This window comes from Pristiophorus japonicus, chromosome 2 (assembly GCF_044704955.1).
Source record: "Pristiophorus japonicus isolate sPriJap1 chromosome 2, sPriJap1.hap1, whole genome shotgun sequence".
Classification (NCBI taxonomy): Eukaryota; Metazoa; Chordata; class Chondrichthyes; family Pristiophoridae; genus Pristiophorus; species Pristiophorus japonicus.
Window position 1 is genome coordinate 200,190,157 of NC_091978.1, and position 288,358 is coordinate 200,478,514.

Sequence of the window (288,358 nt, forward strand, 5' to 3'; positions counted from 1 at the left end):
CCACCATGGACAACACTCTGGGAGTGTGCTGATATGTGTGAAAAAAGCATAAGTACAACTTCTGAAAAGTAATAAATGTTCATTTCTCTGTGTTTTTGGAGAACAACATACTTAAACATTAAGGACCAGTGTGATGTCCTTGACGTGCACTCCTGCATGACACCAGCAGGACTTTGGGAAAGGGATCATTAATTTGTCCTGGTCTGTTTTCCCTGGCAATTTCTGTGTTTTTTTTCAGCAAAGTGGGTGTCCAAGATGCACTCCTAGTAGTTTGGATGCTGTCCCGGAATATTTAAATTTGGTGACCACCCTTGACAGGGTCACTGCTGAGACCACAGGTGGATGGATCCTGGCATTTACTCCAAAGGTCTGTAGATTTTTGGGCCCGGGCATATTCTGAAAGTCTTGTCCCCTTCTGCAATTATAACTGGCTGTGATTAAGTCCAATTTCACCTCTATTCCTCAGTACAATCACAACTATCATATAAAATAAGCTACAATACAGTCCAATTTCCAAGTCATTTGTTCCAAGTCTCACTATACTGAAGTGGGATGCAGCATTATCCATTGGCACATTCAGGAGCTGAAAGCAGCTGCTTCCATTTCCTATGTTAAATTGTTTTCTCCTTTCAGAGCCCAGTTGCAAGAACTTCTTGTCACCACATTTCTACCAGTAAATATTTACTCAGGAGTAAATTAAAAGAGAGGTGATGTGCAGTAGAAGGTACCACCTCTGTTCTTGATCATAAGTTCAGGGAATTGACTCACTTGGATTGAAGTAATATCAATAACTACCAGAAAATATTGTCACTACAATGCCCTCTCTCTCTCCATTGAGGGTTCTCAGAGCCATTACCACTTCTTCCTGGGATTTTCTGTCAGGCTGCCCTGGGAAGCGACAGTAATGCAGGTGAACACCAGGAAAATTGGTGAGGAACCTGATCCTGCCCCATCATTGGTATTTGCATTGACAAACATGGAAAAGGTTCCCAGTGGTGGTCCTGGTCAGGTCAGGGGGAGAGAAGTCCAAGACAGGGCACTGCGGTGACGATAGGCCTCGTTGTCAGATTTTGCCTCATTCTCTGCCACTGAAGAGTAAGAAGTGGGATCAAAAAGGAGAATCCAGCTCAATATGTTAACCTCACAACAGTTGGAAAGAGCTTCCAACCATATCAGTGCATTCTGAACATAGGTAGTTTGCAGAATTTCCCAGCATGCAATCTGTGGATGAGCGTGACAGTAGGTAGAGGGTATGTCCTCCTCATTCTCTGAGCATTTCAGACTTCATTGGTTTGTTCCAAAAGTGTTTGAAAAAAATAAAGATTGAATTCTCAAAGCTTTATTTCAGGCAGGTCAGACATTTATTTAAATTAATTAATAACTGCTGATTTCATATTATGAACTTATGACAGGCAGACAATACCTGTGATTAGAGTAACTGTATGGTCTTTGTTGAGAGTTAGTAAGGAAGTAAAATAGAAAATAGACTCCTACATTGCAAACGAGCCAAAGCTGGGCAGCGGAAACGTTACAAGGACACCCTCAAAGCCTCCCTGATAAACATAGAAACATAGAAAATAGGTGCAGGAGTAGGCCATTCGGCCCTTCGAGCCTGCACCACCATTCAATAAGATCATGGCTGATCATTCCCTCAGTACCCCTTTCCTGCTTTCTCTCCATACACCTTGATCCCCTTAGCTGTAAGGGCCATATCTAACTCCCTCTTGAATATATCCAATGAGCTGGCATCAACAACTCTTTGCGGCAGGGAATTCCACAGATTAACAATTCTCTGAGTGAAGAAGTTTCTCCTCATCTCAGTCCTAAATGGCCTACCCCTTATCCTAAGACTGTGTCCCCTGGTTCTGGACTTCCCCAACATCAGGAACATTCTACCCGCATCTAACCTGTCCCGTCCCGTCAGAATCTTATATGTTTCTATGAGATCTTTCTAAACTCCAATGTATAAAGGCCCAGTTGATCCAGTCTCTCCTCATATGTCAGTCCTGTCATCCCGGGAATCAGCCTGGTGAACCCTCGTTGCACTCCTTCAAAAGCAAGAATGTCCTTCCTCAGATTAGGAGACCAAAACTGAACACAATATTCCAGGTGAGGCCTCAACTGTAGCAACACCTCCGTGCCCCTGTACTCAAATCCCCTCGCTATGAAGGCCAACATGCCATTTGCTTTCTTAACCGCCTGCTGTACCTGCATGCCAACCTTCATTGACTGATGTACCATGACACCCAGGTCTCGTTGCACCTCCCCTTTTCCTAATCTGTCACCATTCAGATAATAGTCTGTCTCTGTTTTTACCACCAAAGTGGATAACCTCACATTTATCCGCATTATACTTCATTTGCCATGCATTTGCCCACTCACCTAACTTATCCAAGTCACTCTGCAGCCTCATAGCATACTCCTCGCAGCTCACACTGCCACCCAACTTAGTGTCATCCGCAAATTTGGAGATACTACATTTAATCCCCTCGTCTAAATCATTAATGTACAATGTAAACAGCTGGGGCCCCAGCACAGAACCTTGCGGTACCCCACTAGTCACTGCCTGCCATTCTGAAAAGTACCCATTTACTCCGACTCTTTGCTTCCTGTCTGCCAACCAGTTCTCAATCCACGTCAGCACACTACCCCCAATCCCATGTGCTTTAACTTTGCACATTTATCTCTTGTGTGAGACCTTGTCGAAAGCCTTCTGAAAATCCAAATAAACCACATCAACTGGTTCTCCCTTGTCCACTCTACTGGAAACATCCTCAAAAAATTCCAGAAGATTTGTCAAGCATGATTTCCCTTTCACAGATCCATGCTGACTTGGATCTATCATATCACCTCTTTCCATCCTTAATAATTGATTCCATCATTTTACCCACTACCGATGTCAGGCTGACCGGTCTATAATTCCGTTTTCTCCCTCCCTCCTTTTTTAAAAAGTGGGGTTACATTGGCTACCCTCCACTCCATAGGAACTGATCCAGAGTCTATGGAATGTTGGAAAATGACTGTCTATGCATCCGCTATTTCCAAGGCCACATCCTTAAATACTCTGGGATGCAGTCCATCAGGCCCTGGGGATTTATCGGCCTTCAATCCCATCAATTTCCCCAACACAATTTCCCGACTAATAAGGATTTCCCTCAGTTCCTCCTTCTTACTAGACCCTCTGACCCCTTTTATATCCGGAAGGTTGTTTGTGTCCTCCTTAGTGAATACCGAACCAAAGTACTTGTTCAATTGGTCTGCCATTTCTTTGTTCCCCGTTATGACTTCCCCTGATTCTGACTGCAGGGGACCTACATTTGTCTTTACTAACCTTTTTCTCTTTACATATCTATAGAAGCTTTTGCAGTCCATCTTAATGTTCCCTGCAAGCTTCCTCTCGTACTCTATTTTCCCTGCCCTAATCAAATCCTTTGTCCTCCTCTGCTGAGTTCTAAATTTCTCCCAGTCCCCGGCCAATTTGTATGCCACTTCCTTGGCTTTAATACTATCCCTGATAGCCACAGTTGAGCCACCTTCCCTTTTTTATTTTTACGCCAGACAGGGATGTACACAATTGTTGTAGTTCATCCATGTGGTCTAGAAATGTCTGCCATTGCCCATCCACTGTCAACCCCTTCAGTATCATTCACCAATCTATCCTAGCCAATTCATGCCTCATACCTTCAAAGTTACCCTTCTTTAAGTTCTGGACCATGGTCTCTGAATTAACTGTTTCATTCTCCATACTAATGTAGAATTCCACCATATTATGGTCACTCTTCCCCAAGGGGCCTCACACAATGAGATTGCTAATTAATCCTCTCTCATTACACAACACCCAATCTAAGATGGCCTCCCCCCTAGTTGGTTCCTTGACATATTGGTCGAGAAAACCATCCCTTATGCACTCCAGGAAACCCTCCTCCACATTCCAGTTTGGTTAGCCCAATCTATATGCATATTAAAGTCACCCATGATAACTGCTTCACCTTTATTGCATGCACCCCTAATTTCCTGTTTGATGTCCTCCCCAACATCACTACTACTGTTTGGAGGTCTGTACACAACTCCCACTAACGTTTTTTGCCCTTTGGTGTTCTGCAGCTCTACCCATATAGATTCCACATCATCCAAGCTAATGTCCTTCCTAACTATTGCATTAATCTCCTCTTTAACCAGCAATGCTACCCCATCTCATTTTCCTTTTATTCTATCCTTCCTGAATGTTGAATACTCTTGGATGTTGAGTTCCCGAATGAAGCTTTAGCCTGCATATATGGGGTTAAAAAGATGCACCAGTATCTGTTTGGGCTTCTTTTCGAGCTTGAAACCGATCACAACCCGCTCATATCTTTGTTTTCAGAGCATAGAGGTATCAATACCAACGCGTCGTCCCGCATCCAGAGGTGGGCGCTGACATTATCTGCCTATGATTACGTCATTCGCCATAGACCTGGCACCGAAAATTGTGCCGATGCATTGAGCCGTTTACTGTTGCCCACGCCGGAGGTGGAAACGCCACAGCCCGCAGACCTACTGTTGGTCATGGATGCCTTTGAGAGTGAAGGGTTACCTGTCACTGCTCAATAAGTTAGGTCCTGGACCAGCCAGGATTGTGATGATGAAGGCCATTGACAAGTCTCACGTTTGGTCTGGCATTGACTCTGATTTGGAGTCATGTGTTAAGCAATGCACCAGTGGAATCTCCACTAAGTCTTTGGTCGTGGCCATCCAAACCATGGTCGAGGATCCACATCAACTCTGCGGGTCCTTTCCTGGGCAAAATGCTTTTGGTGGTGGTGGATGCGTATTCCAAATGGATAGAATGTGTAATCATGTCATCCAACACATCCACAGCCACCATTGAGAGCCTTCGCGCCATGTTCGCCACTCATGGTCTGCCCGACATCGTTGTGAGTGACAACGGATTGTGCGTCACGAGTTTGGAGTTTCAAGAGTTTATGAGACTCAATGGTATCAAGCACGTAAGGTCAGCACCATTCAAACCCGTGTTCAATGGTCAAGCGGAGCGGGCCGTCCAAACCATAAAGCAGAGCCTCAAACACGTAACTCACGGCTCTTTGCTGACTCGCTTGTCACGCATACTGCTTAGTTACAGGACGAGACCCCACACGCTTACCGGGGTATCCCCTGCTGAACTATTGATGAAGAGAGGTCTCAAGACCAGGCTCTTGCTTGTCCACCCTGATCTTAACAGTCACGTCGAAAACAGACATCAACATCAGCAGTGGTATCATGATCGCCGCATTGCCGTGTCACGTGACATCTTTATTAATGATCCTGTATATGTGCTAAATTATGGTCAAGGCCCCAAGTGGGTCACTGGCACTGTTACGGCCAAGGAGGGTAACAGGGTGCTTATTTTCAGGCTCACTAATAGGCAAACATGCAGGAGGCACATTGATCAGACAAAATTGCGGCACACAGACGAACTGGAATAGCTTGAAGAAGACACTATCAATGACCAACCGATTCATATTCAGCCATCAGAAAACCCTACTGTTGTCAATGAATCTGGACCTTCAATCCCCGACATGGACAATCTCACTCCCATTCGATCAGCTACCCAGTCTCAAGTCATGAATGACTCGGAGAGCTCACCCAGATCTGGAATTGAACTGAGATGATCAACTAGGGTGCGGAAAGCCCCGGACTGTCTCAATTTGTAAATAGGATTGATACCAAGATCTTGGGGGGAATAATGTAATGTATGCATGCCTGGGTTTACCTGCCACCAGGGGGAGCAACCGTCGGAGGTCATTGGGCCACAGACACACACGTGCAGCCCTTGTATATAAAGAAAGCCTCCATGTTTAATCCTCACTTTGAGAGCTAATAAAGTAGAGTCAGTTCGCACCTGATTGAGTTCACAGCACTAAGCCTATTGAGTTATTGCATACGCAACATGATGCATAAGAATTTTAATTATGTGGGTGGTTATGACTGGACAAAAGCAATATTAGCAATACACTTTTTAATTTAGAAAGCTAAAAATATGCTGTAAGCACGTTTGCAAAAACACTATTTTGATTACTGAAACTGAGCAGGAATCTTTTTTCAATTTTTCTTGCGTCATTTGAAATCAACAAACCATTTTCTTTTAATTGCATACAGCTTTCTGATTTATGTGAAATGTATTTTTAGTATCAGTTGAGGTGCTCTTGTTTTAAAGTCCTCTGGAATAGTACGCTGTGAACGGTCAATCTTGGGATTTAAAAAGAAAATTTCCTTTCTGATTTGCGTGGAAAAATGAGTTGTAGCACAACCATTGGCTCACAAAAAAGCTGACTCAGTTCCAGAGGTTTGCTCGTAGTATGTGTAACAGATGATTTATTTTAACATGAAAGACGCAGTAGTGACGTTGTCTGTCATTGCCTCTTTATTCAGAAGTGCTGGTCAGATGCACTATTGCTTCATGCAGTATTTCTCAGTTGGAGAATACTATAGCAGAAATAAACAGCATGCAGTTAATTTTTAAAATTCCTGCAGTTTTTGTGATGCCACCTATTCACTTCAACAGCAGCATAATTTCTTCACCTTCCATAAAGAACTCTGTTAACTCCATTTGTTGAACTGTAATGTGTTTTGGAAAAAGCAGAAGAATAACCGGGATTGCATTTTTGCTGTGACTATGTATGGAGATGTATCCATTTATTTGATACAGCTTAATGGGTGGTTAGGGGTTGCTTACAAAGGTGCATGTTGTCTGGATCTAGTTGTGCTAAATTATACACTTGAGATTGTTGCAGAAAATCCTTTCTCTCTCTTTCCCACCACAATCACTTCTCGCAACCGTCCCAGCTGTTGTACGGCACTCCCCACCCCCAACCCTAACCCAGTTGTATTTGTTTTTGACAGAATACATGACAAGTACATAGAAAGCTGCTTAACACAAAGGAACATTTTCATTTTTAAAAAACTAAACAAGAGCTGAGAGCCTTAATCCTATAGCATCAGTAAAATAAAACTCAGTGATCTAGACACTTTGGTTAAGCAGCAAGGGCTTACTGCCAAAAGTACACAATTAAATTTTCCACTGCTGATGGCAAGACTCTGTTTTACATACCTGAATATTCTGCTGGCATCTGGAAGCCAGAAAAGAAAGTGAGGGTGCCAGCAGGAAGGCAATGATGGCTTGAGGGTGGAAGGGAAAGCTAAATATTTTGGACTTTCCTTTCAATTCCCCACCCCCAATCACCACCCATAGTGCCGTGTAATCCATGCTTCGAGCCTGTCCTACTGAATTACTGCCAGCTGACAGAAGAGGGATGGTACAAGAACATATTTGGTGGTCTGATGACAAAATCAACTTAGGCTTTTTTTCACTTTGTGGGTATGTGAAGTGATTATCTCCAACTTATCCCCATTTACCCTGTTCTAGACAAATTGACAGTGAACTACAACCACTAATATAGGTTACATTGAGGAAAGGCTTTTATCTGGCAGACTCTATTAAAGCACAGACATGTAAAAGAACTGCAAATTTAGCAGTGAATGTAATCCCCAGCAGAATATCCAGACGCAGATCACTGCAATATAAGTCATGTGGTGTAAAATTTGGAAGAGTGACAATGGACAGACAGCTGCGGGAACTGGCAAAGGGGAGAGTGCAATTATGAGGTCTTGTGGCGTCTGTAGTCAACCTTGTTATGACGACTGACTGACTGATATAATATTACTCCTGTCATGTCATACAGTCATGGGAACCTGCCACGCTTTGAATTACCACTTCTGATTACCCTAGAATAGTAAGAAGTTGAATAGGGTCTGTGTCCATTTATAGCATGTATTTGACAAAACCTTTTTGTTTGGGGAGAGAAGAGCCTTGTATCAGTTTAAACACAATGACGTAATACACAATTGGTGCAATAATGCATTTCAACGTGATTTACGTCATTGTGTTAGTTTGTTTAGGAAATAAATAACGTAAGGTTTGCAAAGTATTTTTATTAAAAATTACACCCCTTTAAGTATTCTAACTTCTGAAGAAACTGATCTATGCATCAGAGTTTGTGGCATGTTATATAGATCAGTGATGGCCAAGACATGGCCCATCTATCAGATGCTTCTTTAATTGGTCGCAAAGCTCCTGCCAGTTCTGTTCTTCCTTGCACTTGTGTACAAAGACCACTTCAATATCTTCAAGCTATTTAAAGTTCCCAGATCTGGAGGATTGCAAAAGACTGCTCCTTAATTAGTCCAAATGTACCAATCAAGGAGCAAAGTTCAGCAATCCACCAAGTCTGGGGATTTTAAACAGCTGGAGCATTCTCCACCATTCTTGTGTTGCTTTAGTAGCCCCAACCACATCGCTCTCACTGCTGTGTTCATGGCAGAAACTTACTTTGAAGTGGGGATTATTGGTGTGTTCCTAACACAGATGAGACTGCACACAGGGAGGTTAAAGTAACAGTGACCTCAGTCTTTATTAAGATACTCCAGAGTGAGGGACAGGCCTTAGGGGCCGGTTTATATACAGTGCTTCCACGGGATGCTGGGATCCCTTGGGACTTCAGGTGATGCGCTCCCTGGTGGTGGAACATGGGAGTGCATGCTTTACAGATACACAACATCACTCCCCGCCCCCCCAAAGTCAAAGTGAAAACTATTTACAAGGTGAGGCGGTCGGGAGCCTTTCTTTCCCTGGTGGACCGCTTCGGTACAAATGTCTGTTCTGGTGTGTTGGCTGTACCCTCGCTTGGCTGGCGTGTTGTTGGCCCTGCAGAGCTGCTGGGTGAGCCTGGCCTTGCTGGGCTGTTGGGCATGATGGGTTCAAATTCCTGGTCCGGGGTGGTGTCTTTGTGGGCTCGAAAAAGGTGGTGTCTGCTGTGGGTTGTTCAGGGCAGTCTGTGAACCGCAGCGTCGTTTGGTCCAGGTGCTTTCTGCAAATTTGTCCGTTGTTTAATTTGACTACAAACACCCCACTCCCTTCTTTAGCTATCACCGTGCCCGCGATCTACTTGGGACCCTGTCCATAGTTTAGCACATACACAGAGTTATTCAGATCAAGTTCCCGTGACACAGTGGCGCGACCATCGTTTACATTTTGTTGCTGCCGCCTACTCTCTACCTGATCATGCAGGTTGGGGTGAACCAGCGAGAGTCTGGTTTTAAGTGTCCTTTTCATGAGTAGCTCAGCCAGGGGCACCCCTGTGAGCGAGTGGGGTCTAGTGCGGTAGCTGAGCAGTACTCGGGACAGGAGGGTTTGGAGTGAGCCTTCTGTGACTCGGTTAAGGCTCTGTTTGATGGTTTGTACTGCTCGCTCTGCCTGTCCATTGGAGGCTGGTTTAAATGGGGCTGAGGTGACATGTTTGATCCCATTGCGGGTCATGAATTCTTTAAATTCGGCACTGGTGAAACATGGCCCGTTGTCACTGACCAGTATGTCAGGCAGGCCGCGGGTGGCAAACATGGCCCTCAGGCTTTCAATGGTGGCAGTGGCGGTGCGTCCCGACATTATTTCACATTCAATCCATTTTGAAAAAGCATCCACCACCACCAGGAACATTTTACCGAGAAACGGGCCCGCATAGTCGACATGGATCCTTGACCATGGTCTGGAGGGCCAGGACCACAAACTTAGTGGTGCCACTCTGGGCGCGTTGCTCAACTGAGCACACACACTGCATTGCCGTACACAGGACTCTAAGTCAGAGTCGATACCGGGCCACCACACGTGGGATCTGGCTATCGCTTTCATCATTACTATACCCGGGTGTGTGCTGTGGAGATCTGAGATGAACGTGTCACTGCCCTTTTTGGGTAGCACTACGCGGTTACCCCACAACAGGCAATCTGCCTGAATGGACAGCTCGTCCCAGCATCCCTTGGGACTATAGGGGATGCGCTCCCTAGTGGCGGAACATGGGAGTGCATGCTTTACAGATACACAACAATTATATTCTAGAATCTTTCTGAGAAGAGGGGGCAAAAAGTAGCAGAGAAGATGGAAAGAGATAGCACCAGAGCGAAGGAGAGCGAGAGGACCAGAAAAAGGGAGGACAGAGAGAGGCATCCTGAGGAGTGAAAGAAAAGCGTGGTATAATAATAATAATAATAATAACTTTTATTTGTATAGGAACATAAAGAATAAGAGGAGGACAGTAAAAGAAGCAGGCTTTGGGTAAGAGGGAGGATGAGTGGAGGAAAGAACAGAGAGGCTAAAGGGCTTCACTTGGTTTCACCTTTCTGTGTATGGGGCAGTTTCATTTTTTTATATGTGGGTCTTACATTTTTGTGCATTGTTACAGCTCATCACTGATTTTACATGTTTATCCCACCTCCAAGTCCAAAAGGTTGGAATTCTTTAATATCAACAAAAGCATGCGAGTGTGTATTTCAAGGCAGTACTACATTCTGAGTGCTCCATCTAGCTTCATGTGCTTTATCAGCATTGAAACTGTGATCATGAAAATAATGCTTGCTGCTGGCTTGGAACAGTGTATAAAAGGTCTCTTTGATACTTTCTATGCTGAATAGTTCTCACAGGACCAAGCCTATGCAAAATGGACACAGAATCACTGTGAGTAAATTTGAAAACCATCCCAGAGAGCAAGCAACTTATATATATATATATGTGTGAGTGGTTGAGGCAAAAAGGGAAATGGGGTGAGATGCTGTTGTCAGAAAGGAATCCAATATTAATTTATTTCCAGAAATGGGATAGAGTGGGAATTGGGTACCCTGTATTTATTATAGCATTGAATGCTTTGCTTATCTTTATTAATAATTGACTGAGTTAACAACTGTTGCCTGACTAGCATTCCTTCAAGGTTCATTATTTTCAGGCCTGTAGATGCTGACCTTTATCCTGGGTATAAGTTTTAATCAGTTAAACAGCCTTATCATGCAATCTGCAAATTGGCAGAAGGGAAACAATCTCTGGTACTTTTACACATTTGCATTCAGTTTGCTTCTTTATTTTTTGAAAGGAAGTTTTACAACAGAACAAGAACAAAAGCAATATGACAGCATGAGAATAGTACATAGAACAGTGCGCCACAAAAAGGATATGAAAATAAACCACTGAATGACAATCATTACATCAGGTTCAACCAATCAAACTTGAAAGGCGGTTTTCTCTCAAACCACAAAGCAAACCCCCAAATACTCAAAAAGGTCCAGCAAAAAACAACCAGCTAACCCTGTCCCGCAGAACCCAGGTAAAAGGGCAGATTGCCTCCAATCACCCACCATCCCTCCAGATCAAGACCACCATCATCACACCCCTCCCTGAGAAACTCTCCAGCTACCAGCCTACCTTCTCTTTCATTCCATATTCTTGGAATGTGCAGTTCCAGCTCTTTGACCACTACATCCCCAGCTCTCCCATTACGCCTTATTCAAAACCCTTCTTTATGATATCTGCCCCTCCCCTTTCTCAGCATTGGAACTACACTGGTCAAAATCACAAACAACATCTGTGCAAACATGACTATGGCTCTCTGATTCTCCACATCCTCATTGCCCTCTCAGCTATTGACTAAACTATCCTGCTCAACAACTCTCCTCTGCAGTCCAGTTCTGTGCTTCTGTGACATTTTACTCTTGAACTTTCTTTGCATTTTTGCATATTGGTTTTCAGTTAATGTTGCGGAGGTTGATGGTATGTTTAATGTTAAATTGGGGATCTTTCACAGGGCAAGGCACGTGAGGGCCTTTCGAAACCTGGGACTAACTATTATATATGCATATAGATATACTCTCTGTGTAGTCACTATTTAGTTGCAAAAGATGGAGACTTGATACCTGATGTACTATCAATAAGGTTTACACTGTGTATATACTATGCTGGCACCACTACAGGGTGCAACTGGTGGAGACTGGGGTTTCCTGGCCCAGAGGCTTTCCATCAGAGGGCACTGCAGTGGGAGACCTGAGGGCCACCTGCATTGATGTGCAGGGCCAAGTATAAAAGGCTACCCACCATGCTTGTGCCTCACCCTGGAGTTATGAATAAAGGACCAAGGTCACTACAATTTGAGTACAACACATTGCCTCATGGAGTCATTCTTAAGTGCATTACAGCATAACAACTGGCGACGAGAATATGGACTTTCACGCGATTATGGCTACCTTTGGCACACTAAAAGACTTCACAGAGGGTGATGATTGGGATGCCTTCACGGAAAGGCTCGAGCAATATTTCGTGGCAAACGACCTGGCAAGGGAGACGGACACATTGGCGGAGAAGCGCAGGCTATACTGCTGACCAGTTGCGGGCTCGAGGTCTACTGCCTCGTCAGGGACTTGCTGGCATCCAGGAAGACCAAGGATAAGACATACGATGAACTGACTGAACTAAGTCGCGAACAAATAAACCAAAAGAGAATATCCTCACGGCCAGGCACAGATTCTACACTCACAGACCTGGGGGCCAGGAGAATGCAAAATATGCTGCCGACCTCAGGAGACTTGCGGCACTATGTGATTTCAGCACACACCTCATCGAAGCATTGCGAGACATCTTCTTTATGGGAATTGGCCACGAGGGCCTCCTTCACAAGCTATTATCTGCCGGAACCACAGTCAACCTGCAGAAAGCCATCAGCATCAGTCAGTCATTCATGACCTCGATCTGCAGCACCAAGCAAATTATTCATCCTGTGGACTCAAACCTGGCAAGTACTGTACAAAGAATGGTGCCTTTCACAGGCAAGACTGTAGAACGTGACTCTGCCCAGGGCAGAGAGAACAGACCTCAGGGTTCCAGAACTCAGAGTCCGCCGAGGGGTGCTAATCGAGTAGCATCATACTGGCGTTGCGGAGGAAACCATAGGGCTCACCAGTGTCAGTTTGCTGAGTACGTATGCAAAGCCTGTAACACGAAGGGCCACTCTAGCGTATGTGTAAAAGAAATACGACTCACCATCTAGCAGAGGAGTTGGTAGATGACTTTGAATCCAGCGGGGTGTATGATGATTTGGCCAGAGAGGCAACTCAGCCCAAGAAGCAGTGTATGGAGTGTATACCTGCACCACCGATTGTCCTCCAGTGAAGATGGAAGTCGAGATAAACGCCGTTCCAGTCTTCATGGAAGTGGACATGGGAGCGAGCCAGTCAGTGATGAGTCCGGATGCCTTTGAGAGGCTATGGAACGAAAAACGACCCGAGCTGGTTCCAGTACAGGAAAAGTTGCGCACCTACAATAAGGAGCTGATCCCAGTCCTTGGTAGTCCAGATGTAAGTGTAATCCATAATGGTGTGGCACACAAGTTACCTCTGTGGGTTGTTGTCGGTGATGGTACAACGCTACTCAGAAGAAGGTGGATGGGGAAGATCCAGTGGAAATGGGAAGACCTCTTCATTCCAGCAATCGATGTCCCCTGTGCTCAGAGGCAGAGCAAAACCTCACCTTCGCTTGGGCCAGGCACCAGAGAACAGACCAGCGCAGCACCTGAATCATGGACCATCCATCATGACTGCGTGGCAATGATCTGACCGGAACGACCTAAAAGTATCTTCCCGGTTCCAGTGGCAGGACTCCTGGGGAGGAAGATCGAATTCACAGACACTCTTCCAGCTTTTGTGACAGAATCGCGGGAGAGCAGGATCAAGGCAGTTGACCGTGAGGACAGAGGCAAGATGGCGTCCCTGCTGCAGTGAGGCTGAAAATAAATCTGGCCATGGCCGTATCACGAGGTGCAACGCTGAGGGACCAACATGTGGTGTCTAAGTAAAGATTTGTTTTGGGTAAAGTCAGCAGGGTTCTCTTAAAGGAGATCTGCAACCAACTGAACTTAGAGACATTGTATGCACGGCAATCAATGTAACGAACCGATTAAGATTGTGAACAAAATATTGTTGCGAGATGTTGGTACCAGTCCTAATGTAAAGAACAAAATGTTGTTGTGAGATGTCGGGAATAGAGTGTCCCCAAAAGTAGCAAGCGAGCAAATTCGGGAGGGTAAAGGCGCTGATCCTGATGCCCTGCCCAGGTGCCCCCACAAGTTATAGGCCAGCGACCTCAGGAGGGTGAAGGCACTGATCCTGATACTCTGCCCCAGGTCTATCCCACGCTGCAGGCACCCAATGGCACTATTCGCCACGGACCTGGAAACGAAAACTGTGCCAATTCGCGCAGTCGGCCACCGTTGCCCACCACCCGGGTGGAGACGGAGCAGCCCCCAGACCCAGTCGCTACCTCGGCCATGTCCGGGAGCAAAAGGTCAGAACCAACGAGTTCCCCAAACAAGATATGGAGCAGCCAGCTTCCCAACACCGTTAGAGAGCAGGCAGAAGATTCTGCAGCCCTCAAAGGAGGACAGGGAGGTCACATACATCTGTGGCTCTGCCCACCACTAGGCAACGGCAAAGGCCCTGAGTCCTGGCTAGGTGAGTGAACCAAACCCACCCCGCTAGCAGGGGGCGCAGCGCCGCTATCAGACGACTAGGACCCCGTCCGGTTGCTCTGGAACCTGTGTCCTCGCATACCTGTACTGCTACCTCAGTACTTACCATGATTGAACCATGAATGTAATCTACCCAATCCTGGCGCACAACCGCAAAACATAATGAATGTAAGTCACTGAACCAAGGTGTCACGATACAAACTGTAACTTCCTTTCTTTGTACTTGTACTGTGTCTGATCCTGTATGTTAATGTAACGGGTCTGCTGCATGATCTCGCTGCGTGGGGTGCGGGGAGAAATAACTGTATGTAGCCCTGGATACACACATGGATCACAGTCAAAACCCACTGGAACCTCCACTGCATCATCGAACCATCCAAACTGGTAACCACGACCTAACGTTGTGGCAAAAGGATTTGGTGGTTAACAGGGAGAGAGCCAAGCCAAAGCACAGCCAAGGTGCAATGGCTATTGGCACTTAAGTCAGGGGAGAGCTAAGCCAGAGCACTTGGTGCAAAGGTAATCGGCACAAAGGACTTGGGAGCGAGTGATGTTATATATGCAGATTATAGATATACTCTGTGTAGGCACCGTATAGTTGCATAAGATGGAGACTTGTTACCTGATGTACAATCAATAAGGTTTACATTGTGCATATACTATGCTGGCACCACTAGAGGGTGCAACTGGTGGAGACCGGGGTTTCCTGTCCCTGTGGCAGAGGCTGTCCACCAGAGTGCACTGCGGTGGGAGACCTGAGGGTCACCAGCATAGGTGTGCAGGGCCCAGTATAAAAGGCTGCCCACCATGCTTGTGCCTCACTCTGGAGTTACGCATAAAGGACCAAGGTCACTACAGTTTGCGTGAAACACATTGCCTCATGGAGTCATTCATAAGTGCATTACAGACATAACACTAACAATTGTGCCGCCAAGCTGGAGGGCAGGGCACTGCCTCCATTTTGACCCACTGCATGTTTCGTTATCAGCAGGCATAGGGGGTTAAAACCTGCCGTTTTTTCCCCCAACAGTTGATCCATGATGTAATCCAGTTACCATGAAAATCAGCAATGTCAAAAACTCATACAATGTTGTAAGAACATAAGAATATAAGAACATAATAATTAGGAGCAGGAGTAGGCCATATGGCCCCTCGAGCCTGCTCCGCCATTCAATAAGATCATGGCTGATCATCGACCTCAACTCCACTTTCCTGCCCAATCTCCATATACTTTGACTCCCCTAGACTCCATCTACCCTGTCAATCCCCTTCAGAATCTTGAATGTTTCAATGAGATCACCTCTCACTGCCCCCAAGGCAAGTATATCCTTCCTTAAATAAGGAGACCAAAACTGTGCACAGTATGCCAGGTGTGGTCTCACCAAGGCCCTTTAAAAGTGTAGCAAGACTTCCTTACTCATTCCTCCAACCCCCTTGCAATAAATGACAACATCCCATTTGCTTTCCTTATTGCTTGCTTTACCTGAATGCTAGCTTTCAATGTTTCTTGCACAAGGACACCCACATTTCTCTGAACACCAACATTTAAAAGTTTCTCACCATTTAAAAACGATTCTGTTTTTCTATTCTTCCTACCAATGTCATAAAACAAACAGAGATATATATGAGGGTACAACTTGTGATTGGCGAAGCTCATGATCAAATGCTTTATGTGCTTGTACTTGTACTGCATTCCTGTGTGCTATTTTTACATAGGTATTAAACTGTTTATTTTAAATGTAAAAGTTGTGCACACAACAATGTAATACCAGTGGGCGAGCATATAATAAATGTGTAAGCTCTTTTTTGTTCCCCTCTCTTTAAGCAACAGCTAATACTATGCTCCATTCGCATTTGAGAGGATGGTCAGCAACTTGCTCTGAGGCTTTAGAAACAAACATTGAAACAAACTCTAGAATGTCTGCCTCTAGGGGGTGAAATTGGACAGCGGCAGAAGGGGTAGGCCTGAGACAAACTTCGTTTTGGATCTTGGGCTTCATTTAAATTAGACAAGCTGGGCGTCCTCAGACAGCTTGCCGGTAGAGTAGATTTCAGTTTTGTGCCACTGCTTCGCCGGTAGTAACTCACAGGTACGTCCTGGGAGTAGGGCAATCCAGAAGGGGGCAGACAATTGGAAGGGAAAGAGGTGATGATCCTGGGGGGGTGGTAATCCAGAGAGGGAAGGCGACTGGAGGCGATCGGAAGGGGTAGGGTTAGGATGATGGGGAGGGAGAAAACTGATTGGGAGGGGAGGAGGCACTCGGGGCAGGGCGAGGCTATCGGGAGGTGGGAGAGGTGGTCAGGAGGGGAGGAGGCAATTGGGAAGGGGGAAGCGATCATGATGGAGGGGAGGTGGTTATTGAGGTTGAGGTGATTGGGAGGGGAGAGGCGATTGTTCATGGGGAGGTGATTGGGAGGCAAGGGAGGCGATTGCGACAGGGGAAGGCAATCAGGAGATGGGGAGGGGATTGGGCAGGCAACCATAAAGTCAATGCTGTGGAGCTGGGACTGCTGTAGAGCTGGGAATTTTTTTTTTAAAGCTTATCTTTTTGATAGAGGCCTCCAGTGGTCCCTTTAAGGACTGCTGGTTTGGCAGCATGTATAGACTTGGGCCTTGAAACAGGCATTAGGCCCCCTATTTACATTTGCAAGCTGCCTTACGCCTGTCTTAGGCACATGCCCTCATCGCCTATACTTTACCATTATGACAGGTGGCGCACTTCCTGCTTCCACTTAGACGCCTAGTTACGCCGATTAAACAGGCGCAGCATCAACACATATCTAGGCACTAATATTTTCTCACTTTGGGAATCAGGTGGCTTCCACTTGTGATTTTGCCATGACGACTTGGCTGACATCAACAATTCAATAAGTGTAAGACTGCAGAGTAGAATCTATATTCTGCCACTCTGTGAGGCAGACACTATACTCCACTCCTGACTATATTCCTATGTTTAAAGTAATACCACTTACACCCTTTATGTATATTGTGTATGTTTGAAATCCATTCCAATTTCACAAAATTATAATGTAATACTGCACCTTAGTGTTTTGACTATCAACACAGATGAACTGTGAGTTTTTGTTGTGCTCGTTCTAGGTGTGTACATTTTGGCAAAGTACACGCTTAGGTGATTTTCAATTAATAAAGCCTTTCTGGGAATCCATGTTTGTCTCCTCATTCCACAGAGAGAACATTGAAGATAGTTTTTATTTATTCAGTTTGATGAAAGTATGCACTTCAGCATTACAGTTTCTGGGAAATTCAACACATGTACGACTTGTAATTCAGAAGATGAAGTGCAAGAAAGCAATTCAGAATTGAAGAGTCATGCATTGTCTAATCTTTGTAAATGCTATAAAGATGTTTAATTTCTGCAGAAACAATTAAAAAATCCAATTTATGGCTGCAGGAACAGTATTTCTCTCATCTTCTGTAAGACACTTCATGATAAAAAAGCAAAGATTGCCTTTATGATTTAATTTCTTTAGTTGGCAGAATTCTTGTGAAGGTGTGGCTCATAAAGTGGGATTTAATCACAGCATGGGACTGAAGATTCAAAGGTTGAGAAGTTTAAAGATTTACTGTACTTAGCTGTAGCTCCACCCTCTTGATACGTCATTGGTTTTATCATGGAATAGTAGCTCTGACTGACAGCCCTAGCTACTTTTAATAACCTTGTCATGTGACGCTGAACAGTAGCGTTAGTGTAGTAGTAAGACAGGTGCCTTCAGTTCAATTTCTGTAAGGGGCCAGCACCCCACACATGTGTCTGCTGTGTGGAAGTGTGGATTTATTGAGATTTTAAGCCACAAGCTGAATGGAGTGGGACAGGTGCAACCAAGACTTTGAGTGGAGTGAAACAGAGGTGAGCTGTAGCATGATTCAGTGATCTTTACATCAGGAATGAGTAGGAATGGAACTTATCTCTAAATGAATAGAGAATACTACTGAAAAGTGTACTCACCTAAACCTCAACTGTCTTGAACTTGTTCTACCAGTAAATGGTTCAAGCAATGTCACAGGCAAGTGGAATGCTGCTTTCATTATCTTCCGAGAGAAGAACTAGCTTTACTGAACCTATTTTAAAAACTCGCCTTAGAACTTCTGTGTAGTACAAACCCTGCAGTATTTTAAGCAGGACAGAAATGTTAACATGGATTTTATCTGTCTCCTTCATTTGGAATGCAATCACACATGCTGTGGTTTTCAATGCTGTGAAAGGTGACACTGTCTTGTTTTATTGTAATTCCCATTTATGAAGCAGCTTGTGTTATAAGGTTCAGATATAACTTAATATCTCACTTTCATTTGGTAATCTGTTTGGCACTGTGCCATAAACTGTCAAAGTATTAGAGTAAATTAAATATCGTAGCAAAATGTATGAACCAAGGCTTTGAGTTTAGTTTTTCATTGTTTCCTAAGATTCTGATAATGTCCCAAACTCAAATAACTTAAAAAGACATTAGACCTGAGCCATCCACAGTAGGAGTGCAACAGCTACAGAATGTTTGTATGGAATGGTTGCTGCTGGTAATGTAAAAATAGGCACCAATATATCAAGTCTGTATCACCTGCATGGGAACAATACATGAAGAAAAAGCAGGCAGATTCACAGTTGCTCTCCAGGGTATGCCTGTAGTAAGTTTATAGCTCTATAAGGGGGTTTTATGTGTTCATGTTCAGATCCAGAAATGATCACATGCCAAGAATATTGCAACAAACCTTGTGATAATCTTGATACACAATTGCTGGACAGAATACAATCTTTCCTGTGGTAGAATATGTACGATCATTCATATCTTTGTTTGCTTTTTGTATTCCAGTATTTTTCAGAATGCTGCAGTAGGTCCTTTAAACTCTTGCAAGTACATGAAGTGCATTTGTATTGTTGCATACTTTTTATAGTTCACCAACCACACACAGTACATAAATCTTGCATCTCAGTTTATATAGGAGCTGGGAATATCCACTGACCTGATGCCGCTGAGGTTCTGTTCGTTTAGAAGCAGCTGAGTAGTTCTGTCAAAGAATGGACTTCAGCATTTACAAACTTGTTTTTCTTCAGTCATGCATTAGTTTTATGAGCGAACCAAGAGATGAATAAGAATTAACTTTGAGATACCTGTACCAGAAATATATTTTGTAATCTCACCAAAAATCTATTAAAACCTCGTTTCTTTAAGGACAGCAAATAATGGGAAAAATACTATTAAGTGCAAGAGTACAGCATTGTGGATTTTGTGTATCATACAGTACAATATTCACTGACATTAAAGATCATTGTGGAAAATTATTGTTCTATTACCCACTGAAATTCATTAGAGGGCAAAGGTGAAATTGTTATGTTACAGAAAATCTAGTTCAGTGCTATTATATTCAATCTGGAAAAAAAGGATCAGATAAAAGTCAATGGAATTGTCCAATAATCATAAATGTTATAGCAGGACAAATCTGTGTACCTGAGTCATTCAATTGTTCTTGCTTTTCCTGTTATATGTTGGATAGAAATATCTTGTGCTTTGTGTAGAACTCTCCCTTGTTGTGTGACATCTTAAAGTTTTGTTCCAATTATATTATTTATGAATGGAGAGCAGTGGATTATGGGCAGCACGCTCTGTTCATGATGTCACTGGAGTAGAAGTATATGATTTCACATCAGGAGAAGTTCTGCATAAAATATGCCTTTTCTCAGGCTGCAGCTATCCAATGGTTTCAAGCTATTAAATAATATATAAAATGGAGAATTATCAGGAAATGTACAGGAATACACCTTTATAACATGTTTGATTACGAGACAATCATCTAAGAACAGATACTAAGAAACACAAGGTTATCTGTTTTTATGACATTAGGATTATGTGGTGATTGAGTAAGTTAAATTTACTTTAAAAAGTTGTGCTGATGGATGATTAAACTTTATGTAAAACTTCCAATTTTTTACTAGCAGCACAATAAGGTTTGCTCATTGTGCCATATAAGGGAAGTTTAGTAAAAATATTTCAGAATCAGCAGCTCAGTTGAACTGTAAATGTAGCAATGAGCTGGTAGGCTGCAGATTTCCTCACAATTTCCCCACATGTTAACTTCCTAATCTCGGGTAGCCATTTAAAAGCCCATTAACAGTATCAATCTGACATTGACTCAGCTGCCAAAATCAAGCACATGCTGGAGATATTTTGCCATTTAGTTATCAGAGACTCACCTCTGGGATGGGTTTCTGGATATTGGCAATGCAATCCTAACTTTGCTGACCTTCCACTGCACCATGTACAGGTAGCAAAGCATTTTCAGCATCACTTACTTGTATGAAGCTGCACCAGATATTTTGGATAATTGTCGCAGCCAAAAAGATTTTTTAAACTTTTTTTCCCAAACTTTTGTTTTAACTCCAATTACTTTAGTAATCATAGTACAATCAGTAGAGACGCTCTGTACAGGTGAGTGATGTCAAGCTTTCTTTGCTCCCTGCTAGAAAAATGAGGTAAACTATTCCTTCTGCTAGCAGCCATGGCGTTTTGCTTCTTCTTTTATCCTCCTTGTTATCAAAGCTACCCTGCACTGAAAACAGAACAGCTTTAAAGTACAAGATAGCAAAAATTTGAAAACAGAGCCATATTTTGAAGCAGTTCTATATTATAAAAGATTGAAAGGAAGTTGCCAGTTGGAAATGAAGTGATTACCTAGAGAATGCAGCAGGGAAAGTTAAAAGGGGAGTTAACTTGCATCACTCTTGCACTCTTGTTAACAGTAATCTACTGATCATTAGGCAAGGTACTGAAAATCTTTAGTGAAGTTACTATTATAACGTACCAACTGTGAAATATTTGTTAGTAAAGTCAAATATCTTAAAGCATGCTCTGTCTTGTTCTCTGTAGTGTGCTGCTTTAGTTGGTGAAGACCAGCCTCTGTGTTCAGATCTCCCTGAACTTGACCTTTCTGAGCTCGATGTGAATGACTTGGACACAGAAAATTTTCTGGGTGGACTCAAGTGGTACAGTGACCAATCAGAAATAATTTCCAATCAGTATGGCAATGAATCATCTGATCTCTTTGAGGTAAGCAACTAAAATACAATACACCAAGAATCAAAACTTTTGTTCCAGAAACCTGCTGTCCTTAAGCAAGACATTGTTCAAAGGATATTCACTTGCAAAAGGAGCTGTTTAGAATTTAAAAAAACTTTCAAACTGACTTTTTTCCCTAACTGCTAGAAATGGAAATATTGTGGACAAAGGTAAGATACATTTTCAATCAATCTTATTAAATTGGCATGGGTTGTTTGAAAAAGGATAGAGAATGTGTGAGTATAAGAGCAATATAATTTATAACCCACAAGTGAGCTGACCTGATAAGTCATGAAGGATGAATCAGGTATGGTCACTGACACAAGTGGGACATGAATCGTCTTTCATGGCTACTTATGGTATATTCAGATTTTAAAACATATTAACTAATTAAAATTAAATGGATGAAAGTTGCAAATGTTGATTCTAAATGAGAAATAAATTAATATACAGAATGTGGAATGATTACAATGATGACACCTTGAAGCTATTTTTCAACCTGGTCTCACTTGTAACATTATTACAATGAAATATAGAAGAAATATATTTCCTAGTAACAACATGGGGACTGATTTTTATTCACACATTTTCTCACCTCCCTCCCCCTCACCGCCCCAGAGTGAGAATAGGGTGGTAACACAATGAAAATGGCAGTATAGTATTTACAGCTCTGTTCCCGCCAATATCCGGGAATATGCCATTTTGGTGGCGGCTTTGAAATAAGTGGCCTAGATGCCTTCAGAAATAAGTGGGAACCTCATTACTCCATGCAAATCAGACTCCTATGGCGTAGTGCGGTGTAATCAAAATTCTTAAAGGGACAGCTGCAGGCTTCTCAAACAAAATGTAAAAAGCTTTTGAAACAATTTTTGTAGTGTCAGGTTGAGCATTAATGCTTTTCCTGACATAAAATTTGACCCCTCTGATATCTGATTCTCTGCAGCCCCCACCCCCACATTAGCCCCCTGGGTTCTGCAGTTGAGCTGCTGGATTTCCGTCCCCCTCTAATTATCAAGCTGCTTCAAAAAGAGGCAATTTCAAATGAGGCTCAACCAAGAAAATGGTTCCGACCTCTGACCGCCTCTTTTGAGCAGACAGCAGGCTCACACCACCCACTTCTCAGCCAATGGATGCGGTCACATCAAAATGCACTCCATTGCATGAATTTTAGATCCGTCAGGCTCCAAAATGATCAGCTGGGTAATGGTACAATGCAATTTGATAAACCACCTAAATAGTAGTGTGTGTGTGTGTGTGTGTGTGTGTGTGTGTGTGTGAGGAAAGGATTCATGTTTGGCTGTGATGCATGCCATGATAGTGTCGCCTACTGATACTCAATGCCTATGCTCACACATGTGGATTGGTCCCTTTGGTAAAGCACTGACTATGCCCCAGCAAGACTCAGTGCCTTAAGGAGAAAATTGGCTAAATATAATGTTCTAAGGCTCTGATAAATTAACATATAATGTACAGCTAGCTGGAAATTATAAGGCATTATACACAGTTAAAGGGAGAGGTTCAGTTGGATGCATGAATTACAACAGTAAAGCTTAAATGGTTTCTATAGCTGACCTGAATAATACATCGTGTTGCCTCCTTTAAATCCCATCAAGCTTTCTATTAAAAAATAATGCGTGTAAAATTGTTTAGTTGTGTTACTGAACTTGGAGCTGTCTCAGTTATATCATTGTGTAAACTGCAACTTCCATGAGAAAATGGAAGATACATTACATGATTAATAGAAGATTGTTGCAAGATATTCGTTGCTCACTAACTTTTATGTTAGACTTAATAATAAATTGGCTAAAATCTTTTAGTGGTACAGGTTTTTACAACTCAGCTGCATAATCTGCAAGACGGCCTGAACTAAACTATACAGTGTCACAGTGAGGTCATATGTTATGCTGCATTGTGAAATGGTGCGCCTCGAATCTGGGATTCCACATCTGGTAAATCCTTGATCTTAGCCAAAGCAGATTTCTTCCCTGCAAAAAGGAACTGGGAAATTCTGAATACTCAGTTTAAGTTAGTTGCACAAAGCTCTATCTAGATGGACACAGAGTGAGATGGTCTGGCCTGAAAGTGATGGAAAATAGGAACTAAAAGCAAGAAGGTCAGGCTATCCCAATTGCATGGTTACTGCCCCAAATTGGTCACAGGATGACATGGAAACCTTAAAATGTTTCTATACTTTGAGATAAATCCACAGGGTTAAATATCTTCTATTTGAAGGCAATTTGTTACATAGACCAAAATTATGCTTATAGTATATTTAATGTGTGCTATTTTCCTGTTAGAGGCTGTGAAATAAAGAATATCACTGCAGTATGAATCATATGGTACAGTATCACTGCTGCATGACTCATGTGGTCCAGTAACACAATAGCAGGAGCCAGCTCTGCTTGAAATAGAATGACAAATTCTGCTACAAATTTTGTTTTAAAATTATAAAAAATAGCAAATTTGTAAGTGCTTTAAAAGATAGATGTACAATTCAAGTTGTAACATATTTGATATTTTATTTCTTGTTGCACGTAGCTCCATACTCTAGTATTATTATGTAATGTACAAGATCAGCAAATGATGATAAGTACTCACATGAAATCAATGTCTTTTAACCCTGTGAGAACTAAATTTCTTTCTCAATTTTTGCTGTTTTAAAGAAATGCTCCAGGAATTAATTTAGAAAAACAAGATTTTGGTCCTATGTATATAGCCTCATCTGTTATCTGGACCATTTTTATCGTCTTCCAACCTGATTTATGGAAAGGTCAAAAGTTGAGATGTATCGTAGAAACAATCTTGCATTTATATCACATTTCCAAGAAGCTTCCTAAACTACTTCACACCAAATGAATTACTTTGAAGTGTAGTAGCTATCTTTGACATGGCTCTGTTTTTGCCTGGATCAGTAGAGTGATATTGGGCATGAGATCAATGCCCCCAGAAAATATCCTCACAACAGCTTCCCCTCCCCAGAAGGAGGGCACTGCCGAAATGGAACAAATGACCCAGTAACTAAAACTGTAAGTGTGTTAAACTAAATGATAGTTTGTTCTCATTGTTTATGAAACAGATTGTGTTCCTGTAATGCCCATTGGTCGTGGAAAGCTTTGAACAAGCTAGTGGACATCGTGTGATCTCATTCCAAAGTCATTCGGGCAGGCAATAGGGCTCAGAAAAGAGGCAAGCAGTCAAAGCAGGCATCCCCAGGCTTAACCTAGGCCTGTGGATGGCAGTTTCAGGCACAGGAGCATTCCCACCAAGAAGTCCTCCTGTCTGCTTTCTCCTGCCCCACCCCCAATGCAATAGATGACTGAAGATAAGAGTGTTGAAACATAGAAACAAAGAAAATAGGTGCAGGAGTAGGCCATTCGACCCTTCGAGCCTGCACAACCATTCAATAGATCATGGCTGATCATTCACCACAGTACCCTTTTCCCGCTTTCTCTCCATACCCCTTGATCCCTTTAGCCGTAAGGGCCACATCTAACTCCCTCTTGAATATATCCAATGAACTGGCATCAACAACTCTCTGCGGCAAAGAATTCCACAGGTTAACAACTCTCTGAGTGAAGAAGTTTCTCTTCATCTTAGTCCTAAGTGGCTTACCCCTTATCCTTAGACTGTGTCTTCTGGTTCTGGACTTCCCCAACATCGGGAACATTCTTCCTGCATCTAACCTGTCCAGTCCCATCAGAATTTTATATGTTTCCATGAGATCCCCTCTCATCTTTCTAAACTCCAGTGAATACAGGCCCAGTCGATCCAGTCTCTCCTCATATGTTAGTCCTGCCATCCCGGGAATCAGTCTGGTGAACCTTCACTGCACTCACTCAATAGCAAGAACGTCCTTCCTCAGATTAGGAGACCAAAACTGAACACAATATTCCAGGTGAGGCCTCACTAAGGCCCTGTACAACTGCAGTAAGACCTCCCTGCTCCTATACTCAAATCCCCTAGCCATGAAGGCCAACATACCATTTGCCTTCCTTACCACCTGCTGTACCTGCATGCCAGCTTTCAATGACTGAATTACCATGACACCCAGGTCTCGTTGCACCTCCCCTTTTCCTAATCTGCCACCATTCAGGTAATATTCTGTCTTCGTGTTTTTGCTACCAAAGTGGATAACCTCACATTTATCCACATTATACTTCATCTGCCACACGTTTGCCCACTCACCTAACCTGTCCAAGTCACCCTGAAGCCTTTTAGTGTCCTCCTCACAGCTCAAACCGTCACCCAGCTTAGTGTCATCTGCAAACATGGAGATATTACACTCAATTCCCTCATCTAAATCATTAATGTATATTGTAAATAGCTGCGATCCCAGCACTGAGCCCTGCGGCACCTCATTAGTCACTGCCTACCATTCGGAAAAGGACCCGTTTATCCTGACTCTCTGCTTCCTGTCTGCCAACCAGTTCTCTATCCACATCAGTACACTACCCCCAATACCATGTGCTTTAATTTTAAACACCAATCTCTTGTGTGGGACCTTGTCAAAAGCTTTTTGAAAGTCCAAATACACCACATCCACTGGTTCTCCCTTGTCCACTCTACCAGTTACATCTTCAAAAAATTCCAGAAGATTTGTCAAGCAGGATTTCCCTTTCATAAATCCATGCTGACTTTCCCTTTCATAAATCCATCCTGTCACTGCTTTCCAAATGTGCTGCTATTTCATCTTTAATAATTGATTCCAACATTTGCCCCACTACCAATATTAGGCTAACCAGTCTAATATTACCCATTTTCTCTCTCCCTCCTTTCTTAAAAAGTGATGTTACATTCGCTACCCTCCAATCTATAGGAACTGATCCAGAGTTGATAGACTGTTGGAAAATGATCACCAATGCATCCACTATTTCTAGGGCTACTTCCTTAAGTACTCTGGGATGCAGACCATCAGGCCCCGGGGCCTTCAATCCCATTAATTTCCCTAACACAATTTCCTGCCTATTAAGGATTTCCTTCAATTCCTCCTTCTCACTAGACCTTTGGTCCCCTAGTATTTCCGGAAGGTTATTTGTGTCTTCCTTCGTGAAGACAGAACCAAAGTATTTGTTCAACTGGTCCACCATTTCTTTGTTCCCCATTATAAATTCACCTGAATCTGACTGCAAGGGACCTACATTTGTTTTCACTAATCTTTTTCTCTTCACATATCTATAGAAGCTTTTGCAGTCAGTTTTTATGTTCCCAACAAGCTTCCTCTCATACTCTATTTTCCCCCTCCTAACTAAACCCTTTGTCCTCCTCTGCTGAAATCTAAAATTCTCCCAGTCCTCAGTTTTGCAGCTTTTTCTGGCCAATTTATATGCATCTTCCTTGGATTTAAAACTATCCTTAATTTCCTTTGTTAGCCACGGTTGAGCCACCTTCCCCATTTTATTTTTACTCCAGACAGGGATGTACAATTGTTGAAGTTCATCCATGTGATCTTTAAATGTTTGCCATTGCCTCGCCACTGTCAACCCTTTAAGTATCACTCGCCAGTCTATTCTAGCCAATTCACCATCGAAGTTACCTTTCCTTAAGCTCAGGACCCTAGTCTCTGAATTAACTGTGTCGCTCTCCATCTTAATAAAGGAGTCTACCATATTATGGTGACTCTTCCCCAAGGGGCCTTGCACAACAAGAATGCTAATTAGCCCTTTGTCATTACACATCACCCAGTCTAGGATGGCCAGCCCTCTAGTTGGTTCCTCGACATATTGGTCTAGAAAACCATCCCTAATACACTTCAGGAAATCCTCCTCCACTGCATTGCTACCAGTTTGGTTAGCCCAATCAATATGTAGATTAAAGTCGCCCATGATAACTACTGTACCTTTATTGCACACATCCCTAATTTCTTGTTTGATACTGTCCCCAACCTCACTACTACTGTTTAGTGGTCTGTGCACAACTCCCACTAGCATTTTCTGCCTTTTGGTATTCCGTAGCTCCACCCATTCTGATTCCACATCATCCAAGCTAATGTCATTCCTTACTATTGCATTAATTTCCTCTTTAACCAATAATGCCACCTCCTTTTCCTTTCTGTCTATCCTTCCTAAATGTTGGTGTAAAATGCAAACAAAAGTTGAGGAGCAGCACTTTCAACTACTACCACTTCGTATGGCTGATGTCTCTCTTCCCTTCGGCAATTCCTCGGAGTCGAGGGTGACTTGCTTCCACACTAAAAATTTGTTCTCATGTGGCTGATGAGTCCTATGCAGGATCTACAGTCTCTGTCACAGGTGGGGCAGACAGTGGTTGAAGGAACGGGTGGGTGGGGTGCTTGGGTTGCCATGCGCTCCTTCCGCTGGCTTCAGTTTTCTCTTGGCGTAGAGACTCGAGATATTCGGCGCCAACCCGGATGTTTTTCCTCCACTTGGTGCAGTCTTGGGCCAGGGATTCACAGGTGTCGGTGGGGATGTTGCACTTTTTCAAGGAGGCTTTGAGGGTGTCCTTGAAGCATTTCCTCTGCCCCCCTGGGGCTCGCTTGCCATGTCAGAGCTCTGAGTAGAGTGCTTGTTTTGAGCGTCTCGTATCAGGCATGCAGACGACATGGCCTGCCCAACGAAGTTGATCGAGCATCAATGCTTCGATGCTGGGGATGTTGGCCTCAGCGAGAACGCTGATGTTGGTGTGCCTATCCTGCCAATGGATTTGCAGGATCTTGCAGAGATAATATTGGTGGTACTTCTCCTGTACTTTGAGGTGCCTGCTGTACATAGTCCATGTCTCTGAGCCATATAGGAGGGTGGGTTTCACTACTGCTCAGTAGACCATGAGCTTGGTGCTGTGTTTGAGATCCTGTTCTTCAAATACTCTCTTCCTCAGGTGACCGAAGGCTGCACTGGCACACTGAAGGCAGTGTTAGACTTCATCATCGACATCTGCCCTTGTTGACAGTAGGTTCCCAAGATATGGAAAATGGTTCACATTGTCCAAGGCCTCGTCATGGATTTTGAGAATCGGGGAGCAGTGATGCGTAGAGGGGGCAGGTTGGTAGAGGACCTTTGTCTTTCGGATGTTTAGTGTAAAACCCATGCTCTCATACGCTTTGGTGAATGTGTTGACGATGGCTTGGAGTTTGTCCTACGAGTGTGCACAGATGCAGGTGTCGCCTGCACACTGTAATTCAATGACAGAGGATGGGATGACCTTGGATCTGGCCTGGAGGTGGCGGAGGTTAAACAGTTTCCCGTTTGTTCTGTAGATTAGTTCCACTCCACCGGGGAGATTATTGAGGGTGAGATGGAGCATTGCAGCAAGGAAGATCGAGAAAAGCATTGGTGCGATGACGCAGCCCTGCTTGACCCCGGTCCAGACGTGGATTGGGTCTGTGGTGGATCCGTTGGTTAGGATCATGGCTTGCATGTCATCGTGAAGCAGGCGAAGGATGGTGACAAACTTTTGGGGGCAGCCGAATTTGAGGAGGACGCTCCATAATCCCTCACAGTTGACAGTGTCGAAGGCTTTGTGAGGTTAAAGAAGGCCTTGTACAGGGGTTGGTGTTGTTCCCTGTATTTCTCTTGGATTTGCCACGCAATGAAGATCGTGTCCATTGTGCCCCTTAGTAGGTGGAATCCGTATTGCGGCTCCGGGAGGAGTTCTTCAGCTATAGGGAGAAGGCGATTGAGGAGTATTCTTGCAATAACTTTGCTTGTGGTAGACAGCAGGGACATTCCTCTGTAATTACCACAATCGGACTTGTCGCCTTTCTTGAAGATGGTCATGATTACCACATCTGAGATCCCCTGGCATGCTCTCTTCCTTCCAGATGAGAGAAATGAGATTGTGTATTCGCGCCAAAGGTGCTACCCCGCCATGTTTTAATGCTTCGGCGGGGATTCCATCTGCTCCTGAGGCCTTGTTTTTCAGTTGACGGATGACCTTTTCTACTTCATGCCGGGCTGGGGTTGTGCTGAGGTGGTGGCGGGTTGCATGCTGCGGAATGGAGTCAAAGACACTCACGTCAAAGACAGAGTCTCGGTTGAGGAGATTTTCAAAGTGCTCCTTCCAGCAAGCACTGATTGCCTCTCTGTCCTTGATGAGTACCTCTCCATTCTTGGCCAGCAGTAGGGTAGGGTCTTGGGTGCTTGGGCCATAGGTGGTCATCACTGCACTGAAGAATCCATGCATGTCGTGGTTGTTGGCTAGTTGCTGGATCTCCTGCGCTTTCTCCACCCACCATCTGTTCTTTAGGTCGCGAGTTTTTTGTTGGACCTTAGCCTTCAGACATCTGTAGAGTTGCTTTCTTGCTCTCGAGTTGTGTTGCTGTTTCCAGTCTAAGAATGCCTTGCGCTTGTGGCTTATTAGCTCCTGGATCTCCTGATTGTTCTCGTCAAACCAGTCTTGGTGTTTCCTGGTCGAGTGACCGAGCGTCTCTTCGCAGTTGCTAATTATGGAGGCCCTGAGGGCAGACCAGGCACTGTGGACACTCTGCATCTCTGGATCACTGGAAGTTGCCAGGTTGGCCGTGAGGTGCTGGCTGAATAGGCCTTTCTTAGCCAGGTCGTAGAGTGCTCCAATGTTGATTTTCCTGCAGCATTGTTTCTGCGGCCGTCGCTGTTTTGGGGCTATGTTGATGATGATGACAGAACGGATTAGGCGGTGTTCCATCCAGCAATCATTAGCTCCTGTCATGCCACGGCTGATGTGCATGTCCTTGTGGGCCTTCGCTCGGATGATGATGATGTCTAGCAGGTGCCGGTGCTTGGAGCGAGGGTGCTGCCATGAAGCCTTATACTTGTCTTTCTGATGGAACAGGGTGTTAGTTATGACAAGGCCATGTTCTAAGCATTTTGTCAGGAGGAGGGTACTGTTGAAGTTGGTTTCCATACCCCCTCTCTGACAATCACACCTCCCCAGAGGTCTGTGTCCTTTCCAACTCTGGCGTTAAGGTCACCCAGGAGGATCAGCTTGTCATCCGTTGGGATTCGGGATAGGTATTATTCGAGGCTGGAGAAGAACTTCTCCTTGGTCTCTTCTGTAGCTTCCAGTGTTGGGGCATACGCACTGAAGACCGTAGTGCTCTGGTTCCGGGCTAGGATGATCTGAAGAGTAGATGTAGAGCGACAGCTATAATTTTACAGGAGTAACAAAACTATCTGGCTTAACCTTCAACTCATGGAAGGGAGGATGCAACCTTTGGTGATGTGACCAGTTAATCTCCTCTTAGTGGTGTTCATTGAAGAAGGAATCATGGCCAGGACAATTCCTTGCTCTTCTTCAAATAGTGCCATAGGATCCTTAACAGCAACTTGACTGGACAGACATGACCTTGGTTTAAAATTTCATCCAATGGACAACACATGTGACAGTGCAGGACTCCCTTGGTACAGCACGTGGCATGAGACTTGAATCGACAACCTTCTCACCTAGAGGCTAGCCAGCTACCAACTGAGCCAAGCTAAGACCCTGTAAGATAGAAGAGCAGTGCATACATAAAATTACTGCTTGTTGCAGTAAAGAACCAGGCACACGTTGGCAATGCTTAAGCAATGACCCATCAGGCTGATTTTCCCTTTGTGGCTTCCCATTGTAGTGGAATAAATTGGGCAACCATTAGCATAAAGTAGATGGAATTTCTGATCCACTGGAACACCAGCCACCTGAGCACCTGCCACATTTCCTAACATAATTTCTGTAAGGCTCGGAAGTCCCCACTTGTTTTTGAGCCGCTCAAATAAGGCAGTAATGATGTAATGTCATCACATGTCCCATTTTCTTTCATTTCTGTCTAACATTCAATCATGTCTGCCTCATTTACACCAGGTCATGTTCTTGCTGTGCCTAAAACAGACTACGCACTAGAGAAGAGGCAGAAGTGAATGTAAATAGCCCAATAGCTATCTTCATAGGATTTGCATGTACCTTATTTCTAATTTAGTTTTGATCATTTTTGGGGGTTTATTTTATGTTAGTGCCTTTCATTCACTTTTGTGCATTTACTGCAGATCTACTATTTACCCCTCACCTCCCAATTTCAAGCTGGAGCACATTGGGCTTTTAATTGGTAATTGCGCTGTATCTTTGCTTTTTGGATGAATAAAATGAGGAACAATGGAGGGATGCCAGGCTTAGCAAGAAGCACCGACAATGCTTGGCACCCGCCTACCAATGCACTCACACCAGAATATCCAGGCAGAGATGCACATACCTCCAGTTATCCAGGGGAAGTTTTTACAGTGCTTCACTTTTACAACATAATCTGTCACTGAATTTCACCACATGCTGCAACCCAACATACAATCCACCTCCGCATCATACATCATGCTACATTGGCAGTAGCTCTTAAGATCACAACTGCCTTGAATTTTTATGTTATGGCGTCACAACAAGTTGCCATGGGGGACATTATTAACATTACCAATTAGCTGTGCACAGAAAAATTAGTAAGTCACGGATGCATTGTCTGGTAGAGCAAACAATTTTATCTCCTTCCCCATGGACATCCGGCAGCAGCATGACAGGCCACTGCAATTTTACACAATGACAACATTTCTGAATGTGCTAGAAATCTCAGATTGCAGTCATGTAGCTCGTATGCTGCTTTGATCAATACCAGCACTTACGTCGACAGCAAAGGATTTCACTTTCTTCATATGCAGCTCATTTGTGACCAGCAGCATCACTTTATGTACATGAATGCTTGTTTACCTGGCAGCTATCATTTAAGACAATTTAGTGAGCTAGCACTCTTTGACCCTGAAGGAAAAGTCACTCTAGACGATCCTTGGCCATTATGGCTGATGACATCCCAGCATGAGCTGAGCATCAGTATATTGAGGTCCAAACATCTACCGGTCATAATTGAGAACACCATGTTGAAGGCACATTTCAGGTGTCTGATTTTATCCAGGGTTCTCTGCGGTTCTCAAGGATTGTGCTGCCTGCTATAAAGAAGGCTGAAGCAATCCAAGAACTGCAAGCTGAAAAGGATATGGAGAACCATTGCCAGCTACTTTCACACAGGAGGTTTTCCCCTAATTTCCACATCTAGCTATTGTATTAACAGTCCTGTCCACATCTTCCCCTTCTTTCCACAAAGATGCCATCAATTGCAGCCCCTTCTCTATGGTTAACCGCTCACTAGGCTAACTCAGGAAAGCAACTCCACATCTTTCTAAAAAAGTGTGTATGCACAACCATAACTTTGTTGTAAATCCTTAATGTGTGTAGATGCCTAGTACTTCTTACCATCGTGCTTCCTCTTGGTGCCAGTTCATGAAGTATGAACTCATGAAACTAATCTAGTGCTTCTCCTAAGTGTGACCTGAGAGGAAGGCGTGCATGAAGTGGCTGACTGCTGTGTGTCAGTGTGAAGCTCTTGTGACTGAGGGACCCATCATCAGTTCGTGCCTCTTGTGCTGCTGCATAGGCAACCTGGCCTTGTCTGCATTTTGCCATATGTGTAGACATCAGAAGGGCCAGACACGAGACCACATGTGTTGATATCCCAAAAGATTGCACTATCATCTGAGTGCAGACTCTGCCATGTCATGAGGTGCTACCGGTCACCAATCTCTCCTGGATGATAGTACCTGGCACTTTAAGCTGCTGCATTCAATCCTGCAACAACATATGGGCCCAAGTTTTAGGTGGAGTTGCTCCTATTTTTTTGAAGCAACTAGTTTAGTTTGCAATATTTTAGAAATTGCAATTCTCGGCATTTAGTTTGCTCCGGTTCTAGTGAGTTAGTTTAGTTTCGTTTCAGTTCAGTTTTTTTTTCAAAAGGGGGCGTTACCAGCCACTTACGCCTGTTTTGCAAGTTTAGGCACTGAAAAGTTACTGCAAACTAACTTAGAATGGAGTAAGTGTCGACTTTTGTACGCTCAGAAAAACCTTGCGTACATTTTAGAATTAGGCGCAGGTAAGCCAGAGATGGTGGGGGGGCGGGGGGGGGGCGGTGGGCGGGTGGGCGCGGGGAAGGGAAGTTAGAGGGAAGTTAGGAGATTTTCCAAAGCATTAAACACTTCACTTTTAACAATGAAGAATCATCAATAATAAATGATAAATAAATCAATAAATCAATAAATAAAAAATAAAAAAATCATTCAATAAATCAATAAATAAAAAACAAAATGTTCCTACCTCACTTACCCATTCAGGAGCACCGGGAGCCCGGCCAGGGCTAGGGGCTGCGTGCTGCAGGCTGGAAATCGGCACTCTGCCCGCTCCAGGAGCCCATTCGGCCAGGGCTAGGGGCTGCATGCTTCGGGCCCCTCCCACACAGCCAGCAGCACACGCACACAGAATCTGGGGACCAGGAGCTACTGTGCACGCGCACAGACTCCACTGCGCGTGCGCGCAGCTGCTGGCACTCTTTTTGGCCCAGGGCTGTAGCTCCGCCCCCCCCGCTGTTATGCTGTGTCGTGCTGACTGCTGAACAGGCCTGCTGCACTCGGAGAATCATGAGGTAAGTTTTTGGCGCGCTTTTCATTCCACAAATTAGGTGGGCCTCTCGGAGGTGTGCCGTTCTAGCGGATATTGGAAACTTGGACCCATTTATTCCACTGTCCCTCCTCCCACCCAATAGGTGAGTTCTTAATCAGAGGCAATTCCAATACCAGGAACTTGCTGTAATTATTCAAATAAGCCTGACTCTAGAAATTACGATAAGGTTAGCTGTCATGACATCAGTCATTCCCACTCCACCAAACTTCTGGCAAGGGTCACACACAATTGCAAAATTTAGTTTACCATCTTCCATCATGATAGAGCACTAGAGTACAACATTATATACAACCAACATCACTAAAAATGCAGGTTATCTGGTTATTATCATGCTGCTGTTTGTGGGCGCTTGCTGTGAGCAAATTAGCTACTGCATTACAAACATTACAACATTAACTACACTTCAATAAGTACTTCACTGGTTGTAAGGTGTTTTCAACATCCTGAGTTCATGAAAGGTGCGATATAAATGCAAGTCTTTCTTTCTATCGTAAAATCTGTGAATCTCCACTTGACTAAGAAATGTTGATTGACTGCGCTCAAGTCTCCATTTCTATTTTTCTACAATGTTCCCTGAAATATATTGCTAGAGGTTGAGTCCTTACTGGGTGGCTAACCCAACTAAAAGAAGAGAAAATTAAAGAAGTATTTCTTTAATACAAGTAGCCTTTTATTAAATGTGTTGACTTTAGCAAGCCCCAAGATACTTGTTGGGTGCAGTAATTCTAGAAGGATTAGCACTTAAGTGGAACAACGATAGCATTTCTATACTTGTTCAAAAACAACTGGATTGAATTTAGCTTCTCAATAAATATTAATATGTCCATTGTTTATTTTATTTTCATTTAAAGGGACACTGTCTTCATGATCATTGGAACATGAAACAGGATATATGTACACAATGAAGGAATGTCTATTAGCAAAGGTAGAAAAGGAAAATGATTTGAGGGTGATTATTCATTGAAAGTATCAAATAAATGTTGTTATATCAACAAGATTAATCATGTACTGAGATGTATCTCCAGATTGTTAATACATTATTCTATAGCTATGTGACAAGGCCACATTTGGAATATTGTTTGCAATTTTAGGCATTCTCCCTTCATCCAGTTCATTGGATGTATTCAAGAGGGAGTTAGATATGGCCCTTACGGCTAAAGGGATCAAGGGGTATGGAGAGAAAGCGGGAAAGGGGTACTGAGGTGAGGGATCAGCCATGATCTTATTGAATGGCGGTGCAGGCTCGAAGGGCCTAATGGCCTACTCCTGCACCTATTTTCTATGTTTCTATATTTCTATGTAAATGGATGTTATTTTATTAGAGATGGTTCAGAGAAGAGCAACAAGCATAATTTCAGAAATAAAAACAGAAAATGCTAGAATGCTAAAAATGCTGATAATTCCAGCACATGGGGCTCTAAGTTATGGAAAAAGATACACAGAGTTTTCATTAGAGAAAAGAAATTGGGAAGAAACATAATCCAAGTTTTTAAAATGCTGAGAGGAATTGATAATGTAAGATCCAGGCAGTATTTAATTACTGTGACAGCAGAACTAAAAGATTGAATATAATATTAATAAGACTTTAGGAAGACTTCAGATTAGAAGGATTTTTTTCCCATGAAGTGGAATAAACTCCCAGAAAAATAGTTAATAATATGGATGTCATGTATTCAACTATCATTGTAACCCATGTATAAGCTGACCTAAGTTGTATACCTTGAGAACATTGACCACAAGGGGGTGAACTTGTGGGAGACACTCCTAACCTGGACTTTCAGGTATAAAAGGGGAAGCTCCACTCACCTTCATCACTCGAGGTCTTGGTAATAAAGGTAACTGGTCACAGAGTGACCTTCTCTCAAGTATGGGCCTCGTGTGCATTTATACTGTATAATAAGGACATATCAATGACAATTAACACCTTTGAAAAAGAGTTGAACGAATTTCTATTTAGGAACAAGGCTGAGGGCTGAAAAGATAAGTATAGATAGAGATAATCGACTGCTGTGTGAACATGATGATTCCTAAGCTAATGGGACCACTGAAGTATCATGACAAGGAAGACAACTGGCCTAGTAGTTGTAAGGTTTTGATTGATTTACGTTTAGTTAACAGGAAGAAAATGTGTGCTACTATTCCTCAGTTGATTAAATGGGTTGAGTAGAATCCATGATACGACAAATTGTCCATGATAGGTTGAAAAACAGTTTCTTGTTCCTTGCTTTCTTAGATTTGCATGAAAAATTGTTTGGCAAACATTTTTTGTTTGTTTACAAGCACACAATGCAATGATGGAAATCATGTCAAAGCACATTATCATGTCACTTGTACATGACACCATTGTAATGAAAATAATATAAGCCTCTTCTTTCCCAAACAAAAAATAAATTATTTTCAAACACTTTACAGGAAGACAGTGTTTCTTAAAATTGATCATATACATTTTAGAGAATATCTTTCAGGTGGATATTTGGGGAAGCGCATTTCTGTATTGCAGAATTAAAAGAAAAAGCTGAGTGGCTGCCTGCTGAATAACAAATACTTTAACAATCCTGTCATAATGGCTGCAATTTCGTCACCCGTGATGAGTCGGGTGCAACCGGCGTCCGTGGTGTGTGGGAAACATGCTCCTAACTCCAGCCGGCACTCTCGCAGAAATCTTCCAATGCTGGGGTTTGTTAAGCCTGCCCTGCAGGGTTCCCAACCAATTAACAGGAAGCCGGTCTGATGATGTCATCTGATGATGTGTCATCAGCCGGTTTTCTTAAGGGACCATGCGAACATTGCTTTTGACAGTTCTTCTGTCAGTGGTTTGCTGCATTGAGGTGCTGCAAACACTGACAAGCACTGCACAGAGGTGCACAGCTGCACCCAAGCTCTCCCATGACTCCCTCCAGATGCTTATGGGGGGAGTCATAGCACGCAGGGAGGTCCTCTTCCCTTCCAATGGGCGGAAGAGACCTCCCCAGGAAACCAACAGAGCCTGGTTGCACATTGCACAAGAGGGCACAAGCAGGGATGTCATCAAGAGGACCTGGCTGCAGTGGTGCAAACCTTTCAATGATCTCAGTAGATCACGAAATGTTATTGCAAAGCCACACTCAACCTCATCCTGCTGTGCCACTCATCACATCTACATCACCCTGCCTTCCCTACTCTACCCCTACACATCCTTACTCACATCAACTTACCTTGCACTTCCACACATCCCGCTCTCTCTATCTACATTATCACTTCCCCATCTTACTAGCCACCCCTCACCCTCATCCTTGTCCAATCATACCAACTAACAACTCACAAGTGTAGGCACTTGGGCCCTTTAGCCAATATTCATGTAAAGTTTATGTTGATGTGTTGTCAAACATTGTAATCTTTATTTTCAGCACTTTGCGTTCTTGGACAGATTTGTCTGCACCTTTGGAAGTGGCTTAATGAGTTGTAGTGAATGGTGAGACATAAGAGTACCCCTCACAATGGTGATGAGTATGAATGGAATGGCTTAAGCATTGCAGGAGTGCTTTATGGGGCTGGTGTGGGGCTTGCCAGCCTGACTCATCATATGGCAGCCAGGGTGTACAGTGTCAAGTGAAGTAAATGTGGCCATGGTGAGCTCATCCCTGGTCTCCTGGGCATAATGTGGTGAGGTGCTGATGCCCTGTGTCCTGTGCAGCATCAATAGATTGTGGAGAAGGTTGGTGGTGGTGTTGATGATGCTGGTGTGTTTAGTGATGTTGGTGTTGGGACTGATCATAGTGGGATTCTGAGGACCAAGGTGAGATTTTTTCAAAGGCACCGATGTTGCTGGAATAGATGGCAGCTGAAGTTGAGAAGTGATCTGTCAGTAGTGAGAGAGGTTGCTCCAAGGAGGTGACATGTAAATGGAGAGTTCATTGCAAACACTTTCAAACTGCATACAGCTCAGAAGGTTTATTCCAATTCATGAAGGCTTCAGCTTCTGACATTGGAAAGTGAACAGCTGTGAAATGGTAGCTTTTATACCACTTCTGCAGCAGTCAACTAGCCAAAATAATGGAGAGTCACTCAGAGTCCGACTCCATTTACCTGGCGTGTTACCCGAGGGACGTAATCCCGTCAAAAGGTTGGTAAAATTGTATGTGCCTGCTTTTAATCCTCTTAAGTAGCATTCAACTATCTTAATTAACTGGCCTGCCGCTTGCTGTCGGGTCTGCGATCCGCATGCAGACCTAACAGGTCAGGAACTCACACAGAGATGGGTTTAGAACGGGATTCCGACCCGCTGTCAATTAGGGCTGGGAAAATTCCGGCCACTATTTCAACTCTTTGAAAAAGTAAATAGGATTGTTAAAATGTTTGTTATACTTTTACCCCATTGTTTTGATAATGATTATTTTGTAATTGTTCTAAAGGTTATTTGATTTAAGCTGCCATTATATTATAGATAGCAGTCTCAGACCAGTATCTCTATGGTACGATAAGCAGCCAGTAGATTCAAATTATATTCAGTGACAAAGGATTACTGCACATAACTGCTTGGATGCAAGCTCAGAGTTATGCTCCCTAGCTGGCTAATCTTTAGTTTTATGAGAGTGCAGGCAGCAGTGATAGTACTCACATATTAAAAAGAGTCAAACGTGAGTTTGTGCTGCTTTTAGACCACAATAGACTGTGTATGTAAGTTTAAAATGTGGCTGTGCACATGAGGCTAGAATGGGAATATATTCAGTACAAAGCCCAATCAGTGTGAAACTACCTGCTAGGGATGCTCTCACACTTCTTGGCATTACTGTGCTTGCTGTCCTGACTCCAAAGTTATACTGTCATTTTTATATTGATGCATACATGCATACTTGAAACTACTTTACATTGGTAAGAAATTGATAGTATAACTGTGGCCTTAGCACTTCATACATACTCCAAGATTTATTTTGCCAATTTTTATGCATTTCAAGTATATGTTTTTTTCATTCTCAGTGCCTATGGGTTTGATCAATTACTAGACCTTGTGTAAAATGGCTTTGCCTGATTTTTAATAGCCTCTGATGTTTTCTTAGTTAGTCTTGTGACTCATGTTAATAGGTTTCCTGGGAGCCGTTTCTCTATCAATTTTTCTAGTTTCCAGTTCCAAAGTTGTTTCATAAGAACATAAGAAGTAGGAGCAGAAGTAGGCCATAGAGCCCCTTGAGACTACTCTGCCATTCAATATCAGGGCTGAACTTCTACATCAACTCCACTTTCCTGCCCTATCACCATATCCCTTGATTCCCTTTGTGCCCAAAATGTTCATTTGCTCTGTCCAAAAATATACAGAACCTGAGATGATGACGTTAGTATATGTTGAAAAGAATCAAGCACTAGGACTTGGTATTAGATAGCAGCTACACAATTGCACTAAATCTGCATAATTTATCAATCTTTTCCCATCACTAAAATGGAGTTTAGAAGTATTATACAGATGCAGCATACTACATGTGTTGAACTAAGTTTTACCTTTGCATGAAACATGGATCTTGGATGAGACCTTGGACAACATGGACCATTTCCCATACCTTGGGAGCCTTCTGTCAGCGAGGGCAGACATCAATGATGAACTCCAACACCGCCTTTAGTGTGCAAGTGCAGCCTTCAGCTACTTGAGGAAAAGAGTGTTTGAAGACCAAGACCGCAAACCCAGCACCAAGCTCATGGTCTACAGAGCAGTAATGATACACTCCCTCCTATATGCTTCAGAGACATGGACAACATACAGTGGGCAACTAAAAGCATTGGAGAAGTACCACCAGTGCTTCCTCTGCAAAATCCTGCAAGTCCATTGGCATGATAGGCGTACCAACGTCAGTGTTCTCTCTCGGGCCAACATCCCCAGCATTGAAGCATTTATCATGCTCAGTCAGCTTTGATGCACGGGCCACATTGTCCGCATGCCTGATACTAGACTTCTGAAACAAGCACACTATTCCAAGCTCCGTCACGGTAAACGAGTTCCAGGAGGGCAGAGAAAATGCTTCAATGATGTCCTCAAAGCCTCCTTGAAAAAATGTAACATCCTTATTGACTCTTGGGAATTCCTGGCCCAAAATCGCTCAAAATGAAGGAGAAATATTCGAGAAGGTTCCGAACCCTTCGAGTTTCTTCGTCAGGAGCACACGTAGTCAAGCACATACAGTGGAAGGAGCGTACGACAAACCAAGCACTCCACCCATCCATCCCTTCAACCACCACCTGCCCCACCTGTGGCAGAGTCTGTAGATCCCGCATCGGATTCTTTAATCACCTCAGAACTAATAACATTATGTGGAAGCAAGTCATCCTCAACTCCAGGGGACTGCCTGAGAAGAAGAAGAAGCGAGGTTTTAGATGATTTGTAGCATCAGGATATTTGGTGTTAGTAATAATAGTACATATATACTTTTGGAATGTTATATGTAGGGTGGTAAGTGCTATAGCTAATGCACAAGCTCGAACAAAGTCTTAAGTCCTTTAGTGCTGAACCACTTCAATCATGTACATTTTGTATAAAAAGATGGTGAGGCCAAAAATTCATGTCAGGAAGGTATTGTTTTTATTTTATATTCATTCACGGGATGTGGGCATCGCTGGCAAGGCCAGCATTTATTGCCCATCCCTAATTGCCCTTGAGAAGGCGGTGCTGATACTTCTTTGTAGCGGTTTGGTACAACTGAGTGGCTTGCTAAGCCATTTCAGAGGGAAGTTAAGAGTCAACCACATTGCTGTGGGTCTGGAGTCACATATAGGTCAGACCAGGTAAGATCCTTCCCTAAAGGACATTAGTGAACCAGATGGGATTTTAAAATAATCCAGTAGTTTCATGGTCACCATTACTGATACTACCTCTTTATTCTAGATTTATAGAATAAACTGAATTTAAATTGATGGTGGGATTTGAACTCATGTCTCTGGATCATTAGTCCAGGCCTCTGGATTGCTATTCGAATAACAAAACCACGATACTACTGTACTCATTTGTACCCATGATGTACATCATGGTATAAGTAGTGGGATATGTCCGTTCAGGGCCATTGCTGCTGACCCTGCCATGTTCATGGAGTATGGGGAAGTCCTTTTATTTCAAAGCTGAGGTAGGCACTGACACCACAATGGGTGCATATAGTGCCTGCCTTCAGCCATCAGCCGCAAATTTCAGTGCAACTTATCGGCTTAGGTGGCGATTGTTGAATCCCCCTTAGAAAGAACTTTGGTATACTCCAAGGTGGGGCCCACTTCCCCTGTTTGACAGGCTAGCATGTCTGGTCTCACCAAGCATGTCACCCATGAAATCCCAGGTCCCACTGAGAATCGGGGACGTGGAAACTCCAAGTGTTGGGAGTCCCAGTCCTCTCATATTCCTCTGGCCTTATAAGAGGTGGTTCTAGGCCCGGAACTTTAGTAGCGACTTTAACCTATTTCAATAAATAGGTTAACTGCAGAGAGCAAGATTTCAGGTGAATGCGCTCAGATTACAGAGAGGATGGGAAAACCATACCCCTTGGCACATTATGTTAGATCAAAGCACCTCAACATAATAAACATTTTTATTTGGATATATCGCAATCAATTCCAACTAGATTGCTGCAGTAAATACAAACTAGTCTTTTTATTGACCAAATGGTTCAAAATCAGCTGTTTCAAGAGTTTGGCTTAAAGCATCTTTTCTTTTAGAATTTATTTTCACATTTGTTCAGATTGTCCATGCTTTTCTGCACAGAACCGATTATATCCTGTTTTAACTGTGCCTTTGCTTATGTGTTTGAATCAGGATGAAACAGCTGTTGTGTCAACTTAAATGTTTAACTGCTCTCCCAGCCGTAGTCTTCCACTCCCAGGCACATGATGTGGAAAGTACAAATGTGCAGGTCACAGACCTGTTACGCAATCATTCCACCACATTCATTACCACTTCACTTGGCAGTTCCGAGGTTTCAAATTTCAGTTCACGCCCACCTTAGCCAAAGCATGTGCTACCTAATCCACTGCAACTTGGCAACACTTTTATCTGCTAAAGGGCAATTGCCATCATCCTGCTGCAGACTCGAGGAATATCTGATCCTTACTGGAGACAAATGGTCAATCTAATTATAAAAGGCCTTCAGTTCTGTCATAGAGGACACACTGTACTATGTCACAATCCAAATACATGGTGGTATCAGGTCAGCTGTCTTGCTACAAGCCGGCATAGTCTCTATAGAATGTGAAAAAGTGATTAAAAATGCCTTGGCATTGTCAGTCAAATCACTGCAAGTTCACAGCACTAGAATTCAAGTCACACTAGCTTTCTATTTTAGACAATATAAGCCCAGTTTATGCAATTTAGATAAAATACACCAAAATTTACATTGTAAAAATAATGCAATTAGAAAGTTACTAAAATGTTCAAATTTGTTCACTACTATATTCTTCTATGTTGTGATAGCTATACATAAGATAAGTCTTTTGTGCATGCTATATTTAGTCAAAGATTAAGCTTGTCTAAGAGTCTTGAGTTTTGTATCTCTCCAACCTGGTCGAATAAGCTAAGCCATTTCGCCATCTAATAATTTTTGTCTCGTACTGGACATCAGTGGTAAAAAGAAACCTAATTTTTAAGGAAGTGTTCAGAAATATTGCTTTTCCTGCATGTTGTAAGCTGGACAGATCGAATCGACTTTTTTTTCTAAAGGAGAATCTTGACTGCTTCAGAAGGGAAAAAATAAGTTGTTCCGCTTTTGTAAGTTGCTGATATAACTAAACATAGTTTCTATGGGCTCAAAATTGGCCAGAAGTTGCTCCGTTTTTTTTGGAGCAACTTAATTTTTCTGGAGTATCTTAAAAATTCCCATTTTGCACATTCAATTTGATCCAGTGTAAGTGAGTTAGTTATGATTTTTTTTAGTTTAGTTTAGTTTAGTTTTTCTCAAAAGGGGGTAGTACCAGCTACCTACACCAGTTTTGGCCTTTTCGGTCACTTTGGCCAGCTAATAGTTACTCCAAATCTACTTAGGCCAGCGTATGTGGCCATTTCAGAAAACCCTTGTGGAGAGTTAAGAAATCAGCACAGGTAGGTACATTGGAGGTCAGCAGAACTTAATGACTTGACTAAAGAATGTGAATAGGATCAAACAGCAATACAGGACATCATATGACAAACTTCGCAAAGTTAATTTACTATACAACAGAAGCATTCATGGAAGCTTAAACTACAAAAATAAAAGTAAAAGATAGTTGAATTAAATTGCCCTAATCTCACAACTAATTTAAACAATTATTTGTTTGCAATGATTATACTGGACCAAAATTGAGCCCATATTATCTAAATAAAGTCTACTTCAATAAATAAGATATTCTCTCAGTGTTCCTCTGTCACTTATGTCCTAGGCGGAGTGTTTGCTAGTGCTGTTGGGGAGGGTTTAAACTAAAATGGCAGGGGGATTGGAATCTATGCAGGGAGACAGAGTGAAGTAAAAAGTGGGCAGAAGCAAAAGATAGGAAGGAGAAAAGCAGGAGTGGAGGGCAGAGAAATCAAGGGCAAAAATCAAAAAGGGCCAAAATCAAAAAGGGCCACATTACAACATAATTCAAAAAGGACAAAGAGTGTTAAAAAAAAACAAGCCTGAAGGCTTTGAGTATCAATGCGATGAGCATTCGTAATAAGGTGGATGAATTGACTGCGCAGATAGCTGTTAACGGTTATGATGTAAGTGGGATTACGGAGACATGGCTCCAGAGTAACCAAGGTTGGGAACTCAACATCCAGGGGTATTCAATATTCAGGAAGGGCAGACAGGAAGGAAAAGGAGATGGGGTAGCGTTACTGGTTAAAGAGGAGATTAACGCAATAGTAAGGAAGGACATTAGCGTGGATGAAGTGGAATCTATATGGGTAGAGCTGCGAAACACCAAAGGGCAGAAAACGTTAGTGGGAGTTGTGTACAGACCACCAAACAGTAGTAGTGAGGTTGGGGATGGCATCAAAGAGGTAATTAGGGACGCATGCAATAAGGGTACAGCAGTTATCATGGGTGACTTTAATCTACATATTGATTGGGCTAACCAAACTGGTAGCAATACTGTGGAGGAGGATTTCCTGGAGTGTATAAGGGATGGTTTTCTAGACCAATATGTCGAGGAACCAACTAGAGAGCAGGCCATCATAGACTGGGTCTTATGTAAGGAGAGAGGATTAATTAGCAATCTGGTCGTGCGGGGCCCCTTGGGGAAGAGTGACCATAATATAGTAGAATTCTTCATTAAGATGGAGAGTGACACAAGTAATTCAGAGACTAGGGTCCTGAACTTAAAGAAAGGAAACTTCGATGGTATGAGACATGAATTGGCTAGGATAGACTGGAGAATGATACTTAAAGGGTTGACGGTGGATAGGCAATGGCAGATATTTAAATATCACATGGATGAACTACAAAAATTGTACAGCCCTGTGTGGCATAAGAATAAAAAAGGGAAGGTGGCTCAACCGTGGCTAACAAGGGAAATTAGGGAAGGTGTTAAATCCAAGAAAGAGGCTTATAAGTTGGCCAGAAAAAGCAGCAAACCTGAGGACTGGGAAAAATTTAGAATTCAGCAGAGAAGGACAAAGGGTTTAATAAGAAGAAGGAAAATAGAGTATGAGAGTAAGCTTGCAGGAAACATAAAAACTGACTGCAAAAGCTTCTATAGATATGTGAAGAGAAAAAGATTAGTGAAGACTAATGTAGGTCCCTTGCAGTCTGACTCAGGTGAATTCATAATGGGGAACAAGGAAATGGCAGACAAATTGAACAAATACTTTGGATCTGTCTTCACTAAGGAAGACACGAATAACCTCCTGAAAATACTAGGGGATCGAAGGTCCAGTGAGAAGGGGGAATTGAGGGAAGTCCTTATCAGTCAGTAAATGGTGTTAGGGAAATTGAAGGGACCGAAGGCCAATAAATCCCCAGGGCCTGATAGTCTGCATCCCAGAGTACTTAAGGAAGTGGCCCGAGAAAAAGTAGATGCATTGAAGGACATTTTCCAACATTCCATGGACACTGGATCAGTTCCTATGAATTGGAGGGTAGCTAATGTAACCCCACTTTTTAAAAAAGGAGGGAGAGAGAAAACAGGGAATTATAGCCTGACATCGGTGGTGGGGAAAATGCTGGAATCAATTATTAAAGATGTAATAGCAGCGCATCTGGAAAGCAGTGACAGGATCGGTCCAAGTCAGCATGGATTTATGAAATGGAAATCATGCTTGACAAATCTTGTAGAGTTTGTTGAGGATGTAACTAGTAGAGTGGATAAGGGAGAACCAGTGGATGTGGTGTACTTGGACTTTCAAAAGGCTTTTGACAAGGTCCCACACAAGAGATTAGTGTGCAAAATTAAGGTACATGGTATTGGGGGTAATGTATTTACGTGGATAGAGAACTGGTTGGCAGACAGGAAGCAAAGAGTAGGAATAAATGGGTCCCTTTCAGAATGGCAGGCAGTGACTAGTGGGGTGCCACAGGGTTCAGTGCTGGGACCCCAGCTATTTACAATACACATTAATGATTGAGATGAAGGAATTGCGTGTAATATCTCCAAGTTTGCAGATGACACTAAGCTGGGTGGCAGTGCGAGCTGCGAGGATGATGCTAAGAGGCTGCAGCGGGACTTGGACAGGTTAGGTGAATGGGCAAATGCATGGCAGATGCAGTATAATGTGGATAAATGTAAGGTTATCCACTTTGGGGGCAAAAACAGGAAGGCAGATTATTATCTGAATGGTGACAGATTAGTAAAAAGGGAAGTGCAACAAGACCTGGGTGTCATGGTACATCAGTCATTGAAGGTAGCATGCAGGTACAGCAGGCAATAAAGAAAGCGAGGGGATTTGAGTATAGGAGCAGGGAGGTCTTGCTGCAGTTGTACAAGGCCTTGGTGAGACCACACCTTGAATATTGTGTGCAGTTTTGCTCTCCTAATCTGAGGAAGGACGTTCTTGCTAGTGAGGGAGTGCAAAGAAGGTTCACCAGACTGATTCCCGGGATGGCAGGACTGACATATGAGGAAAGACTAGATCGGCTAGGCTTGTACTCACTGGAATTTAGAAGAATGAGAGGGGATCTCATAGAAACTTATAAAATTCTGACGGGACTGGACAGGTTAGATACAGGTAGAATGTTCCCAATGTTGGGGAGTCCAGAACCAGGGGTCACAGTCTAAAGATAAGGGGTAAGCCATGTAGGACCGAGATGAGGAGAAACTTTTTCACCCAGAGAGTTGTGAACCTATGGAATTCTCTGCCACAAAAAGTTGTTGAGTCCAGTTCGTTTGACATATTCAAAAGGGAGTTAGATGTAGCACTTATGGCTGAAGGGATCAGGGGTATGGAGAGAAGGCAGGGGTGGGTTACTGAGGTTGCATGATCAGCCATGATCATATTGAATGGCGGTGAAGCTCAAAGGGCCGAATGGCCTGCTCCCACACCTATTTTCTATGTTTCTATGTTTCTTTCACAATAGCACCAGGTGAATAGGCTTGATAAATGGTCACCACTATTCCCAAGAGACAAAACATATTTACATAATTTTTTCAAAATATCCAAAAGTCCAGGAAAATGACGAGCCATTAAGAAAGTTCAAAATTAGCTACAGTGCATAAAATTTCAAACCTGAGGTCGATTGCACCGGGAGGCCACTCGGCCAGGGATAGGGGCGGGCATTGGGTCCCACACACACAGCGGCTGCAGCACGCACACAGAGAGATTGGGGGCAAGGAGTTACGGCACATGCGCGGACACTCCACTGTGCATGTGCAGTCGTCCCGGCACTGTTTTCAGCACAGGAAGCTGGCTCCGCCCCCCGACTCGACTGGCCACGCTGCGCGAAGACCGAGGAGAGGTCAGACAGCGGCCAAAGTGGGGAGCTATTTTTTCGGCGCACTTATCAACGGAGAAAAGCGCCGCATCTCTGATAAGTGCGCCGAAGAAAGGGGTGGGCCAAATTTGAACCCTATGTTAGCAGCATCATTGCAATATTACACATACGCCTTCGAGGGGAAGTGGTCATCTAATTTGAGCCAGTTCACTTTGATGTTGAATCTGCTCTGTTTTATACTATGGGAAGTGGTGAGTAGAGCTAATTTTGTTAGAATTAAAATTCTGAAACTCATTTTATTTTTAGATTTTTATTTAAGCCCACCCTTGTGCATAGATCGCTAATGTGATATATCCCTTTGAAAATAGTACTGCAATTTATTCTTATTTATAATGTCTTAACATCTGAACAATTTGTATTAATAATTCAGAGTTTATTGCACAGTGTGAAAACTAATGCCACAGCAGCATTCCCAGTTTGCAGACCGGATTCACAGTTCACTCGGGGTAGAATCCAGTATTTTAATTGCTTCTCCACAAACTCTCTTTTGTGAGTCTACTGAGGCGTGTGTTTGGGGTGCTAACAACTTCATTCCTGGTCAGATACCAGGCCCTACACCCAAACAGAGACATGTTGCAACTTATCTTAAGGCCTTATCTATAAACAGCTGCTTAATATTGTGGCTGAAATTGCAAATGGATTTCACCAGTCTCCTGATTTAACTCCAATAGAACCCCCAGGAAAACAGCACTGTTTCTGATACTCCCGCTGTTTCTGTGAGTTTCCTCTTTGCCTTCTAAGGGTTGAACTTTCATCTTCCCCTTAACAAGATAAATGATGGTTGAGCGATGGAGCCAGAAATGGAGACATGCCAAACTGTGAGTTGCTGCTCCTGCGCTTGGAATGGGCTCCAGCATAGTAGTGGTGGCTGGTATGTCTAATGAGTGGGGTACAGGCCAGGCAAGTGACTTGGACTCCTGAAGACTTCCACTTTATTAAACGGAATGCTGGGCTGCACGATGGCGGCCCAGACCATGCAACGGAAGAAGAAGGCAGGCCGACCGATCGGCAAAACTAGCAAGATGGCGGTGCGGGGTGCTCCCCACCTCCCCTTTAACTTCTGCCGCGCGAGTGGATGTTCGTCCGGTCTGCGACCTGCGAGGCTGGCACTGACACTGCTCACGGCAGCCTCGTGGGGCGCTGGGAAATTTCCGCTGCGGGATGGAAAGTGTTGACGCGCGGCGCTAATTGGTCATTACCAGTTGCGCGGCGTCCTGGACGCTACCAGTGGGGCATGGTACTACCGAGGCAGCTCCTCTGCTAACTCCCGCTCAATTTTAGTGGGAACTGATAACGCCCCCCACCCCCCACCGGCCAAAAACTGTATCGTGCCCAGTTAGCGACCTCCAGAGGTGCTAACAGGTGTCGCAAAAAAAGGTAATTTCGACCCCCCCTGAGTTTTGTCAGACTGCGTGTGTGGCATCCAGTTTTGGATTGACCATTAACTATTGGGAACACCAAGACCAATGCCTTCGGCCCTTGCTACAAACTCCGTACACTTGCTACCAATTCCATCCCAGTCCATGGCCATAGCAGACTGTTTGCAACCATGACAACTTATTTGACTCTAAACTGATCTTCCGAGTCTATATCCTCCCTATCACAAAAGACCGCCTACTTCCACCTCTGTAACTTCACCCGCTTCCACCCCTACCTCAGCTCATCTCCTGCTGAAATATTCATCCATGCCCTTGACACATCCTGACTCACCTCTTCCAGTGCTCTCCTGGCTGGGCTCCCAGCCTCCACTCTCCATAATCTTCAGCTCATCCAAAATGTTCTGCCTGAATCCTATCCTATATCAAGTTCTGATCACCCATTACTCCTGTACTCACTGGCCTACAATGGCTCCGGCCCCCAACGCTTCAAATTTGAAGGGTCATATCTAACTCCCTCTTGAATATATTCAATGAACTGGCATCAACAATTCTCTGCGGCAGGGAATTCCACAGGTTAACAATTCTCTGAGTGAAGAAGTTTCTCCTCATCTCAGTCCTAAATGGCCTGCCCCTTATCCTAAGACTGTGTCCCCTGGTTCTGGACTTCCCCAACATCGGGAACATTCTTCCCGCATCTAACCTGTCCAGTCCCGTCAGAATCTTATATGTTTCTATGAGATCCTCTCTCATCCTTCTAAACTCCAGTTTATATTCTCACCTTTGTGTTTAAATCTCATGGCCTTGCCACTCCACAGCGACAACGCTCCCCCCACCAGAGCTCTGTATTCCTCTGACTCTGGCTTCTTGCACATCTCCCCTTCCCTTCACCTTATTATTGGTACATGTGCCTTCAGCCTTCTAGGCCTGATGCTTTGGAAATACCCTCCAAAAGCTCTCTACCTCCCTCTCCACTTCCCTTTTCTCCTTAAAACCCATCTCTTTGGTCACCCTTTCTAATATCTCTTTTCCATGTTTGTCTGATTGGGCCTTTGTGAAATAACTTGAATTGCTTTTCAACATTAAAGGTGCTATATAAATGTTGTTGTTAAGATCAGAGACTTCTAAGATGTTCAGGGGAAGGTCTATACAGGCTAGCACTGTTTCCACCCACTCATGGCCAGAGACAAAATGCTGCTGGCTACCATTTAATATGCTTCTAACAGCATTACACCTCTTGAGGCACAGAGTAAACTACCTCAAGATGACAGATTTGATGCCTCCAACAGCACTGATATAAGTCTCTCGTATTGAGGATGACCCACTTCCACACCACTATTATTACATTGCTTACTTTACAGTGGGACACTGCCCTGCAGAGCAAATAGGTTAAAATGGGTCAATAGAGGGCTCCTCTGCAATTAAAACTATTTAAACAAATGATTAATTGGATGGTAGTTGCTATCAATGCACAATCTCTAGAATTACCTCTGTAAATAAAAGCAACCAGTTACTATTTTGCTTCAATCTTCACCTAACAAGAATTAATCAGAGCAGCTCCCCATTATAGTTACATTTAAATCTGGTTCAGAACAAAGCTTTAAGGTAAACAGGTAATTTATTTCATTGCTGATCAGCAAATTGCTTTTTGCATTCAGAACTCAAGTGGCTGAGACAGATAAGATCATTTTTACTTTCAGGTTTTTCCTATATTCTATTCAGAACCAAGTGTAAATAGAAACATAAAAACATAGAAAATAGGTGCAGGAGTAGGCCATCCGGCCCTTCGAGCCTGCACCACCATTTAATAAAGATCATGGCTGATCATTTCTTCTGTACCCCTTTCCTGCTTTGTCTCCGTACCCCTTGATCTCTTTAGCCGTAAGGGTCATATCTAACTCCCTCTTGAATATATTCAATGAACTGGCATCAACAATTCTCTGCGGCAGGGAATTCCACAGGTTAACAACTCTCTGAGTGAAGAAGTTTCTCCTCATCTCAGTTCTAAATGGCTTACCCCTTATCCTTTGACTGTGTCCCCTGGTTCTGGACTTCCCCACCATCGGGAACATTCTTCCTGCATCTAACCTATCCAGTCCCGTCAGAATTTTATATGTTTCTATACGATCCCCTCTCATCCTTCTAAACTCCAGTGAACAAAGGCCCAGTCTGGTGAACCTTCACTGCACTCCCTCAATAGTAAGAACGTCCTTCCTCAGGTTAGGAGACCAAAACTAAACACAATATTCCAGGTGAGGCCTCACCAAGGCCCTGTACAACGGCAATACGACCTCCCTGCTCCTATACTCAAAACCTCTAGCTATGAAGGCCAACATACCATTTGCCTTCTTCACCACCTGCTGTACCTGCATGCCAACTTTCAATGACTGATGTACCATGATACCCAGGTCTCGTTGCACCTCCCCTTTTCCGAATTTGCCGCCATTCAGATAATATTCTGCCTTTGTGTTTTTGCCCCCAAAGTGGATAACCTCACATTTATCCACATTGTACTGCATCTGCCATGCATTTGCCCACTCATCTAACCTGTCCAGGTCACCCTGCAGCCTCTTAGCATCCTCCTCACAGCTCACACCTTAATTTCCCTTGTTAGCCACGGTTGAGCCACCTTCCCTGTTTTATTTTTACTCCAGACAGGGATGTACAATTGCTGAAGTTCATCCATGTGATCTTTAAATGTTTGCCATTGCCTATCTACCGTCAACCCTTTAATTATCATTTGCTAGTCTATTCTAGCCAATTCACGTCTCATACCATCGAAGTTACCTTTCCTTAATTTCAGGACCCTAATCTCTGAATTAACCGTGTCACTCTCCATCTTAATAAAGAATTCTACCACATTATGGTCACTGTTCCCCAAGGGGCCTCGCACAACAAGATTGAACAGGGTGACCTTTTGTTACTGAACCAAATTGACTGCATTATCAAGGATTCTTTGGTTCCAGTTACCATAAGTATTGCTATTGGATCCACAACCCAAATCAATCTCTACGTAAAAATATATTTTAGCAGTTTATCTTGTTCATAGTCTGCAGAATTATAAGTTTACATGGAATGAAAAGGTTGTGTCTAGGAAAGATGAAGTAGTAAACTGGATCATGAATGCAAAGGTTGATAAATTAATAATAGGTTACTAACCGAGCCTCAAAATTGCATTGTTACTGCACTAATAATTAAAACTGTTTCATGGAGTATGTGTTGCAGTTTTGTTTTACAAGTAAACGTGCATGAAACCCACTTTCAGCTGTTCTGTGGCCCAGTGTGCTAATTCATCATTGTACCACTGAGCTCCATGTTATGTAAAGAAGAAAGAAAGCCTTACATTTATACTGTGCCTCTCATGACCTCAGGGCATCTGAAAGCGCTTTATAGCCAATGGAATACTTTTTTGCAATGAAATAATGACCTGATAATCTGTTTTAGTAAGGTTAGTCAAGGGATAAATATTGGCCAAGGCACCAGGGAGAATTGTCCTGTTCTTCTTCAAAATACAGGGTCGTGCCATGCGATCTTTTGCGTTCACCTGAGGGCTGACACAGGTTTAACATCTCATCTGAAAGATGTCACCTCCGACAGTGCGGCACTCCTTCAATTCTGCACTGAAGTGTCAGCCTAGATTTTGTGCTCAAGTCTCTGGAGTAGGACTTGAACCGACAACCTTCTAACTCATAGATGACAGATGACAGTCCTAGTCTGAGGAAGGACGTTCTTGCTATTGAGGGAGTACAGCGAAGGTTCACCAGACTGATTCCAGGGATGGCTGGACTGACATATGAGGAGAGACTGGATCAACTGGTGGTGCAGGCTCGAAGGGCCAAATGGTCTACTCCTGCACCTATTTTCTATGTTTCTATGTTTCTATGTTATCACTGAGCGAACACCTAATACTTTTGCAATACTTAGAACACCAAATTTGTGGTGGACCAGTGTAAAAATGTCTAGGATTACAATATAACTCATTTACAGCACTGATGCCAATTGTTTCAGTGGTCAGTCCACTATAGACTATTCTCCTTATTGTATGGTCACCCATCATATAAACTGGAGTTTAGAAGGATGAGAGGGGATCTCATAGAAACATATAAGATTCTGACGGGACTGGACAGGTTAGATGCAGGAAGAATGTTCCCGATGTTGGGGAAGTCCAGAACCAGGGGACACAGTCTTAGGATAAGGGGCAGGCCATTTAGGACTGAAATGAGGAGAAACTTCTTCACTCAGAGAATTGTTAACCTGTGGAATTCCCTGCCACAGAGAATTGTTGATGCCAGTTCATTGAATATATTCAAGAGGGAGTTAGATATGACTCTTACGGCTAAAGAGATCAAGGGGTACGGAGACAAAGCAGGAAAGGGGTACAGAAGGAATGATCAGCCATGATCTCATTGAATGGTGGTGCAGGCTCGAAGGGCCAAATGGTCTACTCCTGCACCTATTTTCTATGTTTCTATGTTTCTATGTTACCACTGAGCGAACACCTAATACTTTTGCAATACTTAGAACACCAAATTTGTGGTGGACCAGTGTAAAAATGTCTAGGATTACAATATAACTCATTTACAGCACTGATGCCAATTGTTTCAGTGGTCAGTCCACTATAGACTATTTTCCTTATTGTATGGCCACCCATCATATAAACTCAATTTATTATGTACATGTGCAGTTCCTTTCTGATTACTTCTCCTAAGGCAGTAGTCACTGTGCATGACAGTTGGCCATTCCATGGTTTACAAGTTATAAATGTTAGGAAATTACACTTTAAGTTACATTTAGCTCAGTTGTGCATTTGGCTTATATTCCTGGCTCTTACAATGTTTGTGTTGTACTTGCACAAGATAAAAAAATAATGAATCAGAATGGAATGGGTGACGAACAAATAGTATGCTGGAACAAAATCTATAGAATCAAAATGTACAGAGGGGAGAGCCTGTTGCAAATATGTATTTATTTGTGATTTTATAAATTTTAAATGTGATTTGTGATGTTGAAATCCAATGGTTAAAGTGTTGAGAGGGTCAGTAATCAGCATTGCTGATCTTCTTCATCATCAGTAAGAGGGACAGTACTGGAGGTCATTAAGTACCACAGTGCAAAGCACATATTAAATGCTCTGTTTCTGAAACATGCTACTTTACATGTGGGAATGACATCCTATGCTTGCAGGGTAAGTTTTAATACTTCTGGGTTTTTCTGGTATAAATTCTGATCATTGACTCTGGCTATGGACATTAATTCAGGACCTGAGTCTGGATCCAGGATGGAGGAAGTATCAGTTCTTTTTATTTTAGGAATATGGGAGGAAAGAGTGGGTTCAGTAGTATGTATGATTTATTATGTTGGGGGAAAGAAAAATGGCAGAAAAAATGTAAATATAGTTGCCTTCATGGATTTAATTTAGCTAAGTTTTAGTTTAATGTTAAGTAACACATATGTGTGTCTGGGCTTCTCCTATACCCAAGATCTCCTTTCCTTCAAATTGATTCCTTTGTTTTACTTTTTATTTCTAATTGGATGGTAGTATTTAAAATGTATATTGTAATCAACCTCTGAGATTGCTGCTGTGGCATTATTTTTTGACAATAAATTTTGGATTAATACAAGTTGTTCAGATGGTATTATAAACATTATAAACAAGCCTAAATTGTAGTGCTCTTTTCAAGGATAGATATATTGGGCCCAAGTTTCCACATGATTTGCGCCTGATTTTTAGAAGCAACTGGTGGAGAACGGACTATCTTAGAAATCGCAATTCTCCACATTTTTTTTTCTGTTGTTCTAGTCTGTCAGAACAGTTTCACTTTGGAACAGAATTTTTTTCTTCAAAAGGGGGCGTGTCCGGCCACTGACGCCTGATTTGAAAGTTTCCACAGTGAAAACGTACTCCAAACTAACTTAGAATGGAGCAAGTGAAGATTTTTGTAGAACTGAAAAAACCTGTTCTACACATTAAAAAATCAGGCGCAGGTTACAAATTAGGCGTCCAGAACGAGGTGGGGGGGGGGAGGGGGGGGGAGGGAAGTCATTAAATTCTATAATAAATCCTTATTTATACTTCTACAAATATTATACAAATAAATCCAACCTGAATAAAAATTTATAAGCAAAGAAAAGATTAAATAAACCATCTTCCTACCTGTGTGAAAGTGCTTCAGCCAGGGAGCATGCTGCAGGAAGCCTCACAAGTTGAGGCAGCCGTTCGTTCCCGCGGGGGGGGGGGGGGAAGGAGGCAGCCGTTCTTTCCCACGGGGGGGGGGAGGAGGCAGCCGTTCTTTCCCACGGGGGGGGGGGGAGGGGGGAGGAGGCAGCCGTTCGTTCCCGCGGGGGGGGGGGGGGAAGGAGGCAGCCGTTCTTTCCCACGGGGGGGGGGAGGAGGCAGCCGTTCTTTCCCACGGGGGGGGGGAGGAGGCAGCCGTTCGTTCCCGCGGGGGGGGGGGGGGAAGGAGGCAGCCGTTCTTTCCCACGGGGGGGGGGGAGGGAGGCAGCCGTTCGTTCCCGCGGGGGGGGGGGGGAAGGAGGCAGCCGTTCTTTCCCACGGGGGGGGGGGAGGGAGGCAGCCGTTCGTTCCCGCGGGGGGGGGGGGGAAGGAGGCAGCCGTTCTTTCCCACGGGGGGGGGGGAGGGAGGCAGCCGTTCGTTCCCGCGGGGGGGGGGGGGAAGGAGGCAGCCGTTCTTTCCCACGGGGGGGGGGGGGAAGGAGGCAGCCGTTCTTTCCCACGGGGGGGGGGAGGAGGCAGCCGTTCGTTCCCGGGGGGGGGGGGGAAGGAGGCAGCCGTTCGTTCCCGCGGGGGGGGGGGGGGGAGGAGGCAGCCGTTCGTTCCCGCGGGGGGGGGGGGAGGAGGCAGCCGTTCGTTCCCGCGGGGGGGGGGGGAGGAGGCAGCCGTTCGTTCCCGCGGGGGGGGGGGGGAGGAGGCAGCCGTTCGTTCCCGCAGGGGTGGGGGGGGGCCCAGCTCAGAGGGGCGCCCGTTTTTTATCGGGTGGAAACTTGGGGCCATTACGTTAGCGATCTGTGCACCTTAAAAAAAAAATCTAAAAATATATTAATTAATTAACTCCAGAGTTTCAGAATGTTGCTCCTAACAAAATTAGGTGTCTCTCACTCCTGTTGACAGTATAAAACAGGGCAAAATCAACATCAAAGTGAACCAGCTCATATCAGATAACCACTTCCATAGGAAGGCATGTGTGTAATATCGTAATGATGCTGCTAACATGGAAACTATGGCCAGAATCTTACCAGCCTTGCGAGTGCGGATTTGGAGGCGGGACCTCTGTCCAAATGGCCGAGATTGACAGCGGGGCAGAAGTCCGCTCTGAACCCACCTCCTTGTCAGTTTCCAAAGTGCCGGCTCTGGTTGCAGTTCACAGACCCGACACCAAGCGGCGGACCAGCCAATTAACATCATTAAGAGGTACTTTAAAGGTATTTAAAAATAATTTTACCAGCTACTTACCATTTTTACAACTTTTTCAGGAGCTTCCCATCGCTCAGGCTTCATGTCAGATAAGTGTGTCGGGTTCTCAATGATTCTCCATTGCTTTGACTAGTTGACTACTGCAGAAGTGGTATAAAAAGCTACCATTTCACAGCTGATCACATTCTAATCTCAGAAGCTGAAGCCTCCAGGATTTGGAATACATTTTTGAGCTGAACGCAGTGTTTGCAGTGAGCTCTCTATCCACTGTCACCTCCTTGGAACAACCTCTCTCACCATTTACAGATCACTTCTGTCATTTCAACTTCAGCTGCCATCTATTCCACCAGCATCGGTGAACTTGAGAAAATCTGAACTTGGTCCTCAGAATCCCACCACGATCAGCAGCATTACTAAACACACCAACAACACCAAACTTCTCCACAATCAACTGATGCTGCACAGACACAGGGCATCAGCACCCGACATTGCTGCCTGGGACGCCACATTTACTTAACTTGATGGTGTATACCCTGGCTGTCACATGATGCGCCAGGTTGGTACCACCCCACACCAGCACCATAAAGCATCCCTGCAATGCCCAAGCCATTCCTTTCACACTCATCTCCATTGTGGGAGCGGGGGGGGGGGGGGCGGTACACTTATATATCTCCATTCACTACAACTCATGAAGCCACTTCCAAAGGTTCACACAAATTTGTCCAAGAACACAAAGGGACCGAAATTGCTCCTTTCCAAAAGGCCCATTAGTGCCTCCAGGAGGCACTAGCAGGATGATAAGGACAATTTGCCCAGAGGCAGGTGGCAGAAGCGACCCACCCGGAATTGCTCCCAGGCTGCTGCGGGCGAAAACGGCATTGCGCCCCGCCCTGTAATTTTCGTCCTGCGCCGATCCCTTTGAGGGAGCAAGGTTGAAGTGGGGCAATGCCACTAACAGTTTTGATTGGCTGGGGCGCCCTAACTGCCCTTAAAGGGGAGGGCCTTGCACCGCGGCTGTCATCTTTTTTTTTGTCAGCCAACATTTAGGTGCTGGGCCAAAACATTCGCTGGTGGCCTGGTGGGCGCCAAGAAAGCAGCTGCAGAGTTCGCAGTGGCCCTCCCCTTTAAAAGAAGGGGAGGATATTGTGATGTGTCAGCATGACCTGACATGTCCACATCGCACTGATGTGCTCAACGTGGCGCGATGTCGTACCACACTTCCACCCTCTATCGCCCCGCGGGGGTGAATTATGCCTCCGATACCCCGGCCATCCCAGATTCGCCACGGTTGGCGAGATCGCGGCCTTTGTTTGGTTATATCAGCAAGATACAAAAGCAGAACAATTGATTTTTTCCCCTTTGAAGCATTGAAGATTCTCCTTTAGAAAAAAAGTGTTTTTGATCTGTCCATCTTACAAAATGCAGGAAAAGCAATATATCCGAACACGTCCGTAAAAATTATGCCACAGAAATTGTTGCTAACAAAAATACATCAGTTTAGTTTGCATTCTCTATGTTACATCATTGTGTTGGTTCACCTCTTTCTGCCTTGGGGATAAAATCCAGGTTCATTCACAGAAAATGAGTTTAGCTAATTTTTATACACTAGCTCCAGCATATAGATATTATGAATGATCAAGGGGTAAATTTTAACCCCAAGAAATGGATTGGTTGGGGTCAGGTGTGAGGTTAAAAAGTTAAAAATCTGAATCCTGACCCCAACCCTCCTCCAACTCGCGCACTTCCAGTTTTAACAGAGACAGAATGGAGTGCAGGTAGCCAACCCGCTCACAGGACGTGGGCTGGCACTTTCATTATTATAATGAGGCTGCGTGCAAATATTATAATGAGGTGCATGCCTCATGGTAATCCACCATTTTAAATTTAACTGTGGGCGGCCAGGTTTACCTGGCCTCAAGGAATCCGCCAGCTAAAGAGAGTTGAGCACTACTAGATCCAACAGATAAGTGTCTTTCCACTTACCTGCTGGATCCAGTGTTCCTGCCTCGACAACCCCCCCCCACCCCGACCTCGCCCTTCATCATCGGACACCACTCCCGACCAATTCGATTCCCCCCAACCTTCCCCAAGGTCACCAACATCTCCCTATGAGACCTCTGATCTCCAATCCCCCCTCCGGCCTCCAATTCCCCCCTCCAGCCTTTCTACCGCCCCCCTCCAGAACCTGATCATCCCTCTGCCCTTCTAACCTCTCCAGATCAGTCCCCGATCACCCCTCCGGCCTCTGATTCCCCCTCCCACCCTGGACCTTCCCTCCCTCCTGTCTGGTGTCGCAAGCCTACCCGCCCAATAGCCAATCAGCCTCTCCACCTGGCTGGCTGCGGGCAGGAAACAATGATTCTAACAATGATCCTAAGTCGTTAAATTCAGCAGGACCTGCGGGAAACCCGTTTTCCCAGGTTTCCCGATTGCATTGTAGTCTCCCTTCCCACCTCCAAATTAAAATTGCAGCCCAAGTGTCTGCTGAAGGGGTCAAGTCATTTAATTCAAGTACAATCACCTTGTGAGTATTATTTGTATATATGTTTGAATGGCAGCTCTTTTATAGTTTAAAAGACATATTTATATTTCCTTTGCCCTAGTCATTTTTTGTTCAGCTTTTCTTGCTCAAATTAGAAATCTATCAAAGAGAGATAGATAGATCAGAGGGAGATTAAGTGGTGGGCCAGGAACAAGCTATCATATAAAGCTCAGTCCCTCAAAACTGTCACCAAGCTCATGGTCTACAAGGCCGTAATAATACCCGTCCTCCTGTATGGCTCAGAGATGTGGACCATGTACAGTAGACATCTCAAGTCGCTGGAGAAATACCACCAGTGATGTCTCCGCAAGATCCTGCAAATCCCCTGGGAGGACAGATGCACAAACATTAGCGTCCTTGTCCAGGCCAACATCCCCAGCAATGAAGCACTGACCACACTTGATCAGCTCCACTGGGCAGGCCACATAATCCGCATGCCAGACACGAGACTCCCAAAGCAAGCGCTCTACTCGGAATTTGTCCACAGCAAATGAGCCAAAGGCGGGCAGAGAAAACATTACAAGGACACCCTCAAAGCCTCCCTGATAAAATGCGACATCCCCACTGACACCTGGGAGCCCTTGGCGATAGACCGCCCTAAGTGGAGGAAGTGCATTCGGGAGGGCACTGAGCTCCTCGAGTATCATCGCCGAGAGCTTGCAGAAATCAAACGCAGGCAGCGGAAGGAGCGTGCGGAAAACCAGGCTCCCTGCCCACCCTTTCCCTCAACGACTATCTGTCTGACCTGTGACAGAGACTGTGGTTCTTGTATTAGACTGTACAGCCACCTAAGAACTCATGCTAAGAGTGGAAGCAAGTCTTCCTTGATTCCAAGGGACTGCCTATGATGATGATGAATATTCAGCGACATACAAAAGCCCATACAAAAAACATTCAGCTGAACAGCTGAATGGAGCTTTTAACAAGCTCTCTTTTCCACATGCATTGCATTCTATATGCTCTAGCAAGGCATGGTGAAGAAAGAAGGGCTGTAGACCATGTTGGCGGCCGAAGAAGGAGAGCCCCTAGTTGTCGGGCAGGAGGCTTTAGCCCCCACGGCTTTACCAGCGGCAACGCTTATACCTGGAGATTACTGTTACAGAGATATGCCATCTTCTTCAGGAAGACCTGCAGCCTCACATCGGCACCAGGACTGCGCTGTCCGTCGCAGTGAAGGTCACGGTGGCACTCACCTTCTATGCCTCCAGCTCCTTCCAGGGGACTTATGCAGTGTCTCACAATTGGCAGCACATCACTGCATTCACGACATCACACATGCTGTCTACACCCATCGAATGGACTTCATTACCTTCCCAATGACCAGGGAGAAACGGGATAAGTGCACATGTGGGTTTGCCAGGATAGCGGGTTTCCCGAGGTTGCAAGGAGCAATTAACTGCGAGCACCATTCCAGAATGCAGAGGTCTTCAGAAACAGAAAGGGATACCACTCCCTAAATATGCAGCTGGTGTGCGACCACACGCAGCGCATCCACGCAATTAGTGTTCGTTTTGCTGGAAGCACACATGATGCATTTATCCTGTGGGAGAGCACTGTGCCTTGACTGTTTTAGTCACCATGACAAGGCCGGGGCTGGCTGCTCAGGGACAAGGGATATGACCTGGCCACCTGGCTAATGACCCCTCCTCGGCAATCCCACCACAGAGCTAGCTACAATGAGAGCCATGCCGCCATCCGCAACATCATAGAGCAGACAATAGGGTTGCTGATGCAGCGATTCCAATGCCTGGACTGTTCTGGAGGCAGCCTTCAATATTCCCAACAGATCTCACTGTTCATTGTAGTGTGCTGCATGCTGCACAAATAGACCATCATGAGGGCTCAGGACTTGCCAGTGGGGATGGCAGGGCCAACTCAGGAGGAGGAGGAGGAAGGGGAGGAGGAGGAGCTTGCCGATGCCCCGAGTGAACAGCAACATGACGAGGACCAACAGCATCCACGGAGGAGGCAGCGTGCCAATGTTGGCGGCGGCGGGGCTATTTGGCGGCAGCACATAAGGGAACGCTTCCTTTAAATGGAGTGAGCTGAGGGATGCAGCTAATAATGAGCGCGTATTGTGGCACGATAATGACCACATCTCCGTTACAAGTCAACAGTGATACACCAGAGGCTGATTGAAATGTTCAATGTTACATTTTATTGGAAACACATCCCTCAAACAACCCCAAAAATCCAACCCACTCAAAGAAAACACAATGGGGCACCCAACCCTTCAAATAATACAACAGATGAATAACATTTACACCTTTTCTGCATAGGACCCATGGCCACCTTTCATCAGTCGGTTTTACGTAGGCATTTTCCAGCCCTCTGCCTCACCCCCCCTCCCTTGTCTACAGCTCCTTCTCAATGAGTCCTCAGTGCCTCCAGCAAGGTCACTAGAGGGCTGCTGTATGTGTGAGGGAGACAGGACACATGGCCTAGCACAAAGCTCTGGACCAGCTCTGAGCCTGGAAGGCCCGGCTGCTGACAGCCCAGCCTGAGAATGGGCGGCAGCCATGCGGAATGGCTGGGGTGCAGACGTAAAGGCGGAATGGCAGTGTAGGGAGACCAAATGATGTGAGAGGACATCACGTTCCATCTCGACTGACGGCTTGTCACTTCCCCGGGGCAGAGCCTCAGCATCCGGAGCAATTTGGTGGAGCACAGATTGCTGGCCTACTTCAGCACTGTTACCTCCCCATTGGACTGATGGGGCCCCAGACACGATAGCAGCAGTCAGTGCTTGCGTGACATCAGTTTGACCCTGCATCAGAGCAGACAGCGCATTGATAACACCACACACTGACAACATGGCAGAATGCAGGTATTACGTGGTCTCAGCCTGCCGCTCAATGGCTACTGCCACGACAGCCATGGCCCGTGCCATTATGTCTGAGACCCCAAGGTCACTTGTGGCCTCCATCATCCATTGGAATCTGTTGTGTCTGTAATGTACTTATGAATGACTCCACGGGGCAATGTGTTGTACTCAAACTGTAGTGACCTTGGTCCTTTATTTGTAACTCCAGAGTGAGGCAACTGTATGGTGGCTACCCCTTTATACAGCCCCTGCCATCAGGGCAGGAAACCCCGGTCTCCACCAGCTGTACCCTCTAGTGGTGCCAGCATAGTATATACACAGTGTAAATCTTATTGATAGTACATCAGGTAAACAAGTCTCCATCTTATGCAACTATGCAATGGCTACACAGAGAGCATATCTATAATCTGCAAATATAACATCACTCTCCCCTAAGTCCTTTGTGCCAATTACCTTTGCACTATGTGTTCTGGCTTAGCTCTCCCCAGACTTAAGTGCCAATAGTCCTTGCACCTTGGCTGTGCTTTGGCTTGGCTCTCTCCCTGTTGACCCCCAAGTCCTTTTTGCCACAAAGTTGGGTAGTGGTTACCAGTTTGGATGGTTCGATGATGCAGTGGAGGTTCCAGTGGGTTCTGGGTATGATCGATGTGTGTGTCCATGGCTACATACATCCATTTACCCCCTCCGCCCCCCACCCCACACAGCGAGATCATGCAAGCTGGCCCATTACATTAACATACAGGATCAGACACAGTGCAAGTACAAAAAAAGGAAGAAAGAAAAAACAGTTTGTATCATGACACCTTGGTTCAGTGACTTACATTCATTGCGTTTTACGGTCGTGCACCAGGATTGGGTAGATTGCATTCATGGTTCAGTCATGGTCAGTACTGAGGTAGCAGTACAGGTATGTGAGGACGCTAGTTCCAGAGTAACCGGATGGGGTTCTCGTCGTCCGATGGCGGCGCTGTGCCCCCTGCTAGCGGGGTGGTCTTGATTCGCTCACCTTGCCAGGACTCAGGGCCTTTGCCGTTGCCTAGTGGTGGGCAGAGCCACAGATGTGTGTGGCCACCCTGTCCTCCTTTGAGGGCTGCAGAATCTTCTGCCTGCTCTCTAACGGTGTTGGGAACCTGGCAGTTCCAGGTCCCATTCGGGGAACTTGTTGGTTCTAACCTTTCGCTCCTGGACATGGCCGAGGTAGCGACTGGGTCTGGGGGCTGCACCCTCTCCACCCGGGTGGTGGGCAATGACGGCCGACTGCGCGTATTGGCGCCGCCTTCGTTTCCAGGTCCGTGGCGAATAGTGCCATCGGGTGCCTGCTGTATGGAATAGACCTGGGGCAGGGTATCAGGATCAGTGCCTTCACCCTCCTGAGGTCGCTGGCCTATAACTTGTGGGGACACCTGAGGCAGGGCTCAGGATCAGCGCCTTTACCCTCCCGAATTTGTCGCTTGCTACTTTTGGGGACACTCTTACTGACATCTCGCTACAACATTTTGTTCACAATCTTAATCGATTCGTTAAATTGATTGCCGTGCATACAATGTCTCTTTAAGTTCAGTTGGTTGCAGGTCTCCTTTAAGAGAACCCTGCCACGCCATGCTGCACCTCGCTGCAGCAGGGATGCCAATTTGCCTCTGTCCTCGAGGTCGACTGCCTTGATCCTTCTCTCCCGCGATTCTGCCACAAAAGCTGGAAGAGTGCCTGTGAATTCGATCTTCCTCCCCAGGAGTCCTGCCACTGGAGTCGGGAAGGTAATTTAGGTCGTTCCAGTTGGATCATTGCCACGCAGTCATGATGGATAGTCGGTGCCTCAGGTGCTGCGCTGGTCTGTTCTCTGGTGCCTGGCCCAAGTGAAGGTGAGGTTTTGCTCTGCATCTGAGCACGGGGGACATCGATTGCTGGAGTGAAGAGGTCTTCCCATTTCCACTGGATCTTCCCTATCCACCTTCTTCGGAGTAGCGTTGGACCATCACCTGCAACAATCCACAGAGGTAGCTTGCGCGCCACGCCATTATGGATTACACTTACATCCGCACTACCAAGGACTGGGATCAACTCCTTGGTGTAGGTGTGCAACTTTTCCTGTACTAGAACCAGCTCGGGTCGTTTTTCATTCCATAGTCTCTCAAAGGCATCCTGGCTCATCACTGACAGGCTCACTCCTGTGTCCACTTCCATGAAGACTGGAACGCCATTTATCTCGACTTCCATCTTCACTGGAGGACACTTCTTCTTGGGGCTGAGCTGCCTCTGGCCAAATCATCATACTCCCCGTTGGATTCAAAGTCATCTACCACCTCCTCTGCTAGACGGTGACTCGTATTTCTTTTACACATACGCTGGAGGTGGCCCTTCATGTTACAGGCTTTACATACGTACTCAGCAAACCGACACTGGTGAGCCCTATGTTTTCCTCCGCAACGCCAGCATGGTTCTACTTGATTAGCGGACTCTGAGTTCTGGAACCCTGAGGTCTGTACTCTGCCTTGGGCAGAGCCACATTCTACAGTCTTGTCTGTGAAAGGCACCATTCTGTGTACAGTACTTGCCGGGTTTGAGTCCACAGGATGAATAATTTGCTTGGTGCTGCAGGTCGAGGTCATGAACACCTGACTGATGCTGATGGCTTTCTGCAGGTTGACTGTGGTGTCGGCAGATAATAGCTTGTGAAGGCATCCCTCGTGGCCAATTTCCATAACGAAGATGTCTTGCAATGCTTCGTTGAGGTGCGTGCTGAAATCACACAGTGCCACAAGTCTCCTGAGGTCAGCAGCATATTTTCAATCTCCTGGCCCTCAGGTCTATGGTGAGTGTAGAATCTGTGCCTGGCCATGAGGATGCTCTCTTATGGTTTTAGTTAGTCGTGAATTAGTTCAGTCAGCTTGTAAATTCCTGGATTCTTTTACCTCAATCTGGTTCAGTAAAATTACTGAGTCGAATACCTCTTGTGCTTTGAACAAAGCAGTCTTTATTACCGGCCAGTAAGACCTATCAGACAGAAGATATACTGTCTGGATAGAGCGTACACACTCCCTACGGATAGGTGAAGTTACATCGTAAAGCGTCAACAGTTATACAGTTTTGAAATCAGATAACAAAATACAATTGGATTGACAGTCTAACTCAGCCACTCATTAGTCAATCTATATGAGATGTTTTTTCTTGAAAGCTCAAGTATTGCCTCTAAATGTTTCAATCTAGTGGTGTGACTACTAACTGAGACCTTGCAATTCTGCAGATTTATTTTATGTTACAATTAGATGGTATTGGCAGGATTAGTGACTTGAAACCTTGAGACAGACTGTTAGCTATGCTGATGTTGCACTATTTGCAATCTGACATTCTCCCAGCTATTCTTCCATGGCTTATACATTTTCATATATCCCGTTTACTTTACTGTCCTTAATTCCATATATTCCGTTCAGATATCCACAAGCTCATCGTATGTCTTATCCTTGGCCTTCGTGGGTGCCAGCAAGTACCTGGCGAGGCGGTGGACCTCGGGCCCACAACTGGTCAGCAGTATAGCCTTGCGCTTCTCCGCCGATGCGTCCATCTCCCCTGCCAGGTCATTTGCCACGAAATATAGCTCGAGTCTTTCTGTGAAGGCATCCCAATCATCACTCTCTGCAGTCTTTTTGTGTGCCAAAGGTAGCCATAATTGCATGAAAGTCCATATTCTCGTCACCAGTTGTTGTATCTGTAATGTACTTATGAATGACTCCATGAGGCAATGTGTTGTATTCAAACTGTAGTGACCTTTGTCCTTTATTCGTAACTCCAGAGCGAGGCAGTCACATGGTGGCTACCCTTTTATACAGCCCTTGCCACCAGGGTAGGAAACCCCGGTCTCCATCAGTTGCACCCACTAGTGGTGCCAGCATAGTATATACACAGTGTAAACCTTATTGATAATACATCAGATAAACAAGTCCCCATCTTATGCAACTATACAGTGACTACAGAGAGAGTATATCTATAGTCTGCATATATAACAGAATCTACCAAGGATGTGCTCTATGGGCCCACGAGATTCAAATGCCAAGGTTGAGACGGCCTCCACCATATTCAACACAAGTGCATCGACACTCTGCAGGATTCTCGCTAATGCATCCATGAGCTCGCGGTACATCTGCATTGACTCCCTGGACATAACCTCCAAATCCAGGTTCTCATCTACCTGTCTGTGAGCAGGACTCATGGGCAGACTTACCTTCCCGAGAGCTGGCCCCCAAGCTGCCCCTCGTGCTGGGCGTTGCTGCAGGCCACTGGGACCAGGAGCCTCAAGTTCAGCCAACCCCGGGAAGACGGCCTCTTCGACTGAAGTGCTTTCCCCACTCGATGCAAATGTGGACGTCTCGGTCTGATCCAGCACATAGCTCTCCACCTCCTCCCCGTCATCTTCCCTGTCATCTGAAGACATAGGCTAATGGGCGGGCTGGCGCTCTTCCGGCTCATCATTTGTAAGCACAAAGCAACAGAAGTGCGGTTATCAGCTGAGGAGGGGGAAAGAAGGCAAGAAGGAGAGGGGCATCGTTATTTTGGTTGCAAAATTTTGTAAGGCATGTGGTCTCAAGGCTAAGAGGAGTCACGCAAAATGGCCATCTCATTCACATACCGTCACTGTTGAGCGGGGGCTCTGCCTCTCCGACCCCTACCGCCATGACTGCAGCGCCCATGAGGGTGGACACTCACTCCTCCACCTCGATGAGGTCCTGGAGGTAGGGCTGGCCCTCTCCCCAATGATGCAGCTTGTGCATATTGTGCGCGAGTTTGACCCGCAATGACAAAAGCAAAAAGTTGTTAGTGGCTGTGTAGGTGTTGGTGTTGGTGTGTCGCATGTATCTGCAGTAGGGTACTCGTGAGTAATATGGTGAAGTGTGCATATCATCATTTCATCCTGCGTGGCATCGCAAACTGGATGTGTGAATGGTGGATCTAGGGCACAAGCAACTACCAGTAAGTATGAGGCTTAGGTCTGGGACCGCATAAGAAAAGTTGAAAGGTGCAGGTAGGTGAGCTCAGGCTGAGGAAGGAGCAAGAAGGTGAGAGGCGCTTGGATAGGCAGGGCATGTCTGGTGATGGAGAGGCCTCAGGCTAGCTTCAGCAGGGAGGAACATGGCCTTGTAGACATAGAGCACAGGTAGGCACCACAAAGTCTTTATATTGTGTGAGAGAGTGAGGTTCACATGAAGGCATTTGAAGGTGAATGGAAAGGTTACTCACCCTGATGACCCTAGTAAGGCTGTTAAATCTATTGCAAAATTGGGTTACTTTTGTGGACGCCGCATGGGCTGTAACGTGCTCAGCTACCTCCCTCCAGGGCCTTGTCAAATCCAGAGGCGCTGGTATTTGTCCCCCTCCAGGCTGGAGGGCACTCCAGTGACTCCACTGCCTCCAGCAAGGTATCAAGGGCGCTGGGTGAGAAGCAGGTAGATAGCTGGCGTCCTCCTTGCTCCTCCATTTTCGCGTTCTGAAGACCCTGTGAAGCTGGAACTGTGCATGCGTGAACTTGAGCTGCCAAGCCTTTAAGTCTCGGCTGTTCCTGGGGTCTGACTCGGAGTTCCACGCATGAGCAATGGGTCCGCCAAATTTATGGACCTAACTTACGTTATTGCCTCCCCCCTCCCAGCTCTAGTGTGCATTGGCTCACTTAGCACCCCTATCAGCTCTTTGACCAATTTTGACAAATTTCTGTGCAGGAGGTGCAAACTTTTTCAAGGCACTTAAAGTACCGCACCGCCTGGATTAATGCCGCAACAGAGGCGCGACCCAATTTCTCCCGCATTGTATCCAAGTTTAGATTCTCTGCCGCTGGTCACTCTGTTGTAGAGATTTGCAGGAAGACCAAAGGCTGACGAATCTGTGATTCTACAGCTCACCAATCCCACAATTAAAACAACAATAATAGCAGAGAATCAAGCATTGGTGCAGGCACGAGGGAATGTTTTGAACAGTGTGCTTCAGATAGCAGCTCATATGGAGGATTCCGTTAGAAGGCAGTGCAGGACATTGGAAGACACTTTAACACAACTGCAGTTTACCAGTGTGGTGGCCCCGACCTGTGAGAAACCACCAGCCGCAAGTCGGGGCCATAAAAGGAGCGGAAGTGCGACGGCCCGGGAGCAGTGTGGAGGCATGCCACTTCAGGGAGCAGCGTGAGCTGGTGCAGGAGGCCGAAGACTTGGAGAACGTGACTGGATTGGACGTCACCAAAATCAAGGTCGCTGATTAGAGCGTGGGCAGGTACATCAGGAGACAGCAAGCAGCAGATGAGCGGCGAGATCGGGGCGAAAGAGCGACAAGAGATTGGAGAGCAACGTGATCGGGGCCCAGGAGAGGCGTGAGTTCGGGTCTAGAAGAGGCAAGGGCCCAAAGGCAGCATGGGCCAGCCCACACTGCGATGTGTGTGCGCACAAGGTCTGTGCAGCAGAGCTGGTCTCCAGTCGTCTTGGGTAATCCTTGCCACTGGAACAAGACCTACTTCTGTCAAGCCCGTGTGGTGGCTGGTGTGCAACGGACACCACATGTTAAAAATATCTACGCACAGGCATCTTCCACCCTTCATTGAAACTGTGAACTCATCCCTTTTTGGTGTGGAAGCAAGTCATTCTCGATACAAGGGACCACCTAAGCCTTCTAGACCAGAACTCACGCCTCTCCTGGGCCCCGATCACGTTGCTCTCCAATCTCTTGTCGCTCTTTCGCCCCGATCTCGCCGCTCCTCTGCTGCTTGCTGTCTCCTGATGTACCTGCCCACGCTCTAATCAGCGACCTTGATTTTGGTGACGTCCAATCCAGTCACGTTCTCCAAGTCTTCGGCCTCCTGCACCAGCTCACGCTGCTCCCTGAAGTGGCATGCCTCCACACTGCTCCCGGGCCGTCGCACTTCCGCTTAAGGAGGTGGCCTTGGAAATAGTGGATGCGTTGACAGTCATTTTCCAACATTCCATTGACTCTGGATCAGTTCCTATGGAGTGGAGGGTAGCCAATGTAACCCCACTTTTTAAAAAAGGAGGGAGAGAGAAAACAGGGAATTATAGACCGGTCAGCCTGACATCGGTAGTGGGTAAAATGATGGAATCAATTATTAAGGATGTCATAGCAGTGCATTTGGAAAGAGGTGACATGATAGGTCCAAGTCAGCATGGATTTGTGAAAGGGAAATCATGCTTGACAAATCTTCTGGAATTTTTTGAGGATGTTTCCAGTAGAGTGGATAAGGGAGAACCAGTTGATGTGGTATATTTGGACTTTCAGAAGGCGTTCGACAAAGTCCCACACAAGAGATTAATGTGCAAAGTTAGAGCACATGGGATTGGGGGTAGTGTACTGACATGGATTGAGAACTGGTTGTCAGACAGGAAGCAAAGAGTAGGAGTAAATGGGTACTTTTCAGAATGGCAGGCAGTGACTAGTGGGGTACCGCAAGGTTCTGTGCTGGGGCCCCAGCTGTTTACACTGTACATTAATGATTTAGATGAGGGGATTAAATGTAGTATCTCCAAATTTGCGGATGACACTAAGTTGGGTGGCAGTGTGAGCTGCGAGGAGGATGCTGTGAGGCTGCAGAGCGACTTGGATAGGTTAGGTGAGTGGGCAAATGCATGGCAGATGAAGTATAATGTGGATAAATGTGAGGTTATCCACTTTGGTGGTAAAAACAGAGAGACAGACTATTATCTGAATGGTGACAGATTAGGAAAAGGGGAGGTGCAAAGAGACCTGGGTGTCATGGTACATCAGTCATTGAAGGTTGGCATGCAGGTGCAGCAGGCGGTTAAGAAAGCAAATGGCATGTTGGCCTTCATAGCAAGGGGATTTGAGTACAGGGGCAGGGAGGTGTTGCTACAGTTGTACAGGGCATTGGTGAGGCCACACCTGGAGTATTGTGTACAGTTTTGGTCTCCTAACCTGAGGAAGGACATTCTTGCTATTGAGGGAGTGCAGCGAAGGTTCACCAGACTGATTCCCGGGATGGCGGGACTGACCTATCAAGAAAGACTGGATCAACTGGGCTTGTATTCACTGGAGTTCAGAAGAATGAGAGGGGACCTCATAGAAACATATAAAATTCTGACGGGGTTAGACAGATTAGATGCAGGAAGAATGTTTCCAATGTTGGGGAAGTCCAGAACCAGGGGTCACAGTCTAAGGATAAGGGGTAAGCCATTTAGGACCGAGATGCGGAGGAACTTCTTCACCCAGAGAGTGGTGAACCTGTGGAATTCTCTACCACAGAAAGTTGTTGAGGCCAATTCACTAAATATATTCAAAAAGGAGTTAGATGAGGTCCTTACTGCTAGGGGGATCAAGGGGTATGGCGAGAAAGCAGGAATGGGGTACTGAAGTTGAATGTTCAGCCATGAACTCATTGAATGGCGGTGCAGGCTAGAAGGGCCGAATGGCCTACTCCTGCACCTATTTTCTATGTTTCTATGTTTCTAAGAAGAAGAAGAAGAGTTCACCATGAAGCAGGGAGCAACTTCTAGACATCTTCAGTGGCAATCCCCCCCGCCGCCCGCGTCATGACTTCATAAGCATGGTCTGCACATCTTCTACCAATGTTCAGATTGCTATAGTATGGTGAAACAATCACAGAACTGTAATATTGTCTACATGGGGTAACAGTTAATGTGTATCAGGTTGAGTGGAAATACGTTGCACAACTAAACATGCGGGCGTATCGTATACCAGCCCATCTCTATCAGGAGTTTTCATGTAGGCAGCAAATTTCACTTTGGTGCTGAAGTGTTGATGCTGCTGGAGATGCATCAAAGCAGTAAAAACACAGGTGGTAGCTGCATCCCATCAGCACTAACTTCCACAAAAGTTGGGTCTGCATGACTAAAGAACTCCACCTCCCCTCCTCCAAATATATAATCTAGTCCTCTTAATTCAAAGTCAATTAATTCAAATTATCTGATAATTCATTTGAAGCATAAAATTCCCATGTTGGTGTGTTTTTGATGTTGTTTAAATTGAATCAGTGGATAACTCAAGTATTTTTTAAGCACAAAAATCACATTGAATGATCAGAGAGCTCTATTGGGATCTCTCATCCCACTACCTTCCATTCTAAAACCTCTTTGGGCTAGAAATTCATCTGTTGAACGCCACTCCATAGCGCCATGAAATGTTAATAAAATGGTGGTTGCTGCTCTTTCAACAGCTGATGGCGGGTCCTGCAGCAGCCGCCATATTTCTCACCCCCTTTTGCGCTGCTGGTAACTGGCAGTACCCTGGAAGAAAAAATGGCGCCGTGGTGATGTCAACCAACGTGAACTTCAAACCTAATGCCGAAATCAGTGTTGGGTCCTAAGTACGCCAGATTAACTTGATGTGCAAGCAGGCTGACAGCGGCGATGTCTGCAGCTCTTAAAGGGACACACCCATCGTTCAGATAAGTTTGAAGTTAAGGGTTTGGACTGTTTTTTAAAATGTTTGAAGCGGTGGCTTGCTGCCATAGATGAGAAAAGCTTTTTATGTGTGTAGGGAGTGCTGCTGGATGCTAGCAAGAGCTCGTATGGTAAATGAAAGCCTTTGAGAAGACAGAACATGCTGCAAGTACTCAGCAGGTCAGGCAACATCTGTGGAGAGAAAAACAGAGTTCACATCTCAGGTTGACATGCTGCCTGACCAGCTGAGTATTTCCAGCATTTTATGCTGTCATTTCACATTTATAGCATCCGCTTACAGAAAGAAGAGGACGATGCCGAAGAGGAAGACGCAGAAGAGGAGGAAGCCGAAGAGGAGGAATCAGACAGCAGGATGCATCCGGGATGGAATCATCTGCCTGTGGTCCCACTGGCTGGGCAGGCTGCCTCTTTTTGTTGACCCACTGACTGGGCAGACTGCATTTCTTGGGTGTGTGAAATGAGGAAGGCACTAGGGTGGAATTGTGCTGATGGGAGGTCTGGAAAGGAAGAGGTGCATATCAGAAGAAGGATAATGTACTAGGATACACACATATTGCATTCTTTCAGCCCCACCGCAGGTCAGGGGCTCAATGATGCCCTGCCAAGAATGATCTGCATGTCTCCTCCAAGGGGATGAGGTGAGGCTAGGAATGAGAGATGTGCCTAGTCATTGTTGCAGACTTAATAGGTGAGTGTTTGGGAGTTGTGCAATGAGCAGCGTGTGAGGCTAGTGGTGCAGTTGGTAGGAGACGGCTTTTGAAGATGCATTCACTGACCTTGATCAGTGGTCCGAGGTCTGAGGTCATGAAGCTTCTTTGGCCACTGGAGCCAGGTGGTGGGGGCAACACTGGCAGTGGCAGCCTTAGTGTATACTCCCACATCGTTCCTTGTAGAGGGCCTCCTAGCCTCTGTGGGTAGAGGGCCACTTTTGTAGTATTGACCCCCTGCACAAAGCTGGAGTGCTGCATGTGAGACCAGCAACTTTTCTGGCAAACATGAATTTTTTCCCCTACATAATCCCAGCCTCAACTGGATATATGAAGCCCCTCACGAGGAATGAAACTGCAGAGGAACAAGTTGAAGGGAAAACTGCTGATTCGCACTTAGACTAAGTGAGACACTATGCTTTGTGGTGTTGTTTAGTGTCATGTCAAGCAAGGTGGGCTTGTAGTTAGACCTCGCCAGCCCGCGACTCACTAGTCTGCTTTTAAATCGTTGCATTCAAGTTTCCCATGCTCCATGGAGTTGTGGTGACTGATTGTCAATCTAAGGAACTGCACTAATATTTGAATCAAATGGTTTATGGGCGACAAACATTGTCAAGCAATAGCTGGCTGTCAAGGTCTGGTAATGACCAACCCCTCCTTAGTTGAGGGATTCAACTCACTGGGAATGCTGAGCACCTCCAGTATTAATAATGGGGAGTAGCTACTCCTCCTCCTGTCCCTATGTCAATGCCTCATCTCCATAATGTGGAGTATAATTTAATAATAAGAGATAATACCACATTCTCTTTTTGAACTATCATTCTAAATTGTATATAACTTTGGAGTCCTAACTGGACACTTTCAAAGCATGAGGCAATAAGTGGATCATAGGTTGTATTTTTCTGCACTGCTTCATGTCTTACATTACAAAGGTCAAATAGATAAAGCTACGATTAATTAACTACCTATTTTGACCCTGTTTGTGCCAGATCTATAGGGATACGTCACTGGAGAAGAGGAATGACATTTTGCGAGTATGCTGTATTTGCACAACTTTATTTACAGGGGAAAGGTACAAAGTAATCAATCAGTTTCAGTTTTAACATCACAAACAACAAAACAATTTTCAATTGTGCACTTTTATCAGTCTTATATACACTGTAGGATATTAACGAGACTTGATTTGTTGTTTTATGTATTTTAGAATGGTTTTAAAGCCTTTCATGAAAGCATATTAAAAAGAGAACAATTCAAAAAGAAGGACATTTAAAGATAATATGTTACTGATTATTTTATTCCCCATTCATCAACTTGCTTCAGATTGATGCCCTCCATGCTCACAACCACCAGTCCTCTCACACTACAATGTATATTCTTCTTCAAGTCAGTGAAAATTTTGTTCCTTCCAAATCTTCAAAGAAACAGTTTCTTTGTGTCTCTCACAAAGTTAAACAACAGCAGTCACCTCTTAGCTTTAATGGCTCCACTCTTAGTCTTTTTCATCTATCAACATTTTTGGTCTTATTACCTTCTCTGACCTCAAATGGAACTTAGGCTTTCTTAAAGCTGTCTAAGAATATTGACTTCATCTTTCATTTCAAATACTTCTACCCTGAACAATTCTTAATTTAAAACATGAAAATAGCCCCCATATCAGAGAAGGGTCTTTGAGCACCTTTATTATACAGAATATAGGAAAACATAGTAGGCAATCCTTTCCTTACTCCTCTCCTCCAAACTTCTCCCTTTAGATCACTGCCTTTCTTGCCTTCCTATTTTAATTGATACAACTGTGCTGAGGGCTCTTCTGAACACTCCTATCTGGTTCTTTTGAATTGCTAATATACCATCTTATATTGTTGTCTTCACTAATGTATTGAAATCAAGGGGGAAAAATTCGGAAGTGCCTCGTTTGGGGTGCAAACTTTTAAAAGTTGGAAGAATTAGTGCCAGGTGCCTGTGTTTCCTAACTTTTAAAACATTCGGTGTTTGCGTTCCAGGAAGCTCCACTTCCTTCATGGAGCGCAAGAGGCAGGGTGGTAGTTGTGCAGCACTGCACACTGGGCCGTGCAGCGCTGCCGCATTGGAAAGCTCCTTCCCTCCCTTAAAGGGAAGAGCCATCGCTGCAGGCTCTGCAAAAGAAGAACTTACCTGCTCCCCGGCGGCAGTGCCAATCCGGCCCGATCAGCCCGATCCACTGCAGCAGAGTGCCTGGCTGATCGAGCACAGGTAAGAAACAGGGATAAAAATTAAAAGAGAGGATTGAAATTTTTTTTAATTTTTTACTTACCTCGTCCACCTCACCCTGAAGGAGATTGGAGCGCACTGCCATACCGCTACTGCAAACCTCCCACCGAAAATGGCAGGACTCTGCAGACCCTTTGGTGGCCACCAATGAGGAGTGCCAGGCTGCATGATGGCGGCCCAGTCGAGATGAGGGCTGCCATTGTCAGGCAGATGGAAGAGTCGGCCGACAAGAAAAAGATGGCGGCCCGGGGCAGACACTGCCTCCCCTTTAAGGGGTGCCCCGGTCGGATGTCTGTGCCCCACGAAGCGGGCACGGACATTGGCCTGTGACAGCCTTGCGTCCCGCGGGGCAATTTCCCCTGTAGGTGGAACGGAGATGGCATGGGGCGGTAAGGGGACAGTGCACATACCGATGACATCATCACCGGGTGCGTAAATCGCGGGGCATGACACTAACATCAAATTGCCACCAAAATCTCAGGAGCAATTTCACCCCAGGCACAATCGCTATAAAAGGCACTTGCCTTCTGGAACTAGCAGCTTCAGCTTCCTTTTTACTGCAGGGTTTCCTGAACTCTGGGAAAACTGTGCAGCAACTATTGGGCTAGAAATTCTGTTGTGTCCCATTTTGAGTGCTAACTTTTGAAATCTCGGATAAGTATCGGCAGGCAATAATGATTTTCTGCTCCCGGGAAATTCAGCTTTAGCGCTCCAAGAGGAAAATGGAGTGCTAAATCAAGCGTGAACCACTTCTCTTAGGACATTAAAGTGCAAGAGCGCTGAACAATGTGGAGTGCAATGCTTCTGGCATCAGTGGCTGCTTCCCTCGCTTAAAGAGAAGGGCCAATGATTGTGCACAACATACTAGCCAGCATTAAACCGGCTGTGAAGTTTGCGGGTGTCACTGAATTCGCCGCACCCAGTCGCTAACCCCTTAGCGCCCCTTTACCGCCCTCCCAGGCACTAACGGGAGGCACAAAGCAGCCAAATTTCTCCCCCATTAAATTTAAATCAGGCTTCCAATTGCACTGTGAGAGTCTGATTTAAATATGTTAATGAAGTATCCCACCTCTCCACAGCATGTCACTCACATGACACGAAACTCACTGCAGTAAAAATGGCAACTGACGGGTAGGCGGTGGATTGGGGACATGTTCCATTTTTTATTAATTTTTAAATGCCCCTCCGACCCTCTCCCACCTGTCTTGGGGGGGGGGGGTGTGTAGTGGGGGATGGGGGGCGGTCGGGAAGGGCGGTTAATATCGAGGTCACTGTTTTTATTACTCTTTTGAATCTCAGTGATGTCCTGCAGTATTGTCCAGAGATCTACCTCTTGGTTTCTCTGAAAACAGCTCTATTTAAAAAAACTGATCATGAAATAAATAATTGATAACATTAGCAATATCTATTACGGTTCCATTAAAAATAACTTTTGTAGTTATAGGCTTAATTTATGATTGTTAATTTGTACAGTGAAACATATTTATCATAATCCGCACATTTATCATCAAATGGTGAAACATTAAGATAAATCCTCGTGATTGCCATGAGGTGGGAATTACAGGTCTACATGAATCTATTTTGAGACTTAATTATTATTAAGATTTTAAAGCCCATTCTCTCTCCTTGGCTTGTGATATTGGCTATCCAGTGTCAATATGTGAGGTGTGGAGAAGTCAATTCTGTAGTGTTATACAATTATACTTTTATTATTGTAATTTTCAGACAGAACTTGCACTTCCAAAAATATGACTTGCACAGGAAAATCTCTGTCAGACATGATGCTCACGGTGACCTCACCCAGGATATTCACTGAGACTTAAGAGGGGCTGAAGTGCAAATCCAAGTCCTTCAGGAGGGAAGAGAGCAAATTCACTTCAGTAGCAAGTCTGAGCAATGCTATTAATGAGAGTTTATCCTGTTAAAGTTATAGGGGTTGAAATTGCCTCTTTCTATAAGGCCCAAGGCCGCCTGAAAGCGGTGGCCACAGGTTGGTGTGGTCTGGCCGCTATTTTCAACATTGCCCTCCTTTACTTTTGGAGTAGTATAGGGAACTGCTCCACCCGTTTTCCCACTGCTTCTTGTATGCACCGACCCTTTACTGATCGGCGGCGACCCCTTTCCGGAATTGCCCCGCAGAAGCAAAACCGCCGCCGGTTGGTGCTCCCAACAGCTTTTTCTGTTGGTGCTCTATCTGTGGCTTGGTGGCGTGGCTGCCCTTAAAAGGAAGGTGGTGCTGCCGGCGACGCCATGTTATACTTTTTTTCAGCCGATTGCCAGGTCGGGCCAACAATTATGGCTGCGGGTTCGGCTGGGCCGGCAACAGGCAGCCTAGCACCGCCTCTTGGGTGCCAGGCAGCAGGCCTGGCCAAAACCCTCCCTGGTGGCCCAGTGTTTCCACTGAAGTGGCTGCAGAGTTCGCAGTGGCCTTCACCTTTAACTGATGGGAAGGGACATTGTGACGCGCCAGCGTGATGACGTCATCAGCACGGCGCTGATGACTTGCAGCATCGTTCACTCCGACCCACCTCCACTTCTGCCCCGCTGGTGACGGCTACACCGACCCGACCGCATTTCTGCCCCAATGATGTGGCCACTTCCACCCCACTCCAAAAAAGCCCACAAAGTGCTGAATTTCTCCAGATTGTCCACCCCATGGCGGACGGAACACTTCAAGAGCGGTAGGTGCAACTTGTTTCGGGTGGTGCGCAAATTCTACCCAATAATGTAAGAGGGGCAGATGAGGAGAAAAATTCAGTCAGGCAAAGATGATAAAATAATCTAGCTTTTATCTGCCCTGAAGGAAGTGTTTGCGCATTCAAGTTTTGGGGAGAGGAGGGAGAATTAGTTTTTTTTTCTTTAACCAAATGTTTCTAATAATTGTGGTTCCCCAATATCCTAATGGGTGAATGCAGTGCCTGGAGAAGTGCGATATAGGTAAAAAAAGGGATGAGGTCCTACAAGACGAATTAAAAAGTAGGACCTGAAAAGTAGTAATCTCAGGATTGCTACCAGTGCCACGTGCTAGTCAGAGTAGGAATCACAGGATAGCTCAGATGAATACGTGGCTTGAGTGGTGGTGCAGCAGGAAGGGATTCAAATTCTTAGGACATTGGAACCGGTTCTGGGGGAGGTGGGACCAGTACAAAGCGGACGGTCTGCACCTGGGCAGGACCGGAACCAATGTCCTAGGGGGAGTGTTTGCTAGTGCTGTTGGGGAGGAGTTAAACTAATATGGCAGGGGGATGGGAACCTATGCAGGGAGACAGAGGGAAGTAGAATGGGGGCAGAAGCAAAAGATAGAAAGAAGAAAAGTAAAAGTAGAGGAGAGAGAAACCTCGTCAAAAAGCAAAAAGGGCAACATTACAGCAAAATTCTAAAGGGCAAAGTGTGTTAGAAAGACAAGGCTGAAGGCTCTCTGCTCAATGCGAGGAGTATTCGGAATAAGGTGGACGAATTAACTGCACAGATAGCAGTTAACGGGTATGATGTAATTGGCATCACCGAGACATGGCTCCAGGGCGACCAAGGCTGGGAACTCAACATCCAGGAGTATTCAACATTTAGGAAGGATAGGCAGAGAGGAAAAGGAGGTGGGGTGGCATTGCTAGTTAAAGAGGAAATTAATGCAATAGTAAGGAGGGACATTAGCCTGGACAATGTAGAATCGGTATGGGTGGAGCTGTGGAATACCAAAGGGCAGAAAATGCAAGTGGGAGTTGTGTACAGACGACCAAACAGTAGTAGTGAGGTTGGGGACAGCATCAAACAAGAAATAAAGGATGTGTGCAATAAAGGTACAGCAGTTATCATGGGTGACTTTAATCTACATATTGATTGGGCTAACCAAACTGGTAGCAATGCAGTGGAGGAGGATTTCCTGGAGTGAATTAGGGATGGTTTTCTAGACCAATATGTCGAGGAACTAACTAGAGGGCTGGCCATTCTAGACTGGGTGATGTGTAATGAGAAAGGACTAATTAGCAATCTTGTTGTGCGAGACCTCTTGGGGAGTGACACAGTTAATTCAGAAACTAGGGTCCTGAAATTAAGGAAAGGTAACTTCGATGGTTTGTGGCGTGAATTGGCTAGAATAGACCAGCAAATGATACTTAAAGATTTGACGGTGGATAGGCAATGGCAAACATTTAAAGATCACATGGATGAACTTCAGCAATTGTACATCCCTGTCTGGAGTAAAAATAAAACGGGGAAGGTTGCTTAACCGTGGCTAACAAGGGAAAAAGGATAGTGTTAAATCTAAGGAAGAGGCATATAAACTGGCCAGAAAAAGCAGCAAACCTGAGGACTGGGAGAAATTTAGAATTCAGCAGAGGAGGACAAAGATTTTAATTAGGAGGGGGAAAATAGAGTATGAGAAGAAGCTTGCCGGGAACATAAAAACTGACTGCAAAAGCTTCTATAGATATGTGAAGAGAAAATGATTAGTGAAGACAAATGTAGGTCCCTTGGAGTCAGATTCAGGTGAATTTATAATGGGGAACAAAGAATTGGCACACCAATTGAACAAATACTTTGGTTCTGTCTTCAGGAAGGAAGACACAAATAAACGTCTGGAAGTACTTAGGGACTGAGGGTCTAGTGAGAATGAGGAACTGAAGGATATCCTTATTAGGTGGGAAATTGTGTTAGGGAAATTGATGGGATTGAAGGCCGATAAATCCCCGGGGCCACCTAGCTTAGTGTCATCTGCAAACTTGAGATATTACACTCAATTCCTTCATCTAAATCGTTAATGTATATTGTAAAGAGCTGGGGTCCCAACACTGAGCCCTGCGGCACTCCACTAGTCACTGCCTGCCATTCTGAAAAGGAACAGTTTATCCCGACTCTCTGCTTCCTGTCTGCCAACCAGTTCTCTATCCACGTCAGTAAATTACCCCCAATACCATGTGCTTTGATTTTGCACACCAAATCTCTTATGTGGGACCTTGTCAAAAGCCTTTTGAAAGTCCAAATACACCACATCCACTGGTTCTCCCTTGTCCACTCTGCTAGTTACATCCTCAAAAAATTCCAGAAGATTCGTCAAGCATGATTTCCCTTTCAGAACTCCATGCTGACTTGGACCAATCCTGTCACTGCTTTCCAAATGCACTGCTATTTCATCCTTAATAATTGGTTCCAACATTTTCTCCATGACTGATGTCAGGCTAACCGGTCTATAATTACCCATTTTCTCTCTCCCTCCTTTTTTAAAAAGTGGTGTTACATTAGCTACCTTCCAGTCCATAGGAACTGATCCAGATTCGATAGACTGTTGGAAAATGATCACCAATGCATCCACTATTTCTAGGGCCACTTCTTTAAGTACTCTGGGATGCAGACTATCAGGCCCCGGGGATTTATCGACCTTCAATCCCATCAATTTCCCAAACACAATTTCCCACATAATAAGGATATCCTTCAGTTCCTCCTTCTCACTAGACCCACTGTCACCTAGTACATTCGGAAGGTTATTTGTGTCTTCCTTCGTGAAGAGAGTTTGTCTTCACTAATCTTTTTCTCTTCACATATTTATAGAAGCTTTTGCATTCAGTTTTTATGATCCCTGCAAGCTTCCTCTCGTACTCTATTTTCCCTTTCTTTATTTAACCCTTAGTCCTCCTCCGTTGAATTCCAAATTTCTCCCAGTCCTCAGGTTTGTTGCTTTTTTTAGCCAATTTATATGCCTCTTTCTTGGTTTTAACACTATCCTTAATTTCCCTTGTTAGCCAAGGTTGAGCCACCTTCCCCATTTTATTTTTACTCCAGACAGGGATGTACAATTGCTGAAATTCATCCATGTGATCTTTAAATGTTTGCCATTGCTTATCCACCGTCAACCCTTTAAGTATACTTTGCCAGTCTATTCCAGCCAATTCATGCCTCATACCGTCGAAGTTACCTTTCCTTAAGTTCAGGACCCTAGTTTCCGAATTAATTGTGTCACTCTCCATCTTAATAAAGAATTCTACCACATCATGGTCACTCTTCCCCAAGGGGTCTCGCACAACAAGATTGCTAATTAGTCCCTCCTCATTACACATCACCTAGTCTCGTGCCACAGGACTCAGTGCTGGGACCCCAGCTCTTTACAATATACATCAATGATTTGGATGAAGGAATTGAGTGTAATATCTCCAAGTTTGCAGATGACACTAAGCTGGGTGGCAGTGTGAGCTGTGAGGGGGACGCTAAGGGGCTGCATGGTGACTTAGATAGGTGAGGTGAGTGGGCAAATGCAGGGCAGATGCAGTATAATGTGGATAAATGTGAGATTATCCACTTTGGGGGCAAAAACGCGAAGACAGAATATTATCTGAATGGTGGCAAATTTGGAAAAGGGGAGGTGCAACGAGACCTGTGTGTTATGGTTCATCAGTCATTGAAAGTTGGCATGCAAGTACAGCAGGCGGTGAAGAAGGCAAATGGTATGTTGGCCTTCATAGCTCGGGATTTGAGTATAGGAGCAGGGAGGTTTTACTGCAGTTGTACAGGGCCTTGGTGAGGCCTCACCTGGAATATTGTGTTCAGTTTTGGTCTCCTAATCTGAGGAAGGACATTCTTGCTATTGAGGGAGTGCAGCGAAGATTCACCAGATTGATTCCTGGGATGGTTGGACTGACATATGAGGAGAGACTGGATCAACTGGGCCTTTATACATTGGAGTTTAGAAGGATGAGAGAGGATCTCATAAAAACATACAAGATTCTGACGGGACGGGACAGGTTAGATGCGGGTAGGTTGCTCCTGATGTTGGGGAAGTCAAGAACCAGGGGACATAGTCTTAGGATAAGGGGTAGGCCATTTAGGACTGAGATGAGGAGAAACTTCTTCACTCAGAGAGTTGTTAATCTGTGGAATTCCTTGTCGCAGAGAGTTGTTGATGCCAGTTCATTGGATATATTCAAGAGGGAGTTAGATATAGCCCTTACGGCTAAGGGGAACAAGGGGTATGGAGAGAAAGCAGGAAAGAAGTACTGAGGGAATGATCAGCCATGATCTTATCGAATGGTGGAACAGGCTCGAAGGGCCGAATGGCCTACTCCTGCACCTATATTCTATGTTTCTATGGTAAACTATTAGTCCTGTTCCTGGCCTGTGCTGAGTGAGAAAACCTGAACCTAGGCAGCAATAGTGACACTATAATTGGCTTCAACATCCCTGGGCTAAGTAGCGAAAAATCAACTAGAGTTGCTGGTACTGTGCTATCCAGTGACTCATGCCAGAAAATACATGTGTCTTGAAAATTGGTGAGGACAGGTTCAGGCTCTGATACCTTCAGCAGTTGACTACCCTGCAACCCTCATTGTTTGTGCTCACATATGAAAAATGGTCACTTGGGCAAGTTTCCAGAGAGTACCTGGTGCTTCTGGGACCACCTGTGAGCAAGAGTCATCACTTTAAATTCAGAGGAGGGATCATGGGATATAATGTATACATTTTCAGATAGCGAAGCACCATGCTTTTTTCTCAGAGGAAATGGAGGATTGGATGTCACAAATATGTGGAATGATTACCTTTCTGCACTGGACTACACTGGATTATTCTGTAAGATTATCTTCTCCATTTCTGCTGCTAAAGTTTATTTTTCCTTTTAACTGCGGCTGTGTCTCTGCTGAGCTGGTCCTACTGGTTTTTCAGCTCTGCTGGCTACTTGCTAGCAGCTGCTGGTTCATTTGTTCTACCGGTTTTCAACCTTGCTGGATGCTGGTTGTGATTTTACCATGATCTACCATGATCCAAAAACCTGGGTCAATGTCGCCATCAGCTTTCTGCACTGCTACTGACTCTCCTTTCTACAGCACACCCTCAAACTCTCCACACTTCAAATAGCTTCTGGACTTCACTCACCTGCTTTAGACAGCGGTTCGTCGATGCTCCGTGCCAGCCCCATCCTGGTCATATCGGCTTTGTCCTTCCATTGGACCTCTGACTTTGACTCTGGTTTCTCTACTATTGTATCCCAGTAACTAATACATTTAAACAGGCCTATGTAACTTGAGTTTTGCCCGTGTCTATTCATGTGCGCACTTTGGCTGCCACTCCAGATCTGAGCCATTCAATACTTTTCCGCCCGCTTTCCATTTATCTTTATCCTTCCCTGATCGTTCTCTCCTGTCATCATGTATCCTTTCATCTCTCCCTTTCGGATACTCTGCCCTCCCAAATCCCTACCCCAATCTATTACTCGTCGACCTTCCTACTTTCCTGCTGCCATCCTAGGCTTGACTCCCTCCTAGATAAGCCTACAGCTTCACTCTGTGCCTCTCTTGGCATCCTACAAAGGGCCCATCACGGCACTCTTCACTGCCTCCTTATGAGCAGCAACCACAACTGTCCCATCCTACTCTCTTGCCAACCTCCCACCCAGCGTACCCACTGGGGGCTAATCTTGCCAATCTCCTCCCGTTCAACTCACCCCCCCCCCCTAGCGCTGACCCTGTGGATGCTGGCAGTGGGGCAGCCATCACCAATCCTCTCCACATCTCCTGCCAGAATGTCCGTTCGCTTGTGAACAAGGTCCTTCCCAGCCATGAGTTTATTGTTGATGATTCCATTGACATCATGGCTCTGATGGAAACTTGGCTGAGAGGCGATGACACCTTACCCTTAAATGAAGCCTCCCCGCTTGGCTATATCTTCCACCACTAGACCCGCTCAGACCGCCATGATGGTGGTGTGGCTCTCATCAGCAAATTGCACATTGGTCTGTCTGCCTACTCCTCTGGCACGTTCTCCTCCTTTGAGCATCTCACCCTATTCCACCCCTCTCACCTCTCATTTAAAATTCTGGTACTCTACCGCCCACCCAAGTACCATCAACATTTTATTACCGATATTTCTTCACTACTTTCCTCCCTCTGCCTCTGCCTCTCATCCTCAGTGATTTCAACCTCCATCTCAAGTCATCATGCTCTCTTTCCTCTGAGTTCACTAACCTCCTATCCTCCCTTAATCTCTCCCTACATGTAAACTCCCCACTCATACTCACGGCCAATCCTTCGACCTTGCCATCTCTCGGGGCCTAGCTACTCCCATTATGTCAATCGCAGATAAAGCCATCTCTGACCACTTCCTCGTATCACTCTCCACTCACATCCCCCTTCCACTCCACCTCTCCAAATCTACCTCCTTCTGAGTTTGCCTCTGGAAAAAACTCTCTCCTGACTCTCTTACAACTGCACTTATCAACTCCCAACTGTCCAACCTTTGGCCCTCTGTTCACCATGATATTTCTGCAGCTACCGATCTGCTCAATCGCACCTTCATCATCACCTTTGATGCCCTCGTCCCTGGTAAAACAATTACTCTCGCTCACCCTGGTCATTCTCCCTGATGCAGCCCTGATCTTCGCTCCCTTACATCCAAGAGACACAGACTTGAACGGCTATGGCAGACAACTGGTTCAGCCATTCACCGCCAGATCTGGCTGGACCACATAAAGCACTATCGGATCCTGCTCTCGTCTGCCAAAATTGCTCACTATTCCAGAATCATTCCGGAATGTAAAGATAAACCCTGGCTTCTATTCTCCACTGCTTAACATCTTTTTAAACCCCTCTCCCCAGTCTCCGCCCTCACCTCTGATAATAAATGTGAGGAGCTCATGGACTTCTTTGTCTCTAAGATTGAGACCATCCATTCAGCTGCCTCTGCCTCTTCCCTTCCTTCCCCTAGCCCACTGAGCCAAACTTTCTCTAAGGAAGCCTCCTGCCCGAGCCCTGACTCATATCTTTCTCCAGTTTCTCTCTCATCTCCCCTTATGACCTTTCCAAGCTCATACTGTCCATGAGATCCACTTCCTGCTCCCTGACCCTATTCCCACTAAACTGCTGACCACCCAATCTCCTTTTCTGGCTCCCATGTTAGCTGACATTGTTAACGCTTCTCTCCCCTCAGGTACTGTCCCCCTCTCCCTGAAATCTGCCGTTATCACCTCTCTCCTCAAAAAACAATCCTTGAACCCTCCATCCTTGCAAATTACCGCTTCATCTCCAACCTCCCTTTCCTTTCCAAAGTCCTTGAACGTGTTGTCGCCTCCCAAATCAGTGCCCATCTTTCCTGCAATTCCATGTTTGAGTCCCTCCAATCCAATGTCTGCACTTGTCACAGTACCGAAATGGCTCTCATCAAAGTCACAAATTACATCCTTTTTAACTGTGACAAAGGCAAACTATCTTCCTCATCCTTCTTGACTTGTCTGCAGCCATTGACACTGTTGACCACGCTATTCTTCGCCAACGCCTCGCCACCGTCATCCAGCTGGGTGCGGCTGCACTCACCTGGTTCCATTCCTATCTATCTAATGACAGCCAGAGAATCATCTGCAGTGCCTTCTCATCCTGCCCCCACATCGTTACCTCTGGTGTCCCCCAAGGATCTATCTTTGGACCCTTCCTATTTCTCATCTACATGTTGTCCCTTAGCCACATCATCTAAAAACAAAGTGTCAGTTTCCACATGTATGCTGATGACACCCAGCTGTATCTTACTACCACTTCTCTTGATCCCTCCACAGTCTGTAAATTGAAAAGTAAGAGGCGAACTTCCCGGCTCTTCCCTTCACCTCCCGCCAGGTGGGAATAATTCAGATTATCCGCCCGAAATGGAGCGGAGGGAAATTTCCCCCCCTTGGTGTCCGTCTTAGAAACATAGAAAATAGCTGCAGGAGTAGGCCATTTGGCCCTTCACGCCAGCACCACCATTCAATAAGATCATGGCTGATCATTCCCTCAGTACCCCTTTCCTGCTTTCTCTCCATACCCCTTGATCCCCTTAGCCATAAGGGCCATATCGAACTCCCTCTTGAATATATTCAATGAACTGGCATCAACAACTCTCTGCGGTAGGGAATTCCACAGGTTAACAACTCTCTGAGTGAAGAAGTTTCTCCTCATCTAATCTTAAATGGCCTACCCCTTATCCTTAGACTGTGTCCCCTGGTTCTGGACTTCCCCAACATCGGAAACATTCTACCCGCATCTAACCTGTCCCATCCCGTCAGAATCGTATATGTTTCTATGAGATCCCCTTCCACCCTTCTAAACTCCAATATATAAAGTCCCAGTTGATCCAGTCTCTCCTCATATGTCAGTCCAGCCATCCCAGGAATCAGTCTGGTGAATCTTCGCTGCACTCCCTCAATAGCAAGAATGTCCTTCCTCAGATTAGGAGACCAAAACTGAACACAATATTCCAGGTGAGGCCTCACTAAGGCCCTGTACAACTGTAGTAAGACCTCCCTGCTCCTATACTCAAATCCCCTAGCTATGAAGGCCAACATACCATTTGCCTTCTTCACCGCCTGCTTCCGTCTTCAATTTTAAGGACTGTGGAGGGATCAAGAGAAGTGGTAGTGAGATAGAGCTGGGGGTCATCAGTATGCATGTGGAAACTGATGCTTTGTTTTCAGATGATGTCGCCAAGGGACAACATATAGATGAGAAATAGGAGGTGTTATATATGTAAACTTGTATTTACTCTGTACAGCCAGCAGAAGGCTCATTCCCTGGAGTCCCAAGGGATGCCATAATCCCTTGGGAGCACAGGTATTTAAGGAGGCCTCACAGGTTGGAGAGGCACTCTGGAGACCTGCAATAAAAGAGTAAGGTCACACTTTACTTTGAGCTCACAGTGTTCAGTCTGACTCTTTCTCCATACATAACAACTGGCGACGAGATACAGATAGTGAACACAAAGATGCAGAGAACAGTGGGCATCCTGGGGAAATTCTCGGAGGGAGATAATTGGGAAACTTTTGTGGAGCGACTCGACCAATACTTTGTAGCCAACAAGCTAAATGGGGAAGAGAACGCTGCCAAACAAATGGCGATCCTCCTCACCATCTGTGGGGCACCAACGTATGGCCTCATGAAAAATCTGTTCACTCCAGCGAAACCCACAGAGAAATCGTACGACGATTTGTGTACACTGGTGTGAGAGCATTTGAACCCGAAGGAAAGCGTTCTGATGGCGAGGTACCGGTTCTACACCTACAAAAGGCCTGAAGGCCAGGAAGTGGCGAGTTATGTCGCTGAGTTAAGACACCTTGCAGGACATTGCGAATTTGAAGGACATTTGGAGCACATGGTCAGAAACTTTTTCGTACTTGGCATTGGCCACAAAACGATACTTCGCAAACTTTTGACTGTAGAGAACCCAACCTTGAGTAAGGCCATAACGATAGCTTAGGCATTCATTGCCACCAGTGACAATATGAAGTAAATCTCTCAGCACACGAGTGCTGCTACAAGTACTGTGAACAAAGTGAAGTTATTTTCGAATCGTAACGTACAGGGCAGGTCAAACATACCTGCAGCTGCATGTCCACAGATGTCTCAGAGTCCACCATCAAGGATGATGAATGCAAGGCCATTAACACCTTGTTGGAACTGCGGGGGTTATCATCATTTCCATTCATGCCGATTCAAACGGTACATTTGCAAAGGCTGTGGAACAATGGGACACCACCAACGAGTTTGCAGGCGAGCTGCAAATCCTGTTAAATCTGCAAACCACCATGTTGCAGAGGAGGACAGATCCACGGAGGATCACGACGAACCAGAGCTTCAGACCAAGGAGGCAGAGGTACATGGGGTGCACACATTCCCTGAGAAATTGTCCCCCGATAATGCTGAATGTTGAACTAATTGGACTCCCTGTGTCAATGGAGCTGGACATGGGTGCGAACCAGTCCATCATTTGAAAGATTGTGGTGCAACAAGGCCTCAAGGCCAGTCTTAACTCCAGTTCGCACGAAACTAAGAACTTACACAAAAGAACTGATTCCTGTAATCGGTAGTGCTACTGTAAAGGTCTCGTACGATGGAGCGGTGCACAAGCTACCACTCTGGGTGCTACCGGGTGATGGTCCCACGCTGGTCGGCAGGAACTGGCTGGGAAAGATACACTGGAACTGGGACGACGTCCGAGCGCTATCGCCCACTGATGACATTTCATGTGCCCAGGTCTTAAACAAATTTCCTTCGCTGTTCGAACCAGGCATCGGGAAATTCCAAGGAGCAAAAGTGCAGATGCACCTAATTCTGGGGGCGCGACCCATCTATCACAAGGCAAGAGCAGTACCGTACATGATGAGAGAAAGGGTAGAGATCGAGCTAGACTGGCTGCAACGAGAGGGCATCATTTCAGCGATTGAGTTCAACGAGTGGGCCAGTCCAATCGTTCCTGTCCTCAAGGGAGATGGCACCATCAGAATCTGTGACGATTACAAAGTAACTATCAATCGTTTCTCTCTGCAGGACCAATACCCACTACCAAAGGCTGATGACCTCTTTGCAATGCTGGCGGGAGGAAAGACGTTCACGAAGCTGGATCTGACTTCAGCCGACATGATGAAGGAACTGGAGGAATCATCGAAGGCCCTCACCTGCATCAACACGCACAAAAGGTCCTTTTATTTATAATAGATGCCTGTTTGGAATCCGATCAGCGGTGGTGATATTCCAGAGAAACATGGAAAGCTTACTGAAGTCAGTCCCGCACACAGTGGTCTTCCAGGACGAAATCTTGGTCACAGGTCGGAACACAGTCAAGCATCTGCAGCACCTGGAGGAAGTTCTTAGTCGACTCAACCGCGTGGGGCTCAGGTTAAAATGCTCGAAGTGTGTTTTCCTAGCGCCTGAAGTGGAGTTCTTGGGAAGGAGGATCACGACGGACGGCAACAGGCCCACCAACGCGAAGACGGAGGCAATCGAGAACGCACCGAGGCCAAGAACGTGACGGAGCTGCGGTCGTTTCTGGGACTCTTGAATTACTTTGGTAACTTCTTACTGGGTCTTAGCACACTGTTAGAACAACTGCATGTTTTACTATGAAAAGGGGACGATTGGGTTTGGGACAAAAGCCAAGAAAATGCCTTTGTAAAAGTGAGGAAATTGTTATGCTCAAACAAATTGCTTGTGTTGTATGATCCATGTAAGCATTTGGTACTAGCATGTGATGCATCGTAATATGGCGTCGGGTGTGTATTGCAACAAGCTAATGATTCTGGGAAATGGCAACCGGTTGCTAATGCATCCAGGAATCTGTCTAAGGCTGAGAGAGCCTACAGCATGATTGAAAAAGAAGCTTTAACATGTGTCTATGGGGTATAGAAAATGCATCAATACCTGTTTGGGCTAAAATTCGAATTGGAAATTGACCATAAGCCACTTATATCCCTGTTTTTGAGAGTAAAGGGATAAATACCAATGCATCGGCCCGCACCCAGAGATGGGCGCTCACGTTGTCCACATACAACTACACCATCTGCCACAGGCCAGGCACAGAAAACTGCGCTGATGCTCTCAGTAGGCTGCCATTGCCACCCACGGGGGTGGAAATGGCGCAGCCCACAGATCTAGCCATGATTATGGAAATATTTGAGAGTGAGCAATCACCCGTCACTGCCCGGCAGATCAAAACCTGGACAAGCCAGAACCCCTGATTATCTCTAGTCAAATGCTATGTGCTTCACGGGAGCTGGTCCAGTGTCCCAGTGGAAATGCAGGAAGAGATTAAGCCGTTCCAGCGCCGCAAAGATGAAATGTCTATACAAGTAGACTGCCTTCTGTGGGGCAATCGCGTCGTGGTCCTCAAGAAGGGCAGAGACACTTTCATCCTCAACAGTACCCACCCAGGCATAATGATGAAAGTGATAACCAGATCCCACGTGTGGTGGTCTAGTATCGATGCGGACTTAGAGTTCTGCGTTCACAGATATAAACACATGCTCGCAGTTAAGCAATATACCCAGGGAGGCGCTGCTAAGTTTATGATCTTGGCCCTCCAAACCGTGGTCTTGGGTACACGTCGACTATGCAGGCCCGTTCTTGGGAAAAATTTTCCTTGTGGTTGTAGACGCGTATTCCGAATGGATTGAATGTGAGATAATGTCGGCTAGCACGTCCGCTGCCACTACTGAAAGCCTGCGGGCCATGTTTGCCACTCACGGCTTACCCGATGTCCTGGTGAGCGACAACGGGCCATTTTTTACCAGTGCTGAGTTCAAAGAATTCATGACCCGTAACATGTCACATCTGCCCCGTTTAAACCAGCGTCTAATGGTCAGACAGGGAGAGCAGCGCAAACCATCAATCAAGGCTTGAAGAGGTAACCGAAGGCTCGCTGCAGACTCGCCTATCCCGAGTCCTGCTTAGCTATTGCACAAGACCCCACTCACTCACTGGGATCCGACCTGCTGAACTGCTCATGAAAGAGTTGGTTCACCCTGATCTACATGAACAGGTAGAGAGCAGACGGCTTCAACAAAGTACATACCATGATAGCGCAAATGTGTCACGCGAGATTGAAATCAATGATCCTGTATTTGTATTGAATTATGGACAAGGTTCCAAGTGGCTTCCCAGCACTGTCGTGGCCAATGAGGGGAGCAGGGTGTTTCGGGTCAAACTTTCAAATGGACTCATTCACCGGAAACACTTGGACCAAATCAAACTCAGATTTACAGACTATCCTGAGCAACCCATCTTGGACCCTACCTTTATTGATCCCCCAACATACGCACCAGTGGCACCACGGTTGACCACGAAGCAGAACCCATCATCCACAGCAACCCAGCAGGACCCAACATCCACCAGGCAGCCCAGCAAGGCCAGCTGCACAGCAGCCCATCGAGGGCCCAACAAATGATTCAAAAACACTAGCTTTCACACCGAGATGATCAACCAGGGCAAGAAGGATCCCACATCAACTCACATTGTAAATAGTTACACTATTGACTTTGGGGGGGCGAGTGTTGTTATATATGTGAACTTGTATTTACTCTGTACAGCCAGCAGAAGGCTCATTCCCTGGAGTCTCAAGGGATCCCATAATCCCTTGGAAACACAGGTATTTAAGGAGGCCTCACGGGTTGGAGAGGCACTCTGGAGACCTGCAATAAAAGACTAAGGTCACACTTTACTTTGAGCTCACAGTGTTCAGTCTGACTCTTTCTCCATACATAACAGGAGGGGTCTAAAGGTAGATCCTTGGGGGACACCAGAGGTAACAATGTGGGGGCAGGATGAGAAGCCGTTGCAGAAAACTTCCCAGAAATAGTAGAGAACCAAGGGTCTAGGGGGAATGAGGAACTGAAAGAAATTAGGATTAGTAAAAAAAAACTGGAGTAATTAATGGGACTGAAAGCCGATAATTCTCTGGACCTGATGGCCTACATCCTAGGGTTTTCAAAGAGGTGGCTATAGAAGTAGTGGATGCATTGGTTGACATTTTTCAAAATTCCATCGATTCTAGAATGGTTCCCATGGATTGGAAGGTAGCAAATGTAACCCTGCTATATAACAAAAGGAGGGAGATAGAAAACGGGGAACTACAGACCAGTTAGCCTGACATCAGTAGGGAAAATGCTAGAATCTATTATTAAGGACGTGGTAACAGGGCACTTAGAAAAGAATAATAAGATTGGACAGAGTCAACACAGATTTATGAAAGGGATATCATGTGTGACAAATCTGTTAGAGTTTTTTGAGTTGTAACTAGCAGAATAGATAAAGGGGAACCAATGGATGTGGTGTATTTGGATTTTGAAAAGGCATTCTATAAAGATGCCACACAAGAGACTATTAAACAAAATTAGGGCTCAAGGGATTGGGGGTAACATACTAGGATGGATTGAGGATTAATGGATTGAAAACGGAGTAGGAATAAACGGGTAATTTTCTGGTTGGCAGATTGTAACTAGTAGAGTACCGCAAGGATTGGTGCTTGGGCCTCAGCTATTCACAATCTATATCAATGATTTGGATGAGGCATCCAAATGGAATATATCCAAGTTTGCTGATGATACAAAGCTAGATTGGAATGTAAGTTGTGAGGAGGATACATAGAGGCTTCAAGATATAGGGCCCAAGTTTGCTCCCACCACGCCTGCTTAAAACGGCATACCTCCGTGAGGTGCGCCGACTTTGTAGAAGAAAAACCGCACCGAAAACTTACCTTGGTATTCTCTCAGCTCCTGGAACATCACAGGCCCTTGGCGTGGTGCAGCAGAAGCAGTGGGGTGGGGGAGGGGGGGGGGGACGGTGCGGGTGCCGAGCCAGGTCCCGGCACTAAAAACAGTGCCGGAACCTCTGCACATGGGCCTATCCCAGGTCGAATGCAGGAAACAGGTTGGTGCGGGGAGACTGAGTTTTGATCGCGGTGGGAGGAGTATTGTGAATGGTAACTTTTATGTGTAGGAAGAGAAGGAGAAATCACATTCATTTCAAGTGATGAATCAGGAAATTTGAAGTTGCAAGCCTGTGTTTTCTTTTAATGACTAAAATTTCAGATGCAATCATGTCAAATATGCTTTTATTTTAAAATAAATATTTTAATATTAAGGTAGTTAAAGCAGCTCTATATTAACACTTAAATAATTTGAACAACCTGTCGATTTTTTCCCCCCGCTTTTCTCCGTCACCCTCCCCCCATCCGAAAGTGGGAAATCTTCAACTGCAGGTCCGGTAAGATGGCCGAATCCGACCTCATCGGACTTCCAGAAACGGGGATTTTGACTCTCCCGGCTATGGCTGGCCTCAACCCGGCCTCAACCTTCTGCCCTAGTTGCCTCTGTCTCTCCAGTGACTTCTGGTTAATGATTTATCTAGCCTGGCACTTAGTTTCTCCAGCGACCAAGTCTCGACTTTTGGTTAATGATTTGACCCGCCCCCAACCTCCCCCAGGGCTGAACTCCAAACTCCTTTCGGGGCTCAATGGAGTCGTCTGCGGTCCCTCAAGCGAGGGAGCCGAAGCCCCATGCCTCTGCCAGGTTTCAGATTGCTGTTTTTAAAGCCCGATCAAAAACCCGAAAAGTGGGCAAAAAGGGAAAAAGTTCCCACCTGAAAAGGGTTGAAAGTCGGTGGGGCGTCAGCCCTGGTTGGTCTCTGCAGATCTCAGTTTCTGCTGCTCTTTTGTAAGGAAAGAAGAGGGAACAATGTTTAAACTTATCGCTAACAAATCTCTCAGTTGGTGCTTTAGGTGCAGGGTTCCTTCTATTTTTTATTTGTTAATTAATTGCTTATTACTTTTTGTGCTTTGTTTAGTGCTTTGTAAGTCTTGGTGCTTTCCTTGTATATTTTTATTTGTTATTGAATGCTTATTTTTGTGCTTTTACTGCTTGGTGCTTTAAATGTACTTACCTGCGCTGATTTCTGAGCTCACCGCAAGGTTTCTCTGTGCGGCAACAAGTGGCCACATACGCTGGCCTAAGTTAGTTTGGAGTAACCTTTAGCCGTCTAAACTTGCTTAAATGGCCAAAATAGGCGTAAGTGGCTGGTAATGCCACCTTTTGAAAAAAAAAACTAAACTAAAAAAAAACTAACTAACTCACTTACACTGGAGCAAATTAAATGGGCAGAATTGTGATTTTTAAGATACTCCAAAAAAATCTAGTTGCTCCAAAATAAAACGGAGCAACACCTGGGCAAACGGGTCCATTGACAAGCTAAGTGAATGGGCAAGAACATGGCAAATGGAATATAATGTGGAGAAATGTGAAGTTATCCACTTTGGTAGGAAAAATAGAAAAGCTGAGTATTTTTTAATGGTGAAAATTTGGGAAATGTTGGTGTTCAGAAGGACCTGGGTGTCCTTGTACACAAATCACTGAAAGTTAACATGCAGGTACAGCAAGCAATTAAGAAAGCAAATGGTATATTGGCCTTTATTACAAGAGGATTTGAGTATAAGAGTAAAGATGTCTTACTGCAATTATATAGGGCCCTGGTGAGACCACACCTGGAATATTGTGTGCAGCTTTGGTTTCCTTACCTAAGGAAGGATATATTTGCCAGAGAGAGTGCAACAAAGGTTAATCAGACTGATTCCTGTGATAGGGGGATTGTCTTTTGAGGAGAGATTTAGTACACTAAGCCAATATTCTCTAGAGTTTATAGAATGAGAATTGATCTCATTGAAACATACAAAATTCTTATAGGGTTTGACAGGGTAGATGCTGGGAGGATGTTTCCTCTGGCTGGGGAGTCTAGAACTAGGGGTCACAGTCTCAGAATAAGGGGTTGGCCATTTAGGACTGAGATGAGGAGAAATTTCTTCACTCAGAGGGTTGCGAATCTTTGGAATTCTCTACCCCAGAGGGCTGTGGAAGCTCAGTCGTTGAGTATATTCAATCAGAGATCAAGACATTTTTAGATATGAAGGTAATCAAGCGAGATGGAGATAATGCAGGCAAATGGAGTTGAAGTTGAAGTTGAAGATCAGCCATGATCTCATTGACTGATGGAGCAAGCTTGAGCGGTAAAATGGTATACTCCTGCTCCTATTTCTTATGTTCTTATGTACCTATCTCACCACTGACAGATCGCTTCTGTCATTTCAACTTCACCTGCCATCTATTCCATCAGCATCGGTGCCCTTGAAAAAATCTCACCTTAGTCATCAAAAACCCACCAGGATCAGCCCCAACACCAATATCACCAGGCACACCAGCAACAACACCAACCATCTCCACAATCACCTGATGCTGGACAGGACACAGGGCATCAGCACCTGTCCATATTGCTGCCCGGGAGGCTAGGGATGGCCTCACCATGGCCAGATTTACTTCATTTGATGGTGTACACCCTGGCTGCCACATGATGTGCTAGGTTGACACCACCCCACACCAACACCATAAAGTACCCTCACAATGCCCAAGCCATTCCTTTCACACTCATCACCATTGCAGGGCATATCATTATGTCTCACCATTCACTACAACTCACTAAGTTACTTCCAAAGGAGCACACAAATCTGTCCAAGAAGGCAACGTGTTGAAAATAAAGATTTCAATGTTTGACAACACATTAACAGAAACTTGACACGAACATTGGCTAAAAGACCCAAGTGCCTACCCTTTTGTGTTGTTAGTTGCTATGATTGGACAAGGATGAGGGTGAGTGTGAGGGGTGGCTAGTGAGATCGGAATTGTAATGTATGCACCTCTGAGTATGCTCACAGGTTTGTACAGCTGTTGCGCACCTCAAAACTTGAGCCTCTTCCGGGAAATCCCCTCCGTGCCTTTCAGTTCTGCGTGGGGAGGTTTCCTGTACGGGCTGCTCCTGCACACCCTCCACCTTGCTATTCTCGTCTGCTGTCCGGACACGCCATAGCGCACCATCTTGCCGTCCGGAGGAGGCGGGAGTCCCCGATGGAGTGCACTCTACGCGGGAGTCCTCCCACTATTTATTGGGGACTTGGCCTGGAGGGTAGTGCACGGAGCAGTCCCGTGCAACAAATTTTTAAGTCGGTTCACGGGCTCCCAGGCTGCCTGCAATTTTTGCGGTCTGGAAGAGTCCGTGTTCCATGTTTTTATAGAATGTGCGAGGTTGCAGCCCCTGTTCCATTATTTAAAGGGGCTACTCCTCAAATTCTGGTTGCATTTCAGTCCCACACTACTGATCTTTGGTCACCCTGTGCAAAGGGGAGAAGGTAGGTCCGAGGGCCTCCTCATAGGACTGCTCCTGGGTACGGCCAAGGGTGCCATCAGCCAGTCCAGGCGGTCGAGGGGTCGTTCAGCCCGAGTGCCTGCCTCTCTTCCGTGCTTACATTCGAGACAGGGTGTCCCTGGAGATGGAGCACGCAGTGTCCACCGGTACGCTCGCGGCCTTCCACGAGAGGTGGGCGCCGGAGGGACTGGAGTGCATCACCACCCCCAGCAACCAAATTTTAATTTGATTTTATATGTTTTAAAGTTTAATTTGTTTTTAATTGTCGGTATTAGTTCCCCCTCCCCTTTTATAGGGGGCACTTGTATAATTTGTGGTTTTAGTGCCAAAAAAACCCACAAAAGAAATCGAAAAAAAAACAAAAAAGGGCACTTGTTTGAAAGTTTTGGCGTGTTCCCCCCTTTAATCAGGGGACACTTGATTTAATTGTTTATTTGTTCTCAACAAAAGAATTGTACAGCTGTTGCACGCCTCACAACTTGAGCATCCTCCGGGAAATCCCCTCTGTGCCTTTCAGTTCTGCGCGGAGGGGATTCCTGTACGGGCTGCTCTTGCATACGCTCCATGTTGCCATCCTCGTCTGCCGTCCGGACACGCCATGAGGCACCATCCTGCTGTCCGGAGGAGGCAGGGGTCCCCAGTGGAGTGCTCTCTATGCGGAAGTCCTCCCACTATTTAATGGGGACTTGGCCTGGAGGGTGGTGTACGGAGCAGTCCCGTGCAATAAGTGTTTAAGTCAGTTCATGGGCTCTCAGGCCGCCTGCAATTTCCGCGCTCTGAAAGAATCTGTGTTCCACGTTTTTATGGAACGTGCGAGGTTTCAGCCTCTGTTTCATTATTTGAAGGAGCTGCTCCTCAGTTTCTGGTTGCACTTCAGTCCCACACTCCTGATCTTTGGGAACCCTGTGCGGAGGGGAGCGGGAAGGTCCGAGGGCCTCCTTGTAGGACTGCTCCTGGGCATGGCCAAGGGGGCCATCAGCCAGTCCAGGCAGCGGGCAGTCGAGGGGGTCGTTCAGCCCGACTGCCTGCCTCTCTTCTGTGGTTACATCGGAGCCAGTGTGTCCCTGGAGATGGAGCACGCGGCGTCCACCAGTACGCTCGCAGCCTTCCGCAAAAGGTGGGCGCCGGAGGGACTGGAGTGCATCATTACCCCCGGCACAACCAAATTTTAATTTGATTTAAGTTACTGCCAAAGTTTAATTTGTTTACTGTGTCGGGTTTAGTACCTCCCCCGCTTTTAGTCAGGGGGCACTTGTATAATTTGTGTTTTTAGTGCCCTCAAAAAAAAACATAAAACAAAAAAAACAAGGGGGCACTTGAAAAGTTTTTGGAGTATGCACACTCTTTAATCAGGGGGCATTTGATTGGGTGCAACAAAATAATTGTGAGTGGCGTAGCCAGTCACATGATGTTCACAAGACTCAATAATACCCCAATCAGTTGGGTCTAGGCCATCCATGATGAGGTATGTAGTTGTGAGCCTAGTGGCTGAATTGGTAATGTGTAGTGTGATTGTTAAACCTTTGATAATAAACCAACTAGTTCTTAATAGCAATATGATGCTATGAATTCTTAAGCCAGAACCCATGAAGCAAATATATTACAGGAATATATTAATGTAGATAGAGAATGATGGTTGGAGGTGCAAGGTAAGTTGGTGTGAGTAAGGATGTACAGGACTAGGGCAGGGAAAGCAGAGTGATAGGGATGTAATGAGTGACACAGCAGGATGAGGTTGAGTGTGGCTTTGCAGTAACGTTTCATGATCTGCTGAGATCATTGAAAGATTTACACCATTACATACAGGTCCTCCTGATGACATCCCTGCTTGTGTCCTCCTGTACAATGTGCAACCAGGCTACATTGTTATTCTGGGGAGGTCTTTTCTGCCCATTGGAAGGGAAGAAAACCTCCCTGCATGCTATGACTCCTTCTATAAACATATAGAGGGAGCAATGGGAGAGCCTGGGTGCAGCCTTGCAGCTTTGTGCAGTGCTTGTCAGTGTCTGCAGCACCTCAATGCTGCACTGACAGAACAACTGTCAAAATGATTGTTGGTATGGACCCTTTAAGGAAACTGGCTGATGATGTGTCATCAAATTACATCATCAGACCCGCTTCCTTTTAATTGGTCAGGAATCTCGCAGGGTGGACTTAATAAGCCCACTCGGGACAAAATCACTTCAATAGAGCACGATGGAACCGGGAGTGGGGTCTCAGTCTGCCACTTACCTCGGCCATACTTAGCCCGCCTCGATAGGTGAAATCACGGTCTTAGTGTTTGAGGTGAGAGTGGAGGGGATTGTGGTGAAGGGGGTTAAGGAGGCAGTTATCATGGAATAAAAGACCCTGGGCTAGATTTTCCACTTTTTTTGCATACTTAAAGCCCACTTAACGTCCATTTTACCGCTGAAATGATATATAACGCCCAGATATCACCCATTTAGTCACAAAATGGAAACTGACGGACATTTTTTGGAAACTTATTGCCAAGCGTTACTTTCCCCATGCACATAACGCTGGGAAAAATAATACCGCCTGCCCACTTTTTTGGGGCGGAATCATCAGAATGGGCGAAATCAATGCCCATAATATCAGCCAGCGTTAGTTTCTCCACGGAATTAACACTGGGATTCAATAATACCGACCGCCCATTTTTTTTTGTCGTAAAGATCACATTTGCTAAAACTAATGCCCAGGAGATCGCTCAGCGTCACTTTCACCACCTCGCACACATATCGTCCACAATATCGCTCGCCCAAAAAAACCACCTGGAAAAAGTGGAACTAACCGGAACGAATCACAGCGTTATGGATGCCATGTTGTACATCACATGTCGCATCATTTAAAAGGCTGCTCTGCTTCAACCTCGGGGGAGTTCGGATGTACTCTAGAGATCTTTGGAGGTGATGTGAACATCTGTACAAACATCTTTATTATACTGTGAATGATTGGAATTTAGCAGGTGTCTTCGTCGGGACATTCATTCTTTGTGACCAATTGGTGGAAAACAGAGAGCTATTGCAAGGGGCCTGTCCTTTCTCACCCTCTTTTGATGACCAATTACATGCTGCAGACTTGAGATCGCCGAAGGTATGCACCACAGCATTATGTGCCCAATGCAAGACGTGCCAGACTGATGAGGAGGACCAGACATTACACTCACCCGCAAGTACAGGGAGAAGCATTCTTACCTCGACTTGCCCGACATCACCTGCCTTCAGAGACTGTGCTTCCACAAAGAGGTTATCACTGAGGTATGCCAGCTCATAAGGGGAGATCTGCAGCTTGCCAGCACCATCAGTACTGCACTGTCCGTTGAGGTCAGTCACCCGGCACTGTCGTTCTATGAGTTGGGTTCCTTTCAGGCCTCAGCTGGCGACATTTGCGGTCTGTCTCAGCATGCCACACATTGCTGTATTAGTCAGGTCACTGAAGCCCTGTACGCACGCAGGATGGACTTGATCAGCTTCCCTTGACCAGGGAGGCTCAGACTGAGAGGGCTTTAGGATTCTCCCGAATTGCTAACTTCACCAAGGTGCAGGGAGCAATAGACTGTACGCACATCACGATGCAGGCACCTTTTCAGGATGCAGAGGTTTTCAGGAACAGCAAGGGATTCCACTCCCTGAAGGTCGACAACACGTTGCACAACCAGAAAATTATAATGGCAGTGAATGCTAAATTTACGGGCAGCATCTATGATGCTCACATCCTGCGTGAGAGCACTGTATCTGACTTGTTTAACAATCAGCCACAAGGTCAATGCTGGATGCTTGGTGACAAAAGATATGGCCTCACCACCTGGCTGATGACCCCCTGCGTGACACCCACACTGAAGCCAAGAGGCGATACAACGAGAGCCACAGAGCCACTCACAATATTGTGGAGAAAACCATTGGAGTGCTTAAGATGCCTGGACCACTCAGGAGTTGAGTTCCAATACAACCCTGAGCAGGTAGCTCAATTCGTGGTGGTGTGCTCCATGCTGCACAACTTGGCTATCAGGAGGGGACAAGAATTGTCTGAAGAGTCTGATGGCCAACCTCACCAGAGAGAGGAAGAGGAGGACGAGGAGGCGGATGCTGACATTGGCCCAGACAATCAGGCTGACGCTGAAGCCGTGCCCCCGCCCCACTGTAGACCGCATGAAAGGGCCCGTGGTGGCATGGTAGCTGCAAGAGCCTTACATCAGGAGCTCATCAATGAGCACTTTGCCTGAAAGAATGTTAGTGGTATTTACAAAGCTGACACACTGCTGGGTGTGCAGATCATACATCAATGGTGGGCATCACCTTGGTGACAGTTAAAGTTTAAGTTGATTGAAGTTGTGTAATTATATCCTTTGATGTTAAGGAATCACCAGCGTGTAACAGTGCAGCTATCTGAGTCAATGCGCAACAAGATTTTGTTAATTAAAAAACATTTGAACTGAACATTTGTCTGAAATTAGAAGTATTTCTGTAAAAAACACCCCTTCCACCCGCCCCCACTCCCCCCCCCCCCGCTTCTCCTCCCCACCTCTACCCCTTCCCCTCCTAACTCCAAGCCGCCTGGCCGAGGAGCACTTCAGGCGATGCTTCATTGGGTGGGGGGGGATGACGGCCGAACCGCTGCTTGGATGGATACGGTAGAGGACGGTCCCGAGGTGGGAACGTGCTCTGAGCCAGAAGCAAGATGTTGCTCCTGGCTCTGATGTGTCGTTGGCAATTCGGGTGCAGCACCTTGGGGTTCAGTGCCGCGCTCCGGAACCACTGGGAGCTCTCTGTCACCAGTGTTCCTGGCTACCAGCTCCAGGGCCTCCTCCATCCCTTCCATGTTATATATTATTTGTTGGACAAAAACTAGGTGCCAACTATGTTCTTGGTGCTTAGTAGGCTTTTTGCTGCTGGTGAATCTCCCTTGTGCCTCCCACAACGGCCAAACAAGCACACACCACACCCACACAAGCTTTCAGTCCCTCTCAGCTCCTCTTCTGCGCATGTCATGATGACCCTTGACCTCCTGAATCACGGGAATTGAGCGTTGCCATGCCATTGCTAAGGACAGCGACATTTTACGGCAGAAGGTCAGAGAGATTTAACGCTACCGCCCATTTCATATCGCTCGAGGTAACGGCCAATTTTAAAAATGGAGACTAGGTGCTTTGAGAAGGGACAAGAAGCCGGCGATCTGAAAACCCATTTTTACCGCCCACGCCGGAAATAACGCCCATTTTTAGGCGATCTACACAAAAGAGTAAAATCTGGCCCCCTGTCTTTGACCTCTATGATGATCCTAGAGCAATAGATAGTTTTGGCTCAGGAACAGAAACTTGGTAGTGCTTTAGATGGTCACATCACAGCTAGCAGCTGATGACTAGGCCATATTTTAACAAGAATATCAGGCACAGGAGTCAGTGCAGAAAAGGGCAACCAAATTGATATCTAGCTTAAAGCATATGACCTCTGAAGAGAGGTTGAAGAGCCTGTGATTGTTTACTCTGGAGAAGAGAAGACTCAGGGAAGATATTTTTCAAGTATTTAAGATTCTTAAGCGAATAGATAAATGGACTCATTAATAAGTTGGAGATTTCTGGAACCAGGGGACATAGGTTTGAACTTAGAAGAGGGAAGGTGGAGAGACAGTTTAAATTCATTTACTTCATAGATCGGGTGGTGACTGCCCAGGGAGGTAGATACTGTGGGGAAAATTTAATTGAGAATGAAATGGGTATTACAGGGAGTGGGCGATTGAGAGGGATTCGTTTATAGGCTGTAGAGTTTTTGCCAGTCCTGTACTCCTAAGCATTTAATCAAGCTACCTACATGAATGGTATGCATTATGGTAAAAATTAAAATCATGTTATAATTCCTAGTCTAGATGACGACCAGATATTTGTTTTTTAAGATTAGATAACACTTGGAATTTGTTTTAAAGCATGAATGTACCAGATAATAGAAGATAGAATATCTTTTTTAGAAAGCCACACAATATTTATACAATCAAGGACAACTTGAAAGACAGCAGATTTGATAAAAGCAATCCCTTTGAAGAAAAATCCACTCGCTGTATGCTTGTAAAGATTTCAGTTGTTGGGGGTACAGATACTCTGGGGTATAATTTTATGATCATCACCTGGGTGATAATCTGGCAGATTAGATTGCCCACTTGTTATAGAAACCATTTGACTTTCATTCCATTGAAGTTAAACAGCAAAGAGATAAATGACCAAATAATCTGATTCTTTTTCGATTGTCACCTGTAAATTGGTCAAACTGAATCAGAAAGTCTACGTTATGGAGGCTAGAAATGTCAGGGTGGGTAGGAATTTTAACTGACAGTGGGTTTCAGTTATTATATTTTTTCCCACATGGCAGAATGAGGCCATGGCAAGTTTAGCTAGTGGCTGACTTCCCCAAACCATTCCATTCCAGGGGGGAAGTTGGCGGGAAGTAGCTGCCGCTGACAGCCTCAGATAAGTATGGAGACCGGGGTTTCAAGATAGAGAAGGTGGGAATTCTGTGGCAGGGGAGGCTTAAGCTTTCCTTGTCTGGCATGGGGGAGCACTCTGCTCCCTCTGGCTCCACAAAGGATAGTAAAAAACTTACCTCAAATAGCTTCTTCTGTTTCTGATCCTCTTCTAATTTCAATTTACCAGGCAGGAAAGTCACAAAAGCTTCCCTGCTCAGGTCAGAGTTAAAATTGTGGTTGGGGCCCAATGATGTCATTGGACCTGGATCTATATATTTAAAGGAGGAGCTCACTGACTTCAGGTGGGTGGCTTTTGCTGCTCAGAAGAACAGGTTAAAATGGAAGATAGTGGGATCCAGGCAGGTCATCTGGTCGATTTTAACTGCCTAGCTTCATACTAAATTAATAATACATATTACATTTGTCTAATTACTGCACTTGATAAAAAAGTTCAGATAAAAATGTTAAATACGTGGTTACTTTGAAAGATGGTTAATCAATTGAAAGGTTTGTGTTAAGTATTAGCATGTTAACACTTGTTGCAATGGAGCAACAATCCTGCCAGATTTAAGTCTCTTCTACATAGTTCCTGATTGGGAAGCACCAAAGGAGGTTACAGTATTTCCCAATGGGGAGAATCAGAGGTGGCGACTGATGCAGTGTGCAAGTACATTAACATAGTGGGACAGCTACAATTTATTTGCTAAACTAGTTGTAGGGTCAATGTTTAAAATATATATTCCAGTAGCATACTTTCAAGAAAAGAAAATCTGAGCGTTCGAAACATCTTAATGCACAGTAGAGCTCTCATTTACTATGTACTTTTTGAAATGCAAAACTTTTCTTTTGGAAAATACATTTGTCCTCAAAGTTTATGTTCCTGTAGTAAGTCATGTGATTAACAATTAAAGGATCCTTTCTTTTTTGGCAGAAGATGGATGAAGAAAATGAGGCTAACTTGTTGGCTGCTCTAACGGAGACACTGGACAGCATCCCAATAGACGAGGATGGACTGCCTTCATTCGATGCACTGACAGATGGGGATGTGACCAATGTCAATGATCCTAGACGTCCCTCAACGCCTGATGGCACTCCTCCGACTCCGGAGGCTGAAGAGCCGTCTCTAGTAAGAATCCTTCCTGCTGTTTATCAAGAATTTGATGAGCCTCTGGCTACCCGCTGCATGGGTATGATGTAGTCAAAATATGGTTTGGATTTTTAAATTAAGGCCACAAGGAAAATGAAAGTAATAAATGCCTACAAAAATATAACATTAAGGGAAGATGCACTGCATTTTAAGAACAGATTATATTCTATGGTAATTTGGGTATAATACACTAACAGCTTCTAAATATGTGCATGTGTAGTATGCTTTTCTTAACCACAGTTTGTTATCAACGATATTTGAAATGATTGAAAACAACAACATATCATGGAAACTAGAAATTGGGCTAATTTGAATGACATATGATTTAATAAGAAGTTGTTTACAAGTAGATTCTGTTTATTTCAGGCTTTGTTTACATTTCCTCCCACTTTGGTTCTATCTTTCCAGTTGAAGAAGCTCTTGCTGGCTCCAGCTAATTCACAGTTTATCTACAATGAATGCCATGGAGGCAGCACACACACCCACGTGACCAATAATAACAGGATTAGACCAAGCCCTGCTGTTGTCAAGGTACACTTTGGTGCTGCAATCAGAAATTCATGTGCAGGAAAGAAAGGAATATTTCATTCCTTAAAGAATGAGAGTAGTTGCAGTACAAACTAATGAAGTTGGTATTCCAGAATGACTGAAAATCCTGCTGGATTATTGAACATAAGAAATAGGAGCAGGAGTAGGCCATACAGCCTTTCGAGCTGGCTCTGCCATTCAATAAGATCATGGCTGACCTTTGATCTCAACTCCACATTCTTGCTCGATCCCTATATCCTTTGATTCCTTTAGAGTCCGAAAACCTATCGATCTCAGCCTTAAATATATTCAACGACTGAGCATCCACAGCCCTCTGGGTAGAGAATTCCAAAAATTCACAACCCTTTGACTGAAGAAATTTCTCATCTCATTCTTAAATGGCCTACCCCATATCCTGAGACTATGCTCTCTAGTTGTAGAACCCCCAGCCAAAGGAAACAGCCTCTCACCATCTACCCTGCCAAGCCCTATCAGATTCTTATATGTTTCAATGAAATCACCTCTCATTCTTCTAAACTCCAGAGAGTATAGGCCCATTCTACTCAATCACTCCTTATAGGTCTACCCTCTCATCCCAGGAATCAATCTAGTGAAGCTTCGGTTCAAAAAGGAGTTAGATGTAGTCCTTACTACTAGGGGGATCAAGGGGTATGGTGAGAAAGCAGGAATGGGGTACTGAAGTTGCATGTTCAGCCATGAACTCGTTGAATGGCGGTGCAGGATTGAAGGGCCGAATGGCCTACTCCTGCACCTAATTTCCAAGTTTCTATGTTTCATCCCCTCTAAGGCAAGTATATCCTTCCTTAGCTATGGAGAAAGAAATAACGAAAGACTTGCATTTATATAGTGCCATTCACGACTTCAGGATGTTCCCAAGTGCTTTAAAGCCAACTAAGTACTTTTGAAGTGTAGTCACTACTGTAATGTAGGAAATGCAACGGCCAATCTGTGCTCAACAAGGTCCCACAAACAGCAATGTGATAATGACCAAATAATCTGATTCTGTGATGTTGATTGAGGGATAAATATTGTCCAGTACTCCGGGGATAACTCTTTTGCTCTTCTTCGAAATAGTGTCATGGGATCTTTTATGTCTACCTGAGAGGGTGGACGGGTCCTCGTTTAATGTGTCATCTGAAATACTGCTTCTCCAACAGTGCAGCACTCGCTCAGTACTCCACTGGAGTATCAGCTAGAATTTTGTGTTCCAGTCTCTAGAGTGGGACTTGAACCCACAACCTCTGATTCAGAAGCGAGACTGCTACCCACTGAACCACGATTGACCAAAACTGTACACAGTACTCCAGGTCAGAGTTCCCTATCATTTTTTTTTGGCCCATGCGGCCCCTTTAACGGGCTATGCGAGCCATTCAAAATTCCGTGCATGCGCGATTCTTCTATTCAGCAGCCAGCTCACTGGCTGTGCAGGAACTTCAGAGCGCTGCGCATCCCCATGACTTAAAGGGAACGTTGCTCCACATGTGGCCTCAACAAAGCCCTATACAGTGGCAGCAAGACTAATGTACTCTTGTCCTCCAACCCCCTTGCAATATCGGCCAACATTGCCTTCCTAATTGCTTGTTGTGTGTGTTTCATGTACAAGGACACCATATCCCTCTGAACATGAACATTTAATAGTTTCACACCATTTAAAAAATATTCTGTTTGTCTATTCTTCCTCCCAAAGTCAATAACCTCACATTTCCCTACATTATACTTCATCTGCCACATTCTTGCCCATTCACTTAACCTCTCTATATATCTTTACAGACTCTTTGGGGGGAATTTTGCAGCGGGTCAGCAAACGCGATCGGTGAAGGGTCAGGTGGGAAAATTTTATTTTTGATAGCGGGTCAGGACCCCACTGTTAACCCGCTGACACGCGCCTTTCCCAAATGTCGGGTTTGTCAATGCTGAGCAGACCTGACATGCAGCGGTGGGGGAGGTAATTTAGATCATTATGACCTTGTTAACAGAAGATTAACAAATATTTTTAGCTCACCTTCAGAATTTACCAGGTCGCCCATGGAGTCCATGCTGCTTGGGATCATGCCAGGTTAGCAGGGTGGGAGTTGAATGGCCGTGGACTCATCTCATTACTTGACAGCTATTAATGTGCTATAAAAGCTCCCATTTCACAGCTTTCACTTTCCAAGCTCAGAAGCTGTTGCTTACTGCATTTGGAAGACAGATTGAGCTTCATGCAGGTTGCAAGTGTTTGGAGCAAACTCCTTATTCAGTGTCACCTCATTGGAACAACTTCTCTCACCGTTGACAGATAGCTTCTGTCATCTCAAGTTCACCTGCCATCTATTATATCAGCATTGATGCCCTTGAAACTATCTCATCTTGCTCCTCAGAATCCCACCATGATCAGCCCCAACACGAGCAGCACCAGGCGCACCAGCAGCACCAACAACAACACCAACCTTCCCCGCAATCAACTGATGCTGTACAGGACACAGGCATCAGCACCCAACCACAATGGTGCCAGGGATGCTAGGGATGACCTCACCATGGCCAGATTTACTTCACTTGGTGCTATACACCCTAGCTCCACATGATGCGCCAGGTTGGCACCACCCCACACCAAGACCATAAGGCATCCCTACAATGACTAAGCCATTCCTTTCACGTTCACCACCATTTACTGCAACTCACTAAGCCACTTCCGAAGGTGTACATAGATCTGTCCAAGAACTCAAAGTGTTGAAAATAAAGGTTTCAATGTTTGACACCACATTAACAGAAACTTTACATGAACATTGCATATACCACCTAAGTGCCTACCCTTCAGTGTTGTTAGTTGGCAAGATTGTATGAGGATGAGGGTGAGTGTGAGCGGTGACTAGTGATACAGAGAAGTGATAATGTAAATAGAGAGGGATGGGTGGAGGTGCAAGGTAAGTTGATGTAAGTAAGGAAATGCAGCAGTAGGGTAGGGAAGGCAGAATGATGGGGATGTGATGAGTGGCACAACAGGATGAGGTTGAGTGTGACTTTGCAATAACCTTTCGTGATCTACTGAGACAATTGAAAGGTTTGCGCCACTGCAGCCTGGTCCTCCTGATGAAATCCCTGCTTGTGTCCTACTGTGCAATGTGTAACCAGACTGCGTTGCTCTCCTGGAGAGGTCTCTTCCACCCATTGGAAAGGAAGCGAACCTCTCTGCCTGCTGTGACTCCTTCCATAATCATATGGAGGGAGTCATGGGAGAGCCATGGTGCAGCTGCGCACGTCTGTGCAGTGCTTGTCAGTGTTTGCAGCACCTCAATGCTGTAGAACACTGACAGGACAAATCAATTTGCGCATGGTTCCTTTAAGGAAACTGGCTGGTGATGCATCATCAAGTGACGTCATTAGACACGCTTCCTTCAATTGGCTGGCAAATGCACTGGGCAGTCTTAACAAGCCCAATCAAGGGAAAATCATTTTGGACAGTGGGCTGGAGCCGGCAATGAGGCCGGGACCTGCCACCAACGTCGCCCGCCATGGACCCGCTGCGGTTGGTAAAATCCAGCCTTTTGTGTCCTCCTCACAGCTTACTTTCTCACCTAGCATCTTCAGCAAACTTGTATACATTACACTTTGACTTGGATACATGACAGAAAACTACTCTTAACAGTTTCAAAACCATTAGAAACTGGAAGAAGAGAGTTTTAAAGATACAGGGCTGGATTTTCTATCCCAGTAGTAGCAGATACTACTGGAAAACTCAGCTCTCATCAACGTCTTATCATTGTTCTGTAAACATGTCAGTGTTCGTGCATCAAATGTTATAACATGCAAAAACCATTTTCCCAAAGTTTCACTGCCTTCATCAAAAACATATTTGGCTAACCCTTTTGATTTGGTTAGAAACACAAAACAGAATTATGTCCAAGCACTCCATCATGTCACTTACACATGATTTTATTGTGGGAAAAATGATACATAGGAGGAGGCTCGAGAGAAGCATAAATGCTAGCATGGACTGGTTGGGCTGAATGGCCTGTTTCTGTGCTGTATATCCTATGTAATCCTGTGTAAAAGTCTTGTGTTTTTTTCCCTCCTTAAACAAACAGAAATACTTTAATATTATGACAGTGTCCTCTAACTGCTTTCAGAACATAGGAACAAGAATAGGCCATTTACCCCCTCAAGCTGGTTCTGCCATTCAATGAGATCATGGCTGATATGCAACCTAACTCCCCCGTCTTGGCCCATATACCTTAATATCATTGGTTAACAAAAATCTATCAATCTCAGATTTAAAATTAATAATTGATCGAGCATCAACTGCCATTTGCAGAAGAGAGTTACAAACTTCTACCACCCTTTGTGTAGAAGTGTTTCCTAATTTCATTCCTGATAGGTCTGGCTCTACTTTTTAGACTATGCCCCCTCATCCTAGAATCCCCAACCAATAGAAATAGTTTCCCTCTCTCTACTCTATCTGTTCCCCTCAATATCTTGAAAACTTTGATCAAATGACCCCTTAATCTTCTAAATTCCAGGAATACAAACATAGTTTGCATAATCGCTCCTCATAATTTAACCCCTGGAGTTCCGGTATCATTCTGGTAAACTTACACTGCACTCCGATCCAAGGCCAATATATAAGAGCATAAGAACATAAGAAATAGGAGCAGGAGTAGGCCGTTTGGCCCCTCGAGCCTGCTCCGCTATTTAATACGATCATGGCTGATCTGATCAAGGACTCAGGTCCACTTCCCTGCCTGCTCTCCATAACCCCTTATTCCCTTATCATTTAAGAAACTGGCTATTTCTGTCTTAAATTTATTCAATGTCCCAGCTTCCACAGCTCTCTGAGGCAGTGAATTCCACAGATCCACAACCCTCTGAGAGAAGAAATTTCTCCTCATCTCTGTTTTAAATGGGTGGCCCCTTGTTCTAAGATTATGCTCTCAAGTTCTAGTCTCCCCTATCAGTGGAAACATCCTCTCTGCAACCACCCCATTAAGCCTCCTCATAATCTTAAACGTTTCGATAAGATCACCTCTCATTCTTCTGAATTCCAATGAATAGAGGCCCAACCTACTCAACCTTTCCTCATAAGTCAAGCCCCTCATCTCTGGAATTAACCTTGTGAACCTTCTCTGGAATGCCTCCAAAGCAATTATATCCTTTCGTAAATATGGAAACCAAAACTGCAGGCAGTATTCCAGGTGTGACCTCACCAATACCCTGTACAACTGTAGCAAGACTTCCCTGCTTTTATACTCCATCCCCTTTGTGATAAAGGCCAAGATTCCATTGGCTTTCCTGATCACTTGCTCTACCTGAATACTAACCTTTTGTGTTTAATTCACAAGTACCCCCAGGTCCCACTGTACTGCAACACTTTGCAATCTTTCTCCATTTAAATAATAACTTGCTCTTTGAGTTTTTTTCTACCAAAGTGCATAAACTCACACTTTCCAACATTATACTCCATCTGCCAAATTTTTGCCCACTCACTTAGCCTGTCTATGTCCTTTTGCAGATTTTTTTGTGTCCTCCTCACACATTGCTTTTCCTCCGATCTTTGTATCATCAGCAAACTTGGCTACGTTATGCTTGGTCCTTTCTTCTAAGTCGTTAATATAGATTGTAAATAGTTGGGGTCCCAGCACTGATCCCTGCGGCACCCCACTAGTTACTGATTGCCAACCCGAGAATTACCCATTTATCTCTGTTTTCTGTTAGTTAGCCAATCTTCTATCCATGATAATATATTACCCCCAACCCCATGACCTTTTATCTTGTGCAGTAACCTTTTATGTGGCACCTTGTCAAATGCATTCTGCAAGTCTAAATATACCACATCCACTGGTTCCCCTTTATCCACTCTGTTCATTACATCTTCAAAGAATTCTAGCAAATTTGTCAAACAAGACTTCCCCTTCATAAATCCATGCTGACTCTGCCTGACCGAATTTTGCTTTTCAAATGTCCTGCTACTGCTTCTTTAATAATGGAATCCAACATTTTCCCAACCACAGATGTTAGGCTAACTGGTCTATAATTTCCTGCTTTTTGTCTGCCTCCTTTTTTAAATAAGGGCATACCATTTGCAGTTTTCCAATCTGCTGGGACCCCCTCCCCAGAATCCAGGGAATTTTGGTAAATTACAACCAATGCATCCACAATCCCTGCCACTACTTCTCTTAAGACCCTAGGATGCAAGCCATCAGGTCGAGGGGCTTTATCGGCCTTTAGTCCCATTATTTTACTGAGTACCACCTCCTTAGTGATTGTGATTGTGTTAAGTTCCTCCCCCCCCTATAGCCCCTAGACGATCCACTTCTGGAATATTATTAGTGTCCTCTACCGTAAAGACTGATACAAAATATTTGTTCAGAGTTTCTGCCATCTCCATGTTCCCCATTACTAATTCCCCGGTCTTGTCCTCCAAAGGACCAACATTTACTTTAGCCACTCTTTTCCTTTTTAAATACCTATAGAAACTCTTGCTGTCTGTTTTTATATTTCATGCTAGTTTACTTTCATAGTCTATCTTCCCTTTCTTAATCACTTTTTTAATCATTCTTTGTTGGCTTTTCAATGCTTCCCAATAATCTGTCCTCCCCCTAGTTTTGGCCACATTGTATGACCTTGTTTTTAATTGGATACCGTACTTTATTTCTTTAGTTAGCCAAGGATGGCTATCTTTTCTTTTGCACCCTTTTCTCCTCACTGGAATATATTTTTCTTGAGAATTGTGAAATATCTCCTTAAATGTATACCACTGTTCATCAACCGTCCTATACTTTAATCTATTTTCCCAGTCCACTTTAGCCAACTCTGCCCTCATACCTTCATAGTCTCCTTTATTTAAGTTTAGTACGTTGGTTTACGATCCAACTTTCTCACCCTCCATCTGAATTTGAAATTCAACCATGCTATGATCACTCATTCCAAGGTGATCCTTCACTTGGAGATTGTTTATTAATCCTGTCTCATTACACAGGACCAGATCTAAGATAGCCTGCCCTCTGGTTGGTTCCGTTATGTACTGCTCAAGGAACCCATCCCTTATGCACTCTATGAACTCTTCCTCAAGGCTACCCTGACCAATTTGATTTGTCCAGTCAATATGGAGGTTAAAAATCACCCATGATTATTGCTGTTCCCTTTTTACAAGCCCCCACTATTTCCTGGTTTATACTCCGACCAACAAAGTTGCTATGGATAGGGGGCATATAAACTACGCCCATCAGTGACTTTTTCCCCTTATTATTCCTTATCTCCATCCAAACTGTTTCAACATCCTGATAATTTGAGTCAATATCATTTCTCACTATTGCAGTGATTCCATCCTTTATCAATAGAGCTATCCCACCTCCTTTTCCTTTCTGTCTGTCCTTCCAGATTGTCAAATACGCCTGAATATTTAATTCCCAGTCCTGGTCACCTTGCAACCACATCTCTGTAATGTCTATCAGATTATATCTATTTGTACTATCAACTCATCTATTTTGTTGTGAATGCTACATGCATTGAGACAAAGTGCCTTTAAATTTGTTTTTTTTACCCTTTTTTCCTGCTTGTTTCCTCTCTCCAAACTCACTTTCTTTATTATTGCTTTTTAATTTCTGAGGTGTAGTGCCCAGAACTTCTCACGCTACTCAGGTGTGGTCGAACCAAGGCTTTGTATAGCTGTAGCATAACTTCTACCCTCTTGTAGTCTAGTCCTCTAGATATAAAGGCCCACATTCTATTGGTCTTTTTGATTATTTACTGTGTCTGTTCATCACATTTACATGATCTATGTACCTGGACCCCCAAATCTCTTTGGGCCTCCACTATTTTTTAGCTTTTCACCATTTAGAATGTATCCTATTCTTTCCTTTTTATGTCCAAAGTGAAAGACTTCACATTTGCCTACATTGGAAACCATTTGCCACAGTTTTTCCCATTCACTTAATCTGTCAATATCTCTTTGTAATTTTATGCTTTCATCTACACTGTCTACAGTGCTGCCTACCTCTGCATCATCAGCACATTTGGATATGTGACTTTCTTAAAGTCTTTCTGTGATCTCAACAGGCACCAGGGTTAATTTCATATGATATCTGCCCTTCTTCTAATTATTATTAGCTGCTACTTGTTATTATGCAATGTCACATACAAAAGAATAACCCTACGAGCAACCGTCTAATCTTGACAGTAATGTGGTTACACATACTTTATTTTTCAAGTGGAGATAGTTATGTTGAAAGCTTATATTTACAATTTTAATAATGCTATTGTTTCCTTACATCCTTATAAGGGGGAGGCAATTTCAAGTTCCAAGTCAAGGAATGTTTGCCAACAGCAGAAGTCACAGACCCAGCGCCACCCATGCACAGAATTGCTCAAATATCTGACTGCTAGTGATGACCCTCCTCAGTTCAAAATAAAGGACCACAAAATTAGTAATAGGGACAAATGCATCTCCAAAAGGAAGATACAGCTGCAATCTCAACAATCACATAACCTACAAGGTAAGAACAAGGGTTGTGATATGTCACCGTTACAAATTCAAGCCACAGTTAGCTCCTCAGGTTCAGTGGTGTCAGTCTGAACATCTTATGGGAGGTGATCTACACTGCCCTATATCACAATGTAACTTGAGGTGTAACAACAGTACCCTTTATGACCTGAACTAGATATTCATGACTTTCACACATGTACTTCTTCAATTTCTCCAAAGATGGGCCAAAGTAATGCATGGTGAGACGTGACTTGATATTCATCATTAAGCTCTATTCCATGTTTAAACGTTCTTATCCAATCCTTATTACCTCACTTTGCTTCCCTGCAATTCACAAAAATCAAGGTTTACAATTGCTAAAAGGTAGCACTCAAGTTACAAGGGGCTCAATTTTCCCCATTTATCTTTTTTTTGGTGCATTGTTTTTTTTGGGAGTAAATTAAAATCTCCAAGTTTTCCCAAAATTTCTGCGCCAGCGTAATTCACTCAGGTAAGATTTTTTTTAGGCTACGATTTTTTTTACCTCATTGGGGGCGTAACCTGCCACCTGCGCCAATTCTGGCCATTTAAGCAAGTTTGGCCAACTATGATTTTTTTTAAGACGGCGTATGTCACTGCTCTGAAAAACCTTCTGGGCATTTACCAAAATCAGCACAGGTAAGAGAATCAGTGCAGAAGATCCAGTTCCACGGCCGGGACAGCAGTGACAGAGAGGGAGAGAAAGGGGGGTGGGCATTCGGTCAGGGCTAGGAGTGGCACCGGCTCCAGGGGGGGAGGGAGGCCTTTTGGCCTGGGCTAGAAGTGGCACTGGCTCTGGGGGGAGGGAGGCCTTTCGGCCTGGACTCGGAGCAGCATCGGCTCCTGGGTGGGGAGGCCTTTTGGCCTGGGCTAGGAACAGCACCGGGCACCAGCAGGGGGTGGGGGGTTGAGGGGGGCCTTTCCAATTCATACAGTTTACAGGATAGACTTTTGGCACAAAGACCCTTTAATATTTTCACGTTGGTAAGTTGCTGCCTTAAATAGCTGCAATGTGCAAGTTGCTTGTGCAGGTTACTGTGAGCTGGCCAGATCTTTCCAGCCGCAGCACGCAGTGTGCCCCTCGCTACCCTGGCAACCTGATCTTTTTGCCGCACATCTTAGGCTCCACCCAAAGAGCTTAAGGAAAGTTTCAACTTTTTTTTTCGCCTAGTCGGGCCCCAAATAAACAGGCGTAACTTTTCAAATATGCCAAAAAATGGCATTGGGGAAAATTGAGCCCAAGGAAAGCAGAAAGACAAATCTAAGAAAAAGTTTTTTACTTATGCAATTAGATGATGGAAGTTAAAAGCAATCAGCACTGTTCCTACAGAAGGGAAGTTTTTCCACTTCTGCAAGCCAAGCTTATATGGGGAAAGTGTGCATTGTTCCCTCCAACCTATGATTTTCCATCCATTAAAATGAATGGACAAAAGTGTGTAGGTTGGGGTACATAGTTTCCTGATATGGTGCTCCTGCCGAGTACCGAGGGTACAGAAGCAGAAATTCTCCCCTAGATTGTAGAATCAGCAACAACAACTTGCATTTATATAACATCTTTAACATAGTAAAAATACCCAAAGCACTTCACAGGTGCATTTTCAAACTAAATTTGACATTTCATATTTAATTTTTAAAGGCAAATCCAACTCTTGATGCTACCATAAAAAAAGAGAATTCCCTACAAAAATGGAACGGTGAACACAACAACAACAACTTGTATTTATACAGTGCCTTTAATATAGTGAAACATTGGTGATTTAACTATTCTCGAATAAAACATTGCCAAAAAGAAGTCAAAATAAGTTGGATATCTTCAGATGAAATTCATGTGCTTTGTTTTTGTTATGAATCAATGTATCCTGTACTGAGGTATTTATTTTACTATACTTCAGTAAAAAGGAGGGAGAGAGAAAACAGGGAATTACAGACCGGTCAGCCTGACCTCAGTAGTGGGTAAAATGATGGAATCAATTATTAAGGATGTTATAGCAGCGCATTTGGAAAATGGTGACATGATAGGTCCAAGTCAGCATGGATTTGTGAAAGGGAAATCATGCTTGACAAATCTTCTGGAATTTTTTGAGGATGTTTCCAGTAAAGTGGACAAAGGAGAACCAGTTGATGTGGTATATTTGGACTTTCAGAAGGCTTTCGACAAGGTCCCACACAAGAGATTAATGTGCAAAGTTAAAGCACATGGGATTGGGGGTAGTGTGCTGACGTGGATTGAGAACTGGTTGTCAGACAGGAAGCAAAGAGTAGGAGTAAATGGGTACTTTTCAGAATGGCAGGCAGTGACTAGTGGGGTACCGCAAGGTTCTGTGCTGGGGCCCCAGCTGTTTACATTGTACATTAATGATTTAGATGAGGGGATTAAATGTAGTATCTCCAAATTTGCGGATGACACTAAGTTGGGTGGCAGTGTGAGCTGCAAGGACGATGCTATGAGGCTGCAGAGTGACTTGGATAGGTTAGGTGAGTGGGCAAATGCATGGCAGATGAAGTATAATGTGGATAAATGTGAGGTTATCCACTTCGGTGGTAAAAACAGAGAGACAGACTATTATCTGAATGGTGACAGATTAGGAAAAGGGAAGGTGCAACGAGACCTGGGTGTCATGGTACATCAGTCATTGAAGGTTGGCATGCAGGTACAGCAGGTGGTTAAGAAAGCAAATGGCATGTTGGCCTTCATAGCGAGGGGATTTGAGTACAGGGGCAGAGAGGTGTTGCTACAGTTGTACAGGGCCTTGGTGAGGCCACACCTGGAGTATTGTGTACAGTTTTGGTCTCCTAACTTGAGGAAGGACATTCTTGCTATTGAGGGAGTGCAGCGAAGATTCACCAGACTGATTCCCGGGATGGTGGGACTGACCTATCAAGAAAGACTGGATCAACTGGGCTTGTATTCACTGGAGTTCAGAAGAATGAGAGGGGACCTCATAGAAACGTTTAAAATTCTGACGGGTTTAGACAGGTTAGATGCAGGAAGAATGTTCCCAATGTTGGGGAAGTCCAGAACCAGGGGTCATAGTCTGAGGATAAGGGGTAAGCCATTTGGGACCGAGATGAGGAGAAACTTCTTCACCCAGAGAGTGGTGAACCTGTGGAATTCTCTACCACAGAAAGTAGTTGAGGCCAATTCACTAAATATATTCAAAAGGGAGTTAGATGAAGTCCTTGCTACTCGGGGGATCAAGGGGTATGGCGAGAAAGCAGGAAGGGGGTACTGAAGTTTCATGTTCAGCCATGAACTCATTGAATGGCGGTGCAGGTTAGAAGGGCTGAATGGCTTGCTCCTGGACCTATTTTCTATGTTTCTATGTTTCTATCCCTAGGCGCTTCACAGGAGTAGCATGAGAAAGAAATTTGACACCGAGCTGCATAAGTAGAAATTAGCGCAGGTCAAAGAGATATGTTTTAAGTTGCACCTTGAAGGAGGAAAGAGAGGTAGAGAGGCGGAGAAGTTTAGGAAGGGAGTTCCAGAGCTTGGGGTTTAGGTAACAAAAGGCATGACCACCAATGGTTGAGCGATTATAATCAGGGATGCGCAAGAGGGTAGAATTAGAGGAGCGTAGACATCTTGGGGGGGGGGGCGGGGTTTAGGGGCTGGAGGAGATTACAGAGATGGGGAGGGGCAAGGCCATGGAGGGATTTGAAAATAAGGATGAGAATTTTGAAATCGAGGCTTTGCTTAACCGGAAGCCAATGTAGGTCAGCGAGCACAGGGGTGATGGGTGAACGGGACTTGGTGCGAGTTAGGTCATGGGCAGCCGAGTTTTGGACCATAAAGAGGAGCGACGAGAGTGAGCCGAGGAAAGAAAGATCGGGGCCAGAAAAGAGAATTGGCAAACATCTCCTCTGGGATCTTGGTTACTTCTGACCCACAATTCTTGGCTCTGGATCCTCTTTCATGGCCCACTCTTACCGCTTCTCTTTCCTGCTCTCCTGCGATGTTGGCTAATTCTATTTCTACCTCCACTAATTTTAATGGTTTGAAATTAGGAGTTTGGAAGAGTCTCATCTCAATGCTGCTATTGGCTGATTCAGAATTTATCCTAAAATAGCACCATTCTAGGGTGCCCATTCCAAGCCCATAAAATGTAAACAACTAAAATCGGCTGAGGAAGAGATAACATTTTACAGCTCATAAGTTCACATTTAACTTTTGAAAATTTGCAAAGAAACCACAATTTTCAACGAGATGTCCACCCTTGGATTAGCAATCATATAACACACAGCACAAGAGAAAAAAGCAGCCTGGAAAAAGGAAAACAAGGACCGATGCATCTGGGGCAAAACATAATGGGAACAACAGAGGAATCCAGAAAAAGAAAAAAAAGGAAAGGGTGAAGCCTGGAAAAAATAAAATGGAGCAGCTCGGAAAAGGGTGTTAACATTTTAAATAGAGCACATGCCAAGTACAATCAATTATTGAATGATTGGCTGATGTGCCAAATCAAACATTTTGCCCACTTCTTCAGTTGTTACAGATGTAGCTCCCTTCTGCCCCTCCAACAGGTAATCCCTTGTGAAGTCTGCCCAACACTAGTTGACACAGGAAAATCCACTGTGGTCAGCGTGAGGAGCAAAAGGTGGGCATAGTTCATGTGAGATTAGTGTTGAAGAAGAAAATAACAGTGTCACTACTGCTAGGCTTAATAAAGCATGGACAAAAGTAAAGATCCTTCTATTCTGCCCAGAAATTTGCTGTAGCACCAACTTCAGAAGAGTATCCCTACTGCAGCAGTGTGACATTTTCCATTTCGCTCCACCAGATATCCCTATCGCCTTTCTGGGTTGTGCTAATTTAAGAGCATTATTGTATTGTGAACCACACCCACTAGGAACATAAGAACATAAGAATTAAGGGCAGGAGTAGGCCATATGGTCCCTCAAAGCTGCTCTGCCATTCAATAAGGTCATCACTGATCTTTGACCTCAACTCCACTTTCCTGTTCGATCTCCAGATCTCTTGATTCCCCGAGAATCCAAATATCTGTCTATCTCAGCCTTGAATATACTCAAAGATTCAGCATCCATAGCCCTCTGAGGATACAGAATTGCAAAGATTCACAACCCATTAAGTGAAAAAATTCCTCCTCATCTCAGTCTTAAATGGCCAACCCCTTATTCTGAGACTGTGCCCCCTAGTTCTCGACTCTCCATCCAGTGGAAACAACCACTCAGCATCTACCCTGTCAATCTCCCTCAGAATCTTGTATGTTTCAACGAGATCACCTCTCACTCTTCTAAACTCCACAGCGTATAGGTTCAATCTACTCAATCTCTCCTCATAGGAAACCCTCTCATCACAGGAATCAATCCAGTGAACCTTTGTTGCACCACCTCTAAGGCAAGTACATCATTCTTCAGATAAGCAGATTAAACTGTGCACAATACTCCAGGTGTAGTCTCACCAAGGCCCTGTACAATTGTAGCAAGACTTCCTTACTCTTGTACTCCAATCCCTTGCAATAAAGGTCAACATGTCATTTGCCTTCCTAATTGCTTGATGTACCTGAATGCTAGCTTTCTGTGTTTCCCCTACGAGGACACCTAACCTTGATTATTCTTTGTGTTCTCCTCACAGCTGACTTTCCCACCGAACTTTGTATCATCAGCAAACTTAAATACATTGCACATGGTCTCTTCATCTAAGTTATTAATATAGATTGTAAACATCTGTGTTGAGACTGCCCAAACCCATTTCCTTTGGTATTCTTACTACCAACCGTTCTTTCCATTAGATTGAGTTATATTTAAACCCAGATAAGAGCCAAATAGACAGTACAGTAACTTCCTGTCTGACCCAGTTTTTCTGCCTTTTTAAAAATCAATATCTTGCATAAATATAATACATGTTGGAGTGATTAATGTAAAATTAACTGGTTGTGCTACTTGATTGGTACCACTGGGCATCTTATTTTGCGTAAACTTCCACTCTCAAATTTACATCCTTTATGTGTAATGTCACTTGAATATCTTTATATTGTAATATTAAAAATAAATCTAGCAGCTGCAGCTCATAGGCAATTTTGTTTTAAAAAAGTTACATTTAATTTCAAATTTATATGGACATGAATATCTTAGTCTTATAATGAAAAACAAAGTGCTGACTTTTTGATTAATTAGTTATTGTTTTTTGTGAATTCATTGCTATCAATAATTTGTGCCATTCTTTTTAGTATCACAAATATTTACATAAAATATAACTTATATAGTCACCTAATTTAAAATGGGATATAATAAAATGTTACAAAATACATTTTCCACACTGATTTGCCTATTTGTACTCTTGTTGCTATTTGTTTGTATAAATTATGACTTACAAGCTGAAACTCCTGGGGCCAGAGAGGGCAGAGACATCTCCTTTCATGGTTCTGGAATTTGAGGCAGAATTCAGCTGGGTTCTTCCCATTTAACTTCAGTCTTACAATCTGATCACTCTGTGGGCCTCTGAAAGATAGAAAAAGAAAGACTTGCATAGATATAGCACCTTTCATGACATCCCAAAATGCCTTACAGCCAATGAAATATCTTTGAAGTGAAGTCACTGTTGTAATGCAGGAAATGCAGCTGCTGCTTTGCACACAGCAAGGTCCCACAAACAGCAATGTGATAATGAACAGATCATCTGTTTTATTGATGTTGGTTGAGGGATAATTATTGGTCAGAACACCGGGGAGAACTGCCTTGCTCTTCCTTGTATAGTGCCATGGGATCTTTTACATTCACCTGAGGGCAGACATAGGATGCACTGCACCATTCTGAAATAGCAACAACCTGTTGCCTTTAGAGTAAGAAAAAACATTTTATGGAGACTGCCTGGCCCACGAAGATCCTCATGATCCCCTGATGGAGCAGCTGGTTGTGCCTTTTTTCACTCTTATTGAAGGGCTCCAATCAAAGCGCAAACCATTCTCTTCCAGATGCTGACTGAGCTGCTGCAAATTTCTAGCATTTTCTAAACCCAGATTTTAGTTTTGCTTTTTATCTCATTGGTTATAGCTTCTTTTTCTGTTCCTAAATGAATTTAACACATAAAGTAATGCTCAATGGCACATGCTTTAGGTTATCAATAACTCATGTGTTTCTGTTTTCATTTTTACAGCTAGACCAACAACTCTGTCCCTGCCCTTGACACCGGAATCATCAAAGTAAGTGTTTCTAAAAAAAATTATAGGTCTGCTCATATTGTGAAGAAACAATGCGTTTGATTTTTTTTAATGCAAAACTATTAAGCAACTGAAAAGAATAAAACACCTTTTTCAGTGATCCTAAAGGTTCCCCATTTGAGACCAAGACCATTGAACGTACGTTGAGTGTGCAACTCTCTGGCACTGCTGGTAAGACCTGCTTTTGCTTTATCTTTGCATTGTCAATTAATTGTTCTTTATAAATTGAATCAACAATTTAAAAGCAGGATTATATTTTCCAGACACTGATGTTATTTCCCTGATATATTCTCCATGCTGTTTTATGATACCTGTTACAGATTTTCATAGTCTAAACTACACTGATGGGTTCTCATTGCTGCATTGTTTTTCCACACAAATTAGTACATAAAGGCCAATGGCTATTCAGGATATTCAGTAGCCACCCTATTTGATAGGGTAGCCAATCAAACACAAATACAGAATAGAATGAGCGAGCTGGAGAAATGAAGGGCAACAATCTTTTCAACAAACAGAATGTTGTTTTTATAATGAACACCATCATTATATTTTATTTTAAAACAACCATGGCCCAGAAATTGCGGTTGGAGGCTTCCTGCGGGCAGATGTCTCCGACCTGAAAAACTTCTATGAATTTACCTGGTGGTCCGGGAGGTTTGGAGACGTGGTCCTGGGTCTCTATGCGAAGATCCTGCGTCGAGGCCCATGTATCCTAGGGACGTAGGAGCTTCGCACACGTTCCCGAGATCATGTGGGCTGGCGCAACCAATCAAAGTAAGGTATTCCCATTCATACTTGTGGTGCGTTTTGTATGTACGGAATCACCATAAGTATGAATGGGAATACCCCTAAAACACACAAACACTGAAAATATATATTTTTTAAATATCACCTATTTAAAATTAATCAAAATGGATTTTAATTAATTATTTAAAACAGAAATGTAATTTTTGAGAAATAAATTTACATATCTTAAAGGGTCTAAAAATAAACTTACATTATTGAAAAAATGTATTTTTCTGTCTTTTAAAAGTTTACGCTGATAAAAGCAGGCCTGCTTTTATCAGTCATAAGAATTTCAAGGACATTCGCTGGGCAGAAGTTGGGCAAATTGGTCCAACTCTTTACCCGCGGAGGCCCTTTACTTCTGGATGCATGCGATCTGTCAAGAGGATTCTTGACAGATCGCAAGTTCTGGGTTTAGGCGCAAGCGCTTCGCATACCTAAACATGGAACTTGCGCGGCCCCTGTGGGCGTGTGTGCACTTCGTATGCACTCGTAGGAGCCTCAAATTCAGGGCCCTTGTTTGCCATAAAAATCTATTTTTATGTAGGTATTGATTGTAAAGCAAAACTAATGTAAAAATAAAACAAGCACATGCCATCTTTAAATTGGTGATTAAATAGAATTTTCACTGCTCAAAGCAAAAATATTGTAGCTCCATGACTGTTAGGATTGAGACATGGTGGCTACACGTTGCTTCTAAGTGAAGAGATAATCTTCGTCCTGTTCCCTCATGTCAAATCAATCATAAATGCACAAACTGGACTTCAAATTTTACACAATGCATGGTCATTTTAAACTTTGTGATTTTTTTTGTACATTTCAACATTACCATAATTTATTCAACGTTTACGTTTCAATGATCTAATACACAAAACACATGTTGTATAAACTGTATATTCAATAGGAAGCTGTGGAATATAGAATATAGTCCTGTCATGAGACAGACCTTTATAACTTACTCATGACGTTGTCATTCATGAGTTATGTCTTTTTCACTCAAATATTCCACACAACTCCACAAAGTATTTTCCATTGATTTAGTATCAATGGGCCCAAGTTTCCGCCCTCTGGAAAAACAACGCATCCCCATAAGGTGCACCGATTTTCTGGAATAAAAAGAGCGCCGAAAACTTACCTTGTGATTCTCCGGTCTCCTCAGGACGTCTTCATGCTCAGCATGATGCAGCACAAGGGGTCGGGGGCGGAGCCAGGTCCCGCTGCTGAAAACAGTGCCGGGACCTCTGCACATGCATGCTAGAGTGTGCGCACATGTGCAGTAGCTCCTCACCCCCGAGGCTGCATGGGAGGGGCCCGACCCTAGCCCTGGCCGACTGGGCTCCCCGGGCAAAGATCGGGACTCAGATATCCCTCCCGTTCAGCTCCCACCCCCGCCTCCCTCCCTCCCATTCCATTCCTCCCCTCCCTCCCTCTCGTTCAGCCTTCCCCCCACTCTTCTCCCCCCCTCATCTTCCCCCCCTCACACCTCCCTCGTGTCGTTGGCGGGGCCCGCCCGCCTGCCTGGCATCTCGCTGCTGGCAGCCCCCGCCCGAAGTGTCGGTGGTGGCCCGGCCGGGCCCATTCAGCCTCTCACCCCCTCCCTCCCATTCAGCCTCCCCCCTCCTCCCTCCCCGTCGTCAGCGGGGCCCGCCTGCCTGGCATCTCGTTGGGGGCGTGCCCCGTCCGAAGTGTCATCGTCAGCGGCCCGGCCCGTTCAGCCTCTCCCCATATCCCCCCGCCTCGCCTCCCTTGCCCCTCCTCTCCCCCCCCACCCCCTCCTCTCCTCTCCCTCCCTCACTCCCTCCCTCATCCGTCCTCTCCCTCACTCCCACCCTCTCTCCTTCTCTCTCCCTCTCTCCCTCCCTCCCTCCCTTGCTCCCCCCTCCTCTCCCTCCCTCGCTCCCCCATCCTCTCCCTCCCTCCCCCATCCCCCTCCCCACCTTCTCTTCCCCCTCCCCCTCCCCACCTCCTCTCCCCCCTCCCCCTCCCCACCTCCTCTCCCCCCTCCCCACCTCCTCTCCCCCCTCCCTCTCACCTCTCCCTCTCCCCCTCCTCTTCCCCCTCCCTCCCCCTCCCCCCTCACCCATCTCCTCCCCCTCCTCTCTCCCCTCCTTCACCCTCCTCCCCTCCTCCCCCCTCCTTTTCCCCCCTCCTCTCCTCTCCCCCCTCTTCTCCCCTTTCTCTCCCCTCCGCCCTCTCTCCCCCCCCACCCCTCGCTGTCAGAAACACAGAGACACTGACAGAGACAGAGAGACAGACATTGACAGAGATAGAGAGAGAGACACTGGGGAGGCGGGGGTCATCCCAGCACACTGTTGAAGGGCCCCGATGCTGCAGTAGGTGAGTAGAAACTTAATTTTTGATTGATTGATTGATTTTTTAATTATTTTTTAATTTTTAATTTTTTAATTTTTTTGATTGATTCATTGGTTGATTTATTGATTTATTTATCAGTTATTATTGATAATGGCTCTATATTTGTAAAAGTGAAGTGTTAAATATTTGTAAACCCCCCTTCCCCCCAAACCCCCGCCTATCTCTCGTTCCCTATGCCTGATTTATAAGTGTCGGCAAGGTTTTTCTGAGCGTACAAAAATCTACACTTACTCCATTCTAAGTTAGTTTAGAGTAAGTTTTCGCTGCCCAAACTTGCAAAACAGGCATAAGTGGCTGGACACGCCCCCTTTTGAACAAAAAATCTGTTCTAAAATGAAACTATTCTAACTCACTCGAACTGGAGCCAACCAAATGCCGAGAATTGCAATTTCTAAGATGCTCCATTTTAAACTAGTTGCTCCAACAAAGTAGGAGCAAATCAGGCCGAAACTTGAGCCCTACGTAAGTTGAAACATTTCCCATAATCACTTTAAGGGCAATGTTGCTGTAAAACTGCATGGCCATGCCATGGTCTGGAGGTCCCAGGTATGCTGCTCACTGGCTTTTAAACGAAAGAAGCCACACATCCGGTCCTAGTGACTTATCTACTTTAAGCATCAAACAAGAAATTAGGGATGCGTGCAAAAAAGGTACAGCAGTTAACATGGGCGGCTTTAATCTACATATAGTTTGGGCTAATCAAACTGGTAGCAGTACAGTGGAGGAGGATTTCCTAGTGTGGATAAGGGATGGTTTTCTAGAACAATATGTCGAGAAACCAAATAGAGGGCTGGCCATCCTAGACTGGGTGATGTGTAACGATAAAGGACTAATTAGCACTCGTGTTGTGCGAGGCACCTTGGGGAAGAGTGACCATAATATGGTAGAATTCTTTATTAAGATGGAGAGTGACATAGTTAATTCAGAGACTAGGGTCCTGAACTTAAGAAAAGGTAACTTTGATGATATGAGACGCGAACTGGCTAGAATAGACTGGCAAATGATACTTAAAGGGTTGATGGTGGATAGGCAATTGCAAACATTTAAAGAGTACATGGATGAACTTCAACAATTGTACAGCCCTGTCTGGAGTAAAAATAAAACAGGGAAGGTGGCTCAACCGTGGCTAACAAGGGAAATTAGGGATAGTGTTAAATCCAAGGAAGAGGCATATAAATTGGCCAGAAAAAGCAGAAAACCTGAGGACTGGGAGAAATTTAGAATTCAGCAGAGGAGGACAAATGGTTTAATTAGGAGGGAGAAAATAGAGTATGAGAGGAAGCTTGCTGGGAACATAAAAACTGACTGCAAAAGCTTATATAGATATATGAAGAGAAAAAGATTAGTGAAGAGAAACATAGGTCCCTTGCAGTTAGAATCAGGTGAATTTATAATGGGGAACAAAGAAATGGCAGACCAATTGAACAAATACTTCGGTTCTGTCTTCACGAAGGAAAACACAAATAACCTTCCGGAAATACTAGAGGTCTAAGAGTCGAGTGAGAAGGAGGAACTGAAGGAAATCCTTATTAGTCAGGAAATTGTGTTAGGGAAATTGATGGGATTGAAGGCTGATAAATCCCCAAGGCCTGATAGTCTGCATCACAGAGTACTTAAGGAAATGGCTCTAGAAATAGTGGATGCATTGGTGATCATTTTCCAACAGTCTATCAACTCTGGATCAGTTCCTATGGACTGGAGGGTAGCTAATGTAACACCACTTTTTAAAAAAGGAGGGAGAGAGAAAACGGGTAATTATAGACTGGTTAGCCTGACATCAGTAGTGGGGAAAATGTTGGAATCAATTATTAAAGATGAAATAGCAGCGCATTTGGAAAGCAGTGACAGGATTGGTCCAAGTCATCCTGGATTTATGAAAGGGAAATCAATCTTGACAAATCTTGTAGAATTTTCTGAGGATGTAACTAGTAGAGTGGACAAGAGAGAACCAGTGGATGTGGTGTATTTGGACTTTCAAAAGGCTTTTGACAATGTACACACAAGAGATTGGTGTGCAAAATTAAAGCACATGGTACTGGGGGTAATGTATTGATGTGGATAGAGAACTGGTTGGCAGACAGGAAGCAGAGATTCGGGATATACGGGTCCTTTTCAGAATGGCAGGCAGTGACTAGTGGGGTGCTGCAGGGCTCAGTGCTGGAACCCCAGCTATTTACAAAATACATTAATGATTTAGATGAAGGAATTGAAGGTAATATCTCCAAGTTTCCAGATGACACTAAGCTGGGTGGCGGTGTGAGCTGTGAGGAGGAGTCTAAGAGGCTGCAGGGTGAGTTGGACAGGTTAGGTGAGTGGGCAAATGCATGGCAGATGCAGTATAATGTGGATAAATGTGAGTTTATCCACTTTGGTGGCAAAAACACAAAGGCAGAATATTATCTGAATGGCGGCAGATTAGAAAAAGGGGATGTGCAACGAGACCTGGGTGTCATGGTACATAGAAAATAGCAGCAGGAGTAGGCCATTCAGCCATTCGAGCCTGCACCACCATTTAATAAGATCATGGCTAATCATTCACCTCAGTACCCCTTTCCTGCTTTCTCTCCATACCCCTTGATCCCTTTAGCCGTAAGGGCAATATCAAACTCCCTCTTGAACATATCCAATGAACTGGCATCAACAGCTATCTGAGTGAAGAAGTTTCTCCTATTCTCAGTCCTAAATGGCTTACCTCTAATCCTTAAACTATGTCCCCTGGTGGTGGACTTCCCCAACATCGGGAACATTCTTCCTGCATCTAACCAGTCCAGTCCCGTCAGAATGTTACATGTTTCTATGACATCCCCTAAACTCCAGTGAATACAGGCCCAGTCGATCCAGTCTCTCCTCATATGTTAGTCCTGCCATCCCGGGAATCAGTCTGGTGAACTTTCGCTGCACTTCCTCAATAGCAAGAACGTCCTTCCTCAGATTAAGAGACCAAAGCTGAACACAATATTCCAGGTGAGGCCTCACTAAGGTCCTGTACAACTGCAGTAAGACCTCCCTGCTCCCATACTCAAATCCCCTAGCTGTGAAGGCCAACATACCATTTGCCTTCCTCTCCACCTGCTGTACCTGCATGCCAACTTTCAATGACTGATGTACCATGACACCCAGGTCTCGTTGCACCTCCCCTTTTCCTAATCTGCCGTCATTCAGATAATATTCTGCCTTTGTGCTTTTGCCACCAAAGTGGATAACCTCACATTTATCCACATTATACTGCATCTGCCATGCGTTTGCCCACTCAGCTAACCTGTCCAAGTCACCCTGCAGCCTCTTTGAATCCTCTTCACAGCTCACACCACCACCCAGCTTAGTGTCATCTGCAAACTTGGAGATATTGCACTCAATTCCTTTATCTAAATCATTGATGTATATTGTAAATAGCTGGGGTGTCAGCACTGAGCCCTGCGGCACTCCACTAGTCACTGCCTGCCATTCTGAAAGGACCCGTTTACCCGACTCTCTGCTTCCTGTCTGCCAACCAGTTCTCTATCCACATCAATACATTACCCCGAATATCATGTACTTTAATTTTGCATACCAATTTCTTGTGCGGGACCTTGTCAATAGCCTTTTGAAAGTCCAAATACACCACATCCACTGGTTCTCCCTTGTCCAGTCTACCAGTTACATCCTCAAAAAATTCTAGAAGATTTGTCAAGCATGATTTCCCTTTCATAAATCCATGCTGACTTGGACCGATCCTGTCACTGCTTTCCAAATGCTGCTATTTCATCTTTAATTATTGATTCCAACATTTTCCCACTACTGATGTCGCGCTAACTGGTCTATAATGCCCTGTTTTCTCTCTCCCTCCTTTCTAACAGTGGTGTTACATTAGCTACCCTCCAGTCCGTAGGAACTGATCCAGAGGCGGTAGACCGTTGGAAAATGATGACCAATGCATCCATTATTTCTAGGGCCACTTCCTTAATACTCTGGGATGCAGACCATCAGGCCCCAGGGATTTATCGACTTCAATCCCATCAATTTCCCTAACACAATTTCCCACCTAATAAGGATTTCCTTCAGTTCCTCCTTTTTACTAGACCCTCAGTCCCCCAGTATTTCCGGAAGGTTATTTGTGTCTTCCTTCGTAAAGACAGAACCAAAGTATTTGTTTAACTGATCCGCCATTTCTTTGTTCTCCTTTATAAATTCACCTGAATCTGACTGCAAGTGACCTACTTTTGGCTTCACTAATCTTTTTCTCTTCACATATCTATCGAAGCTTTTGCAGTCAGTTTTTATGTTCCCAGTAGGCTTCCTCTAATACTCTATATTCCCCCTCCTAATTAAACCCTTTGTCCTCCTCTGCTGAATTCTAAATTTCTCCCAGTCCTCAGGTTTGCTGCTTTTTCTGGCCAATTTATATGCCTCTTTCTTGGATTTAACACTATTCTTAATTTCCCTTGTGAGCCACGGTTGAGCTACCTTTCCCGTTTTATTTTTACTCCAGACAGGGATGTACAATTGTTGAAGTTCATCCATGTGATCTTTAAATGATTGCCATTGCCTATCCACCGTCAACCCTTTAAGTATCACTCGCCAGTCTATTCTAGGTAATTCACGTCTCATACCATCGAAGTTACCTTTCCTTAAGTTCAGGACCCTCGTCTCTGAATTAACTTTGTCACTCTCCATCTTAATAAAGAATTCTACCATATTATGGTCACTCTTCCCCAAGGGGTCTTGCACTACAAGAATGCTAATTAGTCCTTTCTCATTACACATCACCCAGTCTAGAATGGCCAGCCCTCTAGTTGGTTCCTCGACATATTAGTCCAGAAAACCATCCCTAATACACTCCAGGAAATCCTTCTCCATCGCATTGCTACCAGTTTGGTTAGCCCAATCAATATGTAGATTAAAGTCGCCCATGATAACTGCTGTACCTTTATTGCACACATCCTTTATTTCTTGTTTGATGCTGTCCCCAACCTCACTACTACTGTTTGGTGGTCTGTACACAACTCCCACTTGCATTTTCTGCCCTTTGGTATTCCACAGCTCCACCCATACCGATTCTACATCGTCCAGGCTAATGTCCCTCCTTACTATTACATTAATTTCCTCTTTAACTAGCAACGCCACCCCACCTCCTTTTCCTCTCTGCCTATCCTTCCTAAATGTTGAATACTCCTGGATGTTGAGTTCCCAGCCTTGGTCACCCTGGAGCCATATCTCCGTGATGCCAATTACGTCATACCCATTAACTGCTGTCTGTGAAGTTAATTCATCCACCTTATTCCAAATACTCCTCGCAATGAGGCACATAGCCTTCAGGCTTGTCTTTTTAGAATTTTGCTGTAATGTGGCTCTTTTTGTTTTTTGCCTTGGGTTTCTCTGCCCTCCACATTTACTAGTCTCCTTTCTATCTTTTGTTTCTGCCTCCATTTTATTTCCCTCTCTCCCTGCATAGGTTCCCATCCCACTCCCATGTTATTTTAACTCCTCCCCAACAGCACTAGCAAATACTTCCCCTAGGACATTGGTTCCGGTCCTGCCCAGATGCAGACTGTCCGGTTTGTACTGGTCCCACCTCCCCCAGAACCAGTTTCAATGTCCCAGGAATTTGAATCCCTCCCTTTTGCACTACTCCTCAAGCCACGTATTCATCTGAGCTATCCTGCGATTCCTACTCTGACTAGCACGTGGTACTGGTAGCAATCCTGAGATTACTACTTTTGAGGTCCCACTTTTTAATTTAGCTCCCAGCTTCCTAAATTTGTCTCGTAGGACCTCATCCCGTTTTTTACCTATATCGTTGGTACCTATATGCACCACGACAACTGACTGTTCACCCTCCCTTTTCAGATTGTCCTGCACCCGCTCCGAGACATCCTTGACCCTTGCACCAGGAAGGCAACATTCCATCCTGAAGTCTCGGTTGCGGCTGCAGAAATGCCTATCTATTCCCCTTACAATCGAATCCCCTATCATTTTCACTCTCCCACTCTTTTTCCTGCCCTCCTATGCAGCAGAGTCACCCACGGTGCCATGAACTTGGCTGCTGATGAGTTATCCCCCTCAACAGTACCCAAAGCGGTGCATCTGTTTTGCAGGGGGATGACCGCAGGGGACCCCTGCATTACCTTCCTTGCACTGCTCTTCCTGTTGGTCACCCGTTTACTATCTGGTTGTGTATCCTTTACCTGCGGTAGGACCAACTCGCTTAATGTGCTATTCACGTCATTATCAGCATCGTGGATGCCCCAGAGTTCAACCACCCGCAGCTCCAGTGTCGCAATGCTGTCCGTCAGGAGCTGCAGGCGGATACACTTCCTGCACACATAGTCGTCAGGGACACCGGAAGTGTCCCTGACTTCCCATATAGTCGAGGAAGAGCATAACAGGAGGAACATATGTTCCCATGTTCTTTCGGACGAATGCCTCAAACCTGAGAATTTTTACCAACTTACCTGGTGGTCCCAGAGGCGCCTGCTATTCCGTTGGGGAGGCCTTCTCTTCCCATGCTTCGAAGCGCGTTCCCGTCCTCGAGGTTCGAACACAAAAGGTGCAGTCATGTGTAACTGCACAACCAATCAGGTACAGTGTTCTCATTAATAGCAATGAGAACTCCGTATCTATGCGTTTTCATTGCTATTAATGAGAAAAAAAACCTAAGCACACTAAACACAGCATAAAAAATAAAAAACACATCTCACATAATTAAAATTAATTGAAATTAAAGTTAATAAATGTATTAGAAAAAAATATTTTTCCTATTTTGTTAAGTTTTGTAATTAGGGTTTAAAATAAACATACCTTAGTGGATAGGGTTTTTAACATAAAAATGTGTTTCAAAATTTTACTTTTATATTTTTTGATATGTTTTAAAACTCTTACGCTGGTAAAAGTAAGCTATGTGCCTGCTTTTACCAGGTGCATGAGTTTTAAGGACATTTGCTGGGCAAGAGATAGGCAAATAGTGCAATCTTGCCCATGCGAATTTCCTTGCTGCCGAGATGCGTGCGATCTGTCAAGCTAGAACTTGACAGATTGGAAAAAACGTTTTTCGGGACATGCACATCGCGCGCTGAAAATCGGCTTTTGCGATGCCTTCTCGGGTCCGTACACACTCCGCATGGACCCAGGGATTTCAAGCCCATTATGATTATGGCATTTGTATCTTCATATGAATATTTATTGTGTTTGTAATGACTGTCAATTATCTTTTTACTCCTTGGTTAAATATTTATGTCGATTTTCTCATTTTTAATTGATTATTGTTTACTTTTATTATTCACCAATCATTTTATGTAAAACCCTTCTCCCCAATTCCCATCTTTAACAAAATTGGACCCAATCACATTCTGGCAAAGAAATCTCTGAAATACAAGAGGCATGATATCCACACCACTATAGACCTCTTCTCTAGGATATTATGCAATAGCCACTCTCTACTGTTGTTATTCAATGGCTCACTTACTGGGGACAAAATGTGAGAAGAATCAAGAGGAAAGAGAGAAGGGAATAAAGAAGCACAGAGCGAAAAAGTGAAGTGAAAGTGAGATAGAGAGAAAAACACAAGTGAAGGAGTAGTGAAAGATAGAAACAAATGTGAAGTTGAAGAGGAGAGAGATAAATTGCAGAAACTGCAAGAGGGACCAAGACAGACACCTAGAGAAACTATTATGGAAGCGGCAGAAAGCCTTGCCTGAAAACCCTGCTTTGGAACGTCATATTAGTCATTCGGAAAGTTTGAGCTGCAGTTTATCTGATATCTACTGCAACAGTGAATGCTTGCATGATGTTTGACAGTGGAGCTATTCTTAGCCCCCTCCTATTTCTCACCGACATGCTGCCCCTCAGCAACATCATCCGAAAACAGAGTGTAAGTTTCCACATGTACACCGATGACACCCAGCTCCACCTCACCAGCACCTCTCTCAACCCCTCAGTCCTCGCAACAAATTCTGTTCCCTAGCCACTGACTCCATTCCTCTCCCTGGCAACTGTCTGAGGCTGAACCAGACTGTTCGCAACCTTGGTGTTATATTTGACCCTGAGATCAGCTTCTGACCACATATCCACGCCATCACTAAGACCACCTGTTTCCACCTCACATGACCCCGCCCCTGCCTCAGTTCACCTGCTGCTGAAATCCTCATCCATGCCTTTGTTACCTCTGGACTTGAGTATTCCAATGCACTTGTGGACGGCCTCCCAAGTTCTGCCCTCCGTAAACTTAAAGTCATCCAAAACTCTGTTCCCTGTGTCCTAACTTTCACCTATCACTGCTAACCTACATTGGCTCCCAGTTAAGCAGTGCCTCCAATTTAAAATTCTCATCCTTGTTTTCAAATCCCTCCATGGGCCTCACCTCTCCCTATCTCTATATTCCCCCCCCCCAGTTCCACAACCCCCCGAGGTATCTGCACTCCTATAATTCTGGCCTCTTGAGTATCCCTGATTTTAATCTCTGTACCTTTGGTGACCGTGACATCAGCTGCCAAGACCCTAAGCTCTGGAACTCCCTCCCTAAACCTCTCTGCCTCACTACCACTCTTTCCTCCTTTAAGGCACTCCTTAAAACCTATCTCTTTGTCGAAGCTTTTAGTCATCTGACCTAATATCTCCTATGTGGCTTGGTGTCAAATTTTGTTTTATTATGCTCCAGTGAAGCACCTTGGGATTAAAGGTGCTATATAAATACAAGTTGTTGTTGCTGAGCTGTCATAGTCCAATGCTATCCTTATTCAGTGGTCATACATTTGTGAACCAGCAAGCCTTATTCAATAGTACTGAGAGTGGAACCATAGATGCTTTTTCTGTCCATTCACACAATCTTATACACACTCACACAGTTGGTGATGTGATTGATGTCCTTGTATCGCATGAATGCAAAACCACTGTAAAACTTGCTTGACAACTTTCAGTTTCAATAATAGCTCTTTAAGAACACTGCCTCTGGTTCTAATACCTTCAAAAAGTTTGTGAGACCTCAAATAGAAATGTTATTAGGTTTGATAATTGCAGAAGCATTGGGATCTGACTAATGTAATAGGACCCCGATTCGCATACCTGCATGAGGCTCCCGCCTGATTTTGGCAAGCACTTCATCCACCACGAAAAACAGAATGGTATTGACCTGCTCCTTTTTAACCCTCCCAACCCCCCGCCCCCAACACAAGTGACAGAGTCTGCTTTTCTGTACAATTTAATTAATTGTGTTGCACCAGCAAACAATCAAAAAGAGGCTTGTCAAATATTTATTCTATGATTTTGATGCTTCTTTAATATAACAGTTTTATAAAGCTTTGAAAAACAAGTTTCTTGTAAAATGGGAATCTTCTGAAAACCTGGCAATCAGTTCAAATTAACAAGACTTGGATGGCCCCTAAAGCCAACAAAATCAGAATGTCCCTTTTCACCAATTGGGAGAGATGATGATGCATGTACGGGTAAAACAGATGAAGATGTATATAATGCAGAAACTAGTCTTATATGTCCAGTAATTCAGGTAATAATTGTCAACTGGAACATTTCACTTGTAGAAATATATTTTTAAGAAGCAACAATTTAAACACTTTAATAGCTGGTTTAGCTATGTGACCTGTTGAATCCAGAAAAGTTCCCTGTCCTTTTGAGCAATGATTCATAATGTTACAATGTTAGAGGTATCTACTCCCTTGCATATGATGTGATTTCTTGACTGCCTCCTATGTAGCATGGAACTGCTCAGCCAACATCTCACAATTCTATGGGAAAAGAGCCTGAGAAAGTAGTATTTTGTGGATTCAAGGGATTTGGGTAGATAGTCTAGGCTGATACTTCAGTGTAGTACTGAAGGAGTGTTGTATTGTGGGAAGTGCTGTCTTTCAGATGAGGTGCAAGAGTAGTAAGTGCAGCACTGATAAAAGATGGAGACAAACTTGTACAAGAGAATGAAGGAACAACAGGAATAATAAATAAGTATCTTATCTCAGTTTTCACATAGAGAGTGAACATTGGGTTAGCACCACCAGAGGTTAGTTAGTGGAGAGGTGACTGTTCAAAAATAAAAAGTACTAAAAAAATTACTCTTACTGTAGAAAATTTTAATCAGAGCCTCCAGTATTTCTTTCCTAGTTTTCCTTGGATATGTAAGTGTAAACCTACAGGTTCCAAAATTTTGTGAACAGATAAATTGGCTTGGAAATCTCTGCCTCCCTGGGTCCGTACGGAGTGTGTATGGACCCGGGAAGGCATCCAAAAGCCGTTTTCTGGCGCACAATGCGCATGCACTGAAAACTGGCTTTTCCAATCCGTCAAGTTGGAGCTTGACAGATCCAACGCATATCAGGAGTGAGGACATTTGCAAGGGCAAGACTGCGGTATTTACCCATATTTTTCCCAGCAAATGTCCTCAAAACTCTTGCGCCTGCTAAAAGCAGGCGTATAGCCTACCTTTACAGGCGTAAGAGTTTTAAAGCACACTTAAAACATAAAAAATAAAAGTAAAGAAACACATTTTATTTTTAAAAACCCTGCCCACTGCGTTAAATTTATTTTAAAGCATATCAAATAAAGCTTTTTAAAAAAAAAATCAGAATTTTTTTTTCAATAATACATAACTAGCTTTAATTTAAATTAATATTAAATAGGTAGTGTATTTTTTTTATTTTTTTATTAATGTTTTGTGTGTTTGGGAGGGTTTCTCAGAGTTTCCATTATTATGAATGAGAACATACTTTACCTTGATTGACTGCCCAGAGCCATGTGACTGCAGCTCCAGCCCTGTGCATGTCCTGACCTACACGCGCTGCGACACGCAATCGGTGGAGGGCTCAGGACCAGAAACTCGCGTGGGTGCAGCAGCTTCAGGTAAGTGCGCTTCTTTTTTGTAGAATCCAGTTGAACGCCCGAGGGGAGGAGAAACTGCGATTTCTGGGCTATTGTGCCACAGAACTTGTGACCAATATATGTGACTTATTCGAAAGGAGTCAGAGATAAGCCAATATATTATGTCAATTATAATTTGACTTCAGTTGGTGATAAACTACTAGAGGTAGAAATTGCCCCCCACCCAAAATGGGGCGCTCCCACCTCGTTTCGATGGTGTTTACCGCAACAGTGGTTCAGGTCGCCTCTTGAGCGACATGCTGTTCTTTGATTTTTTTTCTCTCTGATTCGGAACTCGATCATAATGGGGGTGGTGACTACACCTAAGGTGCAGATGCGCGGTGGTGACAGCAACTGAGGGACGGAAGATGGGGGTTGGTGCGGGGTGACCACCACAATGATGTAATCATGGCATCGCGTCACCACGGCTCTCCCCTTCACTTAAAGCAGAGAGCCTCCGTGATTATAAAACTTTGGCCCACTGAGCCACCAGGGAGGGTTTCGGCCGGGCCAGCAGCCTGGCACCCAAGAGGGGATGCCAGGCTGCTGTTGGTGGCCCGGCCGAACCCAGGGTCATATTAGTCGGGCCGACATAGCAGTCGGCCAACAAAAAAAAGACATGGTGGCAGCGGCAGTGCACCCTCCCCTTTAACGGAAGCCGCACTGCCGTTGCAGAAGACCACAGCCTCACTGGATCACCGAGAAAAGCTTGTTTTAAGACCACTGGGTGGGCCGAAGATTTTCAGAGGGGAATGTCGCCACTGGGGGGTTAGATCAGCGGTGCGCACAGTGATGACACGCTTAAGACGGATCAGCAGCAGCGGAGTGGTAGGGTGTGAATGGGAGCACCACCGGGACACCTTGGGAGGGCAATTGGGCTATCAGCAGCCATTCTACCAAAAGTCGGTGGCCACTCCACTCTGCAGTGTGGCCACCGATTTGCGGTGGTAACAGGCCTTAATGAGAGCGGCAATTTCAGCCCCCTAGAATCTATAATACTGGATGAAATTATTAAGCGCTCGAAGAAACGGGAGTTAATCAGGGCCAGTCAACAAGTATTTTTATAAGAAACTTGTGCTTGACAAACTAGAAGGAAAAGGAATTAAAAGGAATAAGATTGCCGAACAGATAGAAGTTGCTTTGAGTTATATGAATGTAAATGCACAAGGTATTCTGAATAAAACTGGTGAACAGAAGGTGCAAATTACATTCATGGGTGTAATATCATGACATTATTAGAGATGTGACTTAGACTAGGAGAGGTCTGGAAGCTAAATCATAGAATCATAGAATCGTAGAATGGTTACACCACGGAAGAAGACCAATCGGCCCGTCAAGCCCGTGCCGACGACTCTCAGCTAGTCCCACTCCCCTGCCCTTTCCCCGAAGCCCTGAAATTTTTTTTCTTTCAGATGCTTATCCAACTCCCTTTTAAAAGATAAAATTTAGTCTGCTTCCACCACGCTTTCAGGCAGTGCATTCCAGATCCAAATCCACTCGCTGTGTAAAAAATGTTTTTCTTACGTCGCCTTTGGTTGTTTTGCCAATCATCTTAAATCTGTGTTCTCTGGTTCTCGACCCTTCTGTCAATGGGAACAGTTTCTCTCTATTTACTCTGTCCAGACCGTTCATGATTTTAAACACCCCTATCAAATCTCTCAATCTTCGCTGCTCCAAGGAGAACAACACCAGCTTCTCTAGTCTATCAACATAACTGAAGTCCCTCATTCCTGATATCGTTTTCGTAAATATTTTCTGCACCTTTTCTAAGGCCTTCACATCCTTCCTAAAGTATGATCCCCTGAGTTGGACACAGTACTCCAGTTGGGGCTGAGCCAGTGTTTTTACAAGTTCATCATAATTTTCACATTTTGTACTCTATACCTAAATTTATGAAGCCCAGGATCCAGTAAGCCTTTTTAACCACTTTCTCAACCTGCCCTGCCACCGTCAATGATTTATGCACACATACCATTAGTTCTCTCTGTTTGTGCACCCCCTTTAGGATTGTACCATTTAGTTTAAGTGTCCTCTCCTCATTCTTTCCACCAAAATGCATCACTTCACATTTTTCTATGTCAAATTTTATCTGTCATGTATCCGCCTATTTCACCAGCTTGTCTATGTCTTCCTGAAGTCTATCATTATCCTCACTGTTCACTATTCTCAGAATAAGGGGTCGGCCATTTAGGACAGAGATGAGGAGAAACTTCTTCACTCAGAGGGTGGTGAATCTTTGGAATTCTCTACCCCAGAGAGTTCTGGAGGCTCAGTCTTTGAGTATATTCAACATAGAAACATAGAAACATAGAAAATAGATGCAGGAGTAGGCCATTCGGCCCTTCGAGCCTGCACCACCATTCAATAAGATCATGGCCGATCCTTCACCTCAGTACCCCTTTCCCGCTTTCTCTCCATACCCCTTGATATTTTTAGCTGTAAGGGCCATATCTAACTCCCTCTTGAATATATCTAATGAACTGGCATCAGCAACTCTCTGCGGTAGGGAATTCCAGAGGTTAACAACTCTCTGAGTGAAGAAGTTTCTCCTCAGCTCGGTCCTAAATCGCTTACCCTTTATCCTTAGACTGTGACCCCTGGTTCTGGACTCCCCAAACATAGGGAACATTCTTCCTGCATCTAACCTGTCCAGTCCCATCAGTATTTTATATGTTTCAATGAGATCCCCTCTCATTCTTCTAAACTCCAGTGAATACAGGCCCAGAGGATCCAGTCTCTCCTCATATGTCAGTCCTGCCATCCCGGGAATCAGTCTGGTGATCCTTTGTTGCACTCCCTCAATAGCAAGAACGTCCTTCCTCAGATTAGGAGATCAAAACTGAACACAATATTCCAGGTGAAGCCTCACCAAGGCCCTGTACAGCTGCAGCAAGACCTCCCTGCTCCTATACTCAAATCCCCTAGCTATGAAGGCCAACATGCCATTTGCCTTCTTCACCGCCTGCGCACCTGCATGCCAACCTTCAATGACTGATGTACCATGACACCCAGGTCTCATTGCACCTCCCCTTTTCCTAATCTGCTGCCATTCAGATAATATTCTGCCTTCATTTTTTTGCCACCAAAGTGGATAACCTCACATTATCTACATTATACTGCATTTGCCTACTCACCTAACCTGTCCAAGTCACCCTGCAGCCACTTAGAATCCTCCTTACAGCTCACACTACCACCCAGCTTAGTGTCATCTGCAAACCTGGAGATATTACTCTCAATTCCTTCATCTAAATCATTAATATGTATTGTAAATAGCTGAGGTCCCAGCACTGAGTCCTGCGGCACCCCACTAGTCACTGCCTGCCATTCTGGAGAAGATCCATTTATCCCGACTCTCTGCTTCCTGTCTGCCAACCAGTTCTCTATCCACGTCAATACATTACCTCCAATACCATGTGCTTTAATTTTGCACACCAATCTCTTGTGTGGGACCTTGTCAAAAACCTTTTGAAAGTCCAAATACACCACATCCACTGGTTCTCCCTTGTCCACTCTACTAGTTACATCCTCAAAAAATTCTAGAAGATTTATCAAGCATGATTTCCCTTTCATAAATCCATGCTGACTTGGACCGATCCTGTCACTGCTTTCCAAATGCATTGCTATTTCATCTTTAATAACATTTTCCCCACTACTGATGTCAGGCTAACCAGTATATAATTCCCCATTTTCTCTCCCCCTCCTTTTTAAAAAAGTGATGCTACATTCCAGTCCATAGGAACTGATCCAGAGTTGATAAACTGTTGGAAAATGATCACCAATGCATCCACTATTTCTAGGGCCACTTCCTAAGTACTCTGGGATGCAGACTATCAGGCCCCAGAAATTTACCGGCCTTCAATCCCATCAATTTCCCTAACACAATTTCCTGACTAATAAGGATCTCCTTCAATTCCTCCTTCTCACTAGACCTAGTATTTCTGGAAAGTTATTTGTGTCTTCCTTCGTGAAGACAGAACCGAAGTATTTGTTCCCCATTCTAAATTCACATGATTCTGAATGCAAGGGACCTATGTTTGTCTTCACTAATCTTTTTCTCTTCACATATCTATAGAAGCTTTTGCAGTCAATTTTTATGATCCCAGCAAGCTTCCTCTCATACTCTATTTTCCCTCTCCTAATTAAACCCTTTGTCCTCCTCTGCTGAATTCTAAATTTCTCCCAGTCCTCAGGTTTGCTGCTTTTTCTGGTCAATTTATGTGCCTCTACCTTGGATTTAATACTATCCCTAATTTCCCTTGTTAGCCACGATTGAGCCACCTTCCCCATTTTATTTTTACTCCAGACAATTGTACAATTGTTAAAGTTCATGTGATCTTTAAGTGCCTATCCCCCATCTGCCCTTTAAGTATCATTCACCAGTCTACTTTAGCCAATTCACGTCTTATACCATCGAAGTTATCTTTCCTTAAGTTCAGGATCCTAGTCTATGAATTAATTGTGTCACTCTCCATCTTAATAAAGAATTCTACCATATTATGGTCACTCTTCCCCAAGGGGCCTCGCACAACAAGATTGCTAATTAGTCCTTTATCGTTACACATCACCCAGTCTAGGATGGCCAGCCCTCTAGTTGGTTCCTCGACATATTGGTCTGGAAAACCATCCCTAATACACTCCAGAAAACCCTCCTCCAACGTACTGCTACCAGTTTGGTTAGCTCAATCTATATGTAGATTAAAGTCGCCCATGATAACTGCTGTACCTTCATTGCATGCATCCATAATTTCTTGTTTGATGCTGTCCACAACCTCAATACTACTCTTTGGTGGTCTGTACACAACTCCCACTAGCGTTTTCTGCCCTTTGGTATTCCGCAGCTCTACCCATACAAATTCCACATCATCCAAGCTAATGTCCTTCCTTACTTTTGCGTTAACTTCCTCTTTAACCAGCAACGCTACCCCACCTCCTTTTCCTTTCTGACTATCCTTCCTGCATGTTGAATACCCCTGGATGTTGAGTTCCCAGCCTTGGTCACACAGGGGCCATGTCTCCGTAATGCCAATTATATCATATTCGTTAATAGCTGCCTGCGCAGTTAATTCATCCACCTTATGAATGCTCCTCGCATTGAAGAACAGAGCCTTCAGGCTTGTCTTTTTAATACATTTTGTCCCTTTAGACTTTTGCTGTAATGTGGCCCTTTTTGATTTTTGCCTTGGGTTGTTCTGGCTTCCACTTTTACTTTTGGTCTTGCTATCCTTTGCTTCTGCCCCCATTCTACTTTCTTCTGTCTCCCTGCATAGGTTCCCATCCCCCTGCCATATTAGTTTAACCCCTCCCCAACAGCACTAGCAAACACTCCCCCTAGGACATTGGTTCTGGTCCTGCCGAGGTGCAGACCTTCCGGTTTGTACTGGCCCCACCTCCCCCAGAACTGGTTCCAATGTCCCAGGAATTTGAATCCCTCCCTCCTGCACCACTCCTCAAGCCATGTATTCACCTTAGCTATCCTGCAAATTCCTACTCTGACTAGCACGTGGCACTGGTAGCAATCCTGAGACTACTTCCTTTGAAGTCCTGCTTTTAAATTAACTCCTAGCTCCCTAAATTCAGCTTGTAGGACCTCATCCCATTTTTTACCTATATTGTTGGCACCTATATGCACCACGACAACTGGCTGTTCACCCTCCCCCTCCAAAATGTCCTTCAGCCGCTCCGAGACATGCTTGACCCTTGCACCAGGGAGGCAACACACCATCCTGGAGTCTCGATTGCAGCCGCAGAAATGTCTATCTATTCCCATTACAATTGAATCCCCTGTCACTATAGCTCTCCCACTCTCTTTCCCTGCCCTCCTGTGCAGCAGAGCCACCCATGGTGCCATGAACTTGGCTGCTGTTGCCTTCCCCTGATGAGTCATCCCCCCCAACAGTACCCAAAACGGTGTATCTGTTTTGGAGGGGGATGACCGCAGGGGATCCCTGCACTACCTTTCTTCAACTGCTCTGCCTGATGGTCACCCATTCCTTATCTGCCTGAGTAACCTTTACTCGCGATGTGACCAACTCACTAAACGTGCTATTTACGACATCCTCAGCATCACGGATGCTCCAGAGTGAATCCATGCGCAGCTCCAGTGCCGCAATGCAGTCTGTCAGGTGCTGCAGCAGGATACACTTCCTGCATATGTTGTCGTCAGGGACACTGGAAGTGTCCCTGGCTTCCCACATAGCACAGGAGGAGCATAACATGTGTCTGGGCTCTCCTGCCATGACTTAGCCTTAGATTAACTTAATTTGGCAACAATGTCAAAGGTTACCTACTGATAAGGAAATAAAAAGAAGAGAAAAAGATTAAATACTTACCAATCCACTAGCCAATCACTTACCCGCTTGGCTGTGACGTCACCCTTCGATTTCTTTCTACTTCTTTGTTTACCTTCTGCCCTTGCCCCTGCACTAGCTGGCCTCCTCGATGTCTCTCCGAACTCCCGCTGCTCCCGGGTCTTTTATAGGCCTCCTCGACGTCTCTCCGAACTCCTACTGCTCCCGGGCCTTTTATTGGCCTCCTCGAAGCCTCTCCGAACTCCCGCTGCTCCCGGACCTTTTATAGGCCTCCTCGACACCTCTCCAAACTCCCGCTGCTCCCGGGCCTTTCATAGGCCTCATAGACACCTCTCTGAACTCCTGCTGCTCCTGGACCTTTTATAGGCCTCCTCGACGCCTCTCCAAACTCCTGCTGCTCCTGGGCCTTTTATAGGCCTCCTTGATGCCTCTCCGAACTGCCGCTGCTCGTGAGCCTTTTATAGGCCTCCTCGATGCCTCTCCGAACTCCCGCTGCTCCTGGGCCTTTTATAGGCCTCATCGATGCCTCTCCGAACTCCCGCTGCTCCTGGGCCTTTGATAGGCCTCCTCGACGCCTCTCTGAACTCCCGCTGCTCCCGGGCCTTTTATCGGCAGAGGTCGATAGATATTTGGATAGTAAGGGAATCAAGGGATTTGGGGATACTGTAGGAAAGTGGAGTTGAGGTAGTAGATCAGCCATGAGCTCATTGAATGGTGTAGGAAGCTCATGGGGCTGATTGGCCTACTCCTGCTCCTAAGTCTTATATTCTTATGTAATTCCAAGTTTTGTGTCATTTGCAAATTTTGAAATTGTGCCCTTTACACCCAAGTTCAAATCATTAATATATATCAAGAAAAGTGGTCCTTGAACTGACCTCTAGGGAATATCACATTCTTTCAGGCCGAAAAACAATCGTTCACTACTACTCTCTATTTCTTGCCACTTAGCCAATTTCGTATCTAGGCTGCCACTATTCCTTTTATTCCATGGGCTTCAACTTTGCTGGCAAAGTGACACTTTGTCGAACACCTTTTGGAAATCCATGTACACTACGTCAACTGCATTACCCTCAACAACTCTCTCTGTTACGTCACCAAAAAAGTTAATTAAACACGATTTGCCTTTAACAAATCCATGCTGGCTTTCCTTGATTAATCCACCCCTATCCAATGACTGTTAATTTTGTCGTTGATTATTGTTTCTAAAAGCTTCCCCACTACTGAGGTTAAACTGACTAGCCTGTAGTTGCTGGGTTTATTTTTACACCCATTTATGTGGCTTTTGCAATTTTCTAGTCCTCTGACACTACCCCCGTATGTATGGAGGATTGGAAAATTATGACCAGTACCTCCGCAATTTCTGTCCTCTATTCCCTCAGCATCCTTGGATGCATCCCATCCACTCCAGGTGATTTATCTACTTTAAGTATAGCCAGTCTTTTTAATAAATATTCCTAATTATAAAATATTCAGGAGAGATAGATTCAGAAAGAAAGGAGGAGAGATAAAATTAAGCAAAGATTCCATCACAACACTAGAATTAGATATAATATAAGCAGTAGTGCAAAAGTTGAATCTAATTGGAAAGAGTTGAGGAATAAAGAGGTGTCTCTTACTTATTTAGGAATTTATTACTAAATGATAAACAGTGGATATGAGATAGAGGAAAAGATATGAAGGCAAATTAGAGGAAAGTGTTTTAGTTAGAGTGCCATAATGATGGGTAACTTTAATTATCCAAAGATAGACAGGTGCAAAAGTACTGTAATGGCAAATAAGGGGAAGGTTTCTATAATTCTGCACAAGTTCTGGAATTCCCTCCCCAAGCCTTTCTGTCTTGGTTACCTCACTCTCATCCTTTAAGACGGTTCTTAAAAACTTCCTCTTTGACTAAGGTTTTGGTCACATAAGAACATAAAACAAGAAATAGGAGCAGGGGTAGTCCACCTGACCCTTTGAGCCTGCTCTGCCACTCAATAAGATCATGGCTGACCTGATCATGGACTCAGCTCCACTTCCCTGCCCTCATAATCTTATACGTTTCGATAGGATCACCTCTCATTCTTCTGAACTACAATGAGTATAGGCCCAACTTACTCAACCTATCTTCATAAGTCAACCCCCTCATCTCAGGAATCAACCTAGTGAACCTTCTCTGAACAGCCTCCAATGCAAGTATATCCTTCCTTAAATACGGAGACCAAAACTGTACGCAGTACTCTAGGTGTGGCCTCACCAATAACCTGTACAGTTGCAGCAGGACTTATTTGCTTTTGTACTCTATCCCCCTTGCAATAAAGGCCAACATTGCATTTGCCTTCCTGATCACTTGCTGTACCTGCATACTAACTTTTTGTGTTTCATGCACAAGGACCCCCAGGTCCCTCTGTACTGCAGCACTTGGCAATTTTTCTCCATCTAAATTATAATTTGCTTTTCTATTTTTTGTGCCAAAGTGGTAAACTTACATTTTCCCACATTATACTCCATCTGCCAAATTTTTATCCGCTCACTTAGCCTATCGAGCTCCCTTTGCTGATTTTTTGTGTCCTCCTCACAATTTGCTTTCCCACCCATCTTTGTATCATCAGCAAACTTGGCTACATTACTCTCAGTCCCTTCATCCAAGTTATTACTATAGATTGTAAATAGTTGAGGCCCCAGCACCGATCCCTGTGGGATCCCACTAGTTACTGTTTGGCAACCAAAAAATGACCCATTTATCCTGACTCACTGTTTTCTGTTAATTAACCAATCCTCTATCCATGCTAATATATTACCCCCAACACCATGAACTTTTATCTTGTGCAGTAACCTTTTATGTGGCACCTTATTGAATGCCTTCTGGAAATCCAAATAAACCACATCCACTGGTTCCCCCTTTATCCACCCTGCTCGTTACAGCCTCAAAGAACTCCAGCAAATTTGTCAAACATGATTTCCCTTTCATAAAACCATGCTTGATTGAATTATGCTTTTCCCAATGTTCCCGCTACTGCTTCCTTAATAATGGACTCCAGCATATTTCCAGCGATAGATGTTAGGCTAACTGGCCTACAGCTTCTTGCTTTTTGTCTGCCTCCTTTTTTAAATAGGAGCATTACATTTGCGGTTTTCCAATCCACTGGGACCGCCCCAGAATCCAGCGAATTTTGGTAGATTACAACCAATGCATCCACTATCTCTGCAGCCACTTCTTTTAAGACCCTAGGATGTAAGCCATCAGGACCTGGGGACATGTCCGCGTTTAGTCCCATTATTTTACCGAGCGCTGCTTCTTTAGTGATACTGATTGTATTAAGTTCTTCCCTCCCTATAGCCCCTTGATTATCCACTATTGGGATGTTTTTAGTGTCTTCTACCATGAAGATTGTTACAAAATATTTGTTCAACGTCGCTTCCATTTCCCTGTTCTCCCTTATTAATTCCCCAGTCTCATCCTCTAGGGGACCAACATTTACTTTAGCCACTCTTTTCCTTTTTATGTACCTGTAGAAACTCTTATCTGTTTTTATATTTCTTGCTAGTTTACTTTCATAATCTTTCTTCCCTCTCTACTATTTTTTTAGTCGTTCTTTGCTGGCTTTTCAAAGTTTCCCAAGCCTCTGGCCTCCCACTAGTCTTGGCCACATTGTATGCCCTCGTTTTCAATTTGATAGCATCCCTTATTTCCTTAGTTAGCCACGGATGGTTATCCTTTCTCTTACAGTCGTTCCTTCTCATTGGGATATATTTTTGATGCGAGTAATGAAATATCTCCTTAAATGTCTGCCACTGCTCATCAACCGTCCCACACTTTAATCTATTTTCCCAATCCACTTCAGCCAACTTTGCCTTATTACCTTTGTAGTCTCCTTTATTTAAACTTAAGACACTGGTTTGAGATCCAACATTTTCACCCTCCAACTGAATTTGAAATTCAACCATGTTATGCTTACTCATTCCTAGAGGATCCTTGACTAGGAGATCATTTATTAATCCTGTCTCATTGCACAGTACCAGATCTAAGATAGCCTGCTCCCTGGTTGGTTCCGTAATGTACTGTTCAAGGAAACAATTCCAGATACACTCTATCAACTCTTCCTCAAGGCTACTGGTCAATTTGTTTTGTCCAATCAATATGAAGTTTAAAATCGCCTAAGATCATTGCCGTTCCTTTTTTACAAGCCTCCATTATTTCTTGATGTATACTCTGTCCAACAGTGTAACTACTGTTAAGGGGCCTATAGACTACACCCACCAGCGACTTTTCCCCCTTATTATTCCTTATCTCTACCCAAACTGATTCAGCATATTGATCTTCTGAGCCGATATCGTTTCTCACTAACGTACTCATCTCATCCTTTATTAACAGAGCTACCCCACCTCCTTTTCCTTTCTGTCTGTCAGTTCCCCTGGTACGCTCCTCATCTCCGCCCCCTTAAGTCCAAATTTTCAAAGAAGCATGGCAAGTTGTTGCAGTGCATCTTCTAGATGGTACACACTGCAGCCACGGTGTATCGGTGGTGGAGGTAGTGGATGTTTAAGGTGGTGGAGGGGCTGCCAATCATGCGAGCTGCTATGTCCTGGATGGTGTTGAGCTTCTTGAGTGCTGTTGAAGCTGCACTCATACAGGCAAATGGAGATTATTCCATCATACTCCTGACTTGTGCCTTGTATATAGTTGAAAGAATTTGGGGAGTCAGGAGGTGAGACACTTGCTGCAGAATACCCAGCCTCTGACCAGCTCTTGTGGCCACAGTAGTTATGTGGCTGGTTCATTTAAGTTTCTGGTCAATGGCGACCCCAAGGATGTTGATCGTGGGGGATACTGCAATGGTAACTCCTTTGAATGTCAAGTGGCGGTGATTCGACTCTCACTTGTTGTAGATAATCACTTGTGTGACACGAAAGTTACTTGCCTCTTATCTGCTCAAGCCTGAATGTCATCCACGTCTTGCTGCATGGGGGCATGGACTGCGGGACTTGTTCTGAAGCAGAAGTCTTCAGCACTACAGCCGGGATGCTGTCGGGGCCCATCGCTTTTGCTGTAAATGTGGCTCTATTGGTCTGATAGAAGTTATTAAAATTTGATGAGATGAATAGGGAGAAACTAATTTCAGTGGTTGGTGGTTAGTAACTCATTGGTCATAAATTTAAGATTATGACCAAAAGAATGAAAGAAGATGTTAAGAAAAATTTATGCAGAGGGTTGTTAGGACATGGAATGCCTTAGCATAAACAGTGGTGGAAGCAAGCTTCAGAATAGTTTTTAAAAGAGAAGTGCATAAATATTTGCAAAAGAGAAATGCAGAACAAAATGCGGGAAGGGGAGGGACTACATGGTCAACTCTTTCAGGGTGGTGACATGGCTTAATGGGCTGACTGGCCTCCTTCTGTGATGTAACATTTTATAGGCCTGATTTTGTTCTTAGTTGTATCTAGATCTGGGGTAATAAGGTCAAGAAATGCAGCAGAAATCAGTTTCACTGGATTCCCACTGGTTTTAGACCTCAGTGAATCTTCTGATGAGGCCTAGATTAGGAATATGAAGCTCCCATTTGTAAAAAGAGTGGGAAGGACGCAGCATTGTTTTACTGAATCAACTACTTCCCCAGACTCTGGCAAACTGTCTTCTCAGGGTCTGAGTCAATAAAGAGGCAGATGTCGCTTCTGCCAGCTGCTGTAAGGACACCTACAACTACCATACAGTCAAGGGCGTGCTCAGGTGCAGAGACCATAAAGTCAGTTTTGGCCTGAAACTTGACTGCAAATTCTTGCAGGCATTCTGCAGTGCTGACCGATTGGTTGCTGCTGTGGAGTGCAACAGAGGGCAACTCTTCTCCAAACCACCTCCACTTCAGCAGTCATCAACCAAGGGATTGCTCTGCCCACTGGCTGCACCTTAGGATTTCCTTTATTTTCTACTGTTACTTCTTAGTTCCCTTCCCCTTCACAGTTGGCATCACTTCTAATAGGCCATTAAGGTGTTCTAAAGGCTTTCTGAAAATTCCCCCCACCCCACCCCCTGCCACTGGATGTGAGCATAGCCAGGCAATCAGCTCTGGAGCACCTGACAGTTCCAGAACAATCTTTAACAGAGCCCGCACAGCAGAGGATCTGCTTTTAACATCTGGCATGGAAGCTGTGATTTCTGCTCATAGCACTTTGTAATTGGAGTGGAGAGGGCTATCTCTTCCATCCGCCAAACGATTAGGACTGGAATACAAGGACATATTTCTCAAGGCTTCCAAGATCTACTTAATACTATCTGGTCAGCCGTCTGGCTGATCAGTGGCCCAAACAGAACTGCAACCCAGCACTAATGGCATGGAAGGCATGTACATGCATGAAGGAGCTATCTCTCAAGACAGTGCCATGTGGGTGCCCGCCTGCCAGGCCTCTCGGATATCTGTGGAAGGAAGCAGCCATGGTCAGGCTGGTACAGCAACAGCACAGGGGATATAGCTCCCTCTGAGTCCTCAAGTGATCTGAAACCAAGAGGCCATCTCAATTTCCTCAAGGCTCCTGCTGGACATTAAAGTGTAAGCACAGCAATAGGAACAATTAGGAAATATCTCAATAGCAAATTCAGTAGAGAATTATTTTCATAGAAAACAGATGATTTGATTGATTTGTGAAACAAAGAGGGTCGAACGCATAGGGTAAAGAGTATAAGACATTTTCAAAATTATCTTGGAGGCTGAGGGCTCCATGTGAGCCTGTGAATGAGGTGATATAGTTGCCAAAGGGGAAAATGTGGCAGTAGGCTCATTTTTGTTAGAGGTGACTCTTATGAATTGTGTTTGCATCTTAGTAGCACCTGGTAAAGATTCTCTTTCTGTCCCCTTCTTCAAGTCTTTGGTAATTTGCTGACCCTGCTTGCTTATTCAACCTCTGGGCCATTAATTAGTAGTCCTTTGTGGATGGCGAAATTGCACAATCCCAACACTCTTCACAGGTCAAACCACAATGATGCAAAGGACCTTAGTTGAACTATACTAGAGATCTGTCCAGGTAATTACGGCATGCCTTTGGAATCTCTCTAGTCTGCCCAATGATAAGGCTGGTGGCATCTTGAGGCTCATTGTTCTGAGTGTCTCAGATTCCAAACTGATGTTAGCAGCCACAGCTGCAGAGACTCGCTTTGATTATCAATCAGTCATTTGGACATTTACCTTTGACCTGTGAAGAGTGTTGGGATTGTGGACAGTCATAAGGTCAAGCAATCATGGCATCTCTCTAGATATCATCTCTCAGATGTTAGCAATGGCTCAATAGTAGCGCTCTCATCTCTGAGTCAGAAGATTGTGGGTTCAAGTCACACTCCTGACACATTGGAACACAAAATCTAGGCTGACGCTCATTGCAGTACTCAGAGAGATCTGCACTGTCGGAGGTGCCATCCTTCGGATGAGACGTTAAACCGGGGCCTGGTCTGCCCTCTTAGGTGTATGTAAAAGATCCCATGGCACTATTTCTATGTCCTGTCCAAAAGTGATCTCACAACCAACATCATTAAACAAATTGATGATCTGGTCATAATCGCACTGCTTTTATGGAACCTTGCTGTGTGCAAAATGACTGTCGCGTTTCCTACGTTACAACAGTGACTGCACTTCAAAAGTACTTCATTTGCTGTAAAGCCCTTTGGAATGTCCTGAGGTTATGAATGGTGCTATGTAAATGCAAGTCTTTCTTTATAATATATATTCACATGAGAGAATGGTACCCTATTCCTGTTGACAGAGTTGATTGCTTTCTCCCAAGGGACATAGACTGCATCAATGAACCTGGGAAATCCAGTCTTTCTGATAAAAGTATGTTTATGTGCAAAGCCCATGGGGAATGAGATGAACATTCCTACTCATAAAAAATATATCAGTAAATCACTTGATGCAGTGGTCTACAGATGATTAGCTGATATTGCAAATATCTCTTGATGCTGCCTGAATGGATCATGTGACATGGAAGTTATGCACCTCTTTGAGTTACTTGAGGAACAGGTAAGCTCCAGGTCTGCGACAAGCAGCTGACACAAAACTATATTGCCTCTCGACCTATATTGAAGCTCAACTTGCTGAAGCATTGATGAATTGAAAGTTTTAAAACAGATCACCTATGTCTGCAGACATGTGGCATGGGTGCCAGTGAGTGGGTGCCAGATGATGCCTATGATCAGCCAAGCTTCCCTGCATTGTTCTATACACGGGTTGGTAATGAATCACCTCTCAGTTGGTTTGGAGGGGCTGACATTTTGTATATTGCCCTCCTTTAGTTTTGGACTACCCTGCCCGTTTTCCTGCCGCGTTGTGCACACACAGTCTCTTTACTGACCGGCGGTGACCCACTTTCAAAAATTGCCCCACAAGCAGTTGCCCCATGCGGAATTGCCCAACGGGAGTGGTGCCGCCACCAGTCGGTGCCGCCAACAGTTTTTTCTGTTGGTGCCCTTTTATTGCCAGGTCGGGCCGACAATTATGCCCGCAGGTTCGGCTGGGCCGCCAATTGGCAGCCTGGCACCCTATCTTGGGTGCCAGGCTGCTGGCCCGTCCGAAACCATCCCTAGTGACCGAGTGTTTGCCACTAAAGTGGCTGCAGAGTTCGTAGTGGCCCTTCCCTTTAACTGAAGGGGAGGGATGTTGTAACACATCAGCGCTGACGTCATCAGCGCACACTGATGACTGAGAGCGTCAGCTGCTCTGACCCACTCCCATTTCTGCTCCACTGGTAGCAGCCACCCTGACCCAACCGCACTTCCGCCCCTCTCCCGACATCAACATTGCTCCGACTGGAAGACACAAAAAATCTCCAAAAGGACATAGACATGCTAAGTGAGTGAGCAAAAATTTGGCAGATGGAGTATAATGTTGGAAAGTGTGAGGTCATGCATTTTGGCAGAAAAAAATCAAAGAGCAAGTTATTATTTAAATGGAGAAAGATTGCAAAGTGCTGCAGTACAGCAGGACCTGGGGGTACTTGTGCATGAAACACAAAAGGTTAGTATGCAGGTACAGCAAGTGATCAGGAAGGCCAATGAAATCTTGGCCTTTATTGCAAAGGGGATGGAGTATAAAAGCAGGGAAGTCTTACTACAGCTATACAAGGTATTGGTGAGGCCACACCTGGAATACTGCGTGCAGTTTTGGTTTCCATATTTACGAAAGGATATACTTGCTTTGGAAGCAGTTTAGGGAAGGTTCACTAGGTTGATTCCAGAGATGAGGGGGTTGACTTATGAGGGAAGGTTGAGTCGGTTGGGCCTCTACTCATTGGAATTCAGAAGAATGAGAGGTGATCTTATCGAAACGTATAAGATTATGAGGGGGCTTGACAGGGTGGATGCAGAGAGGATGTTTCCACTGATGGGGGAGACTAGATCTAGAAGGCATGATCTTAGAATAAGGGGCCACCCATTTAAAACAGAGATGAGGAGAAATTTCTTCTCTCAGAGGGTTGTAAATCTGTGGAATTTACTCATAGAGCTGTGGAAGCTGGGACATTGAATAAATTTAAGACAGAAATAGACAGTTTCTTAAACGATAAGGGGATAAGGGGTTATGGAGAGCGGACAGGGAAGTGGAGCTGATTCCATGATCAGAGCAGCCATGATCTTATTGATTGGCAGAGCAGGCTCAAGGGGCCGCATGGCCTACTCCTGCTCCTATTTCTTATGTTCTTATGTTCTTATGAAACAGAAAGCAAATAGCTGAAAATCGCTGGAATGTCCACCCCATGCATTGGGGTAGACAGAGCACCTAAAAAACAGAAGGTGCGCCCCGTTTCGGGCAGAGGGCAATTTCAGCCCCCTCATCATCTTCTTCCTCATAACAGAGATTCTTGTTGTATTCTCAAGATGTGCCTTAACACTTCACAGCCAATTAATTACTTTTTGAAGTGTCATCATTGTTGTTTTCTGCAGTCAAAATCAGGAACTAAGTGTTCACAACAAAAAGCATGCATTGAATCTGTTTTGGTGGTGTTGGTTGAGGGATCAATGTTGACCAGATCACTGGAAGAACACCTTTCCCTTTCTTCAAAAAATCATCATGGGATCTTTTACATGCATCTGGATAGGTAGATAGATTGGTTTAATCTGCCATCCAAAAAATAACAGGTCAGAAATGTAGTCGCGCCTCTGTTGTGGCGTTAATCAAGGCGGAGCGGTACCTTTAGCACCTTGATTCAGATCCTGGGAAAAGCTGAGTCTTAAAGCATAGTAATGCACCCATTAAAGTTTTCAAAATCACCTTTTCTCAAGTTGAACTCTTATTTCTGTCTGCTGCTGCAAAGTCAAAGGCTCACGTGCTGTGTGTAAATGTTGCACTGACTGTGACCTCCGAGGGAAGAGCTTCTTCATCCCTTTAAGTAGCCACCAGTTAATGACTCTGCAAGCCTGTACCGACTGTTTTTTCAGACATTGTTCTTGGCGACCGCTAAATGAGGCGGCTGCACCTAATTTACTGACCGGGGCGCAAGTGTGGGCATTGCACCAGGACTGACGTCAGGATCGCACTGATTATCAGCAGCCAGGCACTACTGCTTTGCATCCCCTGTGGGCCTCCACTGAATTTTTGGTCAGGGCACTAAAAGCTGTGCTCAGGCCGCTAACTGAGGCATTAGTCAACCAAGAATCCAGCTCAACATTTCCTACAGTGCACTATTCCCTCAGCGCTGCTCTGAATATCAGCCTAGATTATGTGCTCAAGTCTTCGATAGAAGCTTGAACCCATAGCTTTCTGGTTCTGAGATAAAACACGTAACCCATAAACTTCTTCACTTGGAGAGTTGTGAATCTTTGGAATTCTCTACCCCAGAGGGCTGTGGATGTTCAATTGATAAATATATTAAAGGCTGAGATCGATATATTTTTGTACTCTAAGGCAATCAAGGAATATGATGATAGGGCAGGAAAGTGGAGTTGCTGTAGAAGTTCAGCCATGATCTAATTGAATGGCAGAGCAGGCTCGAGGGGCTGTACAACCTACAAGTGCTCTTCATACTTATGTTCTTAAAAATGCTACAACTGAGCTAAGACACAATGCAAACCAATAACATCATAGATTTTTCTGCCCCTTGTCTCTTGGGAATGCTCAAGGGACGGGCATCTTCTTTGGTGGGACACCACTCTTTTTACATCGTCCAGGATTCAGAACTTCTGGGGTGAGGGGGTGGTGCGGGGGCGGTGCAGGGAACGGGTGGGAATAGAGCACAGACTGTGCCCACAGTGAGTCCAGGCCCATCACATCAATGCAAGTGAGGTGGGAGGGTCATTTCCAGACCTCCCCCTCATTTTCCTTGAGTATCACTGGCTGGGTGCCCCAGCGCAGCGGCACCCAGTGAATCGTGATGCTATCGACTGCCCACCAAATCTTCTCCAACTAGAGGGTCCATAGGTTTCCTGGTGCAAGGCCAAAGACTGGAAGGCAAGGTAGTAGCAACATCCCAATGTTTAGGGATAATCAGAAACCTTTAGCCACTGATCTCTTTCTACAGCCAATCTCACAGGCCCCAATCTCGGAGGCTTGACAGGCTTGCAACAGGTCTCAGAGGCCTGCAGCTGCACTTAAAATTCCTGCCACTTCTACTAATGCCAGGGCCTGCTAGGGACTGGGACTGCAGTTGGAGTGTCCCCATGTCATATTATTACACCAAGAATCCCAGCTTTTCTGTCCAGCGCTGGAACAGTGGGAAGCAGGAAAATCTGCCCTAGACTCAGTGACTCATCATTTGTTGAATATTTATCCATTTTACTATTTGATGGCTCAGTACAGGTTTTAGATTCACACTATTACAGCGAGTAACTGGTGAATGCTTCTTTCCTTGTGTTCCACTAGTATTTTAATCACCTGCTCTTTAAAATTTCAGCTAACGTTAGGTAGTAGCGTGTGCATGTAACATCCATTCAAACTGTGTCTTATTTATGGTATAGTCAGATAGGATTCTGAAAGTATGTCATTGCATAATTTATGGAGTATGTTCCAAGAAATTGTTCAGTGCTTTGACTGAGTGTTTGACACTGTCCTGATAATGAGGCAGAAATGGTGAAATTGCTTTAAGGGCTGACAGGAACTGGTTAGAACATCTTTTCAGACTGTTACCCAGCAGTGTTCATCTGGGAGATCATACTGTATATGAATTATTGTAAAAGCAAACGGATTTGGATGGATGGTTCCACAGAAATTGTTAACTGAAATGTAATGTAAATCACATTGAACAGTTACAACTAGTCAACCAAACCAAATCTAAGACTTAATAGATAATATTTTACGGTCTTTGGAGAGGCAAACAAAATAAATCACATTCTTGCTCACTTTGCTTTAAAGCTAATGAACACAAATGTGATTAACAGTTGACACCAATGAATTTGAACAGAAATACGATTTGTTAGATACCATGTAATCATGGACTAACTTTCAGTCAGTAACTTGGAGGATTATAGTCACAATTTATTGCATGTTATATTTCCTAAAATGTATATGCATTTATATAAAGTCATACAATAAAGACTTTCCTAATATTCTGACCCGTGGCAAGTACTTTGAATGGCAAAAATCACAATCGTATGAAAAACAGTCCTATTTGAGAATTTGATTGCTCACTGTTCAGGAATTATAGCCAAGGGGTTCCATGTGACATTTGACAAGTAGTCTACTAAATCCATCTGAAGAAAAGCAGAATAATGAGAAAAACTTTGCAAAAACATTCAGTAGAAAGTGTTATTCACAGACTATTGAAAATATGAATACAAATGTGAAAATACACATGTAACTTCTTGATTGTAATAAAAACACATTTTTAAAATGGATTATTTTAGAAAATGTTAAGCATCACTGACATTGTTTATCCAAAATGATTTTCCCAACATAATTACTGTTTGTTTAATATATATCAACTATTTGTTATGGAGTGTAGTATGCAGCATGCATATTAGTGGCAAAAAGGTGATGGAGGAACAATAACCCAAATTACATATTAGTACAGTGTTGCAATGCAAGTGTTTATGCGTGTATAATGACAGCAATAACTGCTACTTGTTGGCCTTCTGCATTGGATAGCCATCTGACTTTACATAAATCTGTCAGCAGTGGTTAGAACACTAAAGTGTGGGGATAGCAAGTTATGCTCGATTAATATTGATAAGAAATTAATGTATTAGCAATAGTCATTTTGACAGATTCAGAACAAATTTGACAAGAATTCTATATGGCTACACAAATATGAATATTTCAAGCAAATTTACCTATAAACTGTATTATAGCTGAGGATCTTTGAATATTTGTTTCATATGGATACCTATATATTATAAATCTGAAAGAAATACTTTATCATTTATAAAATTCAAACTGCATTAGTAGGACTTCATTGAAATAATGAGACAGGAACATTGTAACCAAATCATTTAGAATCTGTTGCACACTGTATTAATGCAAATTGTGCTGTCAGCTGCACAAGGCAGGACTGTACTGAATATATCACAACGTGATTTAGCTTTCGGCGCCTGGTTATCTGAGAATGTACGGTGTTGCAAAATGCTCTTAATTCTAACTGTTCGCCTTCTATCACTGGTAAAAAAAAATATATTGCCATTTTTATTTCAGGTCTGACACCACCAACCACTCCTCCACATAAAACTAATCAAGATAATCCGTTTAAGACTGCAGTCAAACACAGGGCATCTTGCAATTCCTCAATGCGCAGTCCACCACCAAAGAAATCACGCTTGAGTGATTTTGTCTCTAACTCTCAACTGAGCAGTCCTATAAAGAAGGGTCCTGAACAAACTGAACTATATGCTCAGCTCAGTAAGACTTCAGATTTACCCAGTGCACTTAGCATTACCCAAAGTGAAGAGAGGAAGGTGAAACGGATGAGCACAAGGCTCTTTGGTGACCATGACTACTGTCAGTTCATAAATGCAAAGGCAGAATCATTAAATACCAGGGTGTTCTGCAAGGCGCAAGGACCCAAAGACATTAAACTCCAAGATCACTCTTGCAGCGAACCCTTGTCTGGGGAGCACAAGCAAAACTTTCTTTCTGCTAATGAGGATCAAGGATATAAGAAGGAAAGTCAGCAGCTGGATACGCAGCCAATCATTTACTCTAATACCAGGATACAACTGAAAGACCAAGAGATCCGGGCTGAACTAAACAAGCACTTTGGACATCCAAGTCAAGCTTTCTATGATGAAGGAGAAGATAAGGCACGTCATCAAAGAGAAAAAGACTTTTGCCATGAATATTATTCAAAACTACCTACTTATCTCAGTGCAGGGATGTCTCTGGATGGTGTGTTTGATGACAGTGATGATGAGACTGAAAAATTGCTCTATCCGTGGGATGGAACACCCGATGGGTTATTGTTAGAAAGACCTTGCTCTCGTTCTCTGTCCAGTTCACCTTGCAGCGATTCTGTCTACTCACCAAAGACTTATGCAACTTCTCAAAGATTAGTCAGAGCAAGGTCTAGATCAATTTCCTACCCCAAACGTAGAGCTTATTCTCGCTCCCCATATTCTCATTCCAGATCAAGATCTCCATACAGTAGATCCTCTTCTAGGTAAGTAAACAAATCCTTCTGTTAATTTGGAATGATGGGAATATATTGTGTTCATAGAAGTATTTTAGATGCATCACACCAAGGCCTGTATGAGTAACATTTTGTACTGTTGTATTTTACCATCACCATTTTAATTCTATTTTTACAGTTAGAATGATAAAAATTGCAAAAATTGAATTTTCCTGCTTGTGATAATAATATGCAGGTGTTAGTAGTAATGTAACCTTAATCTTTTGTATGGTAAAGTAGCAATACCCACAGGTAGTCTATTTTCCTGTTTCCAAGCTGTAAGAGCTTCTGCTGGACAAACTCATTGTCCCTATTTCAGCTTGCTGTTGTTGGTGACAAATATGTCCAGTAAAATCTAGCCCTATCCATGCGGTGGTCATCAAATGAGTGGATATCAGGAGTGATGATTACAGCTTATAACCTTACTCTGGAAGGAACAGGAATCTAACTATGCACCAGAAAAAATTGTCAACATTCCACACCTTGGGAATGAGGGGAAGCAGATTTCCTCTGTGCATTGCATGTCCTAAATTACAAACCCCTTTATGATCTGGTTACATGAAGCGCTCAGGGGAAATCTTCCTTTTAAGTTAGAGATATAAAGAAAATTATATATAGAACTAACCACACTATATTGTAAATTTAGTTTGCTCGACATTTTATTATTTTTTTTTAAATTTCTACAGCTAAAGGAAAATATTAATTTTAGGTGGTAATGATATTAACAGTGACCAGTAAATCTACTGCCATCTTTCTTGGGGAAATAAATATCTGTTTTCATTTAAGATCAATGTTATTAAAACCCCATTTACATTGTCATGAATTATTCACCTGACCTTAAGACCTGTTCTGGGAATTCAGGTATTATTAAGAACTAGCCTCACTATGCCATCAGAGAGATTGCTTTCTTTTGTTGAGAAAGTTAAGCTTATATACATGATCATTAAGCCTGATATTGTGAGTTTTGCATCATGAAGCGATATGACATTTTGTAATAATGTATGTCATTAAAGCAGAGTCGCTTGTCATGCTGGTGATATCAGCACAGCATAGTCTTAACTATCATTATGGGGAAAGTAAAATAGTGTTAGACCCAGGAGGCTTCACTGTACAAGTGACATGTTCTGCAGCTATGGCATAACCCAAAATAATTTGTACTGATAAAATGAACATGAAATATCAACATTATATGTTAATATAAATATAACATAAATGGGCACTTAAGATACTTTGCAACATACTTAAGGATAATTGAAGGAGCAAGACACTATATTTGGCTCAATTATTTGTAGGAATGATATATCACTGTCAAAATGAACTGCAGATCGTTTCCTGATGTAGATTGCAGATTATATAAAAAGTAATGATTAAAACATGTGAATATTAACTATATGGCTGTACCCTTGCTATTTAAAATTAAAGGGATTAATAATTCCTGTCTGATAAGCCTGGAGACCTAATATGAAATGTAAGAAATTTGTGTTCACTACTGCAATGAGTATTTGGCACTGTCGGAGTTGGTTGCTGAAACTCTGCACCATTCGTACTCTGTAAGAATGATGTAGGTGGTTGCGTTCAACCCCATATATTCATGAGAGCTGTACTCAACAACAGTAGAGGTGACAGGAGTGAGAGGGAGCGAGACAAGGAAGAAGGGCATTGAGTGCATGTCATTCAACCCCGCAGGATTTTATAACGAGCCTGCACAGATTACAGCTAAATTAATGACCTCTGCCGGAAAACAGATTTTATTCATTTATACAGAAAGCTTATTTCACAATTAGAATGTTTGATTCTGAGACAGGGTGTGAATTGCCTTTTTTCTGTTGTATTTAAATGAGATATTTTTCTTATTGATTTTATGATTACTTGTTTTGCTTGTCCTTGGTTAGCAATGAATAGCATCCACAAGCAACATATGGAGATTTCAAAATATAATTTTTTTTCCCTATAGTTTCCTCCCATCCCCTCCCAAGAATGTTGATTCCTTGTTGGGACAAGGTCCAATGGGCACTGGCTGCCCTCTAATATCATGCCCTAGTCGGCACTCTTCATATGTGAGACTGGCCAGTGACTAGCAGCAGGCTATTCTGTCATGAAAGGCATCACAGTTTGAGTCAATCATTTGTATACATCCCCAGCTGTACTTCCACCAGGAGTCACTGAATAGTCATCAGGTGGGAATCCTGTTCAGTTTTCTCTTTGTTAAAATAGAGGGCCCTTATCCCTTAGCTGATTGAACTTATCTCTCCTGGTGTGTATTGCGCATCTACTTATGGCTCTAACCAACTGAGCCATTTAGAGAAATATAATTTATGTACAATTTTTTAATGTACTTTTTTTGTTATTTTCCCCCACTGTTAGGTGCCCCTCCCAGCAAGCCATGATGTTCCCTAGTCTAGAGGCAATCTTCTCCGCATGCCTTTGCCAGTTCTACTGAGTAACAAGGTAGCTAAAAGGTGTACCAACATTTCTCAGCCTCCTGGTGTGGAAGTACCTAGGCTCTGCTCAGCATCTCCCTTGATGGTTTAGCTGTGCATGTGAAGAATTAAACCCATGCCCTGCTTTCCAGTGGGTTAGTAAATGCTGAAAAGATATCAATCCACATATCTTAAAAAATTATACTATCAGTATTATTTTCAGTGATCATATATTTATATTGATTTTGCTTTATAGATCACATCACTACTATGATTCAGGGCGCAGTAGGGTACAACACAGGTCTCGTGGAAGCCCTTGCACATATTCAAGGTCACGCTCCAGTTCACCCTACAGCCGTTATAGTAGACCCAGGTGAGGGAATATAATAGTGTAGAATCTTTTAATGTATTCTATTAAACCAAAACTTTATTAAGTACGCTTTCCTCCTGATGTTATAGCAATAAGATACATTAATATTTCATTGAGATTTTCAGGTAGATGCTTATCCGAATAAATGTACTCATTTAAAAAAAAAATCAACTTCCTTGTTAAAACTAGAGTTAATTAGTGTTAATTTTGGGCAGGTGTTCCATAGTTGCCTGAGTGTCTAACTTATTTGCCTGAATTTATTAATTATCCACGTTCAAACACAGCCTATTGTTATCAGCTGTATCTAGTGCATAGTGTAGGTGTAGTACCAAGTGACAAAGTTACAGGAAGCAGCATTTGATCCTTGGTACTTAATTGTTTGAGAAGAATAATGGACAATGATATATTTACCGAACATACTGCTGTTGATTTTCCCACTTGCCTTTGATCCCCACTTACTGCACCTATTTCTGATTTTATTTCAGTCTTCCAGTATTTTGTTTTTTTTAAAGGGAACTTTGCTAGGCATTTAACCGAACTTATACACAATGCTGATACTGGGGCCCAAAAGTGAAAAATGCTGCATTCCTTAGCACTGATATCCCACACCTTGACAAGCATGAAGACTCATTTAAACATAAATGGGGTGAAATTTGTGTGTTTAGTGCCACACGTTAGCACCATGAGATGGCGCTAAAATGGTGTTCAGAGCTCTATTGCCAGCTAATGGAGGTTCCAGCACCGCACGCCATATCCGTCTTGCCAGTAGTGCTGCCAGTCAACTAGATCGCCAGGGACATCACAATCACGGAGATCATGATGTCCGTGAGTGTGCAACGCTCACTTGGCGCCCGATCTCCCAACTTCGTTTTGGCCATTGAAATTCATCATCATCATAGGCAGTCCCTTGGAATCGAGGAAGACTTGCTTCCACTCCTGAAATGAGTTCTTTGGTGGCTGAACATTCCAAACGAGAGCCACAGGTAGGACAGACATTCGTCGAGGGAAGCACTGGCACACTGGAGGCGATGTTGAATCTCCGCATGGGAACATGTGTGCAGAGGAAGGAGGAAGGCCATCGGGGCTCTCAATATAGTCGATATATTCACCGAGGCATATGAAAGCATGGGCCTTACGCTTAACATCCATAAGATAAAGGTCCTCCACCAGCCTGTCCTCACCGCACAGCACTGCCCCCCAGCCATTAAGATTCACAGCGCGGCCCTCGACAACGTGGACCATTTCCCATACCTCGGGAGCCTCTTATCAACATTGAAATTACCGGCTGGAGAAAGCAACGACAGGTAGAGTGGCGGCAGCGGCAGGAAGCTGTCTTCAATGATGCTATTTAAAGGACTCATCACCAATCACTCGTACCTGACAGGGTTTTGAAGTTTGAGTGGCTGTGTGCTAATTCCTGCTATTGCAAGAGTTTTCTTTAGATATTTCAAGGTTATTTGGTATTAGGGAGTGGTCTGGCAAGTACAAAACTCCCTGATTATTTTTGAAACGCTTCAAACTACAACACTTCCTAAAAGTCATGGGGGCTGTACTGGCAGTCGACCTCGCCCTCCAGGTTCTATGGTGGAGGGAGCAAAAACAGCGAGAAAGATGGCAACATGTGTGCATAGGAAGGAGGAAGGCTATCAGGGCTCTCAACAGGAGGCCTTACCTTCTGAGGCTCTTCTGACAGCACTTCTCCTACCTTCAATTAAGCAAGGAGCAGTGTATTAGGAGGCTTTGGTTCACCACGGAGGTGGTCACAGAACTTTGCCATCTGATGGCGGTTCCGACCTCCAGCCTCAGACCAGGGTGACAACACCTCTCTCAGTGGCAGTCAAGGTCACCATGGAACTCAATTTCTTCGCTAATGATTCTTCCAGTCTGCAACAGGAGACATAGCTAACATCTCACTGTTTGCCGTCCATCGCTGCATCCGAGAGGCCACTGAGGCTCTCTACACCAGGAAAAGGGACCAGATTGGCTTCCCGGTCACCAGAGAGAAGTTGGACGAGCATGCATGTGGCTTTGCCAAGATAGCGGGCTTCCTTATGATGCAGGGAGCCATTGACTGCACCCATGTGGCTTTGCAGGCACTGCATAACAATCCTGAGATCTTCTGTAACTGCAAAAGCTACCACTTAATGTGCAGTTGGTGTGCGACCACATACAGCGAATCCTTAATATCACTGCCCACTATCCTGACAGCAGCCATGATCCCTTCATCTTGCGCCAGACTTGTGTGCCAGCACTCATCCAGCCACCACGTCAAGCTTGAGGGTGGCTGCTCGAGACGAGGACGATCCAATCTCTACGTGGCTCATGACTCCCCTCCGCAACCCCAACACTCGTGCCCAGCACTCATCTAATGAGAGCCATGCTGCCACCAGGAACATCATCGAGCAGACCATCAGGGTGCTGAAGCAATGGTTCCACTGCCTTGATTGCTCGGGAGGAGCCCTCAAGTACTCGCCAGAACGGGTGTCCCATTTCGTGGTGGTCTGCTGCATGCTCCACAACTTGGCATCATGAGGGCACAGCCCTTGCCACCAGGGATTGCGGGACCAACTCAGGAGGAGGATGAGGGCGAGGAGGATGAGTTGGGAGAGGAACAGGAGGGAGGGAGGAGGCTGCCAGACAATCAGCCTTCTGCATGGGTGGCCCATGACTGGCTCATTAGACTCTGATTCGACTGAATGGAACCCCAGATCCCCGTTGCTCACCACATCTCAATCCTGGCATCCGTGTCGCAGGCCATATCACAGTGTCCTCCTGGGTGCAAAGCTGAAATGAGAGACACTACAAAAGATTTAAAACACAATTAATAAATGTAGCTATACACATATTACATCATCACTATTCACTAATCAACCTTGTGCAATCCCTTAGTGCCTGTCGTTCGTGTGCCTTTTCCTACTCCAGTGCAGCATGGCTAGTGGAAGACTGCTGAGTTACCATGCGGGAGACTTCAGATGGCCTCAACCAGCTCTGGACCTAGAATGCCTGGCTGTAGACTGCACCACCTCAGCAAGCATGGCAGCAGTCTGGACTGGCTGGATGACAGGCAACAAAAAATGCAATGGCAGAGTGGCAGTGGTGGGAGCAGGAATGCTTTCATCCTGAGAGAGGACAGCAGGTTCCTGTTCCACAGACCCACTGCCACTCCCTTGGCACCACAGCATTCCGAGCAATCTGTTGGAGCACAGATTTGATGGCCTGCTGCTACACCGTGAAAGCCCCAATTGACGGTAGTAGACTCAGCCAGGATGGCAGTAGACAGAGCTTGGGTGGCATCATGCTGAAACTGCATAAGAGCAGCCGGAGCTTGGATGCCACCAAGCAGAGACTGCATGAGAGCAGACTGAGCTTCCGCTGCAACATTAGGAAGTTGGGTTGATTCTGTATGTGCTGCAATGGAAGCTGTGACATCGCTCTTCATGCATGCCATCAGGTCTGGGAGTCTCTCTGAGAGTGTACCATCATTTGGACACTGGAAATGATGGGCGCCATGCTCTGCGCAGAGCCTAATGCAATCTTGGAGGTGGACTCCTCCACGCTCACTGCTGATGCCGAGAGGCTCTCTGCAGCCTTACTATTGCAACCTATCATTTCCGTGTGCATGTCCATCACTCTTCATCTAAAGACCTCACCATCAAGGTCCTCATCTGAGTCCTGTGGAGCAGAACTTGCGTGTGAACCTGCCCTCAGGGGAGCTGGCCCCCAAGCTACCCTTTCCCCCTGGCCTTGCTGCAGCCCACTCGTGCCCGGTGCCTCACCCTGTGCTGATCCTACCAATACATTAGCCTCTAATAAATGAGTAGTGCCAATATTTGACCTGGTGTCTGTGAGCGACAGATGCAGTGACGCGGTGTCTACGTGGTGTCTGGGGGAGGTGGGACCAGTACAAACGTACTGAGGGTGGATTCACTCTGGAACATCCACGATGCTGAGAATGACATAAGTGGTACGTGTAGTGAGTTGGTCTTACCGCATGAGAAGGATCCACAGCCAGCTAGGGAATGGAAGACCAGCAGCAAGAGTAGTACAAAGAAGGTAGTGCAGGGTTCCCATCTGGTCATCCCCCTGCAAAACAGATACACTGCTTTGAGAGCTGTTGAGGGAGATGACTCATCAGGGGAGAGCAGCAGCAGCCAAGTTCATGGCACCGTGGCTGGCTCTGTTGTACAGGAGGGCATGAAAAAGAGTGGGAGAGCGATAGTGATAGGGGATTCAATCATAAAGGGAATAGATAGGCGTTTCTGCGGCCGCAACCGAGACTCCAGGATGGTATGTTGCCTCCCTGGTGCAAGGGTCAAGGATGTCTCCGAGCGAGTGCAGGACATTCTAAAAATGGAGGGAGAACAGCCAGTTGTCATGGTGCACATTGGTACCAACGACATAGGTAAAAAAAGGGATGAGGTCCTACGAGACGAATTTAAGGAGCTATGAGCTAAATTAAAAAGTAGGGCCTCAAAAGTAGTAATCTCAGGATTGCTACCAGTGCCACGTGCTAGTCAGAGTAGGAATCACAGGATAGCACAGATGAATACGTGGCTTGAGCAGTGGTGCATCAGGGAGGGATTCAAATTCGTGGGGCATTGGAACAGGTTCTGGGGGAGGTGGGACCAGTACAAACTGGGCGGTCTGCACTTGGGCAGGACCGGAACCAATGTCCTAGGGGGAGTGTTTGCTAGTGCTGTTGGGGAGGAGTTAAACTAATATGGCAGGGGGATGGGAACCAATACAGGGAGACAGAGGGAAACAAAAAGGAGACAAAAACAAAAGACAGAAAAGAGATGAGTAAAAGTGGAGAGCAGAGAAACCAAAGGCAAGAAACAAAAAGGGCCACTGAATATAAAAGGGCTGCAGGAGGGGTCAAAACTAAAAATCATGGTTTAAAAACTAGGATGAAAACACTCTACCTAAATGCACGCAGCATTCGAAATAAAGTAAATGAGTTGATGGCACAAATCATTACAAATGGGTATGATTTGATGGCCATTACAGAAACATGGTTGCAAGGTGGCCAAGACTGGGAATTAAACATACAGGGGTATCTGACGATTCAGAAAGATAGGCAAGAAGGGAAAGGAGGTGGGGTAGCTCTGTTAATAAAAGATGATATCAGGGCAGTTGTGAGGGATGATATCGGCAATGAACAAAATGTTGAATCATTGTGGGTGGAGATTAGAGATAGCAAGGGGAAAAAGTCATTGGTCGGCGTAGTTTATAGGCCCCCAAATAATAACTTCATGGTGGGGCGGGCAATAATCAAGGGAATAATGGAGGCATGTGAAAAAGGAACGGCAGTAGTCATGGGGGATTTGAACCTACATATCGATTGGTCAAATCAAATCGCACGGGGTAGCCTGGAGGAGGAATTCATAGAATGCATACGGGATTGTTTCTTAGAACAGTATGTAACAGAACCTACAAGGGAGCAAGCCATCTTAGATCTGGTCCTCTGTAATGAGACAGGAAAAATAAACGATCTCCCAGTAAAAGATCCTCTCGGAATGAGTGATCACAATATGGTTGAATTTGTAATACAGATTGAGGATGATGAAGTTGTGTCAGAAACAAGCGTACTATGCTTAAACAAAGGGGACTACAGTGGGATGAGGGCAGAGTTGGCTAAAGTAGACTGGAAACAAGGACTAAATGGTGGCACAATTGAGGAACAGTGGAGGACTTTTAAGGAGCTCTTTCATAGTGCGCAACAAAAATATATTCCAGTGAAAAAGAAGGGCGGCAAGAGAAGGGATAACCAGCCGTGTATAACCAAGGAAATAAATGAAAGTATCAAATCAAAGACCAATGCGTATAAGATGGCCAAGGTTAGTGGGAAACTAGAGGATTGGGAAAATTTTAAGCAACAGCAAAGAATGACTAAAAAAGCAATAAAGAAAGGGAAGATAGATTACGAAGGTAAACTTGCGCAAAACATAAAAACAGATAGTAAAAGCTTTTACAGATATATAAAACGGAAAAGAGTGACTAAAGTAAATGTTGGTCCCTTAGAAGATGAAAAGGGGGATTTAATAATGGGAAATGTGGAAATGGCTGAGACCTTAAACAATTATTTTGCTTCCGTCTTCACAGTGGAAGACACAAAAACCATGCCAAAAATTTCTGGTCACATGAATGTGGGAAGGAAGGATCCTTGAATCAATCACTATCACTAGGGGGGTAGTGCTGGACAGGCTAATGGGACTGAAGGTAGACAAGTGCCCTGGTCCTGATGAAATGCATCCCAGGGTATTAAAAGAGATGGTGGAAGTTATAGCAGATGCATTTGTTATAATCTACCAAAATTCTCTGGACTCTGGGGAGGTACCAGTGGATTGGAAAGCAGCTAATGTAACGCCTCTGTTTAAAAAAGGGGGCAGGCAAAAGGCAGGTAACTATAGGCCGGTTAGTTTAACATCTGTAGTGGGGAAAATGCATGAAACTATCATTAAGGAAGAAATAGCGGGACATCTAGATAGGAATAGTGCAATCAAGCAGACGCAGCATGGATTCATGAAAGGAAAATCATGTTTAACTAACTTACTGGAATTCTTTGAGGATATAACGAGCATGGTGGATAGAGGTGTACCGATGGATGTGGTGTATTTAGATTTCCAAAAGGCATTCGATAAGGTGCCACACAAAAGGTTACTGCAGAAGATAAAGGTACGCGGAGTCAGAGGAAATGTATTAGCATGGATAGAGAATTGGCTGGCAAACAGAAAGCAGAGAATCGGGATAAATGGGTCCTTTTCCGGTTGGAAATCAGTGGTTAGTGGTGTGCCACAGGGATCAGTGCTGGGACCACAACTGTTTACAATATACATAGATGACCTAGAAGAGGGGTCAGAGTGTAGTGCAACAAAATTTGCAGATGACACTAAGATTAGTGGGAAAGCGGGTTGTGTAGAGGACTCAGAGAGGCTGCAAGGAGATTTGGATAGGTTAAGCGAATGGGCTAAGGTTTGGCAGATGGAATACAATGTCGGAAAGTGTGAGGTCATCCAACTTGGGAAAAAACCCAGTAAAAGGGAATATTATTTGAATGGGGAGAAATTACAACATGCTGTGGTGCAGAGGGACCTGGGGGTCCTTGTGCATGAATCCCAAAAGGTTAGTTTGCAGGTGCAGCAGGTAATCAGGAAGGCGAATGGAATGTTGGCCTTCATTGCGAGAGGGATGGAGTACAAAAGCAGGGAGGTCTTGCTGCAACTGTATAAGGTATTGGTAAGGCCGCACCTGGAGTACTGCGTGCAGTTTTGGTCACCTTACTTAAGGAATGATATACTAGCTTTGGAAGGGGTACAGAGACGATTCACTAGGCTGATTCCAGAAATGAGGGGGTTACCTTATGATGATAGATTGAGTAGACTGGGTCTTTACTCTTTGAAGTTCAGAAAGATGAGGGGTGATCTTATAGAAACATTTAAAATCATGAAAGGGATAGACAAGAGAGGTTGTTTCCACTGGTGGGGGAGACTAGAACTAGGGGGCACAGCCTCAAAATACGGAGGAGCCAATTTAAAACCGAGTTGAGAAAGAATTTCTTCTCCCAGAGGGTTGTGAATCTGTGGAATTCTCTGCCCAAGGAAGCAGTTGAGGCTAGATCATTGAATGTTTTCAAGTCAAAGATAGATAGATTTTTAACCAATAAGGGAATTAAGGGTTACAGGGAGAGGGCGGGTAAGTGGAGCTGAGTCCACGACCAGATCAGCCATGATCTTATTGAATGGCGGAGCAGGCTCGAGGGGCTAGATGGCTTACTCCTGTTCCTAATTCTTATGTTCTTATTAAACCGGACGGTCTGCACCTGGGCAGGACCGGAACCAATGTCCTTGGGGGAGTATTTGCTGGTGCTGTTGGGAAGGGGTTAAACTAATATGGCAGGGGAATGGGAACCTATGCAGGGAGACAGAGTGAAGTAGAATAGGACAGAAGCAAAAGATAGAAAGAAGAAAAGTAAAAGTGGAGGGCAGAAAAACCCAAGGCAAAAATCAAAAAGTGCCACATTACAGCAAAATTCTAAAGGGGCAAAGTGTGTTAAAAAGACAAGCCTGAAGGCTCTATGCCTCAATGTGAGGAGTATTCATAATAAGGTGGATGAATTAACTACACAGGCAGCTATTAACGAATATGATACAATTGGCATCACGGAGACATGGCTGCAGGGTGACCAAGGCTGAGAACTCAACATCCAAGGGTATTCAACATTCAGGAAGGATAGACAGAAAGGAAAACGAGGTGGGGTAGCATTGCTGGTTAAAGAGGAAATTAACACAATAGTAAGGAAGGACATTAGCTTGGATGATGTGGAATCTGTATGGGTGGAGCTGCGGAAAACCAAAGGCCAGAAAACACTAATGGGAGTTGTGTACAGACCACCAAACAGTAGTAGTGAGGTTGGGGACAGCATCAAACAAGAAATTAGGGATACATGCAATAATGGTACAGCAGTTATCATGGACGACTTTAATCTACATATAGATTGGGCTAACCAAACTGGTAGCAATACGGTGGAGGAGGATTTCCTGGAGTATATTAGGGATGGTTTTCTGGACCAATATGTCGAGGAACCAACTGGAGGGCTGGCCATCCTAGACTGGGTGATGTGTAATGAGAAAGGACTAATTAGCAATCTTGTTGTGCGAGGCCCCTTGGGGAAGAGTGACCATAATATGGTAGAATTCTTTATTTAGATGGAGAGTGACACAGTTAATTCAGAGACTAGGGTCCTGAACTTAGGGAAAGATAACTTCGATGGTATGAGACGTGAATTGGCTAGAATAGACTGGCGATCGATACTTAAAGGGTTACGATAGATACGCAATGGCAAACATTTAAAGAGCACATGGATGAACTTCAACAAATGCACATCCCAGTGTGTCGTAAAAATAAAATGGGGAAGGTGGCTCAACCGTGACTAACAAGGGAAATTAAGGATAGTGTTAAATCCAAGGAAGATGCATATAAATTGGCCAGAAAAAGCAGCAAACCTGAGGACTAGGAGAAATTTAGAATTCAGCAGAGGAGGACAAAGGGTTTAATTAGGAGGGGGAAAATAGAATATGAGAGGAAGCTTGCTGGGAACATAAAAACTGACTACAAAAGCTTCTATAGATATGTGAAGGGAAAAAGATTAGTGAAGACAAACATTGGTCCCTTGCAGTTAGAATCAGGTGAATTTATAATAGGGAACAAAGAAATGGCAGACCAATTTAACAAATTCTTTGGTTCTGTCTTCATGGAGGAAGATACAAATAACCTTCCGGAAATACTAGGGGACCGAGGGTCTCAAGAGAAGGAGGAACTGAAGGAAATCCTTATTAGCCAGGAAAAATTGTGTTGGGGAAATTGATGGCATTGAAGGCTGATAAATCACCAGTGCTGATAAATCCCTGATAGTCTGCATCCCAGAGTACTTAAGGAAGTGGCCCTAGAAATAATGGAGACATTCGTGGTCATTTTCTAGCAGTCTATCGATTCTAGATCAGTTCCTATGGACTGGAGGGTAGCTAATGTAACACCACTTTTTAAGAAAGGAGTGAGAGAGAAAACGGAGAATTATAGACCGGTTAGCCTGACATCAATAGAATCAATTATTAAAGATGAAATGTTGGAATCAATTATTAAAGATGAAATAGCAGCGCATTTGGAAAGCTGTGACAGGATCGATCCAAGTCAGCATGGATTTATGAAAGGGAAATCCTGCTTGACAAATCTTCTGGAATTTTTTGAGGATGTAACTAGTAGAGTGGACAAGGGAGAACCAGTGGATGTGGTGTATTTGGACTTTCAAAAGGCTTTTGACAAGGTCCCACACAAGAGATTGGGGTGCAAAATTAAAGCACATGGTATTGGGGGTAATGTCTTGATGTGGATAGAGAACTGGTTGGCAGACAGGAAGCAGAGAGTCGGGATAAACGGGTCCTTTTCAGAATGACAGGCAGTGACTAGTGGAGTGCCGCAGGGCTTTGTGCTGGGACCCCAGCTATTTACAATATACATCAATGATTTAGATGAAGGAATTGAGTGTAATATCTCCAAGTTTGCAAATGACACTAAGCTGGGTGGTGGTGTGAGCTGTGAAGAGGATGGTAAGAGGCTGCAGGGTGACATGGACAGATTAGGTGAGTGGGCAAATGCATGGCAGATGCAGTATAATGTGGATAAATGTGAGATTATCCACTTTGGTGGCAAAAACACAAAGGCAGAATATTATTTGAATGGTGGCAGATTAGGAAAATGGGAGGTGCAACGAGCCCTGGGTGTCATGGTACATCAGTCATTGAAAGTTGGCATGCAGGTAGAGCAGGCGGTGAAAAAGGCAAATGGCATGTTGGCCTTCATAGTTAGGGGATTTGAGTATAGGAGCAGGGAGGTCTTACTGCAGTTGTACAGAGCCTTGGTGAGGCCTCACCTGGAATATTGTGTTCAGTTTTGGTCTCCTAATCTGAGGATGGACGTTCTTACAATTGAGGGAGTGCAGCGAAGGTTCACCAGACTGATTCCCGGGATTGCAGGACTGACATATCAGGATCGACTGGGCCTGCATTCACTGGAATTTAGAAGAATGAGAGGGGATCTCATAGAAACCTATAAAATTCTGACAGGACTGGACTGGTTAGATGTAGGAAGAATGTTCCGATGTTGGGGAAGTCCAGAACCAGGGGACACAGTCTAAGGATAAGGGCTAAGCCATTTAGGACCGAGATGAGGAGAAACATCTTCACTCAGAGAGTTGTTAACCTGTGAAATTCTCTACCGCAGAGAGTTGTTCATGCCAGTTCATTGGATATATTCAAGAGGGAATTAGATATGGCCCTTACAGCTAAAGGAATCAAGGAGTATGGCGAGAAAGCAGAAAAGGGGTGCCCGTCTTATTGAATGGTGGTGCAGGCCCAAAGGGCCGAATGGCCTACTCCTGCACCTATTTTCTATGTTTCTATGTTTTCCTTCTCCTCTTCTCTACCTCACTCTCTGCGGTGCCCTCAGGGACAGGCCGCTCAGGTGCTTACTGATTACCTGAAAGCAGAAAGACACAAGAGTTGGGTTATGATGAGGGGAGGCGAGCAGGAAGGCAGAAATGTATGCATACAACGTGAGTAGCTTGAAAGTCAGCAAAGATTGTGGGCTTAGGGGGAAGTTGGATGTGAGAAGAAAGAATAGGAATCAATATACCGTTGTTGGTCTCAAATGCGTGAACGTTACTAGTGGCCATGTTGCCCACGACCTGGCGGCCATAGATCTCCAGCACTCTACTCTCCAGCTGGTTCAGCTGCTCAATATGGGCTTGGCCCTGCCTGTCTACTCCTGCTAATGCCAGGTGTGAACTACCTTGGCCTGCAAGAGAAAGGAAAGTTTTAGAGTGAGTATGGTGCAATGTGTTTGGGTGTTGTGTGTGCCATAGTTGAATCGCTGTCATTGTGTGCAAGATGTGAGATGCAGGTGTGAGTGTTGCTCGGTAAAGATTGTTGGTGGGTGAGTGCTCAGGATGTGGTGCATTGAGCAGTGCGTGAAGCTTGTGGTACAGATGGTGGTATGCAGCATTAGTTGAAGCATTCACTCTCCCTGACCACCTACGTGAGTTTGTTAAACTTCTTCCTGTACTGGGAGTGGGTCTTGGGGACCACAGTGCTGCCCGTCACGTGTTGTGCCAACTCTCTGCACATAGTGTGGGACAAATGGTGGGTACAGGACCACCCGCCTTCTCTCGACTGCGAAAACAAAAGCCCCCAAAGCTTCTTCGGAGTGCCTCTGGGTCTCTCCCTGGGGCGACGATCGACCATCACGATTTGTTAGTAGCTGGTCCTTCTCCTTGTGCTTGTTCTTCTTAGAACATAAGAAATAGGAGCAGGAGTAGGCCATTTGGCCCCTCGACCCTGCTCCACCATTTAATAAGATCATGGTTGATCTGATTATGGACTCAGCTCCTCTTCCCTGCCTGCTCCCCATAACCCTTTATTCCCTTATCACTCAAAAATCTGTCTATCTTCGCCTTAAATATATTCAATGACCCAGCCTCCACAGCTCTCTGGGGCAGAGAATTCCATAGATATACAACACTCTGAGAGAAGAAATTCCTCATCATCTCAGTTTCAAATGGGCAGCCCCTTATTCTGAGACTATGTCCCCTAGTCTTAGTTTAGCCTACGAGTGGAAATATCCTCTGTGCATCCACTTTATCGAAACCCCTCATTTTCTTATATTTCGTTAAGATCACCTCTCATTCTTCTGAACTTCAATGAATATAGGCCCAACCTAATCAACCTATCTTCAGAGGTCAACCCCCTCATCTCCAGAATCAGCCTAATGAACCTTCTCAACAGCCTCCAATGTAAGTTTATCCTTCCTCAAATACGGAGACCAAAACTGTATGCAGTACTCTAGGTGTGGCTTCACCATCATCATCATAGGCAGTCCCTCGAAATTGAGGGATTTGCTTCCACTCGAAAAGTGGGTTCTCAGGTGACTGTACAGTCCAATACGGAAATGACAGTCTCTGTCACAGGTGGGGCAGACAGTCGTTGAAGGAAAGGGCAGGTGGGGTCTCTGGTTTGCCGCACGCTCCTTCCGCTGCCTGCGCTTGTTTTCTGCATGCTCTTGGCGACGAAACCCACCCCCGAGGCTCTTCCTCCACTTAGGGTGTTCTTTGGCCAGGGACTCCCAGGTGTCGTTGGGAATGTTGCACTTTATCAAGGAGGTTTTGAGGTTGTCCTCAAAACATTTCCTCTGCCCACCTGGGGCTCGCTTGCCATGTAGGCGTTCCGAGTAGAGTGCTTGCTTTGGGAGTCTTATGTCGGCATGCGGACAATGTGGCCTGCCTAATGGAGCTGGTCAAGTGTGGTCAGTCCTTCGATGCTGGGGTTGTTGGCCTGATCGAGAACACTGACGTTGGTGCGTCTATCCTCCCAGGGGATTTGCAGGATCTTGCGGAGACATCGTTGGTAGTATTTCTCCAGCAATTTGAAGTGTCTACTGTATATGGTCCATGTCTCTGAGCCATACAGGAGGGCAGATATCACTACAGCCCTGTAAACCATAAGCTTGGTGCCAGATTTGAGGGCCTGATCTTTGAACACTCTCTTCTTCAAGCGACCGAAGGCTGCGCTGTACAGTTGTAGCAGGACTTCTCTGCTTTTATACTCCATCTCCCTTGCAATAAAGGCCAGTATTCCAATTGGCTTCCTGATTACTTGCTGTACCCACATACTAATTTTTGTGTTTCATGCACAAGGATCCCCAGGTCCCTCTGTACTGCAGCACTTGGCAAATTTTCTCGATTTAAATTATAATTTGCTTTTCTATTTTTTCTGCTAAAGTGGATAACCTTACGTTTTCCCACATAATACTCCATCTGCCAAATTTTTGCCCACTCACTTAGCCTGTCTATATCCCTTTGCAGATTTCTTGTGACCTCCTCACAATTTGCTCTCTCACCCATCTTTGTTACATTACACTCGGTCCCTTCATCAAAGTCATTAATATAGATTGTAACTCGTTGAGGACCCAGCAACGATCCCTGCGACACCCCACTAGTTACTTTTTGCCAACTGGAAAATTACACATTTATCCTGACTCTTTGTTTTCTGTTAGTTAGCCAATCTTCTATCCATGCTAATATATTACCCCCAACCCTGTGAACTTTTATCTTGTGCAGTAACCTTTTATGTGACACCTTATCGAATGCCTTCTGGAAATCCAAATACACCATATGCATTGGTTCCCTCTTATCCACCCTGCTCGTTACATCCTCAAAGAACTCCAGCAAATTTGTCAAATGTGATTTCCCTTTCATAAAACCATATTGATTCTGCTTGATGGAATCATGCTTTTTCAAATGTCCTGCTACTTTTTCCTTAATAATAGACTCCAGCATTTTCCCAACAACAGATGTTGGGCTAACTGGTCTATAGTTTCCTGCTTTCTCCTTTTTTAAATAAGGGTATTACAGTTGCGTTTTCCAATCCACTGGGATCTTCCCAGAATCCAGGAAATTTTGGTAGATTACAACCAATGCATCCACTATCTCTGCAGTCACTTCTTTTAAGACCATAGGATGCAAGCCATCAGGTCCAGGGGACTTGTCCGCCTTTAGTCCCATTATTTTACCAATTATTTCTTCTTAGGATTATTGAGGCAGCTGTACACCCAACAATGTTGAGAATGAGGTGCTACAGCATCAATGAACCTCTCCTTTAAATAGTGAAAAAAGCCTGTGGTAATCAGGACTTACAATTAGACTGCCAATGAGCTTGGGTTTTTAGACTAGATTCATGACTGCAATCATTTTAATGAGTTTTCAGTTGGGGCTACTAAACCATTTTTAGTCTAAACACTGCCCATTTCTTGGGTAACGAATTTCTAGCCCAAAATATTTACATATATGTTGGTTCATACACTGATGTCATGGAGCAAAGTTGCTTTGGCAATTCAAGACATCAGTAAAACCGCTGCTGTGTAAGTTGGTGATGGGTATCTGCTGGTTCAGCACCTTAACTTAAATTATGAGAAGGTGTTGTGAAGATTAATTGAAGTTTTTTTGCAGGTTATTTTCTGTCCTGTGTACCTGACCTACTTTTGTAGTGTTTGATCAATACTGTAAATTTCACCGTGACAATATGATTAAATATGCTTTGCTGCGATGTGAAAATTACAGTTTTAGTGCATTGCATGTAAACCATAGATAGAAGGTGCTAAAACAACTCCTAGTATTTGATTTACAGTAGCGAGTATCTGACATGTGCAGCGATGCTGCTCGTTGGTGTTCCAACAAATTGTCCTGTGGAAGGGTAGAATGCAGCTTCATACCGACAGTTTCTTGCTCTGTAAATGACTAATAGCTAGGTGATCAGTTGGGGGCAGCCAGGAATAAAGGAAAAATCAAAAGGATTAGTTAACTTGAGCTCCCATTATGGAAATCTTTGTGTATAGCACAAAGCAGCAGAAACCAACTGTCTGCCACTCTTTCAACTGGAGTAAAGGGAATTCTCTACACCAGAGGGAACCAGCATCTTGGACTCCACTTTCCTCGAGGTGAAATTCTGCCAATGCACATTTGCCTACGTCACCCTCCAAGGCCCAATTATTTTGGAACTTGAATCTCTGAGCCATGCACGTGAGTGCAAGTAGGACCCACTAAGGAGGGTGGGAGGGGCTAGAGAGGGGGTGAGGGGAGGGGAAGAGGTGGAAGGGGAAGGGGAGGGGGTGGGGTGCACCAGGTCAAGGAAACAGCCTGGACTCACAAAGCTGGTCAATTTTTTTTAGACAGAAAGTTTCAGCATTTGCCCCCTTTTCGAAGGGACCAAAGGGAGCTGAGCTGTAAATGAGGCCTGGGAGAGGGTGAGCTTGGGCCCTCCCACCCCTCCGGCTAGCTGGTAGGCACTGGAGTTTCTGGCAACATGGGATAGACAGACCCCCAAGATGCACCTCTAGTTGCATGAGTGCCCACTAACCCCATGTAAATGAAGTCACTTCGTACTGTCCCCGCAAACTCTGGCAGGATCAATACTGGAGGGCACCGGCAGGACGCAATTGTAGGGTAACTGCCGGGATCGTGGCTTGCGAACCTTCGCCTCAGTCTTTTGAGAAATACACACGCCTTAGTGTGAATTTCAAGCAAACATTACATTCCAAAAGCTGCTAAATACTTTAATGTCACTCTGAAGATTTATCTAGTGGAATTTCCTCAGGGCTTCTTCCGCTCTGCTTCTGCATCTTTGGCAGAAACTCCGCTTATGTATGTGAACGAGGCTATCAGCGAAGTTATGTTGGTTGAGTAGGAGAAGTCCCGAGGAAGTTCACCACTGCTATGAGTATCTACATCCAGCTTTGAAGCACACTTAATTATTTGAGATTCAGTAAGAACTGAAGAATATTTTGGAACAAGAAAAGGTCATCAATATCAAACGAAGCCTGTTTCTATATAAAACGCCGCATGCACAAGTTTGACTGTTAACATTTTGAATTTTCTTATTACATACTAAATTTCTTCAGGTATGACAGCTATGAGGAATATGAAAATGAGAGGCTGAAGAGGGAGGAATATCGAAGAGACTATGAGAAACGTGAATTTGAAAGAGCAAAGCAAAGGGAACGACAAAGGCAAAAGGCAATTGTAAGCATTGTAGTAGCTCTCTTTTATTTCCTAATTTAGCTATGCTGTAAATATAAGAAACATGACCTTTTAGCTTATAAAGATATTTTTTAAATCTCTCCAGGAGGAACGCCGTGTTATTTATGTGGGAAAAGTCAGGGGAGACATAACACGTACAGAACTGAAGAGACGCTTTGAAGTTTTTGGTGAAATTGAAGAGTGCACTGTCCATTTGCGTGAAGATGGGTAAGGTTACGTTTTTTTACACTTCACACAGTAAATGTGCTCCTGAATATACAAAATCTGGTTTTGTTTTGAGATAGTAGATCTAGGGGCCGAAATTCACCCTGGCTGGAAACGGATCGCCCCTACCGTTTTTGGTGTGTTTTGGCCGCCGCAATGGATGTGGCGGCCCATCTTGCGAAATTCAGCTCTTTGCCCTTTTTTTTGGAGCAGGGCAGAAGTCGATCATAATGGGGGCGGAAGTGGGGGCGGGAAGAGTGATACCATCATAATGGAGGCTGGACGGAGACTCCACCACTGTCGGTCATCAGCGCCGGACTGGTGAGGTCATCCTGCTGGTGCGTCAACACGTCTCTCCCCTTCAGTTAAGGTCCATTGGGCCACCAGGAAGGGCTTCAGCCGGGCCAGCAGCCTGGCATCCAAGAGGGAGTGCCAGGCTGCCTGTTGGTGGCCCGGCTGAACCCAGGGGCATAATTGTCAGGCCGACCTGGCAGTCGGCCGACAAAACAAAATAAGGTGACAGCCACGGCAGTAGGTCCTCCCCTTTAATGGAGGCTGCACCACCATTTTACACATAGTGCAAACACAGTGCATTGACAGAAAAATCTGTCGGGGGCACCGAGCGGCGGCCGGAATATTTTCTCAGGATATAGTGACCGCCAGAAAAACCGCCGGAGAGAATTTCACGAGCGGCGGCTATTCAACTACAAATCGGCGGCCATTCGACACTGCCGCGTGGCTGCCGCTTTCCGGCGGCAACAGGCCTTATCGGGAAGCTGAATTTCAGCCCCCTAGTATAGAACCTTAGACGTAGTATGAACAGAGTGGAACTGGAAGGATGCCCATAACTTTAGAGTCAGTGGGATCAATATTGACTTGTGGGTGACTAATCGGCAGAGCATGCCCACAGATCATTTGTGCATGTGGCCTCATTTACATCGAGCTGGCGAGATGTGGGGCACCAAACCAGCCTCGCGATGCAGCTCACCGGATTAAGGCTGGTCAATATTGAATCACCTTGGCCACCATCGAGGTAAGTGCATGGCTACAATCGTGGAGATTAAGGCCCAGATTCTTTTTGTGCAGCCTGGAGATGCATTCCTGCTCCTTCAGCTGGCACCAAAATACAGGCAACTCTCGATTATCGAGGTCCCTCGGGGGTATTCCGGGTAAACAATTTTTCCATTAGGGTGAGTCTACATTTTAAAGTTAAAACTTTAATGAATAAATACAATCGTTAGGGCGAGTTTACATTTATAAGTTAAAACTTTAATGAATCAATACAATCAGCTACAAACAGTAACAAAAGATGGACATTACCAGCATGCATGTTACAGGTTCTGTGCCTGGAACCCAGTGCAGCAGCGCGTACACACACACACACACCAGCAAAGCAAGAGCAGAGGAGGATGATTTTTACGGTGAGAGAGAGAGTGTTGAGAGAGAGAATGTGTGAGTGTGAGAGAGAGAGAGAGAGAGAGAGAGTGTGAGAGAGAGAATGAGCAAATACAAATGAGCACAGTGTTTGGAAGGCGATTTTTCCAAATTATTTGGAGCTGTCTTTTTAAATCCCGTTATAACGGCTTCCCGTTGTATCCGTGTACGGATAATCGAGAGTTGCCTGTAATGTCACTCATAACTTGACTGGGCCTCTTCAGCTCCATCGCCCGAGAAACTGGTTGGAGTTTGCACACCTCACGTTCCAACCATTTGCAATCTAAAATAAGACTCTGATTTACATTTTGAAGTTGGTCTACCACCTAAAACAGGCAGGCATTTTGGGAATCCAGCTGTAGGACCCTTTCAAACTGTCAGGGTTACTGTCTCCATTTTAAGGCCATTACTGCTCCATTAATATTATGTCTGTAATGTACCTATGAATGACTCCACGAGGCTATGTGTTGTACTCAAACTGTAGTGACCTTGGTCCTTTATTCCAAACTCCAGAGTGAGGCAACCTCATGGTGGCTCCCCTTTTATAGAGTCCCTGCCACCAGGACAGGAAACCACGGTCTCCACCAGTTGCACCCTCTTGTGGTGCCAGCATGTATATACACAGTGTAAACCTTATTGATAGTACATCAGGTAAACAAGTCTCCATCTTATGCAACTATACAGTGACTACACAGAGAGCATATCTATAGTCTGCATATATAACAGTTAATGCCAGACGAAACAAGTTAAAATCGACCCCAATGTGCACAGGTCAAAAAATCTTGTTTATTCAGTCTATCCCATGTTCTATGTCACTATTTTAAAAAGAGGAGAGCGTTCTCCCAATGTCCTGTGCAAAATGCCTCCCTCAGCCAACACGATCTAACTGGTCATTCATTTCATTGCTGTTTGTGGGATCTTTCTGTTTGAAAAGTAGTTTCCATGTTTGCCTAAATAACAATCTTAAAAGCACTTCAAAGTGACTCAATGTATGTGAAGCACTTTAAGATATTTCTATATAGATGAAAGAATTTCTTTCTTTAATAGCTGACAAATGGAAGCCCACCTTATTATATTCTATGTCTAATTTATAATTTGTGAGATTTGCTGCAGTGAGTGACATGCATTATTTTTGCTCCAATTCTTTCCAGTGACAACTATGGTTTCATCACGTATCGTTACACCTGTGATGCATTTGCTGCCCTTGAGAATGGACACACTTTGCGAAGATCTAATGAGCCCCCTTTTGAATTGTGCTTTGGTGGTCGTAGACAGTTCTACAAGTCTAACTATGCAGATCTAGGTGAGATTACACTGCAATACAATATATCTAGTGTTTTCTCAGACAATGTAGACATCTGAAATAAATGTGATTTTGAATCACTATTGTTTTTATGCAGTTAGCTTTAATTATTCATAAATGTTGGTTTGGCTAATATCATCAAATTCTCACATTTGCAATAGAAAAGCATAATGAGGCACTAGAGATTTATGTGACATTGCTTCCTGGACAAAATTGTCTCATACCGAGGCTTTGCATATGTCAAAACTTGACTCACATATTGAGTGGACTTACAGACGTTAGCAGGCAGATTCTTTGATTGCAACAAAAATCCAACAATAATTTAGCTAGTTTTAGTAGGGCTAAATTTTCACTTAAGAGGTAAGATTTAGGAAAGCCACATTATGCTATGCTGTTGGGCAAGAATAACTGATAATAGTAGGAATGTTAGTTTTTTATATCAGTGATAAAGGCTTGTATAGCCCTAGGAATAAAAGGAGGGTTCAAGGTAGTGAAACCTAAATGGCTAATTAAGGATATTCATGGAGAAATTAACCCCTCAAAAGTATTCCATTATGTATAAAAGGTTCATTTGTCAAGGAAAAAAGGATAATTATAAAAAGCAGCTGAGACTAAGGAAAGGCAGTATTAGGAATGTGGATAATCGGCGTATTGATCGCAAGGCTTTGGTTGTGAGTCAGTGAACAACCAAGGGTCATTGGGCCTTTGAAGGATTGTCAGGGTAGGTTATGCTTGAACATAAAGATATGGTTAATAAGTGAAATATATTGCAGCTGAAAATTTGTGTCCCGAGCAGCACAATCCCAGCACAAATCTACCAGGAGTACAGCAAACGGGCAAGAAATTGTGCCAGGACCTGGATATACAGGGTCCTGGCCTGTGCAGGGGCTGCAGGTTTGGAATCTCTAAGCCACTGCTTGAAGTTTCTGGGATGATCTGTTGGCATGAAACCTCAGGCCACGGTCCATCCAGAACATGGCCGCTGTTGCCAGAGGCAGTGGGTCCAGAGGACTTACCCCGGCCTGGGTCACACTAAGCAGTCTGTACACCGGACTTAACATGCCAAACATGGGGTCCAGTCCTGTGTTTTGGCCTGTACCCCCAAAGTAAATTCTGGCATTGTGAGGGAATTAACCCTCTTGTAAAGGGGACAAAATGTTTAATTTTGAAATTGCCTGCCCTGACAGGACCGCTGGCTGAAGAACTCGTGGCTGTCCAGCACTGCAGTATCCATGCTCCCTCTCCTGGCTGTTGCCCAGTTAATTCAGATTAAATAGATAGGTTTCAGGCCAATTTAAATAAGGTAGGTGAATGCATTCATGTGTGTCAGACATGATTTAATAAGGACCGTGCGGTGTTATTCACTTGGGAATAGGAAATTCCAGGCATGTCTGCATCATTCAGGGTTTCCATTAAGGGATAAAGAAAAAGACTGCGGGGTAGTAGATGATCACTCATTGAAAGTACACAAATAGTGTGAGATGGCTTTAGGAAAAGCAAATAGTGTTTTAGGTTGTCCTGCTAGGTCCATTTACAAATCCAAGAGTATTCAACTTAGGTTATATAAAGTATATTAGGTACGTCTGTATTGTGTTCAGATTTCATTCCCACAAATCGTAAGGATATCAAGGCACTGGGAAGGCTGCAAAGGAGGGTGACCAGAATGATACCAAATCTTAGCGCTCTTAGTTATGAGGCAGGCTCCAAGATTTAGGGTGATTTACTTTGGAGAAATGCAGGCATGGAGGGAATAGGTTTTGTTTCTAAAACAATGAGGGCACTAGATTTGAACTGAATAAGGTTGGTGGGGCCAGAGGTCATGGTTTAAAATCTGTAGGCAAAGAGTCAGGTGAAAAGCCAGTTGTATTACCCTCGGTAACAAATTGCTGAGACATGCGGTGAGATTCCTCACTAATTCCTTAAAAAAGAACTTGACTAGTTCATGAGAGAAGAGGATATTTCCAGTTATAGAGGGTCAGTCACTAGTCAGTTGTAATTGTGATGAGTCGTGGGCAACCATGGTCTCCTAGAGTCTTGCCTAATTGCCTTAGGAAAACAAAGAGGAATTTCCAAGACTTTCCTGAATAGGTTGCAGATTTTCTTCTTTTTGCCTCTTCCAGGAGATAGCATAATTAGGGAGTGGGTGAACAGTGTGCAAGGTTGCACCATGGACTGGATGTGAAAGGTCTGATGAACCTTATCAACTTTCTTTTTGTATATTTGTATGTCTAAGTTGTATTTCATGTTAATGATTTAGTATATATGTAATTTATGATCATGAGGCATAAATACAACTTATTTATGCCCCATGACTATACCGCTTTGCACCCATAAAATGGACTTCAGCCCTCCGGACTCACCTCGCGCCCGATCTGGATCTGACATGCGCCAGATGCCATATTGCCTTGTGCGATTTTTAATCATTCTGGGCACCCATTTGAAACAAGCGTTAGCCTCATTACATATGCAAATCAGGGCCCTACGCAGGTTTTAGAACCCCAAATGCAAAATTCAGGTACAACTAAGCAGAGCTTGCACCACGTATGTCCCACCTAGTTGTACCAGGACTTGGACGGCCTAACCAATGGTCTTTAAAGGGACTGCTGGAGGCTACACAATCAAAAGGCATAATAAATTTTAATTTTTTATTTTTGTGGATCCAGGAGAAGCAGAAATGCTCCTCCTGGACTCACAAATAAAAATTCGGCCCATCTGCCAGCCCAATGCCCGGCCCGGGATATCAGCCCACTGCCCGGCCCGGGATATCACCCCCCCCCCCACCCCCCAGACCTGACCTACATATTTGGCACCTGCAGCTCGCTGGTGGCATTTAAATGAGGTCCGAAGCTGAATTTGGCTTGGGCTTCAGGCTCTGCTGACTTTGCGTCCACTTTGGGTGCTAGTCAAATTTCTCTTCCCATGTTTCAAAAATAGTATGTTATTGTACTAAATGGTCTGCACTATGCTTTCCTAAATGCACTACTTAATAAAACAGACAGACACAAATTCAACCCATTAATTTTAAGTTTACACAAGTGACATTAAATAAATCATAAATTTGGAGTTAGTTGAGGTGTATGAAAACAGCTTCCAAATCTGTGCAGTCTACAGTTTTCAGAGAATGTCAGCAGCACAACAGTAACTTTATAAATGGCACCAAACAATGTCAAGAAAATAAGTATTAAACTGACTCATATTGAACTGTAAGAATAATAACAAATGCTTCTAATGTTGTCAGGCCGTTATTGAAAACTTAGCTAAAATGCTTCTTCTCATTTTCCTTTGAAACTCAACAAGAAAAATCCATCTTAAGCCTTCCTTTTACTGTCATTTTAAAACAATTAAGTTTCTGTAAGTACTGTAACTGAATAATTAAAAATGCCTTATTTTCAATTTCATAATTTGGATACGAACACAATGCCCACGCCTACTGTAGTAAAATTAATTGCAAATGGTATTCAAGCCAATTACTTAATACTTTTTGTTGTATACACTCACACCAATTAGAACATAATTTAAAGAACAATTGCAATAGCTAATTTAAAATATTTCCTCAATGGTTAGAAGCACACAAATGGAATCATGTTTATTCTTACTTACAAACAGAGCTGTGGAATATATTTCTGGGGTTGATGACCTGAATTTTGGAGAAGTTGGCCAACTAAGGTGAGGGTGAAAAGAATGTGGATTTTAGACCTTTGCCTGACAGGTGACATCACGTTGGAGAATGAATGATGAAGGAGGCATGAAGTTCATGTTAGGAGGTCAGGTTTGAGGTGAAAACACTCCAGTAGGAGCGCCATAGAAGTAAAAGAATAACACAAATGAGCTAAAGATGTTTGACTCTTTTCATGAGTAGTGTATACCTTTCCCCACCATGGGCTCGAGCCATCTATTTCATTTAATTGAAGGAAAGTTTTGCATAAATACTCCATGTTTCTCAAAAGTGATCAAGCAAATTATTCATGTGATCACTTCTCCACCATTACTGGACCCTAGCTAGCTGCCCTCAAACCCAGGAAAAAAGAGAACTGTTAGTGGCACAAGGAGAGTTCAGCGGAATTGAAGGAAAGTTAGTTTGCAGGTGCAGCAGGTAATTAGGAAGGCGAATGGAATGTTGGCCTTCATTGCGAGAGGGATGGAGTACAAAAGCAGGGAGGTCCTGCTGCAACTGTACAGGGTATTGGTGAGGCCACACCTGGAGTACTGCGTGCAGTTTTGGTCACCTTACTTAAGGAAGGATATACTAGCCTTGGAGGGGGTACAGAGATGATTCACTAGGCTGATTCCGGAGATGAGGGGGTTACCTTATGATGATAGATTGAGTAGACTGGGTCTTTACTCGTTGGAGTTCAGAAGGATGAGGGGTTGTCTTATAGAAACATTTAAAATAATGAAAGGGATAGACAAGATAGAGGCAGAAAGGTTGTTTCCACTGTTTGGGGAGACTAGAACTAGGGGGCACAGCCTCAAAATACGGGGGAGCCAATTTAAAACTGAGTTGAGAAGGAATTTCTTCTCCCAGAGGGTTGTGAATCTGTGGAATTCTCTGCCCAAGGAAGCAGTTGAGGCTAGCTCATTGAATGTATTCAAATCACAGATAGATAAATGTTTAACCAATACGGGAATTAAGGGTTACAGGGAGCGGGCGGGTAAGTGGAGCTGAGTCCACGGCCAGATCAGCCATGATCTTTTTGAATGGCGGAGCAGGCTCGAGGGGCTAGATAGCCTACTCCTGTTCCTAATTCTTATGTTCTTATGTTCTTATGAATCTTGAGGATGAGTGTCAGCAGTGGCTCAGTTGGTAGCACCCTCGCCTCTGAGTCAGAAGGTCCTGGGTTCAAGTTCCACTCCAGAGATTTGAGGACAAAAATCTAGGCTGATACTTCATTGCACCACTGAGGAAGTGCTACACTGTCAGAGCTGCCACCTTTCAGATGAAATGTTAAACCAAGACCCCATCTGCCTCAGGTGGATGCAAAAGATCCTATGGTACTGTTTCAAAGAAGAGCGGGGGAGTTATCCACGGTGTCCTGACCAATATTTATCCCTCAATCAACAGAACAAAAACAGATTATCTCGTTAGGGTGACCTAATAGAGATCTTTAAAATTATGAAAGATTTTGATAAAGTGGACACAGAGAAAATGTTTCCACTTGTGGGGAAGAGCATAACTAGAGATCATCCATGTAAGATAGTCACCAAGAAATTCAATAGGAAATACAGAAAAAACTCATTTACCCAAAGAGTGGTGAAACTGTGGAACTCATTCTCAGGAGTGATTAAAGCGAATAGTATAGATGCATTTAAGGGGAGGCTAGACAAGCATATGAGGGAAAAGGGAATAGAGGGTCACGCTGATAGATTTAGATGAGGAAAGACGGGGAGAAGGCTCGAGTGGAACATAAATGCCAGCATGGACTGGTTGGGACGAATGGCCTGTTTCTGTACCATATGCCCTATGTAATCCTATGTAGTGGACAGGAAATCTCACAGCTACTGTGTAGATGGCTTGTACAGGGGGAGGACATCTTGGAGACTAAGAGTTGGTAGTAGTGACATCTCATGCCATTATTAAATACAAAAAAATTGGCAGACAGAAATCCTAGGTTGCTTGCACTGGAATGATGCTGAGCCAGCTCCACTAAGACAGTTGAAGCCAGCACAGTGCCTCAGAAACCAATGTAGCATCAGAGTATCTACTTAATGGCATAACTTAATCCCTATCAACTGAGTAAATTCTCACTCACAAATGTTTGTGACTGGGAAAATGAAATTCCTTCAAAAGTCGTGACAATTTTAGAAACAGTAAAACATGCTGCACTAGCACTTTAATTTTTGAGAAAGAGAGTGAAAGAGGATTTTCCTTCCTCTTTAAATTACAAGATATAACTTTATAAATTCCAAATATGATCTCTGTTATTTTAGGGGTTTTAAAGTTTCATTTCTATCAGATATTTTTCAGCGCAAGTTTAAACGAAAATCATGGGAGTTTACATTGAGCTCTGAGAGCTTAAGTGAGATATTACAGTTAGAAGGAACTATAAAAGAACAGGAGCACTTTTCCATGATCAATGTATAATTACCCAATGGAAGAGAATAGTTAAAAGAGAAATAAAACCTTACTTTGGTTTAATTAGCTAGTTGCTGGATTTAAGCAAAGCATGTGGCACACACCATATTGAGTCTGAAAGACAGATTGATATCTAGATTGATATCTAACATATTTCATTGGAATACCTACCTCACTGGGATTTTTCGACTAGGTTATTTTGGGAAAAAAAATTCCAAATCATTTTTTTGTTATATTAGCTGAAACATTTGTGGAGATGATTTCATTCAATTTTATGGGTTAGACTTTTTTTTCATGAATACCGCCCACTTAATGTCCATTTTAATGCTGAGATGAGGAATAATGCTCAGACATCGCCCATTTAGCAACAAAATGGAAACTAACGGCCACTTATCGGCCAGCGTTACTTTTGGCATGTAGTTAACGCCGAGAATTAATAATATCACTCGCCCGCTTTTTTTGCCGTAAAGATCAGAATGGGCGAAACTAACGCCCATAATATCGCTGAGCGTTACTTTCGGCACCTCGGCTACATATCGCCGAAAATATCGGTCGCCGAAAAAAAACGGAGAAAAAGTTGTTCTCACCTGAACTAAACCCAGCGGTATGGACGCCATTTTGTAAGTCGGAGGTCAGTTCATATAAAAGACTGCTTCAACTTCTGGGGAGCTTTTATGTACTCTGGAGTTCTTTTAAGGTGATTTGAACACCTGAACAAACATCTTATCATACTGTGGACAATTTGAATTTATTTTAGGTGTTTTATTAGGTAAATGTATTGTTTGTGAACAATAGATATAATATTGATTGTTATGGTAATGGGGCCCGTAATTTCTCAGCCACGCTTGATGACTACGCACATGCTGCAGACTAGAGATGGCAGAAGGTATATTCAAGATCATTATGTGCCCAATCAAAGAGGTGCCAGACTGCTGAGGAGGACGAGTACTTACACTCCATGCACTTACAGGGAGAAGCGGTCTTACCTGAATTTGTCCGATAACACCTGCCTTAGGAGATTGCGTTTCTGGAAAGAGGTTATCAGTGAGATATGCCAGCTCATCAGGGGAGATGTGCAGCCTGCCAGCACCATCAGGACCACTCTGTCCGTCGAGGTCAAGGGCACTGCAGCACTTTCCTTCTACGCATTGGGTTCCTTTCAGGTCTCAGCTGGTGATATTTGCCCTATATCTCAGCATGCCACACATTGCTGCATCCAACAGGTCACTGAAGCCCTTTACACACGCAGGATGGACTTTATCAGCTTCCCTATGACCAGGGAGGCACAGACTGAGAGGACTCGAGGATTCTCCAGAATTGCAAACTTCCCCAAGGTGCAGGGAGCAATAGATTGTACGCATATCTGCATGCTGGCATCTTTTCAGGATGCAAAGTTTTTCGGAACAAAAAGGGATTCCACTCCCTGAATGTGTAACTCATTGTCGACCACCAGCAAATTCTAATGGCAGTAAATGCGAAATTTCTGGGCAGCATCCATGATGCTCACATCCTGATTGAGAGCGCTGTATCTGACATGTTTATCAGTCTGCCACAAAGTCAATGGTGGATACTTGGTGACAAAGGAAATGACCTTGCCACCTAACTGATGACACCCTTGTGTAACACCCAGACAGAAGCCGAGTAATGATACAACGAGAGCCACAGAGCCACACGCAATATCATCGAGAATACCATTGGAGTGCTTAAGTAGCGCTTTAGATGCCTGGACCACTCAGGAGACAAGTTACAATACCACCCTGAGCAGGTAGCTCAATTCATGGTGGTGAGCTGCATGCTGCACAACTTGGCTATTAAGAGTGGACAAGAATTGCCAGAGGGGACTGCTGGTCCACCTCAGGAGAGAGAGGAAGAGGAGGACGAGGAGGTAGATGCTGACCTCAAGCCAGACGATCAGGCTGACGATGAACCCATGCCCCCGCCCCCCTCTAGACCGCAGGAAAGGGCCCGTGGTGGCTACATAGCTGCAAGACTCTTATGTCAGCAGCTCATAAATTAGCACTTTGCTTGAAATAACGTTGGTGGTATTTACAAAGCTGCAAGACAGCTGTGTCTGCAGCTCATATATGAATGCCGTGCATTACCTTGGTGACAGTTAAAGTTTAAGTTGATTCAAGTGACGTTGAATTATCCCCCTTCATGTTAAGGAATCACCAGTGTTTAACGATGCAGCTATCTGAGACAATGCGCAACAAGGTTATGTGAAATAAAAAACATTTAACGTGAACATTTGTATAAAATCATAATTATAACTGGAGAAAACATCCCACCCCCCACCCACAACAAATTTATAACATTTATATAATTCATTAAATTTATAAAATTTCCAACACTTCATAAACATAGAACACAAAAGCAAAACAACAAGGTACACCCCTCCCTCATTCCCCAAACTTCCCAACAAAATAGCAACAACAACATAAAAATAATGTGACCAATACAACACCTGCAGCCATGCACCTCACTTTCCTTCCCACCCCCACTCACCCCCGCTTCTCCTCCCCACCTCTACCCCTTCCCCTCCCAATTCCAAGCCACCTTGCCAAAGTGCTCCTCAGGCGCTGCTTCATTGGGGGGGATGACGGCAGAACCGCTGGTTGGACTGATACGGGAGAGGACTGTCCCGAGGTGGAAATGTGCTCCGAGCCAGAAGCAAGATCTTCCTCCTGGCTCTCATTGGCAATGGGGGAGTGGCACTTTGTGGTGCAGTACCGCGCTCCGGGGCTACTGGGAGCCCTCTGCCACCAGTGTTCCTGGCTATCACCTCCAGGGTCTCCACCATCCGCACGCGACACGTACTCACTCATGGTGGCGGACATGCTGGCCAGCTGGTGGGATATGCCCCCCATTATCTGTAGGATCTGCTGACTTATGTCAACACTCCTCCTGGACAAGTGTGCCATGTCCTCGCTCAGATCTGCCACTCGTGGAGCATACCTTCTGCATCGAACCAACCTCCGCGTGGTCAGCGCCGTCCTGGAGACACCTCAGGTGCCCTGCGGCAAGGTGCTTGGGCCCGGTACCTCCACGGTGGAGGAGGGAATGGCCACAGGAGCACTATATGTTATGGGTGTCAACTGAATTAAGGAGCTTGGCGATGCAGGCTCCTCGAAGTCCGCACTGTCATCTGTGGAGAAGGCACCCTGCAGCACCACGGGTGAGAATCGGGGCTCCTCAGCACCAGATGCACGATCGTCCGGTGACTCCAGCCCCGGACCCCCAGCTTCTGGGCTCAGTGGTGTAGCATGGGGCCATACTGCTGGCTGAGCTACAAACACAAATTAGGTTATTAAAGGAGACGAGGGTGCTAGGGTCACAAGGTGATTCCAACGCTACACATAGCATATGCACAACAAAAGCACCACAGCAATCAAAATCATCACAGACATCACATTTCATGACCATCACCAACTTCTGCATTGCAATGATTCTCATGAGGCCATCATTATTTAGAGAACACTTTTATCAATCATCTATCATATATTATTGGTCAGATATGAGTGGGTGTGGCATCTATTGACTTTACATCATGCAATGGTGTATACTTTACTCATGTGGCATCACATCAGGTTCTGTAGCTGCATGCGTGGCCAGCCGGGGGTGGCTCCCCATTAGTGCCAGTACCCGCTACTCAATGTTGGTGAGCTCAATGATGACTGGTGGCCCGCCACTCGTTCGTCTCTGCTCGGTCCTATTCTTCGAAAGCTTCTTATGTAAAAGAAGCATTGCATGAGATCATTGCTAGGTACAGTCACAGACACTGATACAACACATAACCAACAGATGTAATCATGATTATTCTGATAATTATCATTCTTTACCTAAAGACGTACATCATAAACGCAGGCTTTGAGTAAAACATTCCTGGTATAAGTGCATGACATCACATCTGATTTTAATCAATCATTACACTTATAATTCAAATTATATAAATATATAAGTACATGTAAGTAAATGTAATACTCTGGCAGATCCGACAAGGTCGTTCCAGCGCTTGCGGCACTGGTTGCCCTCACGCACCTCGTTGGTCGCCGAAAAGACCAGCTCGGCTATGCCAGCCCATATCTTCTGGTAGACCTTTGGAGTGGGCTTCCCATGCACACCTGGGTCAATTGACCCCAGCGTGACTCCACCTCCTGCAGGAGGAAGGCATTTGCCTCGTCGGAGAATGTCCTCGCTCGTTTGCATCCTCCCAATTGTTCCTCTCCCACCTCACTGCTTTCGCCAGTGTCCTTGGTCTCCACAGCGTGCTGTGTTGCCTCCTCCATCCCTTCCATTTTAAATATTTATTTTTTAGCCAAAAACTCCCTGTGAACAACGTTCTTTGTGCTCACAAGTCTTTTTGCTGCTGGTAAATCTTCTTCCTACCTCCCACAACAGCCAAACAAGCACACAACATACCCACACACGCTTTCAGTTCCTCTCTGCTCCCTCTCTCTCTTTCTCCTCTTCTGTGCATGTATTGATGACCCCTGACCTCCTGAAACGCGGGAAACGACCGTTGCCATGGAGTTGCTATGGACGCCCACTTTACGGCAGAAGGTCAAAAAATGTAATGCTAATGCCCATTTCAGATCGCTCGCAGTAAAGCCCATTTTATAAAATGGAAAGTTGGGGTTTTGAAAATGGGTGATAATCCGGCGATCTCAAAACCCATATTTACCACCAACGCTGGAAATAACACCCATTTTTGGGCGATCTGCACAAAAGTGAAAAGTCTAGCCCATAGTGTATAACATTGTTTAAAAATCCAGAAAGAAATACTCTGGTCAATATTTGTAGTGAATTCAAAATAGCGACTGGGGAAAATCATTCCCACTGGTAAGGAAATCGAACTGGGATATACCTATAACAACATTTTTACACTGGCTATAATTGAGTAAGCATACAAATGATCAAATAGGCAACTAAAAATTTTACATGTATTACAAACTATAGTCGAGGAATGAGTCTGCAGAATATAAGGGTATGATGACATGAAAATAATGAAAAGTAGAGCATTCGCGGTTCAATAAAATACAAACTAATTTTTTTGAATTAATTCATGGGATGTGGGCTTCACTGGCAAGGCCAGCATTTATTGCTCATCCCTAACTGCCCTTGAGAAAGTGGTGGTGAGCCTCCTTTTTAATCCGCTGCAGTCGTGTGATGAAGGTATTCCCACAGTGCTGTTAGGAAGGGAGCTGCAGGATTTTGACCCAGCGACGAGTCAGGATGGAGTGTGACTTGGAGTGGAATTTGGAGGTGATGGTGTTCACATGTGCCTGCTGCGTTGACCTTCTTGGTGGTAGAGTTTAAGGGTTTGTGAGGTGCTGCCGAAGAAACCTTGGTGAGTTGTTGCAGTGCTTGCAATTCTTGTAGACGGTACACACTGCAGCCATAGTGTGCCTGTGCCGGTGGTGGAGGGAATGAATGCTTAAGGTGATGGGTTGGATACCAGTCAAGCGGCTGTTTTTTCCTGGATGGTGTTGAGCTTCTTGAGTATTGTTGGAGTATTGTTGGAGCTGTACTCATCTAAGCAAGTGGAGAGTATTCCATCATACTCCTGACGTGTATCTTGTAGATGGTGGAAAGGCTTTGGGAAATCAGGGGGTGAGTCACTCGCCACACAAATACGTAGCTTCTGACCTGTTCTTGTTGCTACAGTATTTATGTAACTGGTCCAGTTACATTTCTGGTCAACCCCAGGATGTTGATGGTAGGGGATTCGACAATAGTAATGCTATTGAATGTCAAGAGGAGGTGGTTAGACATTCTCTTGTTGGAGATAGTCTTTTCTTGACACTTTTATGTTGCAAAAGTTACAAGCCTATATATTCAAAAGGGAGTTAGATGTGGCCCTTATGGCTAAAGGGATCAAGGGGTATGGAGAGAAAGCAGGAATGTAGTACTGAAGTTGCATGATCAGCCATGATCATATTGAATGGTGGTGCAAGCTCGACGGGCCAAATGGCCTACTCCTGCACCTATTTTTTATGTTTCTATGGGCTAGACTTTCCACTTCACAAGGCCCATCTCAAGTTTCAGCACTTAGCAGGCACTTCGCTGGGCCGATGCAAGGCCAAAAGAGTGCTCAAAAATAGTTGCTTTTTCAGGGCCTTAGAGAGGGAAATGGGCACTACGGACGCCATTTTTAGCTTCTGAGGAAGGGTGCAGAATTGCTCTGAGTTATTTAGAGAGTAAAATTGAAGCCAATTGTACTCAGAAATTTGGGACAGGGAATATAAATCGGTATTATCACCTTATCTATGCTAAATAGATCTCATGAAACATTGGAATTATTTAATAAACAGTTTTTACACACAGAAGTTATGTAATGATATTCCGTGGTGAAACAGAATAAACAAACAAATCTGCATGAAGAACTGTATATTGTAAAACTTATGTAAATAATAGAGAAGGTACAAAAGTTGTAGAACGTTTTTTTTTATTAACAAAAATAATTTTTTTTAAGAACTAATGAACAACACCCTCCCTCCAACCCCCCACCCGCCTCACCAACCCACTCTTCCCCCACAATCTCCAAAACATTAGAAGAATACATTGAACATTTTAAAGAACAAGTGACCATTTCAGTCAAGATAACAAGTGACCATTTCAGTCATGACAACAAGTGACCATTAAAGTCATGACAACAAGTGACCATTTCAGTGATGATAACAAGTTACCATTTCAGTAACGCTAAAAAGTGACCATTTCAGAAAGAATGGAAAGTGAACAGTTAAGTAATGATAAAAAGTGAACAAGTGAACATTTAACTATTGAATACAATTGGCCAATTTAGTAACAATAACAATAACAAGAGTATAATAAATTGATAACAGCAAATGAACATTTCAAAACAAGTGAACTACATAGAAAAGGACTCCTCCCTCCCTACCTGCGGCCACGTTCCCTCCAGATCCTGTCCCACCTCATGTTCGTACCCCACCCGCCCGTTTTGGTCTACGCAGACTGACACCAAGATGTCGTGGTGGAGGTGATGGAGAGGAAGCGGAAGCCGAGTCTCTACTTCCGAGTCCAGAGGAACTGTGCCCTCCGTACTCGCTTGCGTGCTCGAAGTTTCGCTGCGAGCAGACACGACACCTTGGGGTGCAGCGCCGTGTCCAGCCAGCAACGCATGCCATAGGGCATTGGTTGTGGCTGTCTGCTGCCGAATAGCCTCCAAGGTCTCCCTTGCAGTCAGTGACTGCTCAGAAGACCAGTTAGAGAAGTTCTGGCAAAACTCGCTCCAGGATGCTGGAAACTGGCTCCAGTTCGCAGAGAACTGGTTCCAGTTCACAGAGAATCCCTCGAACCCGTGGATAAGGTTGCGACCAATCGCGACAGTCTCCCTGCACAGGGAAATCAAGCTCTCTGTCTGGTCCTCCAAGGCAAAACATTGCAATGCTTTCATTTACCCCATATGCACAGGTGATCACAAGCTTTAACTTGAGCTAACATGACCTCATTTGAACATCTATAGTACATCACCATTATATATCAGATTATATTATAATTCATAACATTACATTGTAATTGCATAACATTGCATAACATCAAATTACATTTTAATTGCATAACATTACATGCGTAACTACGATATTTTCAGTATTTACTAATGATTCACACATTGAACAATGCACATTTCTCATTACTCACAGGTCTCAAGGGTGGGTTCGGTCACACCACGGGATGTGACCAAATGGCTTTCTGGCCCCACCAAGGCCACCGCGAGCTCCTCGTAGGCAGTCAGACTGTGCAACATGGCAGAGCCCCCACCCGTCCTGCGCTGCTCCCGATTATTGATCGAGATCTTCTTCTGTAAATGATACGATAACATTGCACGGCATAAGCAAATGGGTCAGGCGATTTAAGACATTGAAGACACTTAAGACTGACAGATTAAAATGTTCTATTACAAATTAGCATTACGTTGCATATTTCACATTAAAATATTTAACTTTATGCTGGGTTGCATAAATTTATTCATAATTTAGTTATGTTTAAATGGAACCAAATAACATTGCAGATTCTTGTTACTATTTAGATCAAATTTCAACTTACTCTGGCAGCTGCCAGTAGGCTGTTCCAACGTTTGCGGCGTTGGTCCGGTGTCCGGGCTTCATTAGATACCGACGTGACCACGTTGGCAATCTCTGCCCAAATCCTCCGATATGCATGGGGTGGAGATTTCCCATGCCCACCCCGTGTCAGATCCTCCCACCTGGTGCTGACAACATTCACGAGGGCCTCATTGGCCTCCTCATTGAAAGGCTTGGTCCTACGCCTTTCAAGTGTTGCCTCCATGTCGATTTATTATGAGTTGATTCCTCTCCTCTCTCTCTCTGTCTCTCCCCAACCCTCACAGAGCTTCTGAGCATGTGTGATGACCCCTGACCTCCCAAAACGCAGGAAGGAGCATCAACCTGAAAAAGAAATCAACCTGCACATGCGCAGTGATGCGTTGCTAGGAAAGCTTTTTTTCTCATTTACTTCCATTTTCTTTGGACAATCGTGAGATCGCCGAGAAATCACGTTGCCCATTTGACATTGCTAGGGTAAGGCCGAGTGGAAAATCGCAAAAAAAAAATGGGCCTTGAGCCGGCGATCAGCACGGGCGATAGGTCCCGCATCGCTGGAACAAGGCCCATTTTTTTCGGCCTTAGCCTGAAAGTGGAAAGTCTAGCCCTATGTTTCTATGAATGTCCAGGTCTTGCTGCATACGGGCATGGACTACTTCATTATCTGAGGAATTGTGGATGGAACTGAACACTGTGCAATCATCAGCGAACATCCCCACTTCTGAACTTATGATGGAGGGAAGATAATTGATTAAGCAGCTGAAGATGGTGGTGCTATAACTCTGAGGAACTCCTGTAATGATGTCCTGGGGCTGTGATGATTGACCTCCAACAACCACAACCATCTTCCTTGGTGCTAGGTATGATTCCAGCCAGTGGCGACTTTTCCCCCTGATTGACATTGATTTCAATTTTACTAGGGCTCGTTGGTGCCACACTTGGTCAAATGCTGCCTTGATATGAAGGACAGTTACTCTCACCTCACCTCTTGAATTCAACTGTTTGTCCATGTTTGAATGAAGGCTGTAATTAAGTCTGGAGCTGAGTGGTCCTGGTGGAACTTGAACTAAGCAACGGTGAGCAGGTTATTGATAAATGGTACCATTTTAAAGGGAGTGCAAGAACAAAGAGACCTGGGGGTTCCTGTGCACAAATCTTTGAAGGTGGAAGGACAGATTAACAAAGGGGTCAATAATGCATATGGGATCCTGGGCTTTATAAAGAGAGGCATAGAGTACAAAAGCCAGGAAGTTATGCTAAACCTATATAAAATATTAGATCGGCCCCAGCTGGAGTATTGTGTCCATTTCTAGGTACCATATGTTCGGAAGGACATGAAGGTTCCAGGGGTGAGGGATTACAGTTAGGTGGACAGACTGGATAAGCTGAGATTATTCTCCTTAGAGCAGGCTAAGAGGAGATTTGATAGAGGTGTTCAAAATCATGAAGGGTTTAGATAGAATAAATAAAGACAAACTGTGTTTTATGGTTAAAGGGTTGATAACAAAAGTGCACAGATTTAAGGTGATTGGCAAAAGAACCAGAGGCGATATGAGAAAAAACATTTTGATATAGCAAGTGATTATGATTTGGAATGCACTGCCTGATAGGGTGTAAACAGATTGAATAGTACATTTGAAAAGGAAATTGGACAAACACTTGAAGGAGAAAAAATTTGCAGAGATATGGGGAAAGAGCCGAGGACTGTGATGAACTGGATTGCACTTTGACAGAACCGGCCTATACTCAATGGGCCAAATGGCCTCCTTCTGTGCTGTACTATTCTATGATTCTATGAATACGACTTCATTGTAAAATGGAGGGAAAGGAAAATGGAAGTGAAAACATTCTTTAAAGGACTGAAAAAATGCAAAGATTTTCTGGGAAAAAATTGAAGGGCAGTACGTTCACTGAAATGAAAGGAATGGAAAAACTAGTTCACTAGTTAAGTTATCTCCTTCACTAAAATTGAAGATAAAGAATGTGTTAATATGTGGAATACATAAATGTCATAAATGATACTTAGTAGATAAAGAAGGAAGGAGGCAGAATTTCTTATTCTGTTTCAATACTAAATGGAAAAGGGTAGCGGCTAGATTCTCTTCCCTTATCCCACCCGAAATGGGTCAGGATAGTAGCAGAGAATGAGGGACAAATTGGGTCTTGAGGCCTGCCACTGCCTTGACCTCAGTTTCCCTTGCCTTCCACCCCTGCTGCTGGCTACCGCTTCCTCAGCTGCTGCATGCAAAAGGTTTTGGGGTGGGGGGGTGGGGAATAAAATGTGATAAAGTGCTAAAAACAGAAAATGCTGGAAATACTCAGCAGGTGAGGCAGCATCTGTGGAGAGAGAAACAGAGTTAACGATTCAGGTTTATGACCTTTCGTCAGAACTGTAAAGTGGGACCCTCTTAAGAAGGATCCTGATCATACTTTCAGTAATACTGCATGAAATAAAACATGGCAGTACACCCTGATTGGCTACACCTGCTAAAATGCCATCAACCATTTCTGCCTTTACACACCTAACTGGCAGTGACTGTCCCCTGAGTCTATGTCATCAGAGTTTCAAATGCGGAACTGTCCCATCTTCTGCAAGGACACCTGTAGCTTCCATTCAGCAATAGGGCTGGCACATCGTGATAGGAACAACCCAGCTGTGGCCTTAAATTTTGCTCTACCTCCTTGTAGACATGCTGCAATGCTGACCTATGGAGGTGGTGCTCGAGAGTTTCACAGAGTGCAGCACCATCTCCACATCAGCAGTTATCAACCAGGCTGTTTCATCACTGTCCTGCAGACTCATGTCTTCATCCTTGGGTTTCTTTTACCATTATTTTTGCCTCTTACGTTAATGTCCTCCTGCAGCAGCTTTGACACAGCTTACTAATAGATTGAGATGCCTTCTTAGCATTTTCAAAGGCATTACAAATTTTTGTTTCCCCTGTTCTGAAAATCCTGTAATTAACCTCTTCCCTTTAAATTTCATCACAAGTGTGCTTCCTACAACTAACAAAAACTGCACCTGAAATTATGCAAATGCACTAAAGTTTACATTCAAACAGTGCACTGGAGCTGCACATGGATTCACTCTGGAGCATCCGCGATGCTGAGGATGTTGTGAATAGCACGTTTAGCGAGTTGGTCACACCGCAGGTAAAGGTTACAAAGGCAGATCAGGGATGGGTGACCATCAGGCAGAGCAGGAGTAGGAAGGTAGTGCAGGAGTCCCCTGCGGTCATCTCCCTCCAAAACAGATATACCATCTTGGGTACTGTTGGGGGAGATGGCTCATCAGGAGAGGGCAGCAGCAGCCAAGTTCATGGCACCGTGGGTGGCTCTGTTGCATAGGAGGGCAGGAAAAAGTGTGGGAGTGCTATAGTGGTAGGTGATTCTATTGTAAGGGGAATAGATAGGCATTTCTGCGGCCGCAATCGAGACTCCAGGATGGTATGTTGCCTCCCTGATGCAAGGGTCAAGGATGTCTCGGAGTGACTGCTGGGCTTTCTGGAGGGGGAGGGTGAACAGTCAGTTGTCATGGTGCATATAGGTACCAACGATATAGGTAAAAAACGGGATGAGGTCCTACAAGCTGAATTTAGGGAGCTAGGAGTTAAATTAAAAAGTAGGACCTCAAAGGTAGTAATTTCAGGATTGCTACCAGTGCCACGTGCTAGTCAGAGTAAAAATAGCAGGATAGTTAAGATGATAATTATGAGGAATGGTGCAAAAGGGAGGGATTCAAATTCCTGGGGCATTGAAACCAGTTCTGGGAGAGGTGGGACTAGTACAAAACGGACAGTGTACACCTGGGTAGGACCGGAACCGATCCTGTAATTAACCCAGGGGGAGTGTTTGCTAGTGCTGTTGGGGAGGGTTTAAACTAATATGGCAGGGGGATGGGAATCTATGCAGGGAAGTAAAATGTGGGCAGAAGCAAAAGGTAGAGAGGAGATAAGGAAAAGTGGAGGGCAGAGAAATCAAAGGCAAAAATCAAAAAGGGCCAGATTAGAACATAATTCTAAAAGGATAAAGAGTGTTAAAAAAACAAGCCTGAAGGCTCTGTGTCTCAATGTGAGGAGCATTCATAATAAGGTTGATGAATTAACTGCGCAGATAGCTGTTAACGGATATGATGTAATTGGGATTATGGAGACATGGCTCCAGGGTGACCAAGGCTGTGAACTCAACATCTAGGGGTATTCAAAAGGAAAAGGAGGTGGGGTAGAGTTGCTGGTTAAAGAGGAGATTAATGCAATAGTAAGGAAGGACATTAGCTTGGATGATGTGAAATCTGTATGGTTAGAGCTGCGGGACACCAAAGGGCAGAAAACGCTAGTGGGAGTTGTGTACAGACCAGCAAACAGTAGCAGTGAGGTTGGGGATGGCATCAAACAGGAAATTAGGGATGCGTGCAATAAAGCAGTTATCATGGGTGACTTTAATCTACATATAGAATGGGCTAACGAAACTGATAGCAATACGGTGGATGAGGATTTTCTGAAGAGTATGAGGGATGGTTTTCTAGACCAATATGTCGAGGAACCAACTAGAGAGCTGGCCATCCTAGACTGGGTGTTGTGTAATGAGAGAGGATTAATTAGCAATCTTGTTGTGCGAGGCCCCTTGGGGAATCGTGACCATAATATGGTAGTATTCTTCATTAAGATGGAGAGTGCCACAGTTAATTCAGAGACTAGGATTCTGAACTTAAAGAAAGGTAACTTCGACATTATGAGACGTGAATTGGCTAGGATAGACTGGCGAATGATACTTAAAGGGTTGACGGTGGATAGGCAATGGCAAAAATTTAAAGATCACATGGATGAACTTCAACAATTGTGCATCCCTGTCTGGCATAAAAATAAAACTGGGAAAGTGGCTCAACCATAGCTAAAAAGGGAAATTAGGGATAGTGTTAAATCCAAGGAAGAGGAATATAAATTGGCCTGAAAAAGCAGCAAAGATGAGGACTGGGAGAAATTTAGAATTCAGCCGAGGAGGACAAAGGGTTTAATTAGGAGAGGGAAAATAGAGTATGAGAGTAAGCTTGCAGGGAACATAAAAACTGATTGCAAAAGCTTCTACAGATATGTGAAGAGAAAAAGATTTAATGTGAATTTATAATGGGTAACAAAGAAATGGAAGACCAATTGAACAAATACTTTGGTCTGTCTTCACTAAGGAAGGCACAAATAACATTCCAGAAATACTAGGGGACCAAGGGTCTAGCGAGGAAGAGGAACTGAAGGAAATCCTTATTGGTCAGGAAATTGTGTTAGGGAAATTGATGGGATTGAAGGCCGATAAATCCCCAGGGCCTGATAGTCTGCATCCCAGAGTACTTAAGGAAGTGGTCCTGGAAATAGTAGATGCATTGGTAGTCATTTTCCAACATTCCATAGAATCTGGATCAGTTCCTATGGATTGGAGGGTAGCTAATGTAACTCCACTTTTTAAAAAAGGAGGTAGAGAGAAAACGGGGAATTATAGACCGGTTAGCCTGACATCGTTGGTGGGGAAAATGTTGGAATCAATTATTAAAGATGTAATAGCAGCGCATTTGGAAAGCAGTGACAGGATCGGTCCAAGTCAGCATGGATTTATGAAAGGGAAATCATGCTTGACAAGTCTTCTAGAATTTTTTGAGGATGTAACTAGTCGAGTGGACAAGGGAGAACCAGTGGATGTGGTGTACTTGGACTTTGAAAAGGCTTTTGACAAGGTCCCACAAAAGAGATTAGTGTGCAAAATTAAAGCACATGGTGTTATGTATTGTCCATGTACATTAAATGTACAGTTACAATGGTGCGCCACAAGGGGCACTGTGGTGGGAGACCCAAAAGTACCTGCGAGACAGAGTATAAAAGGGTGTCCACCACACCTGAGGGGCACTCTGGTGTTACACAATAAAGGACCAAGGTCAGAGCAGTTACTACAACACCAGACTGTGTGCAGTCAGTGATTTGAGTGCTACATACGTCACACATGATATTGGGGGTAATGTATTGACGTGGATAGAGAACTGGTTGGCAGACAGGAAGCAGAGAGTCGGGATAAACGGGTCCTTTTCAGAGTGGCACGCAATGATGAGTGGGGCACCGCAAGGTTCAGTACTGGGACCCCAGCTATTTACAATATACAGTAATGATTTAGACGAAGGAATTGAGTGTAATATCTCCAAGTTTGCCGATGACACTAAGCAGTGTGAGCTGTAAGGAGGATGCTAAGAAGCTGCAGGGTGACTTGGGAAGATTAGATGAGTGGGCAAATGCATGGCAGATGCAGTATAATGTGGATAAATGTGAGGTTAGCCACTATGGGGGCAAAAACACGAAGGCAGAATATTATCTGAATGGTGACAGATTAGGGGAGGTGCAACGAGACCTGGGTGTCATGCTACATCTGTCAATGAAAGTTGGCATGCAGGTACAGCATGGTGGTGAAGAAGGCAAATAGCATGTTGGCCTTCATAGTGAGAGGATTTGAGTACAGGGGCAGGGAGGTGTTGCTACAGTTGTACAGGGCCTTGGTGAGGCCACAGCTTGAATATTGTGTACAGTTTTGCTCTCCTAATCTGAGAAAGGACATTCTTGCTATTGAGGGAGTGCAGCGAAGGTTCACCAGACTGATTCCCGGGATGGCAGGACTGACATATGAAGAAAGACTGGATCGAATAGGCTTATATTCACTGGAATTTAGAAGAATGAGAGGGGATCTCATAGAAACATATAAAATTCTGACAGGATTGGACAGGTTAGATGCAGGAAGAATGTTCCTGATGTTGGGGAAGTCCAGAACCAGGGGTCACAGTCTAAGGATAAGGGGTAAGCCATTTAGGTCTGAGATGAGGAGAAACTTCTTCACTCAGAGAATTGTGAACCTGTGGAATTCTCTACCACAGAAAGTTGTTGATGCCAGTTCGTTAGATATATTCAAAAAGGAGTTAGATGTGGCCCTTATGGCTAAAGGGGTATGGAGAGAAAGCAGGAATGGGGTACTGAAGTTGCATGATCAGCCATGATCATATTGAATGGTGGTGCAGGTTCGAATGGCCTACTCCTGCACCTATTTTCTATGTTTCTATGTCAAGGCTCGGGCTTACACATGAATGAACGATGGTCACTTATGCAAGGTACCTGAGGGTGTCCGTGCAGTTACTCCCCAATAAGGCACCCGTGAGTGCTGATGGAATGTTCTCAACAGGGTATCTACGTGCATTCATGCAGTTGTTCACTAAGAATTGGTGGGATTTAAAAAAAATTGTCCTAAGTCATGATTACTACCAAAACAAAAGCCACGACCAGATATTTGCTGGTACTGAGAGGCCAAACCTAAGAAAAGTTTTCTCTGGTCATTCTCACCTCTTAACAGCCAGTTGCATTGTGCCATTGACAGAGACTTTTTCTAAATCATTTAAAGAAACTCTCCTCCTTCACCACCCCCCCCCCCCCCCGCCGCCCCCCCCGTCCCCGATCAAAACTCTTTCCCCTCGATCAAAAGTCTCCCCGCACCAACCTGTTTCTTATAGCCCTCAGTGCGGGAAGGCAGCGGACGGCCTGTGCGGCAGGCCACTCGGCCCGGGATAGAGGCGGGATGTGTTGGGTCCCATGCTGTAGGCATGCATCATCACAATCATGGGAGGAGCTACTGCACATGCGCGAACGCTCTACAGACTTGTCACACCACGTCAAGCCCTGGGAGAGTCGGCAGAGGAGCCAAAATATGGGGATACCTTTTCAGTAGCGTTTTGAGCGCAGGAAGTCGTGCACCTCAGATAAGTGCGCTGAAAAAACCGGAGAGCCAAATTTGAGCCCATGGTTACCATTACTAACACTAGCATTTTAATTTCAGATTTATTTAATTTATTGAATTTAAATTCTCCAGCAGCCATGGTGGGATTTGAACTTATGTCTCTGGATCATTAGTCCAGGCCTCTGAATTACTAGTCCAGTAACATAACCGCTCTGCTACCATTCCCTGTATAATGCAATTGAGACCATATGGAATGCCCACTACACACCCCTGTCCACTTCAAAAGATGGTCACTATCACACTGACAGACTGTTAACAGGTAAACTCAATTCAATCAGACTTATTTACAAGCAAAATAATTACACAGCAGCATAAAACTATATAGCAAGAAAGATTGGAGATGTTGGGTCTGTTTTCTTTGGAACAGAGGAGGCTGAGGGGAAATCTGATTGAGTGTATAAAATTATGAGGGGCCTGGATAGAGTGGATAGGCCAGACCTGTTTCCCTTGGCAGAGGAGTCAACAACCAGGGGGGCATAGATTTACAGTAATTGGAAGGTTTAGAGGGGATATGAGGGGAAATTTCTTCACCCAAAGAGTGGTGGGGATCTGGAACTCACTGCCTGAAAGGGTGGTAGAGGCAATTACGCTCACCACATTTAAAAGATGCTTGGATGTGCACTTAAAGTGCCATAACCTACAAGACCTATGGACCAAGAATTGGAAAGTAATATTAGGCTGGATAGCTCTTGGTCGGCCGGTGTGGACACGATGGGCCGAAATGGCCTCCTTCCGTGCTGTAAATCTCGATGATTCTCCTTATCTCCTTCTCAATGACCAGGGAGAAGCAAGTGGAGCGGCAGGCCAGATTTGTCCGGATTGCAGAATTCCTCAGGATGCAGGGTGCCATCGACTGCACACACGTTGGCCTGAGGGTGCCACAGAGCCATCACAAACTCTTTATGAACGGAAAGGAATTCCACTTCCTGAATATGTAGCTGGTGTGCGACCACCAGCGTAGGATCCTGGCAGTTGATGCCAATATTCAGGCATCAGCCACGATTCGTTCATCCTGCGCCAGAGCAGTGTGCCTGCCATCTTCACTGGGCCAAACCATGATTGTGGATGGCTGTTTGGGGACAAGGGATATCCCTTGTCCACTTGGCTGCTGACTCCACTTCAGAACCCCAGGACTGTGACCGAGCATGCATACAACAACTCTCATTCTGCCACCATCATCGAGCATTGCATCAGGATCCTCAAACAGAGGTTCCGTTGCCTGGACTGGTCTGGTGGCACTTTGCAGTACTTTCCCGAATGGGTCTCCATATTCGTGGTGGTCTGCTGCATGCTACACAACCTGGCTCTCATGAAGGGCCAGCCGCTGGAGATAGAACCAGCAGTACCACCTGAGGAAGAGGCGCAGGAGGAGGAGGAGGCACAGGAGGAGAAGGAGGCGCAGGAGGAGGAGGAGGCACAGGAGGAGGAGGAGGCGCAGGAGGAGGAGGAGGACCACCAGGATCCCCGTCGCCACCTACCCAGGAGGCGCATCGCCATCCCAACCCTGCAAGCGAGGTGCACAGACGTCTGATTGTTGCTCGATTCAGATAATTTCATCCCCACATGACCCTTCAGCTTCTATTTTCCATGGCCATCCCAATGAGTGCCTACATACATAATTGCCCACTCTGAAATGATACACCTGCTCAGATATAGGTGCAAAAAATAAACATTTATGACATTATTCAAATCAGTGCAAAAAACTAACACAACAAAAAACAGTGCTAAAAACATACACAATAACTTCATTTCTCACCCTTGGTCATTTCCTTGTACCCCTCTTATGCGTGCCTAATCTAGTACTATGCCTCAGTGACCCCCCTGTGGCTGCCTCCTGGGTCTGGGAAGGCTGCTGTGTTTCCTGTGTGGAAGCTGCAGATGTTATTCTCGGACACCCTCGAACAGCCTTGGGCCTGGAAGGCCCAGCTGCAGACTGGTCAGCACTCTCCTAGGAGGGTTCAGTGTGGCTTGGCTTGGGCAAGGCCATGCGTGGAGGCACTGGCGGAGTGACAAGTCTGGGGCCAGGAATGCTGCACTCCTGAGAGAGCGCATCATCTGTATCCTGGTCCAAGGAGCCTGAGTCACTCACTGGGGGCGGCACATTACCATCACCAATAATCTGAGGGAGCTCAGGTCGGGGCTGTGGGGCCACATTGGAAGGTCCCCCATGGCCCGTGGTGGACCCAGCTGCGAAGGCAACCATGAGGTGTCGGGTGGCATCGAGCTGAGACTGCAGGAGAGCAGCCAGTAAACATGGCAGCAGTGTGATGCTCCGTGGCCTATTGCCCAGAGTGCATAAGAGCAGTCTGCGCTTGTTCCCTCATACCTGTGCTGAAATGGCAGCTGCCACATCACCTCCAGGTTGCGGCATCACAGCTGGATCTGCACGGACAAACTGGGAGTCCACCATCGACTGCACACTGGCAATGATGGTCTCCATGGAGTCCACAGAGCAGTAGGCTATGTGGGAGGCGGACTCCTCCATACTCCTCACCATTTCTGACAGCCTTTCTTGCACCTTTGCCAGTGTCCCCAACATCTGGGAATGCATGGCCTCTACCCTTCTCATATAAGCTGCTACATCGATGACCTCGCCTGAGTCCTCCTCAGCAGAACTGCGGTGCGGACTCACCCCCAGGAGAAATGGCACCTGAGGTTGCCTAGCCCCGTCATCATGCTGCAGCCCTCTACGCCCTGGTGCAACACTCAGTGCAGACCCCTGTACTATCTGCACGAATTGGACCTCACAGTATCTGAGCTGGCGCATGTTGGTGGAAGCTGTGACATAGTGCTGCCATCAGTGTTCTCCTCTTCCTCATCACAGAGGTCCCCAAAAGATGGAGTGCGCTCCAGGGTGTCAGCAAGACTGGAGCCCTCAATGTCCTTGATGCTGTCATTAGACATTTTGGTACTGCTGTTCTCAATGGTGTCATTGAGGCCTGGCACTGGTCTGACAGGTTGGGCCTCTCTGTCTCCTGTGTTGCCACTCAGCCTCTTATCTGCAAGCATAAATGGTAGAAAGGCTGCCGTGAGGGGGATGTAGGGGATTGACGCATGGAGGCTGAAAGGAGCAGACTTTCAGAGGGAAAGGCACAGTAGCAGTTGGAGCATTCAGGGAGAGATAACATTAAAGGAGGGCCCTCACTTACCCACATTGGCATCAGCAGTACCGGTGGCCACAGGGAAGGCACCATGTCTGCCAACGAGTGCCTTGACCCTCTCCTCCAAGGGTGTGAGGATTTGGAACTTGGCCTCGCCACCACCAGTCCTCCCTTGCTCCATCCTGTTGTGTGCAATTTTGGCCTGCAAAACATAGAATAGTTGGTCAGTACCACTCTGATGACACATCAGGAATAAGTGCACAAGTTTGTCACTGACATGCAGCTGTAACTGTGAGATGAGAGGGAGCCTCCATTGCAAGAACACCTAAACACATGTGTATATATATATAGAGATATATATATATATAGTGGCCTCAACAATGAAAGGCTGCTTCAGTGACTATACAGTGAGGTGGGAAATCAGAGAAGGATGAAGGAGAGGCTTGCAGATGGAAGGTAAGCAGTTGGTGGAACAGGTACTCACTTTCATCAGACGGATGATGTCATTCAGCTGTTTTCTGCACTGTATGATGGTGCAGTTATGAATAGAGGTCCCGGAAGCCTCGACAGCAATCTCCCTCCAGGCATTTGTAAACACCTCGTGAATGGGTCTCCCCGCATCTGGGTACAGGACTCGCTTCCTTCCCTCGACTCCCTGCATCAGGGTGTGCAGCTCAGATTCGGAAAATTGCGATGCCCTTCTTGGTCCAGCTGCATCAGCCATCCTTCAACACAATTCTTTCCCTCCTCAGGGCCTAACTGCAAACCCCGGCCTTTGCAGCTGACTCGTTAGCTTCAAATGACCAGACGGGTGAATTTCCCTGTGGTAATGTCGCTCCAATCAACCCACCCACACCGCTGCAAACTCCCGATTCCCGCCGGTCATTACCGCCGGATGCCATTTTGTGAAAAAAAATCCCTGAAAATCGATTGAGTGGCCACCGCAAAAATAGCGGCGGTAATGGCGCAAAAAAGACGGTGGGTGCACCAGGTTTGTGGCAGGCCTGAATTTCTGTCCCTTTATCTGAAGCCCAGTTGAAAGCTTGCCAGAATTCTGCAGATTAGAAAAAAAAGTGGTTAGTGGGACTTAAATCCACGACATTGTGGTCACCGAACACGCAAAGATTTGCGCTACCCAGCCATTATTATTTGTGTACTACTGAAAAATGAAAAATACTGTCAGACTAAGATTGCACACAAATTACCTAAGTTTCTGAAAACCATTGTTTATTACACTCAGACCGTAAATGTTTTGAGTGATATAAACAGTTCCTCGTGATTTTAATTACCATTGCATTTCCTTTTAAGGCACAAGGTCAGTCTTTATTAACCAGGAGTTCTTAAGACTATATTGCTATTGTAAATCTAAAATGGTAAAGTTGCTTTGAGTTCTTATACACTTTTCATCATAATGGTAAAGCAATCGTAAAAAGCAAAACACTAATCAAGAGTTAATTTTACAAATCTTTATGAGAAACAATATTAATTAAATGGTGTTCCTTTGTTGTAGATTCCAATTCAGATGACTTTGACCCTGCTTCAACTAAAAGCAAGTATGACTCAATGGATTTTGACACCTTGCTGAAAGAAGCCCAGCGAAGCCTGCGTAGGTAACAGACACCAAATGTGCTACTCATGGAGGAAGCCGCAGTACCTTGCAGGCATCCTGTCATTTACCATTAAAGGACTTGCATTAGTCATCCTGGGATCTCATCCCTCTTTACACTCTGTACAAATGAAGTTTACATGAACACAGCTGCTGCAGTGTGTGAGGAAAGTTGAAGGATATCCAATTTTTAAAAAATGGAATACAAAAGCAAAAGTACAGCCGATAGGTTAGCAATGCTTTACACGTAATATATAAACAATAATCTGATTGGTGGAATATGCAGCTTGTTCAGCATTTTTCTGACATTTGGACGTGGTGTTACATTACTGACCAGAGTTGGGATTTAATACCTGGGGTGTTTCAAATATTTTATTTACTAAACGCTGAAATGTAGTTACAAATTTACTAATATTAAATTGAGGTATTTTTATTTTATGTAAATATGACAATGTTCTTTTGTTTGTTACAGCTATGCACTGTAAATGCAGCCTTCTTTTCAATAATTAAATCAAGAATGTAACCACAAGTTAGACACTAGTGTACACTAATATATTTAAAAAGTTGGAGAGGTATGAAGCTGAGATGGGTAAAGATGTCTGTGTGCCTGCTGAACACATGGACCAATGCTCATTTCTCATAATGTAGCTTTGCAATGAGCTTGCAACAGAATGATTTAGAAAATGAATCATGTCACCACTCCCATCACCATGTTTAATCATTAAAGGTGCTTTCATTTTTGTCCTTTTGTCAAATTAGATACGTTAATAAATCAGGAGAAACAAGTGAAAAGGTTACTCATGATCTGCTTGTGCTTTCAAATAAAAAAGTCAGATGTATTCCAAAATTACAGATCATTATTTGTCTGTTAACCTATAATAATATTATCCCACAAATTACATTTATTTTAAAGGAAAGTTAAAGTCAACTGAAGCATAGATAACTAAAGTTAGTCAATTTCAAATCAGTTAAATGTCACGATTTGTTGAGAAAAGGATAGGGTTCCTGTGAATAGTGTTAACCCCATCCTGCTCCCCACTCCATCATCTCCCAGTTACACTACTCACCTAAACTAATTCAGCTTCGGTCTGTAGCAGGTGACATTTTGATTATTCACCCAGCACTAATTTATGTTGAGAGATCCTAATGTCTGTCATTGGAAAACTATCCTCATATGTTTGCTAAATGGAATTGCCATCTTTGTAAGTGTATACGAATAGCAATATAAAGGTTTTTGGCCTAGTCATTCATTACCTGTAGTACCACTTGTCTTTTATCTCTGCTCGTATTATTATTGGATAAAGTTTCAGGTCTTTTAACTCATTTTATCACATGATGCCAAACTGAGGTTTACATTTTCTTCCCTGGATTTTGAATATTCTCTTCTTTATTGTAATAGCAAGATTGTAAAAATAAATTTAAAAAAAGCAATAAATATTTATTTTTAAAAATCTAATTTTAGCATATCATGTTGTGAGGTGGAGGACCAGGCACATTACCCAGCTTCTTTAGGTGCTTACTGTGTGTTTTAAGAAATGTTAAACTTCTAACCTATTGCTACTACAGTATTTCATAGTTTGTGTGTAGCAATGGCTAACTTGCACAACATAAGTGAAACTGTGCATTCGTAGCTCATGTTAGTTCTCGGCTATCCTTTATAACTTGGGTAATGATGTTTTGTCCTGTCTGGCAAACGTGATGACGATTTTAATGATTGTAATATAAAATTTGCTCTGTACAATAACTAGAATAATCATGTATTATATCACTTGATTATTCTTAATTTTAATTAAAGTAATTTCTGAGGACACTGTGCTGTTAGGTTTGTGGGTGAAAATATGTTAGTTGATGGAACTGTACTGACCAGGAAATGTGAGGAGGAACATCCATGTGAGCTTCCTTTTGGCTGACATTTCTACCTGTAATGTGTGGTTGAACCATTGTATAGAATTACTGTGATTTTTTTTAAATGTGCAGTTCTCATCAACCTCACTTAACTAATAAAGGGAAACAATGTTTCAAACTCTGTCCCGTGTGTGTAATCATCATACAAATCAAAACTGCTCAGCTTGCTTTATGAATTTTAAAATTGTAAAATGTGGATCCAAATGAATGAGGGGATTGATAATTGATTTCTTGAATTAATTAAAACTATTAATGTTTTTTTTAACTTTTGTTTTAGGAGGTGTAAGGAATGGATTGATTTCCAATTTGGGTATCCAGTGTAACTCATGTAAATGCTCCCAGGTCAGATAAAGCACAGTTGCTCCCTTTACTCTGCCCCAATCTCAGAACAGAAACCCTATGCACCTTTGTGACTATTTTTATTTCCCATACTAGCCTTTCTGAGCATGATTGCCAATTTAGTGCTGGCTCAAACTCATTTCATGTAGAACCCTTGCAGCCAGAAAACCTGGAAGACATTCATCTACTCAGTGTGGGCTACATTGGAATGTCCCAGCAGCGAAAGGCTGCTATTTAACCCACTGCACCACCTAGCTCCTCCACACCATGTCATGCTTCAAATTTCTATAAAGTTCAAGTCTAACATTCGGGTTAATGGATGCTAGTGACAGGCATTTTGTTATTCTTCTGCACCTAAATTTTCCCTTCAATTTGTATCCATTTTAATTAATTTAATTAATCACCATGTCCCACAACAAATCTGATCAGTTGCTGTTCTCTCAAACTTGCATGATCAGTGATTTGATTGGTCATTAACCTTCAATTGGATTGGTATTTCTTTATACTATAGCATATATTTATCAATGATTTAGTAGATTTCGCTCTTATACCACAATCTAAATTTCCATTATTGTGTTTTATAAATCATATTGATAAAGAATTCAGAGTTTTCTTTTCACATTGAAATAATGACAATCACATCTGAATGCTGATTGCTCTACTTCTGCTGTATATGCATAACTATTCAGCAACATGAACGCAGATGATGGCAGATTGCCTACAGCATCTATAAGAGTATCATTAAAATGTGCTTTATTAATAGAATCAGTAAACACATTCTAGATACATTTATACAGTTATCAAGTGCTGTGCATGATTCTGCATTGATGAGGTAATTCAAGTCCAGGTCCATTAAAATGACTTACTGTGGTTTTATGTGTTTTTTTCCCTCCCAAGTCCCTATTATAGTACATTTCATTAATACACAGACTTTGAGCCAAACACAAAAAACTATTCCAGCCTCAGTACAGAGATAAATCCATTTACAGAAACAAATTATTATAGCTCTGAGACCAAGACTTATATTTTGTATATTTAAGGTGAAAAAATAGAGATAATAGAGTAAACAAGTATATGAATGTATGTAGGGATCACCCATCATTTGAACATTGTGTATGATATCTGTGATTATGTAAAGGCAACTAAATCATAGAATCATAGAATGGTTACAGCACAGAAGGAGACCATTCAGCCTGTGCCGGTCTCTGCAAGAGCACTTCAGCTAGTCCCACTCTCCTGCCCTTTCCCCGTAGCCCTGCAATTATTTTTCCTTCAGTTACTTATCCAATTCCCTTTTGAAAGCCTTGATTGAGTCTGCCTCCACCACCTTTTCAGGTAGTGCATTCAAGATCCTAACCTCATCATCATTATCATAGGCAGTCCCTCAGAATCGAGGAAGACTTGCTTCCACTCCCAAAGTGAATTCTCTGGTAGCTGAACAGTCCAATACGAGAGCCTCAGACCCTGTCACAGACATTCGTCGGGGGTAGGGGTGGGTGGAGCTGGTTTGCCGCGCACTCCTTCCGCTGCCTATGCTTGACCGCTTCACGCTCTTTGCGTTGAGACTCGAAGAGCTCAACGCCCTCCTGGATGCACATTCTCCACCTCGAGCGGTCTTCCGCCAGGGTCTCCCAGGTGTCAATGGTGATATCGCACTTTACCAGGGAGGCTTTGAGGGTGTCCTTGTAACGTTTCCGCTGCCCAGCTTTGGCTCATTTACCATGAAGGAGCTCCACATAAAGCATTTGCTTAGGGAGTCTCGTATCTGGCATGCGAACTATGTGGCCTGCGCAGCGAAGTTGATTGAGTGTGGTCAGTGCTTCAATACTGGGGATGTTAGCCTGGACGAGGACACTGATGTTGGTGCGCCTGTCCTCCCAGGGGATTTGCAGGATCTTGCGGAGACATCATTGGTGATATATCTCCAGCGACTTGAGGTGCCTTCTATACATCATCCATGCCTCAGATCCATACAGGAGGGCGAGTATTACTGCAGCCCTTTGGACCATAAGCTTGGTGGTAGATTTAAGTACAGGTCTTCAAACACTCTTTTCCTCAGACCGCCTAACCACTCACTGTATGAAAAAGTTTTTCTTTATGTCGTCTTTGGTTCTTTTGCTAATCACATTAAATCTGTGTCCTCTGTTCTCGATCCTTCCACCAATGGGAACAGTTTCTCTCTATCGACTCTGTCTAGGCCCCTCATGATTTTGAACACCTCTATCAAATCTCCTCCAACCTTCTCTGCTCTAAGGAGAACCACAGCTTCTCTAGTTCTATCCATGTATCTGAAGTCCCTCATCCCTGGAATCATTCTCGTAAATCTTTTCTGCACCCTCTCTAAGGCCTTCACATCCTTCCTGAAGTGCAGTGCCAAGAATTGGACACAATACTCCAGTTGAGGCTGAACCAGTGCCTTATAAAGGTTCATCATAAATTCCTTACTTTTGTACACCATGCCTCTATTTATGAAGCCCAGGATCCCGTATGCATTTTTAATCGCTTTCTTAACTTGCCTTGCCACCTTCAATGATTTGTGCACATATACCCCCAGGTCTCTCTGTTCATGTACCCCCTTTATGATTGTACCCTTTAATTTATATTGTCTCTCCTCTTCTTCCTACAAAAATGTATCACTTCACAATTTTCTGCGTTAAATTTCATCTGCCAAGTGTCCGCCCATTTCACCAGTCTGTATATGTCTTCTTGAAGTCTCTCACTATCCTCCTCAAGTTTAGTGTCATCTGCAAGTTTGAAATTGTGCCCTGTACTTCAAGTCCAAGTCATTAATATATATTATGAAAAGCAGTGGTCCTAGAACTGACCCCTGGGGAATACCACTGTATACTTTCCTCCAGTCTAAAAAACAACCGTTCACCACTACTCTTTGTTTCCTGTCACTTAGCCAATTTCATATCCATGCTGCCACTGTCCCTTTTATTCCATGGCATTTAATTTTGCTGGCAAGCCTATTATATGGCATTTTCTCAGTCAACTTTTGGAGGTCCATGTACATCACGTCAACTGCATTGCCCTCATCAACCCTCTCTGTTACCTCATCAAAAAAACATGATCAAGTTAGTTAAACATGATTTGCCTTAAACAAATCCATGCTGGCTTTCCTTAATTAATCCACACTTGTCCAAGTGACTGTTAACTTTGTCCCTGACTATCATTTCTAAAAGCTTTCCCACTACTGAGGTTAAACTGACTGGCCTATAGTTGCTGGATTTATCCTTCGACCCTTTTTTGAACAAGGGTGTAAGATTTGCAGTTCCCAAGTCCTCTGGCACCATCCCCGTTTTTATGGAGGATTGGAAGATTATGGCCAGTACCTCCACGATTTCCTTCATAACCTTTCTCAGCATCCTTGAATGCATCCCATCCGGTCCTAGTGACTTATCAACTTTAAGTACAGACAGCCTTTCTAGTACCTCCCCTTTAACAATTTTTATCTCATCCAGTATCTCCACTACCTCCTCTTTCACTATGACTTCGGCAGCATCTTCTTCCTTGGTGAAGACAGATACAATGTACTCATTTGGCATCTCAGTCTCCATGTGTAGGTCTCCTTTTTGCTCCCTAAACGGCTCCACTCCTCTTACTACCTGTTTATTATTTATACGCCTATAGAAGACTTTTGAATTCCCTTTTATGTTAGCTGCCAATCTACTCTTACTCTTTCTTTGCCCGTCTTATTTTCTTTTTCACTTCCCCTCTGAACTTTCTATATTCAGCCTGATTCTCATTTGTATTCTCAACCTGACATCTGTCATATGCCCCCTTTTTCTACTTCATCTTACAATCTCTTTCATCATCCAGGGAGCTCTGGCTTTGGTTGCCCTACCTTTCAGCCTCGTGAGAATGTTCCTCGCCTATACCCGAACTAACTTCTCTTTAAAGGCAGCCCATTGTTCGATTACAGACTTACCTGCCAATCTTTGATTCCAATTTACCCGAGCCAAATCCGTTCTCATCCCACTGAAATTTTCCTTCCTTCAATTAATTATTTTCACTCTAGATTGCTCCCTCTCTTTTTCCTTATGATACTATGATCATTGTTCCCTAAATGTTCCCCTACTGACACTGGCTCCACTCATTCCGCAGAACCAGATCCAGTAATGCCTCCTCCCTCGTTGGACTGGAAACGTACTGATTAAGAAAGTTCTCCTGAACACATTTCAGAAATTCCTCCCCTTTTACACTATTATGATCCCAGTGTATATTAGGATAATTGAAGTCCCCCATTATTACTACTTTATAGTTCTTGCACCTCTGTAATTTATCTGCAAATTTGCTTCTCTATATCTTTCCCACTAGTTGGTGGCCTATAAAATAAACCTAGTAGTGTAATATCATTCTATTTTTTCTTAACTCTAAACAAATAGATTCTGTCCTTGACCCCTTCAGTACATCCTCTCTCTCCAGCACTGTAACATTCTCCTTAAAAATACTGCCACACCACCTCCTTTCTTTCCTTTCTATCTTGCCTGAACACCTTATATCCAGGAATATTTAAAACCCAATCCTGCCCTTTTTTGAGCCAGATCTCCGTGTTGCCACAACATCATATTCCCATGTGGTTATTTGCGCCTGCAGTTCACCAATCTTATTTACCATGCTCTGTGTATTCACACACATGCACTGTAAACCTGTCTTAGAACTTTTTGGATTCCCTTTTACTCTGACCCCACCGAATACCATACTATTTCTTACTCTAGTGCTATCTGTCTCACGCCCATCCTTTGTACACTTTGTTTCTCCTTTCTAATGCTAAATCCTGGTGCCCATCCCCCTGTCAAATTAGTTTAATTAGCTAAATGAAAACAATCCCTTCAGAGAAAACAATGAGGATATCAGTGAAGGTTAGAAACTTCTAAAAATGTAATCCATATATGTAATATATATAACGCCACCTGTGGACTCCTGTGGCACTGCAGCCACTGCTGTTTATAATAAAGGGAACAGGTCACCCGCCTGGGGAGTTCCAGAATGTTCTGCCATCTTAAGGCTGTGTGTGTGTGTCTGTGAATTACTGAAAATATAATAATGGCAACGAAGATGGGTTTATCAGGAAAAAAAAGCTGAAATTTTTGTTGGTGGAGGATTCAGCCAACTGACAGAGAGATTTTGAGAGCTTCTCTGTTTTGATTAACAACTACAAATCCAAGATAAATTACAAGCACACTTGTCTGAACTGCCAGAATCCAGATGGCTGCGCCTATGGGAATAATACGGTGTTTGGGGGAGTTTTAACATGACCATGAAAGTTTCAGAGAGTATGTGGAGCGGTTAGAAATGTTTTTCACCGCAAATAATATCATTCAAGTCCCCAATGATGAAAACCATAACCGGGTGGTGTTGGAACGACAAAGGGCTATTTTCTTAACTGAAGCAGGGCCCGAGGTGTATGAAAGCATGAAAAATGTGCTTGTGCCTGTCAAGCCAAAGGACACAACTCTTAAGCAGATTCTAACTAAGTTAGAACAGCACTATAGCCCTGAGCCCCTGGAAATTGCTGAAAGTTATTGTTTCGGAATACGAGATCAGTTAACCAAAGGAAATATCACTTAGTACACTGTAGCATTAAAAAAGCTATCTATTCACTGTAATTTTGGAAACTTTCAGGAATGAGCATTGCGTGACCGCTTTGTTTGTGGGATGAAAAATTATGCGATCAGAAGAAAGTTATTGACAATGAGTAACTTGACTTTTGATTTAGCGTGTGAGACAGCTATGTCAATGAACATGGCCGACCAATATTCCCAAGAATTTCATACTATTTCCAGTCATCAGACAACTGAGATGAATCACCTGCAGGTTAAAAGTAAAAGGCAGTTGGGTCCCAAAGTCTCAGAAACTGGCAATGGTAAGAGAGCATCGAAGTCCTGCTATCGGTGCCTGGGACAACACATTGCTCAAAGTTGTCCATATGTGAAGGCAGAGTGTTTCATCTGCAGGGAAACTGGGCATCTTGCGAAGGCATGCCGACTGAAGGTTAAACCTGCTTTCAAAGCTATGAATAGAAATCCCCAGAGACGACATAGCATGGAAGAAAAACAACAGGACGAGGAGGTTTTAGAGCTACACATCAGGAGCACGGGGGTAACTAACAGCGATTCGAAAAATATCATAATCCACATAGATGTTGCAAAAACCAAGATATCCATGGAAATTGTCACTGGAACATCCGTGAGTGTAGAAACAGAGTCGCTATACCTTGACAAATTGCGTGATTTCCCATTGGAGAAATCCAAGATAGAGCTGTGAGGCTAATCGGGAGAGAACATTCCTGTGGTAGGTCGTATCACCGTACCAGTGAAATACAAGGATCAATTTCAGAGTTTGCCTCTATTAGTAGTGGCAGGAGACAAGTATGCCTTACTAGGAAGAAATTAGTTGGGATCACTGAAGTTGGATTGGAGTGAGACTTTCTTTGTTGAAACGAGATTTGCATCAAAGGATGATGTCATCAACAATTATCCGAATGTGTTCTGCGAAACAGACAGTCCGATCCAAGGCTTCAAGGCGAGTGTCAGGGTACTGAAGGACGCTCAATGGGTTTATGCAAGCCACGTTCCGTACCATATGCACTCAAGGAGAAAGTTGAGCAAGAACTCAAAAGACTAGAGACTGAGAACATTATCTCTAAGATAGATCTATGTAATTGGGCTACACCCTTTGTTGTTGTATCTAAGTTCAATGGTAAGGTGAGATTGTGTGGTGATTATAAAGTAACCGTAAACCAGGTTCTAGAGGGTAATGCCCCCAATACATTGCCAAATGTAGAAGACCTGTTCACAACACTGACAGGTGGTCAGATCTTCTCAAAGTTGGATCTTACGAATGCCTTCTTACAGCTTGAACTAGATGAGGAGTCCAAGTCATGCTTGACTATAAATACTCATCTCGGCCTATATCAATTTAATAGGCTACCATTTGGAGTGTCTTCCACCACTGCCATATTCCAAGGGGTGATGAACCAGATTTTGCAAGTTATTGAAGGAGTAGTATGTTATTTAGATGACATACTAATTTCAGTACCAAATAGGCAAATTCATAATAACATGTTGAATTAAGTTCTCAAACAGCTAGAGAAGCACAGAGTACGAGTGTCAGCTCGCAAGTGTGAGTTATTTCAAAACTCCATGGCATACTTAGGGTACAGAGTAGACAAAGATGGTTTACATCCAAACAAGGGAAAGCTGGATGCAATCAAAAATGCACCCACTCCCAAGAATGTCACTGAACTTCGATCATTTTTGGGTCTTTTGAACTATTATGGAAAGTTCCTAACAAATTTGGCTACAGTATTACATCCATTGAATGAACTGTTGAAAAAACAGGTCCATTGGAAGTGGTCAGAAGAATGCGATACAGCATTCAACGAGTGTAAAAACAAATTGGTGGAGGGCACCATGTTAGTTCACTATGACGTATCTAAGACGATCAAGCTAGCATGTGATACCTCTCCTTATGGAGTTGGGGCAGTGATCTCTCATGTATTATGTCGTGGGGAGGAGAGACTAATTGCTTTAGCTTCCTGCACTCTCAGTGCCAGTGAGCATAATTATGCGCAACTTGAAAGGGAAGCTTTGGCATTAATTTTCGGGGTCAAAAAGTTCCGCAAATACGTGTATGGTTGTAAGTTTATCATCGTTACGGACCATAAGCCCCTGACAGCAATCCTCAATCAAAAGTCCCCAGTTCCAACATTAGCTGCAGCCTGAATGCAGAGATGGGCTTCGATTTTGTCAGCATATACATATGATATTGAATACAGATGATCAGCTGATCACAGTAATGCTGATACAATATCTAGATTGCCTTCCCCATTACAAGTTACACCCAATAGGGAAGAAGTATTCTATTTTTCATACATTGGTAAACTGCCAATCACAGCTGAAGAGATTGGTAGAGCAACCAAACGTGACCCAGTTATGTCAAAGGTGTATGATTATATTGCATATGGCTGGCCAAACCAGGTAACAGACAAAGATATTCACCCATTCTTCATTCATAGGAATGAATTATCAGTCGATAAAGATTGCATCATGTGGGGTGCAAGAGTGGTTATACCAAATAAATTCAGGTCTAAATTATTAGGAGACCTCCATGATCGGCACCTGGGAATGTGCTTGACCAAGAGTTTTGCACGCAGTTATTTATGGTGGCCAGGTCTTGATAAAGATATAGAGTACATCATGAGTCAGTGTACGAAATGTTAATTGGTAAGCAAGAAACCACCATCAGTACCATTACAGTCATGGAAATGGCCTCCCAGGGCGTGGCAAAGGCTACATATCAATTTTGCTGAGCTAGAAGGACAACAATTGTTCATTGTGATTGATAGCCATTCGAAGTGGGTCGAGGTGTTTCCAATGTGGAAAATAACAACAAGTAAAACATTAGACATTTTATGAAGATTATTTTCTTCATTTGGCCTCCCAGAAGAAATTGTTTCTGATAATGGACCACAATTTCATTCAGAAGAAGTTGCACAATTCACGAGCAAAAATGGTGTGAAACATACCAAGGTTCCACCGTACCAACCTGCTTCAAATGGCGCAGCAGAGCGCACTGTACAAATTGTAAAACGTGCCCTCATCAAACAGATGTTGGATCCAAATCCAAAGAAATGACAGTTGTCATTGGACCACAAATTGGCTAATTTTCTAATTATGAATCGTAATACTCCTCACACAACTAATGGTAGAACACCAGCAGAGTTGTTTCTCAAACGACAGCCACGAACCAGATTCTCGTTGTTAAAACCAAACTTGGCACAGTCTGTAGAAGAGACACAATTAAGCAGAAAGAGAATCATGATAGAGGTAGGGTAAAAGAGAGAAGTGTGAAATTAAATCAAAAGGTGAGAATGAAGAACTGTCACCATAAATGGTTAAAGTGGTTACCAGGAAGAGTGGTCAAGATGTTTGATCCTAGACAGGTTAGGTTTGTTCACATTGATCATATTTTAACTACAGATGCGGAAGTAGTTGAAGGTGGGAATGATTCAATTATTTCTGACTCATCAGATAGTTTTGATACAAGTAAAGTACCAGTAGCGTATCCTATATCAACTGTAGTGGAAACAAATCCAAGAGAAAGTCAGAATTTAAGTCTGAGTCTGAGTCAGGCAGAAAAACAGTTTGAAGTTAGAGAAAGTTCAAATGGAAATCAAGGGCATCTCTTGGAGGAAAACGTTCCTCGGGATCAGCCTCGAATGAGTTTAAATTCAACACCCTGTTTGGAAGATTTTGATACACCAGTAGCATATCCTACATCCAATGTACTGGAAACAAATCCAAGAGAAAGTCAGAATTTAATTCTGAGTTCGAGTTAGGCAGACAAACACTCTGAAGTTAGATTGAGTTCAAATGGAAATTAAGGGCATCCATTGGAGGAAAACTTTCCTCAGGATCAGCCTCGAATGAGTTTAAATTTGGCACCATATTTAGAAGGTTCTGCTCGAGAACGAAGGTATCCTCTTCGAAACAGAAAACAAGTAGTTAAGCATGATTTGTAAATGTGGCAAAATAAGTCCATATCTTTTGTTATGTATAACCTTGCAAATTATGTAAGATGATTATTCTGTTATAATTACTTCTTCATTAAGGAGGGAGAAGTGTAATATATATAGCTCCACCTGTGGACTCCTGTGGCACTGCAGCCAGTGCTGGTTATAATAAAGGGAACAGGTCACCTGACTGGGGAGTTCCAGAATGTTCTGCCATCTTAAGGCTGTGTGTGTCTGTCTGTGAATTACTGAAAATATAACAATATATAAACTAGGTTTTGGCAAGCTACTGCTCAATATCTTTCTTGTCTTTTCTTATGGTAACACCATCTGAATGCACGCAGCATTCATAACAAAATAGATGAGTTGATGGCACAAATAGACATAAATGGGTATGATCTGAAAGCCATTACAGAGACGTGGTTACAAGGTAACCAAGGCTGGGAACTAAATATTCAGGGGTATTTGACAATTCAGAAGGACAGACATAAAAGAAAAGGAGGTGGGATAGCTCTGTTAATAAAGGATGAGATCAGTGCGTTAGTGAGAAACGATATTGGCTCAGAAGATCAAGATGTTGAATCAGTTTGGATGGAGATAAGAATAATAAGAGGAAAAAGTTGCTGAAGGGTGTGGTCTATAGGCCCCCTAACAGTAGCTACACTGTTGGACGGAGTATAAATCAAGAAATAATGGAGGCCTGTAATAAAGGAATGGCAATAATAATGAGCGTTTTTAACATTCATAATGATTGGCCAAAGCAAATTGGCCAGGGTAGCCATGAGTTAGAGTTGATAGAGTGTATCCGGGATAGTTTCCTTGAACAGTATGTTGCGGAACCATCCAGGGAGCAGGCTTTCTTAGATCTGGTACTGTGTAATGAGACAGGATTAATAAACAAACTCCCAGTAAATAATCCTCTAGGAATGAGTGACCATAGTATGGTTGAATTTCAAATTCAGTTGGACGGTGAGAAAGTTGGATCTCAAACCAGTGTCCTAAGCTTAAACAAAGGAAACTACAAAGATATGAAGGCACAGTTGGCTAAAGTGGACTGGGAAAATAGATTAAAGTGTGGGACAGTTGATGAGCAGTAGCAGATATCTAAGGAGATATTTCATAGCTCTCAACAAAAATATATTCCAATGAGAAGGAAAGACTGTAAGAGAAGGGATAACCATCGGTGGCTAACTAAGCAAATACGGGATGCTATCAAATTTAAAACAAGGGCATACAAAGTGCCCAAGCCTAGTGGGAGGCCAGAGGATTGGGCAACTTTTAAAAGCCAGCAAAGAATGACTAAAAAAATAATGGCATAGAAATCCCGGCCTCCCGGGTCCGTACAGAGTGTATACGGACCTGGGAAGGCATCACAAAAGCCGATTTTCAGTGCACAATATGCATGCGCTGAAAACCGACTTTTCCGATCTGTCATGCTGTGGCTTGACAGAACCTCCATATCTCCACAGCCAGGACATTCGCATGGGCAAGATTGCAGTATTTACCCACATCTTGCCCAACGGATGTGCTGAAAACTCTTGCGCCTGATAAGAGCAGGCGTATAGCCTACTTTTACAGGCGTAAGAGTTTTAAAACATACAAAATCATAGTAAAATAACATTAAAAGACACTTTTTATTGTTAAAAACCCTGCCCACTATGGTAAGTGTATTGTAAACCCTAATTAAAAAATCTTTTTAAAAAATTGGAAAAATATATATATTTTTTTAAAAGACATTAATATCTTTAATTTAAATTAATCTTAACATGTGGTGTATTTTATCTTTTTCTTTTGGGTCTTTGGCGACTGTTTCTCAATCATAATAATGGGAACTCCTACTTACGGAGCTCCGATTATTATGAATGAGAAAATACCCTACCTGGATAGACAGCCTAGTGCCATGTGACTCCTCCTTTCAGTTTATGCACGTCCAGACATGCATGCTCTCTGATGCGCAGTCAGTGGAGGCCTCAGGACCGGGATCTCTTGTGAGCGCAGCAGAAACAGTAGTTGCGCAACTTTTTTCCATTTTTCTGTCGTTCGCCCACGGGAAGACCTTGACTGGGATTTCAGGGCCAGTAAAGAGAGGGAAGATAGATTAGTGGGAGACCTGAGGATTGGGAAACTTTTAAAAGCTATCTAAGAACGACTAAAAAAATGATAAAGGGAGGGAAGATAGATTATGAAAGTAAACTACACGGAACATAAAAACATTTGGAAAAGCATGATTTAATCAAGCAGAGTGAGCATTGTTTTATGAAAGAGAAATCATGTTTGAAAAATTTGCTGGAGTTCTTTGAGGATATAACGAGTTGGGTGGATAAGTGGAAACCAGTGGATGTGGTGTATTTGGATTTGCAATGGTTGGATTTTTTTCATTTGGAGTCTTCTGCCCTTGTAGGGATTCCGTACTTGTCATGATGCCTTCCCACCACTCGGTGGCATTTTCAGATTGGACAAAGAAAAAGAAAGAGAACACAAGCAGAGAAAACAGCATCCGTTTTAGCTCAGACTACGTGTAACTTTTAGTGATTAGAAACAAACCTTCTGTTGTATCAAACCTTCCCAGAAGTAGAGTGATGTAAGTAACTGCTCCTCATCTAACTGTTCTGGAATTGTTGTATTTATATGTGATCTACACTAAGAGATAAGTAACTTCTCTTTATTACTACTTTTATTCGATTGTTAATGTTGAGTTTCAAGAATGTTAGATCTGTATTTTATTCTTTATCAACAGTTTTGATACTACCTTATTGAAGGATTTGGATACTGAAGCTCTGACCTTTGGCTATATTTCTTGGTGTAGTTTTGAAGCTAGCTGGAGAATCAGAGCTACGCTCGTGGTACGCTACGCTCTGACAGAAACCGGTACAGTGAAAAATCACTGCAAAGCATGACCTAAGAATCACCCTGATTAATCACCCAGGTCAGCAGCAGAAGATTATAATGGCAAGCAGTTCTGATAGCACAAATACCCTGCATGAGGAAATTCTATGCTCAGAGCTGAGCAGATCTCTCCTCCTGAGCAAGACCCTCTGAGACGGGTAGAGAGATGTATCCTACCCTAAAAGCCCTCAGCAATTATGTAGAAGCAAGAAAATAGAAATTACATCATCACTGGAGGAGAAACCAAATAATTCTTGAAGAACTTGAAGATGCCCCAGACGATGAGAACGTCCTTCAAACAGCCACGGCAGACGGACCAGGACCTGCGCTCTGTGACCTCTACACTCGAGATAAAGCGGGAGTATTCAAGGAAGATGCTCAACAAACTGAGTCCATCTTCCTGGAGAATTGCGAAGAGCGTCATCGCTCACATGATGGAGCAGCTCCAACCCGAGTCCCTGAAATCACGGTCGATCGTCAGGTCGAGCGACAGCAGATGGTTGGGACACTCGACAAGGAGCGCTAGAATATCATCCTCAAGTCAGACTACCTTGATCAACACTTGAGCCGCCGCTGCTGCATAGAATGCAGACTTCGAGGAGGTCATAGCGAGACAAACGGCCAAGACAAAAGTGGCAGAAGTGCAGGCCGAGGTGAAACTCCACAGACTTCAGGCCGAGGTGAAAGTGCCAGGAGTGAAGGCCGAGGCAGACCTCAAGATACTTCAAGCCAGGAAAATTACCATCGTACAGCAAGCAAGAGTAGAGGAGATGCAGCGAGCCGAGCAAAAGGCACGGAGGCCTTGAGTCCGAATCTCACAGGAACAGACCTCAAATGACCATAACTCACAGTTTCGGCACCTCGTAGACAGGTCGGTCAAGTCTGCCCCTGAATTCCGGCTTCAGCCAGCAGCCCCGATCTTCCAGCCATCCAGAACGGGACAAAGAGCTGTCCCACCTGCCAGTGGCATAGCACCAAACTACTCTAGCCTCCGTCCTCTCGAGCCGGCAACCAACAGGGGGGAGCTAACCCTCGACCTGACAATGAACATTTCCAACACTCTCGCTCGTCCACGCCAGCTGATGGGAACCCTATCATGTTTCAGCCATGGCGCCACACATTCGAAGCCATGGTCAACCAGGCCGACACACCAGCCACACAGAAGCTTACCTTTCTTATCAAGTACACAAAGGGGAAGGTCAAGGAATTGGTAGACAGGTTCCGACACCGGTACATTGCGGACCCTGAAGTGGCCTACCAGGAAATATGGAAGGAACTAGAAGAGAGTTTTGGTGACAAGATGGGGATTACAACATCCATCCTTCAAAAGCTCGATGAGTTTCCAAAGTTCAGGGTAGACGAAGCCCATAAGCTTCGCGAACTTGCCGAATTATGCACAGACATCGCAGCACAGATGGACGATTTGCCCAAATTGGGACTGCTCAACTATCCCCACTATCTTCTCCCAACACTCGAAAGATTCCTTACCTACTTATGCAATGCATGGAGGAAGCGTGTATCGGAGCATAAGACCGATACTGGCGGCTACCCTCCTTTTGCCGTGCTGGCCAAATTTCAGGAAAAAAAGCCAGACAGCACAACGACAGTGACCTTTATGCAGTAAACCCCAGTAAGCCAACCTCAGAGAGGATGACAACGATCAGAAGCTCCAGCTCTTCCCTTCGCGTCTTGGCAACATCTGCACCTTTGAGATGGGCGCCCACGCGGCTAGCCTCGGAGATAAGCCTCTACCATGACGAGCGAGGACATCATCTCACGGATTGCAGCGCTTTCAGCCGAAAGCCCTTTCATGAACAAAGAGAATTCTGCAGAGGTCTTTTAGTGTGGCGACCACCACAGAATGCAAAACTGCCAGACCCAGGTGCATTGCAAGGAATACCAAAGCACAGAGCGTGCCTCCTTCATGCACACAATGCCGACACAGAATGGCATGGAGACCCACAATGAGGAGACCCACAACGAAAGGGCACAGGTCATACAGGCCATTACAAAGTGCACCAGATAGCTGGCTTGCCCGTCTACATGATCTTGTTGTAAGATTGCTCTCTGCAAGATCTACCACAGAGATCGTCCCTCGAAACGTATCCTTGGCTATGCGGTGCTGGACGACCAATCTAATGTCTGTTTCAGAGACACCGAAATCTTCGATGCTTTAGACCTCCCAGGTCCAGCTTTCCCGTATGTGCTTGCCACCTGTGGCAGAGACAGGATCACGGCCAAGGGGAGACGAACAGGCAGTCTAGTTGTAGAAGCGGTAGATGGAAAGACAGAACAGCTGCCTACAATCCTCGAGAATGCCCACATCCCCAAAGACAGAAGCGAGATCCCATGTCCCGATTTCTGCGAACAGTTCCCCCACCTCAGGTCAGTGGCGGAAAAGAAACCCAAGCCAAGAGAGGATGTCCCCATCATCCTCCTCATTGGAATAAACTGCCCTGAGCCCCACTTGATAAGGGAGTCTCAAAATGGGCTGAGAGGAACACCGTGGGCACAATGTACAGACCTAGGCTGGACAGTCTCTGGACAGGTTGGTCCAAGCGGGGCAAATGAGAAAGTCCATGCCTCTGTCAACTGTACTATCCTTCAGACATTGAACGCCATATCCATCCGACACCAACACTCAGTTAAGAGTGTGACAAAAGGTGCTCACCTTAATTCGGAGGGAAACTCGGAGTTCTCTCCATTTGTCCACAACAAACCTCAGGCACTCACTCTGGCCATGCTTGTAGCTTCGGAAACTCAGCCCCTCAAGGCACCACCTGGCAACTACGTGCCGTAAGATCCGTACGGGAGACGACAACGGCGACGGGCCCAATGACCTGCAGATCAACTCCTGATTTGATGGCGGAAGAAATGCCTCGACACAAAATGGATGAGACAAAGCCGGACACCTCTATCAGGGATGTCGTTCTCCTCTGGCAGAAAGAATTTCCTCAGAACGACTGGTCACTTGTACGTGCCTCCGAGTCCTACCCCACCGAGGACAGAAGGGTACGTAAGGTGGAGGCTATAGTCTGCAGCGATGGATGGCATATATCACAGCTGCATGAGACTGAACACGTAAGTATTCAGATGGTGCCCACCTCGAAACCATCCCAAGAATTAAAAGAAACTGAACTATAACTGATAAAAAAATTTTAGGCGGGGAGTGTAATGGTTGGAGTTTATCGTTTGGAGTCTTCTGTCCTTGTAGGGATTCCATACTTGTCATGATGCTTTTCCACCACTCGGTGGCATTTTCCGATTGGACGGAGAAAAAGAAAGAGAACACAAGCAGGAAAAACAGCATCCATTTTAGCTCAGACTACCTGTAACTTTTACTGATTAGAAACAAACCTTCTGTTGTATCAAACCTTCTCAGAACAGTGATGTAAGTAACTTCTCCTCATCTAATTGTTCTGGAATTGTTGTATTGATATGTGATCTACACTAAAAGATAAGTAACTTCTCTTTATTACAACTTTTATTCGATTATTAATGTTGAGTTACAAGAATGTTAGATCTGTCCTTTATTCTTAATCAACAGTTTTCACACTACATTACTAAAGGAAGCTCTGACCTTTGGCCATATTTCTTGGTGTAGTGTTGAAGCTAGCTGGAAAAGCAGAGCTATGCTCATGGTATGCTATGCTCTGACTGAAACCGGTACAGGATTTCCAGAAGGCATTCAATAAGGTGCCACATAAAAGGTTACTGCACAAGATAAAAGTTCACGAGGTTGGGGTTAATATATTAGCAACGATAGAGAATTGGCTAACTAACAGAAAACAGAAAGTCGGGGTAAATGGGTCATTTTCCAGTTGGCAAACAGTAACTAGTGGGAAGCCACAGGGATCGGTGCTGGGGCCTCAAATATTTACAATCTATATTAATGACTTGGATGAACAGACTGAGTTTGCTAATGGTACAAAGATGGGTGGAAGAGCAAATTGTGAGGAGGACACAAAAAATCTGCAAAGGGATATAAACAGGCTAAGTGAGTGGGCAAAAATTTGGCAGATGGAGTATAATGTGAGAAAATGTAAGGTTATCCACTTTGGCAGAAAAAATAGAAAAGCAAATTATAACTTAAATGGAGAAAAATTGCAAAGTGCTGCCGTACAGAGAGACCTGGGGGTCCTTGTGCATGAAACACAAAAAGTTAGTATGCAGGTACAGCAAGTAATCAGGAAGACAAATGGAATGTTGGCCTTTATTGCAAGGGGGTGGAGTGTAAAAGTCAAGAAGTCCTGCTACAACTGTACAGGGTATTGCTGAGGCCACACCCGGAATACTGCGCACAGTTTTGGTCTCCGTATTTAAGGAAGGATCTACTTGCATTGGAGGCTGTTCAGCGAAGGTTCACTAGGTTAATTCCGCAGATAAGGGGGTTGACTTATGAAGATAGGTTGAGTAGATTGGGTCTATACTCATTGGAGTTCAGAAGAATGAGAGGTGATCTTATTGAAACATATAAGATAATGAGGGGGCTCGACAAGGTGGTTGCAGACAGGATATTTCTACTCATAGGGGAAACTAAAACTAGGGGGCATAGTCTGAGAAACGGGGCCACCCATTTAAAACTGAGATGAGGAGTAATTTCTTCTTTTAGAGGGTTGTATATCTGTGAAATTCTCTGCCCCAGAGAGCTGTGGAGGCTGGGTCATTGAATATATTTAAGGCTGAGATAGACAGATTTTTGAGCGATAAGGGATTAATGTGGGGAGCGGGCAGGGAAGTGAATTTGAGGCCAGGATCAGATCAGCCATGATCTTATTAAATGGCGGAGCAGGCTTGTGAGGCCAACTGGCCTACTCCTGCTCCTATTTCTTATGTTCTTATGTAGACAGTGTACTGCATTTCCTGCTATTCAGATTTTTTCAGACTGAATAATTTAGTTGTCAAAAGAATGAAATAAATTTCTTATTCAAATAAAAGTTCCGATTTTATTTCATCAACATCTGCTGGTATTTTTAAATTGAAGTGCATTTTTCTCTCTTTCCCAGGAATTGACTGGTATGATTTTATTTACATTTGCATTGAAGCATGAACCCACTTGTGATAAGTATCAGATGTGCTCTATTTATACTATTACTGACACAGAGCTTCTCTGATTCTACTCAACAGGCTAATTGTGCTCATATTACAGATGTACATTCAGAGGATTCAGAATTCCACTGATGTTCACAAAAAACGTATTATTTTGGGTTGAAAAAATAGATTGTTAGACTTTTAAATTGAAAGGAGCAATTACTGACACTTTGAACTGGATTTTAATAGGGAAGGCGGGGGTTATGAGGTGGTCGGTAAACACAGAAGGCCGGGTTTTATGTAGGCCCAGCTGAATTTAAAAGGATCGGCAGGACGGGGTAGGGGAGGTGGGACAGAAGATCGTCCACTGGGGGATCAGTGGGGTGGAGGGAAAGAGAAGATCAGGGCTAGCCTCAGTCTGTGGGAGTGGGGGGTCTGGGAAGGCGATCGGAGCCCTTGTGAGGGGGTCTCCGATTGTGGGGGGAGGGTATCCAGCTGGCCCTGGACAAATAGTCCGAGCCGGCGTTGCTCCAGGTCCGTCCGCGCCGTCATTAAAACCATGGGCGCGGACAGGGCCTTATCCAAAAAAGAAAATCTTGAGCTGTGCCGGTTCAAAACATTCCTCACTGGGTTGCTGAGGGAGTGGAAGTCATCGAACAACTCTGCTCCCGCACCACAGTAGGTTGATTAGGGGTTACACTATGCTCTTGTCATCAAGATAACCATAGCCAGCCTCAACATCAATGGCAGCAGAGAGGCACGCCGTAGATTTAATAATTTTTCGCTCCTAAGGGAGGGGAAGTTTGCGATGTGTTTCCTGCAAGAAACCCACACCATTCCTGGAGACGAGGCCACGTGACTCCTGGAATGGTAAGGAGAGGTCCACATGAGCCACCTCACTGCCACTTCTTATGGGGTGGCTATCTTGCAGGCCCCACATTTTCAGCTGGAGATTTTGGGGGTCAAGGAGCCTGTGCCAGGCCGCTTGCTTCAAGTCACGGTTCACCTGGGGGATGTTCAGCACCATTAAGTGAACGTGTACGCCCCTCAGCCCGCAGCAAGTGCGCTTCTTCAATGAAGTATTCACTCTTTTAGGCTCCATTGACGTTGGCGACTGCATTGTCCTCGAGGGGGATTTTAATTGCACCTTTGAGGCGAGGGACCGCTCCGGTCCCCACAGAGCATGATGGCGATGGAGAAGTTCAGGGACCTGGTCGGGTCCTTCGACTTGTGGACGTCTGGCGAAATCTCCATTCCGACTCCAGCGCCTTCACTTGGGTGAGCCCTGGAAGAGGATGGTCCAGAATCGACTGCCTGTATATATCCCGGACGTATGTCTCCTGCGTTTCAGTGGCTTCCATGCAGCCGGTGCCGTGCTCGGATCACCACCTAGTGTGGGTGGAGCTTGCTTCGCTCCGCGCATGGCTGGGGTCTGCGTATTGGCATTTTAACAACCTGCTGCTGGAGGATGAGTGGTTCCGGGATTCATTCTGTCGATTCTGGTCCGACTGGGGAAGGAAGCAGGGGTGCTTCCCCTCCTTGAAGTGATGGTGGGACGTGGGCAAGGCTCACGTCTGTCTCTGCTCTCAAGAGGAAGCGAAGAGGTTGACCAAGAGGCAGGAGGCCAGGGTGAGGCGCCTGGAGAAGGAAGTGTTCAACCTGGAGTCCCGTCTCAGTCAAGTCGTCGAGGACCCGGCCCTGCAGACAGTGTATGAGAGAAGGCAGCGCTGAAGGACCTGCAGCTTGCATGATCCCGAGGCGTGTTCATGAGGTCACGGATCCAGTTCCTCTGAGACCTGGACCGTGGCTCCCCATTTTTCTACTCGCTGGAAAAAAGGCAGGGAGTCCATAAGCAGCTCTTGACATTGCTGCCTGATGACGGATCTCTGGTCTCGGATCAGGAGGGCATCAGTAGCAGGGCCCGAGATTATTACGAGTCTCTATTCTCTCCAGATTTGCCCAGTGAGGAAGCGCGCAGAGTTTTGTGGGAGGACCTGCTGAAAGTCGCCCCAGAGGGTGCCGAAAATTTGGACGTTCCGCTAGGTTTGGCGGAGCTGACTGGTGCCCTCAACCAGCTCTTGAGGGGAAAGTCCCCGGGGCTGGACGGGCTGACTGTGGAGTTCCACAGGGCATTCTGGGACGTTCTGGGGGGTGACTACGTGCGGGTCCTGTGGGGGAAATCTGGCGACTGGGGAGATGCCCCTCTCTTGGTGAAGGGCAGTCATCGTCCTGCTGCCTAAGAAGGGCGATCTCCGCCTACTTAAGAACCATTCCGACATAGTCCCAGGCCGGACAATCCTCGACAACATCCATCTGGTCCTGGACCTGGTCCACCATTCCCAGAGGGCTGGTCTGTCGGTCGCCTTCCTTTCCCTGGAACAGGAGAAGGCGTTCGGCAGGGTGGATCATGAATATCTTTTCGGGACTCTGCGCGCTTTCAGGTTCGGGACACATTTCAGCGCCTGGATCCAACTTTTGTACACCGGTGTGGAGTGTCTGATTAAGGTTAAAGTGTCTTTGACGGCGCCCCTTCGCTTTGGGAGAGAGGTGCGCCAGGGATGCCCTATGTCTGGCCAGTTATATGCCATATGCGTGGAGCCTTTCCTGTGTCTCTTGCAGAAAAGGTTGACGGGACTGGCTCTGCAAGGGCCGAGCGTGAAGGTCGTCCTCTCGGCTTACGCCGATGACGTGCTCCTCATGGTCGAGGATCCCATTGACCTGCGGAGGATGCGTGAGTGCCAAAAGATTTTCTTGGCCGCATCCTCCAACAGGATCAACTGGGACACTGTTCCGGACTCCTGGTGGGTCAGTGGCGGGTGGACTCCCTGCCGGAGGAGTTCATGCCTTTTGCCTGGAGCACCACCTGTATCTGGGAGTCTACATTAGCCCTGACGAGGAAGCCTGGCCAGCAAACTGGCAAGAGCTGGAGGCTAAAATCACCGCTCGCCTAGGGCGCTGGACAGGACTGCTCCGAGTGCTGTCCTACAGGGGTCAAGTGCTAGTCATAAACCAGCTGGTGGCCGCTATGCTGTGGTACCGGTTGATCACTTTGACCGCCCCCCCCACCCCCCGCCCCCTGCGTTTGTTACCAAGATACAGAAGAAGCTGGTTGATTTCTTCTGGAACAACAGGAAGCACTGGGTTCTGAGTCTCCTGCTTAGGGAGGGCGGTGAGGCGTTGGTGTGCGTGAGCTCCCAGGCTGCGAATTCCGTCTTCAGACCCTGCAGAGATACCTGTACATTGAGCATCCTCCTAGGTGGCATGCGCTGGCGACCTATTTCTTCCGCCAGCAGTACTGACTCAATTATGACACGCAGCTCATCTTGTTTGTGAACCTGGGAGGCGTCCAGACCGCTATGCGGAGGCTGCCTGTCTTTTACCAGGAACTCATCAGGGTCTGGAACAAAGTTGCCACCAAGCGTAGTCTTCCCCTGTCTGGAGTGGAGGTTGTCCTTCGGGAACCGCTGCTCAGGAATCCGTACCTCCATGAGCGCTGTTTTAGGTGTCAGGCGGACACGAGGACTGTGTTTGGCAAGGTGATCTGGATCAGGGACCTGCTTGATGGCAGAAGAACGGGCTGGATGGCGCCTGAGGAGCTGGCATGGCGTCTATCTTGGGCTGACATCTGGCGCGCGGTCAATGCCATCGAGTCACTAAAAGCAGCACTGGGCCCTGACTCCTGTCGAGGATGCTCAAGCACGTGGGACGATCCCATCCGAACTAACCCCCATCTGGACGGAATTCCCCATCGGCACCAAGCCCCGAAACCTCCCTCGGGAACTGGTGCCTCACAACTTGAATCTCCTCTGTGAAATCCCCTCCATTCCTTTCAGTTCTGCGCGGAAGGGTTTCCTGTACGGGCTGCTCTTGCACACTCTCCACTTTGCCATCCTCGCCGCACCGTGAATCTTGATGATTGGAGGGCAGAGCTGTGCGGCGAGGACAGGCTGGTGGAGGACCTTCGTCTTACGGATGTTAAACATAAGGCCCATGCTTTCATATGCATCGGTGAATACATCGACTATATTCTGGAGTTCAGCCTCAGAATGTGCGCAGACGCAGGCGTCGTCCGCATACTGCAGCTCAACGACAGAGATCTTGGACCTGGCCTGGAGGCGGCGTGGGTTAAACAGCTTCCCACTGGTTCTATAGTTTAGTTCCACTCCAGCGGGGACGTTGTTGACTGTGAGATGGAAGATTGAGAAGAGGGTTGGAATGATGACGCAGCCCTGTTTGACCCCGGTTCGGATGTGGATTGGGTCTGTAATGGATCCACTGCTAAGGATCATGGTCTGCATGTCATCGTGGAGCAGGCGAAGGATGTTGACAAACATTTGGGGCATCCAAAACAGAGGAGAACGCTCCATAAGCCCTCACAGTTGACAGTGTCAAAGGCCTTTGTAAGATCGAAAAAGGCCATGTATAAGGGCTGGTGCTGCTCCCTGCATTTTTCCTGCAGTTGTTGCGCTGCAAAGATCATGTCCGTTGTGCCCTGTAGGGGATGAAATCCACATTGTGATTCCAGGAGGAGCTCCTCGGCCACAGGGAGAAGGTGATTGAGGAGAACTCGAGCGACAACCTTCCCAGTGGCTGATAGCAGGGAGATTCCCCTGTAGTTGCCGCAGTCGGACTTGTCCCCCTTTTTAAGATGGTCACGATCACTGCATCGCTGATATCTCCTGGCATGCTCTCCTCTCTCCAAATGAGAGAGATGAGGTCATGTATCAGCGCTAACAGCGCCTTTCCATCATACTTTAGTGCCTCAGCAGGAATTCCATCTGCACCTGTAGCCTTGTTATTCTTGAGCTGTTTTATGGCTTTGCCTACCTCGTGCAGCGTTGGGATTTCACTGAGTTGGTGGCGGATCGCATGCTGCGGGATGGAGTTGAGAACACTGAAGTCAAAGGCAGAGTCTCAATTGAGGAGATCTTCAAAGTGCTCCTTCCAGCGGGCACTGACAGCCTTGGTGTCCTTGATGAGTGTAAGGGGGAGATGGGAAGGCTTCCTCTCCCACGAGCGGGCCCACTGATATAGAGGGTCGACGCTCGCCCCAGCCATGTAGCAATTCTCGAAGTTAGCAGACAGAGACAGATGGCAAAGTATAACGATCTTTATTACGAACGTCCGGGAACACCTCTTATCACAGTTGCCTGTGAGTGGGGATGCTCCCCGAACAGCACAATCATACAACTTTTATACATTTCAAAACCCCTCTGTTCCCGGACAAGACCTCCCTAGATTTCTAATTGAACTACCTTATCAGTGCTACTTCTCTAATTGGACTACCTTATTAGTGCTACTTTGGATTGACAGGCCAAGACCCTCGTGACCGCTTTAGGCCGTGATTAGAATGACTTCATTAGGTCGGAATTTGTTATACATTTCCTTGGTGCCTGTGAGTCGCCTCGAGCCTCTTCGCAAGGTCTTATCAATGTCTGTTTAGGTTCTCACATTGTATCCTGTCGGAATATTATTGAATTGATAACTTCTGGAGCCTTGGTACAAGGCCGAAGAGAGGCCTTTTACCTCCTTATGGGCCATTGCAGGAACCAGCACTTTAACCCTTGTCCCGCTGGTACCCCTAATGCCAAATTTCTCTTACAGTTCCCCCCTTTTGGCCCTTGGCTATACGTCAAGCTGGCCATATTTTCCGATAACTATCTCGCTGTAGGCGAGTTCCAGATAGGTTCGTTCACCTGGGTGGCCATCTCCCAAGCTTCGGGACCTCCTGAAACCTTCCCACAGAGTTATATAAGGTAAGTCCTTCCTGTAGGACTGCTTAAATTTTCAGCCCTTATGGCCTTAATCATAGTTCGTGCCCTGACGTATCGTTTGACCTGTTTAATTCGTGCACATGTTAATCCCATCATGACCATCAGAACCAGGCCCTGTATTACTATAAGTACATGTGATTATTTTTATCCATGGGTGAATTTGATTATCAAGTCCAATGTCCCACAGCTTTGAGTACCAGGGCTGATCAGCCAGCATTGCGTTAGTGTCTCTCTGTAAGTTGTCTATTTCTTCCATCAGCCGGATATACTGTCATCTTTGATTCTGGATTCCTTGCACCAGACGTAATTGTTCCTCATTTAATTCCGGTATTGTTCCGTGGATGATTTCCGTTGTCTCGGGATGTATATGGTTAAGTTGGCTGCCCCCGTGCTCACGCACCACTCTCCGTTCCCTTGCGGGGCAGCGATGGTCTCCAGATCGTGTTCAAGAGGAGTAATACTCAGCATACATCCGTTTATCTGGTGGAATCCGCAATCATCATTCGTCATTCGTGGCGTACCTCGACATAAAACCACTTGGTTATTTTTATAGCAGTCGGTTAGGGCAATGCCTCTGGTACTATTGTTAACTTTAATCACCCGTCTGGCAGGCTGATGGTAACGCAACTGAGTTTGGTTTCTTACTTCACCGATATTATCGATCTGGTATAAGGGGTCTCCCTTTGTTACATCATATGTGCCACCTGTAACAGTTCCCCTTCCACGCCATCTCCCCACCGCGCATGTAGGGCTTGGTTATCCAAGTCCCTCCCCAGTAAACCCCTCAAGACTACGCCATTAAGTTGTTAGCCCGGTCAGATATTGCATACAGGTCTATGGAATTCATCGTCGTAACCCCTGCCGCATCTCAGGGTAGTGGATTCTGGGCCTTCGAGGATCCGTTGTGCCAGGTTCTGGTATAGACTTTATACTTTCATTCCCACAGAAGCTAGGAAGAATGATATCCATTAGATTTAGGTTAAGTAGTCGCTGACGCATCCTAATTATATCCTTTCTTTAGATTCTTTTATTACTAGCCTCCCTTTGGCTTCAGTCTTTATGGACGGGCTTATGGGGGGACTTGCGTGGTTGTGCTGGGAAGATTTGTTGTCCCCAGGGTGGTTGTTGGGGCAGTGGTAGGGCTTCACACTCCATCCGCCCCCCTTTTTGCTCCGTTCTGTTCCCACCCTTCTGTTTCTCTTGTGGGGTGGATTTGGCTGCTTGTTTTGCAGCTTCGTCCGCCCAGGCATGAGCTTCTAGAACTGAAATTCCATCCAGTTGGATTTCTGCGCCCTTCCCCATACTGGCGCCCATAGCATCGGCAGCCTGCTGCATTACAACCTTACTTAATACACTATACATAGCCATGCGTTAAAATAAGTTCTGTCCTTGCTCCAGTCCTTGGCTGCTGGGATGCATATTTTGGCAGTTAAATTAAACAAAGCTGGTTCATGTAGTTGTGTCTTTCCTGCGTGTGCTATATCTCTCGTAGTCCATCTGTATTATCCAGTGCTTGTGTGGGCCTTATGGTTCCCAGTATCCTGAGTCTCAAGAGTCGAAGTAGCCACTGCGGTCCTATCTCGGTGAGTGTTTTATCTGCAAATTTTAAACAGATAGCCTGGTCGTCACCAGGTGTTAGGTTCTGGCCTACTCATCTTTTATCCATGAATGTTGCGGTCACTCTGTGAAATCGGAGGTAAAGGTTAGGTTGGGTTTGTGGACTACAATTATCCACCATGGGCTCTATTGCCATAGGTGATGGTGCTATGGCTGCGTACTGCACTATCTGTCTGGTCCCATTTAAAAAAAAATCTCTTCCAGCTTATTTATCTTAGCCTTTAACTCTTGAATTTGTTTTATTTGAGTATATTTCTTTTATTTGTATCAGGCGAGTATTACATAGGCTAGTTCTGTTTTTATTTTTATTCTGACTATCCCACCATTTCCTCTATCTGTCAGGTGAGCCTTTTTTATTCTATTTAGAAATCCAAATTAATAATGTCCAGTATAAAACAGCTATCAATGGAAAGGGTTAACTCCTTTACAGGTTTATAAGAAAGCCTGATGTCATTATGTGACTTCACGTAATCATCCAAAATTTTTTTTTTAAAGTCTTTGTGCCTTCAAAACTTGCTTAGAAATTAGGAATCCGTTAAAAGAGCAGAAATCATTAGTAAAGCCGTCATAATAAAAGTCTTCTCATCAGGAAAGACGGCATTTTATATTAAACTCCAAAAATTTTTTTTTAACTTCTAATTCAAATACTTGCCAAAGATTTTTTTTTTGATTTAAAACGAGACCACGCATTTTTAATAGCTATTTTGTTTACTGAAATCCAATTTTCACACAAGCTGTATACATTCCAACATTTAGTTTTATTTTACGGTCCCGTTCGCTGGGCAAATCTTGTGTTTTATTTCTCTCTCTCTCAGCACAAAATCTAAACTTCCGTGCCAGTTCCATAAGAATTTAAAAATTCAGTAAGGTTCTCTAATTCCCAGTTTTCCTTTCTGTGTTGAGTTCACATAGCTTACATCTTTTCTCCTCGTTATTTTCAAAACCCTCCTGCTTGTTTAGACTGTTCGGGACTTTTCTTGATAAACAACGTCCATCAATGGAGAGTGTCTTTTACCTCTTCAAATTCTTTTTTTTTCCAATTAAACCAAATTCTTTTCACAGCCGATATCAACTAGTATGTCTTTTACCATCGCAAACACCCTTTTTTTTTTGTCAGCACCTATTTAATACGTTACGTCTTTTTTTTTCAGATCTCCTTTCTTCAAATTAGGTTTTGTATTTTACACGGAGGGCTGATTTTCGTTATCTCAAATTCCAGTTTCAAGGTCATAACAAAGTCTCTTCTAAACTGCTGAAGCTTGCTGTTTTCTGCTCAACAAACCTATCCTTTGTGCATTTTCTAGCTCCATAACTTACCGAATAAATCCACACCTGCGTTTCTAACTTAAAATGTCTTAAAACTTCCCACATACAGGACAACACTACAAATGGTTAAAAAAACTTTCACTCTGTTTGGAAAACATGAAAAGTTCATTCCGCAGTCAAAAAATCACACAGGGACTCTCACTCAACGACAGACATTCACAAAAGTCTCTCTTTATTCAACAAAGCTTATTAATTGGTTGGCCAGTTCTAATTTTGGATCCATATGTCACTTAAGATAGTCATTATCAGCTTTTTTATGGCCTTATGTAATTACGCAAGTTACAATTAACGATTGGTTTTATTTGCCTTTTTACTAGCCATGTTACCCACCTTCTTTGGGCTATGAGGGTCTTGGGTACTCCCTTAAATTCGTGTCAGGTATGCAGGAAGCTATTTATATGTCTTCCCTTGGCGCCGTGCACTCGTACCACTGCATGCTTTGGGTCAATATATCCCGTCACTGCTCAGGGACATTGTCTCTATTCCCTCTCTCTCTCGTCTCAGCACCATGCGCTCGTACCGCTTCGGGTCAATAGACCTCCCTCTCCCTCTATATCTTCCCTTGCGTCGTACCCTGATCGCACTGCCGTGCTACCTCCACGTGCGCGTTTTAGGATGCACCTTTTGACCCCCTTTTACCCCTAGATTGTCCTTGTCCTCCGTCTCTGTCCCTCCGGGACTCACTACAGATGGTTCTTTTGTACGGATATCCTTCCCTTGCGGTTTACAATGCCACAGCTCTAACTTGAAGGTGGTAAATTAAAACATACTCACCCCAACAGCTGGGTCATTGTTCCGTTCGGGAAGTCCGTACCCTGCTCGCAGCGCCAAATGTAAGGGGGAGATGGGAAGGCTTCCTCTCCCACGAGCGGGCCCACTGATATAGAGGGTCGACACTCGCCCCAGCCCATATAGCAATTCTCAAAGTTAGCAGACAGAGACGGATGGCAAAGTATAATGATCTTTATTACGAACGTCCGGGAACACCTCTTATCACAGTTGCATGTGAGTGGAGATGCTCCCTGAACAGCACAATCATACAACTTTTATACATTTCAAAACCCCTCTATTCCCGGACAAGACCTCCCTAGATTTCTAATTGAACTACCTTATCAGTGCTACTTCTCTAATTGGACTACCTTATTAGTGCTACTTTGGATTGACAGGCCAAGACCCTCGTGACCGCTTTAGGCCGTGACTAGAATGACTTCATTAGGTCGGAATTTGTTATACATTTCCTTGGTGCCTGTGAGTCGCCTCGAGCGTCTTCGCAAGGTCTTATCAATGTCTGTTTAGGTTCTCACATCGTATCCTGTCGGAATATTATTGAATTGATAACTTCTGGAGCCTTGGTACAAGGCCGAAGAGAGGCCTTTTACCTCCTTATGGGCCATTGCAGGAACCAGCACTTTAACCCTTGTCCCGTTGGTACCCCTAATGCCAATTTCTCTTACAATTAGTGATTCCCCGTTCTTGTCCAGGAGTAGGGTGGGGCCTTGGGAGATTGGACCGTAAGTAGCGCTGACTGCAAAGAAGAATCCTCGCATATCGTGGCTGTCGGCTAGTTGTTGTATCTCCTGTGCTTTCTCCATCCATCACCTGTTCTTTAGGTCCCGGGTTTTTTGTTGGACCTCAGCCTTGATCCGTCTGTAACGTTGCTTTGCAGCTCCCGAGTCGGGTTATTGCTTGAGGCTCAGAAATGCTCTGCGCTTTTGGATCTCCTGATCATTTTCATCAAACCAGTCCTGGTGTTTTCTGGTTGAGTAATCAAGTGTCTCTTCATAGGCACTGGTTATGGAGGCCTGGAGGGCAGACCAAGCGCGGTGGGCATTCAGCATCTCAGGGTCATCAAGGCACACCAGATTAGCTGTGAGGCGCTGGCTGTATAGGGCTCTCTTAGCTGGGTCTTTAAGTGCCCCAGCATTAACTTTTTTGCGGCACTGCTTCTGCTGTCCCTTCTGCTTTGGGGCTATGTTTATGTCGATGATGGATCGGATTAGGCGATGGTCCGTCCAGCAGTCGTCAGCTCCTGTCATGGCGCGGGTTATGTGCACATCCTTGCGATCCCTGGCTCGGACGATGACATAGTCCAGTAGGTGTCAGTGTTTGGAGAGAGGGCAATACCATTGTATTGCCACGATGCCTTGTATTTGTCCCTCTGGCGGAACAGGGTGTTGGTGATGAGGAGTTCGTGTTCTAGACATTTTGGCAGGAGTAGGGTAGCACTGGAGTTGGCTTTCCCTACCCCTTCTCTGCCAATAACGTCTCCCCAGAGGGCTGTGTCTTTGGCGACCCTGGCATTAAAGTCACCTAGGAGGATCAATTTGTTACCTGTGGGGACAGGGACAGGGATGTCTCGAGGTTGGAATAAAACTCTCTTTAGCCTCATCCGTTACATCGAGTGTTGGGGCGTATGCACTGATGACTGTGGCTCATCTCTCTCATCTGGAGGGAGGAGAGCATGGCTGGAGATCTTCGAGATGTAGTGATCGTGATCATATTTTAAAAAGGGGACAAATCCGACTGCGGCAACTACAGAGAAATCTCCCTGCTATCAGCCACTGGGAAAGTCATCGCTCGAGTCCTACTCAACCGTCTTCTCTCGGTGGCCGAGGAGCTCCTCCCGGAGTTGCAGTGCGGATTTCGTTCCCTCCGCAGCACAGCGGACATGATTTTTGCAGTGCGTCAGCTGCAGGAAAAATGCAGGGAACAGCACCAGCCCTTATACATGGCCTTCTTCGACCTTACAAAGGCCTTTGACACTGTCAACCGAGAGGGTCCATGGAGCGTCCTCCTCCGTTTCGGATGCCCCCAAAAGTAGGTCACCATCCTCCGTCTGCTCCATGATGACATGCAGGTCGTGATCCTTACCAATGGATCTATCACAGACCCAATCCACATCCGGACCTGGGTCTAGCAGGGCTGCATCATCGCCCCAACCCTCTTCTCAACCTTCCTCACTGCCATGCTCCAGCCCACAGTTGACAAGCTCCCCGCTGGAGTGGCACTAAACTACAGAACCAGTGGGAAGCTGTTCAACCTTTGTGGTCTCCAGGCCAGGTCCAAGGCCACTCCAACCTCTGTCGTCGAGCTGCAGTACGCGGATGATGCCTGTGTCCGTGCACACACAGAGGCTGAACTCCAGGACATAGTCAACGTATTTACCAAGGCATATGAAAGCATGGGTCTTACGCTAAACATCAGTAAGACAAAAGTCCTCCACCAGCCTGTCTTCACCGCACAACACTGCCCCCGAGACATCAAGATCCACGGCACGACTCTGGACAACGTGGACCACTTCCCTTACCTCGGGAGTGTCCTATCAACAAGAGCAGGCATTGACGACAAGATTCAACACCGCCTCCAGTACGCCAGTGCAGCCTTCGGCCACCTGAGGAAAAAAATGTTTGAAGACCAGGCCCTCAAAACTGTCACCAAGCTCATTGTCTACAGTGCTGTAGTAATACCTGATCTCCTTTATGGCTCATAGACATAGACCATGTACAGTAGACACCGCAAGTCGCTGGAGAAATACCGCCAACGATGTCTCTGAAAGATCTGACAAATCCCCTGGGAGGACAGACGCACCATAGAAACATAGAAATATAGAAAATAGGTGCAGGAGTAGGCCATTCAGCCCTTTGAGGCTGCACCACCATTCAATAAGATCATGGCTGATCATTCATCTCAGTACCCCTTTCCTGCTTTCTCTCCATACCCCTTGATCCAGTTTAGCTATAAATTCCATATCTAACTCCCTCTTGAATATATCCAATGAACTGGCATCAACAACTCTCTGCGGCAGGGAATTCCACAAGTTAACAACTCTCTGAGTGAAGAAGTTTCTCCTCATCTCAGTCCTAAATGGCTTACCCCTTATCCTTAAACTGTGTCCCCTGGTTCTGGACTTCCCCAACATCGGGAACATTCTTCCTGCAACTGACCTGTCCAATCCCGTCAGAATTTTATATGTTTCTATGAGATCCCCTCTCATCCTTCTAAACTCCAATGTATAAAGGCCCAGTTGATCTAGTCTCTCCTCATATGTCAGTCCTACCATCCTGGGAATCAGTCTGGTGAACTTTCGCTGCACTCCCTCAATAGCAAGAATGTCCTTCCTCAGATTAGGAGAATAAAACTGAACACAATATTCCAGGTGAGGCCTCACCAAGGCCTTGTACAACTGCAGTCAGACCTCCCTGCTCCTATACTCAAATCCCCTAGCTATGAAGGCCAACATACCATTTGCCTTCTTCACCGCCTGCTGCACCTGCATGCCAAACTTCAATGACTGATGTACCTTGACACCCAGGTCTCGTTGCATTGCCCCTTTTCCTAATCTGCCACCATTTAGATAATATTCTGTCTTCCTGGTTTTGCCACCAAAGTGGATAACCTCACATTTATCCACATTATACTGCATCTGCCATGCATTTTCCCACTCACCTGACCTGTCCAAGTCACCCTGCAACCTCTTAGTGTCCTCCTCACAGCTCACACCGCCACCCAGCTTAGTGTCATCTGCAAACTTGGAGATATTACACTCAATTCCTTCATCTAGATCATTAATGTATATTGTAAATAGCTGGGGTCCCAGCACTGAGCCCTGCGGCACCCCACTAGTCACTGCCTGCCATTCTGAAAAGGACCCGTTTATCCCGACTCTCTGCTTCCTGTCTGCCAGCCAGTTCTCTATCCACGTCAGTACACTACCCCCAATACCATATGCTTTAATTTTGCACATCAATCTCTTGTGTGGGACCTTGTCAAAAACCTTTTGAAAGTCCAAATACACCACATCCACTGGCTCTCCCTTGCCCGCTCTACTAGTTACATTCTCAAAAAATTCCAGAAGATTTGTCAAGCATGATTTCCCTTTCATAAATGCAAGCTGACTTGGGCCGATCCTGTCACTGCTTTCCAAATGCACTGCTATTTCATCTTTAATAATTGATTCCAACATTTTCCCCACTAACCGGTCTATAATTACCCGTTTTCTCTCTCCCTCCTTTTTTTAAAAAGTGGGGTTACATTAGCTACCCTCCCGTCCATAGGAACCGATCCAGAGTTGATAGACTGTTGGAAAATGATCACCAATGCATCCACTATTTCTAGGCCACTTCCTTAAGTACTCTGGGATGCAGACTATCAGGCCCCAGAGACAAATCGGCCTTCAATGCCATCAATTTCCCTAACATAATTTCCTGACCAATAAGGATTTCCTTCAGTTGCTCCTTCTCACCAGACCCTCAGTCTCCTAATTTTTCCGGAAGGTTATTTGTGTCTTCCTTCGTGAAGACAGAACCAAAGTATTTGTTCAACTGGTCTGCCATTTCTCTGTTCCCCATTATAAATTCACCTGAATCTGACTGCAAGGGACCTACGTTTGTCTTCACTAATCTTTTTCTCTTCACATATCTGTAGAAGCTTTTGCAGTCAGTTTTTATATTCCCGGCAAGCTTCCTCTCATAGTCTACTTTCCCCCTCCTAATTAAACCCTTTGTCCGTCTCTGCTGAATTCTAAATTTCTCCCAGTCCTCAGGTTTGCTGCATTTTCTGGCCAATTTATATGCCTCTTTCTTGGATTTAACACTATCCTTAATTTCCCTTGTTAGTCACGGTTGAACCACCTTCCCCGTTTTATTTTTACTCCAGACAGGGATGTACAATTGTTGAAGTTCATCCATGTGATCTTTAAATGTTTGCCATTGCCTATCCACCATTAACCCTTTAAGTATAATTTGTCAGTCTATTCTAGCCAATTCACATCTCATACCATCGAAGTTACCTTTCCTTAAGTTCAGGTCCCTAGTCTCTGAATTAACTGTGTCACTCTCCATCTTAATAAAGAATTCTACCATATTATCGTCACTCTTTCCCAAGGGGCCTCGCACAACAAGATTGCTAATTAGTCCTTTCTCATTACATATCACCCAGTCTAGGATGGCCAGCCCTCTAGTTGGTTCCTCGACACATTGCTCTAGAAAACCATCCCTAATACACTCCAGGAAATCCTCCTCCACCGTATTGCTACCAGTTTGGTTAGCCCAATCTATATGTAGATTAAAGTCGCCCATGACAACTGCTGTACCCTTATTGCATGTATCCATAATTTCTTGTTTGATGCTGTCCCCAATCTCACCACTATTGTTTGTTGGTCTGTACATAACTTCCATTAGCATTTTCTGCCCTTTGGTATTCCGCAGCTCCATCCATACAGATTCCACATCATCCAAGCTAATGTCCTTCCTTACTTTTGTGTTAATCTCCTCTTTAACCAGCAACGCTACCCCACCTCCTTTTCCTTTCTGTCTATCCTTCCTGAATGTTGAATACCCCTAGATGTTGAGTTCCCAGCCTTGGTCACCCTGGAGCCATGTCTCCGTGAGGCCAATTATATCATATTCATTAATTGCTGCCTGTGCAGTTAATTCATCCATCTTATTACGAATACTCCTCGCATTGAGGCACAGAGCCTTCAGACCAAAATCCCCAGCATTGAAGCACTGACCACATTTGATTAGCTCTGCTGGGCAGGCCACATAGTTCGCATGCCAGACACAAGTCTCCCAAAGCAAGCGCTCTACTTGGAAGTCGTCCACGGCAAACAAGCCAAAGGTGGGCAGAGGAAACATTACAAAGACACCCTCAAAGCCTCCATGTTAACATCCCCACTGACACCTGGGAATCCCTGGCCAAAGACTGCCCTAAGTGGAGGAAGTACATCCGGGAGGGCGTTGAGCTCCTCGAGTATTGTCGCCAAGAGCATGCAGAAATCAAGCGGCAGAAGTGTGCAGAGGCAGCGGAAGAAGCGTGCGGCAAACCAGGCTCCTCGCCTACCCTTCCCTTCCACCACTGTTTGTCCCACCTGTGACAGAGACTGTGGTTCTCATATTGGACTGTACAGCCAGCTAAGGACTCATGCTAAGAGTGGAAGCAAGACTTCCTCGATTCCGACAGACTGCCTATGATGATGAGGTTCCGGGATAGGGTAAGGCGAAGAGTCATGAGGCGTTCGATAACCCTGCAGGGGGAGTCTTTGAGGTGGTCGACCACTTCATTTTCGACGGCGAAGCCGACTCCATGAAGGCGGCGTTCTTCCTCTGGTTTTCCTTTCCAGAAACAGGAATAACCTCCACAGTGTTCCTTGAGCTGGCCTTCGCCTGCCCGCTGGATCTCGCTTAGGGCGACGATGTTGATGTTAAAACATCTAAGTTCCTGGGCAACTATGGTGACGCAGCGTTCTGGCCTGTTGCTGTTGGAATTGTCCATGAGGTTCCTGACGTTTCAGGTCCCGAACTTCATATTAACGAAGTGGAAGATGCCTGTGCGTGAGTTCTTTTAACGTAGGGTGGCCGCTGCATGCCAGCAACCACACGGGCTTAGCTGAGCAAGGTCTTGGTCCAGTGGCAAGGGGGTCCAAGACGACTGGAGACCAGGCACTGCTGTATAAGCCTAATTGCCTACGGCGAGGTGTAGGCCGCAAGCTTGGCGCTGAGTAGCACCATTGATGGTTGATGGCCTGAGGCTTGGTTGGGGGGCAGGCATTAGGAAGGTCAGCTGTCCGCTGGGGTTCCGAGGGATGTTTTGGAAAGTTTCTTCCAAGGTTAAAAATTTCCCCAAAGGTTTCCAAGTTGTTTTAAAAGTTTAAGAGTTTAAAAGTATTTCCAAATTAAAAAAAAAGTTACATAGGTTGATTGAAGGTTTAATAAATAGATTAAGAGTTGATTAAAAGTTGATAAAAAAAGTCTAATATGTAATCAAGTTGTTTAAAAGTTAGTGTTCACCGCTAGCGACCGAGAGCAGGTACAGCCCGTTGTTGAGCCAGGCCGGCTTGTTGAAGAGACCCTGAGTGTGAGGCTGGGCCGGGCCCTCTGGCCGAAAGGTCCTGGAGTGCGTCGTTGGTTCGGGCCGGTTGGTCAAAGAAACCCAGAGCACGTCCCGGCCCGGCCCAATGACGTACATCCGAGCTAGAGTGTCCCTGGAAATGGTGCACGCGGTGTCCACCAGTGCACTCGTGGCCTTCCTCGAGAGGTGGGCACTGGAGGGACTGGAGTGCATCATCACCCCCGGCAACCAAATTTTAATTTCTAAAGTTTAATTTGTTTAAGTTTGTCGATTTTAGTGCCCCTTTTAAAAGGGGGCACTTGTATTAATGTTTCAACTTAAAATAGTTGTAGGGGGAGGGTTAGGCAGGGACCCTAGATCGAGGCGGTAAGTGTAAAGGCATTTACCTCCTGGATGCAGCAGTCCTCAACTTGCTATAACTGCCAGGTTTTATGAAGTGTGTAAAACTTGACTAGCTATAGTTAAAACACAATGGAAGCTAAAGAAGAGGCTTCCAGCCTCATTAAAATATTTAATTTGATGTCCCACCTCCTAATTTTAACTTCATGACCAAGGGAACCATGCTGTTCAGTGGCCATATCTGTCAACCTGAGGCAGGAGTTCAGAAGCCCTTGCTCCAGCTGATTACTTGACAGCTTAAAATGTACAGTAAAAACTCCCACTTGACAGAGATCACTTTGCTCAGCCACAAGCTGTTCCTCATTGCATTTTCACGACAGATTCGGCCTGCTGCAAGTCTTTCCACAAGTGTCCATCCAGTCTCACCTCATTACCTCTCTCACCATTAATAGATCACCTCTGTCATCTGAACTTCACCTGCCATCTATTCCATCAGCATGGGTGCCATTAATACTGTCTCACCTTGGTCCTCAGAATCGGACCACGATGAACCCTAAACAGCAGCAGCACCAGGCATATCAGCAGCACCAACAACAACACCAACTTTCTCTGCAATCACCTGATGCTGCACAAGACACAGGGCATCAGCACCCGAGCACATTGCTGCCCGGGAGACCAAGGATGGCCTCATCATGGCCAGATTTACATTATGCTGTATACATTGGTTACCACAAGATGCGCCAGGTTGGCACCACCCCACACCAACACCATAAAGCATCCTTACAATGACCAAGCCATTCCTTTCACGTTCATTGTCATTGTGGAGGGTACCGTTATGTCTCACCAATCACTGGGACTCACTCAGCCACTTCCAAAGGTGCACACAATTCTGTCCAAGAACGCAAAGTGTTGACAATAAAGATTTTCATGTTTGACACCACATGAACAGAAACTTTACATAAACATTGGATAAAACACCCAAGTGGCTACTCTTGTGTGTTGTTAGTTGGTATGATTGCATGAGGATGAGGGTGAGTGTGAGCGGTGGCTAGTGAGTTGGAGATGTGATAATGTAGATAGAGAGGGATGGATGGAGGTGCAAGGTAAGTTGGTGTGAGTAAGGATGTGCAGGAGTAGGGTAAGGAAGGCAGAGGGATGGGGATGTGATGAGTAGCACAGAGGATGAGGTTGAGAGTGGCCTTGTACTAACGTTTCTTGATCTAATGAGATAATTGAAACGGGAGGGTGGGCCCTGTTGCGGTAACAGGCTGGTTTTGCGGAGCCCAGAAGAGCACTGCTACTCCTCCAAACCACACAGAAATAAACACAGTCTTATCAGTGGGCTTCTCTTTGACTGGACCACCAGTACGCTCTGCCTAGTACTATCCTAAAATGGCAGTGGGGCCCTTTTTTATGTGATACCACCCCAATTTGCATTTTTAATGGGCCTACCATATGACATAGGGAGGCATTCTATCCACCCAACTGTTTGCCCAGGGCGTGGCTCACCGATGGCGGGGACAGGCAGCAAGTCATGCCCTGCCATATTTGGGACAGTACTACCCAGTTTGTGCCAGGCAGGAGGCTTCAAGGTAGCTTCTGGGGTGTTATGGCTCAGCAGAACCAGAACAGCTGCTCTTCTTTAGACTAGAGTGTTTGCTAGTGCTGTTGGGGAGGAGTTAAACTAATATGGCAGGGGGATGGGAACCAATGCAGGGAGACAGAGGGAAACAAAATTGAGACAGAAGCAAAAGACAGAAAGGAGATGAGTAAAAGTGGAGGGCAGAGAAACACAATGCAAAAAACAAAAAGAGCCACTTTGCAGAAAAATTCTAAAGGATCTAAGTGCGTTAAAAAGGCAAGCCTGAAGGCTCCATGCCTCAATGTGAGGAGTATTCGGAATAAGGTGGATGAATTAACTGTGCAGATAGCAGTTAACGGATACGATGTGGTTGGCATCACGGAGACATGGCTCCAGGGTGACCAAGGCTGGGAACTCAACATCCAAGGGTATTCAATGTTTAGGAAGGATAGACAGAAAGGAAAAGGAGGCCAGTGGCATTGCTGGTTAAAGAGGAAATTAATGCAATTGTAAGGAAAGACATTAGCTTGGATGATGTGGAATCGGTATGGGTGGAGCTACGGAATACCAAGGGGCAGAAAATGCTTGTGGGAGTTGTGTATAGACCTCCAAACAGTAGTAGTGATGTTGGGGAGGGCATCAAACAGGAAATTAGGGGTGCATGCAATAAAGGTGCAGCAGTTATCATGGGTCACTTTAATATGCATATAGATTGGGCTAACCAAACTGGAAACAATACGGTGGAGGAGGATTTCCTGGAGTGCATAAGGGATGGTTTTCTAGACCATATGTCGAGGAACCAACTAGGGGGGAGGCCATCTTAGACTGGGTGTTGTGTAATGAGAGAGGATTAATTAGCAATCTCATTGTGCGAGGCCCCTTGGGGAAGAGTGACCATAATATGGTGGAATTCTACATTCAGATGGAGAATGAAACAGTTAATTCAGAGACCATGGTCCAGAACTTAAAGAAGGGCAACTTTGAAGGTATGAAGAGTGAATTGGCTAGGATAGATTGGCGAATGATACTTAAGGGGTTGACAGTGGATGGGCAATGGCAGACATTTAGAGACCGCATGGATGAACTAAAACAATTGTACATTCCTGTCTGGCGTAAAAATAAAAAAGGGAAGGTGGCTCAACCGTGGCTATCAAGGAAAATCAGGGATAGTATTAAAGCCAAGGAAGTGGCATACAAATTGGCCAGAAATAGCAGCGAACCTGGGGACTGGGAGAAATTTAGAACTCAGCAGAGGAGGACAAAGGGTTTGATTAGGGCAGGGAAAATGGAGTACGACAGGAAGCGTGCAGGGAACATTAAGATGGACTGCAAAAGCTTCTAGAGATATGTAAAGAGAAAAAGGTTAGTAAAGACAAATGTAGGTCCCCTGCAGTCAGAATCAGGAGAAGTCATAACTGGGAACAAAGAAATGACAGATCAATTGAACAAGTACTTTGGTTCAGTATTCACTAAGGAGGACACAAATAACCTTCCGGATATAAAAGGGGTCAGAAGGTCTAGTAAGAAGGAGGAACTGAGGGAAATCCTTATTAATTGGGAAATTGTGTTGGGGAAATTGATGGGATTGAAGGCCGATAAATCCCAGAGTATTTAAGGAGGTGGCCTTGGAAATAGCTGATGCATTGACAGTCATTTTCCAACATTCTATAGACTCTGGATCAGTTCTTATCGAGTGGAGGGTAGCCAATGTAACCCCTCTTTTTGAAAAAGGAGGGAGAGAGAAAACAGGGAATTATAGACCGGTCAGCCTGACATCGGTAGTGGGTAAGATGATGGAATCAATTATTAAGGATGCCATAGCAGCGCAATTGGAAAGAGGTGACATGATAGGTCCAAGTCGGCATGGATTTGTGAAAGGGAAATCATGCTTGACAAATCTTCTGGAATTTTTTGAGGATGTTTCCAGTAGAGTGGACAAGGGGGAACCAGTTGATGTGGTATATTTGGACTTTCAGAAGGCTTTCGACAAGGTCCCACACAAGAGATTAATGTGCAAAGTTAAAGCACATGGAATTGGGGGTAGTGTGCTGACGTAGATTGAGAACTGGTTGGCAGACAGGAAGAAAAGAGTAGGAGTAAATGGGTACTTTTCAGAATGGCAGGCAGTGACTAGTGGGGTACCGCAAGGTTCTGTGCTGGGGCCTCAGCTGTTTACATTGTACATTAATGATTTGGACGAGGGGATTAAATGTAGCATCTCCAAATTTGCGGATGACACTAAGTTGGGTGGCAGTGTGAGCTGCGAGGAGGATGCTATGAGGCTGCAGAGGGACTTGGATAGGTTAGGTGAGTGGGCAAATGCATGGCAGATGAAGTATAATGTGGATAAATGTGAGGTTATCCACTTTGGTGGTAAAAACAGAGAGACAGACTATTATCTGAATGGTGACAGATTAGGTAAAGGGGAGGTGCAATGAGACCTGGGTTTCATGGTACATCAGTCATTGAAGGTTGGCATGCAGGTGGTTAAGAAAGCAAATGGCATGTTGGCCTTCATAGCGAAGGGATTTGAGTACAGGGGCAGGGAGGTGTTACTAGTTGTATAGGGCCTTGGTGAGGCCACACCTGGAGTATTGTGTACAGTTTTGGTCTCCTAACTTGAGGAAGGACATTCTTGCTATTGAGGGAGTGCAGCGAAGGTTCACCAGACTGATTCCAGGATGGCGGGACTGACATATCAAGAAAGAGTGGATCAACTGGGCTTGTATTCACTGGAGTTCAGAAGAATGAGAGGGGATCTCATAGAAACGTTTAAAATTCTGACGGGTTTAGACAGGTTAGATGCAGGAAGAATGTTCCCAATGTTGGGGAAGTCCAGAATCAGGGGTCACAGTCTAAGGATAAGGGGTAAGCCATTTAGGACTGAGATGAGGAGAAACTTCTTCACTCAGAGAGTGGTGAACCTGTGCAATTCTCTACCACAGAAAGTTGTTGAGGCCAATTCACTAAATATATTCAAAAAGGAGTTAGATGTAGTCCTTACTACTAGGGGGATCAAGGGGTATGGCGAGAAAGCAGGAATGGGGTACTGAAGTTGCATGTTCAGCCATGAACTCATTGAATGGCGGTGCAGGCTCGAAGGGCCGAATGGCCTACTCCTGCACCTATTTTCTATGTTTCAATGTTTCTATGACTACAAGTGAAATTTACTCTATATTGGGTGAAATTTGGTAGACAAATCATACTCAAGTAAGGGGCAGAAAGGATTAGTAAGACCAGGTGAATTGTTATGTCCAGTTGTGGTCATTGTATTTAGATGTAAAATAAGTATAAGGTTCCTAAGAAATGACTGCAAGTATAAACTTTGGCGTTTTGTAGTTGGTTCTTGGATCTGTCCAGTCCATCAAGGCCAAGGTCAGGTTATTTGGGAGGCTGAGTCCTTCAAGTAATACCTTTCAAGCAAGTATGAAAAAATTGACTTTTGCCTGTGTTGATTTTTTGGCTCTGATTTTTATTGCTTATCACTTTTTGGTGTGATAGACAGATGAAAATACTAAAAATCTACACATTCCGGCATAGATCCACCCGATGCAATTTTCAGGCAGACCTTGATTTGGACAACCAGAGCTCCTGCCTGAAGCTGCAAGGATCTAATTAATATATAAAATGAGGGTTCAATTATGTATTTAGGATCCCAAGACAATTTTCATCAGAAATGCTGTCTCTTAAAATGGCTCACAATTCTGAGTAGGGAGCAGGAAGCAAATGTTCCATTGCTGTTTAAATGGGTGCTCATCTGTTCTCATTTAAATCACTGTAAACATCAGGCATACATCTTGCTTTTGTTTACAATCATTTTTAAAATTCAGAATCACTTTTTTTTGGTTGTAGAACTTAGACAACCTTCAGAAAGTTTAAGGAGATGCTGGCTGTTTCTGAAAATGGGAATCTTTTCGGCTATTCTGTTCTAGCTAGAGGAAGTGAAGCAGCAGCAATGATTGGAAGGGGAAATGGAGCTTCTGCTGCAGGGAGAGCACAAAGAGGGAAGAGAGCTGGTAGACATCCTAACCATCTCAACATAGTACTTGGCCCAGAGAGTCATCATCATAGAGGAGGCTGTGCTTCTCTGACAGACCTGTGTCATCTCCTGCAACCAAACCTGAAACTAACTGCCACAGCTGGCACTGCATTGCCTGTTGCAGTCTAAGTTACTACAGTCCTTCACTATTTTCCGTTCGGCTTCTTCCAGGCTGCCACAGGGGATATCATTAACACCAGTCAGTATACAATTCATGTTTACATTAAGTAGATGACTGGCGCCATGTTTGCAAAAGCAGATAAGCTTGTCACCTTCCCCATGGACAATCGGAAAAAGCAGGATTTGGCTCTGGGGTACACACATATTGCCATGATTCACCTAAGTCTAGGATGTTATTGACTGCACACACATCACCACAAAGGCTCCTGGTAATGAACCCTGCTGCCTTCATGAACAGAAAGGGCTTGCACTCCATGAATGTGCAGCTGGGGTGTGATCACCAGCAGTGCATCATGCAGGCGCCTATTGTCCTGGAAGTTGTCCTGATACTTTCATATTGCGCCAATCCTCCATGCTCCCACTCTTTGACCCTGCACAGCAAGTGAGAGGCTGCTTGCCTGGGAACATCGGCTACCTCCTAAAAATTTGGCTCATGATTCCTCTCAGGAATCCATATTTGGTGACCAAACTACACTAACATCATATTCATGGTTGAACTGGAACCCTCGTCAAGGAGACCATTGGAGTCCTCAAGCAATGATTCTGATTGCTTGACAGGTCTGGTGGATTCCTGCAATACAGTCCATGAACTGTCTTCCTTTTGACTATGATTTGCTGCATGTTACACAACTTTGCTCTGCAGCAGGGACAACACATGGAGCCACAAATGGATGAGTGACCATCAGCATGATGCGGGAGATGACACTGATGATATAGAGGATGGCGAGGAAGCAGGAGGGCACCAGAGCTCTTTGGCAGCAGCTCAGTGAGCAACGCTTCAGGTGCACAATCTCTGCCCCATCCCCACCCCGCCACCCTGCATTAACAATCATGTCCCAATCTCTCCCAGTCTTTCCACTCTCCAATAAACTACTTTTGCCCAAAGACCAACATTAATATACATGCCACCTGATAATACAGGGTCAGCAGCTACTACAGAAACACTCTACACACAAAGATTTCAGTAAGGTTTCAGCAATGTGAACTTTAGATCATAGGTAATGTGAGGTCAGCTTGCATGAGTGGCTGGTGCTGCTGAATCTTAGGGAATATCCAATGTGAAAGAAATGACAGAGGTTTTAAAAAAAATTATAAATGGAAAAAATATATATTGTGAAATAAATATTTTTTCAGCTGTCTTATTTTGTTTAAATCTTATTCCCACTTCAGAGACTTGAGCACAAAAAATCTAGGCTGACACTCCAGTGCAGTACTGAGCGAGTGCTGCACTGTCGGAGGTGCCATCTTTCAGATGAGACATTAAACCAAGGCCTCGTCTGCTCTCTCAGGTGAACATAAAAGACCCCAAGGCACTATTTCGAAGAAGAGCAGGGGACTTATCCCTCAATCAACATCACTAATATAGATTATCTGGTCATTATCACATTGCTGTTTGTGGGAGCTCGCTGTACACAAATTGGCTGCTGCATTTCATACGTTATAACAGTGACTACACTTCAAAAGTACTTCATTGGATGTAAAGTGCTTTGGGATGTCCGGTGGTCGTGAAAGGCGCTGTATAAATGCAAGTCTTTCCTTGTTTTGTTGGTAAAGGCAAATTAATGTCACAAAGAATTTGGAACTGATCCCATTTCTGCATTGTGCATCAGTCACTTCAAAAATCTCCATGTAATTAAATAACTTGGAAATTAATGTGATGTTCCCACAGATTGCATTGAAAACCAGGCCCAAATAAGGCCAAATATATCCTTACTGCTGGTGAAACTGGCTTTTTTTTTACAAGCAAATTGCTAGCTTTCATCAACAAATAAATGCTCAGGTAGGGAAAAAAAACAAGCAGCAAATTACCATTATGGTTTGCACTAGCATGACTGGGCTAAAATAAAAGCTGCTGGTGGTTGCGAATTCCAAAACCCCGCAATGCTTTCATGGTGTTATCTATAGACACAGCAAAAATGCATGAATAACTGGGGCTCTTTTTGAGCTGTGGCTGTATCGCTTTGACATTGCAAAGCAGAAAAGTCACCTTGATAGGTTAAACTGTGGGGCTCATGTGAAGTGCTTATGTCTAACTGCGATGGAGCGAATATTTTTACTATCAATGTCTAGGATTCAGCTTATGGATGCTGGTGTGATTTCCATGAAACAGCACTGCATGAAATGTTTAGTGTGGAAAGTGACCTTTAAAAACAAATCAATTCTCAGGATGCTGGCTGGGCCGGCATTTATTGCGCATTCCTAGCTGTTGTGAGAAGGTGATGGTGGGCCTGCTTCTTGAACTGCTGCAGTGCTTTGTGCTGGTTGGATAGAACTGAATGGCTTGCTGGGCCACTTCAGAGGGCAATTAACAATCTGGTGTGGGACTGGAGTCACAAGTAAAGGATATTAGTGAACTAGTTGGGTATTTACTACAATCCAACAACACCATAGTCACTTTTACTGAACTAAAATTCTCAAACTGTGATGTGGGATTTGAACTCATGTTTGACTGGATTATTAGTTGAGTTCTTTAAATGACTAATCCAATAACACACCATCATACCAACGTACTACTGATGCACATGATACTGGATTTCCATTTTCACTGGATGTTCATCAGGAGATCCACATGATCCATTCATCATGGCAGGAAGCCACTGCCAGCTGATTTCAGCACTATAAATTTATCCCATCAGCAGAGGAAGCAGCAGCATCTCACATAGTTGGGGATCCCACATGGATACTGATGGCCACCTCTGAAGCAATGAACCTCTGAACACATTAATCCTCTGTTGCGACTGGCAGCAGATGTGAATTTTGAATGCATTGTCAGCGTTGATAAAGACGAGCTGACATCCAGATTATCGACTGAAGTGGAAATTGTTCATCCTTGAGAATGAGGAAAAAGCACAAGTGTGTGGATCAGGGAGCAGACAGAGGTAGAGCAACCAACCTCCAGGACTGCCATGACACTCAATTATGAACAAATGCTGAGGAAGTGTCTGGCAATTAAGCCAGATGTCCTGATGAAAGTTTTCTGTGCACTAAATAGAATAGACTTTTTTTCAGATGAATATGCAAATCACAATCACAGCATTTTGCATGGCACAGATTTTATAATTCCCAAGTTCTGACTGTGTGCAAGTCATTATTTGCCTTGATGCCTTAAGGTATTGTTAATGCTCCTGTAATGTTTTAGTGTACCATTTTATTAAAATTGCCTCATTTGCATTACTGGATAATTCTCCACAGGTTAGTGAAGTGGAGGCATAGAATGATTCCAGTGGCTAAAATAATTAGCACAAAGGTGCTAATGTTCATTATCCTGGACATGTTACCAAAGGATTACCTAAATATCAAGGCCGGTGAAGATATTTTTTAAAGTATAGCAAGTTGAGATTCACGTAGAAGGGCAATCTAATATATAGGAGCCGAAAAATCTAGAGTAAGAAGGATAGCAAAGTCTCAAAAATACAACAGAAGGCCCTCAATACATTTGATCGAATCCTTCTCAACCAACCGTCTTGGCAACTTGTTCTATCTGTTGACACCCTCTGTGTAAAAAAATATTCTTGCCGTATGTTTTAAACTTGCACTAGATTGCTGGGGAAATCAGGCATATAAGCCATGTTGACATACTACACTGCCAGTGAAACTGGATGCATTGCCAGGGAAATTGGATTCTGTGGGCACACAGACTCACAAGACTATCAGGATAATCAGACAGTGCAGATGGATAATCTACACTGCCAACAAAGTCAGACTTTTACACTTACCTTAATAGAAGGGAAATTGGATACTATGGACACATAACCCCACTAGACTGCCAAGCAAATCAAAACTGCAGATGCATAGATCTACTAGACTGCCAAGAAAATCTGATACTGTGGATAGATAAGCCCATAGGACTACTATGATAATCAGGGTAATGAGACAAAGCAAATGCACAAAGCCACTGGATTGCCAAGATAAGAGACTCATTAGCCCACTAGACCGCTAAGGAATTTGGATGCAGTAAAGATACCACACCAATTATCTACTTGATAGCTTCCACCTTTTATTCAGAAGGAATCAAAGCACAATAATATGCAAACATTTAGTGTGTCACTAAAATGTTCTGTGCGACTGGATAAAAGATCAGATCTGATAAATTCCACAATTGCATAGTCACAATTCCATTTTCTTAAAGCAGTGAATATGTCCAATCATGATTCACATAAATTAGATTACTCATTTTTTTTAGAATGAATCTAGATTAACTCAAGTTTGTATCAATTGTGATCTGGAAAACATTTTTTAAACTGGTTCATAGACATAGCCATGTAATACTTTGTCCCTGGTAATAATGAGATAATGTCAGCTAATTGTTTCCCAAGCAACCTCAAGGGTTCATATGAGAAAGATTTGATACTGGTTTTGTGTTCAAACACCAGAGACAAAATGACACCATTCTGCTCTATCTCTGAAGTCAGTACAGTAGTTTTAGCCTGGAATTTAATTACATATATATATGTACTGAGTGCAATGCTAGTTTTTTTCCCCTAGTTCAATGGTACATGTTGATGGCTCAATAGATAGATGCATCATCTGGTCTGGTACTGAGCAACAGAGATCAAAGGACCCAGGTTTGATCACTGGTCATGCCACATTAGCTGATCTCAACTGGGACATTGCTAGGCCAACTAGTATGGAAAAATTAGCAAGGATTCCTGTTCTTGATTGCTGTACACTGAACTCGCCCAAATGTGGACACCAAATGCGTGTCAATATACAGACTTTTGGCTCACACATGAGAGGAAGGGAGGCAACAAAAATAGAAAATAAACCTGCACCCTAATATTCAAGAGGGACCTTAATTTTATGAAAAAAATCAGCATGACATTTTTTTTCCTATACTAGATTTTCATCTTTTGGTGGCAGCAAACACTATCATTAATTCTCAGTACTGTCGTCAGTTCACAGACAAAACAACGTGACAATGCCCAACTCTAGCTTTGAATGATCAGCAATTTTTCCTGAAAGGAAATTAAACAAATTATAATTCAATGATTGACATTACAGTTTGGGTCTCATGTAAATTCCTGTCTTTCACATCTGTAATATTCTAATGTACTTGCATCAGATTATCATTTGTATTTAATGTGCATTTGCCAGACCTAAAAATCATGTTCTCCCAGAAACACAGCCTTGTGCATGTAACTTTCTGTTCCAATTTACTGAAGCTTGGTCTGGAAATTGGACCTTGTTGCACACACTTTACGAGCATAAAATAGTGCAATCAGGGTCAATTTTGGCAACCAACCTACTGCATCCTAAGGATGCCTGAAAGACATTTCACCCGATATTGGGGTAAGCCACTTTCAGATATCTGGGATGGTCACCTAAAACAGGTACTAGGCACATTGCATCTGGTAATGAGGGGCCTAACACTTGTTTTAGGGCCACTCTGGGAAATTGGTGCAAGTCTGCTCCCCTCATGCTTTGCTTGCGTGAATTTGGTCCAGCAAAAAAGTACTTTAAAAATTAATTTGATAAAGTGCTCCTCCTAACTTCACATCACTGCTAGGGATCGCTGCTAACCACAATTGTCCTCCTCTTGTATTCCTCCCCAAAAGCCCCTCTCACCACCCCCCCCCCCCACCCCACCGCCCCCAGCACTTAATGGAGATGCTACTGGTGAGGTAGGCAACCTGAAATTCAATCGTACAGAAGGGTGATGTGCCTGTGAAGGTGCGACAATTTCTGGCAGCTCACCCACATTTATTGTACAAGTCCCGAGGGACTAATAATCGGAGTGGCCTTCCGGCTCGGGTGTATGTTTCGATCGCATCATCACCTTTGCGCCTCAAACTGTCCACAAACAATTTCTACTCCCATATGTTTGCGAATAATACAACTCAGCATTAAAAAGATCTAAAAAAAAATATGTTTTAAATGCAGGTTACTCGACATTAGTTGTAAATGCATCTGGAAACAATTGCGGCTATCTTCTACCGTGGTAATTGAATAGCCATCACACATACAGATTTGGAAAACAAAAAGTAGTGATCTGAAGAGAAATCTAATTTTTGAAGAAAAAATGCCAAATGCTGCATTTGCCTGTGCTGTACTAATTTCATTGGTTAAAGTAAATAATAATCACGCCACATTAAATCCAAAGGACTGGATTTTCAGTTAATTTGTGTCGCATTTTGCACCACAGTGGGGCGCAAGAAGGTGTTTCTGGATTTCAAATGGAGTGCACAAGATTTAGCGCCCGGCTGGAAGTTTCGCCAATGGTTTTGCAGTGGCGCAGAAACTTCACGCCCCTCCTGCCGTTTTGACCGCCAGGATATCGTTAATCGTCGTGCAACGCCGCACTAATGCCCTTGGCAGAACTTTCATGCATTTCACCCGATTTAGCATCTGCCCCAGGACCAGAAAAAACAGATGGCCCCAGGGTGCACCAGGCGCAACAAATGCCATGTCTAAAGAGACACTGGAGCATCTAATGTCGCAGTTGTGACTGACTGCCATGGTTGCGAGCAGAATGTTGCGTTAGTGCACACTTGGAATCGGAACTTTTTCTCATTTGTTTTTAAGGTCAATAAGAGAGTACAATGGAAGCCATGCTAAGTCGGGAGCCAGTCATGCTGGTTGCTATTGCCAGACAGTTTCAAGCTGGAAGAGGGCTTATTTGTCCATCGTTTACAACGGTATCAAAGAGGTCTCAGACATTTGGGTAGGAGGCCTTACCTCCCACAGGCATCCCAGAGTCTTAAGAGAAATAACGGCAGTGATTGGGGATGCATTGGTTGTAATTTACCAAAATTCCCTGGATTCTGGGGAGGTCCCAGCAGATTGGAAAATTGCAAATGTAACACCCCTATTTAAAAAAGGAGGCAGACAAAAAGCAGGAAACTATAGACCAGTTAGCCTAACATCTGTGGATGGGAAAATGTTGGAGTCCATTATTAAAGAAGCAGTAGCAAGACATTTGGAAAAGCAAAATTCAGTCAGGCAGTCAGCATGGATTTATGAAGGGGAAGTCATGTTTGACAAATTTGCTGGAGTTCTTTGAGGATGCAATGAACAGGGTGGATAAAGGGGAACAGATGGATGTGGTGTATTTGGACTTCCAGAAGGCATTTGAAAAGGTGCCACATAAAAGGTTACTGCACAAGATAAAAGTTCACGGGGTTGGGGGTAATATATTAGCATGGATAGAGGATTGACTAACGAACAGAGAACAGAGAGTCGGCATAAATGGTTCATTCTCTGGTTGGCAACCAGTAACTAGTGGGGTGCTGCAGGGATCAGTACTGGGACCCCAACTATTTACAATCTATATTAACGACTTGGAAGAAGGAACTGAGTATAACGTAGCCAAGTTTGCTGATGGGAGGAAAAGCAATGTGTGAGGAGGACACAAAAAATCTGCAAAAGGACATAGACAGGCTAAGTGAGTGAGCAAAAATTTGGCAGATGGAGTATAATGTTGGAAAGTGTGAGATTATGCACTTTGGCAGAAAAAAATCAAAGAGTAAGTTATTATTTAAATGGAGAAAGATTGCAAAGTGCCACAGTACAGTGGGACCTGGGAGTACTTGTGCATGAACCACAAAAGGTTAGTATGCAGGTACAGCAAGTAATCAGGAAGGCCAATGGTATCTTGGCCTTTATTGCAAAGGGGATGGAGTATAAAAGCAGGGAAGTCTTACTACAGCTATATAAGGTATAGGTAAGGCCACACCTGGAATACTGTGTGCAGTTTTGGTTTCTATATTTATAAAACTTGCTTTGGAGGCAGTTCAGAGAAGGTTCACTAGGTTGATTCCGGGTTGAGGGGATTGACTTATGAGGAAAGGTTGAGTAGGTTGGGTCTCTACTCATTTGAATTCAGAAGAATGGGAGGTGATCTTATCGAAACGTATAAGATCATGAGGGGGCTTGGATGTTTCCACTGATGGGGGAGACTAGAAATAGAGGACACAATCTTAGAATAAGGGGTCGCTCATTTAAAACAGTGATGAGGAGAAATTTCTTCTCTCAGAGGGTTGTAAATCTGTGGAATTCGCTGCCTCAGAGAGCTGTGGAAGCTGGGACATCGAATAGACAGAAATAGACAGTTTCTTAAAGGATAAGGGGATAGGGGTTATGGGGAGCGGGCAGGGAAGTGGAGCTGAGTCCATGATCAGATCAGCCACGATCTTATTGAATGGCGGAGCAGGCTCGAGGGGCCGAATGGCCTACTCCTGTTCCTATTTCTTATGTTCTTATGTTCTTATCAGTCCTACCTACACATTTTTGATGTGCTGTGCGTTCGAAGGCTACGTTTCAGAAAATAAGTGGTCACAGAAATATGCCAGCTCCTACAGGCAGATTTACAGCCTACCAGCGGCAACAGGACTGCACTGTCCATCGAAGTGAAGGTGACTGTGTCACTGGCCTTCTATGCCTCCGGCTCCTTTCATGCAGCAGGGGACATATGCTCTATCTCGCAGCACGCTACACATTGCTGCATTCGCCAGGTCACAAGGGCACTCTACACATGCAGGATGGAGTTCATAAACTTCCCAATGAGCAGGGAGAGCCAGAATGAGAGGGCTATAGGTTTTGGATGATTTGCAGGCTTCCCTAAGGTTCAGGGTGCCTTTGACTGTATGTACGTCACCCTGCGAGCACCGATGCAGAATGCAGACGTCTTCCGAAACAGAAAGGGATACCATTCACTAAACGTTCAGCTCACTTGCGACCACACTCAGCGCATCCTGACAGTCAATGTCTGCTATCCAAGGAGCACATCATGATGCTTTCATCTTGCGTGAGAGCAGTATCTCATGCATGTTCCAGTGACAAGCACAAGGTCAGAGCTGGCTGATCGGGGACAAAGGATACGGCCTTGCCACCTGGCTCATGACCCCTCTCCAGAACCCTATGGCAGAAGCAGCACTTCCAATGCCTGGACCACTCTGGAGGCTGCCTATAATATTCCCCTTAGCAGGTCTCTGAGTTCATTGCTGTGTGCTGCATGCTACATAACTTAGCCATCATGAGTGGACAGGCATTGCCAATGGGGATTGCGAATACCTCAGAAGGAGGAGGAGGAAGATGAGGAAGAGGAGCCTGGCAAGGAACCCATGTCATCACCACCATAACCACAGGGGAGGCAGGGTGGAGGTGGCCACTGCAAAAGCCTTATGTCAGTTGCTCATCATTGAACGCTTTGCTTGAAGGTTGAACGGCGTTGCCTCCTCACGCCATTCCACCATGCTGACTATTCCCCACTTACTCTGCAAATGAGACACTAGTCAGCAATGGTTAAGATGAAGGAAAGATTTTCTGAACAATGTAACATTCTTAACCACCCCAACAAAGCCCACAATGATTTCACCGAGTCAGGCATTTCGTAGAAAAACTGCATCCTGCAGTCACATGAATACAAAAATAAAAGCTGCATTCTGTAGTGTAGCGTTTTGCTTGCCCCACTATTGTTGGCCACTGTCTTTTGCACCCCTCCCCCCTTCCCTTCATCCCCTTCCTATACCTGCTGATCCTCCTCAATGTGGCACCAGGGCGTGCAGGAAGGCTGCGAGAGGGCTGTTGTCTTGGGGGGTCAGACAATGAAGATGGCATCTGGGGATGCATTGGACCAGCTTGTGGCCTGGAAGGCCCGGCTCCCGACCAGCTCACCTCTTCCTCGGCATTGGCAGTCACAGGTGGTTTGGGTGTCAACCGTCGCTGGTGCTTGGTTGGCAAGTGAGTGGGGGAAGACAGAATGTTGCCATCCGGAGGAATGCCACCACCTCCCATCTCCCTGGAGCCACTCAGCCCTTAGCATCCGGAGCACGATGTAAACTAACACCTTGCTGGCCTGCTTCTGGACCGTCACTTCCTCGTGGGACAGTGGGGAATGCAGCGAGTATGATGGCAGGCATGGACTGCAGAGCTTGTGCCTGTGATGTGCCCGAGTCTGCAACGTGTTCAAGGGCATGTGCCACACTCTGGAACTCCAGTGTCACTGCTGGAGGCCACCAGTCTCTGAGTGTGGACAATGATGGCCTCGCTGAAGTCACGGCTTGCAGCAGCAATCTGTGACCCTACCTCCGTAATTGTCGCAGTGAGCTTGTCAATGCTCATGGGAATCCATCCCAAAGCATCAACGAGCTGATGGTTGATTAGGATGCTGTCCCTGGGCATTTCCACCAGGTCCAGCTCCACGTCTGCCTGTCTGTTAGCAGACCGACTTTGCCAACTCACCCTCTGGAAAGCTGATCCCAACCCAGCACAGCATTGCTGCATGCCACTGGGCCCAGGAGCCTCCCACTCCTCAAACCCAGAGAATGGTGAGTCATCCTCAGAGGAGCTGAATCCCACTGGAGCAGGGGGCCTCGGATGCTGCGCGGAGCTGACTCATCCATCTCCTCCTCTTCCTCCTCCTCCTCCAGACGATGGCCTGACATGGAGGGCTCCCTCGAGGGATGCCATGCCTGTGGCTGGTCATCTGGAAGTAGGAAGCAACAGACGAGTGGTTAGCAACAGGGGAGGGGGCAGGGTCACATGGTTCAGGCTCATTTGAAGGACCGTTGCTACTCCGTTAAATGTCTTAATGTAGTGTCTTGAGTGGCGCGATCCATTTACTTACCCTCACTACCCGAAGGGCGCTCAGCACCACCCCTGGCAACTGTTCATCCTGTGGCACCACTGAGGCCTGCCACTCTCTCCTCCACGTCTGTCAGTGGCAGGGTCTAAAGTGGACCCCTGCCTGCCCGCAGCTGCTCCCACTGATTGTGTGACTTCTTCGACTGCAAAGAGGAAAATGGAATGGTTACAAGAGGGTTCATCTGCTCTTGTGGCACAGATGGCCACCAAAGCATTTTACGTCATGCTGTCAGAATGTACTAGGGGCCTCTCTTTATTGGCCTTGGATGTTGCATGTGGTTCATCAGGAGGTCATCGAAGTGTGGAGTCATCTAAGATGAGGTGTGTATGAGATCTTTCAGAAAACGATAGGAGCAGTTTCAGTACATTGCGATGAGCGATCTTAATGATGTGGATAGATAATTCAGTGCAAATAGGGTGCCGAACTAAGCCTTCCTTTGTGTCATGCTTTGTGGGAGGCAACCCACAGAGTGCTGAGAGGCACCAAAAACATGAGAACAATCACAGAGTGTCTCAGATTTATCCTTGAAGTAATGGAGGAGTGCATGAATGAAAATGGTACTCGCTCTTACGACTCTGGTGTGGTCGTTAAACTTCTTTCGGAACTGTGTGCCAGTCCTGGCCACTGTATCTGAGGCAGAGACCTCTTCTGCAATCTCCCTCCAGATTCTTTTGAATATAGCAGGCAGTGGTCTGGATCCCCCCCCCCTGAAGATGCAGTGCCGCCCACTTCCTCACGACTGCCCCCACCAATGATCATTGGCCTCCTGGCTGAAGCGCCTGGCACACTGCCTTTCCTCCTCCTCCTCCATCTCTGCTGAAATGGCTGAAGTCAGCTGATTTAAATGCACATGCATGCAGGAAGTTGCCGCGCCCTGCATTAGCGTTTGCGACAGGAACGTTAACCAGAAGTTGGAAGGGGAAAAATAGTGCATGTACAAAATGGCTGCCTCCATCAACGCTGGAAGTTTTGCCTCCAGCACACACATTCTGTGGTGCAATGCCAGACTTAACGCCAATGCTCCTCCAGAGCTTTCTTTCGGCAAAAGTTCCTCGCTCTGTTGCTAACTTTTGGGCACTAACTTTTGTGCCCAGCCGCGAAATGTGCCCAGAAACCTTAAAAACTGAAAATCCAGCCCAAAGAGTTATTTTCTGTAAGAACCTTATTGTTTTGTATAAATGACAGTTTAAATGATCCATTTTTTCTTTTCACACCTGCCACGTAATTTTTCCCATCCTGAAGGGGCTGAGTAATGGAGGGGTAAAATTTCACTGGTTCCTTGTCAAATGGTCATTCTTCATCTCTCAAGCCTAGGCAGTGAATGCTGGCAGGTTCTTGGCCCTATAGGGGGAAATTGTAGCTGAGCACAATCCTGTTCTCACCTGTTACCCATTGACACACATTTTCCAGGAGGGGTGACTGGATACCAAGATCAGGTACAGCATAATTGAAAATGGCTGATTTTCAAACCTCTGGCCCAGGAACACTAAGGCCAGTAATAGTGCACCTTCAGCCATCCTGCCTGAGATCAGCTATCCGAGCACAGAATTTCTGTCCTGCTTCCTAATGTCACTTTACATCAAATTCAGATTTGCATTACAATCTCAAGAACCAGTTACAAATCTCAGTCAGTTACCAATTCCTCATTGACTTGTATCTTAATCTGTTTCAGTTACTCAGATTATCTTAAAATAGTATTGACACCACCTTATCAATGAGTTCATGCACCAGTTCAAACTGTCACAGGACGGGAGAGTGGAGAGCACCAGTTCAAACTGTCACAGGAGCATCCAGTCGTGCCCCGGTAACTGCCCCCAAAGGAGATGGAGTGTGGGAAATTGCACTCCGCTTCCATTGAGCGGTGGTAAGGCCAATTCTGCGGTGGGAGCAGGACTTCCACGCTGGGGGCTAGAATTCCCTGCCCCAGAAGGTTACCGCCCCCAAGATGGGAGCCTGTGCGGGGAGGCAGAGGGAAGATGAGGGGAGACAGGGGTGGGGGATGGAGAGGAGAGTGGTGGAGGTGGGGGGCGGAGAAACCCAGGGTGGGGGACAGGAGGGGCCACATTGCAGCGAAGGTCTGGGAGGGGCGAAGTATGTTGGAGGGGCGGGCCTTGGGGCTCTGTGCCTCGGTGCGGGGAGTGTTCAGAGTGGGGTGGACGGGTTGACTGGGCAGATGGCGGTTGGTGGATGTGGTGTGGTTGGCGTCGCGGGGGCGTGGCTCCCGGGTGGCCGGGGCTGGGGGCTCAACATCCGGGGGTGTTCGGCATTTGGGAAGAATTCTGACGGGATGGGACGGGGCAGGTTGGGTGCGGGGGGAGTGTTCCCGGTGTTGGGTGGGTCCAGAGCCAGGGGGTGGCATGCTCTTGGGATGGGGGGGTGGGCTGTTTGGAGCTGGGATTGTGAGAGACTTCTTCATTCGGGGAGTTGTTGGCCTGTGGGGTTCCCTGCCGCGGAGAGTTGTTGATGCCAGTTCATTGGATGTGTTCGGGAGGGAGTTGGATGTGGTCCTTGCGGCTGGGGGGGGTCGGGGTGTGTGGAGGGGGCGGGGGGGGGGAGGGGCTGGGGTGGGTGATCAGCCATGATCTTATTGAATGGCGGTGCAGGCTCGAAGGGCTGAATGGCCTACTCCTGCACCTATTTTCTATGTTTTTCTATGTTTCTATGTTTAACACTTGTAAAATATTGCTAAAGTGCTGCTAAAAACATTATTTGATTATATTTCTGCAACTTCCTTCCTATAATGGCATGTAGAATTTCATAATCCAAAATATAAATTGGCACCATCTGGGCAACAGCTGGTTGAACTGTAGCAAGGAAAAATAATCAAATCAGCAGCAAGGAATTGCAAGAATAATGAAAGTCATGGGTGAGCTAAATGCAATATGGACACTTTCCCCGGGTATAGGATCCAAGGAGCACAGTGCTTCGGAAATATGTGGAGTCCTGTAACGCAGCGTGTCCCCTCCCATAGGGATGCACAATAGGAGCCTTGTTTGGATCCCTCTCTATCAATGGAGGAGAAGAAGGAGAATAAACAGGAAGCCCATTTGAATGCACAAGCAGTAAGGATGCATCAAGAAAGAGTAACACCAACTTGGGAGCACCCAGTTTTGCAGATTTACAGACTTCGACGCACATCTCTGGACCTCCAGAGTCTCTGGTTGAGGAAGGACATTGTGAGAGATGTATCATCTGCTGGGACATCCCAACCTTGTGCCTCCAATGCACCGTATGTACCAATGAAAATGAGCATAGCACTAAATTTCAACACCACTGGAGGATTTTAGGGCCCCTGGGCCATAGCTTGCATGTCATTGATGCATCCATCAGGTGACAGAAGCTTTATTTGCCAAGGCAAATCAATTCATCATCTTCTCCATGGATGTCAGGGACAAAAAACATATTCCGGATTTCTACCAATTTGCTGGCTTATCCAGGTGCACTGGATTGACAGGACCCATTTGGGCCACCGTGCTCCTGCATGAATCAAATAGTGTGCTCCTGCTTCAGTGTCTAGCTAGTGTGCGATCACCGGCACAAAATCATGCCAGAAATACAGCTCAAACAATACCTTCATCTTCAGACAATCCACCAATCCATTCTTGTTTGAAGAAGGTCAAGGATAGAAGGGGTGGCTAGGGAACATTGAATGTTGGATAATCGCTATTGCCATGGCTGATAGCACCAAAAGAACTTTACACAAAGCATAATCTGCAACCAATACATTTATTGTAGATATATCCACTTTTTAAGCTGTCAACAAAGCTCTTTCTACCATGCGCCTTCCCCTTTCTAACAGTGGGTGCACAGATAGTCTGGGGCTTTTAGATGGTTCACCTGAGGAACGATCAGGCAGGAGAATGGCAGCTGTGTGTCTAGGTCAGGCTTCAGAACCCGAGGTGACTCTCAATCTCTGTGAGCTTGCACACTAAATGGGTCAAGTTCAGGCTCTAGCTCATCCATTGCGCCAGGCACAGCCTAGACATACCTGCTTTCAGGTTGCTGTGTAGCTATGGGGTGGCTGGTGACTGATACCTCTGGAAATGGAGCCACCTGGAGGGAGAACAGCAACATCCATGGTCTGTTCCAGCCTACTGCTTCTACCAGCATCACTGCCATTTTTTCTGTGATTTCATGGGTTGACCGACTCCATGACAAACATAACATTGACCAAAGTGACCACTATTTTCCTTTTAGTTTGAGCAACCTCTTCAGTAAGCCTGTCCAGTTAGGAGGTCACAGTGCAGTCAGGATAGTGGAGAAGGGCTGTATTGCAGCATGAGCATTGATGAGAGAATATAATAAGATAGGTAACAAGGCCTCAGCAAGGAGGGGTTGCACAGCAGAGGAGCTGTCTCCTGCTCTAAGGATGTCTTCCTGCTTTCAGGTCTGTGCATCAGAGCCTCACATACACAGAATGTGGACTCCTCCACACTTGTCGTCATTACTGGGCACATTACCTGATGACTGCATTCATCTTTTGAAAATGGGGACACAAAGATCTGGGTCCACTGCCTGTGCAGTTGTTGGAGGAGGCCCGGTCCTCCTCTGAGCCTGTCTTCTCCTGCACCTCTTGTTCCTAATTTACAGTTCTGTGATTCATGGTCAGTGACTCCTCCTTAGCCTCTCTATCTAGAGCTATCTTAAACGATAAGGGGAGAAGGGGTTATGAGGATCGGGCAGGGAGATGGAGCTAAGTTCATGATCAGATCAGCCATGATCTTATTGAATGGCGGAGCAAGCTCGAGGGGCCGTATGGCCTACTCCTGTTCCTATTTCTTATGTTCTTATGTAATTCCCCCCTCATCTGGGTAACTGGACTGCTGCCAGGTAAGTCTGGGAATGGCATAGGGACCAGGTGAACTTTCTGCGGGTTCAGGAGGGGCCGATATCTGTTTGCTGTACTGTTTGTGTGAAGACATGAAGAGGAACAATCATAAGAGCAAATTAAGTTAATATATAAGAACATAAGAACATAAGAATTAGGAACAGGAGTAGACCATCTAGCCCCTCAAGCCTGCTCCACCATTCAATAAGATCATGGCTGATCTGGCCGTGGACTCAGCTCCACTTACCCGCCCTCTCCCCGTAACCCTTAATTCCCTTATTGGTTAAAAATCTATATATCTGTGACTTGAATACATTCAATGAGCTAACCTCAACTGCTTCCTTGGGCAGAGAATTCCACAGATTCACAACCCTCTGGGAGAAGAAATTCCTTCTCAACTTGGTTTTAAATTGGCTCCCCCATATTTTGAGGCTGTGCCCCCTAGTTCTAGTCTCCCCTACCAGTGGAAACAACCTCTCTGCCTCTATCTTGTCTATCCCTTTCATGGTTTTAAATGTTTCTATAAGATCACCCCTCATCCTTCTGAACTCCAACGAGTAAAGACCCAGTCTACTCAATCTATCATCATAAGGTAACCCCCTATCTCCAGAATTAGCCTAGTGAATCGTCTCTGTATCCCCTCCAAAGCCAGTATATCCTTCCTTAAGTAAGGTGACCAAAACTGCACGCAGTACTCCAGGTGCAGCCTCACTAATACCCTATACAGTTGCAGCAGGACCTCCCTGCTTTTGTACTCCATCCCTCTCGCAATGAAGGCCAACATTCCATTCGTCTTCCTGATTACCTGCTGCACCTGCAAACTAACTTTTTGGGATTCATGCACAAGGACCCCGAGGTCCCTCTGCACCTCAGCATGTTGTAATTTCTTCCCATTCAAATAATATTCCCTTTTACTGTTTTTTTTCCCAAGGTGGATGACCTCACACTTTCCGACATTGTATTCCATCTGCCAAACCTTCGCCCATTCGCTTAACCTATCCAAATCTCTTTGCAGCCTCTCTGTGTCCTCTACACAACCCGCTTTCCCACTAATCTTAGTGACATCTGCAAATTTTGTTACACTACACTCTGTCCCCTCTTCCAGGTCATCTATGTATATTGTAAACAGTTGTGGTCCCAGCACCGATCCCTGTGGCACACCACTAACCACCGATTTCCAACCCGAAAAGGACCCATTTATCCCGACTCTGCTTTCTGTTCGCCAGCCAATTCTCTATCCATGCTAATACATTTTCTCTGACTCCGCGTACCTCTATCTTCTGCAGTAACCTTTTGTGTGGCACCTTATCGAATGCCTTTTGGAAATCTAAATACACCACATCCATCGCTACGCCTCTATCCACCATGCTCGTTATATCCTCAAAGAATTCTAGTAAATTAGTTACACATGATTTCCCCTTCATGAATCCATGCTGCGTCTGCTTGATTGCACTATTCCTAGCTAGATGTCCCGCTATTTCTTCCTTAATGATAGTTTCAAGCATTTTCCCCACTACAGATGTTAAACTAACCGGCCTATAGTTACCTGCCTTTTGTCTGCCCCCTTTTTTAAACAGAGGCGTTACATTAGCTGCTTTCCACTCCGCTGGTACCTCCCCAGAGTCCAGAGAATTTTGGTAGATTATAACGAATGCGTCTGCTATAACTTCCGCCATCTCTTTTAATACCCTGGGATGCATTTCATCAGGACCAGGGGACTTGTCTACCTTGAGTCCCATTAGCCTGTCCAGCACTACCCCCCTAGTGATAGTGATTGTCTCAAGGTCCTCCCTTCCCACATTCCTGTGACCAGCAATTTTTGGCATGGTTTTTGTGTCTTCCACTGTGAAGTCCGAAGCAAAATAATTGTTTAAGGTCTCAGCCATTTCCACATTTCCCATTATTAAATCCCCCTTCTCATCTTCTGAGGGACCAATATTTATTTTAGTCACTCTTTTCCATTTTATATATCTGTAAAAGCTTTTACTATCTGTTTTTATGTTTTGCGCAAGTTTACCTTAGTAATCTATCTTTCCTTTCTTTATTGCTTTCTTAGTCATTCTTTGCTGTTGTTTAAAATTTTCCCAATCCTCTAGTTTCCCACTAACCTTGGCCACCTTATACGCATTGGTCTTTGATTTGATACTCTCCTTTTTTTCCTTGGTTATCCACGGCTGGTTATCCCTTCTCTTACCGCCCTTCTTTTTCACTGGAATATATTTTTGTTGCGCACTATGAAAGAGCTCCTTAAAAGTCCTCCACTGTCCCTCAATTGTGCTACCGTTTAGTCTGTGTTTCCAGTCTACTTTAGCCAACTCTGCCCTCATCCCACTGTAGTCCCCTTTGTTTAAGCATAGTACGCTCGTTTCTGACACAACTTCCTCACCCTCAATCTGTATTACAAATTCAACCATACTGTGATCACTCATTCCAAGTGGATCTTTTACTAGGAGATCGTTTATTTTTCCTGTCTCATTACAAAGGACCAGATCTAAGATCGCTTGCTCCCTTGTAGGTTCTGTTACATACTGTTCTAAGAAACAATCCCGTATCCATTCTATGAATTCCTCCTCCAGGCTACCCTGTGCGATTTGATTTGACCAATCGATATGTAGGTTAAAATCCCCCATGACTACTGCCGTTCCTTTTTCACATGCCTCCATTATTCCCTTGATTATTGCCTGCCCCACCGTGAAGTTATTATTTGGGGGCCTATAAACTACGCCCACCAGTGACTTTTTCCCCTTACTATCTCTAATCTCCACCCACAATGATTCAACATTTTGTTCATTAGAGCCAATATCGTCTCTCACAACTGCCCTGATATCATCCTTTATTAACAGAGCTACCCCACCTCCTTTCCCTTCTTGTCTATCTTTCCGAATTGTCAGATATCCCTGTATGTTTAATTCCCAGTCTTGGCCACCCTGCAACCATGTTTCTGTAATGGCCACCAAATCATACCCATTTGTAATGATTTGTGCCGTCAACTCATTTACTTTATTTCGAATGCTGCGTGCATTTAGGTAGAGTGTTTTAATCCTAGTTTTTAAACCATGATTTTTAGTTTTGACCCCTCCTGCAGCCCCTTTATATTCAGTGGCCCTTTTTGTTTTTTGCCTTGGGTTTCTCTGCCCTCCACTTTTACTCATCTCCTTTCTGTCTTTTGCTTTTGTCTCCTTTTTGTTTCCCTCTGTCTCCCTGCATTGGTTCCCATCCCCCAGCCATATTAGTTTAACTCCTCCCCAACCTCATTAGCAAACACTCCCCCTCGGACATTGGTTCCGGTCCTGCCCAGCTGCAGACCGTCGGGTACTGGACGGTCTGCGTATACATATACATGTAAATCACCACATTCATCCAAGAAGGAAAGCTATCAAATTTGATACCATCAATGACAATGACTAGGATTGGAAGGCTAGGAAGGTAAAAGAACAATGAATCCTTAGTCCACTTTATCATTGTCATGTATCTTACATTATTATATATAATTGTATCCTAACATGCTATACATGACTGTAATAAGATATGACCTGTAACCACCAGCATACCTTCCCACCAGGGGTGCACTTGCAAGAGAAAGGTATATAAGGACAGGTCTCAGGCAAGTGCAGCATTCCAGAGCTGTGAAATAAATGTGCAGGTCCAGAGTGACCTTGACTTCACTACATGCCTCGTGTGAATCTGTACTGAGGGGACAGGACTTTACAACATCTCCGACACCTTTCTCAACTTATGTTGTTGCAACTCTATTGCTTGTTCCTCAAATGGATCCACTATTATAGCAGGTCCTGTTTTGGTAGTATTGCGATGCCTTCTGTTAAAATCCATTTTTTCCTAATTAGGCATAGGGAACTGCCATTACAAGTTGCAGCATCAAGCCACCCTGTGACATTGGCTGAGGCAACTTGTTATGTCGTAAAAATTGGAATAGACTTGATATTTACAGGGATGCGGGGAGGGTGCATGGGAGGCTGAAGAATCCAACAAGGCCACGGACATGCAGGTCCTGCCGAACTTAATCTCATTGTCATTTGTTGCATTCATTTCCCGTCGGGCCTCCGGTCAAATGGACAGCCTGGTTGACAGCTGACAGCTGGGAGGTGAAACCAGCGGTAGGAGGCCATAGCTGGAGGTGGTCCCTGGCAATCAGGAAGGGGGAAAGTTGGCCATCGGGGTGGGGGTGAGAGACAGGCTGCAATCTACAGGAGGGAAGTCCAATGCTTCCTTGAGGAGCCTTCCTGCTTCTCCTGGCCCACAAAGAGTGCTGAGAAAGGCAACTTTCACCTCGCTTTCACTGTTGGGTTTCTCGACCGCTGAGAAATCTCCGCAGCAGCATTGAATATTAAATCAGCTTTCCAATTGCAGTGTGGGAGCCTGATTTAAATATGTTAATGAAGTGCCCCGCATCTCCACAGTGGGACACTCGGACACCCAGATATCCACTATCTTAAAACCGGTAACAGGCGTGTGTGCAGCGGATTAGGGTCACGTTTCGCACATTTGATCCTTGATCCTCTCTTGCCCTTTGTGGGGGGATTAACATAGAGGCCAATGAGTTGAAGTTACTACTGACTTAATGTTCTTTCCTGCAATAGATCCATTCAAGTATTATTGTTGAGTGCATGTAGAAATATGCAGAAACTCTGCCAGGTTACATTCTAAAATTTGAATGAGCAAATAACTTTGCATGATAGCAGACCCTCTTACCAAGAGGCTCACAAACAGCTTTATATATGTGTAAAGGGTCACACTTACTTTCCCCTACTGGTGAGGCCATTATATTTATGTCGGCATTACATCCATGTCCTTCGGACAGTGCTCAGACACCCCTTGCCATTCTCTGCATGTCTCAGCCTTCAGGAACTTCTTTTCTTAGCGAGAAAACAGGGCCTCCCTCATTTTCTCGACTTCCTGCAACAGCTTCATCATCAAAACAGGGTGTCCTTACATGACCAGCCCTCCAAAATACCATATTGCTAATGCAGCCACAAAATCTTCCTCCTTGGCACTTTCACTTTAAAAATGATCTGTTGGCAGAAATAACTTCTCGAAAACATTCCAGGATATTTGGCTGTAAGGTACGGGCTTTAAAAATGTTCCAACTTTGCTCAAGCTCCATAGGCATTCCCAAAGTCCCAAGTTGCACCTTTTAAAGAGCCACAGCCTGAAGCAGTACAGCAATTTCCCGTGCCTTCATGATTCTGCCCAAAAGAATTCGCCTCCACTATTTACATTAGCCCCAACAAAAAACTGGGGCACTAAAGCTTGATATTGTGCACAGTGCTCGTCTGGTGTGCTGTTCACATGTTGTGCTCCCCAGCATGGGCACCAAGAAAATCAGCTTTCATATAATTACTTTGTTTTTCGAGTAGGATGCAAGTATATGGATGAGATATGATGAGGACCTGTGAGATGCTACTTATATCCCCAAACCTGTAATTCAGGAATGACAAAGTCAGCAGTGAATTCTAGCCAGAGCTTCAAGCAGGATACAAATTGTATTTTTTGGCTTCCCATCACATATCTTGCTGACATTATCTATTAGTAAATAATTAAGGGCCTCTCTCAGCATGCTGCATTGCAAAATGATGGGATTTGGGCCTCTGCCCACAGTTTTCCACATGGTAAATTCTAGATCTCAACTGTGCCAGCATGAGCATTTGCTGAGAGGTTCTTTCCTTTTTGATATGGAAGCTGAGATAGTCCTGTCTCTCTTGTTGTGTTGCTGAATTGCAAGAAGAGGAAAGCAAGCAGCATCAAGTCTCAGTTTACCAGTTGGATGGACTATAAGTGGAGATACATGGAATATTAATCCTGCCTCATGGCACTGGTAAGGGGAAGGTGGATCAAAAGTGGCCATTTTATGAGTATCATTGGGTTACTGAGCTAATATTAGCATGCAGAACTGGACTACATATAGTAAATTAGATTTGTGGTTTGATCCATAATCTGAGCTGAGCTAACCAATCTCAGCAGAGATATTAGATTGGCATTGGTGCTCCCTGGACAAGTCAACCAGGCGCCTGTTCCTGATTGTTCTCCATTAACCTTTGTTGGACAGTTATATCAATGTCAGGTGAACACAGGCTTGGAGTCAGATGTGAGAGCAGAGTGTCCATGGGGGGGTGGGGTGGAGGTGGGGCACGTCCCATTGGATGTGCCGGCCCAGGACCCTCGTCACAGACACCGGCAAGGTTTTCAGGGTCAGCAAGAGGTCCAGTCATTAACATGGCAATGAAGGGTTCCCATGCCACTAGGAGTGCATCTTGAACACCCTCATCCCCCAGAAGGCCCAGAATTCCGGCTATAGTCAGCCACTTGGGGAAGATGCCAAACTAACCGAACAAAAAATTTGCTTCCCATCAAGTTTCAAAGATCTTCAAGGGTCCATGGCACTTCCTGAACTGTGAAATTTGGCCCTGACATATTCCCCACATTTTATTAAACTGCTTGCACTTAGTGCCTAAGTATACATCAGAAGAATTGACATTGGGAAAGTAATTGGATGGCTCCGAGTGTCCTTAGAAACACAGAAACATAGAAAATAGGTGCAGGAATAGGCCATCCGGCCATTCGAGCCTGCAACACCAATCAATATGATCATGGCTGATCATGCACTTCAGTACTGCATTTCTGCTTTCTCTCCATACCCCTTGATCCCTTTAGCCGTAAGGGCCACATCTAACTCCCTTTTGAATATATCTAATGAACTGGCCTCAACTTTAGTGGCAGAGAATTCCACAGGTTCACAACGCTCTGAGTGAAAAAGTTTCTCCTCATCTCGGTCCTAAATGGCTTACCCCTTATCCTTAGACTGTGACCCCTGGTTCTGGACTTCCCCAATATCGGGAACATTCTTCCTGCATCGAACCTGTCCAATCTCGTCAGAATTTTACATGTTTCTATGCAATGCCCTCACATTATTCTAAATTCCAGTGAATATAAGCCTAGTCGATTTAATCTTTCTTCATATGTCAGTCCTGCCATCCTGGCAATCAGTCTGGTGAACCTTCGCTGTACTCCCTCAAGAGCAAGAATGTCCTTCCTCACATTACGAGACCAAAACTGTACACAATATTCAAGGTGTGGCCTCACCAAGGCCTTGTACAACTGTAGTAAGACCTCCCTGCTCTTATACTCAAATCCTCTCGCTATGAAGGCCAACATGCCATTTGTTTTCTTCAACGCCTGCTGTACCTGCATGCCAACTTTCAATGACTGATGTACCATGACACCCAGGTCTTATTGCACCTCCCCTTTTACTAATCTGTCACCATTCAGATAATAATCTGCCTTCCTGTTTTTGCCACCAAAGTGGATAACCTCACATTTATCTACATTATACTGCATCTGCCATGTATTTGCCCACTACCTAACCTGTCCAAGTCACCCTGCAGCCTCTTAGCATCCTCCTCACAGCTCACACTGTCACACAGCTTAGTGTCATCTGCAAACTTGAAGATATTACATTCAATTCCTTCATCTAAATCATTAATGTATATTGTAAATAGCTGGGGTCCCAGCACAGAATCTTGCGGTAGCCCACTAGTCACTGCCTGCCATTCTGATAAAGACCCGTTTATTACTACTCTTTGCTTCCTGTCTGCCAACCAGTTCTCTAGCGACGTCAGTACATTACCCCCAATACCATGTGCTTTAATTTTGCATACTAATCTCTTGCGTGGACCTTGTCAAAAGCCTTTTGAAAGTTTAAATACACCGCATCCACTGGCTCCTCCTTGTCCACTCTACTAGTTACATCCTCAAAAAATTCCAGATTTGTCAAACATGATTTCCCTTTCATAAATCCATGCTGACTTGGACTGATCCTGTTACTGCTTTCCAAATGCGCTGCTATTACATCTTTAATAATTGATTCCAACATTTTCCCCACTACTGATGGCAGGCTAACTGGTCTATAATTCCCTGTTTTCTCTCTCCCTCCTTTTTTAAAAAGTGGAGTTACATTAGTTACCCTCCAATCCATAGGAACTGATCCAGAGTCTATAGAATGTTGGAAAATGACTGTCAATGCATCCACTATTTCTAGGGCCACTTCCTTAAGTATTCTGGATGCAGACTATCAGGCCCTGGGGATTTATTGGCCTTCAATCCCATCAATTTTACTAACACAATTTGCTGACTAATAAGGATTTTCTTTAGTTTCTCCTTCTCGCTCGACCCTTGGTCCCCTAGTATTTCCGGAAGGTTATTTGTGTCTTCCTTAGTGAAGTCAGAACCAATGTATTTGTTCAATTGGTCTGCCATTTCTTTGTTCCTCATTATAAATTTGATTGATTCTGACTGTAAGAGACCTACGTTTGTCTTCACTAATCTTTTTCTCTTCACTTATCTATGGAAGCTTTTGCAGTCAGTTTTTATATTCCCTGCAAGCTTACTCTCATATTCTATTTTCCCCCTCTTAATTAAACCCTTTGTCCTCCTCTGCTGAATTCTAAATTTCTCCCAGTCCTCAGGTTTGATGCTTTTTTTGGCCAATTTATATGCATCTTCCTTGGATTTAACACTGTCCCTAATTTCCCTTGTAAGCCACGGTTGAGCCATCTTCCCCGTTTTATTTTTACGCCCGACAGGGATGTACAATTGTTGAAGTTCATCCATGTGATCTTTAACTATCTGCCATTGCCTATCCACTGTCAACCCTTTTAGTATCATTCGCCAGTCTATCCTAGCCAATTCACGTCTCATACCGTCGAAGTCACCTTTCTTTAAATTCAGGACTCTAGTCTCTGAATTAAATGTGTCACTCTCCATCTTAATGAAGAATTCTACCATATTATGGTCATTCTTCCTCAAGGAGCCTCGTCCAACAAGATTGCTAATTAATCCTCTCTCATTACACAACACCCAGTCTAGGATGGCCAGCTCTCTAGTTGGTTCCTCGAAATATTGGTCTAGAAAACTATCCCTTATACACACCAGGAAATCCTCCTCCATCGTATTGCTACTAGTTTGTTTAGCCCAATCTATATGTAGTTTAAAGTCACCCATGATAACTGCTGTACCTTTATTGCATGCATCCCTAATTTCCTGTTTGATGCCATCCCCAACCTCACTAATAATGTTTGGTGGTCTGTACACAGCTCCCTCTAGCGTTTTCTGTCCTTTCATGTTCCGCAGCTCTATCCATACAGACTCCACCTCATCCACACTGATAACCTTCCTTACTATTGCGTTAATCCCCTCTTTAACCAGCAACGCTACCCCAACTCCTTTTCCTTTCAGTCTATCTTTCCTGAATATTGAATACCCTTGGATGTTGAGTTCCCAGCCTTGGTCACCCTGGAGTCATGTTTCCGTTATTCCAATTACATCATATCCGTTAACAGCTATCTGCGCAGTTAATTCATCCACCTTATTACGAATGCTCCTCGCAATGAGACACAGAGCCTTCAGGCTTGTTTTTTAAAAATTTTTTCTCCTTTTACAATTATGTTGTAATGTGGTCCTTTTTAATTTTTGCCTTTGATTTTTCTGCGCTCCACTTCTACTTTTCTCCTTTATACCTTTTGCATCTGACCCCATTTTACTTCCCTCTGTCTCCCTGCGTAGGCTCCCATCCCCCTGCCTATTAGTTTAAATCCTCCCCAACAGCACTAGCAAACACTCCCCCTAGGACATCGGTTCCAGTCCTGTCCAGGTGCAGACCATCCGGTTTGTACTGGTCCCACCTCCCGCAGAACCAGAACCGGTTCCAATGTCCCAGGCATTTGAATCCCTCCCTCTTGCACCATTCCTCAAACTATGTATTCTTCCTAACTATCCTGCTATTTCTACTTTGAGTAGCACACGGCACTGGTGGCAATCCTGAGATTACTTTGAGGTCCTACTTTTTAATTTAACTCCTAGCTCCCTAAATTCAGCTTGTAGAACCTTATCCCGCTTTTTAGCGATATCTTTGATATCTATATGCACCACGACAACTGGCTGTTCACCCTCCCCCTCCAGAATGCCCTACAGCTGCTCCGAGACATCCTTGACCCTTGCACCAGGGAGGCAACATACAATCCTGGAGTCTCGATTGCGGCCGCAGAAACGCCTATCTATTCCCATTACAACAGAATCCCCTACCACTATAGCACTCCCACACTTTTACCTGCCCTCCTGCACAGCAGAACCACCCATGGTGCCATGAACTTGGCTGCTGCTGCCCTCTCCTGATGAGCCATCTCCCCCAACAGTACCCAAGATGGTATATCTGTTTTGGAGGGAGATGACCGCAGGGGATCCCTGCACTACCTTTGTTCCACTGCTCTTCCTGATGGTCACACATTCCCCATTTGCCTGTGCAACCTTTACCTGCTGTGTGAGCAACTCACTAAACGTGCTATTCATGACATCCTCAGCATCGCAGATGCTCCAGAGTGAGTCCATGCGCAGCTCCAGTGCTGCAATGCAGTCTGTCAGGAGCTGCAGCTGGATACACTTCCTGCACACATAGTAGTCAGGGACACTGGAAGCGTCCCTGATTTCCCACATAGCACAGGAGGAGCATGACACGGGTCTGGGCTCTCCTGCCATGACTTAATCTGTAAATTACTTAATTTGGCAACAATGACAAGGTTTCTTACTGCTAAGAATACGAAAAAAGATAAAGAAAAAGAAAACTACTCACCACTCAACCAGCCAATCACTTATCCTTTTGGCTGTGACGTCATACTTCGATTACTTTTTACTTCTTTCTTGCTTTTGACCCAGCTGCAGCTGCAGCTAGCTCCTCCTCCGGCCGCTGCTCCTCGACTGCCGCCGACCCCAGACTACCCACTGGGCCTATAAAGGCCGCCGCTGCTCCTTGGTGCAGTACCCAGCAAGAGATCAGAGGGAAGTAAGGGAGAATTTTAAATCCTGGGCGGAACGACTGCCTAGATGTGCTGCGCGAGGCCAGATCTATTTTAACGGTCGAACCTCATTTAAGTGCAGTAGGTGAGCTGCACGCCCGAAATGGGCATCCAGAGGGAACTCACCAGGTTCTGCTGGTGAAGATCAGGCAGCCCTGAGTCATTGGGCAGGGTTCAGGAGGTTTCACGAACAGAGTGATAAATGTACTGCTTTCATCTTAACTCCCATTCAACCCAGTTTCTAGAACATAAGAACATAAGAACATAAGAATTAGGAATAGAAGTAGGCCATCTAGCCCCTCGAGCCTGCTCCGCCATTCAACAAGATCATGGCTGATCTGACCATGGACTCAGCTCTACTTACCTGCCCGCTCCCCGTAACCCTTAATTCCCTTATTGGTTAAAAATCTATCTATCTGTGATTTGAATACATTCAATGAACTAGCCTCAACTGCTTCTTTGGGCAGAGAATTCCATAGATTCACAACCCTCTGGGAGAAGAAATTCCTTCTCAACTCAGTTTTAAATTGGCTCCCCCGTATTTTGAGGCTATGCCCCCTAGTTCTAGTCTCCCCGACCAGTGGAAACAACTCTCTGCCTTTATCTTGTCTATCCCTTTCATTATTTAAAATGTTTCTAGAAGATCACCCCTCATCCTTTTGAACTCCAGCGAGTAAAGACCCAGTCTACTCAATCTATCATCATAAGGTAACCCCCTCATCTCCGGAATCAGCCCAGTGAATCGTCTCTGTACCCACTTCAAAGCTAGTATATCCTTCCTTAAGTAAGGTGACCAAAACTGCAAGCAGTACCCTAGGTGCGGCCTCACCAGTGAGATTCCCTCTCGCAATGAAGGCCAACATTCCATTCGCATTCCTGATTACCTGCTGCAACTGCAAACTAACTTTTTGGGATTCATGCACAAGGACCCCCAGGTCCCTCTGCACCTCAGCATGTTGTAATTTCTCCCCATTCAAATAATATTCCCTTTAACTGTTTTTTTTTCCCAGGTGGATGACCTCACATTTTCCGACATTGTATTCCATCTGCCAAACCTGAGCCCATTCGCTTAACCTATCCAAATCTCTTTGCAGCCTCTCTGTGTCCTCTACACAACCCGCTTTCCCACTAATTTTTGTGTCATCTGCAAATTTTGTTACACTACACTCTGTCTCCTCTTCCAGGTCATCTATGTATATTGTAAAAGTTGTGGTCCCAGCACTGATAACTGTGGCACACCACTAACCACCGATTTCCAACCCGAAAAGGACCCATTTATCCCAACTCTCTGCTTTCTGTTAGCCAGCCAATTCTCTATCCATGCTAATACATTTCCTCTGACTTCGCGTAACTTTATCTCCTGCAGTAACCTTTTCTGTGGCACCTTATCGAATGCCTTTTGGAAATCTTAATACACCACATCCATCGGTACACCTCTATCCACCATGCTCGTTATGTCCTCAAGAGTTCCAATAAATTAATTAAACATGATTTCCCCTTCATGAATCCATGTTGCGTCTGCTTGATTGCACGATTCCTATCTAGATGTCCCGCTATTTCTTCCTTAATGATAGCTTCAAGCATTTTCCCCACTACAGATGTTAAACTAACCGGCCTATAGTTACCTGTCTTTTGTCTGCCCCCTTTTTTAAACAGAGGCGTTACATTAGCTGCTTTCCAATCGGCTGGTACCTCCCCAGAGTCCAGAGAATTTTGGTAGATTATAACGAATGCATCTGTTATAACTTCCACCATCTCTTTTAATACCCTGGGATGCATTTCATCAGGACCAGGGAATTTGTCTACCTTGAGTCACATTAGCCTGTCCAGCACTACCCCCCTAGTGATAATGATTATCTCAAGGTCCTCCCTTCCCACATTCCCGTGACCAGCAATTTTTGGCATGGTTTTCGTGTCTTCCACTGTGAAGACCGAAGCAAAATAATTGTTTACGGTCTCAGCCATTTCCACATTTCCCATTATTAAATCCCCCTTCTCATCTTCTAAGGGACCAACATTTACTTCAGTCACTCTTTTCCATTTTATATATCGGTAAAAGCTTTTACTACCTGTTTTTATGTTTTGCGCAAATTTACTTTCGTAATCTATCTTTTCTTTCTTTATTGCATTCTTCGTCATTCTTCGCTGTCATTTAAAATATTCCCAATCTTCTAGTTTCCCACTAACCTTGGCCACCTTATACGCATTGGTTTTTAATTTGATACTCTCTTTTATTTCCTTGGTTATCCACGGCTGGTTATCCCTTCTCTTACCGCCCTTGTTTTTCACTGGAATATATTTTTGTTGAGCACTATGGAAGAGCTCCTTAAAAGTCTTACACTGTCCCTCAATTGTGCCACCGTTTAGTCTGTGTTTCCAGTCTACTTTAGCCAACTCTGCCCTCATCCCATTGTAGTCCCCTTTGTTTAAGCATAGTACGCTCGTTTGAGACACTACTTCCTCACCCTCAATCTGTATTACAAATTCAACCATACTGTGATCACTCATTCCGAGAGGATCTTTTACTAGGAGATCGTTTATTATTCCTGTCTCATTACACAGGACCAGATCTAAGATAGCTTGCTCCCTTGTAGGTTCTGTAACATACTGTTCTAAGAAATAATCCCGTATGATTTCTATGAATTCCTCCTCAAGGCTACCCCATGCGATTTGATTTGACCAATCGATATGTAGGTTAAAATCCCCCATGATTATTGCCGTTCCTTTTTCACATGCCTCCATTACTCCCTTGATTATTTCCCGCCCCACCGTGAAGTTAATTTTTGGGGGCCTATAAACTACGCCCACCAGTGACTTTTTCCCCTTACTATCTCTAATCTCCACCCACAATGATTCAACATTTTGTTCATTAGAGCCAATATCGTCTCTCACAACTGCCCTGATATCATCCTTTATTAACAGAGCTACCCTACCTCCCTTCCCTTCTTGTCTATCTTTCCAAATCATCAGATACCCCTGTATGTTTAATTCCCAGTCTTGGCCACCCTGCAACCACGTTTCTGTAAGGGCCACCAAATCATACCCATTTGTAATGATTTGTGCCGTCAACTCATTTACTTTATTTTGAAAGCTGCGTGCATTTTGGTAGAGTGTTTTAATACTAGTTTTTAAACCATGATTTTTAGTTTTGACCCCTCCTGCAGCCCCTTTATATTCATACATATTGTCCCTTCCTATCACCTTGTGGTTTACACTTACCCCAGTGCTACTCTGCTCTGTTGCCTCCTGCCTTTTGCATTCTTTCTTGGGGTCCTGTTCATCTGAGCTCTCACCCATTCTAACTAGCTCAGAGCCTTCTCCTGGGTTCTGAATACTCCTTGCATTGAGGCACCGAGCTTTCATGCTTGCCTTTTTATTACACTTTGACCCTTTTGAATTTTGCTGTACAGTGGCCCTTTTTGTTTTTTGCCTTGGGTTTCTCTGCCCTCCACTTTTACTCATCTCCTTTCTGTCTTTTGCTTTTGTCTCCTTTTTGTTTCCCTCTGTCTCCCTGCATTGGTTCCCATTCCCCTGCCATATTAGTTTAACTCCTCCCCAACAGCACTAGCAAACCTCCCCCTAGGACATTAGTTCCGGTCCTGCCCAAGTGCAGACCGTCCAGTTTGTACTGGTCCCACCTCCCCCAGAACCGGTTCCAATGCCCCAGGAATTTGAATCCCTCCCTGCTGCACCACTGCTCAAGCCACATATTCATCTGAGCTATCCTGCGATTTCTACTCTGACTAGCACGTGGCACTGGTAGCAATCCCGAGATTACTACTTTTGAGGTCCTACATTTGAGCTCCTAGCTCCTTAAATTTGTCTCGTAGGACCTCATCCCTTTTTTTACCAATATCGTTGGTACCAATGTGCACCACGACAACTGGCTGTTCACCCTCCCTTTTCAGAATGTCCTGCACCCGCTCCGAGACATCCTTGACCCTTGCACCAGGGAGGCAACATACCATCCTGGAATCTCGGTTGCGGTCACAGAAAAGCTTATCTATTCCCCTTAAAATTGAATCCCCTATCACTATCGCTCGCCCACTCTTTTTCCTGCCCTCCTGTGCAGCAGAGCCAGCCATGGTGCCATGAACTTGGCTGCTGCTGCCCTCCCCTGATGAGTCATCCCCCTCAACAGCACTCAAAGCGGTGTATCTGTTTTGCAGGGAATGGCCGCAGGGGACCCCTGCACCACCTTCCTTGCACTGCTCTTCCTGCTGGTCTTCCATTCCCTATCTGGCTGTGGACCTTTCACCTGCGGTAAGAGCAACTCGCTACACGTGCTACTCATGTCATTCTCAGCATTGTGGATGCTCCAGATTAAATCCACCCTCAGCTCCAATTCCGCAACGCGGACCGTCAGGAGCTGGAGGCGGATACACTTTCGGCACACGTAGTCGTCAGTTCCCACATGGTACAGGAGGAACATATCACGTGACTGAGCTCTCCTGCCATGACTTAACCCTTAGATACACTTAAATTGGCAACAACAATGCTAAAGTTTACTCACTGTTATAGAAGAGAAAAAAGAAAAACTACTCACCAATCAGCAGCCAATCACTTACCCCCTTGGCTGTGACGTCACCTTTCTGTTTCTTTCTACTTCATTTTTGCCTTCTCCCTGTTGCTGTACAAGCTCGCCTCTCCACGTACCTCCTCGACGCTGGGCTCCGGACTCCCTGCTGTGCCTTTGTAGGCTGTGCCAGGGAAAAATGAAAATAATGAATGTTAAATGTAAAGTTTGAGTTGAGATGGGCTCTAAACTAATGCATGGATATCAATGGATATCAGTGGATATGTAATGTTTTTCTTCCTTCAATCACAACTGTTGTCAACCACAATATTTTCATCAAATAGGCAATTTCATGGAGATGATGCCAATTCATGTGGTATAAATTTATGCATCAGTTATGGACATGGATTTGAGAATAGGAACCTTAGATTGCAAGATGTTCAGATATTTTAATTGTCTGTCACCAGAGTGGGAATTATCTATAACAGGAAATTATCTTCACAATTGGATCACAACATCTTGTAAAAGCTGCTGCACCTCAGTTTCAAAAATCAGATGCAGCAAAAAAAGTGATCAGAAGAACAAAATGACCTTTCAGTTTACCCATAATAATTATTCTCCAACCCCCCTGTCACAGCTTTATTTTCCGACATTATGATGTTGTTGTTTTCTCTAGCAGCAGGTTAATGATATACAATGCCACTGCTACAGTTAATGTGATGTGAATTTAAAGATAGAGCTAATTATTCAACAGCATATTGGAAATCTAAAGGTAGAGTAGTTTCTATATCCACCATCTATTTGTCTCTGAACTTATGGTGTCTAAGTGACAGTTATGATTTATTTTGTCCTAAATTATTTTGTCCACTTAACAATTTCTAATATAGTATTTGAAAACTGAACAGCCAGCTCCTCTGATAGATTAAACTTTAATACTATTTTCAGAAACTCTGGAAAAATCACCAAAAGATTTATTAAAGTCTTTTGGAGAAGTTTGATTGTATTTAGGTATATTTCCAAGTAAACAGGCACTTGAACCAGCTCAAAAAATTATCCCAGTGAATATAGGACATTAATCCTGCAAAATTATAGCACATGAGATAGAGTTACATAAGAATTAGGAACAGGAGTAGCCCATCTAGCCCCTCGAGCCTGCTCCGCCATTCAACAAGATCATGGCTGATCTGGCCGTGGACTCAGCTCCACTTACCCGTCTGCTCCCTATAACCCTTAATTTCCTTATTGGTTAAAAATCTATCTATCTGTGACTTGAATACATTCAATGAGCTAGCCTGAACTGCTTCCTTGGGCAGAGAATTCCACAGATTCAGAACCCTCTGGGAGAAGAAATTCCTTCTCAACTCGGTTTTAAATTGGCTCCTCCGTATTTTGAGGCTGTGCCCCCTAGTTCTAGTCTCCCCGACCAGTGGAAACAACCTCTCTGCCACTATTTTGTCTATCCCTTTCATGATTTCAAATGTTTCTATAAGATCACCCCTCATCCTTCTGAACTCCAACGAGTAAAGACCCAGTCTACTCAATCTATCATCATAAGGTAACCCCCTCAGCTCCGGAATCAGCCAAGTGAATCGTCTCTGTACCCCCTCCAAGGCTAGTATATCCTTCCTTAAGTAAGGTGACCAAAACTGCACGCAGTACTCTAGGTGCGGCCTCACCAATACCCTATACAGCTGCAGAACGACCTCCCTGCTTTTGTACTCCATCCCTCTCGCAATGAAGGCCAACATTCCATTCGCCTTCCTAATTACCTGCTGCACCTGCAAACTAACTTTTTGGGATTCATGCATAAGGACCCCCAGGTCCCTCTGCACCGCAACATGTTGTAATTTCTCCCTATTCAAATAATAATCTCTTTTACTGTTTTTTTTCCCAAGGTGGATGACCTCACACTTTCCGACATTGTATTCCATCTACCAAACCTTAGACCATTCACTTAACCTATCTAAATCTCTTTGCAGCCTCTTTGTGTCCTCTACACAACCCGCTTTCCCACTAATTTTTGTGTCATCTGCAAATTTTGTTGCACTACACTCTGCCCCCTCTTCCAGGTCATCTATGTATATTGTAAACAGTTGTGGTCCCAGCACCGATCCCTGTGGCACACCACTAACCACCGATTTCCAACCCGAAAAGGACCCATTTATCCCGACTCTCTGCTTTCTGTTAGCCAGCCAATTCTCTATCCATGCTAATACATTTCCTCTGACTCCGCGTACCTTTATCTTCTGCAGTAACCTTTTCTGTGGCACCTTATCGAATGCCTTTTGAAAATCTAAATACACCACATCCATCGGTACACCTCTATCCACCATGCTCGTTATATCCTCAAAGAATTCCAGTAAATTAGTTAAACATGATTTCCCCTTCATGAATCCATGCTGCGTCTGCTTGATTGCACTATTCCTATCTAGATGTCCCGCTATTTCTTCCTTAATGATAGTTTCAAGCATTTACCCCACTACAGATGTTAAACTAACCGGCCTATAGTTACCTGCCTTTTGTTTGCCCCCTTTTTTAAACAGAGGCGTTACATTAGCTGCTTTCCAATTCGCTGGTACCTCCCCAGAGCCCAGAGAATTTTGGTAGATTATAACGAATGCATCTGTTATAACTTCCGCCATCTCTTTTAATACCCTGGGATGCATTTCATCAGGACCAGGGGATTTGTCTACCTTGAGTCCCATTAGCCTGTCCAGCACTACCCCCCTAGTGATAGTGATTGTCTCAAGGTCCTCCCTTCCCACATTCCTGTGACCAGCAATTTGTGGCATGGTTTTTGTGTCTTCCACTGTGAAGACCGAAGCAAAATAATTGTTTAAGGTCTCAGCCATTTCCACTTTTCCCATTATTAAATCCCCCTTCTCATCTTCTAAGCGACCAACATTTACTTTAGTCACTCTTTTCCATTTTATATATCTGTAAAAGCTTTTACTATCCGTTTTTATGTTTTGCGCAAGTTTACCTTCGTAATCTATCTTTCCTTTCTTTATTGCTTTCTTAGTCATTCTTTGCTGTCGTTTAAAATTTTCCCAATCTTCTATTTTCCCACTCACCTTGGCCACCTTATACGCATTGGTTTTTAATTTGATACTCTCCTTTATTTCCTTGGTTATCCACGACTGGTTATCCCTTCTCTTACTGCCCTTCTTTTTCACTGGAATATATTTTTGTTGAGCACTATGAAAGAGCTCCTTAAAAGTTCTCCACTGTTCCTCAATTGTGTCACCGTTTAGTCTGTGTTTCCAGTCTACTTTAGCCAACTCTGCCCTCATCCCACTGTAGTCCCCTTTGTTTAAGCATAGTACGCTCGTTTGAGACACTACTTCCTCACCCTCAATCTGTATTACAAATTCAACCATACTGTGATCACTCATTCCGAGAGGATCTTTTACGAGGAGATTGTTTATTATTCCTGTCTCATTACACATGACTAGATCTAAGATAGCTTGCTCCCTTGTAGGTTCTGTAACATACTGTTCTAAGAAACAATCCCATATGCATTCTATGAATTCCTCCTCCAGGCTACCCCGTGCGATTTGATTTGACCAATCGATATGTAGGTTAAAATCCCCCATGATTACTGCCGTTCCTTTTTCACATGCCTCCATTATTCCCTTGATTATTGCCCGCCCCACCGTGATGTTATTATTTGGGGGCCTATAAACTACGCCCACCAGTGACTTTTTCCCCTTACTATCTCTAATCTCCACCCACGATGATTCAACATTGTGTTCATTAGAGCCAATATCATCTCTCACAACTGCCCTGATATCATCCTTTATTAACAGAGCTACCCCACCTCCTTTCCCTTCTTGTCTATCTTTCCGAATTGTCAGATACCCCTGTATGTTTAATTCCCAGTCTTGGCCACCCTGCAACCACGTTTCTGTAATGGCCACCAAATCATACCCATTTGTAATGATTTGTGCTGTCAACTCATTTACTTTATTTCGAATGCTGCATGCATTTAGGTAGAGTGTTTTAATACTAGTTTTTAAACCATGATTTTTAGTTTTGACCCCCCTTGCTGCCCCTTTATATTCAGTCGCCCTTTTTGTTTTTTGCCTTGGGTTTCTCTTCCCTCCACTATTACTCATCTCCTTTCTGTCTTTTGCTTTTGTCTCCTTTTTGTTTCCCTCTGTCTCCCTGCATTGGTTCCCATCCCCCTGCCATATTAGTTTAACTCCTCCCCAACAGCACTAGCAAACACTCCCCCTAGGACATTGGTTCTGGTCCTGCCTTAGTGCAGACCGTCCGGTTTGTACTGGTCCAGGGTTCTGGATTTAAGGAAAAGATAAAACAATGTTGTCGACAAATCATTGTATGTATTTTAAATTCTGGGTACTTGTTCGAATTTCAACCTACACATCAAGAGGTCAAGCCGACATAATCTACTCTGAAAGTAATAAGAACAATGGCTAGAAATTACTGTTGGTGTCATCACTAATTAATATCTCTGCTGAAAGAGTGCTGCACTGTTGGAAGGTCTGCCTTTCGGATGAAACATTAAACCGAGGTCCCGTCTGCTCTCTCAGGTGGACGTAAAAGATCCCATGGCACTATTTTGAAGAAGAGCAGGGGAGTTATCTCCAGTGTCCGAGCCAATATTTATCTCTCAATCAACATAACAAAAAAACAGATTATCTGGTCATTATCACATTGCTGTTTGTGGGAGCTTGCTGTGCACAAATTGGCTGCCACATTTCATACATTACAACCGTGACTACGCTCCAAAAGTACTTCATTGGCTGGAAAGCACTTTGAGACACCCGGTGGTCATGAAAGGCGCTATATAAATCCAAGTCTTTCTTTCTTTTTCTTTAAAATGGAGGACGAGGAATACCATATGAATGAGTTAATCATTGTTGCTCCATTTCAAGATTTATGACCATTTGTCCATCGAAAGAACTTGGAGATTAGGTACTTTTTAAGTGTAAACAGAGGAAAATACTGCGGATGCTGGAAATCTGAAATAGAAACAGAAAATAATGGGAAATGTCATGTATGTACTTTTGAAATCACTAGCCACTAGATGGCGTCACTGTTGGAGGCCATTGGGCTGCACACACATGCGTGCAGCCAAAGAAAAAGGCCAGTCATTTTGTATAGTAGTCACTTTGGGCATTAATAAAGCAGAGCCAAGGTCATACCTCTTGGAGTTAAACAGTACTCAGTCTAACAGTTATTGCATACACAAGAGTAAACACTCAGCAGGTCAGGCAGCATCTGTGGAGAGAGAAACAGAATTAACGTTGATGACCTTTCATTCGAACTTTGAACTGTTTCTAATCAAGTGCTGAGTCGAGGGTATGGGTGGGCAGGAAACAAAAGGAAATTGTCTGTGATAGGGTGGAGGGCAGGAGTGATTAAATGATAAAAGTACTGATGGTGCAAGGCAAAAGGGGGCGATAATAGGATAAGTAAAGAAACAAGGAGAAGGTGCCCGTGGTCCAAGAATGTGGTGGAAGAAAGGCAAATAGATCCTGAGGGTTGTGGACCAATGTTCAAAGTCAGTCAAGATCATCTGCTGATAGGAAGGCAAGAAAGACCCAGGCAGTTTATGGTGCTAACTAGATCATGTATGCTTTGATCTGTTTCAAAGACTGACCAAAAGCAAATACCCATCGGCCTGATAATCCATAGAAAGTCAGTGTGATTTATTGGCCTTGAAATCCCGGCCTTACCAGGACCGTACGGAATACGTACAGACCCGGCGAGGCCTCGCAAAAGCTAGTTTTCAGTGCACAATGCGCATGCGCTGAAAACCATCTTTTCCAATCTGTCAAGGTATCTCTTGACAGATCTTTCGCATCTCCGGGAGAAGGACATCCATGCGGGCAAGATTGGGCTATTTGCCCATCTCTTGCCCAGCGAATGTCCTTCAAACTCTTACGCCTAGTGAAAGCAGGCGCATAGCCTACTTTTACCAGTGTAAGAGTTTTAAAACATATAAAAAATAAATTTAAATACACATTTTTATCGTAAAAACCCTGTCTACTAAGGTAAGTTTATTTTAAACCCTATTAAAACACATCTTTTTTTAATTCCAAAAAATATTTATTTTTTCTGAAACATTTAATTAACTTTAATTTCAATTAATTTTAAATATGTGAGGTGTTTTTTTTAATTTATTATGTTGTGATTGGGTATTTTAGGGGGTTATTCTCATTGATAGTAATGGGAACTCATAAAATCGGAGTTCCCATTACTGTGAATGAGCATATTACACCGTGAGTGGTTGTCCAGGCCCACGTGATTCCAGCTTCTCCACCCGTAGCTAGAAGTCGTGGCCTTGCTGCAAAACATGTGGAAAGAAGGCCTCTGACCGGAATCCAAGGCACCTCCAGGACCACCAGCTACATTCGTAGAGAAATTTCGGGTCGGAGGCGTTCGTCCAAAGGAAGCCTCCGACTGGAATTTCATAAGAACGTAAGAAATAGGAGCAGCATTAGGCCATTTGGCCCCTTTGAGCCTGCTCCGCCATTTAATAATGTCATGTATCTCACATTACTGTATATAATGGTATCTTACCATGCTATACATGACTCTAACTGGATATGACCTGTAACAATAAGCATACCTTACCACCAGGGGACATCCTGATATTGCAGTGACCAGGCGCAGAAGAGCTGCCCAAGGATGCTCGTTTTGTGCCCGCAGCCTGCCGGCTGAATGTTAATGAGGCACGGCCCTCAAAATGGACCTGGCCTCCCGCTGGAACTAACGGGTGGTCCGCAGGATCACTCCGCCAGCACTGGAGAGCTGGAATTAAAGGTGCAGGTCCTGAGTGACCTTGACTTCAGCATGTGTCTCATGTAAGTCAGTACATTGGAGTCAGGACTTAACAGTGGCGATGAGTTACAGGATCACAGAATCCACAGAATGGCTACCAACAGCTCAGATGAGAAATACAATGCGGGAGACAATTGGAAGGACTTTATAGAAAGGCTCCAGCAAAGCGTTGTGACCAAAGACTGGCTGGGCGACGATAAGGCAGTCAAGAGAAGAGCCCATTTCTTGACCAGCTGTGGCTCGAAAACATACGCTTTAATGAAAGACCTGCTGGCACCCTTGAAACCAGCAAGCAAGTTGTTTGAGGAGTTGAGCACACTGGTAAGAAACCACCTGAAGCCAGCGAGCAGCGTACACATGGCCAGACACAGGTTCTACAACTACAGACGCTGTGTGGGCCAAAGCATACCTGACTTCATGGCGGAACTTCGGAGGCTGACTAGTTCATGTGAGTTCCCCGATGAACTAAGGAGAGAAGTACTGAGAGACTTTTTTATTGAAGGAATAGGCCATGCAGGCATATTCCAAAAGCTTATAGAGACTAAGAACTTGACTCTAGAGGCAGCAGCACTGGTCGCACAGACGTTCTTGGCAGGCGAAGAAGAAACAAGGCTGATTTATACTTCGGGTACGACAACCAATGAGGCATCGGAACAAGGCGTTCACATTGTGAAACAAACCGCTACCCCCACACACAGACAAAGGCAGGAGAGCAGGCCTTCAACAGCAGACAGTGGCACTAGAAGCCATCAAAATCAAGGGCCACATGAACGGCTGATCACACCTCATCAACCCACAATGCGAACAATCAACAACAGATTGAGAGAAGCTCAAGGGAGATCAGCCAGACACAGCTCATCCTTTGGAAACAATGGAAACGGTCTGTGTTGGAGATGTGGGGGAAGGCACTCAACCAGGGTATGTCGATTTTAGCATGCCGTTTGCAGAAACTGCAACTACAGAGGGCATCTGGCTCGCATGTGCAGAAAAACAGCAGCAGGTATACGAATCGGAAGGGTCGGAAAGCAGACCAGAAGATGGTTGGAACAGTGCACGGGACGCCGAGGTACAGCGGGTCAACACAATCAATGTCCACTGTTCTTACACCAAGACGCCTCCAATTATGATGAGGGTTCTACTCAACGGGATACCCGTCAACATGGAACTGGACACGGGGGCCAGTCAATCCCTCATGAGGGTTCAACAATTTGAACAGCTGTGGCCGCACAAAAGCAACAGACCAAAACTCACAAAGAACGACACCAAACTAAGGACCTATACTAAAGAAATCGTCCCAGTCTTTGGCAGCGCCATGCTCTCAGTCACACACAAAGGGATGGTGCACCGATTTTCCCTGTGGATTGTCCCCGGGGATCTCCCAGCCCTGTTGGGGAGAAGCTGGCTAGCAGAACTTAATTGGAAATGGGATGATGTTCACTCCATGTCGTCAGAGGAACGGACCTCCTGCTCAACAGTTCTAAGTCATTTTGAACATCTCTTTCAGCCAGGTGTGGACACCTTCAAAGGGGCTAAAGTTAGAATCTACAGCACACAGAATACCAGACCGGTCCATCACAAGGCTAGAGCTGTGCCTTATGTGATGAGGGAAAAGATTGAAAACGAACTGGACCGGCTTCTGCGGGAAGGCATAATTTCTCCCGTGGAATTCAGCGACTGGGCAAGCCCCATCGTCCCCATCATAAAGCCTGATGGATCCGTGCGAATCTGTGGGGATTACAAGTCTACCATAAACAGAGTCTCCCTTAAGGACCAATACCCGCTGCTCAGAGCGGAGGACCTATTTGCCACGTTGGCTGGAGGAAAACTTTTCTCGAAACTTGACCTCACATCTGTGCATATGATGCAAGAACTGACCGAAGAGTCTAAGCTATGCACTACCATCAACACACATCGAGGCCTTTTTGTGTACAATCGATGCCCATTCGGCATCAAGTCAGCAGCTGCTATATTCCATCGGGGAGTCTGCTCAAGTCCATCCCGGGGACCGTTGTGTTTCAAGATGACATACTCATCACGGGCAGGGACACTGACTCCCATCTCCGCAATCTTGAGGAAGTACTAAGTCGATTGGATCGGGTAGGCCGAAGAGTTAAGAAATCCAAGTGTCTGTTTCTCGCGCCTGAGGTTGAATTTTTGGGCAGAAGGATTGCCACTGATGGAATCCGCCCAACCGAATCCAAAACCGAAGCGATTCACCTGGCACTCAGGCCCAGGAATGTCTCGGAACTGCGCGCCTTTCTCGGGCTACTCAATTACTTTGGGAACTTTATGCAGAACTTGAGCACGCTGCTGGAGCCTCTCCATGTGCTACTCAGAAAGGGGTGCGCTTGGTTTTGGGGGGATGCCCAAGAACGCGCCTTCAATAAGGCACGCAACCTTCTATGTTCCAAGAGTGTTTTAGCCTTTTTTGACCCAGGTAAAAAGCTAGTTCTTACATGTGATGCATCAGCGTATGGGGTCGGCTGCCCAAAAATTCAACCTCAGGCGCGAGAAACAGACACTTGGATTTCTTAACTCTTAGGCCTACCCGATCCAATCAACTTAGTACTTCCTCAAGATTACGGAGATGAGAGTCGCTGTCCCTGCCCATGATGAGTATGGCATCTTGAAACACAACAGTCCCCGGGATGGACTTGAGCAGACTCCCCATGTTGCACTGGAATGTAACAGCTGCCGACCTGATGCCGAATGGGCATCGATTGTACGTCAATGATGCGAGTAAATTGCAGCCCGTTGCTTATGCCTCCAGGTCACTTTCGCGGGCGGAGCGCGGGTACGGTATGGTTGAGAAGGAGGTGCTCGCGTGCGTGTACGGTGTCAAAAAGATGCACCAATACCTTTTCGGGGCCAAGTTTGCGTTAGAAACCGACCACAAACCCCTCACGTCCCTCCTATCCGAGTGCAAGGCAATCAACGCCAACGCCTCGGCGCGTATTCAGCGGTGGCCACTCATGCTGGCTGCTTACGACTACACGACAAGGCACAGACCAGGCACAGACAACTGTGCCGACGCGCTTAGCAAGCTACCCCTGGCGACCACAGAAGGGTCATGGCAATCAATGCCTTTGAATCCACAGGTTCGCCCATGACGGCTCGCCAAATCAGAGTCTGGATGACCAGCGACCCCACGTTATCTCTAGTTAAAAGATGCGTTTTAACCGGTGACTGGGCAAAGGCTCGCGATGCCTGCCCCTAGGAGGTCAAACCCTTCCATAGGCGCATGCATGAACTCTCACTACAGGCAGACTGCCTGATGTGGGGCAGCCGAGTAGTTATGCCCTTACGAGACAGGGAGGCGTTTGTCTGGGAGCTCCATCGTGAGCACCCGGGGATCGTCCTTATGAAAGCCATAGCCAGATCTCATGTCTGGTGGCCTGGCATTGACGCGGACTTGGAGCCCTGCGTCCGTCGGTGCACCATTTGTGCCCAACTCAGTAATGCCCCTAGGGAGGCTCCCCTAAGCCCCTGGCCCACCAAACCGTGGTCGCGGGTGCATGTAGACTATGCGGGCCCATTCATGGGCACAATGTTCCTCGTAGTCGTTGATGCATTTTCAAAATGGATCGAGTGCACTATTTTAAACTCGAGCACCACCTCCACCACTGTGGAGAGCCTTAGAACCATGTTTGCAACGCACGGTATTCCTGACATATTGGTCAGTGATAATGGTCCATGCTTCACCAACGCAGAATTTCATGATTTTATAGTTGACCACGGTATAAATTACATTAAGACGGCACCTTTCAGCCGGCTTGCGATGGCCAGGTGGAGCGAGCAGTGCAGATCATTAAACAAGGCATGCTCAGAATCCAAGGTCCCACGCTGCAGAGCTGCCTGTCGCGACTGCTGCTGGCATACAGATCTCATCCGCATTCGTTGACTGGGGTTCCCCCCACGCAACTATTGATGAAATTAACCTTAAAGACCAGGCTCTCGTTAATCCTCCCAGAGATGCATGAAATTGTTGAGGCTAAGCATCAAAAGCTAACTGAGTACCATGGCCGACATTCGAGGGGGAGGTGGAATGAGATAGGGGACAAAGTGTTTGTGCTAACTATGGCCGTGGTCCCAAATGGCTTGCAGGGACAGTAATAGACACAGAGGGAAACAGGCTACTGGTTGTACAAATGGACAATGGCCAAACCTGCCGGAGGCATGTAGACCAAGTAAAAAGTAGATTCACTGATAACACTGAAGAACCAGAGGCAGACTACAATGTGGAACTCACACCACACCTGGTGGACAGACAGGTGGATCAACCTGAGGAAAGGGCAGTCTCAACAGACAGCCCAGGCGAGATACCAGCAATCACACCGAATGAAACAGACAGCCCAGGCGAGATACCAGCAATCACACTGAACGAAAAACAGGCACCAAGGCAAACAACTGAACCACAACTAAGACGCTCCACGCGAGAGCACAAACCACCTGAGAGACTGAATCTATAAAGGCAATAAGACCTTGGGGGAGGGTGATGTCATGTATCTCACATTACTGTATATAACTGTATCTTACCATGCTATACATGACTGCAACTGGATATGATCTGCAACAATAAGCATACCTTACCACCAGGGGTGCACTTGCAGGAGACACTCCATACCTGTCCCACTATGGTATATAAAGGGAGGTCTCAGGCAAATGCAGCACTGGAGAGCTGGAATTAAAGGTGCGGGTCCTGAGTGACCTTCACTTCAGCATGTGTCTCGTGTAATTCAGTACATTAGAGTCAGGACTTAACAAATAAGATCATGGCTGATCTGATCATGGACTTAGCTCCACTTCCCTGCCCGCTCCCCATAACCCTTTATTCCCTTATCCCTCAAAAATCTGTCCATCTCCACCTTAAATATATTCAATGGCCCAGCTTCCACAGCTCTCTGGGGCAGAGAATTCCATAGGTCTACAACCCTTTAAGAGAAGAAATTCCTCCTCATCTCAGTTTTAAATGGGCGGCTCCTTATTCTGAGACTATGTCCCCTAGTTTTAGTTTCCTTTATGAGTGGAAATATTCTCTCTGCATCCCCCTTGTCGAGCCCCCTCATTATCTTATATGTTTCGATAAGATCACCTCTCATTCTTCTGAACTCCAATGAGTATAGGCCCAACCTACTCAACCTTTCTTCACAAGTCAAGCCCTCATCTCTGGAATCAACCTAGTGAAGCTTCTCTGAACAGTCTCCAATGCAAGTATATCCTTCCTTAAATACGGAGACCAAAACTGTATGCAGTACTCCAGGTGTGGCCTCACCAATACCCTGTACAGTTGTAGCAGGACTTATTGCTTTTATACTCTATCCGCCTTGCAATAAAGGCCACCATTCCATTTGCCTTCCTAATTACTTGCTGTACCTGCATACTAACTTTTTGTGTTTCATGCACAAGGCAACCCTCTGTACTGCAGCACTTTGCAATTTTTCTCCATTTAAATTATAATTTGCTTTTCTATTTTTTTCTGCCAAAGTGGATAACCTCACATTTTTCCACATTATACTCCATCTGCCAAATGTTTGCATTAGGGCCATTAGTTATCTTAATCACAAGAAGAGTTTTGAAATTATGTGAATTAAGTGAATTTTGGTTATAACTGTCACTGTCAGTTCTCTTGATGCCTGGAAGATAAATCAGTTTAATGATTTGTCTCTGACCTCGTCATATGAGAGCATTTTTCGTGACTGAAAGGTTGGGTTAAAGTGCCTGTGAAAAACACAGAGGAAGAGTTTGAAGCCTTGTTGCTTGAAAATAATAGGGAATGACTTACAGACCCGTTCCTGCCATCACCGTTACAATTTTTGTCCAGGCCTATTGCTGGGTGGCCAGAGCACCTGTCTGAGTCAGACAGTAGACCCTTTTAATAAGATTTCCATGTTAGGACAATACTGGGCAGAGAGTGCTCCATCCAGTGTCAGCTGCCAGTCCACCCGAAGAGGAGCCTAGAGAGTAAACTTTACTGTACTTTTTGGGAACAAGAGGAGTAGGAGCTCCCCTTCGGATTGCACAAAACTAACCTGCCACAAAACCGCTGCTACTCCAGGAACCCCCTCCTCGTGAGATTGGATCCACCCCCACCGTCAGCAGATCTACCTTCTCTGGCCTAGAGGCTGGCTGGACATCCTGATATTGCAGTGACCAGGCGCAGAAGAGCTGCCCAAGGATGCTCGTTTTGTGCCCGCAGCCTGCCGGCTGAATGTTAATGAGGCACGGCCCTCAAAATGGACCTGGCCTCCCGCTGGAACGAACGGGTGGTCCGCAGGATCACTCCGCCAGCTGGCTTCCCAAAGTCCACACCGGGTGACAATCTACTCCACAACATCCAGTTCAGATCATAAGGCGATACCATTGCTATGCCAAGTTACACGATTGTATGATTAGATATTGTTGTGTGGTCCAACACACTGCTAAATGTAAGAAATAATTACGGGAGTGACCAGCACTCGTGATCACAAGAGAATATCTACATCAGAGTCAAAATCAGTAACAATCACCAGCGATAATTTCCAGCCTAATATTATTAATTATTTATGATCTGCTGCATTCAAATAATTGTCAGTTATAACAATCAAAAATATCTGTGAAAATTTAAATCTGTTGCTGTTTTGTAATATTTCTAGACAGCTTCAGTGCTGAGGTCACCAATAAAAAGGCTGTTTACATCATCATAAATCAAGTTGGTAATGAAAATATTCCGCTTTGTAAATCACTATGAGCCCTCAGTTTAGGTACAGCACTCAAAGTCTAAGGACAGCTACACATCTCAACCACTGCCTCAGAAGAACACTCCAACTGCATTGTGAAAATGTTCTTTTCCTACGCCAGATTTTTTTATGACCTCTATACTGAGACTGTCCAATTAATGCCAATTTGTGATGAAATGTGGGCTGTTTTATGGAGTCCGGACTCCTATGGAGTGGAGGGTAGCCAATGTAACCTCACTTTTTAAAAAAGGATGGAGAGAGAAAATAGGGAATTATAGACCGGTCAGCCTGACATCGGTAGTGGGTAAAATGATGGAATCAATTATTAAGGATGTCATAGCAGCGCATTTGGAAAGAGGTGACATGATAGGTCCAAGTCAGCATGGATTTGTGAAAGGGAAATCATGCTTGACAAATCTTCTGGAATTTTTTGAGGATGTTTCCAGTAGGGTGGACAAGGGAGAACCAGTTGATGTGGTGTATTTGGACTTTCAGAAGGCTTTCGACAAGGTCCCACACAAGAGATTAATGTGCAAAGTTGAAGTACATGGGATTGGGGGTAGTGTGCTGACGTGGATTGAGAACTGGTTGGCAGACAGGAAGCAAAGAGTAGGATTAAATGGGTACTTTTCAGAATGGCAGGCGGTGACTAGTGGGGTACCGCAAAG

General features: G+C 44.6%; 1 protein-coding gene across 1 annotated transcript; it reads left to right on the forward strand.

Annotated features, from left to right (window-relative positions):
- Positions 1–18,094: 18,094 nt before the first annotated feature.
- On the forward strand, positions 18,095–201,472 carry ppargc1a (peroxisome proliferator-activated receptor gamma, coactivator 1 alpha). The gene is made up of 13 exons (XM_070863518.1): positions 18,095–18,241; positions 21,252–21,431; positions 101,171–101,365; positions 101,795–101,917; positions 110,190–110,403; positions 117,526–117,571; positions 117,687–117,760; positions 151,473–152,433; positions 155,119–155,235; positions 171,235–171,355; positions 171,459–171,580; positions 174,163–174,314; positions 200,892–201,472. Exons 1-13 carry the CDS (start codon positions 18,194–18,196, stop codon positions 200,993–200,995), a joined length of 2,457 nt encoding a protein of 818 aa, XP_070719619.1. The 5' UTR covers positions 18,095–18,193; the 3' UTR covers positions 200,996–201,472.
- Positions 201,473–288,358: the final 86,886 nt, after the last annotated feature.

Coding starts and splice junctions, on each gene's coding strand:
- ppargc1a (XM_070863518.1), top strand. CDS start 18,194: ATGGAGTGGGACAGGTGCAACCAAGACTTTGAGTGGAGTGAAACAGAG. Junction 171,356..171,458: donor GACAAAGGCAAAAGGCAATT/GTAAGCATTGTA, acceptor AAATCTCTCCAG/GAGGAACGCCGTGTTATTTA. Junction 174,315..200,891: donor GTCTAACTATGCAGATCTAG/GTGAGATTACAC, acceptor CCTTTGTTGTAG/ATTCCAATTCAGATGACTTT.